Source organism: Metopolophium dirhodum, chromosome 4, assembly GCF_019925205.1.
Source record: "Metopolophium dirhodum isolate CAU chromosome 4, ASM1992520v1, whole genome shotgun sequence".
Taxonomy (NCBI): Eukaryota; Metazoa; Arthropoda; class Insecta; order Hemiptera; family Aphididae; genus Metopolophium; species Metopolophium dirhodum.
The window spans coordinates 35,021,748-35,310,105 of record NC_083563.1 but is presented as its reverse complement, the minus strand read 5'-3'; the positions used below and the strand labels follow the sequence as shown (position 1 = coordinate 35,310,105).

Sequence of the window (288,358 nt, the reverse complement as noted above, 5' to 3'; positions counted from 1 at the left end):
ATATTTATATTATTATTTAAAATAATGTTACTGTCTTTGAAATTGATCAGGGCATTATTTTTGATCAAAAAGTCATTTCCAAGTAAGATTGCGCTGCTTAATTTTTTTACTACGTGAGCGTCAATATTGAAATAGTTATTGTCGATTTTGATTTTAATTTTGGTTATACCTACCACGCATAGTAGTTCATTATCTGGTCCTGATAGCTGTAGCGTACTCGGCGTTATTGTATAATTACTAGGTAGTAGTTCTTGTCTAATACAACATATGTTTGCCCCCGTGTCAATTGTTATTGGTAAGGTAATATTATTAAATTGAGCTTCAATATAGATAGCATCGGGTGTACAGTTAATTTTATTTATATTTTGTTTCCGTATTTCTGTATTTAAAGATGAGCAATTATCAGAAGAATTTAACCTTGTATTTAATTTTTTTGGCTTGTTAGTTGAACTTGAACGGCAAGTGATCGCGGAATGTCCAAATTTATTGCATAATTGACATATTATATTAGTTTTGTTTTTAAAGTAACATTCATATTCAGTGTGGTTATTCTTCGAGCATATCGAGCATTGTTTTGTGTGTGCTGAATTATTATTATTATTGATATAATTACTGTTATTTTCGTTATATCTCAAAATTGGGTCGTATTTAGTAAAATTGTTTTGATAATTATTATCATTGTTTATCTGAGATAGTTTTAACTGACCTATAGTTTCTTTTAAATTTTCTATTTCCTCTCGTAATTTACTATTTTCGTTGGTTTTTAGTTTGTAGTTTGTATTTATTTGCTGGATTTTATTTTCAATTGTCTCTGTTTCAATTTCATATGGGTTTTTATCTATACTATCTGCTGTCATAAACTCTATAAGTTCATATTTGCGAACGTTATTTTTAAGTTCATCAAGTGTTTTATTTCCTAATATTCCTATACATCTCAATATTGTGGGTTTTAAGCCTTTCATTATACTTCGTACAATTTCTCCTTGTGACATATCTTTGTCAATTCGCCTACACAATGACTCTACTTCATTAATGTAAGACACACTTTGTTCATCCGGTTTCTGTTTGCGTTTTTCAAGCATTATTCGAAGCATATGAGTTTGGGCAATGGGTTCAAATTCTAGTCTAAATTTTTTTTCTAGATCGGACCAATTAATGTTTTCAACGGTATCCATTATATTGTCATAAAATATGAGAGCAGTGCCTTCTAAAAATACGGGAATATATAGACTTTTTTCAGATTCGGACCATCCGTTAATAAGTGCAGCTCTTTGATAATTTTTTAAGAAAGAATCGACGTTTTCAGAATTATTTCCCATGAATTTTCCGGGTTCAAAGTAAGGTTTTTTATTGTCTCCCATATTTAATTACCTATTTGTATTATTTTAAAAAAAATAGATTTATAATAAATAGTGTACCATTATTTAATTGTAATATTTTTGCAACTAATTTAATAGATTTAATTAATATACAACGAATATAATTTTGTAAAATGTATTTGATCAATTCTCAGTTTATTTATCTGAATAAACTGAACTTGTGTTGGGCGCCACTTTGTAATAACGTAAAATTAGATAAAATATAAATAATTATAAATACGACTCCTGTCGATAGTTATATTAAAATAGTAAAAGTTAGAATAGTATAATTACGCTATTACCTTCCTCCAGGTGTTCGGAGGGCTCTCGAGATCGTGTATTCGAGAATTATATCAAATACACCGTACAATATGATTTTATGGAAAAAAAGCACATAGAACGTATTGACTGCAATCCACATAAAATATTATATCAAATGCCTTACCTGATTCGCAGTTGTTCGTAGACGATATTGTAAGAGTTTTAGGTTTTAGATAAGATAAAGTACTACTTCAAATACACAAATTGAATTAACGAACGCACTGATTATTGCTTGCATAAGAAGTCCAGTTGTCGCTCGTTGAAATCGGTTTTGATACTTGAGAGGTTGTTACTTTTGTGGTTGGTGCTCATGCACTGGTTTAAGGGACGGACGCGAGGATGCTGACCAGAGAGTGGAGGGTGGCTTTGTCACTAACTTATTGTGGGCCTGGGAACTAGATTATTCTTTGGCGTCAGCATAAAATAAGGTCACACACATCCTACGTAATATTGTTATGAGTGCGTGTCGAATTATTAGTTGTCGTTGTCAATGGTTTTATTTGATGCGACCGATTTCTACAAGCGACAGTCTGGCCGTTGTTTATTATTCTGTAAAATTTTAGTTTATTATAAGGGTGTGTGAGCATATCATTACATAAGTTAATATAATTTACACTTAAAAAGACATTACTTCCACAGCGTGTTACACCCAAAATAAGAGTTGAACAGTCACAGTTTTTTTTTTTCGGGCAACGCCGGGTAATTCGGCTGTATAAATATATAATATGCAACCTATAGAAATTGCAAAGCGTCGCCGGGTCAGCTAGTTCTAATATATCATGTACTAAACCTAAACGCGTTCTATTGTAATAACTTAGGTCGTATCACCTCGTGGGGACATTTACATATCATATTTATAAATTGTGTATTTTATTATAACAGTGACACGATTTGACAGGCTACCGAGCGAACATAAAATAGCATTATATTTGTGTCATATATTCATGTTATAGATGTCTTATCACAGTGTCCCAGACGATTTTATCTCGTTACACCTTAATATGTGTAGGTATATTATTATATAGCACTAACGTACGTTTCGCCTCCCCGTCCTACGATAAAGTCCTAAATACGTCACTGTTATATACCTACGGCTGCGTAGAGAAGAACTAGACATTATGATAATATTTATACTATATCGTCATTTCGACGAAGCATTTAATTTTTATTGACGGGTCAGACGTACGAGTAAAAACTTATTGTCTGCAGACTGCATTCGTAAATGATCTGCTCTGAGCCCAATAAAAGTATTTGTTTCGGCCTATGCGGAATGGTATGGGGAGTCTTTTTGTTAAAATATATTTTATTGATCGGAATTTTTGGATTCCGTGCGCGGAGTTTCAATCGTCGACTACCTATTCCATCCAAACGCGGTTGTAAAAATGTTGTTCTTTGCTTATAGTATTATAAAGTGCCTCTGTGTTATGGACTTTTCCGGAATATATTTGATAGTCGAGTACCTATAATAGGAAACTTCGTCCAATACCGAAAACAATGATTTGTGTAGCATGCAATATCATGGGCCAGTGCGGGGCTGTTCACGAACACGTTTTCATGCCAGTGGGCTATATTTTCTAAACAATTTAAACGTTTACTCAAACATAATTTCCTGAAAGATTTATCGTATTGTAAAACGAGTACTCGAATGCGCGTTAGCACGTACGTATAAAATGGTCTCTATATAATATATTATAATAATAATAATAATAATTATTGTTTATGTTAATTTTGCGAAAAACCAAATGTCTCGTTTAGATTTTGTTTGTGATCCATTTATACTGTCGACAACTAGGCAATAAGTCACAGAGTTCGGTACACAATACGTTGGGGATGTTGTATAATATATATAATAACTCCGATTGGCGCGCGCGTTATTTATCGGGGGTCGACTCGACGAAAAGGACAATATTAATCGCGTAATTCGTATTTTTTCAAATTATGATAACCATAACTTGTTTTTTAAAATAGACCATGAACTACGTTTGCCGAACCTGAAGTATAGGGTATAATATCATAATATTTTATGCAATAGTTGTACCTATATGTTATATATAACCACATTTTTTTTTATACCGCGTAAAGTATGCCGTATATAGGCAACATTATTTACATGGCATATTGTCGTATTGTCGGTTTATACAACCACGTGCTATGTTATAATGCTACGCAATGAACTTGAACTAGAAATTCGATGCGAAAATAATAAACGAGTCCGGTTTACGCCACGTTATTAAGTAATTGATTTATTCAACTATTATATAATAATTGCATTGTAGTCTGTAGATTAATCATAGTCGTATATCTATATCATGCGTTGTGTATATTATGCATAAATTAGATGTATCTTTTATGCCTACTTTATTCTACACACGCACAGTGCATATACTTTATAATTGATATAATATTGATAGTATTGAAATCAATGTTTGTAATTGAGATGAACGATCAGATTCTGGAATCCCAATAATTTTAAATTATCGGGAATCTCGATTGATAATCCTGTTTTCAAAATTTATTGTATTCGTCCCAGGAAATTATTTTCGTAGATTCTTTCAGTCAATACCTAATCCAACTTATTTAGATGATAGATATTAAAAATAATGTAATTTATTTAAAGGTTCATCAGAGACATTTTTATAAATTTAAAATGGCCATGCTATATTAAAAATGCATTAAAAAGAAATTAATAACTTTTTTTATTGTATAAATAATATTCTAACAACAAATCAAAAATATTATTATAAATCAAAAAAACAAATAATTATGTCACAATTAATGTAGCTAACGGTAATATTATTGCACGAAAAATAAGAGGTATTCACTAAAGGTATGTTTATGAACAAAAATAATGAACACCTAAATACAAAATAAAACATCAACTCCATAAAAAAAATTATAAATTAGTTATTTTGATTTTGTTATTTGTAGTATTTGTACCTAACGTAACGAACAAAATTGTTAATCCAATAACTCGTTGGTAATTCAAAAATTCTCGAAAGTCCGTCAAATCCTGATATGATTTTTAATTTTTTATCAGAATCCAGCATTAAATACCTACACGAATACCTTAGTATTTTTATCGTGGTTAATTCCCAATCATAAATACTATATAGCATGGTTAAAATTTTTGTGACGTTTGACAAGTGCCCTAATTTAGTGCTTTACCAGCCATAAAACATAATTATATGAAGGTATGAAATTTAAATTTTTCATATCTCACATAATACATAATATTATATTTGTACATATTATTTTCTTTAAATATTCGTAAAAATTCAAACCTAACTATGATCATAAATCATTAATAGTTCAAATGTACGAACGAATTGATGATAAGTTATAGTTTATTTAAATAATACTACCTAGCCATATTAAGAATTGAATTATTACGTATTATATAGAACGTCGTTATACAAAAACGGCATTTCAAAAAATTTAAAGATCCCGGACAATCCGTCAAATCGCATAATCAGAGTTTTTGACTAAGGATTTTTCGTCAATATCCAAATTCGAATACTCGTATAATCGGATAATATTATTCAGATATTTCCAATTATATAATAATATAGGGCGATGTTTTTTTTTTTTTTGACGCTCGTCAACGGGATTAATTTAGTGACCAGCCGACAAACATGTGTTGCCGGTGCCGTCGGTATAACATCAAAATATGTATAATATCGTGTTATTTAACTTGGTCGAATTTCGAACAGCTATTTCGAATCGACTCGAACCAATACGTATAATGCACGGGATACATGTCAATAGCACAATCAGCACGTGCGGTAGTATACCGCCCGCGGCTGACCCAGTATTATATATCTCTACAATATACGTTTCCCGTTGGTTGTGACTTGGTTAGTTAACATGGCGTAATAAGTATGTCCAAGTGGCGGGTGTTGTGGATGTTGCATACGTTTGCGCAATTATTTATCCGTTATTTTGTACGCTGTCCGGCAGTTCGGATTCGGGAGAGAAGTAAAAGAAGACACGCCGCCGCCGCTGCTCGGTGCTTCATGTTGGCACTTGGCACCCACCCCAATATGTGAATAAGACCTCCCACACGGCTATTTTAGTTTAAATTATAGCCTTTTTCGTGTACAGGGGTTCCATCCTTTTATGCCGAAGTCCGACAGATATTTATAATATTTTTAATCCGTTGCTGAAAACTTAAAATATTTCATTTTTTACAACTTGCCCAATAATAACACGTGACGGGTATGGGGTAAAAACGATTAAGTATACACTATTAATATTCAACGCGAACAAATCTTTCAATAAGCAAATCAAAATTTCGTAATATAACTATCATTATTTTAAGATAGGATGTCAGCGCAACGTGTGTTTTCCCTCTCTGCAGGCTCACGTAGTGCAACGTATAGACAAATCGCATTCACGCCGAATCATATTTTTTTATGTTTTTGAGTAATCTTAGAGTAAAATCATTCGTTACGATGATGATAGAGTATAATTTTTTTGTGGGTATGACATATCGATTTATCCAAATATTGTCTCAAAACGACTTAAACATTATTTAAATATACAAAATGTTTTTTTTTTTTTTATTTTGAAAGTCGAATAAAAGGATAATAATAAAAACTAAAACCGATATGTCAAACCTTCAAAAATATTATCCTCTATATAATTATTATTATAATAGGTGATTTCAGATATTTTTTTAATTGTTGCGCCGACATCCTCTTAATAAATAGGCTGTAAATAAAAATAATAAACATATTCGTTTAATATTAAATTTACGGAAACTGAATACGGATATAATAATACAATATGACGCAATAACTGCTGTATATAAGTCCTAAGCCCAGGTTATACATACTTGTTATACTATATTATGCAGAGCAAGTCCTGAGTCCGCCATATACCCGCTACAACTTGCAACGACCATGCCAAAATTCCAGGGAGTTAAATTTTCACTAGAACAGACATACAATATTTTTTTCCCCCAACGTCGACGTCAAAAACAATAATACGCGCGTAGCAGGCCGTAACCTGCAGCTTTGGTCATTGCTGATTTATGTCCTGCAGTCGTCCCTCCGTCTGCCTGTAGCCCTACAACACCCTCAAAACATCCCTGGCCCTAGTGACACATCCTATTCTATTTTTCGTTTATGTATGTTATTATTATACACCCGAAATAATACTGGTGAACGTCACAATATTTTATTCTGACGCAGTTATAATATTTAATTATATTATGATTGATTATATAATTATTTAAATATTTTTTTTCTTTCAGAAAAAATATTTTTAAAAATATATCGAGGCGATCGATTTAGTTTGACACATCTCTTTTGATATTTAAAATATATAAGTCAGTAATTAGTAAATCTGTCTTGTATATAGTGTATCCATACGTCGTACTTATATTATTGCCGGGACTACTGTACCGACTTTAAATATAGCGTCCCGTTGTGCCGATAAAATTTCAGACGGCTATAGGCCAATAAAACTTCAATATAATTTATGTTCACATTTTTTTATTTTCCTTAACATATCTGGTAGAAAAACAATTTCGTTATAATAAATGATAAAATAACCAAATTTATTATTTGATTGACTTACGAAACCTATTTTAAAAATAATTTTCTCGACGTGGTGGACGACAATTATTATTGATGAGTACGACCACTGTTTTCCTATATATGTAAAATATGGCATCCCTAACATTGTATCATAGTGTACCTTATATAAACTATTATCCTTCTCGGTGCACACGAATTGCGAGTCAGGTAAACGAACCTTTTTGAACGAATCGCGACCAGGACGCATTTCGTGTTACTTTTTCACTTGACAATTTTTTTAGTGGTTTCCAAATTTATTTTTAACCATGTTCATTCTATTTTAATGTTTAAAATTTGAACTTTATAGAGATTAAAACTACAGACAGCGAACAATTATTTGTACTATGTAATAACTCGGACACTGGCATAGTTATGTTTTCATATCAATACAACTTGATGTTTTTTAGTAAAATAAGTGTATTTTATGTAGATGGAACTTTTGAATATTGTACCTACTAAGTTGTACCAAATAAATATGTGTGAGTATGACAATTTATATTATGATATTATGTTTTTAAAATTTAAATTTTTTACTAGTTAATAGATATTTAATAATATTATATAATATTATATTATAATAAATTAGGTAGGTACCGGCATTCATTATGAGTGCACTCATGCGTTGATAAAACGTCGATGGTTCTATTAAATTCTAAGCTCATAAAACGGGTAGCTGATTCTCAATGAATTGGAAATTGTACTCGGAATTCTGTTTCGCAGTTCTCTGTACGTATTACATCTAATGTTAATTACATTTTATTTCAACGAAACAACAGTTTTTCAGAACAATAAAGATAAACCATCCAGGTTCTAGCAAACACAGCCGTGGATAAACAATTATTATTATTATTGTGTTATTAAATTAAAACTTGCGGGACCGTATGGGTTTGTTGGCGAGCTATATAGATATCGCGCGCGAATGGATTTATTGAGCTGAATAATTCGAGAAGATTTTATAAACTTTTCCATACTTCAACTCGAAAACCGAACAAGAAAAAGCGATCTTATATACTAATATTATGCATACAGAATTTTATTATTGAAGTAATATAATATTTATTATTATATTCTATTATTCCAAGCCGAATTATATTCTATACGCTGTCAAAATGAATGCAATATTTTAACAAACTGTATTTAATCTCCGTAATTTAAACTTTAAACTAATACAGTTTAATTCGACGATAAGAAATCAACACACGCCCAATCGCTATGACGTGCCTACAGCAATGAACGTTGGAGTTTCAAAGTTAATTACCTGCGCATTGTTTGATTATGCCTAGGTAATGTCTAAATAGAGATAGAGTAACATAATAATGATTACATTTCCATGCGATCGTATATCAAATAATTTGCATAGCTTATTTGATTAAAATATGCGAGTATTGATTTAATAACACGCGTGTCGAGAAACGTGATGAAAATGCAAATGCAAAGATAATAAGTATCTAAAAAAAAAAAAAATAAATAATGAACTTAAAGTATACTATGTACCTAAATAACGTATATTATAAATACGTTCATTGTAAAACGCATTTTGAAATTCACACTATGTGCATGGTAAAAATTGGTCGTAATGTACGTGTACCTATATGGGTATAAAATTTTTTTCAAAACTTTATATTATCGGAAAATACAATTTAATTCTACAAGTTTGTAATTGAATGCGAAATATTCACAATGTCTATATTATATTTTAGATGTATGATTCATAAAGAAGACAGAGCACTTTAAGGTTGAGTAACACTATATTAGTTCCAAAATGTAAATACTATAAAGTATTAGGCAGTCGTAGTGATTATTGTGACTGTCTGTCAAACGTGGACATTATATTAGAGAGGACTCATAGGTACCAAACTGTCTTGTTAAGTATTTGAGTAAATATATTTAAATACCTTCTTGGACGTACTTTTATATTGTGAATATTTCTGAAAACACAAAAGAAAAATTCATCACATTTCAGTTATTTTTTTGATGATCATTATGATATTTTATTCATATTTATAATCAAATCATTAAAAATGTATTTGAATAATTTCAGTAGAAATAAAATATACATAGTAGGAATTAGCAAGTTCTATTGATACTTGAATAGATGAATGTGACATTGCAATTTTAAATTAGTAATTACCTTCTAATACCAAAATTAATTGTCTTACCTGCTTGTAAAATTAAATAAGTAAAATTAAACAAGTATTTAATTACATGCCAAGTATTTGTATTTGTTCTTAAAAGTATTTAAAATACTTTCTGAATGGATGTTTTTACATTTGTATTTAAATACAATTTTAAAAGGGTTTTTAACAAAGCTAGTACCAAATACACTTGTAATGAAAACTATTCTCAAAAAAAAAAATGTATGGGATACATGTTGGTTTGGGCCTTTAAGTTATATTTTTAAATTTTTTGAACTTAACCGATTTTATAGTAATTCCATACTACCTCTAAAACTATATTTGTTTATGTGTCATGCAATAAGCATATTTACACTATATATATAATAATATATTATTGTATGGCAAGAATTTAAAAATAAATATTATCAGAATAAATGAAAAAAATAATATTGATTCTAAATTATGAATCTTATTAACAGAAAATAATATAGATAGTAATTTAACTGTATGTTATTGTATCGTATTGATATAGTAATAAAACCTGTAAACTGTGTTTAATTTGACAATTTTTGAATTTTCGAATTTTAATCAAACTCTTCCCAACATTTGAATTACATGTTGATGCCAGGTAATCGTATAATTGTTAAAACTTAAAATACAACTTAAATGATTTGTTTGATTTGGAGATAAAATGTTGCAACATCATATTTACAATAATTATATAGATACCTACCTAACTCTACCCATAATATAAATATCATAATATTATATGATTACATAATATAGTATTAGGATACCAATGATCGAGTGGTATTTCGTGTACGTTGAAGTATTATAGCTTATAATTATATCATCAAAAGTCATAAAACCATTGATATTAGTTCATAACATGTTGAGACAATGAGACGTAAGCAAAAAATATGAATAAAAAAAATATAATATTATGATATTAATAATACCCACACCAATAATGTTGTTTGTGGCATAATACGAGCTTTCGTCTGTACCTACTTCGGAGTGGGAGCAATATTGTATGTTAAGTTAAATACTCGATCGGCGCATTCCGTTCGTTCGTGTATACGTATCAATTATCCATAATTATTTTTAAAATTACAATTTAATACCGAGTTTGCAGCAATGCTTATAGTTAACCGTCCCTCGCCGAGCGTGAGTTTTTATAGTTTGAACCAGTTATTTATTATAACAGAGGATTTTTTTTCTTTAAGATAATAACTAATAAGTATGTTTCGTTTGTGTAATATTTTTTTCGATTTGTACACATTATATTATAATTATTGTAAAAACTGATATACCTATACCTATTATAGGTGCACAATTAAAATTTTAATTTTAGAAATTAAAAATCTACAAGGTTAAGTATGTATAATATATGTTATTTTGAATAATATACACTCAGAAAAATTGGGATTTAAAGTGTATATGATTTTTTAAAACTTAAATTACAATTTACAGAATTTGTAATTTTATCATATTCTTTAAATTCGATATTATATTGATAACAAGGTTTTTATTATTTATTGAAATATTGAAGGACCGATATCAGTTATTGATTACGGGATCAGTGATCGTTTTTAAAATTATCGTTAAACTCCTAAAATGTATTTATCGAAGTTTTCTTAACTAGTAATAGATGACAGCCCAACTTCAAGCGCTGCTTCCGCTCTGCTTCATTCATACATCTATAGCCTATAGGCCAAAGGTTCATCTTTAAATTATTAAGTGTCAATATTATATGCATAATATAATTCATCAAGTATACTTATTTGGTTTTTAAATTGTTCATAAATAATATTTTTAAATGTTTTCATAATCATAGTCATTAAAATAAGTTTTATATTAATTTGCTGATATAGGATAATAGTAGTGTAGTATATTAACTAGATTTTTGAGAACTAGTTATGAAATGTGTTGTGTTACTCACATTGCACATAGTTAGTGGATTAAAAATACAACATAATAATTATTTTAGAGGTGTTACAAATGTGTGACTCCCTCCTCATGTAATTATTCTTGTTATTTGTCTGTTAATTGTTATTACTTTTACTTATTGTACCTTGTATAGATTGTAATTCTTCTAATAAAGCCAAATTTAAAATAAAAAAAAAAAAAAAAATAATTATTATATTAGAGCGTTAATTATTATAATCAATCATATAATACGATATACCTATGCTATTAAATATAATATGTAATTTTAAATATAGTGAAAGATATATTAAAATGATATGCTTTTAAATTTATGCGTAAATGCAGTATAAATATCATATAATTTACATTACGCCTATCAAATATCTGATATACGATTGTTAAATACAAATTAATTTATGATTACATTGTGTGGTATTTATTGTTATTTCATAAAAAAAAAACTTTGTTTTTTTAAATTTCAAAATGTTTTCAGAAGTAAACAATGTATTGTATGAATCATCTTGTGCTTGTCTCAGAAAGTTCAGCTTGTCTCAGAATTACCTACCTACATTTACGTATTATGTATGTATACAATATATTATATGCTTGTATTACTCTCTGTCTTGATATTTTACTTTGGCATAAACAAAATGCAATTTATGTTTATAGGTACCTCTGACATTTTGGCATTGTGCCTATGAAAGAATATACACAAGATAATATTTTAAAACCACAAAAGGGTGGTTGCATAAATATAATTAAATAAAAATGTGTATGACCTATCTATTATAGTATATTATTATTATTTTGTTATATTTATCTAAATGTTGAACAAGCTTGGTATTTTTTAATTAACAAGGTTTAAACAGGAGGGTGGTAGTAGGTTCTGAGCAAAGACCGTCTGTTAGCCTATTAATATAAATATAAATATATTACTATTTATTATTATAGTAGGTACATAATTTATTTTATTACTATTATCAATAAGGTGTAACTATTCACACTTTCAATGGCCAAGTTCAGTGGAGTGTTATATATGATGACAGATGGAAAAACGGTAGCCAACCAGAGACCGATACAAACGTCAAAGTTCTCTGGATTTTGTGTAGTTCGCAGGAGAGAAATGACTATAGGAAATAATAATAATAGTATCCATATATTTGATGATAATTTGAATAATAATTGTATTAAGTTATTTAAATGTAAAGTTATTGCCTCGCGGCATAAAAACTTCATTAGAAGAGAGAAAACAATAAGTACATAGTTTGTACCGTATATAAGACGACGTATCCACACAATGTAAAATACATAAAATATTTTAAAGAAAAATATGATTATGGAATAGTGATGGTAATCATCAATATTATATTTTCTCACGAATGTCTTTGACTGTTATATAGAGCCATACTGTGCGGGCACCCGATCACGGTATAATAATCAATCTATATGCTGTATAGTGTATAGGTATTGTAATAAATTTCGGATGGCCGTTTCTTGCGGCTGCGGCATACCTCGGGTCGCCGCCACTCACTCACGGATAATAAAATAATAATATTGAATATACACATTATCATGGGAACGGAATATAAATTTATTTACAATAAAAACAAACGCCAGCCAAGGTTTTTATAAAGACGTAGTATATATGTATAACATAATAATATGTAATAACGCGTACTTATTACACGTACTCCGGCGCTTGATCTCGGCGCACTATATTACGTCCATAGGACGCACCGAATAATTATGAGCTTGGAGACTACTCCATATTATGATAAAAAATAATACTATACGATACAGGCACACGGAGCTGGACCACGGTCGTGGAGGCAAAAGACTAGAGTGAGTCTCCGTCCGACACGGCAATAAACGGCGGACGAGCGAAAAAAAAATGAAAAGATAATAATAATAATAATAAATTGGCCGGTATTCGAGATACATGTTTTTGAATATTAGATAATATTGGTGCATCGGACGCCGCACATCAACGGCGTGGGCGAAGAGAGGGTGTCGGTGTTATCGTCATGAAACCGACAGGGCGGAGGAAAGTGTATAATATATTATATATATAAACATTAGTACCTGCCTATATTATGTAGATTGCGTTCTGTGTGCGTGGTATGGAATTTTGAACGGCATAAACTATAAAGTATAAATAGCCAATAGTATAAAACATTAATCTAAATGTTTTGAAAATGTGATTTTGTGTAGAAAATAAAACGATGTGCGTAAAAGTTTCGAATCTCCGTGAAAAATATTTTCGAGTTACAATAAAATATCTAAAATCGTTATTCTTCCTTTGAGTATCGAATTTCTTCCGAATTTCAACTGCAAATATCTATAAAAAAAAATCAAGTTTATATATTATATTTTATATTTTTGGTTCCAGTATAAACTATACTAATGACGACTTTGTATTTTCCAAGCGAATATTTTTATCGAAAATTATAGAAGAAAAAATAGAAAATTTCAAATGTCCCCAAATAACTCAGAAATAAATAAAATATTTTGAAAATTTTATTACGTACCAATAGAAAATTATATTATCTGGGGAAAATGTCAAGTATCCATAGTTACTTGTTTTTGAGTTACACAAAAAAATAAAATCTATTTCGTCGGAAACTGGTTTTGTGTAAAATTCCCGTTTTTCCTGATTATTTTTAAAAATGAACTTTCAATTTTGATCTCTTTAAAGTACCGACGAGGTACAATTCTCTATCAGAAATCACCCTTGAAGTTGAAAATTGAAGCATTTTATCGATTACTATAATCGTGTAGGTATACAGACATGAAAAAAAACAGCAACACATAGTATAATCATTGTAAAATCAATACATACAACACATATATCACTCCTTTAAGAATCTAAAGTTAAATTTTATCCAACTTATACAATAAATAAAATTAAAGTTTAACATATTAATGTAAGTAGGTACCCCTATTATGAATTTTAATTTTTTAAAAGGTGTATTGTTTTAGATGAAATAATTATATTAATTGCAATAAGATTATTATGAATCATTCTATATTTAATAAAAATAAATTGATAATAGTATAATATTAATTAAACACATTGAAGCTTGAAAGATGATTTGAATAATTTAAGTGTATATTTACTACACAAAAATCAGGTTAAAAGTTGATATTTTATAAATTTTATAAAAATTATTACAATACAATATGATTACCCATAATTATACTGAAAATGGGCGTACCAAGATTTTATAATTTTTTCTGTCAGTTAAAAAAAATAAGAAAAATTTATAATTAAACTGAAACACACTAAAATATGAGATTATAGTGCTATAACCCTTGGTCACTCCATAAATTCTAACACCACCTTTGTTTAAAAAGAAATCACGGTAACAACAAAAGTGTTGAATTAATTCCAAGTGTTTGAGTTTTTTCGTCACAGTAATATGATAGTTTTTTGACATAGAATAATGTTAAAATATTATTTTTTTTTGATATTTCCAAGGTCATTAAATTATATGTATCCATGGTGTAGTGATGGTTTGGGGGGCGTGTTGCCGGTGTAATAACCCGGGGGCTTAGGCACGATGTTTGATTTTTTAAAGGTATTTAATACAATTGTGAAATAGGTATATAATATAACCATTAATTAATATTAATTGGTTTTCAAAATATATAAATATTAATATTGAAAAATATAATATTTTATTGTGTCCATCATATTGTTACCTATTTCTTTTCATATTTAACCCATTCAAGCCACGGCTCAAACACATGATATTCCTGGAAACACGTGAATGATATTATAGTTAAGTTTCAAGTGTTTAAATATGTTTTCATGTTTGACACACGTTAATTGTATCTAGTGATATAATTATATTGTAACCGCATTCAATGTTGGGTTACTTTGAAACTAAATTATTATGTTAAACAATAGTTAGTAGTTACGGTTATGTAAAGACGAGTCTTTCTCTTCACCACAGAAATCCCAGTATATATAAGTTATATAACAGAATAGTTTATCATTGCCCATTGGATTTGATTTATGCATTAACTGAGACTATTATTACAGCAGGAAGTTCTAATTACAAGATGTTTTGTACATTAAAATATTCATAATGTTCTAAGGAAATATTAATATCAATTGAATGTAATGTATTTTTGTATGATATAGTATACGATATCACATAGAGTAGAAATATATCTTTATGTACCGGATACTCACTTGTACAGTGTCGTACAAAATTTGGAAAGTTTTTAATTTTATCACACAGTATATACTTTCGTCAAATTGGTCGTGTGACACGTGTATTATTAATGAGCCGATGGGTTAATAATCACTATTCACTTCTGTCGTACACTCGTAATGATATACAGTGGTAGCTGATGGATACGTAGATTTTTGTTTTGATATTTTTTTTTAATTCATAATACATTTGTTAAGCTTTTGGTAAATACGTAAAACACATGTTGAAATATAGTATTATTTTTAACTGTATGAACTAGGTATATCACATACTCACTATCAGAGATAGGCCGTTGCCCTAAAAAAACCTATTACGTTTATATATTTAATAGATAATTTACTGTCGTCAAGTCCTTCTTTGATATCTTCAAGTAGGTAGTTCTTGTCCTATAAATATACTTATACAGTGTTATACTATCAATGAAGATATGTTATAATATTGACATAGTAGTATAGTACCTAGGTATATTAGTATATTACTAGGTATACCCATATAATATATACTTTAAAATGTATCGCCTATTTTTTTACTCTGTGAGAAGTTTGAGTGTTTTTGGACAAATTTGTTAATATATTTGAAAAAGTACATTTTATATAACGCACATGAAGTTAAAAATCGAGAAAAAAAATTGAATTGGAAAGTAGGTGAAATAAAGAAATTCATTTTTTGATTGCATATACACTATACAGAGTGATTTGTCAAGAACGCTCACCTTTTTCGTCTTCTATAATGCAGTTATTCAAAAGCCGATTTTCGGAATTTTCAAATATTATACCATATGATGATCATATTTTCAAATCCTTAATATTTTTTGTACTACTTAAGACTTATGTTTTTAAAATGAGAAACCCCTTTATCTTCTGTACATTATTTTGCACGGTCATTTTTCTGAGTATTATATATGATGTATCAAAATCAAAATGTTCAAAAAAATTATACACTATACATAATTTACAGTAAAAAGAAGAGGTTCTCATTCGAAAAACAGAAGATTGTATCACCACAGGACACTGCTTAAGTAGTACAAAAACCTCAAGGATCAATGTGATCCTTAAGTACATTATTTAAAAATTCCAAAAATCATAATTTGAATAAATTTATTATTTAAGGAAAAACTGCGGGTGGTGAACATATTATTATGCTTGTTGAATTAGTCTGTATAGATACTAAAATAATGAAATGAAATACTATATGTACTAATGATTAAATGCACTATAGGTTTATCTTGGCGGACAACATTAAATAACTTCTGAATTAAAAAATTATTAAGTTAATATTTATCACGTCCTATTGTTCAAACATTTATAAATAGTTGTGAAACTGGGTTGAAAAAATAAATAGTTTCCCAAAACAAGAGGTGTAATGTGGAGGTAGTAGTTGTAAAACTGCATGGCGTGTAATGAAATCAATGCACACGACGGGTGGATTTAATTGACACGCATTCTTGCAACGACGATGGGTATGGATTTCATTAAATTACTATGTACATATTTTGTAATATAAAAATGTTCACTTCTTTTTTATGTTATGAAAATTGTATAAACGTTGTTAAAATTCCATTTGTTAAATTAATTTGAACAATTTATGATGAACATAATATTGGACGAAACATAATGTCATATTATATTTAATTGTTTAATTATATTTTCCCACATACGTGCAATAGCGTTTTCTTGTCTCCCGGGTCCACATCCGCCGATCGACGAAAATGCCTGTACACACACTCCACTCCGTTTCCTAATGGTCCGGGCAGACGGCAACACCGGACCCACACCGTACCATAAGAACATCGGCTAATTAATAAATTAATCGCTATTCCTATCTCTCTTTCTTTCTGGGTCCGCTGTCTCCGCCACCCATCGTCTTTTTCGTGCCGTTTGCGACACTTCGTTTTTTCTACGCCGTTCATACACCATGGAGGAATAGAGAGTATTCTGCCGCTGCCTCTTCGGTTGACTTTCAAGGACCACACTGCTGTTTGTATCGGTAACGTACCCTGAGGGCCGTATTCTCGAGTCGATGTTCGAGAATAAGTATTGCTTAAGCTAATTTTGATAATTTAAAAAATAAAAAAATTGTGATAGTAACTAAAAGCAATGCTTAAGGCATAGGTCTCGACCAACCTTAATTTTATACTTAAGTAATACTTTTTCTTTTCTTAAGCCAAAGTCTCGTTATGAATCTCATTTGAGTCGCAAGTAAAGCTTAAGTAATACTTATTCTTAAGCATTAGGTAACTATGAACATGGCACTTAGATATTGTTTCAAATTACCACCGTAGACGGTATTCTTAGTATTACAATACTATTCTATGTAACATTTTTGTTAATTACGCCGTGGCTGTCCATGTATATACATATTTATGTCTACAACGAATATTTTTCTCCGCACGGTTACATAGTGTGATGCACGAGCGTGAGGTGTCGTTTAAGGCGCCCGGTGCTGATGGCATTTTGTCCTCAAAAATACACTCTGCGGCAATAACGATACCGCGCCTTGTAGAATCAACCAAATGGCATAATTTTTTTTTAATTGCCAGAGGGAAATATTCTACAGCCCGCATCGATCTCTGTTTTTCAATATTTTATTCTCAAACTTTATAATATGTCAAAAAAAAAATACAAAATAAAAAGCATTTTTTTACAATTTTTTTTATACAACTTTTTGAAATAAAATACAAGATCAGAGATCGATGCGGGCTGTAGGAAGTTTTCTTCTTTCAGATAAAAAAATAATCAATAAAATCCGATAATTCTACAAAGCTTGAGAGTTATTCCCGTAAAGTCATTTTTTTTCGATATAATAGACCCTATAACCCCCCCCCCCCCCCTAAATAGGTATCGGGTAGTATATTAGTGGAAAAGTCTTATAACTGAGGTGGCAACTAAAATATAAAATTTAATTTTCAAATTTTATAGAATTGTGGAAAATTTGAAAAACTGGCACCGGGACCCTTAAGAGAATCACATAAGTCAATAATATGCTCATAAGTCATAATTATTATATGTATGGATGTAGTCCGTACGTTATCATTTGTCAGGCGTTATAATATACATTATGTTTGTTTGTGCGATTGATGTGTTCTTACAAGTTGACCTTTTGTTTGTTTTCAGTGAAGTTTTTATGCCCATCAGGCTTTTCTTTACCTTTATATAATTTCTTATTTTCATCCGAATAATGTACTAACCCAATTTTTCATAATGAATTGGAATGTATTTTTTATTATTTACCTTACGATTGGATATCCTGTCTCGTGAGACAACGATATCTGGTTGATAATTACAAAAATCCCATACGTTCCAATCTCACGGACTGTTGGCGATTCTCCAATAATACACTTTCAAATGAAACTCCGTAAATGAACCTGTGGCCGTAAAAATATGCGACGTGTTACAAAATGTATCTAATTTATAAAGAAACATTGAACACTTCACTATATGAACAAAAATCGCTGTACAGATATCGAAATCTACAATTTTGGAGTTTACAACTACATAACACTGCAGTATACATATTATACATTTTTAATATCTGTTATTTATGTCAATAGTAAAATTGTGATCTCACGGTGTTTTAGATAGGCTATTTAGCTGCGCATATACTAGTGATGGTGGTTAATTTTTTCAGTATCTCATAACATTATAATATATGTACTTTTTAATTTATTTCGATAATAAAATTGAGATTTCTCAGCGTTGTATAAGACCTTCATTCTTTAGTAGTGTAGTGTACCAGTAGATACTTACACATAAACAAATTAAAATGAAGAATGTTATTATGTGTTCATTACTTCATAAGTACGACAACTGATTGTAGAATACAATTTAAATGTTTTTTTTTTTTTTAATCTAATACTATTGAAGTTTGCATATTTTTGGAATGCAACTCTAAATTCAGCGGTACTTAAATCCCTTAGGCACTTTATGTTAATTTATTTACATCAATTCTACATTTTACACACTTAATTATTAAAACCTTTTTTTAAGTTTCTTGTTACGGTTATTATTTGTGTTCATTGAAGTAAAATAAATGCTGTAATGATTCCATATAATGTATTCAAATCATTCGAGCAAGTATAAGTGTTTGGTATCAAAAGTCAATAAAGACAAAAAAAAAGTTGTAAACTCAAACATTGCAATGAAGTAAACGTTTTGAAATTAATTTTTCGTAGGATTTTGCAGGATGGTTTAAACAAATTGAACATTTGGTTTAGCAAGTAACAATCTTCAAGTTTGATATAATAATATTTGGATGTTTTTGTTTTTAGTTAATCGTTAAATCATAACTTTATAAATAAACCATTGAATATTATAATATTATATGATTGATTGATATAATAATTGTTTGTTTAATGAATAAAGCGGACAAATTGCCCAATAGTACAAGTAAATAAATAAGTTATTACAGTAAATTGATATAGAAATAGTACAATAACATAAATTCTTAATAATTATAGGCTAGAATATAAACTAAAACGATTGTAAAAGTAAAATATTAGATATTGTTAGTATAAGAACATTTTAAGAATTTACTTAAATAAATATACTTTAATATAGGTACTTATTTATACCTTTATAATGTAGCGATGAAATTATGTGACGATTATGTGTATAGGTATATGCAGACTGTAATAAGTTAAATTACATCAAACACTTTGTTCACATTAATTTTATTTATATCTTTATCTAGATAAATTCAATTTCTACAGTATATATCTATATCAATAGATATTTTATTTTATCTAAGCACAACGCTGGTTACCGGTAGGTCGTAGGTGAATATGTGATGAAAAAAATAAATTTCTAATTAATTGAGTGTCGTGCCCCATAAATTATAATGACGCTTTTCACTTTGCTAATTTACACAAAATGCAATTATGTTTATTCTGTGACTTACCCTACGTGCCATAGCATAAAGCAGGCTGAAGGGTATTTTCGATTAGCTGAGCGTATCGACGGCGGCGCCGAGTGGGAGAATCGCAAACACGGCAAATTACCGACATGCTAAAATTCACGGATAAAAGGATCATTGCAGTGCACATGAAGTCGTTATTCCACGTGTGTCGAGGATTAGTTACCATATAATTGTATGGACACAACCCGGGTAGATTTTGAAAGTATAATTTATTGTGATGTTCAAAGTCCAAACACAACGTAATTTAAAATCGTTATTTCAGTTAAAATATTAAAAGAATGGTCTTATATATTTTGTATGCATTTTCATTGAGATTTGAGACGATGTAGCGTCTAGCGATTATTTATTCATGTCGATATTATTGTTATGGCAAAATAGGTACGTATAAGCTTTAAGCTTGTAACGAGATTTAAAATGTAGTAGGTACGAGTATTACAATTTTATTATTATAAATAATGTAATGAAGAACTATATATTGTATTATTGTAATAATATAACAATTACAAGATTGTAAATACATTTTATGTTTAAAACTTAATAGTAAAGTACATTTAGTGAGAAGCTTTACGAAGTCTAAGACATTTAATTCTTTATAAATAAATTTAGCACAAGTAAGAATAGGAACTTTTAATATAAATTCAATAATTGTATTCATAGTCGATTTGAATTTGTTCAAGTGGATTTCATAGCAACCCTTCCCCCCGTCTTGCACGTTTAATCGTCTAAAATAGTACATTATATTAATTCCTTATTCTATTTCGGTTTAAAAGCCGCTGAAATAATATTTCAAATAAATATAAAAACAATTTCCAGTTCGGATAGCACAATATAATATGATGTAGTCTCATGCCTGCTGCAATTATTACAGCCAACTAAAATAGTAAATTTATAAGTATTACGCGTTGTCTTGCAAAATAATACTGACCGTCGTATGGCGTGCTTCCGGACAAGACGTGTACATGAGGTAAGGTAATATTATTATGTACGGACGTACTCGGCACCTGTTATGTATCATTCGTCGTGACAAATTGGTTATTACTAATGTCATTGTACACTTTTGGCTCAGTACTGCCACGGCTGATAGATGAAATATTTTTTGTCGTATTGCTTAGCGTTTCGAGTGTGAGAAAATGAACTACCTAGCTACAACTATACACCGTTAAACTCTTTTGTGCGATATACTTTTCGATGTATACCTTTGCCCGCGGAAACGGACCGCACGCAAATCCGATCGATCAATCCGTTTGCATAGGACGAATGTCCCTCGTCCCCGCACATTCGTTTTCGGCCACTGCACGATCCATCCATCAATCCGTTCATTGCTGTTTGCCCGCCGTGTCACGTGGATGACTACGGGGTAAGAGGACTCATTACCTATTTGTCGTCAAACCCGTAATGATATCGTCATTGTCTGGGCACCGATCCCATCCGGTGGCGGGGGCCGGGGGGAGCAGTAGAGGAGGTCGTCGAGTGCACTTGACAAGAAGCGCCGGCACGCAGACCATCCGTTTGCATTTCATTGCACAGACCATGTAAATAAAAATAAATCATCGATGAGTCGATTTGCAATAATATGCATGTATGGGCACAGCGTTGTGACACTACGTCAAGTCGAGTAGTTATTTTTTTCACATATTATTATTATTATTATTATCCTCCTCTTTTTGTTCAATGTATATTGGAATGCACGACAACAAGTCGATGACATAAAAATATGTACCTACTGTAAATTGTATTCGAAATGTTTACCCGTTATAATATTTATATCGTATAGTCGTAGTACAGATCGTAGTTTTGTTGCGATTTCACTCACCAAGTTTCATAAGTTCAGTTTTAAAATAACCACCGTTACCTGGGTTAATTTCTATAGTATCTTACAAAATTGTTTGGCTACAATAGTCATGACACACAGATGAAAAATTATTGCAGATCGTGTGAACTGCATGTACTTCACGCTTAACTCATGGTATACGAAAATTTTTCTTTTAACGATGATAATATTATGACTTATAAGCAACAACCGGTAGCTTTTACAGGATTCATATAAAATGTCGCATCGATTTGTCAATAATAATAAACGGTTATAACAGAATAGCCTCACAAAGGTTGTCCGGAGATTTGAGATTACTACTTTGACTGTATGCGGTGACAAAACGAAGCCTTTGTAATCCTTTTTAGCTCACCACAAATACAGTTTATGAATAGAAATTATATTGTGACGCATGATGCTTTTAAAAATATATACTATCCATTTATCTACTTTAAAAATAAGTACCTATTATTTTGAATACGATATAATATTATATTAATATCAAAAAAGCATGTAAATAATAATGAATAGTAGTAATACATGTGATGATGTACAATATATATATATTAAAGTGTTACGAACAGGTAATATAATGATTACCGTATTATTTTGATCTAAAACAAATATGAGAAACTATAGTAGGCAGTAGCTGTAGTGGGTATAATATTACACTTTAAAGTCAACCCAGGTACCTACGCGGCTATGCTGTTTAGCTGTTTATGATAAGCAGATACCTATGTAATGAATAAAATATAAATACTGTATAGGTACAAGGAAAGTAATATTATACTAAATATTTTCCTCGATATAGGTATGATAAAATAAATGTAAAAATGTTATTACACACTTGCCATGAAAGCCTTTATAGCTGGTTTCTATATTACAATATTTATAAGGGTAGGCGTTTAATTGTCGATGTGATTTTTAATGTTTAATGTAAATATGTTTTGTTGGTGGGTCAATAATATATTGGGTCAATATAGTATATTAACTGTACGTAACTACTAAAGAAAAAAAAATCGTCTCAAATTATTTATTATCGTATAATATTAGTACCTAATTGTTGAATTCATTAGTTAACTTATTTTTATTCACATGATACTATACAAAAATACATCATTTTTAGCTTATAATTGTAAAATAATTAAAACTTGAGTAAATATCACTAAATATAATTCAAATTGAATTTAATAAAAACCACGAATGCATATTTTTTCTTCTGTAAATATCTTTTAAGGGATTAAGGTTTTTATATTATTTTTGTACACTTTTAGTTAATATTGTGAAATAGTGCTTATGCTCATTTTAATTAAAACCTTTAAATGCAGTTCCATTGTAAAAAAAACTTATTTAGGTTGATGTCAAAAACAGATAAATTGAGTTTGGTATTAGTATAATTGTAGTTCCCTAATCAATGGCCAAATATTGTTTGAATGTTTTAGCGATTTTCGCATGTCGTAACTCTTTGAACAAAATTAGTTTTAAAATATTACCATAGGCCTGTTGTCAAAAATGTAATAATTTTATGTAAATAATACTATAATATCTATGTGTAATGTTTTTCTAGTTATTAAATTTTAGTTTTGCTGGTTTTAAAACATCAGTTATACATAAAACTGTTTCGATGATCTAAAGCAAGATATTATTTTTAATAATAATTTCAGTTTAAATATGAAGTTTGCTGTTTACTAAACATTATATATTAGAAACGTTTCTTTCGACATAATAGGCTTATTTGTTAATTGTCGAGTAATTATGTGTAATGGGAGTGGCGAGGATATAAATATAAATCGTCTCGTTTCTATTATAATTGGATTTCGTGAACATTTTATATATTTTTCAAATGCAATTAATTGTCGTTATAAATTATACTACATTGGCTTGTTATACTTACTTATATTTTAAAGGATTGTTTACATCAGTAGGAGATTTGATTCATCTTCTTGGTGGGAATATCCTTTTGATCCATAAATTGTACTTTCAACTATTTACTCACATAGGTTTATGCAGCGGGAAAAACATGTATCCAATAGTAAAAATTGTAGGTCGTGATTATAACTTACAGACACACCGAACCCCTATAGAGATTATTGAAAGAAATTATTGTTTATAGGTAGTTTTTGATGCCTATGGGGGGGGGGGGGATTGCCACAATCCCCCCCCCCCCCCCACTAAACGGCACGCCTGGTTTACATGCAGCTTTCTGAATCGGCCCTAGCGCCTGCGTTCTCTCCTCAACCGTACACACTACCACTCAGACCAGCGTCGTTCGTTCCGGTCGGACGGTGTACCCACCTCACCGGTAATATCTATCGTAGGCTATCGTAATATACTAATAATTTTTATGTCGATTCGATGGATTTTGTCCTATCTAAATAATAATATTTATTGATATTATAAATTCAAAACTAAAACTCAATTAAAGTCATTAACAAACAAAAAATGTAATATTATAATACGCTTACATTATCTATAAGGCTCAAATTATTAAGTCATTTTTTAACATGAAAAATTGAATACTTACTCAGAAACTCTTATTACTATTAGTTATAAATACCTCTATATAATAATTATTTCCTAATTACAAAATTTATAAAACACATAATTTATTCAAATATAGATTGTTTATTTTTGAATCTGTACTTTTAAAATGGTAAAATGCAGACCTTTACGTTTTATGAATTTCAAGCACTTTTAAGATAAGTAGTATAAAATATGTATAATAATTAGTAAGCATAGTAATACTTATGTGTTATAAGATATGACGGGAGCATCAAGCATTGTTACTTTGTACTTTGTAATTTAAATGTTGTTTAACGCTATTAAACTTTTCAAAAGGTATGTAAAAAAAAGGTAAATTAAGTCCGCGATAATATGGGTACATTTTGAAAGCGGTAAGTTGAGTCCCGGGTAAAATAAAAGTAGCAGCTAAGTTGGGTCCCGGCTATAAACATAATATTATAAATTATAATAAACACATATTTTAATGTATATAATTTATACAGTTTATACAGAGAACATAATATTTTATACCATATATTTATTTAGAACATAATATTATGTAATATTAAATAATATAATATATATAATATAATTATAAAATTTGCCTTCCAATAAAGATAATTAGATGTTAAAAAATAGAATGAACATACTAACATTTTAGGACTCAATTTACGTAGTACATTCTTTTCTATGACTCAACTTACCTATTACCTTTTTTTGGTACCCAATTTACCAATCCCGAAAAGAAAATAATATTTAGACAAGCCGGTACTTCTAAAAAATTTACCTACTCAGATTTGGTATATTTTTTATCCAATGGTTGTTTTTGAAACCTGTGATTATTTCTGAAGAGTGAAGACCATAAGTTTGACTAGGTTAGGTTAATATTATACGTCATTTATATAATTAAAAAATTATTTATAGTACATTTTGCAATTAATCAAATTTAAACATTGAGAATGATTATTTCGTAACATTGTGATTGTTAACTATAAAAATATTTTATGTATCGTAAATAATTTAAAAAAAACTTATATTTTAAGAAAATAAGAATAATTTTATATTATACCAATTAAATTGTAATCAAAAAGGTGGGCAAGTTAATGAAACTAATTAACTATGGCAAGTTACGTTAATTCAATTGCCTTCAGTTAAGTTAAAAGTTAACAAAAAAAAAATTTAACTAGATAAGATTAAAGTTAAGATAAAAAAGGTGGGCCAGTGAATGTTGCTCTACTGTACAGTAGATTACGAGTGGGTCATTGTAATAGATGGTGTTAAATTTAAATTCAATGATATAATATCAATGTATAAGAAAAACGATTCTGAGCGAAAATGGTCTATCACCTTATGATATTACTAAGTATATTTGATGATATTATTGTGAATAAAGTAATTTATATATTTACCTATTTACGTGGAATCTTGTTTTAAATGTTCAATCCTTAGCTATAAAAGTTGAACATTTTATAATTTTTTAACTACAAAATAATTATTACATTTTAAATTTGAGAAATTTTGTCAAAATTTGAACTTTAAATGTTTATAAAAAAAAATGTGCCAATGTATTTTTAATAATTTTCAACTGCTATTGTAACAATATATTAGGAGCCTTGCATTAAATTTTCACGCTTTTTAACCCAACAAATAAAATTTAATTGATATTTTTAGGAAAAAAAACTGAAAAAAATGGAAACTAAAAATGTCCGTAAACAGCTAAAAATAAGTCAAAATATTTGGAAAATGTTATGGCGTATAGAAAATGCTAATATAAACACTTTAGAGTTGCACCAAAAACCAAAATCGATTTTCTCAAAAACAGGTTTTGCGTAAAAATTCCCGTTTTTCCTTAATTTTTCTTTTGTTTTTCACGTCACTTTTGAAAATTACTGGGAAATTTTTACTTTTGACCTCCGAATGTACCAACTAGATTCACTTTCCTATCAGAAAAGTTACTGTTGAAGAAAATCCAAACACTTTTACTGTCCCAAAACGTGATAACAGACACAAAAAAAAAAAAAAAAAACACACATCATTGTAAAATCAATACATTCATCGCTTCGCTCAGAATCTAAAATAAAATTAAGTTACAATATTTTTAAGTCATGAACTTCACTGGTATTTTGTTATACACAAACATTTACCAAGACGTTTCACTGTGTAAAAAATTAGATTATTATAAAATATAATTCGAAAATGAACTACCCAAATCGAAAAAGTGTCAACGAATCAGTATTGTCTATATAGTTGATTGCGCATAACACGAAAAGAAAATTAACTGAACCTCGCGACAATAAAATCTAATATAGACTGTAAAAAGTCAGGTTACAACAATAACAATTTTAACGGAATAAGTTAATACCTAAGTTAAAAACAAAAATAATTAATTGGGCAGTCAAGTTAAAAGTTACGTACTTATCTTAAACATTTTAACAAGTTATGCCCGCCTTCGATTATGATATATACATTAGTAAAAATCGAAATCGAATTAGAATGATTGAAACTTGTCTTTGGTGTTGAGTGTACTGCAGCCTTCGGTTGCAGGGAACTCAGCTACGTAAACAATATTAATTTAAGCGAAGTTGTTCCTGAATGATTGAACGTGTATACAAATAGTTTATTGTCCATTCAAGGTTCTGATAACAGGAGTTCGTTCAGTGTGCAGAGAATGAGTAGTAACTCTTTATTGATATGAATATGAATGCAATAAAAATACTAATGGTCTATAAATTCGTTGAGAACGTATTTTATTGCTTCGTAGATATCGAGTTTGTACTGTACACAAATATATTGCGTTTGATAATTATTTTGCTATAAATGATAATATTCTTCGTTTTGAGTTAGTATTTCAACGACCGTCATTGGTGTTATGATGGTTAAGTAGGATTATGTATTGCATATTTTTACACGTTAAATTATACATGATATATTGATATATACTGAAGGAGGACTGATACATATAATCGTTACCGTTTGTAAACTGTATTTAACATAATATAGTTTTGTTACCCGGTGTCTTGTATTATACATTTATTTTTTTGCGAATTGATTCAATAGTTTTTTTTTAAGATAGTAGTGATGTTGGTTGATATGCTTAATATATAAATCGGGGTTCTGAGTTCGTAAATAAGAGAAAAATGTTCTCAATAATCTTATACAATACAATTTATTACAAAATATGTATTCGAGACTGTAAATGACAACTTAATATTTGTTTAAGTTACAGTTACATAAAAAAAAAAATGAAAACTATACACAAAAGAAATACTTATAATCCGATGTGTTAATTTTGATCATTAATTAACTTTATTCTTCAAATGTTTGTTGTATAATATTATAATATAGATCTGCGACATCATTGTATACATGTATATTGTATTATTGGATAATAGTGAGTATAATAAGTTATGGTATAATATTGTTTTTTTAAACTTGGGTATATCCAATTAATCTATATTTTGTACCTATGGAAGAAAACTATATAATATTTATTGAATACTTTTATTAGAAAAAAGAAAGCAAAGGTAGGTGGGATCAGGGATAGGGGATTCTTATTTATGTTTTATTGATTGAAATATAAACAGCACCTGATAAAACTTTATTTTTACACTTGATGAAAAATTATAATAATATAGCTCAACAGTTACAGCTAATTAAATATATATAATAATAGTGCAAAAATTGTAGTGAACACAGTATTAAATTGATCATGGTAGGTATACAATTAGTGTTGTCACACGTCTCTTTTCAGAAAAGTCTCGATATCTGCGAGAAAGGATACGAATCTATCAGAATACTAAATTATGTTACCGGACCCGAATTCCGCCACCACCACGAACACCACTCTTACTGATTAGGGAGACCATAACAATAGTTCCACACAGACGGGTACAGTGTGGGTTAGCAAACGATTAGACGGTTAGGGATACCCAAGACACTAGGAGGTAGGTCGTAAAACCACTCACAGTCTTAACTCTTAGCTATCAATTTTCAGAGTCAGATCGTAACATCGCTCACCACGCTATTATAGTTATCTATTATATTATTTGCGTATTAAATATATTATGTTAAATAAATACACATCATATCTACTCTACATACATCACATCTTCATTCCCGAGTTGGGACGTACCTAACAGTATACATATAAAATCAAAGACCAATTAAAAATGTACACGTATATATAACATATTCGAATGAGTAATCACGTTATTATAATGATTGAAACTAACGAGAAAGAAATAATAATAAACTATGGAATAGAATATTGTTTGGTGTATTGTTTAATATTGAATGTAGTACAGGCATATGGCAATAAGGAGAGGAAGGAGAGGAATATTAACGTAGTAAGTGTTGAAATAAATTTCGATAGCGATTCACATACTATTATTTTATATTTGTAATTTGATATTATTTCCGTCGGAAGCAACGGGGGCATAATATATGGTTTGGTCTGGACAGGGGCAGAATTTAGAATGGATGCTGTATCTTTTTTTATTCGGAATTAGACGGTTTGACTGATTGAGCACGACGCTTGAGGATAGTTTTGTATATTAGACATTCATTGAAATAAGAATTGTGTTCACCTCGGGGCGTACTTTTATTGTTTTATTTTTGATACAGATGTCTGAGGAGATCTCGTTATAAATCTCGATATGTTCACCGCACTTGACGTTTTGGTAAGGACGGTGACAGTAATTTGAGGTGTGGCGGGTCTGGGTGGTTGAAATTTGCTTGTTTGGAATTGCTTGAGCAAGATCAATGAATACATTATACGAGGGCAGAAAAATTTTTGCATTTTTTCCTCTGTGAATTGGTGATGGTGCAGAGCTTTTAGCGGCCAATTTCAACCGATTTTTCACTAATTTAGATTGTTGTAATATATGTAATATAAAATAGTATGTAGGTACATTGTACATTGTACATAATATATTATATCGATGAAGGTACCTCTGGTACCTACGTACGTAGTTCTCTCCATTCCTTTTATAATCCTAATGTCTGATCATAAAACGAATTATGTAAACGAAAAACATTGATAACTGATCGGACATATTAAACATACGAGTGACCGTGAAGCCTAACCGAACTTATATAGGTAGTGTGTACTTGTGTTGGTTGTTGTCAGTTGTTAATAGAAATGTCAAAATTTGGTAAGTAATTATTGTGCGTTAAGGAAACTATACTGTCTTATATAACAACTTATGTAATAATATAGTTCCAATGTTTGATTACTTGTTTTACAAGCGGGGTGTTTTCTCGATGTTATAAAGCCTAAAGGTATAGGATTTGTGGTAATTATGCTCGTTACTGTACTATTAAATTGCGATGGGCCGATGTCTATTGTCCATCACAGTATGTTATATTATTATATTGAAACCGGGTAATTATATATGCTATCTTATCCCTATTAACTGCATTGATCAATAATAATATCTGTAGCCTAATTAGGCGGCGGACCGTTGATTCCCGGTTAGGTTAAGTTGTGCTCGAAATGATCTATCACTTAGTCACCACTCACCAATAACTTTCAAGAGCATTGTGAACACTATACTAGTCCAATGTGATTCTATAAGACAGTGATGGGCAACTCAATACTGCCAGAGGGCCAATTTCGAATGCGCAAAAATCTAGCGGGCCAGAGAACATAGAAAGGAAAAAAAATCTAATGTTAACTATACCCCTATAAATAATATAATATTATTTACATTTAATAGTCCAATACTACATAAGAATTTATATCTACGTTTTACGATAAACATTACATCGATTTTAATAATTTTATAAATATAATAAAATAAAATACAGAAAAATCTTAACATTTTATATTTTTACAAACTAAATTGAAATGTAGCACGGGCCAGTGAAAAATGGCCTCCAGTTGCCCATCCCTGCTATAAGAGATACTAGGTACATTATATGCAAGGGAAGAATTCAGTTTAAAACTATGTTGTGCTACGTGTTGTTATATTATGGCATGGGTTATGTATGAATGTATATTTAATATACAAATCATAACAGATAATACGACTTTAAAAGGGATTTGTGAGTCGTATAGTCATTAGTGACACTTGTACAAACAGAAATGTGTAGTACTCAAGTATCAAACACTAAAATGGTGGTGAGAGGGGGTAGGTCATAACTTTAGCTGTTATCTGTTTCAATGTGTGTCAAGTTTTTTTTTAAATAATGGTGATTTGAATTCCTTAGAACAGTATACTGTATTCGTAGGGGTTCTAACTGTGGAAAAAGGGTGATTCAAGTGAACTGGTAGTTTTGCCTATGATGTGTTATGTAATTATAATTTTCGAATAATAATGTCTACTGTTTATTGTAGTCTTGTCTGTGAGATTTTATTATGATAATTACAAAGGTAAACAGTAATAATCAACTGTGTTATAACATAATATAATATGCATGTTATACATTTATAATAATTATTTTGTAGTTAAAAATTTATAAAATGTTCAACATTTGTAGCTAAGGATTGAAAATTTAAAACAAGGTTCCACGTAAATAGGTAAATATATAAATTACTTTATTGACAATAATATTATTATCAAATATACTATTAGTAATATCATAGACTGACTGACCGTTTTCGCTCAGAATCGTTTTTCTTATACAATGATATTAAATCATTGAATTAAAATGTAACACCATCCATTACAGTGACCCACTTGTAACCTACTTTACAGCAGAGCGACATCCACTTACCCATTTTTTTAATTTTAAATTATTAGTTTATTAGTTTATTATTTATGACCGTATTAACTATTCAATGTTCGGAAACAGTGTATTTATCGTCTTCTGTATAATACAACCCAGATTAAAATTGACTGACAAACGTTCACACGATCTTTGTTGAAATCTGCTTAAATATTCATAGTTTATACCAAATGTATATAAAATGATGTATACTATTTTAAACATTCAAATGACGTATTGTATATTTTGATATTGCTTCAGTATACTGAATAATAAGTACCTAGTATGTTACAATATTCAGTACCAAATATGTAATTCGATAAATTTCAACGTATTTTTGTTTTAAAATCTGTATTTATAGTAGGTATTAAGAGGACGTGATACCCGCATGTGTTGTCTCCGTCTCACAAGTACGTAACATAGCAAATTTTACGCTCAGCAGAACATATTGTGTAGCTCCGTTGATTTGAAAATTAGAGCGAATAAAATCTAATGATAAAATTATTAACTAGACAACATCATGGGTTTTTTAATATATTTTAATTTTAAAGCGAGTTATGTGTATTTTAAGAAGTTAAAACAATTTATAATTTTAAAATTACCCATACCTCGCGTCAAAATTAAAATATAATAAAAAGCCCACGAGGTTGCCTAGATAATAATCTTACCTTTTGATTTTATAATAGGTCAATTAGGTCTAATTTTTAAACTAACGGAGCAACACGTGTTCTGTTGTGCGCAAAATGTTCTATGTTACGCACTTGTAAGACGGAGACAACACATGCGGGTATCACGTCCTCTTAATATGTTTTTTTTTATCGTTTATTAGCAATATAAACAATGTGTTGAATATACAGAGAGACTAACTAAGCATGCCTAATCCCATGTTTTTTCAATAATGCAGTTATTCTTAATATAAGACCATAATATCTTAAAATTATTGAGATTTTTTTGTTTTTTTTTTGGGGAGTGTGCACTGTGCACTGGATATACAAATATATTATTGTTCAAATAAGAATCACCTTTTATTAATTTATTATTATTATTTGTCTAAACATTTTGACGTATCTGGCACCTTTCGAGATAGACATAAGTCAAATATGACGATGACGAATTTCAATGGTAAATGAAACCATACGACGGAACTCCGGCATGATCAGTGGATGATGCGATGCATCCGTTTAAATGATCTAGTCATAAAATGAAAGATACATTATACGTTGAAAACAATGTACCAAATAAGCGACAACTACTAAATATATTATGATATATTCAATTTTATTAATATAACAGTATACCTGGATATATGTATTTTTGAATATTTTTTTATATATCGTATCAAACTTGTCCAAACACCGAGTATAGCTTACAGTCAATTTATTAGAGTATAAATTAAAAAGCATATTTATGTTTGTTCGCTAAACATGTCTTATACACTCAAAAGTCTTATTTAAGTTGAAAAAGTACAAAATTATACAACCATAGAATTACTGTAGGCAAATAACGTTGATTAACCTCACGACATTTCTGTAGATCAAATAATGGGGTCCCCAACATAGCATTCTATTTTTTGAAAAAAAAATATATCTTTACATTTATTTATTTGGATTATACATAGACGAATTAAGAATTTAAAATACCACAATCATTTGGTCAACTAAGGTAATTGATTATATTGCCATGTTTTTAATTATGTAGATTGTAGGTATAATATACAATGGGATATATTATTTGTATAGCTAATTGCTAATGCTAATAGCTAATAGTTGACAGACGCCAGACACCAGTGTTGATCTGTTAGCTGTTAATAGTGTGAACTAATTTTTAATTTTGTCTAAATTTGTAATTCACACTACATACTATATATTATGTATAAGCAATTTAAAAAATATATTTAGGAGATTGACTTATAGTATTTAAGTACCTAATACGAAGTTAAGCAATATATAATACGACATTAACACGTTTTGCGCATTTGGTTACATCTTACATATTAATTAGAATAAGATACGTTTTATGGCATCATAATAATAATTTTTATGACATAATAATAATAATAATAATAATAATAATAATAATAATAATAATAATATAGTAATGAAATATTATGCATTAATCATATTTAATATTAGATTTGATGGGTTGTTTGAATATTGCATAAAAAGAAGATAAAAGTAATATGCATGATTCATTCCACTTAGAATAAAATATGGAGTAACAAAAGAGTGATACTATGTATTTTCCCATAACTTTGATTATATCTACTATGTTTCCCTTGATATTACCGGATTCATTTGTTGTTATCGTTGTTATCGAAGTCATCATCATCATCACTTTATACGGCCGTAAATGTATTTTCGATAATCTAAACCAATTTTAGATATGAACATTATCGGGGAGAAAAATGTCTAAGTTGCACATTATACCAACCCATATTTTATAATACATGCCTATTGTTGCCTACAGCAGTGCTTACGGCATGTTTGGAAAATAAAAAGAAAGTTCATTTTTATCCTCCAAATTACCACCATTCAGGAAAACATCGTAATTTGTTTAATAAATCTTTTATCATTATTTTTTTTTTTTTAATAATATTATGTTGTAGCCGGCTCAAATAGAAAATTTTTTTACAATGGTCGAATATACAATAAAAACGCGAGTATCGATATTATAATACCAATATGAATAATATTGTGAATAAATAAGACACGAACAACATTTCTGTATTGAAAGCAGTCGATAGTTTCATCAAAAATAATGTTCGCGCATTTATACGAGTAAACGCCTATTGGGGAAAACGAGTTGCACAAATTATAGTTTTCCAAGTAGGCAGCTTAATTAATATACATAAAAACAAATCTATAAACGTCACGTCGCGTCCGTGGCGGGCTGTATAGGTACGTAATTGTATTTCATTTAAATTTTAATCATTTGGTTATTCAGTGAACAGTTCATAAAGGAATAAATAAATTAAAAACAAACAAGTTATTCCGTAAAAAGATCAAATAAATAATTGCCACGCGCTAGCCTGAAATCCGCTCGTCGTAGGTAAATGTATATAATATACCCCCGTGGTTGGTTGCCACGCCGCCACGGTGGAAATTCGCAGAATAAGAATATTTAATTTAATTGCATAAAGGAATAATAATATTGCGCAGACCGGCTGTACCTACCGTTTTCAAGATCGTCTGACGCGACACGATTTTAATACCAGCCACGTCAAAACGATGGTACAAAAGAAAGTAGTTTCCAATAATAATATTATTACGAACGATAAAAAATTCGTGTAAACGCTTTTGTTGTATTGCTCCGAGAACCGGTCCGTTACGATGACATATTTTTCTTATAAAACGGATAGAAAATACGCTTCTTATTGTTCTCATCAATATAAGGGCTGCAGACAGTGGTAACAGGTACCTATTAATATTAATATAGGTGCACAGTTTATACGCACTGACACCGCAATACGACTGCATATTATATTTATTTATATATTATATAATAATATGGGCATTAACGAGTTCAAAAGTTAAAGTTAAGTTAAAAGGCTAATTTTATTTTAACTTTTTAACTTAACTAGTTACTTTTGGCTTTTCATTAACTCAACTGTTAATTTACTAAATTTCTTTCCTAATTAACGTGGAATTAACGAGTTAATTTTTCATTTTAAGAATTAATTGAAGTTAATTTATTTTGTTTTGAATTTTATTATATTTCACTATTTCAGTCTATTTCGTTTTCATTTCGAAAAAAAATGTATCGTAAATTGTTTAAAGTTAATAATTAAAATCATTCGAATCTAACTTATATGGAAATACTGTATGGAGTGTAAACACTATATCCTATAATTTAGTTTTGGGTTGGAAATAATTAAGTGCGCTACCGTTTTATAAACACATTGACTTAAGTTATAAAAGAAAATTGTCTTTAACTTGATAAAAAGTTAACGAAAAGCGTGTATTAACTTTTAACTTAACTGAGTTAACCTATAGTGAAATTAATTTTTAATTTTTAACATTTTGTTATCGGTGCATATTAACTTAAGTCGACTGAGTTAAAAAAAAAATCATCGACTTGCCCGACCTTGATAACAACATACTAACGGACGATCTTGGACGCACACACGCACACACGTTATATCTGTGTACCTCAGTATAATGTATTTTATATTATGTAAACAAATAATACGTGGGCGGATACACGTATAATACGGAGGGTGAAAAAAAAACCCCGATATCGGCGAAAAATATATCGTGAAACGATGCGTTCGGCGGGGTACGGTATTCATGCGCGTATTTTACCTATACCCGCGTTTTAAACAAAAGCGGCAAAAAATAAGGAAAAGAAGCTTTTTGGATAATATAAAAAGCGTATATTTACAAGGCGCGAGAGCGAACGGCGGCGGAGGCAACCCATCAATTTCTATTACACGCACAATCGGCCGTTTGTTCGAATGCTTCGACGGCGAGCCCTTTTGTCTTCGCGCCGTTATGTTATGTGCATATCTATATACAATACACACACACACACACACACACACACACACACACACACACACACACACACACACACACACACACACACACATATATATATATTATAATATATAGTATACATTATACATATATATTACATAATATACGCGGTACGCGCGTCGGGGAATTCACACACAAACCGGACGCACCACACACAATATTGCCCGAGTATATAATATGTTTTATTCCCGTTCGTTCTCATTCCGTATAATATTATACAGCTATAATAATATATAGGTATACTGCAGGGATACTGCACGCTCAACCCCGTTTTATCCTCTAATCATATGCATTTATTCAAATAATTCTGATTTTTGGAATTTTAACGTCTTATAATATGTGTTATAATACATACACGCCGTATTTTCAAATACTTTATCTATAATGTGTACACAAGCATGCAGTGGCGCAGTGCTAATAGACTCCGTTTTTTAAACGATAAAAATTTATTTTAGATTCTGAGCGGAGCGGTGAATGTATTGATTTCACAATGATGTGTGTGTGTGTGTTTTTTTTTCATTAATTTTTGAAGTAAAACTCCTGTCTTGTGGTGTGAGTGGAAAAAAAATCGTAACGAAAAATGAAACGACACGTTTGTTTATCACCATAGTAACGAATAAAAAATAATAATATTATAAGGACTACGCTAACCACTCAGAACCGTTTTAAGTCTACTCGTATTGGACCCATTATAAATATTATATTATATTATATAATATATTTGTTATCTAATATTATTATAGAATATACATAATACTGATAACAATACAATCTGAATAACTGAATGAACGCCACTGAGCAAGATTGACGAGGATTCTAAATGGCAAAACTATATTCTAAAATACACAATTACTAAGCAAATTGGAGAAATCCAAATCCGCGGAGAGCTTTATTACACATTGTTCTTCTCGTGAAATCGCAGTGTCTTTGGTTTTTTTGATGTACCTTGTTGATAATTTTTTTCGTTCATTGATTAAAAAGCTTAAGAATTCAATAATATCCAATCAAAACCAAATAAATCACATAATAAAAATAACGTTTATTAATGTTAATGCTAAATGTACACAAGATTACGGCAATATAGCCATATTTATAATTTATATAGGTATTATCTTTTTACATAAACATTTCTTTTCGTTCAGGGTTAGAATTCTGACCACAGTAACTTCAGCTCATCTTAAGCGATTAAAAGGAGCTTATCGGAGGGCAGTAGTAACTGCTACTGCAGATCATAGAATATTTCCACAGCGGATATAAGGCACAAACAGGGCGATACCGCGAAGTCTATAGGGGAAATAGCCCGACCACAAAGTGGTGCCAAACACGGCAAAAAGCCGAAGGCGGCACGAAACGGCTACAAACAAGGGGACAAAAAAATGTCTGACGAGCGAACGCCAAAAAAAGGTGAGCCTAAATGGATTTCTTCAAAGTGTCCGGCGAACAAAATGGCGTCCAGTCGGACACAAAAGAGCGAACTCGGGATAAAAACATACGATAGCGTATAACACAGGCGTGATAAAGGCGAGAGAGGGTGGGGGCAAAGACTGCAGCGACGTTTAAAAGCCACTGCCCAAACACCTCTCACAAAACGTTACATAATCTATACTTGGCGGTCTATGTCGGAAACACCGCAACAAAACATTCGCCGGGCGAATCCACAGTGTCTAGGTCGGACCGCGGTTACTGTCGTGTCCGTTGCTGCGGCATCTCCACATCCGCCTCGGATAACCAGTCGTCTTGTGGTCCAGCGGTTTTGTAGATCCATTTTCCGACTCGGCATCACCGATTAACTGCGTTTCCGTTTTCGGTATCGAACTTAACTGCTGGGAGCGGAATCGACCTGCTGAACAGGTGGCAACGTCGATGAGACGGGTAACAGCGACTCGATGTCGCTAGCTCCTACAGCGGCAGGTATCATTAATTCGCTTTTAGTCGATACGGCCGACGGTGAATCCGCCAAAACTTGCATTTCCGTGGAAGCGATGGACGCAATCGCTTTTGGTGCATCGCCCACGGAATTTGTCTCGAGTGCCATAGGCACCGATTTGCATCGCCTTTGCGCTTGCAAACTCTTGATATCGTTGCATTTCACAGCTATCTGACGATTTTCCCGGAGATCACCAAATACTTGCGCAATAGAAGCGATTGTGGATTGAACTAGGGGCCTCGTCAGCGGAAATTGACAGCAACGACATGTTAGGCAACGATATGTATCGCCTGTGCAACGAACTGGTGAGAACACTCTCTTCCAACCCTTTAGGCCGATTTTCCCAAAGGTATTCAAACACCTGGATCATGATTTCTGTTGCGGACTGTATATTAACATCGGACGAACTTTTCAAGGCTTCGATATAGTCGACATAATGTTGATCTGACGTCCGTGAAGTTGGCACCCCCACTTTGAGATATTGACTTCAAACCAGCGCCAATATTTTGCAACTGATTTGCAACGATTTGCAACACAAATTTTAAAATTTGCAACTTCCCCCATTCACTGGAAAATCCGATTTCCCGACGGGGGTGCCAACTTCACGAAGCACCCCCACTTTGAGCTATTGACTTCAAACCAGTGCCAATATTTTGCAACTGATTTGCAACAGTTTGCAACAACAGTTTTGAAATTTGCAACTTCGCCCATTTTCCGGAAAATCCTATTTCCCGATGGTAGTACCATCAATTACCACTGGCATTTTTTAAAAATTATTTTTATTTATCAATGTTATAAATTATTAATCAATAATACCTAACTCGAAAATAATGTTTAATACCTAGGTACTGATTTATAAAATATAATATAATTCATAAAAGTTATAAAAAAAAATCAATTTGCCATCAAATAGTACCATCAATTACCACGGTCATTTTTTTAAAATTATTTTTATTCATTAATGTTATAAATTATTTTTGAGTAGTTAATGATTTGTGAATGCAACTAATAAAAATTATGACTACTCAAATTCATTAATTTTATAACTTTTTGGTGAAAATTGATGGTACTACCATCGGGAAATCGGATTTTCCGGAAAGTGGGCGAAGTTGCAAATTTCAATTTGGGGATGCCAACTTCACGGACGTGTTGATCTGATGTATATGCACGGTCAATATATTATACAAAACTTATGTACGTAATAATTGTTGCACTGTATTGTATTGAATTATACGTAATGTTCGTTGGGTAAATATAGGTATTGAGACCAGACAGATATGCAAATACGAATCATAAAATATATTATTTACACTTCAGCAACTAGATTATTATAGTTTTTTTGAAAAATATTTAGTGGGGCCTATTATATTTCTAAAAGAATAAATATAAAAACTATTTTGTGTTAAAATCATGACTCATGTATATTTCTTACGAGTTTCAATTGAATTAAACGAATTATGAAAAAACTTATATTAAGAAGACGGCTGCACAGATATTTGTTGTCTCCAAGTGCGTAACATAGCAAATTTACGCTCAGTGGATCACGTTTAGCTTCGTTAGTTCAAACATTTTAGTGGATCGATCTATTATGAAACTTGATGGTAACAACATTATCTGTGTTTGAATGTGGGTTTTTTACGATAGTTAAATTTTTGGCAAGTTATGCCTGTATGATAAAGCGTAAATTAAAAATGCTAATAACTCACTTAAAAATTGAACCATCGTAAAAAACCCACATTACTCAATTATTTTTCTTGCATGCATCGTGTATTATCATTATTATAATAGCCACACGAGTACAGTACCGGCTGGCCAGATTGCACTCCACAAAATTGTGAGTTTTTTTTTTATCATTATTCTTATTTATTGTTGAGCCAGAACGGCCGCACATTATTTTTATATTAATATCAAGGCTATTCACGCCTATAACTATATTAGCTGTCACAGTGTCACTACATATTTTTATTACGTTGGACCAGAAGGGCCATATTATAGTATTATAATTTTATTCTGTTTGGCCATAAGGGGCCTGTGTATTTATAATTATTATAATTTATACCTTTGTGTTGCTGGGCATTTTTTCTATATTTTGTATCGTCAATTAGTGTATATATTGTCTATTATAAAACGATTCACCTACCAGAAACCGTGTTACCATTTTCTTGTTAGATTTAATATTGTTAAGACACCCACTCACACGCATACACACTTATACACAAATACTCAACACGCGATACGTAGCTCGACGGTATTTGGTCATCAATCGCGTTAACTGATGTTCGAACCACTGTACACCAAGGCTATCCAGTTATATATAATAGTCCTCTATATTTTAAAGACTTGTGTGTTAGCAGGGTGCAAAAATAAGTCGGTGTCAGGGCTCGTGTATTACTACTGTACGCTTCCGGCCCTTACAGATTTACTAAGTTTAAACGTTTCAACACATCTATTGCGTGTTATTACAATTTTGATAAAAATGTTTACATTCAAATATTAAATGTATATAAATTTACTCATATCTTAACTTAATTTTTTATGTATTATGTTGTACAAATAGAATTATTGATTAGTGGGTAGCGACAATATAGAATATAAGCACAGGATTGATTAATATAAATACATATAAGCAAGAAAATAAATTTAATAGGTTTTGTGTGCAGTAATTTAATCACTAGGTGTTTTTTGGAAAAAAAAAACATTTCTATACCTATAGGATATTCGACTTATTTTTAGGTGAGCAACAATTGCGAGGTATCCGAGATTCTAAACACACCTGATAAGCTGTCGACTATAATTCCTCCTTTAATGGTTTTATCATTGATTGATTCAGCCAACTTTCACTAACATTATTTGTACAGTGTACATCCTATAATATGAACTATATAGTCTATAGACTATAGTGCTATACCATTATACCAACCATCTTTATAAAAGCCCGAGAATAACAAATATTTTTAGCTTCACAAAATGTGATCCGTGATTTCTAACATATTAATTAGGATCACCAATCTTCGACAGTTCGACTAGTGGTCTGGGCTTTCACAATAATACTTAATAAATAAGATAATACATTATTATATAGGTAGGTACTAGTTAATTGTTATATACTTATTTAAATATAAAATATTCATACTTAAAATATAAATTAAATATCCAAACATTACAACCACGAAGATTATTTATAAAATGTCTAATAAATTAAAATATGTTAAAAATGTAAAATTATGGAATTGTCTTAAAATTTGTTTACTTTAATTGACATTTACTCGAGACAATACTGTATAGTATCAACTTCCTTTAAGTGTTTTTTCGAGTAACATTTTTATAATTTTTCAACGATTGCAAAACCTAAGTATAATAAATATTTGTTTTAAAATATAAAATAAACTTAATAATGTTATTTTTTTTTGTTATTGCTGATGCAAAGTATTACTGAGGCGTATAAATTGATTTTAGCATGGTAAAATATAACTAAATAAAATATTTGACAAAATATATAATCGTTTGAAACAACTAACTCAGTATTTTAATAATATTTATTTATTCAATTTTTACGATTCTCAATTATTTTATTTAAGAATAGTATTAATTCGTTTTTAATTATATGTCAATAGTTTCGGAATAATTTGAACCATTTTGATAAAACCCTTTTTAAAAAAAATGTGCTGATCGCTATTTTTATATTCTTAGTGTAGCAACGAGTGTGTAAACTGGTCTTACAACGATGTGTGTGTTTTTAGTAAATTTTTTTTTACAATTTTGAACAGAAAAAAATGCTTTATTTTACGATTATTATTTACAATTGTTTTGAAATATTTAGATAAATTTTAAGCTATTTAATAATTTAAGTTTTAACTTATTATATTATATAAATAGTATTTATACCACGGATGTACGAACCTATTGCATTATGTTAATAAAAACTACCTATAGTAATGTTCTATAATATAACAAGGTGCACTTGACCCCTAAAAAGGTACAAAAGTTTTGTTTTCTATTTTTAACCTTAATTTTTGTATAAAATATTTAATTTTGTTATTATAATATAATTTTCTCGTTGTTATGATAGGTACCTTAGCACAGAAATCATTTTAATTTGAATGATATTATACACGCAATTATATTATATTGTATTTAATATAAACAACCACATAAGCTAATTAATGGCATCAATACATGAAATTCAACAAGCTGCAAATAATAGTTTTCCTAGTAAGTATGAAGGGTCTATTTTGTGTGAAACTGGAAGCATGAACAGTGAACACACACATAAATACATAAATTATATTAATTGCATCTCTAAATTTTGGACATTTTGTTATTATTCCTTGTAACGTACATAATATAACAGTTAACAGTAAATAGAACAGTAGGTATTTGTAATATTTGTATATTGTACATCCTCATAGACTGATTATTTTTAGTAGGGATGGAAAACGTTTTTAATTGTTTCGTTTTTTTTTTTGACGTTTTTGATGATTTGGTTTTTGGTTTCTTTTTTTTTTACATATATATTCTTATAACTTATAACTTATAATTTATAATAGTAACGAGCAATACAGGAATGCAGTTAAATATTAAAATTAATTATTCTTAATATTTAAATTTTAAATCAAAATTATAATTTATATAAAAATTAGAAAATTCAAAATTTTAAGTTAAACGGTTTTAAAATTTTAAAAGTGCATTATTAAAGACTAAAGACGTAAAATGAAACACTATTTAAGATTTCTAGAGTAAATAACTAAATAATAAAAACAATCCTGAACACACAATAATTGTATACAAAATAAAAATATAAAATACATCTAAGAATCAATTCTTTAATTTTTGATATTTCACATAAGTTTTCCACTAATTATGGTTTAAACGAACCACTTCGGCGCTGTATGTCTATTGCCAAATCAGACCCCTCCTTTTCATAGGCGCAATTTGGGAGGGTCTAGGTGGGGCTTGGTCCCCCCTAAGTTTTTAAATATATTTATTCTTAAATCCACCTATTAAAAAAATTATGTGGGTCTGTATTGATTTTACAAATTTAGCCCCCCCCCCCCCAAATCAGTTGTTCAAATTGCGCCTATGCTCCTTTTCCATCTCACAAACCTAATCAAGTATTTATGTATCACTGTTATATCCCACTATTATAATTATTTGTATTAATATTAAATGTAAATAGGGCTCACGCCTGTATTGTATGCTAAAAATAGAATAAAATAAAAATAAGTTACTCATGTCTTACTTGTAATCTAAAATATCAAACAATCACTGAATCACCGACGCTTTAGATAATTTTCTTACCTAATGTTTGATAAAACTAAAAGCACAATATGTAAACTAGTGAACGAAAATTTGCCATGTCGTCTTACTTTTGTAAGACGGAGGCAACAAACGCATAGGTAACACCTCTTATTCACCACCCCATCACAACAATTTTCTGGTTGAGGTTGTTTTTAAATTAAAAATATTTACAAATCCTTACGAGTTGTTGTATACTTTGTACATATTATAGACACTGTCTAGACAGCGATTATTAATAACTAGAGTTAGGATGTTGATGACCTAAAAAACAAACAAAAATTTACCAAAAAATCTACATAAATTAGTGAAAAAATCCAACTTTAAAATAATAATTTTTACTATAGCTGTGGTATGGGTGTGATAATGGATATCAGAGTAATTTAAAATATGAATTGTAAAATTAATAGACAATAGTATACATATAAATGTTAAGAATTATATAAAATTATTAAAATAATATGTATTATCGCATAGATTGTTTTATACATTTATAAGTTATAACACGCAAACGGTAAATCTAGTCGGTACGCGATAAATTTAATCACAACAAAATGCCCAGAATAATAATGATAACATTATTTTTTGAATATCACACTAATTTTCTTTAAAATCTGAAATTTGAGAAAAACACTTCCCCCCATTGTACAACAACTAGTAAAAATTACCTATAATATGAAAAAATATAGTAAAAATGACATTAAAAAACAAAAAAAAATAGCATTATATAGGATCAAAGGAAAAAAAATACAAAACTCATCAACATCCTAACTCTACTAACAAGTAATAATTAATATGCACTTTTGATGAATTTTAAATTTCCACAGAAATATAATGTAATAGGTTTAGGTACCAACTACCAACACATTATGTCATGTACTATTGTACTCATGTAGGTATTGAATACGGTTGCACGACTGCACAAGGTGCACCTTGTTAAAAATTTGTTTTCAAAGTATTTAAAATAGGTAGGTGCCTTGGTATTTTAATATTTAATAGTTAATACATTCAAAACGTGTTACCTGCCTTATTTATTCTGAAATCTGGATTTAGGTTAGTTGTTTTTAATTTATTTCTATTGTACGTGGAAATTAATTGTACACCTAATTTATATTTGTATTAAAATATTTATCAAGTATGATAGGTACTTTACTTCTTAAAATAAAAATATATTAAGGTGCTAGTGTAGACTACGCTCGTGTGAGCAGCGTAACATGTTTTTAAAATGTTGTTTAAAAAAATATTCATTGCATATTGATAGGTAATAAATTTAAAATGTACTTTACCCACCAAAATATTTAAATATATTTTATCGTTTATTATTTTTAATATAATTTTTAACAGATGTCCTTCATAACGGGATGGCATAGGTACCTATGGTAAGTAAACTGAGCAACGCTCATAATAATTTTTTGATATGCAATGATTTATAAATAATTATAAGTAACATTGACTTAGGTACCTACCTATTTCGCGTTGTATAAATTAACAGTTTTTCGACAACATACACATTTTTAATAAAGTTATTGAATTATATTATTTAACTTAGTCGTATGAACCAAAACCACCGCTCAAAATGTATGGTTTTCTAGCGGTGACGATTTAATATTCCTTATAGAAAATAAAATCTAAAATATATTATTTAATATTGTCTTGTGTATTTGTACATTTATATATAAAATTAATATTCTATACGTATTTTATACTTAGGCATAATTTTAAACACATTCGTTCAGTTGTAAATAATATTATGTTGTAAATCTATAATATATTTTATAATAACTATCATTTTGTATATGGTCTAAAGACATATAGTTTCACAACTTTTCGCCATCGGGCCTCCATAGCTCAGTGGTTAGAGCACTGGTCTTGTAAACCAGGGGTCGAGAGTTCAATTCTCTCTGGAGGCATCCTACTTTTTGCATTTTTTTTTAACTTACATTATGGTAATTCAGTTTAATTTTATAGTTTATAATATTATTAATTAAAAATTCATATTATTTTACTAGTTTTAAGTTAAAACTATAATAATATATTTTAAGCATTCACAAAATTAACATAATATTCATATTAAAATGGCTTTAGATATTGCACCGGAAATGTGTATAGCACAAACGTGAACATAGATATAAACGATTTGAAATCGATTTAAGAAATAAAACTTATTAGAAAAATTCTTTTCCTAGGTGGAAATATCAGAATTTTTGTGGTATTTAAACCATTCTATTAAAAATAAATTATCCCAATTTGAAGCTACTGAATAAAATATATTATTTACAAACAATTTATGTTAATATAAAAAATATTGCCTTTTATCTTTGTTTTTTTTTTTTATCTTGATATGAAGTACCTATACGTTATTAATGATAAACCATGACATTTGAACATTACTTACATCATTTTTGTTTCGGAAAATTCCATTATTTTTTAGACAAACAAATCACGTACAGTTTGAGTAACTATCACAATAATTTATATTTGAACTTGGTTTAAAAATAATAACGTCTTTTTTTAGAAGTATTAATTAAGTTGTTTAAGCAAAATAATAAATGCTACTTAATTAAAATTAAAACACAGTCACATCGTTTATACAAATTAGGTCAGATACTCAAAACGGACGTTAAAGAACTACTATTTTTATAATTTATTAACAAAGCTGGTATTACCACCACAAACGGCTTTTGTTATATATACAGTTATTAATTAATTGTTATCAAACATTTGTAAAACATTAAAAATTAATATCCTTTAGTTGAATTATGTCTTATGCGTGTACATATTACCCACACCATATTTCTTAGATAATGATAATATACTTTAAATCCAAGCAAACTTGCTTTTTGTGTTATGATGTGGCTTTAATTTACAAAATTCGATTGAACGTTAGAGTTTTTGTTATATATTTAACCGGGATTTATTGATCTTAAGTTACATTTTCTTTGATTTCTCAACTGAACATTTTTTAATAAGACCAACATGTTTTGTATAAAAGTAATTCGCTGAATAGGTATTAAAAACAATTGTTAACGTACCTATTGTTAATGAAACATTATTGAATCAATAAGCAATTTGAAAATATACAGCATACGTCTATATCTATTACAATTTATAAATAGTACCGTTGATCATAAATATTATATTTATCAGAGCGTACCTATATTTCGATTCATATGTGAATATGTCATGTCATATTTGATTTTCTTAAGCCTTTAAAGATTAAAGCACACGCGATATACTTTGGTATTTTATGAGCATATTTCCATGCATTTTTTTTCTTTAAAGCTTATACATTATTTATAACATATTTACGGATATTTAGGTATTCATAATAATTTCGGACCTTATTACTACCTAATAATATTTTTAAATCATGTATTTAGCTGATTAATATTACCAATGGCTACCTGAAAATATAAATTATTATAATATTATATTAAATCGAACGAGAAACAAATTAACATTAATTAATCAGTAGATCCAACTATTATAAGTTATTAACTACAATTTGAAATGATAGGTGCCCAAAAACTTGATATTATAATATTTTGAAAAGTTTACATTTAGTATAATATTAAAAGTGTCAAAAAATGACAGAATGATGGAGTGTAAAAAAAAAATAAACAATAAATAATAATAAACCTTTAAGGATTGTGAATCTATACGTGATATTGACTCGATAATAAAATAAGCAAATATGATTAATATATTTATCAGCATCTATAATATTATCCATTCCATATGATTATGCTGTCCTATATCACATGTACAAGGCATGTTTGAAATCCGTCCATATAATAATATTACTACTATTATAATACCATGTTATTTCAAGTAAGTTTCAGCGTATATAAGAGAATGTGTTCATGCCTACCACCGCACAGTATCGTGGCTGGTAATCTACGGTTGGAAATAATATCATAATATAATATATTATTTCAGTATATTTATTCAGTAAGTGACCTCCCTTTTTCCGTTTTGGTCTACCGGAATCGATAATTTGTTATCTTCTGCGCCCGTGACAACCAGCTCCGTGTATATGTATACACCGCAGCAAACCACCCGCCGAGGCAGTGGTCAGAAACCACCCCTTGGCCGATTTGTATAAAGAGATGGCACTTATCTATGTTCGACGGGACAGCTGGGCGGGAACACGAGTCCCACATTTAACGAATGATCCATCGAACGGATTATTTTGTTCTTTGATCGCTTAAGAAGTCACCGGCGAGTTATTTATTGATATAGTATATTATATGTATAAAGTTCGTTAGCCAGATACGACTTTGGGTTGTAGCAGTGAACCTCATGCACATTGAACGTCATGTGTATACGTATATGATATACGTAGTTTCTGTACACGGTGTTAATGGAAATTTAATAATAGAAAGGTCGCATATAATACAGACGGGTACAACAAACATATAATGGACACGGGAAAAAAAAAAAGAAAAGTATGTTATCCCTTTATTATTTTATACATAAAAATGACCATGATACACTATGAAATCGTACACTATTATTTTATATCCTTTTTATTTACTATACACATTGTTGAGAGAATATAATCTTTTTACATCAAAAAATTACCTTAAACCGTTATTAAATAAATAAACCAAGTATCAGTTTTAATCCTACAATAATATTATCATATTTGTTTTTTTTTTTTTAATAAGATATAATAAAATGTTATTTATAAAATTATTTAAAAAAATGTATAACAAAATGAAAAAAATTAAATGCCTCCAGAGAGAATTGAACTCTCGACCCCTGGTTTACAAGACCAGTGCTCTAACCACTGAGCTATGGAGGCCGTATATCCGAAATTGATTAAATGTTAGACATTTGCACACAGTGTTGGACATTTTTCTAGATAGATTGCACGACAAGTTTGAAGCTAATATTATTCTAAAATAATGTAAAAAGTTATGCTTCCCGGAGGAACTGATGGCTTCCGCTGGATTTGTTAAGCAACTGGAAAATTTTAAAAGTAATTTTTTTTTAACAACGCATTTTCAATTAATTTATGTAGGTGCCTACTACATATATAGACTTTATAAATTAATTGTTAAACAGAAAAATTCATTAAGTGATCAGAAGAAAGGGACATAATATCAAAATGTAATTGAATATAATTAACAATCTAATGATATTCATAATTTATGAGTTATAGGTATTACCTATATTAAATTACCTTATTTAAAAACGAAATCGTACACACGTTTGACAGAATTTCCCATGTCAATATAATTTAACATGGTTATACAAATAAAATAACTTATATTAAATAAATAATAACTAAAAAGTTTTAATATTTATGTTCAAATCTTAAATAAATAAATTATTAAATTTACTTTTTAACTTTTTTATTCTACTTAAATCTAGACCTAAGAATGAAAAAGCTAATATGGGCCAGCGTATATATATTTTTTTAAGTATTTTAATATATTTCAAACATTATTTGAGTGTATTTATGTTTTTGTCTTAATAGCTAGGTACCGGAAAATATATATTTAAATAATTAATTAAATATTTTTTCATTAAAGTATGTACCTATTTCAATACTTATTTGAAATATTTTTAACAAGAATTACCGGGTGCCACACAATTGCGCACCGTTTTTTTTTTTTTATTAATACATATTATTTCTTACCGCAAATACAAAACGATTGTGCACCAAAAAAAAGTATAGATATACTTCTTTTTAAATATAAGTAGTGGTTACATATTTTAAATGACGATTTTTATACATTCAAATTAAGAACAGATACTAAGACATCAGAATTCACTATATTTAAAAATACTTTATTATTTTTTTTTTTATTATTTATAAATACGCCTCAACTACCAGGGTTATTGGCATTTCTGAAAAAATATTTTATTAATATTTGACATAATATACCTACATAAGAACTAAATATATTTATCGTAAATTTGTTTTTTAAATATATTATTTAAAATAATTTATTAAACTAAATTAAATTAAAAATTAATGTTTATAAATAATTAATTACCATCAATCATTACGAATAAAAATATTACGGAGTGTTTATTAAAAATAGTGTCCATTTTATTGTGTATATATCTTCTAACTATTCATCAAGTATTATTAGACCAGAGATTTTAAACAACCAAGTTGTTTAAAATCTTTGTACTAGACTAATGTATCTAAATCGTAATTATAAATATGTACTTACATAAAAAAAAAATTTTAAAATTTAATCAGACAATGTGCACAATTAAACCGTTGTCTGAATAAATTTTTTTATTTTTTTGTTGTCAGCCCGTTCATGCTTCTAAATATAAAACATAACGCTGACATTGTAATAAAATAATTGAAACAACTTTTGTTCAAATCAACTATTTTATTTTCGTATGTATAAACTTTTTTTGGTGCGCAATCGAGTTACAGGTAAAAATATGTGCGCAATAATTCTGCACCTCCTATTATAGTCTATAGTTTTATTGGATCACGTGCCAAAATGTTGTAATAAAAGTTTTAAAAAAAATGTCCCGTGCCAGTAATCTCTAAACATTTGTTTTGGTCTAATTTGGGTGATTTTTTGGTGAGATTTGTTAAAAAAATATACAAACACAAGGTTTTTAAGATCATTTTTGTACGTATTATCTTTATTTTAATAAATTGTCAACTATACTTTCCCATTCCCCATCCTACTTCATGACATATTATTATATTATATTATATTATATATTACTATATTTCATTGGATTATACTTTATAAACATCAGATGGGTAAATAATTGTTAGTTTTAATGAAGCCGCACTAGATTTATCCATCTCGACTCGATTTGATTGCATCCATATAGTGGAAAAATAAACTTTCATGACTTTAGGTTACCGCGAATATATATCTACAGAGTATGTATAACGAGTAATTTTTTTCAAGTACCTATCTACAACATTTTTCCGGAAGTGGGTTTTAAACTTCAAACATTTTTATTTTGTTACATTATTATTTAGAAATAAATAAATAATAAAGTTTTTCAACGTTTTTTTTTATTAAAATTAAAATTTAACGATGCATTTAAAATTATTTGTTCCGAATGATGCCGTTAAAATGTTTCAAACGTGCCTCCGACACGTATCATAGGTTAGCCAATTCTGATATACCTATATTGTACCAAATGGGCGGGCTCGACAATATAATATGCATAATGAGAATAGAAAATCGTTTAATTAATAAAAACCAATGAATAAATAAACCGATTTTAATCTACTTATAGTTTAATAACAATACACTGAATAAACATAAAATGGGCGGGGGAAGGGCCACTTGTGCTCTTCGCTTTAATGCTCCTAAAGTCGTCCTAAACGATACAGCCATTTATAAGTACACCAACAAAATATAATTTAAAAACAATATTTTTAAAACTTGTCATACTGTACGAATGCAAAAGTAATTGTATTTTGAAGCAAAATAAGCCTTTTTGCTACCTACATAGTTTCAGGACAATCTCAAACCTTATAAATAGCATACAAAGTTTTCGAAATGCTTTTACTCGTTCGTCTTCATATCATCAATAGTAGATAATAATGTACCTGTAAAACAATTGGGGTTCAGGAAATATAGAAGTTGTTGAGATATTGTGACCAAAATCAGCTTTAACACATACATTGAAATGCCAAAATGGTTATCAATGAAAGGAAAACGTCTTAGGAGCAGTATTACTTGCAAATACTTTATATACTTATATATTATATATATACCTATTACTAATACAGTTTGGGTGAAAAAGACTTATTTTTACGGCACAATTTCACAGTGTACAACTTTTTCATATACCCACCCGGATAACGATGCGTACCAACCTACCGCTATAATCTTAATTTTTCTTTTACTTTTTCGAACTTTTTCGTTATAGGAACGCTTAAGTTAGGAAAACGAAACTAACGTTGTGGATCGTTTTTTTTAGATGCTGGATACTTTGGTGTGTGAAAACTAGTGTTTCGAGGAGTCTTCTCTCAGATGACAATCAAACAACGAGAATTATATTGTCAAAATAATTAATTCATTTTCCAAAAAGATTTGAACAAATTTATTTGGCTGAAAAAATAATTTGTCTAGAAAATATTTTTTTCTCTAATATTGACATTTTTATATTATTTTTCAATGATTTAAACATAAAGAAATATTTACAATACTTAGACAACATTTTAACAGTATTTTAATTTTATTGATGTCCGGGAGTATATAAGTATACTATTCATATTTCTTAAAATAATTTGAAAAAATATTTTATCTTTTTGAATGTTCTTATTTTAGGATTTCGCGTTATTCATATAAAGTTGTGAAGTAACTAGTAAGTTTTAAGAATTTACTATTAAAATGCTTAACACAATTATATGCGCGCGTGGGCATAGGAATAGGTTAGGTAGTTGAAAAAGCTTTGCATATTTAACATAAGCTCTTTGTAAATATAGTTTTAAAACAGTTTAGTAAGTACTTACCTACATAATATTATAATTTAAAAATAAATACTTTTTCTGAGCTATTGTAATAACATATTTCTAATATTTTGTAACGCTTACAGATCTTGAGTTATTGCCATATTTTTTATTTAACTAATTAAGTAATACAGCGTATAGCAAAATTTAAGTAAAAAACAAATAGTTCATAGTATTATAAGTTCACCTGTATTACCTAATAAAAAACAATGTTTGAGTGTGATTCTCAGCAAAATCTATCGCACTCATGGTTCTGAAATTTGGTTTCCAGGTAATTCTATACTTCGAAGACTAATTTTTAAATGTTGTATTTTAAAGAGGTTATCACACAAGAATTTGTAGAATTACGATGTTTTTGTATGAAAATGGTTTCGTTTGGTTACAGATTATAATAGTAATAGTAGAAATTAGTATTTTTTTTATAATATGAATGGTTGCCACTGGTTACGTAAAATTAAATTGTTCTTATATGTTTGAAAATAATTTTTAATAATTTTAACCCGTATTTGATATTTGATCCTTGTATTTTTTACCCACGCTGTAATTGGTAAAATCATAAACACATATATTTTGTTTGTTTTCGCTAGCAATTGGTTATCAGTAAGAAAAAATAACTACTCTCTGCTGACTTAAAATTATATCTTTTATTTTTATATATTTTTTTAAGTATTGAACACTATTACACCAAATATTAAATAATTAATTGAACAAAGTTTGAATCACATAAGAGTTGATATTTTTACGGGCAACAAAGTGCACGGGATTAAAATAATGCATTATGATAATTGGATATCATTTTAGACATGTATTTTATATTTGGTCAAAACCACCAAATTATTACTGTGTTAAAAATTGTCTAGTTTACTTTTATTGCAGAATAATACAGAGTAAATCCACTGTCATTTAATATGTCAGGGGCAGGCCGCACAGTTATCAGCTAATATTAAATATGTATACAAATACAATATCATTATTTTATACATAGTAATATTACTAGGAAATATTATATACTTTATAAGGAAAAATTAAAATGTAACAATAATAAGTACTATCTGTATTCCTTACTCACATACTTAGGTACATGTTATATCTCATTCATATTTACTTTATATAATTTATTTATATATTACATTATTCCCTAATTGGGACCCTTCAACGGTTATGAAATACAAATACATATTAAATAACATATAACCGTATATCTATATACAATACCAATAATATTTTGTACAACCAATAGTCATGTATTTTCGTTTTGTTAAGTGCTTTCCCAAGTATTGTAAAAGTCTTTGAGTGATATTTGCCCACGATACCTTGATTCTGCTTGGTACATAGGTACTGTTTAAACAAAAACTATGTCTTTTCCTACTCCAGTGTTTCTTATTTTTTCCTTTTGTCAAAACATTTTTGGTTCTTACATCTTTCTCTTTGAACAGCATTTATTTTCTGAAAATTATATCCTAATTCACAGCGTGGAATATGGAATTTATCCGTTCATATTTCGCACTCCGTTTCAATGTTATATAAACTTTTGATCTATTTAACAATAAGAAAACGCATCGCAGAGATGCTCACCTGGATTTACAAGAACACGCATGAAAAACGCGTAAAGACAAATAACCTTTTACATTGACCAGCCGTTGGCAGTGTGATTAATGGGATTTCAATAAAACTGAAAAGTTTTCGGATAAACATAAGTTATAGTCGTGTTGTATGGACACTTGTAGTCTTAGTTTTTCGATACAACACGTCGTATTGTCTGCACTTCATAATATTATTATAACGTATCGATTCACGTTACACGAATTGTGTACGATATGCCAACAGTACACTATAATATACGCCCATTAGCTTATACAAGTGGTTTTAATCATCGACGACAATAATATTATAGCTTGCGTCTTTCGCAAACACAACGAGCTATGGTATAATGTTATATTATGTCGTCTCATTCTTCTTACATTCGATGCGTAAAAATATAACACATCTTATTTTAAACCCGTTCCGAGTGTTTTTTTTTATCAGCGGTGACCGCGGTGACCGAAATCGTACAGTAGTATACCGTCCGTAGTAGAGCACACACGACGTACGCCCACAGTAACAACAACAATAATAATAATAATAATAAACATTGAACCGATTCGTAAAATAAATAAACAACGTTATAACGGTAATCCAAATGGTTTTCCCTCGAGTGATGTTGCGTATATAGTGTATACGGCGTTCGGTGTAGGTATACTCCACTGGCATGTATATAATATTTAGATACATAAACGTAATTTGCCGAATAACAATCATATTCATTCGACCCCGTTATAAACCTCAAGCTTTCGGCGTGGCTGTAGCACCGGGGTGTGTTACGAGGGGAGGCAACCACGTACCGTGCTACGGGAACGAACACGGATACCGCTGAAACGAGACACGCGTATATATTAATATAATGCGAATTTGTGTGCGTGTGTGTGTATGAGAGTGGTGTGTTCTTGCCATTTTCTGAAACAATATTTGAGGAACAATTATTATTATTTTACTCTCCCATACTTCCATAGCACGAAATAGTATTATATAACATACATAGTGCAAAACGGTCAGCGCTCGGTGTAATAATACTATATTATAATAATTATCGCAACATAATATATTAATAAATAATAAAATAGTTTTTGACTTTTTTTTTTTTTTTATTGGATAACCCGCGGCAACATACGCCATTGGGTGTGGGGGAGGGCACTGTAGGTTTTTAAATTGGGTAGGTTGGTACACGTGTGTGTTGTGTTTTGGCAGAATTTCTAATGGGGCACCCGTAGGTTTCTGCCGTGCCCCGGGTGGGGGGATGGCGGCACTTGTTCTCCGGACACCGTGACTTGCCCTAAGAAAAATGCCGCCCGCGGCCAAGGTATCGAACTCGGGTCGGGTGCGTCGCAACATTTGCACAAAAAATTTAGATATAGAATACATTTGTGACGCAGTTATGCACTCATAAATGGAGGAGAAAAAAATAAAACTTACTCCAGTTTAAGATATCAACGTTAAAAAAAAAAATTGATCCTCTGATTCGGCTTTACCCAACTAATAAAGCTCAAATCTCAAAACCTTCCGTAAATGAAACTAATGCAATAATATCCGGGTTTGAAGATGTTAATAGTGAGAGTGTTCACGGTGCATTTGATCATTCGTGTGATACATACAATATAAATCATAATAAACAATACTAAATAGTAAATACTAATATGTATACTAATTAATACGTAATTAATGACTTGATGAAATTATTGATATAAACACTATAAAATAGACTATAAAGTTAAAAAATATTTACATGGGTACTTATATCATATTATGATTATCAAATTCGACGCTCAGATATTATTACTATCATTCAATCTATGACAACAGTTATGGTATACATTTTGATATAATTATTAAGTGTGATAACTCAGACAAAACTTTAGGTGCAATGAGACACCCTTTACTCTTCGTTAAACTAGGGGAACCAAAGCCAAGGGCTCCATTTGAGTGTGCAACTATTGTCTTGCATAAACAATTTATAGATACTTACCCACAGATAAATATAATTTTTTTTTTTATTTAGATACTTTAATTTTTTTTATTAAACATCAATACAAATTTAAAATATCATAATATTTTCAAATGAATAATGCGTTTGCATGTGCGTGAGTGGACGTGCATGCAAATTATGTATAATTATATTATCTAGTACTTATTTACTTCCTTAGATTTATATATAATATTTTAATTGGACCAGTGATGCCCAACCTTTTTTCTTGGGCGGGCCACAATTATAGTAAAATGTTGCCATTGTGCAACATAATATACTAGACGACCAAGCTAATAATAACCTAACCGTCCTAACCTATATAATGATAAATAAGGAGATTTAAATATCTTGGAAACAATTGCATTTTTATATATATATTTTGTATCAACTAAAAATTGGCCATCACTAAATTAGACCATACAATCAATATTTTAAACCAGTAATTTATGTACACAAAAAACCATAAAAAAACAAAAAATAACGAATAACAACTTTTATCAATAAGCTGCAATCGTATTTACATTGCCAGCAATCACAAAAATATAATACTTTGTAAATTCTAATATTTATTTTCAGAGAGGGTTATTATAACTAATAAATGAGAATATATAAACAAAATTAATCTTACTTAATGAAATATAATAGTACCTTATTCAAAATATGAAATAACTAAAGAGTAGGTAACTTATTTTAATTTAGCTTGATGGTTGTAACAACTTATCTTAAACGACAATATAATTAGATACTTATTTCCGTATGTATTTAGATGTGATAAATATTACTGAAGTAGCTTATGTACATTATCACAATCTATATATTCCATATGATTTGAGTATACCAGGTTAAATCGATTTCGAACAAGTTGGATCGCAAATATATGAATATAACGGCATCTGTGTAAATAATATAAACTAATCGCGTAGGTAACAATTTTTCGGGCAAAGCACATTTTCGGCTAAAAGTTTTTACGGTACTCGTCCCTCGTTGAAACTCTTAATTAAACTTATCGAACAAAACGACCTTTCGTTCCATTCATTTCAAACGTAAGTTAATTTCCTTAATATCTCAACAACTATCGAATCGACTCTAAAGATTTTTAATGGTAAAGTATGTTTGGCAAACATCAATTTGATAATATACGCCGTGTACAGTGCACAGAAAAATGTATGCCTATGAAAGAAACCAGAAACATACAATATTTCATAAAAGTCATACAACTTAGTTTAACTTTTATTTATTTGATAATAAATTGACATACGCGCAATAAATTTGAAATTGCTAAATACCATTTAATTTAATTTTTAGAATTTTAGTCTTAAACTCTTAACTGTCTGTTATTATTTCCCTAAAATAATATAGGTACGTGGTTATTTGCAAAAACAAACATACTATTGCATAGTTTTTTGATTTTCTATGTAGAAGCTAAATTAAAAGCGTTCGACTTGGAGAAGTATAATAACAATTTAAATAATTTTACGGTTTGTCATATTATGTATTTTAATAATAGCAGGTACCTATCCGTGAATGTTGTAAAATTTAGTTTTTTTTTTTTTTAAATGTTGACGAAGAAACTATACATTTTTTTGATAAATTATTCAAACGTTACTAAGAGAGCTAAAATTACCATAGTTTTAATACTTCAAATTCAAATTTAAAAATAATTAATTATAAAAGGTGTAATATTTTTCAGGGTTGTTAAAATAATCAATATATAATAATAAATTGTTTGCCAAAATCGTTAATAGCAATGCTGTTTAAAATTATACTTATTAATAATATTAAATTATGTTTTAAGTTGTCGAAGTTCAATTGAACTTCATGGTAATCCTTAAGACTCAAAAACGATTTTTATGTTGTTACATACTATATTTAACAATACATTAAACAAAAAAATAAATGCTGCAAAGCCCGTTTCAGTAGGACAGTCCTACTAGGGCTAGGCATTTTTAAGGTTAGACCCATTATTATAATACCTCTATCATTTTTTGTGTGGGTTTTCTTATAATCTTATAATTTATTTTTTTATAATTTGTAATACATATAAATATACCTATATTTAATAAAATTATGTTGATTGCAAGTATACATTTTCTCAGATAATAATTAATTTGGCAATATTATTCAGCACTAAGAATACTATTAAAAATAAAATGTGGTAGTTTTTTTATTCATAACATTTTAAATATTTCAGGATTTCATCATTTTGATAATAATATGTAGATCAATTTAAAAGTGTACATTGAAAAAAATATTTTTAACAAATAATAAGTTATAGCCTATTATAGGAGTATCTAATCACAATTATTATATGTGCATTGTCTATTTTTTTTTTTATTTTTACAATAAATATACAATCTATACATTCAAGCACAATAAGTATATGTGAGATTAGAATAAAAAAAAACATTATGAGGTTGCGTGAATAAGGAGCCACCCATTAGATAGTAGCACTTAGCTTGGAAATATCCAATCATTTAAATATAAAAAATGACTAGTTACTTATAAATAGTTATTACATTTTCTAATATTATATTCCTGTGATGAGATTGGATCATATTGTGGATTAATAACATAGGTTGTTGGACGTTGGTACATTTATAAAGTTTTATATTAACTAGATATAATTTGTTTTTATGAATATAAATATATTCAATATACTTTTATAAATCGCTTCATTTTTTATGTTCTGGATAATAATCATATATTATTATTGTATATGGTTATATTTAAATGCTATTGCCCTAAGATAATATATGTAGTTACACGTTTTGTGTGCTACCATTAATACCTACTTATAGTGAATTTAATTCGTTTTTCTGGTGTTATATATTCGTCAATTAATGTCTTTGTCAATATCAAGGTAAATCTACCCATTTTTTTTTGTCCAGAAAAACTCATATAATATAAAAATGAAAAAGTCTTGAATCTGGGATGAAAATGTGTTATGTCACTCCAGCCTGCTATACCTACTACCGTTAAGTACTATTCTGGTTATAATATAACGTTTCGTAATATCAATATAAAAATATAATATAATAGCAGGTACCTATGATAATTTATTATTTTTGTTATAGTATATTATAATATTTTAATAAGTAGTATGTATCGTTATACCTATGTTTCGATCGTAATACGATATTCAAAAAATATTTAATATTATATTATATAAAATTATCAACTAATTTATAGGTACAGTTGATAATTTTCTGGTATATAACATTTCGATGGTATCTGCATGGTATATAAGACTTGTACTTATAATGTCGTCATATTTTGACCAACACAAATATATATTATTAAAATAAAATGTAATGTGCGCAGTAGTTATGTATCATTTTCTAGTTTATGTCAAAAAAGTACCGTTTGTCTGAGACTACAGCGCATACTTTTCAATAAAACTGTTTTTTGTTATACTTTATACAACTTGTTTATAATTACAATTAAATTAAGTACTTTATTGGCATGAGAAATAAAACTATTACTTATTACTTCACTCTTAGTTACTTATAACTATTGCATCCGGTCATTATATTGACTTATAATAATATAACATTTTATTATGATATTATTTACTTTGCTTATACATACTCACTTTACACTTATATCGTATTTAAATGTTATTATGGGATGTACTTTAAGAGCCTACATTCACGAAGCCCACGACTTCGTATTATTTTTGTGATGCCATACAATTTCATTATATTTAATATAATTTAAATTTGCTCCGACGGTAGAATTCTTCCTTCTGTGAACAGTGTTTTTTTTTATCACCATAGTATCATAAGCATAATAATATTCACTCATGTTTGATATATATTTAAGAACAGATTGTGTAATAAAAAATAAAAACTCTTTATAATAATATAAAAAAATATATATATATATTTAATATCATAATAATATTATTAACGGAAAAATGGGTCTAAAAAAGGTGGTGTGTGAGGCAGCATGAGAAAAAAGTAAAAGTCCTGTCGAAACGTGCTCTGGCGTTTTATATACCTTTCTAAGTCAGTTTTTATGGAACCAAGTGTTTTTACAGAGAACAAAAATATATTTTTCGATTACTAAAGGTCAAAAATAAATAAATACTAATAAAGTTTTTCGGTAACTGGCAATCGTCGGAGGGTTAACTCCACGTACATTCTGGTACCACAATCGGCTATTTGATTTATATTTTAACGAGTGCATATGACACGTACATTTGAATATTTTATCAGTTTTCTGAGCAATATTTGTCTAATGTTTGGTGTTAAATATTAAATTTAAGTACTCTATTGCAGACTACTAGTATTTGGATCATTGCAAAAACCTTAGTTAATATAATATAGAATTTTAAATATTATATTACATTAGAAAATCTGAGTAGTCAAAGTGTGCATCATATATTATAAAAAAACTTGATATGACATACGGTGACAAACGGAAGAACATTTTATCGGGGGGATTTTTATTTTTTTTAAAATATCTTTGGGTCACTATCAAATGTAAATTAATGGTTTATATTATATTATATTTTACAAAATAAAATCTGTTGGTTTTGGAAATTTGTAAATGCGCAATGACCAAAATAAAATTATGATTGGCACATTGGATCTAAACAGTCTCCGGGTGCTATTCTCGTGTTATGAACACACATCTGTTTGGGCTATTTCTAAATGATTGAATCAATTTGAGAGTAACTATAAATTATCGTATTTTAATCAGAATGGCTTAAAATGTTGTATAATACAAAATGTACAACTGTTAAGTTATAACTAAAAATAATTATTTTTTATATTAAATAAGAAAATGTGTATAATATAGAAACTTGTATTAAAATATCAAGTCTTTACATATAACTACTATTAATTAAATAAAAACTAATCTCAAAAAATAACGGTAAGTACTTACCTAGTTATAATAACGAAAATATAACAATATGTTTATATCGATGTAAAAAATATATGACTAATTATTATTGGATTTTAAATTATTATGATAAGCGTTACAGAATATTCTTAACGCTGTATTAAATTGTAAATGTATATAACTATGAAAAATGAATAATTTTAGTAAATTTCAAGTGTCTAGGGTCATTAATATTGAATTTCGATGACATTTTCTCATAGAAAAACAAAAATGTTATTCATTTTTGTATTTGTATGATATTTTGTCGGTATTTTTTTCTTTACACTTAGGAAAACTAATGATCTCTCTAAAGTACCAAATCGATATTACTTTAAATCGAAAGATAGGTTTTTATGAAACTTTTGGAGCACTTTTTTACTAGTAAAAATGATCACAGAAAAATAGCTAGGTAAAATAAACCCCAATTCATTGTAAAACCAATACAGGAGAGGGCTACTAAACAGGTAATCCGGATATCAGTTGGGGTCACACTTCCTTCGCCGACTGGAAACTTTACATTATACGTTGTATCAAACTGAATAACACGAAAATCCTTTTTATCGAATAGTATAGCTATAATCAAACACATATAATATTATCTCGACGGTCGTTATTAAAATTGTAAATAAATAATAACTACTAGTTTGTAAAATATTTTCGAAAGTTGGTGAAACTAACGCGATACCGTATAGGCCATTATTATATTATTTAATACAGATTTAGATTCATGGAATGTTAAGCTTTAGAAGCAATACCTATGTAATTAATAATATAATAACAGATTATCTTTGATCGATTATGACGGTGGAAAAAACCAAATAGGTACATTTGCATCAGACACAGAAGCTCACACGTTTGGCTGGGGGTAAAACGAGTTATTTGTCAGCACAGTCAACCAAATACTACGGACTCACTGTAAAATAAATAATATAGTACGATAGTCTAGACTTCATAGTACCCACGTTTCAGTTAACTATTGAGTCGCACATGAATCTGTGCTATTTACTTACAAAGTCATTAGATATTATTATATCGTAATGTGTCTACAGGGAAACAATCTTTAGCACTAAATCTGCAAACGCCACGACGTATTTATTGTACGGGCGTCTTGTTCGTCATAGACGCAAACTTCATCATCTGAAAATCGGTTAAACAATATTATGAAAATCGTTTGAGCAATATTGGGCTATTACAATAGTCTGTACAAAGTACAATTATTTATATTTTGTTTATTATTTATATTTGTTTTTTAAATTATCTCCTCGTTTTGGATAATATGTTTATGATTGGCTATCTTTAAACTAAATTAAATTTACCTTGGGTAAAACTAAATAAAATACAGTTGATTGTTCGTTTTAAATTCTAACCAAAGGAATTTCAATTTTTTTTTAACAGTTATTATACATATTATTTACAAGTCTGAAGAGGACGACATTATACCCGCATGTGTTGTCGAACGCATAACGTAACACATTGTACATTCTGAATAATTTTCATTTAACTCTGTTATGTTCAATTTTAGAGTTAGTCGACCTATTGCAAAATTTATAAGTAAGAATATAATATTGTCTAGTGGATGAATTAAGCCTTTTTTTATATTTTTATTTTAAAGCCAGTTTTGTGAATTTTAAAATGTACAAACAATTCACAATTTTAACTACCTAACTTTAAAATTAAAACATAAAAAAACCTAAGTTATCCACTAGATAATATCCTTACTTTTTATATTTGGTGTAAGTCAGTTTACTCAAAAATTAAACATACTGCAGTCAGCAGAGTTAAATGAATTATTCAGATCGTACGATTTGCTATGTAATGCGTTTGTGAACGGAGACAACGCATGTGGATATGGTGTCCTCTTAATAATATTTAGTCGTTTATTCCTGTTAGATATACAATAATATGTTTATAATCTATATTATATATGTATGTAATGAATAAATTATTTAATTTAATCTACTTTTTTACTTATTTAATTATTTCTTAAAATTGTTTGCATTTGTTGTCCCTGCAAACCCTATCCATGCTTGATGAAAACTATCATCAGCCGTACACAATCCTCAGATTGCAAATAATACGATGAAGAAATGTAGAAATGTATAGGAGACTATCGTCCAATTGTATACAGTTGGTAAAATTATAGTTAAAGTGGTTGGTACGTTACATTATCATATATAAAAAAACAAATGGCACTCTATGTTTCTATCCCATTAAACCTTTTTAAATAAAATGGTGCAGTCTATATCGGAACGAATCTAAAACAAATACCCAACAAATAATAATAAATGCCACAATATCAGATGTGGTCTGTTTGCTAAATTCGATTTTTTTCATTTCGGTTTACATTTTTACAATTCTCTGTAAGTTTATAGACAGATAATAAGGTGTTATAAAAAAATATATATATGTATATCTAACTTGTAGAAAATAGTTGATTTGAGGACTAATAGATTACTAATAGATCATGAACTATAAGAAAAGATTAGCATGCGCTTCACCACCGAACAATTTTTCACCTTCACCGGCCCAAGGCCGTTTCTAATTTTACCTCCGTGTGTGCATCACCATTTATCGTACGTTTAATTTATTACCATGTACCTGACAGAGTCTGTGGCCTGTGCACGAAATAAATTGCCAGTTGGAATTGAATTTGTTCATCAAAAAGAGTAATATTATCTACCTCTTTTGTAAATAAGTAATACAAGAAAATGAATAGTTCCGTATAGGATATTAATGATGTTTTTCAAGACAATAGAGTACCACGTGCTTGTACAATATTTTGTAAATTGTAAAATGTACATTAAAAAAAAAAAAAATACATATGGTCAACCAAAATAACAATGTAATTATACTGAATATATTGGTTCGAGCAAAGATCGGCCTTTGTGCGGTATTTTGTTGAATCACTGTGACGTGTAAGAGTGACAAGAGGTCGCAGCACTGAATCGAAAAATCACCCGACCCGGTGTGTGTGGCATGTGTGCCAATTGTGTGTCTGTAGGTGGTATATGCAACTCACGCCAACGTATAGTGACCGCTAAAGTGAAACCTATACGGTGTGCGGTGTGTAACACAGCAGAAGAAATAGAGTGGGGATGACTTAAAAATAATTTCGGAAAAAAAAAAAAAAAGGGACGAAGAGCGAACGAGTTTAGCGGTTTCGGTGGAGCTGTGGAGGGGTTGCGGTTTGGTGATGTCGGTGGTAGTGTAGGTGGAGGTTGTGGCCGTTGTTAAGGGTTGTGGTGTAGGTGTTGGCGTGGGCAAGGGTTGGTTTGATGGATGAATATGACTCTCTTTTGCGGCAACTCCCCGCGGCTGGCGTCGTCGCCTTTCACACGGGAGACGGACGCACGTAGTGGGACGCGCGCGCTCTCCAAAAAGGACTAAATGCGATTGATGGACGACAACTTTTCGGCGAACGGTTTGAATGCGACGGGATTCTGTCTATGGCCACTGCATCCGAAGTACCTACGCCCGATGTTAATGATTATATACTGTATATACCACCGGGTAAAGGATGGCAAAGAACGAGAAAAACGAAAAAGAAATAAGAAAAGAAAACCGCCTAACCGTTGTCAGCCATTATACGTTTCTCAGTGACATCGTGGATCACTACTCACCCGAAGTTTTATCCAAAACGACAATATTATAAACTTTGCCAACAAATGTGAAATAAATTATCTAAGTAATATAAAAAAAAAAAAAAAATGGTAAATGAAAAGTAAATGCATTTCACTTAATCGTATAATCACATTCCAATTAATTATATTTTCATAACGTATGTTTTAAGTCAGGTACCTAATTAAAAGTGCAATCATATAATATTCTTTCATTTAAGAATGTAAACAAAATCTTATCGTTAAGTTTAGACGGCACTAAATAAAACTTTACTAACAAAAAAACAGTAATTTATTAAAAAACTTGTTCTGTATAGGTACTCTTAATACCAATTTCCTAAGAACTATACGTTTTGAATTCAATGGATTTACTTATTTAATGAAAGTTGGGATAATATTATTATGAAATCAACAATTTAAAATGTAAACATGCTTTTGTGTTTGACATTTAATTTTTATTTATATTTTTGGAATCACAGAAGTCTGTTTTATTGAAAAATATATATATTGTGTTCTTTTGTTATATTATTATTGTATTGCATATTAGTTTATCTTCCGTAAAATCTTTATGCTCAAATTCAACTTGTGAATTAAATATTAAACAAAATAATTTTACTGAGTCTCGCTTAATTAAAATGAATTATCATTAGTATAAAAACTTTAGTTTGATTACGGATAAACTATTATTTTATTTATGATTTGCATGTATAATTTTTTTTTAAGAAAGCAATCAGTTGACTAAATGTCTTCATAATCTGTATTGTTAACACGTAAAACATTTAAAACATAAGTTATGTTAAAGTGTATTAAGTTTTCTCATGAAATATGATTTACTTATTTACACATTGAATTTGGAAACGAAATATTTGATAAAAAGTTTTGACATCAACGATGCACAAGTGCACAACACACTATATAAATCGAGACTCATACCCTACACTCGTTTATACGGTTACTAGAATATTTTTGCATTACTGTAATTTTATTTTCGTTTTGTTATCCACAAACATGTTTCTATAATAAGTTTCTTTATGTTTGTTTTTAGAAGTTTGCAAATCCTGCTGTAACGCAAATGGTCATTTTGGATAAACGTTATGTGATATAACCACTTTTTACTGTTCAAGTTTGAAACTTTATGCATTTGACTATCTATAAAAACGATAAGGACGATTAAGTGATTATTCATCCTCACATTAACTTTGTTGTCTTGACTTTTTGAATTCTTATAACAATATCTTGTTTTGAAAAGCAATATATTTTTTTTTTAAATTAGTAAAATGTGTACAAACATTGCTGAGTTTATTTAGTAGAATTTAATTTTTACTATAGATGATTTTTAGTTCAAAGTTATTAAATGTTTTAAATAATATTTCTAATTATAGTATTTAACGTTGAACGTTTATAGTCTTTGATGTAATATGAGTATCATGTTATATATTTTTATTTATTAGATTTGATTTCTTTTCAAACAATATTAATTATAAGTACCAATAATATTAGAATGTAGTATGACGGTGATAAATATTGTAAACATTTGGTGAACAATCATTTTTCGGTAATATTTATATTTTATTGGAATAACTTTCGATGTAGAATAGTGAAATAAACAAAAATAGTTCCTATCAAAATTATCAACATTTATTTATGCCGCTCGTTAATATCTATAGTTTACTTCTTAATCATTAATCCAAAATTTACACATTATACATCTATCGAATCTTACGATCCTTTTTATAAAGGTATTAAATGGATTTGCGTATTTATGTTACGAAAGCTTAATTTGCTAGTTTTGCTTAGGATATTGTATACTCTTACCTTATTTCTTTGTTAATCCTATTGACAGTTTGAGCATTACGCGGACTTATGTAATATCGAAAACCATCTTAGTTTGTGGAAGTAATATACGAACAACAATGTTTTAATATATTTGCGTATTGACAGCATATTTTAATAGGTAGTATGACTTTTCCACGGAATAGCCCAAATAGGTAAACATGAGACATGCCATTCCTTATTATTACCTAATTATTAGGTCGGTAATATTATTTTATACGCATACAGTAATTTGAAAAAAATTGTTGTTTAAGGTTAAACGATGGAAACTTTTCAATTCTTAATTTTTAAACGCAATAGAATAATATACCTATGGGCTGATATTTATGGATTAATAATTTACTATTGGTACCAGGGACAAGATAGTCCCTATCGAGTATAGTTGAAACTCGAAAGTGTAGAAGATATATGAGTTTATTAATATCCATTTAAATAATAATATTAAGTTTTAAATGATTTGAAAATTATGAAAATTTGAGTTATAGTGTCTATTGTCTTGTTTATTACTAACTGTAAGAGATGACAAATTCGAATACTGTATAAACAAATATACATAATAAATTATATTTAATGTCAGCAGTCAATCAAAATGTTTCTATTACATAGCACATAATATTATGACGTAAAAAAAAATTTCAGTGCTAGTTCAGTGAATAGGCTTTGGTTAGTAGATTATAAATTAATTATATAATTTACAGTAAAAATAATACAAATAAAGGCATGATATTTTATAACACTCTAACAGTGATACGATGTTTATCCAGGATAAAAAATAAAATATTTGACAACTAAACAATTCGAGAAACTATAGGTAGGTACTAGTTGCGTACTATTAAATAAATATAATAATATAGTGCTTCCATGTTATAGAAAATACTAAATAGTAAATAGTGTATATTATTATAACAATTATTACAAAGGATCTAAATATTTTAATATTTCAAATGTATTACTTATACTACTATTGACAACTTAATCTAAATGTACAATTGATTTTAGATAATATTCTCAATGAGGCATCAGTGGTTTTGAATAATCTGAAGAGAATTAATTGATGTGTGTCTCTGACAGTTTGTACATTATTAAATTTTCAAAGATATTATTAAAGTAATTTAAACACAATTTTTAAAAACTTTGCAAACGAAAAGTTTATTACAGCATTGATACGGTTTATTTTTTCAATTCTTAAACACTTCTAATAGTATATTTTTTGAAACATATCCTTGGGGAACTTTATTTGGCCGTCTATTTCGGTAATGTGAATTGTGTTTAAGAATTATATCCCCGTGTAAAATACATTACTAAAGAACTTTTACACTCTATATATTTACTATAGAAAAAAATATCTTTTAAGTGTTGTCGTTTACACTATGCTATAATTCACGAATTTAGGAATGTCTCTCAAAAAGTTTAAGCCCATACCATCGCGAGTAAACACGAGACCACGAAGCCACTACTATTTAAAAAAAATAGAAATTTGAGAATTTAAAGTTGTATTCTTTTAATTTATTATAAACAATAAAATTAAATCATAACTAATTTCCACCATACCTAAATATCATAAATATCACTATTTTATGGTTAAGATGTTAGATCGCTTTACGAAAATAAATTTAAAATATTAACCTCAGTTTCTCACTATAAATCTCTATAATGAGATTCAAATACTTAATACAATATGTTATATGTTTATATTAGGTACACATATGTATTATGTATAATATGGGTAGTAGGTTGTAGCGTATACATAATATAAACAATAAGTAATAACGATACTGTACAACGTACTGTTTTTATTTAAATAATGTTTGATAAATATTAAAACAATATAACTGACTTCCTCCATTTTTTTAATATTGGATAGTCAATAAAAATGTATTGGTGATAAAAATAATTATCTTAATATAATTTTGCGATGAGTCAATTATTCTTATCTTTTTAGGAGGAGATTAAAAGTAATGTATAAAACATCAAGTATTATTATGGTGAAAACTGAAAATTATCGGTGAACGTATTTTATCATTTAAAAACATAGTATACATATACCTAATATACTATATTATTATTATGTTAATGTCGAATATGTAATATTATTATAAGTTAAACTAAATTATCACTACCTATTACTATGGGAAATATTGTTGGGATATTTTCTGGGATTGGATGAATGACTGAATTAACCCTAAATCGGTAGAAACCCTTGTGGTTTGTTTGGTTTTCGAATGACACGGCCTACTATTATGGTAATAATTAGTTGTCAATGGTGTCGTATACTCATTAATATGCAGCTAAATACCATGTTCAGGACCAAAGTCAAAAGAAATATCTAAGATTCTTAATTTTTCGTGACATACAAATCAAAAATAAAAAACGAATAAAGATCTCGAACAATTTATGAGTGGATATTATATTATAATACATTTTGAACAATATTTTTGAGCGCATATTTTAGTATTATGAATACAGATATTTTTATAAGACGGCCGCGGCGCTTTGTGTATGCAATTTTAATACATTGTTATAATTTCTGTGCATTTTTAACGTCAAATAATATTTCTAAAAAGTTACAAAAACTTAAATGTGATGAAATACGATTTTTAAGTTATTTTATATATTTATATTTATTATTTATCACTTTATCAGTATAACTATTAATGTATTAATTTCACAACTGTTGATGTTTTTGTTGTTATATTCAATAAATTTAATCTCCTTCAATGGACACTTTTCAGGTTAAAGGAGCGCTCCAATAGTTTTAAATGTTAAGAAGTATTCCACTGTATCAATTTTCTATCAGATGTAATTGAATTATGTACAGGTAAGTTTTTAATAATTCGGTAGATTTCTTGAGGAATAAACAACTATAGAAAAAATGGTCACGTTTTATATATTTTATGAATTATGGCAATCAGTTTCAAAAAAAATCGATTTTAGTTATATTTTTGTACTAGATAAAAAAAATATATCTAGAATATAAAAACGTGACTTTTCCAATGATTATTTATTACATTTTTATTTCGATAAGGAATAATTTTCAAAATGTGTTATAATTAATTTTTTTTTTATTGAACTTCAGCCCGGTGTGACTAAGGCCATTAGCTGTTGTAGGGGTTATGAAATGTGGTATTTTTACGATTGTTTTACGGTTGTTACGGTATGTAGCAAACACGTATATGTGTAGCAAGGTTTTTAACTACTATGAACCCGGGTGGTCACCCATCCGGGAGTTAGTAGCTGTGGCCGTTACTTACTCCCAGTTGCATTCCGCGACTGGTAGCAGCCAACGCGCCACGCTAAGCCACAATTATAATTGTTGTGCCACATAATGCGATTTCAGTTTAAAAATTCAAGTTTTTCATAAGGCCTACTCTAATCTAGTCCAAAAATTTAAACAAGGTTTACTAAATTGTATTCCTTAATTATGTGGATGCTATTAAAACATATTATATTTATCACGATTATTCTGAATATTAAAAAATCCATCCATAATTTTAAATTACCATATACCATATACGTATTCATACCGCACATTAAATATTATAAATTATTAAAATATAAAAGTTGTGTGAAAAAAATTATTCTGGAACTGAAAGGATTAAAAATGAGAAATATTATGTGGCCCATACGAATATAATATAATATTTGTTGATTTTCAATTACAGATTTTCATAGATAATAAATTAAGTGTTTTGTTCTCATGCAAATATTGCATAAGAGATCCGCCTCCAGTTGTATTTTAAATGAAGAGTTAACCCAACTCAATTTGTTTTCATAAAATATGATTTTTTTTTTATTAGAATATAAGGTATACTTACCAATCTATATAGTTATAGAAATCTAATTTCGATTATCGTACCAAGCATAAGTGAAAAAGATTGTAAGTTAAATAATTATTAATGTTTAAATACATTTATAATAATAATATTATATTTATACGATTAGCATGTCGTGATAAACTCAAATTATTTAGAGTGATAATATAGCTAGTGGAACCAAATCAATAGCAAGTGTGCCATTATTGGTATGTATGGCATTTTAATGATCTACTTCAATTGAAAAACATTTTAATAGCATTAAAATTATTTATATTATAACTATTATTTATTTACAAACTATTTATTAGATTAATATACATTTTGTATATTATAATGGTAAAATAATAATATATATAAGATATAAAATGTTTGGATACATGATTTGGGTGGTCCACTGGATTAGTGGTAGAAATTGTAAAGGAATGACAAATAATTGTATTACTACAAAAGAATCGGGCTTATCAAACAATCATCGAGATTTCGTGAAGCGCTTACACACTGGTAATATTTATAAAACATAATTGTATACATACAAAGATTCAAATATATTTAAAATATTAAAAACAAAAACTACATATTATATCATTTGTTTTTCATATGGCGTCGTCTTTGGTGAAAACATTCATAACTTTTAAAAATAGTAAATTAAATAACAAATTAAAAAATACCGATTTTACTAACTAATAATTGAAACAATATAAATTAATTATATAGAGTCCTAAACTATAAAATATATATAAATATAATAAAATAAAATAAAAAAATTACATAGATGAATGCGGTAACATGTCATTTTTAGTGTGACTGAAAATAGTAACACATACACATACACCAACTCGTCCGATTGACTCCAAACCGGTATTTTGCAAATTAATTCCAAATAATTGCAAATATTGGGTTCCGAAATTTGCAAATTGATAAGAACGTTGCAAAAAAAATTTTTGACTCCAAGCCGATGTCAATATTTTGCAAATTAATTGTAAATAATTGCAAATTGATTTTTAGAATTTTCAAATCAAAATTGTAATTTTGGCGAATTTTTTTCCAAATTTAGTAAGCCCCACCAACTCGTCCAATCGATTCCAAACTGGTGTCAATATTTTGCAAATTAGTTGCAAGTAATTGCAAATAGGGTTTCGGTGTCAATATTTTTAAATTGATTTACACCAGTTTGCAACATCACTCATTCTCCGAAAAATATGATTTCCCAATGTGGGTGACAACTTCACACAGCATCCCCCTTTTTTCAGCTATTGAATTAACCAGTGCCAATATTTTGTAACGAATTGCAGTACCACATTTTGAAATTTTCTTCTCAACCTCTATCAAGTGAAAACTAATTTTCTCTTATTGGTATTAAATTAAGGCTGCACCCATATCTACACGTCAATGATGTTTGCACTCCGAATTATTTAAATCAAATTCAAACTAGTACCAAGTTTTTTCTAAATATTTGCAACAATTTGCAGTCCCAAAAAATAAATATTAACTACGTTTTTACTGTTTTTATATTATAAAAATCTTAAAAAAATATACGAAACATTTTTTTTTTTACAAAATTTATCGTTTTTTAAATGTTGACAATTTTGAATATTGTTTAAACAAAATATAACAATTATTATTATTTGTAATTCTAAATATATTATTCTTATGCATGAGTCCGTGGACATAGAGAGAGAAGATTAAAACTCATAGAGGACAGCCTGTATTCTTGGGACTACCTGTCTTACCTCGGGACAACCTGTTTTTCCTCGGCCAGTCTATAATGGACTTCAAATTCCCAGAAGACTTCTAATTCCTAGAGTACATCTAGCTCGTGCTGATGGTGGTAGCTGTTGCTGATGATAGTACTGGGTGATGATGGTAGAACTTCATGCTGATGGTAGTACCTAGTGCTGATGGTTGTACCTGTTGCTGATGGTAGTACCTGCTGCTGGTGTTAGTACCTAGTGCTGATAGTAGTATCTAGAGCTGATGGTAGTACCTAATGTTATCTATCCAATCAAACCACTTCTATTGTTGTGGATACATTCAGTATAGGTATGTAATAGCCAAACAACCTTAGTGCAATTTTCAGTTTATGAAAGATTCCAAAATAATCAATAGACGTTCGCGTTTAAAAGAAATTTAACTATAGAAAATAGCAATAATTAATTTTGAAAACTAAATTGGTATAAAGAAACGCGGCAAAAGATCCCCTCTACCATAGTAATCTGAAGTAAATATTAAAAGTTCAAAAGGGTTGGACATATAATTTTAATGTGTAGTCATAAGAAATAATATATCAGAGAATCGTACTATTATAAAATAACAGTAAGTAAATGGGGCAGATAATGAAATGTATTAAATAGAGTCGTGTTGATGGACTAGAGGTTAGGTTAGGATAGGTTAGGAATATCGATGGACTGTGAATATAATGTTTAAGAGTTATTTAGTGCCGTTAAAATGGGCATTGAAAGACGGGAAGATAAATTAATAACTCGTTGTAATGGAGTGTAACAAATTGTAATTGTTAGTACGGTGAATTAAAGTTAAAAATAATACTAGACATTGTATTGATGTTAATTATATTAAGCTCTTAGGATTTTAAATATAGATACAACTTTTCATACAAACATGAAATAAATTCAACCGATCCAAGTTTAAACGAAGAGTAAGTAAGCACGAAGGCTTTAGTTGATGCACGCCATCATCTGCAAATTTTTATTTTAAATTCAAATAATTAATAACAGAAAAATGCGATAAATAATAATTAGCATATATTATAAATGTATAACAATTATTAAACAGCTTACAGTATGCCTACATATACCCAGATACATACTATACATATTATATTATCACATTTTGTAATGTTCGGAGTAATATTAATCTATTCAATACAATTTTTTTTTTTTTTTTTTTTTTATTGATCTGAAATATACATCGACAACTAGGCCATTAGTACACGAATTTTAGATTACATTGTTAGTATTTTAGCATTTACATGGTTACATTAAATTAAATTGTACAATTCTGTTTTTTTTAAGAATAAGATTAAGTTTTTAACGTCTTGTGGGTTTGGTCCTAGTGCTTGACAAATTTGTTCTGATATGTGGTATTGATTTCGATACATGTTGTATTTTTGACATTCTGTGATGACGTGGTTGACCGTTAAAAGTACATTGCACGCGTCGCATAGTGGAGGATCGTCTTTGGTCATCAAATAGCTGTGAGTTAGGTGTGTGTGACCAATTCGGAGACGGTTTATTATGGTTTCTTCTTTTCTACTGAGTTCAAGATTTATCCATAGATTTATATTGTTTTTTATTTTATTGAGTTTGGTGTTGAGTTTTCGCCAGTAGGAATGCCATTTGTTGTTTGTGTGTAGTTTAATTTCGTTTTTTGCATCTGCAAATGTGATGGACTTTATGGTTGCAGTTAATTTGGAGGTGATTGCATTATGGGCTTCTTGGTCAGCCATTTCATTTCCTGGAATGCCAATGTGGCCCGGAATCCATACAAACTGGATGTATATATTTTTATTTTCTGCAAGAAAAGTTTCTTCTTGTATTAGCTTAGTAATATCTGTTTGGTTTCGAGTATTTGTGATGGCAATTAAATTGCTGAGTGAGTCGCTAAGTATTATACATTTTGTTTGGTGGTTTGAATATTCAGTGTGGAAATATTTTACAGCTTTGTATATTGCCATCGCTTCTGCTGTGAATATTGATGCTTGAGGTGGAAGTTTGTATGCTATTGTTTGATTGTTTATTATCATAGCGAGACCAACACCGTCATTTGTTTTGGATGCATCAGTGTATATGTGTACACTGTTTGGGTGTTCTTGCAATATGTTGTTGAGCATGTTTTTATATATGGATGGCATTGTGTTTTCTTTTTTGAATTGAGTTAAAGTAAGGTTAACATTGAATGTTGTGTTCCAAGGGGGAAAAATGTACGGTTTTCTTTCTAAAATATTGTTTATTTTTATATTTTCTTTTTCGGCTTGCTGTATGTGTGCATTTATTACTTTGATGGCTGGATTGTTGATATTTCTTTTGGTTCTGGCACAATATAATAGCAGTAGTTTTTCTCTTCTAAGGTTAGGTGGGATTTCATTAGCAATGTTTCTAATACTCTCAATTGGGCTGGATTTGAATCCCCCTATTGAAAGTCTTATAGCAGTATTTAGTTTAGTTTGAACCATGTTTAAGTGGTTGGTTTTGGCATTTTTTAACAGTATTGATCCATAATCTGTTTTAGATCGAATTAACGCTTTATAGATCATTAAAAGAGATGCGCTGTCACCACCCCATGATGTGTGGGCAATTATTTTGATTATGTTGAGTTTTTGAGATAACGAGTCACGAATATTTTTTAGATGAGGTATCCAATTAAGTTTGGAATCGAATGTTATTCCTAGAATTTTAATTTTATTATGGTGAGGTATAACTAGGTTGTCTAGTATTATATTGAGATCTTTTATTTTTTTTTGTTTTGTAAAGATAATACTTTTGGATTTGAGGTTAGAGAATGAGAAGCCAGTTTTTTTTGACCAATCTGATAAGCTGTTAGCACTTATTTGGAGTAATTCTTGGACGGTTTTTAGGTTTTTGCTTCTGCAAAAAATGTTAAAGTCATCGGCGAATAAATTAGCTTTTACAGGAACTTTGATTGTTTCGACAATATCATTAATGGCCAAGAGAAAGAGTGTGACTGCCAGTGATGATCCTTGTGGGATGCCATTTTCTTGGTAGAACGTCTTTGATAGGGTATGTGATACTTTGACCTGAAATTGTCTTTCTTTTAGGTAGTTTGTAATATACATGAACATATTGCCGTTTGTTAAGATTTTGCTTAGTAGAGCTAGTATTCTATGTCTCCATACAGAATCGTAAGCCTTTGTTATATCCAAACTGATCATTCCGAGTATTTGTTTATGTTCGAATGCATTTTCTATTTCAGTTTTTATTGTAATTAAGTTGTCCATTGTTGATCTAGTGTGGCGAAATCCACTTTGCTCTTTAGAAAGTATTTGGTTTTTTTCTAAGAACCATGTTAATCTTAAGTTTATAATTTTTTCCATAATTTTTGTCATTGTGTTTAGGAGTGTGATAGGTCTGTATCCTTCAGTGGAATGTTTGTTTTTCCCTGGTTTAAGAATAGGAATTATTATTCCCTTTTTCCATTCTTTAGGTATAACTCCTGTGTGCCATATATTGTTATATATATTCAATAGAAATTTTTTTGCTGTTATGCCGAGGTTTATAATAAAACAATAAGGGATACTGTCTGGGCCAGGGCTTTTGCTCTGGCATTTATTTAGTGCAGTTTCCATTTCATTGAGTGTTATACTGGAGTTCAAGACAATTTGGTCGCTATTGTTCGGGTTTATCATTGAGATTATTTGTGAGTTTTCGAATGGTATTTTTATTCCGTTAATAAATTCTTGTGTGTAGATTTTGTTGCTAAAATTATCTTGGAAGTAAGCGCCGATTTTTTCGGCGACATCTTCTGGAGCTGATGTTGTTCCTTGTTCGTCAGTTATATGAATTTCTTGGTTTCGGTTTATACCTTTCAATGAATGGATTTTGTTCCATATCTTGGATGAGTTAGTTTTGGAGTTTATGCTGGTTGTGAATTCTTTCCATGAGTTTTTTTTGCTTTTTTTTATTAAAAATTTGGCTTGGGCACGCAGTTTTTTGAGTTGTATGAAATTTTCTAAGGTTTTATTTTTTTTGTACGTGTTTAAGGCGTTCTTTTTATTGATTATAGCTCTTTTAATCTCATCATTCCACCAAGGAACTTTTGGTTTTTGGTTATGGTTTATACAGCTACCGATTGATATTTCTGCTGCTGAGGTGATTATGTTAGTTAATATTTTGACTGCGTTTTCTATATTGGATTGGTCATTATATTGTATTTTGGTAATTTCTTCCTCTATAATATCACTGAATAATGTCCAGTTGGGTGTTTTTAGATTCCATCTACGGTTTTTATTCGTATTAGTATCCCCTATCCTGTGCATGAAGTTTGTGAGTATAGGTAAATGGTCACTGCTATAGATATCAGGCAGCACTTTCCACTTGAGTCTTTGGGCTAAGGAGGATGTGCACATTGTTAGGTCGATAGATGATAAGGTTCCATTGGCTAGGTTAATGTGGGTGGGGGATGTGTCATTTAGAATTACAATGTTTTCGTTTTCTAGTATTTTTTCAATTATCTTGCCTCTATGGTCTGTTTTTTCTGATCCCCACATGGTACAATGTGCATTAAAGTCGCCTAATAACATAAATGGCTTGGGGAGTTGTTTAATTATGTTTTCGATGTCGGAAAATTCGATTTTAGTTTGGTTGGGTAAATACAAGTTGCATACATTTAAATTTATTTCATTGAGATGTATAGAAATGGCAATAGCTTCGAGATGGGTTTTTACTTTTATTTGCTTGCTAGGAAAGAATGACTTGACATAGATTGCTACACCACCGCTGGCTCTTAAACCATTAGTTCTGTTTTTAGCGTAGCATATATAGTTCCTTAAAGTTTTGTGGGTTTGGTCAGTAAAATTGGTTTCTTGTAAGCATATGAAATCGGGCGAATGCTCGGCTATTAGTATTTTTAATTCATTTATTTTTTTTTGAAAGCCATTAAGGTTCCATTGTATTAGTTTTGTGTTATGTGTGAGGTTGTTTTCTTTTTGATTTACATTCATTAGAATTTGAGAATTTGATTAATTTATTTGTATATGGGCTTTACGAGTATAACTCTTGTGGAGTTGCTTGGAATAGTAGATTTGCTAATTTGGTGAGTTTGGTTTTTGTTGCTCGGTCGTTTATCTTAGGTCTGACTATTTCGATGGTTTTTAACATTGAAGGTATGTCAACTTTTGCTTCTTCACAGAGAGAATGTATGTTAATTGATTTATTGGAGAAATTTTCAATTATGTATTTGAATTGGTAAAAAGAGATATTGATTTCTTCGTTTTCGGAAAATAGGTCTTGTGCAGATTTTAGGTGGTCCTCATCATTTGTAGCAATATTTTCAAGCGAATTGCTTTTTTTTAATTTTTTAATTTGATCTTGAGGTGTTTTCTTGTTTTTTTTTGATTCTAATAACTTATGTTCAAGGTTTTTGGTCTGATTAGGTTTCTCAATGTTTGGCTGTGTGTTTGATTGTTCAGAAATTGTTGGAGATGTAGGACAACTTGATGTTGGTAGAGATCTTTTGATTTGTTTATTGGGTAAATTTGTATTGGTCGTTGTTTGGCTTAATATATTTGAGTTTTGACTGTTTTTAGGTATGGCAATAGTATTTACTTCTGTTATGTCGTCATCATGTGTGGGATATGAGGACGTGGTGGGGGCATCATCTATTGTTGGTTTTTGTGTAATATAAATATTGTTGGTCATGGTATTTGGTTCTTTTTTGCAGTGATTAGATGTGTGGCCGCTTTGTTTACATGCGTAGCAAGTAAGAGTGTCGTCCGTTAGAAAAATTCTGAAGTCTGTATTGTCATATTTGATTATTATCGATCCGGGTACATTTGCTGTGTCGTCGGGGTGAATATATACCTGTCTCCTAAAACTACTGATGTGAGCGAGCTCATCTTGAAAACCAGCTTTAAGGAAGGTTATTGGAGATAATGTCTTGATGTTTTCTAGTAATAAGTGTTCGGTAATTACTTCATGAGGTATTATCGGGTGTGCGTTAGAAATTATAAATCTCTTGGCAGGATTTACTAGACGACGAAATGGTATTTGATTTTCATTAGCGGTTATATACGAATAGTTTTGTGTCAGTTCGTCAACAGTTATTTTGTCTCTAAAATATATACAAAATCTGTTGTTCGAAATACGGGACGCAAAGATGATGTTTTTAGGCGGTGTTATTTTGCTAAATGCTTTAACATATTCTATTTGTGGTATTAATACAATTCTTTCTATAAATTTAAGCTTTCAATAAGATGAATAATAAGTATTTACATAATTTTTTCTTTCGAAAGATAATGCCATTATATACCTAACTTGTAGAAAAGAAAAAAGTATTCAATATTAGAACATTAGAATCTATTTTTGTAGAAATGAACATTTGTTAAGTAGCAGCTAAGTTTTACAATTGATTAAATTTAATATGCTTTTAGTCAATAATTACTGTACGAATGTAAGTAAAAATATTAATTACTTCAACGTGAACCAAATAAAACTTAGTGTACTTAGTGAATGCTTTTGTAAAGAAAGAGATGGCAAAATTCCTTAGAACCATTGATTATAATATTATAATCAATGCTCGGAACGAATAATATTTAAGGTTCCTTAATAGCTTTATTTAAATTTGATGTCGGGTTTCTATCAATACCGAATTTTGGCAGGTAAATAAAGAATTTCAAAATAATATTTTATTTGAGATTTTTTCACCTTACAAATATAGCAGTTACAGTGCTTCCTACTTCTAGTAATTTGAATATCATACGTTGACATTACTTTAAAAATATGAATAATAAAAATAGTTTTGGTTTTTAAGAGGAGTATTGTAGAAGTTTTATAGAGAGCTATTGGTTTTACGATGATGTGTATTTTTTTCTTAAAACATTTGTTAGCGCAGTAAATATACTCCAATTCTTTTATGGCACATTCAAACGATCGGATCGGGATTTTTAGTGAATGGCGTTTTAGGTCAAAATTGAAAAATTTCCATTAGTTCTTTTGGAGGAATTACGATTTAATATATCCGAGGACATTTTTTTGTAACTTAAATTAAAAATGTAATCACTTTTTAAACTAAAATTGAAGTTTTATTACATGATTTTATATTCATTATTAAACTATCAAACAAATATTATTGACTATCAGTTATTGACTTAAATAATTATTTATTTATTTATTTTCAGATTCAAAGTATAGCAAAAAATGTATCAATCGGTACCTATATTTTTATTAAAAAACTTGTATTTGTAACATCTGTTTTATAAATTTTCTGTTATTATTATTTTTTACTTTTAAATGGTAAATTTTTTCGTAGTTTACAGGACATTTTTTGAAAAAGTGTAGTAGGTACCTTATAAGCGTGACTTCAACCGAGCCGTGCTAAGCTTGTTTTTAACAATGCGATATTTATCAATAAACAAAATTAAATAAATATAGGAAATATTTTAAGGTAAGGCTCAGTATTTTATTAGTTAATATCCAAGTCATATAGTTATTTAGTCAACCCTAAATTTTAAAAACATTTCATCAATAAATGTGTCTTATCGACATATTATTTTTTTAATACAAACTTAAATAGTTTTGAAATCTAAATTATAATATTTTCAAAAATAAATTCTTGGTTAGCTCACCCAAAGTGTAGTAGTTAAATTTATTAAATGTTCAACTTTTATAGCTAAGGATTGAAAATCTAAAACAAAGTTCTACGTAAATAGGTTATATCATATAATTTACTTTATTCACAATAATATCATCAAATTATATACCTACTTAGTAATATCATTGGCTGATTTACCGTCTTTGCTCAGAATCGTTTTTCTTATACAATGGTATTATGTCATTGAATTCAAATTTAACACCATCCATTATAGTGACCAACTTGTAATCTACTGTACAGCAGAGTGACACCCACTTGGCCACCTTTTTATAATTGGAAATTTAGTATAAAATCTAGATTAGACATAATTAATAAGTAAAGAGCTTATAACTAAGTAGTTGAGGCCTATTCAATGTCTGACAGGGTGTAACATTTTTTGATAAGCTTGGAAAAATAAATGTATAAGTGCGAAAAAGTCACACCAAAATGGCGTTAATAAAACAGAAAAAATTTAACAAAACCTGAACATAAAAAATACAAGAGATTTTGTTTTTGTGAATGAATATCTTCAAGAATACTGATACAAGGGACGGAAAGTATTTTTACGTAACATGTTAAGTTAAGGTACACAACTTAAAAATTATAGATATTCTAAAAGTTTCGGTTAGACAATATTTTTTTATTTATTAATTGTTAGTAAATTTGAGGTCTTTATTGATTTAATTTTCAACTACAAAAACTAGCGTTTTTTTTTTAAATTTCTATGAAAAACAAATTGTAGGCACAGTATTTATTATGTTTGAGTAAGTATTAAGTAGTTATTTATTTTTATTTTTTATTTAATAAATATCAATTAGATTTTGGTTTCTGTAGACGTTACACGTATAGTACAATTATTTCAAATTACGGCAATACTTATAGATAATATTATAGACTTTTGAAGTTGGAAAGAAATTAGTTGTAATATTGAATCTTGATGTCGCGTTGTTCGCGATAATAGCTTGTGGCTATTTGATGAATGTTTAAATTAATTGATAAAAATCTCAAATATGTTTAAATTTGTAATTATTTATATTTATTAGATTTAGAGTTTTGGCTTTTTATTGTTTTTATGTGAACATATGTTTGTTTTTAAGTATAGTGTTTTATTGTATGGCCAACCGGCGATAACATTTTGTTACTTTTGTTAGGATACACAAAATCATAAATGTGTAAATGTATTTTATGATTTATTATGTTTAATGAAATTATATTTTATGATCACATAATTTACGGCTTTTGACCAATTTATAAACAGTTCTTTAATAAATCAATACGACCATGCTATTTAATTTTAAACAATTACATTTATCAAAACAAACGATTTATTTATATTTTTGTGCATTCAATTTTTTTACCGTGTTGAAAACCTATCATCAACTGTCATTATAACATGGATGGTTTGGGAAAATGTACACAAACAATAAACATTGGATGGATTCAAAATGTATGAGTTGTGTAATAGTGATAAGTATGAGTAGGTGCATACTATTATAATGTATTGTATATGTTTTTTTTTTTTTTTTTTTTTTTTTTTTTTTTTTTTTTTTTTTTTTTTTTTATTGGGTAACCCGCGGCAACATAGGCCATTGGGTGTGGGTAGGGCACTGTAGGTTTTTATATTGGGTAGGTTTGGTAGGTTTTATATTGGGTAGGTTGGTACACGTGTGTGTTGTGTTTGGCAGAATTTCTAATGGGGCACCCGTAGGTTTCTGCCGTGCCCCGGGGTGGGGGGATGGTGGCAGTGTATATGTTTTATATTCGTCTAAAAGTCAGTCTAAGAATCATATTTTAACATTGTTACACTATATAACTAACAAGAAACTCTATGCTAGAAAAACGTTAAAAATAATTTATATTATTTGTTATCTGTAATAATTAATTTAATATTCGTTATTTGGGCGTAGATAGATGATTATCGAATAGTTATGCCCGTATGGGTATACAACAAATAGTAAAACCCACATCTAGTAAGTGTAGCAGTGAACACATATTTTTTACCTCAAAGGCATATAACAGTATTGTATTGTGCATTTGTGCCATACAATAATATATACGGGGGACGAGGTGGCCGAGCGGTCTAATGCGATGGATTTGGCACAGCCGGTCTGAGTTCGATCCTCGACCACCGGGCGGCATTTTTCTCCGTGCAAGTCACGGTGTCCGGAGAACAAGTGCCGCCATCCCCCCACCCGGGGCACGGCAGAAACCTACGGGTGCCCCATTAGAAATTCTGCCAAAACACAACACACACGTGTACCAACCTACCCAATTTAAAAACCTACAGTGCCCTCCCCCACACCCAATGGCCTATGTTGCCGCGGGTTACCCAATAAAAAAAAAAAATAATAATATATACATTATAAATGATTAAATTCGACGAGCGATGAATTGTCAAATGTTCGTTTATCAAAAAAAAACAAAAAGTTCGTCTTGAAAAACCTCCTAGTAGGTACTTACGTTCTTGTGACTTTTGTCTGTGAAAAGTGAATGCTGTACGTCGAATAGCGATTACACCAGTGGTCAAATTATATAACCACGTAATTTTCGTCGTATTTTGGTGCACTTTAATACATAGTATAATATATATTATTACTCTACTATGGTATATACCTATATGTATGCTATATACGTTTTTGATGAGCTGGATTATACGCCCTGCATCAATTTCCAGACACCGGTCGATGAGGGACGACATTATCGTGTCCTAAATCAAAGGACGGTCTACCGATTTATATACAATACGTCAAAATATTAATAAATAGATATACGTAAATGTGTATACTACACGTCACGTCGTTGTTGTATACGGTCAGTCAAAGGTCGAGCGGGTCATCATAATATTGTTATTACACCTACCGATAAAATCATCCAACAAATACATGTCAATATGATTTTAGGGTCAAATATTACTAAAGAATTCATGACGTAGCCCACATCATAGACTTTCCGGTTATGAAAAAGCTGATGACCGATTAGCCTACGAAGCGATATCATAATAACATCACCAACAATGATCTCAATAATTACCAAACACATCACACGTATGCTATAACAATAATTATTATTCACGGTTTATCACGCACAACCACGACCGATAGTTAGTGGCAATAGTCTTAGAAAAATCATCGAATACAAACAAACTCGAGGAAATTAGTAAAAATAACATAAACAATAATTGATGGAACTAGCTTCTAATATGCTTTATATTTTATGCTTTATTTTTTATTGCCCTGCAGACAATACGGTTATGACTAGAGCCAGATCAGACACGAAACGAGTATAATATGCTGCTCTACTAAAGATAGATTGTTATAGATGGAGTAAATTTCCTTCATGCTATATTGAGAAAAATTTATTGCGATTTTACTTTTGTATACCCATAGTAAACATAGTTTTTAATTTTAACTAAATGATTTTAAAATCAACAATTTTTTGATCGTGATAATTAGTTACAAAACTGATATATTGTTTTAGATATTTACGATTAGAAATGGTTGTAATCCACTTTGAACAATAATAATTGTCGTGTTTTTTTTCTTAACAAAAATACCAAAATTAATTTATAATTTTTATTGAACTATAAAAAAACATTAGAATCAAATTTGTAGTAAAGCGTTAAGTCATTTAATAATTGTAAATGTTGTAATAACATTTTATGAGGTTGGTACCTATATAGTTACTAATCTAGAACGTCGTACGCATTGAATCAAAGATACTGCAGTTTTTCATAGAATAGCACAAAATATGACGTTAACTTTACATTACGTAATTTTCTATATTTTTTTTTTTTGTAATCGATCCTCTGTATAAATAAATATTTATAGGAAACATGTAAAAATAGTTTACCCATCAAACATTTGAAAATATTGTCTCGGTTTTAATTTTTCTTTCGATTTACGGCACGCTTCATCCGTAGTACGGAAGTGTAGATACGTAATACATGTTTATATCTTATAAACAAAGGAGATAAAACGGAACGCTCTGTTCTAAGTTGTAAGCTCAGTATGAGATACACTTCCAGCTTGACCGCCCGATTACAATGAATGAGAAGCACTTGGTGACCACAATTTCGACCAAATATACGTTTTCTCGGAAACACGGCCATAATAGCTGGTCAGGGGCGTATCTCGTGCTACCAGCGGGTGGTGGAGCGGATTCAGGGATGATTCGGGTGAGTTTGCCCCAACGCATACTTAATATCAACGTGAACCGAGAGAAGATGATTTTATCTACAGACAAGTCACACAATCTGCACGCGTCGCCGGTATTCAGTTATCATATTAAATTTGTTGCTGTCTATATTATTATGATCATATGATATTATTATGTATGATAATATAGACTGTATAATATTGGCATTGGAGCTGAATATATACTGTTATTCCGTTATTATACCGGAGTGGCGGAGTATACTTGCCCGCAGGGAGTCTAGAAATGGCATTTACTATATGTACATACGACTCGATGACAATTATATAATAATCGAATCTAAATTAAAATATTCTCGCACTGAGAAACGAAGATATAATGAGTGAACCCGTGCATGGAGAGAATGATAAAAAATATAATTTTAAATGTTATGATTTCAAATTGTGTAAAAGAAAAGTTGTTCATTAATCGAGAATTTGACTGGTTTGTGATAAAAAAAAAAAAAACCACTTTGTGTATACTATTGTATAACTGTGTTGTATATTATAATATATAGGTATAATAATATTCAGTGTAAATTGATTAAATTAACTGAACAAAGTCATCGTGATTCATAATATTGCCACGGGCACCCATATGTGTTTTAACCCACGCTTATGGGCTCGCAGTTCCATAATAATTAGGTAGGTATTATATTTTACGAGAAATCAATTTCAAAACGTTCGATAGCAGCTATTTCGTTGAAAATTGCAGGAATAACAAAATAGAAGCACATGTGAATATTAATTAACTGTACGTAATTTTGTGAATAATCGTATTAGTTGTTTGTGTCGGCGACGAGTTCATTGTGAATTTTCAAGTGTACCCTTTCGTTGGACCAAAAATTTGCAAAGTGCTCACGATCGTTCGATAGACATACTATTAACGCTTGAAAAATATTTTTCCTGTTATACACCCACTGCAGTTGTAATATACATGCAATAATCATTATTATTCGACCGACTGCGAATTGTGTAAGGCGAAAGTGTGTAACCATAATATTATACGTTGGTGTATTATATTATTGTTTGTTGATTTAATACTAGAAGTTTCGGATCCATTTTCGAGGGTGATAGTTTCCGTCCGTGGTTCGCAACTGGCTGCTCATCGCTCTAATTAATTATACAGACCAAACCTTCGGGTTTTAAATCAAGAAACTGATGGATACAAACAAACAGAATTTAAGTAAATCACCCGAAAGTTGTAATATATTCATTGGAATAATATTCACGTAGCTCAGTTTAGTCAGATCGTCGAATACGCGATAGGTACAACTGTGGATCCGTATATAAAAACGACGTTTTAGGACTTTTACCTTGAATAAAATAACACAATGGGGGACGGAGTGGCCGAGCGGACTAAGGCGTCGGCTGCGACGCAGTCGACCTGAGTTCGATTCCTAGGCCATGGGCGGCATTTTTCTTCGGACAAGTCACGGTGTCCGGAGAACAAGTGTCGCCATCCCCCACCCGGGCATGGCAGATACCTACGGGTGCCCAATCAAAAATTCTGCCAAACTAAACACATACGTGTTCCTCCCCCTACCGACTTAATAACCTACAGTAAAAACTAAAAATAGGTAATGGCCTCAGCTGCCGGGCTCAAGATCAATAAAAAAAAAAAAAATAACACAATGGATATCTTACTGCGATTAATTAGTTTGGTAAGAATTTCAGATGATGAATATAATATACCGTATTATCGGTTATACGAAATAATATAAATTTCAATAATGATTTACAAGTAATATATTAAGTAATAATATTATTATAAGCGCATAAACACACATAAACAGTATAATAGTGTTACACCGAATACGTTATTGTGTATTATTCATGTTAAACCGTTTATTCGAGAATAAATTATAAATTGTTAGAGCTATTCTAAATACACCAATACACGTGATGCTGTAAAATGTAATTGTTTAAAATCAATAGTTTAACGATAATGAGAACCATATTGCAGTGTTACAGGATTACAGTATTGGTAATATCTTTTTTTAAGGAAATCGTTATAGTAATGACGATAATATGCGTTGTAATATTTTATAACATTTGTAACGCCGCATTGACCATAACGATATGGAAAAAAATCAATATAATATTATTGCACACCTATAATACGTGTATAATAAAAAGTGTTGTTTTGAATGATATCGTAAATAGCGGAGGTGGATATAGTACATAGGAAACGGCGTTATTAAAATATTGATGATTTCTCGTAGTTATTATTGCGACAAAAAATAATGTTGACATAATGCAATCAAAACGTTTTTAAAATTGTTTAGTACGTTTTTATAAAATCCTTCACGAGAACATTTTTTTTTATAATTTTCACATTAATATGATTTGATTTTGAATTCAGTAGTCACTAGTGATTCTGCTTATTTTATTTTTCAGCTTGCTTTAACAATGTGTATGAATAAATAGAATATAGTTTTAATACATTATGAATTTTGATTTATTTTCTTAATTAGGTAGTATATTATAATTCAGATCCTAATTCCCTCTCGGTGTATTCCATTAAACACTTATTATAATCCACGCCAGGGATTTCTTGCATTAAACTTCGTACTTTGAATCTACTCAACTTTTTATTTCTCTTATTTTGTTTTTTTTTATTTTTTTTCTAGAAAATTTTAGTAATGTAAAGTATGACATCTTCATTTGGTTGTATATTAGTATCCATTAAAATGTCTAAAATATTTTTCAAACACATTTATATTATATTTCCTATATTGTACAAAATAGTATTAAATAGTATTCTATAATATTATAATAGAATAATGGAATATGAGATAGTCTTAATTTTAGGAAGTTATTATTTGTTTTTTCCATATAATATGTCTAAAAAATTTGTAATTTGTAATAGATCTTATCTGGTTATTTAATTTGTTTTTGTACATAAATTCAGTTATTAATTTAGTAATAATTTAAGTTAAAATAATTTAGTTAATAATCTTAATATTTTGTAATTGGCTTTTATAATCTATATGACACACATCCGTAAATTCTTTATATAATATAAAAACCTTATCGGGTAAAAATAACCACTCAACACTGTCTATACACATAATTTATGATATACCTATTAGAAAATATTATTGACTGTGACAATAGGATCTTTATTTATTTTTTCATATCATTCGTACAAACAAATAATTGTGGAATGAAAATTAGTTGTTTTTATATTTTTAAACTTAAATATTATCTATTTTAGATTCTGAGCGGAGCGATGAATGTATTTTTTATTGATGATATCATACAATGAATACTCACACAGAATAATATGTTGTAGCTTGTTCTATAATATCGCGTACGAATTTGGTTTCTTGATTTTAGATTGAATGGTTCTTTTTCGTGCGAAAACGTTTTTGAATATTATATACTCTCGTATTTACACAAAAACCAACAATGGCACTAACACGATACCACTTATAACCTGAAAATAAGTTTTAGTTTAATATTCGAAATTGTTATTTTTCTCAAAATTGTATTATTGTAATAATAATAAATATATTGCCTCGTAAAAAATGAGTTTGTGGTGCACTCCCAATGCACAAGATTTTACTAAAAAAAATGATTTTTATTTCATTCTTAATTTATCTGATACGTAAATTATATTATTATTGTATGAATTAGTTTTAACATTATAATTTATGAATAATGACTGTTTTCTCTTTATTTAATAATTTTTCAACTTAGTTAGGTATATAGAATACGGGTAATATAATCAATGGTTATACTTATACCTACGTGTACATAACATTTAGAGTATTTCGAATCTTTTGATAGTGTTTCACAAAGATTATTATGTACGATACTTTGAATATTTCGTTTGTTTGAAATATTTTTCGTATTAGCTGTATGTTGAAAATTATATTTAATTATTAACTCAGTACAATTTTAGAACTCAAATAAAAAGTAAAAAAGCTTCAAGGAAAATATATTTTTTCATATTGTAAAATAAATGATAAAACGTTATTTAATTTTAGGTTTTGATCAAAGCAATAGGAATGCATTGATTTGAAAATTATGTTAAATGATTTTTGTGAGTATTTTTTGGATAAACAGAATCCTCAAACAACCTTTTATACTGTTAATCAAAGTGTTGAAAAGATTTTGAGAAGTCCTTAAAACGATTTCTCGAAAAACTGACAATCGTTGTGATATTCAGATAAAATGTCAGCATTTACCGTTTTACTTAAATTCGAATCGGAACGTTTTTTTTTTAAATTTATTGATTTGTTATTGTTTTAAAATTTAATAACACAACACTTTAATGGGTGCTGGCGTTTGGTTACATTATGTTAATGTGAAATACCATACTATAGCTGGAATAATATTATTCTTTTATTGTGTTATTTTTACTGATACGATGATTGAAGTTGTGAGTTATAACTTATAAATATATATATATATATATAGGTATTTATAATGGTTAGATGATGTTACCGATTATTTAATCCTCTCAATGTTTGCTATGTATATTTGTAAATTATAATACATTATGATAGTAGGTAGGCAGGTATAGTACATAAATAATTTATACAAACCAATTAAATCTATACTATTATATAGATGAATTATATTAAAACTTATGTAAATAATATTACTTACGTTATTTGATTAGTGACTTCATTTTTTTATTTATTTGGGCAATAGTTTTTTTTTTTCTTAAATTGAGATACGTAAATATTGCTAAGCTTACTACTTACACACGTGTTCATTTGAGGTAAGTTAAGTTTATTCGTACAGAAATACTGCACGATATTGAATTCGCGGTGGACTCATGACGACCGGAAATATCACACTTACAGATAAGAACCATGGTGCCGACAATTTATCCGATTCTAAAATCTTTCAGACCTAATCAAGACCCAACGTCCATAATATCAGTGAGATGTTTTACCTACGAGTTAATAGTTTATAACCGGTTTAGATGTGTTGGATTCTATCTAATTCGATTATCAACGCAGCCATTTAATGACGAGAACCCGCTCGGCACGCCACGGGGTCTTACGACCAATATAAACTTACTCGTTTTTACCACCATCCCGTGTGGCTGCGAGTGTCGACTTGTCATATAATAGACAAACGACCAACTGTGACCGTAGAACGACCCTTTCGTTAGACAAACGGCATCATATGGTTATTGTAAAGAAAACACACGCCGTTTGAGACAATCGTACTATAAACTGTAGTTATTATAATTATGTGTGAACGCACGAGTGAGGTTACACAAACAACTGAATTTACTTACAGTAAACAAAAAAAAAAAAATAATAAAACAGGCGATTCACAACGTGGTGCATATAGAACCACCATCGTGATTCGACATAGCATTTCTAAAAGTGTCCTATCCAATTTTATTATACGCGCACGGATATTACTATATTGTCCTAGACCACTATTACTTGGACTTTATTGTGCAACAATGCTCGGACTTTACAATCAAATTATTACCAGTCATGTTCATCAACACAGGACCACATTAAGCCACCGACGATTATTCCAGAAATAATGCTTCATGGCACCATGTTGTGATGAATTGCGGTATTTTATAGGAGAACGGTGACGGAACGAATAGCTAACCACGTTACCGCATAGTTTACGAAGTATACCACGAAGGACTAATACGCTCTTCATACTCTCACCTCGATGTGGCGAGGTACTCCATTCCAACGTTTCGCTCGTTTAAATACATCACTTACGGTAGCATAAGTGAAATTTTCATTTAGATCTCAAGTCAATTAATATTCGGCGGTAACCAAGTCATGACTATTCATAGCGACGAGTATACCTATGGGTGCTTACTGGTTGCCAAATAGTACGGTGCTTATCGGCGGCATATCTAACTTTTTCATGACACGAGTTAGCACGTTGAATTTTTATTTTTGTTCTGTGTTGACGAATTGTAAGAATTTTATGACTACTAACATATTATAAATCTATAGAACAACAAATGGTCCAGAAAACTTTCAAGGTATAAACAACGGCCAATTACATATAGTGCTCATTCACTATCCACCAATCCTCGGTGTACTGATACCAACATTAATGGAAACCAAGTTGAAACCATGGCAAAAATGTGTTCGGTCTAAGAGATTCTATATGATTCATTCTTCAGATGAAATATTATACAAAAATATAAAATTCACTTAAGTGTTTTTATATAACTACTTGTCTTGAATTTCATATAATATGTTTCAAAGGAAATATTTATTTTAAATTATTTATTGCGAGTTTGGCTAGTCATATTATTTATACGCAAAATATTTTTTTTGTTTTTGAATTATTTTAACTAAAGTTATTTAAATTTACTTAAAAGTATTGTATTATTTAAAGACTGGTTATTGAGTAAAATTAATTAATTTTCACCCCCAGGCCATTGTAAGTTTTTTTTTAAACCTGTCAAAAAATGTAAACTGATCGTGTTGTTTTGAAAATTGCCTTATTAAAAATGTACTACGTTTGAGATACGTACCTAGCCTATTTGCTTTTAAGTACGGACGGGTATCGTATTGAGGAATTCCTTTGTTATTCAACAAATACACGCGATTGACGATCGTGTTCTCAAAAAGGTGAATCGTATACAATCAGATTCTTCCCGTGGCAAATGTCCTCGAGGTTTAATCGTTGCAGAGATTAGACTGCTACTTATAATAGCTCGTCGTAAATATATAATGTATGAACTCAATACGTGTGTGGTGTGCGCGGAAAGTTCAAAATAAAAATAAAATAATTTTGTATTAATCACTATAAACTGGTACGAAGAGAGAGAGAGAGAGAGAGGAGAAATAATAAAATCACTACGACGTTGCTTCGCGTCGGACAGAGCTCGGCTAGAGACTCGGTAATGTCGGCGGGGAGAGTGGTGTGGGGTTCTTATAATAACCCTACACGGTCGTAACAGTGGTGGTAGGTTTGTACCCACGTGAGTTGTACACTTATGCCAAAGTATTTTTAACCTAACCTAACCGATGAAATTGATTATTTAAAAACAAAAAAAAACACATATAGGCGGAGCGCGTTAGTTGACACTTGTGTTGATAGATATAGGCTGGTCCATATCGACTGGTGACTTACGAGAGATATCGTTAACTACTGTTTTGTCCTCCTCAGCCGAAAACGTGGTGAACCGATTGTGCGAGCAGAACTGGCGAGGATAGGCATCGAACAATATTCGATTTCGTGGTTTGGTGACGCTGCAGGAAACCAAATCGCGTCGGGGCACACTGTTTTTATTAGGTACTATTCGGCGTGGTTATATCACCCACGACCAAAATAGAGAACGCACATGGATAGCTGATTTCGTGATCGAATTGCGTAACTGTAATAACTAAGCTATCATATTATCGAACATTTCCGTGGTGAACTAAAAAATAATAATAATGTTGTTTCAAAGAAAATTGTTTGCGGACTTAATTAAAAATACTTGAACATTTAAATGTATAACTTGTCTTCAAAGGCTGTGTGTTTGCCTGATGTAAAATATATACGATTGCAGTATAAAATCCTATTGGTTTAATTACAATTCTGATAAAAACAAAATTATAAAATAAATAAAATAATTTATTAAAAAATAAAAACTTCAAAAAAAAAACAAAAACAACTTTAAAATGATCAATACGTTTGATTACTGAATAAATGACTAAAAGTAGTGTTGAACAACAATAACGTATCGCACATAAATGTTGTAAATTAACTAAATCAGAAAAGAAAGAGGGGACGAGGTGGCCGAGCGGTCTAACGCGTCGACTGCGGCGCTGGCAGTCGCGGGTTCGACTCCCGGCCACTGGGCGGCATTTTTCTTCGGGCAAGTCACGGTGTCCGGAGAACAAGTGCCGCCATCCCCCCACCCCGGGGCACGGCAGAAACCTACGGGTGCCCCATTAGAAATTCTGCCAAACACAACACACACGTGTACCAACCTACCCAATATAAAACCTACCAAACCTACCCAATATAAAACCTACAGTACCCTCCCCACACCCAATGGCCTATGTTGCCGCGGGTTACTCAATAAAAAAAAAAAAAAAAAAAAAAAGAAAAGAAAGAAATTACACCGTTATATAAGCAGATCTGACTGTCTGAGCACAAGCCTGATTACTATATTATAATATATATATACAACGAATTGTTTACCGAGTATTATTCGTATTGTCTTGGCTGTTGGCTGCAACGGACGATGTCAAGGCGGAAACTTTTTTTCAACCGTCTCGCGCCAACGACGTCCAACGATCGTGGTCGTAAATTATAAGCAATATCGGTGCACCCACGAGGGCCGCGAACTTCACGGGCGCCTTCATGACGTTCGTCGCGTGCATCACATTGTTGAGATACCTACGTCATCGTCTGTGCACAATTTATTTATTAAATGTTTTCGTGTTTGTTGACGGAATAAAGAATAAAATATTTTATCACCGTGCGGCTCCGATTGTGTTGTCCCGTTGTGCACCGGGGCACGACCCATTGTGAATCCGGCCGACACTCGAGCAGTCCAGACACAGGCCATCGCGGACGGAATGCGCGCCTTTGTGTTTCTTTAATGAAATCTTCACATTTTAAGAACAAAAGCTTCCAAGGAATTGAGAATTATCGATTATAATACGCTCGCCTTTGCCGGAACATTTCGGCGCCCTTTTTGGCACCAACAGCATATCCCGTCTAAAAGTTACCTAATTCTCTATATTTATTTTTTGTTTATCACAGCCATTTCGGCAGAGATTTAATACACACTCCTGCTAGCAGTAGTAGTGCTGTTTATATGCGTATCGCTACCTATTGACAAATGGACCGTTAGAGTCTTTGCCGGAACTGCCGTGGAAAACGCCCCAAACAAAACAAATGCAGACACCCGTTTTTTGCCTTTACTTTTCCATCTAACGAGTATATGTAAGTATATATACGCATATACATATTTCTTATGGCCCAGAAAACGCTTCCAAGTTGAACAGTCTGAAACGGTTGTTGTGTAGAAAAAAAAAATACCATGTAAATTATGTTTATTGCCTGTGAAAACGGGGTGCATGACTAAAACGAAAAAAAAAACGAAAAAAAAAAACTGGGATTTATTTATTTGTTTTGTTTTTTTTTTTTTTTTTTGCTGCTCTGCAGCGCTTCCTCTATAAAAATATGCGAAACGACTTTTCAGTGAACATTTTTTTTATTCATCTACACTGGTCGACAAGAGCTTTTGGAAATCATATTGTGGATACTGCAGCCTGGGTACTATATGTTTTTCTATTAAAAGCATTTGGTTCGGATGTCACGATTATCATCAATGTTTTATGACTTGTGTATTTTGCACAAAACACGAATAGGACTCTGTTGTTGACAGCAGAGTATTGTGAAGTGCAGAGAAAACTCACGTGAAACAATCCAGTATATTGACAAAGACAATAAATTATTGAGCAAATAATGTCATATTATATTATATTTAATGTAAGCCGAGTCTCGACGGAAAATTTAGTCTCGAATCTAAAGTCATCATTGCGATTGTGTAGGTATTGTGTAGGTACCTGCTAAACGTTTTCCGTAAATATTAATAATTTAATTTAAATTATCTTAGAATCCCCGAGAGACGAGACGCTTGTATTATTAAATTTCGTTGTATTTTACTGGAGATAATAATAATATGTTAACAAGAGATTGAAAAATAAAAACATTTTTAACACGTTATAAATTTACGTTCACGGCTTTTTTGTTGTGAACATTTTTTCTCCAGCTGCTCATAATATAATGACTAAAACTCTTGAGTAAAAGAATAAATTCAAAAATGATGTTTAATATAGTACCTATCAAAGAAAAAAAAATAAATAAATTTTATAAAACAGTATAGGTACGTATTACTACAATATTGTGAGTTAAAATTTAAAACAAGATGCTTTGAAATCTAAAACTCGTATTAATAAATCATTGGGATTGATCATGCGAGTTTACGTGGCAGTAATCCTACCATAATACTATTACTTATTAGAAGAGTCGACCCATTGTAATTGGTCGACACTGTCGGTGGTCTTCGGGGAATTTGATAAAAAAAAAAATTAAAAAAAAATAGATTTTAATCATTTGTCGTTTTCCGACGAACATATTATCCTGTTTATCGCATTAACGAGGCCCGCAACGAAAAATAATGACAATAGTAGCTTAGTTCCGTACAAATTGGCCACAATTACGGCAAAATCTCTTTTCCAGTATTTTTTTTTCAAAAAAAAACCCTCCCATCTTCCCTCTAGAACTGATATATTAACTGAACTATTCCACAATAATGCCCCCCCCCTCCCAGCCACTATCACATAGAAACATTTTGCCGTCACATCATATAGTTATTGTATCGTTTTACCGACATGACGCGTCTCTGTGAAAATCTACGGTAAATTTATTTATTATTGCACCCTCCATTAAATCCTAGTTTTTTTTTTATTTTTATTTTTTCATTTTTACTCACGTTATCTCACATCCCACTAATATCTCGTTGCTAATCGATTATGGTTCGACCACTTTGTAATAAATATGTGTTGGGAAATCTGAATTTAATGGCTATAAAAATATCACGAACACGGAGCTATAAAATATATATGTTGACATTCGAATGCTGAGAAAAAGGAAACTGGGTCAATGGGTAAAAGTTTATTTGTGTTGAATTTTTCCACGATAATCGCAAAAGTTCGAATAATTATATAATTAATATTGTTTAGGAGGGACCTATGGGTCCGCGATTCGCAAAAGCGTGAGAAAGAACAAAAGCCGTTTGTTCATAGATTTATAACGTCGCAAAAAATTATTCTTGTAATGTATTTGAAGCGTTAAAATAACAAAAATGTCTGTTTTAACATTTAAAAAAAAATATTCCAGGACTTTGGGTATTGTGTGAAATGTATACTAAACAATATAAATTTGTTCTGTAAAACTGAACGCCATCACAGTGTTTTGTCGTTAATTAATACAGCATTTGCTTCGTTACCGCTGTTCCGTGAAATCAAAACATTTATTACGTATTGCTGTTTTGAATTTTTTACGCGCCTGATTTACGAATGATTGTATGCAATGTGAACACTCGATTTGTGTTGTACATACACTGTCGAATCTTATAAGTTGAATGAATTATGGAGAGACGCATATGAAAACAAAATTATTAGGTTATACGACTGTTTATGAGATTTATCATAATTCATAGTATTTTTATAGTTAAATTATATTATAGTTTGTGTTGTCATGGCGGAACTTAGAAATTTTAGTATGGACGTTTTGAGGTTTTTACTATGGAATGTTGAATATTTTGAATAGCATAGGTACTCGAAAACTTTTAGGGGCGTTTTATAATATTATGTTGTTTAAGACTCAAATAGGTACCTATGGTTCATCATGGCCGTGGTGGTTATATTCATATAGATAAACTCCAAAGCTGACTTGTATATTATAATATAACGGTGTCCATTTAATTATTTTAATACAGTCTGTTAATCACAATATAATGACTGATTTAAAAAGAGCTAACAACGAATAAAATATAAATCATTTTTAATATACAGCGAATTATTCACATATTTTTACACTCGTAAGTCATTTAGCCATGATAGTTGTCACATTTTTCGTTACGAATAATTATTTTATTAAACTATTTTTATTTACGGCTTCAATTTCTTTCCCACAAATTATATATATGTATTTATTTTTTTTAAATTGAGCTTGAGCCCGGCAACTTAGGACATTAGCTGTTTTGTTTGTTTGTAGGGGGAGAAACGGTTGAAAACACGTTTTGCATGTGTGGCAATAGGATTCGTTGCTAAAAATCCCGGGTGGTCACCCATCCGGGAACTAGCAACGCCGACCGTTACGTACACCCAATGCGTTTCCGCAGTTGAGTGCACACACTGCGCCACACCAAGCCACCAAAGTATATTATCATGTAGGTGAAATATCTTTGGCACAAGATGTTTTATTAGCGTCATTTCTATTATTATTTTCTATTATTAAGCTATAAATAATACCTACGCGGGCCACACAGTAGCGTGTATGTTATTTTGTTTCGTATAATAGATTTCATCAACTATATGTAAATATTATACAGACAATACAACGAAACATAATATTATGCATCAGATATCAATTGTTAAAAAAAACCCTAACCGTTTAGCTATTTAGGTCCACATTAAATCCTACATAATTAGGTAAAAATGTTTGAAACAGTCAAATGTTATTTATGGCAGAAGCTTATGAGTCTAAAAACCTCTCTATCGTTTCCAGTTGCGTAGAAAGCTTCAAATGGTAAATGCATTATTAAAAGTGTGCACTGATTAACAATGAATAATACACTAATATTTTTTTATCTAACCTAAATCTCGAATAAATGTTACACTACATTTACCTTTTTACTAAAACCAAAACCAGATTATCCAAAGCCTCCCATTTTTGTCAGGTAGGTATATCAAGTCTATAAACATTATATTTTATTGAATCAACTAAAATTTCTTTTATTGGAATGTGTCCCATGTGCCAAAAATTAAACGTATTTAAATGTTCAATTCCGTTGAGTAATTTACAGCTAATTTTCTGTCACGATATTTAGTCATTCAATTAAAATAATCTATGTTTGACTATGACAAAAATCATAAAATTGTGTTTAATTAAAAACTACAACATATGAGCGTATACGTCTCCGTATCTTCGAGTCATTAATGTATACATACAAGGTAAGTGGTGTTATATTAAACAAATTAATGAAACTAAATAATGATAATTCAATAGTTGGGAAGAATTCCTATATGATGTATGTTACTTGTGTATAGTGTATTATATTATAATAATTCAGAGAATATAATATTACGTCATAATCATAGGGATCGAAAATGTAATAAATAGGTAATAAAACGTTTTAAAGTTATAACATATTTAGTTCATCACGTTTTTGAATGTTTTGTAAGGTTTTTTGTAACAAAACATAATATCTGTATAGGTAATTTTACCGTTAAGCATCAAGGTTATAAACCTATTACAATAGATCGCGGCATATTTGACTTACTCTGGGACTTAAGTATTTGAGTTCATTAATGAGTCAATATTGGGAAAAATTTCCCAAGAATAATAATACATTATATCATTATAATATGTGTGTAGAAAGAAGAAAAAGATTCATAAGATAAAAATAAAAATACTTGATTACTTAAATATTATGTATTCTTAATTTTTTAATTTTTTTTTCTTTATTGCTTATTTATGATATATTTCATTATATTTACGACATTGAACTTACATATTATTATGTATTTTAAAATCAAAAAAAAATCGATAAAAATATTCAATAATGTATAATTTTTAGTTAGATATTTATCCAATTATGTATTTTAATAAATTGACACTGGGTTAAAGAATTTAGTGATTTCGGAGTTCAATAAACGAATTTCTATGTGTTAGTATTTGTGCAAATTGGGACTATCTAGTCCGTTTGAGTCTATTATACAGGCAAACGAGTCAATTATGCACGAGATCAATAAGCGGCGACTACTGCATTTTGTTTTTTTAATATTTATACAATTTACGATATATGCTTAATAATGTAGTAGAATTTTTCGACGTGACGTGTACAACACTATGCGAAAACATATTTCAATAGCTAAGTACATATTTACGTACTTTTTCATTCAAGAATTTACATATACATTTGAGAAAAACGAGTCAAAAGTATTTTTTAAAAATATTAATATTAATACAATAATGCGTCATGACGTTTCCCGTATAAAAGAATAACCGCCTCAGCACTGTACATACGAGATCAAATTCGTTGAAGTAATACGTACCTTTAGTGACGAAATGCGTCAATGCTGTAACAGAATATATTGTATTAATGTCAGTATAGGTATGTTAGCATATTATCGTTATAGATTCAATTCTCTGTGTGACGATTACGATTTGCTCCTATATGGATCTAGAAGTACCTACCCTACTGGTATTATCTACGCAGTATAGTGTATATTATGATAATAAGATCTCAAAACGATAAACAGTACATTATTTATAATGCATACAGTAAGTTGTAGAAGTACGGTGTAGAAGGACCAAGTCACTATCTATCTAATCTATACCCACATGTGTGTGTTTACCCTGTCTTACACGCGTGTACATAGTAAATCTGCGTTCCGGATTCTTACTACTACTATTTATAGCTGGTATTAGAGTAACATTTAATATATTGTCGAATTTTTAGAAGACAATATATAAACTATGGCCGAACAGTGAGTTTTTTTTAATTTTTGAAAACTAATTAAAGTACTTTATATATACTTCTTTTTTTTTTTTAAATTCAAATTACTCGGTTAAGAAACTCTCGGCGTAGACCCAGTTTATATTCTCCTTTACAAATTCAATAATATTTAAACTTGCTCCAATATTAACCATGGATAAACTGTAGAAATAATCCGTTGGGTACATATCCGATTCCGGTAGATTTGATATGTTACAATTAATGTGCAAGGGTGACATGACAGTGAAAAACTGACAACATATGTGGATAAGTTCTCACTCCTATTCGCTGTGGGTTGTAAGTTGGTAAAATTTATTAAGTACCAGTTGTAATAATTCCAAAATTGTTTTCATGTTTATTTAAATGATAACCTACCGAATTTTATAATGACACATTTGTTATTAGGTATATTAAATACAAATATTGTGGTATTTCTATATTATTTTCAAATAATACTTAGTCTTCCTGGCTACTGTATACTCGAATAAACAACACGAATACTATATTTAAGTTTACAGTTTTAATTTGTGAAAAGTTATTTTATTAATATTTTTTTACTTAGAAATGAAAACATTTTTTTATTTTTAAAATAACTATTACTATGAAAATATATGAACTTATGAGTATAAATAATAAGCATTTTAAAATATGAGATATAAAATTAAAAATCTTGACGCTATGAAAAACATTTTATAATTTATTTAGATTTTAGAAAGGAGTTGCAAGGGCTAAATACCAACCACCATTAAGTTATTTACCCTGTTGGGTGTAACTTATGAGCCTGTAAAGTGTAAATAATAATATAACAACATTTTATTCGTTAATTATAACATAATAATTATAATCCCAGTATAACATGTTAATTGCTACGTGATTGTTTTAAAATAATGTTCGTACATTTTATTACGTTTTGTTACTATTTATTTTTACTTAAAATGTATAAATGGAAACAAACACATCAACACACTCTTGTAAATTAAATTAATTTATATATTATTTATATAATTTAATTTATTATTTTATATTTCACAACCATTAGATAACTCATTAAATTATAATTGTCTTCGTTTTATTGGGGCATTGGTTAAGAGTTTTATATTATTCATAAAAATAAGTTATTTCATTGTCAACCTTAATTGCTAATTATTAGCTAATCCTGCACGACGTCGTCCGTGACAAATTAAATGTCCGTTATTTACCCCTTCATAAACCTCGTTAAATGTAAGGTGCACACATTTTTAACACAGTCATTTGGATGGTTTTGACTACCAAATGCAAGTGCGACATTATATCTATTTACAATAATTATTGTATGTTCTATAACCAATAGCAACCCTATACCTACAAACAAAAATATATTCGTTTTTAGTTAGCCAAAAAATCCCTGCGTAAAAATAAAATTTAAAAAAATATCTATGATTTGCATAGGAATCATATAGAATTTTAGATATTGGGAAACAGACCATAATAATACCTATCTATATTATAATAGAAGACTGTCTGTTATAATTTATCTATCTATTTTTAGTTTAAGTTTTGCTCCAGTTGAAATTTTCTAATTGTTTTTTGTCAAAATCGGTTAAGTAATTTTTTAGTATATTAATCTCAACCACACACTATTCCTCTGATATATAATAGCTTTATTAGCCTACACGATAATATATATTATATAAAACAATACAGAAAATGATACCCAATCATATTAACTCTTTTATTATCTGTAACCAATTTTAACCATTTAAATAAACAAAAAAATTATATTTACCTAAAATCTTTATTACTTTAAAAGTATTAAACTACTTAAAAATAATCATCAAAACAATTTAAAATATGTAGAAATTTTAATTTAATATTCAAAAACACAAGTTTAAAATATATTTTCAATATTATTGTTCAATTAATTCAGGATATGTTTTTTAATATTTAAATATTGTACGTTTATAATTAATAATTTTATCGTATGTATAGTTTAAGGTCTTAAACCCATTTAATTGCTGGAATTAGAGTATGCCCGTTTAAAAAAAAAACACAATTTTGTATCCGCTTAATACTAGAAATTAAACCCTATTATTATAGCTTGACAAAAACATTTTATGAATTTAAAACAATGGCAACGATTATACTAGGAGGTATATATGAATGCGATCTATTAGTTATTAAATAGTATCTATATATATTTTTTGCACTGATAGAGAAATCTGAACGAGAGCAACTTTTTTTGCTAATTTAAGAACGTTCTGTTTGATAATAAATATTATTATAATACGTTATCATTATTATTCGTTTACCGTTGTGTAAATATTAACTTTTTGTCGGGTTCGGTAAGAATATTGGAGTTGAAACTTTTTTCATGTTGTGTAAGTACCTACCCTAAAATCAATTTATATATATATGAATATTATTTAATCCTAAGCATAAACTAATTTTAACTGCAAAATCGGAAAATGTCTAACATTATTACGTTGGTAAGTTTTTACAAGAGTAAAGTTATTTGGATAATGTTTTTTTTTTTTAACATAACATCTATTGACAAATATTGACAAATATTGTCATTTTTCTTATTTGATCAATGCCCCTTTACGCAGCCATAATATTATTCTAAGAAATATATCATATTTTTGGAATCATTTTTCACTGACATGAATATATTTTTTATCGTTATTTTGCAGGAATATTTGTTTTTCAATTGATACGATTGATTTTTTTTATAAACATTCACAATATTTCATATGTGTTTTACTGAAGATCAATATAATTTTTTTATTGCATACACATTATTGATCTATGCACGTTTAATAAAATATGTTCAAATAATAATATGTATAGATGTAATAATATAATATTATGTAGTAATAATAATATATAAATGATAATTATTGTGATGTTCAACATAATATTATAATCTCTGAAAATAGTCGCTTTTTTCGAGTACCTGGTACGAAATGTAGGTATTTAAAAAATAGATGATTACTTTGACTCGTTTTCAATGATGTTATTGATTTTTATTGATGAAAAACATGGAATATGGCTGTAATAAATTATCATTTATATCTGAATTCCTTTTGTTTTTGCACTTAGAACGATGATGTCATGATTTTAAGCACTATTTCCTATGGATTCAAAAGTTACAGCTATCTTATAATCAGCCCATAATTTATATTGGAGATTATCTTACAACTCTTCGAATTGTCTTATAAAAATTTAAACGTATACCATTGAATATTGCAATTTTAGATTCTGAGCAAAGAGACTTAAAAATATTGTAACTTAATTTTATTTTAGATTCTGAGCGAAGCGTTGAATGTATTGATTTTACAATGATGCGTGTTTTTTTATTTTTTTTTGTGTCTGTCATCACCTTTTAGGACAGTAAAAGTGCTTGGATTTTCTTCAACAGTAATTTTTCTAATAGGAAAGTGAATCTAGTTGGTACTTTGGGGGGTCAAAAGTAAAAATTTCCAAGTAGTTTTCAAAAGCGACGTGAAAAACAAAAGAAAAATTAAGGAAAAACGGTAATTTTTACGCAAAATCTGTTTACGAGAAAATCGATTTTGGATTTTGGTGCAATTCTAAAACAAATGATCGTAGGTACATGCATTTTGACTGAATGTTTATATAAGCATTTTCTATACACCATAACATTTTCCAAATATTTTGACTTATTTTGAGCTCTTTACGGACGTTTTTTTTTCTATAAATATCACTAAAATTGTATTTGTTGGTTAAAAAAGCTTGAAAATTTAATAGAAGGCTCTTAGGTTATTGTTTCAAAGGCAGATGAAAAAAATTAAAAATCCTTAGTCACAGTTTTTATTTATAAGCATTTAAAGTTCAAATTTTGACAAAATTTATCAAATTTATAATTTAATAATTATTTTGTAGTTCAAAATTTATAAAATGTTCAACTTTTATAGCTAAGGATTGATAATTCAAAACAAGGGACCACGTAAATAGGTTAATAGATAAATTACTTTATTTACAATAATATCATCAAATATGCTTGGTAATATCATAGACTGACTGACCGTTTTCGCTCAGAATCGTTTTTCTTATACAATGATATTATATCATTGAATTCAAATTTAACACCATCCATTACAGTGACCCACTTGTAACCTACTGTACAGCAGAGCGACATTCACTTATCCACCTTTTTTTCTCTCAATATTTAAACATCGTTAGAACATTATTATTACAATATCGTTAAATAAATGTAACATTAATAACAGCAAGCTCTTTGAAAATTATCAATTCGAATAGCAGCAGTTGGTAGTACATGTGTTCTATGTATCTTCAGACTATAAATTATATAAGAAAATAAATAGCAGCTGAGAAAATAATTTACAAATTTACAAAAATCGTTGATGCGTAGTTAAATTGATCATTTTGTATATAATATCGATTGTTTATTATTTGTTTGAAATGTTCTTTCAGCTATACATATACCTACACATTATTAAAATTAATATAAGTAGTTGAGATATTAGTATTAAATATTTGAATTCTATGACATACTATCATGATACATATCGTGTTCATATGAATATAGTATATACACTATAATACCATATACATGGCCACCTACATATAGTAATAAATAATTACAAATAAAAAGATTTATAACTATATTACAACCAAATGAAAATAGAATCATAAAACGAAAATAATTGAATAACAATGACTAAATCCAGAATAATAGAGTTCGTATATTTTATGACAAATTCAGAACTACCAGCAGTATTATAGTTACATAAACGTAATAAACGTAACGTATGATGGGCAGGAGGAAGCGTATTGTGTGTGTTTAAAAGAGCTGAGTTTAGAGAAAAGGACACTAAAATAAGATAAAAGAAGATCGCTGATACTTTAGTTATACTTATAATGAGTACTGAGGTGGGTCGGACAAAAGTCTGAAAGTAGATGGCATATTAATTATAATGTATAGCCCGCATGCGTACTGTGCGTAGGCTACTAAAATAAACAAAAGATTTTCTATTTAATCTAAGGTTTTTAAACTGTGGTTGATGTATAGTTTTGACTCATATAATTGTAGAGTAGTCAGTCAGTCAGTGCGATATTTTTTGTACATGTATGCAAAATTAGTAGGCCGAATGTTATTAATTATTTCCCTACTTGTACTCAAATAAAATATTAAAATGAATATTTAGATTTATTAGATATATATAATATAATAACACCCATTTTACTTAACGTAGATTTTTTAAAAACATAACCACGCATAATATAAAAAAAGATTTATTGTGTCTACCCCTTCCATTTTTTCATTTCTGGATTCACGTGCCCCCACAAAACACAATTCACTGTGTTTTATTATAATTTTAGTGTGAATAAATTTAACTTATTTGTATAGGTTGGTAAAAAAAGATAACTTTAAAGTATATAATGATATTTAAAAAGCCGAGGAAGTCGCTTTGCTGTATACACTATATAATAAAATTGTAGGTTCCGAGTGTATTTCATCATTGAGTAGGTTAGTGTAATGGATGTGTTAAATTTTAATTCAGTACTTAATCGTTTGTAAAATGAATTATAAAAAACTCGACTCCCATATTTCTAAAAATATTTTAGTACTTATCCATTTATACTACTATAAGTAGTTTAATTTTCTATTAGTAATATGATGAGTTGTAGTAATTTTCGACAAGGATATCGCATATATTAACACTATAATAGGTAATATTATTATATAATACTTAATATTGAGTTATTATCATATTATATTAGATATTGTTATCAATTTATAATAGTCAATAATGGCATACAGGCATTAAGGCTATTGTTTAGCGTAGAACGGCGTAAATAGATTGGTGGTCCAAATTACTTTATTTAATTTAAATATTTTTAAAATGTCACTAGATATGTATAAAAAATAATAATATAGGAACGCAACATCAAAAAGTTTCAATAAAACCATACGATAAATATTTTTTAAATTACAATAAAATAACAACAATTGTTTGAAAAGAAATAATTATTTTACCTATCCAATTTAACTTCTAACACTTATCAAAAAAAAAAAAAATGGGACAATGGATTTTTTAAAATGCATGATTGCCAATTGAAAAATACATTTCCTTATTACACTTTTGGGCTTTATGACTAAGTAATTTTTTCTATTTATATGAATCGAAAACAAATTATAAAAGTAAACAATTTCGAATGTCTATAAATGGTTAAAAAGACCCAAAATATATATAAAAATTATTTCGTGTGTATAGAATATTAGAATTATTGAAGATGCTTTTATAAATTATTGGTGAAAATTCAATGTCTACTGTAATTTATTCCTTTTTGAATTACAATAAATATAATATTTTAAACAATAATAGAATTTAAAACTAAATAAAATATATTTTTATTTAAAATGTGCGTATGTATGTTTTATACTGCTTATTTTAAATTATAATTATTAGGTAAAGCCGTAAAGACAATATTCAAAAACACTTAAGATTAGTGTTAAAGCTTTGACGAGGTATCTAAGAATTTGAAATTTCTCAAGATATTATAAAATATAAGGCATAGGCAAAGAATAAGGTTATAATAGTTTTATATTAGCCTCAAAGCTTCAAGTATCTAAGAAAGAAAAATTAGAATGTGGAATTTTAAATTCTTATGACTTTTTAATATGTTTGTTCTTAAAAGATTCAAATATTCGATATATGGTTGCGAATATATCGTCAAAAAACATGCACATAATATAATACATGGTATTACATATTATAATTGTACTACACCCAAAGAAATATCCAGGTAAAATTGAAAATAAGTTAGGTTAAACCAACAAAAAATTTGTTAACATACGTTCTACAAACTATTTATTGATGTCACAAATTAATTTTCATCAAAACAATCATTATGCCTGTTAGTTTATTCTAGCTAACTTATAGGTAAGATTAATGAAATTTTTGTTAACATTACCATTCACACCTTATTGATAATTATCGAACCATATGTAATAATAACAAACTTGCTCATTATTGTTACCTACCTAAGATAATACTATATAGGTAGAATCTAGCAAACTGATAGATAGGATTAATGAAATTTGTGTTAACATTACAAGTCATACTTTATTAATAATTACCGAACTGGTTATTACATTAACAAACTTCCGCGTTATTGTTACCTATAAGAGGTAACCTACTATAGGTAAAATCAATAAAATAATTATTGATAATAAAATTGGTATTTTTATCAATTATCATATTGTCCAGATATCAGATATTTAGGCTAAACAAAAGCTAAAATATAAAAAAAAAATTCTGCTTAAGAATGACATTTTTGTTCCTTTAGAAACAGTTAATACTATATCATGTTATGTTCAATAATGATGAATATGATAAAATTTAAAGATCCAGACCATAGAGTAATAGGTAATAAAAATATAAAATAAAAAAACTATTTACTATAGATATAATTATTTATTTATAATCTTTTTTAAACAAATGGTTCTAGTATCTAGAAAATATTAATACAAATTAAGAATTATAATGTAAAACTAGATATAACAAAAAAAAAAAAAAATGAAGAACTGTTGTTCCTAAACGACTTACGATTACAAAAAAAAATATATACTTATAGGTACTTATAAATCATAAATGTTGGGTTTGTAATATAAAAAAAAATTAAAATTGGCTAGGGAACTCTTAATAATACATTAGTTTTAAATATTATAATTTGCATCTAATTCTGAGCAAATTTGCTTTACTAAACTACAACTTTTGTCATATTTAGTGTTAATTTCATAAAAATAATTTTGCAAAAATAACCACACGTTACTTGATTCATATGGATATTCAAGATTAAAAACATGGAATAGCTTAAAACAAATATCGATAGCTTTAAAAACAGAAAACAACTTGTATTTAACATCATCGAAATATACTATTATTTGTTTAGGGTTTAATAATGAGCCAACAACTAGTATACATGGCTGTATATTATTTTCTTGTTTTTTCAGTTTCTCTATGATGACTTCTAGTTCAAGGGGAGTAGATGCTTCTATAATAAATGTATTTTGAGAATCTTTTATGGAATATTTTATGACAGATTTTTTTCCATTGTCATCTCTGGTAATTTTTCTTGATGAAGGTACAAATAACGAATGCATCAAATAAAATATAACCAAGTTTTTCCCATCTAAAACAATATAATATGTATTATAATTATTTTGTAAATTAAACACATTTCGAATTATCAAGGTGACCAAAATGCATGTATTTTCTTATAATTTAGTGGTTTTCCCAGGGGACCAAGCGTTTAGTTAGTTTAGGATTTTTTCGAATTATTGAGTGACGATAGTATAACCATAGTCAAAAATGTAGAAAGTAAAAAATTCTAATCTACTTATTCATTAAAACTTACTTTCGCATAAATCAGGAGATTCTTTTAATTGATTTAATAATATTTTACTTGCATTATCTTTTATTCTTTCGTCAAATATTTTCAATAGCAAAGATGACTTTCTTTCAAATTTGGCTGATAGGTTTTTAAAGTTTGAGTACATGTGACAGAAATCTATCTCTACCTAAACAATATAAAATATTATTTTTAGTAAATGTATTATCTTTATATGTAAATAGATTAGATTTATAATTTTGTAGTTAATAGATTGAAATTATAATTATTTTAGTGATTTTTACTGATATGAACACAATGTATAGAGTATAATATTTACCAATTTATAGCCCATTGGTTGAGTAAACTGTATCCATTTTTTGAAAATAGACGCTGTGTTGTTATTCTTAATATATTGAAGCCTAAAATTGTTAGTTTTTTTCCAAATTGTCTCAATTTCAGGCCAAGTTAAGTCTAAATCTTGTAAACTTGCACACAAATCTTCAGATTCTGGTTCCATTTCTATGTAGAACATAATATACAATAGATATTTGATACCAATTATAATCTTTATAATAACTAATATAATATAAATAGTACCAAAAAAATACGTACATTTATATTATGATGTATATACTATATTATATATATTATGATGGATATAAAAATTACTAAACATAACATTTCAAATCCTACCATTATAGGTAACATACAATTTTGAATTTATTTTGCATAATATAATATGTTTTTAAAATGCTATGTCATGGCTGTACCTAATAAGAAATATTAGGAGATGAATTATATTATTATTAAATCAACATTGTTTTTTAGAACATTATAGTTTATAGACCTACCAAATTTTGAAAATAAAAATCAAGCATTTATGAAAAATAAATTTGTTTTAAAAGAAATTTGTTTTTCATAACTGCTAAATTTTTAGTTTCAAAATTTGGTAGGTCTTTAAATTATAATGTTCTAAAAAACAATGTTGATTTAATAATATAATTCACCTCCTAATATTTCTTATTAGGTACAGCCATGACATTACATTTTAAAAACATTATATTAAGCATAATAAATTCAAAATTGTATGTTACCTATAATAGTAGGATTTGAAATGTCATATTTAGTAATTTTTAAATCCATCATATACATATTTTTTTGATACTTATTTATATTATATAATGTATTATAATTTATAACACTTCATACATAACTTACCGAGTGAATAATCAAGTCGATCTTCAGATCTACAAAGAATTTTCTTATTATTCTCATATGTTTTACTAGTGGATTTTAATCCAACACTTTGTAATTTCTTCATTGTATTGAAATATTTTGAGTAAAGTTTCCCTTTTGGAGCTTTACAAGATACATCCCTTAAAAAATATACATCCTAAAAATATACTCATCATTAGTTATTAATAATATTAAAATCAAATTTAGGTTATAGTTAAAAATTGTCTACCTTTATTTCTGATGGAAATGACAGTAAAATAGCATTGGCTATATCATTGGATAGATTAATAGTCATAGTCTGATTTCTCTTAATCAAATCATTAATGATAATTTCAACAAGTAAAGTACGACACGATTCATTCAGATGTTTGTGTTTAAAATAATAGTCCACAATTAATGGACCTTGGGTACTTCGAGTTAAAATTTGACTTAAATCAAAACAACTTTCTGGTAGATTCTTTGTAGAGGAGTTTGATGAAACAAAATGTTGAGTGGAAGTTGATGGGATAGACTTGGTTTCTAAGACCGAACAATCAAGTTGTTCCAACTGTTTTTGTTGATACCCATTGACATATTTTTCAAATTTAATTTGTGTACCAAGTGGAAAGTTTACTAACAATTTTTCAACATGTCTGTACTTCATATACTTCAACACTTCAACATCTATAAACTGATCTAAAATAAAAACGTACTCACATTAAATTATATTTAGTTACATTTCCAATATAGTACTGTATAGTAATTCACTGTTATATGCCTTAAGATTTTATTTTTTTGAAAAAATAATTTATTTAATTTAAACTGAACGAATTGAGTCCAGCCTAGTGTTACGAAACTTCAATGAATAATTTATGATTTAAAAACAAAATGTGTTCATTATTTGAATGATAAATTATAATTGTAACTATTTTTAAGCATGTGGTATTGTAACTGTTTATTTTCAACTATCCAATTCTTACCTATGCAAGTTTGATAAACAGACTCAAGTTTCCACGACTTTAGGATGTTCCATATTTCCATACACTCGTCATTATTCATGTAGGCAGTTGAAGAATTTTCATGATTTGTTATAGATGACGTTGGTCCACCAATTTCGGTATATATTTCATGCTCAGAATTATTAGAATTTTCTAATAACCAACGGTCCATTATATAGGAATCAGGAATGTATTATATAAAAAAATTCTATACAAAGAAAAATATGATTTTATAATAGGTACACAATACAATACAAAGGGAAGGTAGTGGGTACTTATATAATTTACTATGGATAACTTATAAATTTAAATTAAGCAATATTTACATTAAATGTGTAACAAATAACAATAATATTTAATAATATTCTTTTAACCTTATGAATAAATGCCCATTAATAGTTTGATTAATATTAATTGGAGGTCCATTACAGTCTTCTGGATACAAAACAGTTTTTAATATTATGTTTTTATTTGTATTAACCTTATAAGCTCTTAAATTAGAATAATAAGCATCAATTTCGATTTGATGAACTATAAAGAAAACTACCAAAGTATTCATGTTAAAAACTATTTCTAAAATCTCATAAAGACAAACTTCATCAACAAAGTTTGTCAAAAAATATCCAGTTTTAAATTTAGTACCCTTATACTTAACTTGGGAGTAACTTAATAAATTATCAGATGGATAGCCAAAAATTCTATCTAAAAATATAGTATTGTTACTTATTATTTTATGTATTTCATTCATTTCAATATTTTTGTTATTTATATTGTTTAATATGTTGAATGCAAAACTATATTGATACTTTTTTGCTAATGATAATGTGATATTTTTTCTAGAGCTAATATTGCGAGCGTATGTTTTTAAGTCTTTATGTTTGGCTTCAAACCTAAAACACCAAAAATGTTTAGGAGGGCCAGATTTTCGAATAATTGATGGATAATGTAATAGAATATGGTGTTTAGGTTTCAATGTATCTTGAAAAAGTAAAACATAATTTAAATTATGATACTTAATAAGTTGTTCTAAACGGATGATTGAGTTTTCTTTAATTTGGTATGAAAGGAGAATAGTTATGATTTCTGAAAAATTTAAAAAAAACATCCATACTGGATCATCATCTGGGACTAAGTCACCAATCATTAAGGAAAAGAAGTGAACAAATGTCATCATTTCTCGGGCTGTCATTTTTAAGTGAAATTTTTTGATATTATTTAATTTAATAGGAGGGGAGATGTTGCCAATTTCAATACAACCATAATTAAAGTTTTGTTTTCTTAAATTTAAAGTATCTAATGAAAAAATGCATAAACTCTCTGTGTAATATTTAATAATGTGGCAAAGGTTGTAATGACAGATGCCTTCAAAAATATCATGCATCAAATCAACACTAAAATTTGTTGTTGCGTGGAATGAAATTAATTTGTTAAAAACTGGCTCTTTGTAAATACCGGTTAATTTGAAATCATTTGTATTAATATCTTCTGCATAGTTTTCAGAATTACGAAGTAATAAAACATTTTCTTCTGATGCTTTTTGTGTAAAACTTTTATTTTCTTTGCAAAACCTGCAGAAATAATTCGCTGAAAAAGATTTGCTAAATTCTAAAATAGTATTCAAACCTAAGTTGTCGCCAACAAGTAAACCTAATACAAAATGAACTTTTTTTAAACCTTCTTTAGTCAAAATAAGTATGCCATCTACTTCAAGCTTATTTAACTCATTAATTAATGTTTGTAAACATAGGTCATTACCAAATTGTTTCATATCAACTGATTTTAGTAAGGCTGCAATAAATATATTACATAATTTAGATTGGTCACTTAAAGGGAAACTATAATATATAGCACAAATGGAATGGCAAGACGAGTGAGAACTTAATGGGTTATTTACCTCAAAGTCGTCAACATATAAAAAATATGGTATTACAATGTTATTATGATACGGAGCGATTTTATCCTTCCATAAAGCCCCCTGAACAAAATGTGCTAAGACTGTGTCATCTGAGGTGTTCATTAAACGCTCATATTCTGTTAATGTGCTGTGTAAATTATCATTATGCTCAAAATATGATTTAAATTGAAATTGTAGTGGCATTAAAATTCCTTTTGTAATATGTTCACTATAATTGGTTTCACCAAGAGAAGAAACTAAATTTATTTCATTGTTAATAGTAAACTGATTTATATGAGAGTACAGATTATTATTTTTTAACCATTTATCTAAAATATATTCAGAATTGCATAGTTTGAATGGTGTAGAAATTGCTGAAACAATAGTATGAAAAGAAGATAGTAATAATGGGTCTTTAATTGAGTCATTTACAAAATTTTTCAATAAATCGGCTATAGGTTTAAATAAACTTTGAGAAAATTCTTTCTGTATATTGACTACATCTTTTCTCGTGAAGTTAGTATTATTGTGTAATGACATTGTTAAGTTAATACCGGCTTGATATATTAAATTAATAGCATTTTCAATATTAATTTTTGTACTAGGAAAGTCAGTTTCACACTCCAATGTACAATTATCATCTATTTGTACTAGGGCATTCTTGATATTAATTTGATTAGAGATTTGAGATATTACAGTGTTGTTTATTTCTATATGAGATTCATCTATTTCTTTAAGTTTTAATTTTTTAGGAACAGTGTCTTCTAAATTTTCTATGGCATGTTTTCGTGTAAAGTGCTTTTTAAAACTATTTAAATTAGGGAACATTTGAGTACACTGATTTTCAGTACATTCATAGGTACTTGACGGTTTTAATGAATGTAATATTTTGTAATGGACCACCAATGTCGATAATAATGGAAAATCTTCTTTACAAATAAAACAAATCATTTTAAATGATGATAGGTATGCACAAGGGTTAACTTATATTCTAAGTATATTAACTAAATTATAATTAAGTGTTGAAAAATGAATACCTTTGGAAAAATAAAAATATAATCAGTTGATTTTAATTACCTACTTCATTTGTATATTAGTATTAGTATTATGTTTACGTACCTTATAAATATGAAGACAAATCAGTATCACTAGACAACAGTAGACCGATGGTAGCAACTATAGCGATATTGATGACCAATAATAATATATAATGCATAATTAATAAAAGTAACGGTGTCACATCTACCACAGAGTGAACGTGAACTACATTGAAATGTATTGGTGTCGGTTGTGACTAACTGAGACCGCCGCCCGATCATCGAGTTATCAACAATAATTTGTGTAAAAACCCAATGTATCAATATTAGAAAATATATAAATAATTCTATTTTGATTTTTATAGATAATAATTATTTTGTCGATCTATTAATAAATTGATGGAAGTAATTGGTTATAAGTTAAAACAATGTAAAAGTTTATTGTATTAACAGGGAGTTTGTTCAATTATTTTACACAAATACAATAGACTTGGTTAATCAAATTAATCGAGGGTTCATAAAAATAACCAGGACAATTTATTAAAATTATATAATATTAGGAGTTTCCTTATAAAATGGTTTGTTAAAAATTGTATACATAATAACAAATTAAGTTCATTGATGTTGTCATCAATTTAATTAAATGAAACAATCAGTATGTTATAATTAAAATATATTTATATTTTCAACAGAACTTAGTATGTTAATAATTAACTGACCTAATTTATTAATACTACCCAATATATTTCTCTGAGTGTACTTAAAAATTAAAATTGTTTCATGTAAATAATATTGTTTTATTATAATATTGTACTATATTAAATATTAATATTTTGTACCCATAAATCTATAAAATTATACTTTCATATCGCTCAAAAGTTTGAAGTAGTCAATTTATAGTCGATTAATTGATGTAAATGTTTTGAAAGTATAATCCATTAAGTATTAAAATATGTTTTTAAGTATAAAAGTTTTTGGTAGTAAGTTTTATTACTATAAGTTATATTATTCACTATGTTATATAATAGACGAGTGGGTGTAGACGAGTACAAACACAGTGAGGCAATGCAGTGTGTCTGTGTAGGTATGTATAACTGACGGAAATCCGAATAGAGTATTTGTTATATTTAAAAAAATACATTAAATTTGTGACCAAACACGTAGCTTAAATCTTTTGTACATTATTTTAATAATAATAAGCTGGCCGACATGTGTCTACTTCTCCAGTGACATTAAATATTTAAGCATAGTAGAAGAGGATTGTATGTTTTAATCGTTTATGGAGGATTGAATTGAACAGTGAACACTGTTTTTCGAGGCTTATCGTCTGCACGGGGCAGAACGAGTGCCATACCCAAAATTCCGGCCTGAATACTAATGTTATTATAACCCAAACAATTATTCCGGTAAGGCTTTCCGTGTATCCTTTCTGCTCGAACCTATTATTTTACGTGGATGACTTTTTATCTAAGGTCATTTAATTTTCATAGATCCTTTAACGGGATATCGGGCGATTTGCCTTTTAATGAGCGCATCATACTATAAAAAATACTTTACGTCTTCAAAATACATGTACTTGTTGACCTCAATAATAATTATTACCCACGTTGTATTGCCCCTATTGTAAATTGTGATCCTTTAAATTACAATAATTATATTAATCATAATGATCATAATGATTAATTTCAAACTCATATATTATTATATTTGTATTGTTCAACAATCACTATTCCGCTACTAATTAATAACTTAGATTAAATATAAATTCGAAAATATAATTGGTTTTGCCATTTTGTTTGTTCAAAATTCAAATCCAACAGACTAATTATTATAGTTGTATTATAGAAATAATGAATTATACCTATAGTTTATAAATACTTAATACTTTAATAAGTAATAACTATCTAATATCAAATATAAAGATTTTTTTTTATTGTTACAGCATCAATTACTTACATGGTTATTAATATTATTGTAATAAATATCTTTATTTCATACAAATATTAATTTTCTTTACTATTATTAATAATTGTTATTAATAACAATAAATGAATGTGATCTATACGTTATCGATGACGTTTTTATTTATTGTATGAAAGAATAATAGAAATAAATATTAAATTTGGTTTCAAAGTGTGGTGAATGAGTGCCAAATAATTAAAATTACTAAATGTTATTGGTCTCTGTTAATTTTGATTAAATAAGGTTTTATTAAAAAAAAAAATGTATCGACCGATTGTTTATAGTTAATTTGTCAATAATAGAATTATTTGTTGATATCCAACATAATGTATGTCCTTCCTATTGTGTTATTATATATTGCTGTAATTAATTAGGCATTATTTTTTTTAATCCAACAAACTCACACAACAGTTACTAATGTAATCAACAACCTGACAAATATTTAATTTCAATAAATATAGTAAAGGTAAGCGGACTTATATATTAGTACATTATAATATTATCAGAGTAATAGAATTAATTCATCCACACTACTTTTTTAAATATTCAAACATTATTTTAATAAATAAAAAAAAATTATTTTGTTTAAATGTTGTTATACACGTAAGTTATATGAATAAAAATATAATGGTGAACTATGTAGATTTTTTTTTCAATACAATTTTTGGCTAGAACGAACTAACTACAATCAATATAAGTTTACATCATCAAAATAACAGACATTTTTTATTAATATTACTTATTATTATATTGAGATATAAGACATTTTGAGGAAACAAAAGAAAACTCAGGCGTATAAATAAATATGAATAAATGGGAAATACAAAAAAAAATGTTTTTCTGGGGTGGACTAAATATTTTTTTTTTTATAGACATCGATGTTTAAATTTTTTTTGAAGAAGAAGTATCATAAACAGCGTAACAGATAGAAATCAGTAAAACCGTTTCCAATTATTTTTCGCTCTCTGTTACCTCTTAATGTTATTATGACTTGCACATAGCACATCTATTTGAAAATATCATATAACTATTAAGCTCTTAAACATATGACAATTTTTTCTGGTACGGTTCATATGGTATATAATTCGGTATTATTATTATTTTTTTTAATTCATTAATTTGTATTCATAAAAATCAACAATACAATTTAATTTAAAATAAAAATATCTTTCTTTTTTTAGAGGACGCTACACTGACATTTGTTGTCTCCATCTTACAAGTGCGTAACATATCAAAGTTTACGCTCAGCATATTATCACGTTTAAATTAGTTAGTTTAAAAATTAGAGAGAATTTTACTCTTATAAAATTTAAAAGTACGGTTATTATCTATGCATCACATGGGCTTTTTGTTATATTTTATAAAAGCGAGTTATAAGTATTTTAAGATGTATAAACTATTAACTATTTTAAAATACTAATAACTCGCTTTGAAATTAAAATATAAAAATTCTATGAGATGCCCTAGACAATAATCTTACCTTACAATTTTGTATGAGGTCAATTCACTATAATTTTTAAACTAACGGAGCTAAACGTGATCTGCTGAGCTTAAACTTTGCTATGTTATGCACTTGTAAGACGGAGGCTAGGGGCGCCATTTGGGGGGGCAGGGTATATTTTAGCTCCCCTATTTTTTTCTGTGTCTTATTGGCCTGGATTAAAATTTAAAATGCGCCGACGGCCGTCCCGAGCCCAATTTCTCCCACTCTCGCACTCGATCGTGCATGACGGTCGCCGATCAAAACTGTCCATCAAGTACACACCAATTTCAAATAAATTGAACGTAAACACGTATATTATAGTTCACAACGGACTGATGGCATTGCACGCACGTCGCGTACCGGCGGTTGTTGGTGGGGGTATCCATTATAAACAATATCTGTATTTTTTTTTTTTTAAAGTGGCCTGACAAAAAAAAATTGGCCTGCTTAAATTTTGGCACCCCTATTATAAAACTCAAATGGCGCCCCTGACGGGGACAACAAATGTCCATGTAGCGTCCTTTTAATTTATCCAAAAATAATAAATGTTGCTAATAATGGTTTGTAATTGTATATTATATAATGTCGTTTTATCAGGATCTCCATAGACTTAATATTATGTTGTGCCTATAATACTAATGTAACATTATTGTAATAACTATAATAAGTTTTGACTAATTTTAAGCTCACGTCTTTCTTCTATCTTAATTAAAATAATACAATTGTGACTCTCAAATTATAACAACACCTGGTCCGTTTTGTGTGTGTCTACTGTTTAGAAGATTTACACATAAATACACATTGTTTATTCTAATAAATAACAATTACTATAATACTTGTCGTTGAGTGATATTGTCGTAACAATAATATAAATACCTAGTTGCGTCTGCGTAAGAACACAATATGTACGAACATCCAATTTCTAATAAATTATTTCCAGGTTTAATACCTGTAACTTCTTAAGTTATAATTTTCAATCCGCATCTTCAATCAATCGCATTCATAATTTTTGCACCATCAGGTAAAGATAGGTATTTTTCGATTACTATAAAATAATATGATTATGTATAAATGCTGATGGGCCGTACAGAATATAGATAGTAATTTATAATTTGAGAATTTGAAAAATAAACTATTAAACTGACAATTAATAACTATTGATTTTGGTTAAAACTAATTACACAAAGTTAACATAAATGTATGTTCAATGACTCAATGTTTATCACAACAGTGGCATATCTGAAGCTTCAGCTAAGTATTGGTGTATAATAAATACCTACAATTATTTTATTATTTTATTTATTATATATTTTATTCCATCTGTAGAGGGCTCTCCTCCTTCCACTCCACGTATTAATCGACTTTTTGAAATTTTATTTAACAGTAGGTAATATTAATGTTTTATTTTATTTATGCCAATTCGACAATTGTATTATTGATGATCCATACAATTGTAAATACATGTCCCGGGAGAACTCCACCCCTGTCATCTCCTCGAATATAATGTTGCAGCTTGTCAATTGAAATTAGCTAATAATAAGATCAAACCAAATACTTTAGATAAAACCTATATTCGTTAATAACAACATTATGCACCGAAATAATTGTGGTTACGTCACTGAATACCTGCGGTAGTTATTGTTTAATGTATGTATTATTAGTATGCTATTTGTAGTGTAAACATCAAATATTGATCAATATAATAATAATTAACAACTAAATAATGCAGAACAATAGCTATAGTATGTTAGATTCAATCTGATATTTAGAATTATTAACCTACGACTACAAGTAATAGGAAAGAAATAGGTAATAGGTACACAATTTCTGTGAAAATCCATCCACGGAAATTTTACAAACACCATGGTTTAACTCTGTTATGCAAATAAAATTTACCAAATTGCTTTCGAAATCGAAATCAAAATTTATGTTGGCTTACATATTATAATAAATTAAATACCTAAATCTTGTACAGTAAATTATTTTCCAATATTTGTATTATTTATATAATAGCTAATAATATAATTACATTTTTTGAATTGTACATTTGAACATACAGATCTGATAAAAAAATATTAAACACAACATTTTATTTTATTTAAGGCTTTTGCAGTAAAATAGGTGTCTACATAATAATATAAAACCAGGATCGTAGAATGCACTTGTTCTGTACTTGTTTAATAACCTAACTTTATTGGTGACAGCATTTCATAATATATAATATCATTGAAAAATAAAGTTTTCATTTTTAAGCTTTTTTTATTTAATAGTTGATACAGGCACATATAAAATATAACAAACTGTTGTTCTACTGTGATGCATCTCATTGTGCAGTATACGACATACACTCATGCCTATACATTATTACATAAATATTATACTGTATAAAACAAGTAATAACTACAGAAACAATACGTACCTACTATTATTTAAAGACAAAGGCTGTTCAGACTTCTAATAAATATTGGAATTAAAATTGAAATTTATCTTACTACTTAAATAACATATTTTATAAGTATTAATAAATCAAGCACTCTCTTTTCACACAATCTGTACAATGTAGATATTTAGTAAAATAAGAGTACCTATATGAGAATAGAAAAAAAAAATAACAACTTGATAATCATTATGGTGACACATATTAGTGACACCTTGGACATTTAGAACTTGAGTTCTATTAGGTCTAATATAAAATAGTTGTATAACAAAATAAAAACTATAACATAACATTGTCAATTAAACAATAATTATCATAATCATTTATTAAGTAGGTAGGTATCTGAATGGTAGAATGATGTGATACATCACTGTATAAAACATGTTTACATAAAAACATGAAATTTTAATTTTAGATTTAGCTTCATGTTAAAAATGTTTTGTTTTTGTAATAGTGTACTACTTATTTTTAAGAAAACTTCGTTAGGTGATAAACAAAACAAAGCATTTCTGTAATACTTTTATAAATATTGGAAGTGCTACATAGAAAACATTAAGTTTTGAGTTTTTCAATATTTTTATAGACATATTTGTGATATACTGCAAAATAACGAATAATAATAAAGATGAATGTACGTATGTTTAATGTATTTATACTTCTTTGTTTGAATACTAAGTTAATGTAGGCTAAAATACTATGTAGTTATGTGGTAAGCCTTTACCAAATATAAAAAATGATTAAAACGTGGTTTATATAAATATTGATTAGTTTTTAGTTACTCAAGTTCTGTAGACTATCATTTTAGATTTTGAGCGGAGATAGTGTATTTGTTTTATATAATGATTTGTGTTTTTAATTTTTTTAGTGTCTGTAGTAATTTTTTACAGTAGAACAAATTCTTCAACTCAAAGGGCGGTTGCTGGTAGAAAATTGTATCTATTTGATTAGCTCGAAATCATAGGTGAAATTATTTTCACAATCATGAAAAAATTTTAATCTTCTAAATAAATTGGAAACTGTATAAAAATACAGGGAGAAACGGGAATTTTTATACATTTAAGTTAATGATAAAATTGAATTTGCATATTTGTTGCAATTCCAAAATAAATTACAGTATAAAAAACTCGAATTTTTTCATTCAGTTGGCAAAACAAATATAAGCAAATCATGTCAAGATCGACATTTTAAAATATTATTTGAAATGTTTCAATAATAATAACCAAAAAATATATAAGTACAGTCAATTGAATTGAAGAAATGCTAAGCTAAATCTGATGATGGATTTAAATTATGATTCAAAGTATAAGTAAGCATTGTATAGAATCGTCAAAATACCAAACTTACGGAAAAATAATGCAACAGTTACTATAATATTATAGTTCTATGTCTAATAATAATAAAATAACTTTAGTAATATCAATTTTTTGAAATAAATAATAATTTGATGTGTAAAATAATACAGAAAAATTGTTAATAGTAGTTCGGCTGAAACGATTTGTATTTGAATTTTCGTTAGTTGTAATCATAATTCAAATGAAAAATAAATGTATACGTTATACAACGGCTATAATATAGCTAGTAGGTATAAAATCGACTTGAAGAATTAATGCAGCCATTTTAATGAATCATTCCTGTTAGTGTAGATATAATATTATGTTTCCGAAATAGCGTAACATAGGTACACTTACTCGTGTTTAAAACTAATTTATAGACATGCGGCGGCACGGAATAACGTATTTTCCGCTCGAATAAAATTAATAATGAATAAATGTTTGTGATATTCCGTTTCTAGATGCACACATAAAATTTTGAAGCGTGTAAGCATACTTGACATATTCGTGATTTATAAAATACGTCAAGTGTGCAAACTGCAAGTGCCGAATGATGAAGGTTGTAAGGAAATATTTGGGTACTATACGGCGAGTAGTTGTAGGTATATACGACTGAAATATTTAAATATGACTAATCAAGGAATACATATTGATCATTAGGTAATAACGTTTTATTTTTTACGGATTGTAAAATATATATGTGCACAACCGTGTTTAATAAAACACAGGAAAAATTACTAATTTATTTCTAATGCTCTTAACTTTTGACGTGCTATTTTTGATGAAAAGTGTACTTAACATTTATTTATCTATATCGGATAGTTCGGATAACACATTTGATAATAATGTAATAGGGGAACTGAGTGGCCGAGCGGTCTAAGGCGGCGTCGGTTGCGACGCAGCCGGCGCCGGTTCGATTCCTTGGTCAAGGGCGGCATTTTTCTTCGGGCAATTCACGGTGTCCGGAGAACAAGTGCCGCCATCCGGGCATGACAGATACCTACGGGTGGCCATTAAAAAATTCTGCTAAACACAAACACTCACGTGTAAAAACCCACCACTTCAAATCCTACCACCAAAACAATACAACCACTATTAACGGCTAATGGCCATAGATGCCGGGCTAAAGGATTAATAAAAAAAAAAATAATAATTATAATATAATAGGTATACGTCTGCAGTAGTTGACTATTTTTTTATTTTATTTAGATAAGATAAATTAATTTATCTGGACAATGCTTAATGCTGAACTATATAAGTGGGTTGTACTTAACGGTTTTTTACTTGTGAATGGTAGCAAAAACAAATCAATACTATTTTCTACGTTAAATTATACTAAATTTTATAGTATTTTAATAAACAGTAGGCATAATATTTTACACGCACAAAAAGATTAAATAAATATTTACAATATTATTAAAAAACGCAATTCCTTCATTGATTTTACGCCAGACAAAATGGAGAGGCAAAAAACAAATATAGCATATTAAAAACATAACGATAATGCAAAATACAAAAGACACGCAAATGTTTTAGTGGCTTTAAGTGGTAAAGAAGAAACAGCATTTCATATTAACGTGCAAGTACCTAGGCTTAAACTAATTTTCTTTTGTAATATTTTAAATAAAAGAGAACAGATTTAAGTTGTTATAATTAAATTTGTCAAAGACACGTTATATGTTTCCACCCTATTAAATTATTCTATCTATATACTTGCAAAACAGGTAAATGGTGTAAAGTATTTGAAAATAAATAAAAAAATCAATTAAATTAATTCCGTAAAAATGTGTTTGAAAAATCAATATAAAGACCGTTTGAATAAAAACATTTTTATGGTGTATTTTTTTTTTGTGTTAAGTATTTCTTACTAAATACAAAATTGAAATTGATTCATTTTATTTGAAAGATTAATTAATTTAATCAATTAAAGGTTGTAACATGATTTCTGTAAATTGTAAATACTAAATAGTATCATGGAATTCATTTAGTACCTAAGAGCGTAAATTTTTTAATTAGAATCTGAATAACAATACGAACCTGTATATGTACCTATACTATATTGGGTCTATAATTATTTTTTTTTCAACAATTTCATATCTCAAACGTGTTACATATAGCAACTTAATAAACATACAAATTTACCATAAATTTAATATGAATGCATTTCTTGAATTAAAATTATTAAACTTGTTTGAAAATAGTGACATTAGACCATTATGATATTAATTTAATTTATAATAATTATATTTTATAGTAGGTACATAAGTGTTTTTCAATAGATCTGGAGACATTTTAAATTGTAGATGAGTGGTGTGAGGAATGCGTTTTAATTATTTTTACTTATTATTATATAAAATTCGTTTTTTTGCAATAAAATCTTATTTTTTTTATTATATCATGTTATCATTGCTATGTTATTAACGACATTCTTAAAATGTTTATCAATATTTGAATTAAATTTTTTTTTCACTAGATTTTCAATTACTGTTAATAAACAACTGAGTCGTGCAATTAATATAACAACCAATTTAATATCACTCCACGATGCCCAATCCACTTGCACCGATAATGTGATAACTAATAAGTAATAACTAAATGACCAATTTGTTGTATTTATATAATATAGGTAATATTCATTGTCCAGCTGTCATTAATTATCAATGTTTTTAATACCTATAGCTGTCACTATTAATAGTGGAATGACGCAATTTTTTTAAAAAATGCATTGCTTATAGTACTTTTTATCGGTTAGTAAAAAATAAAATATTGCTAACAAATATCAATACATTGTTGATGTTATAATAGCTATTGAATATGACCTGTACTATGCAAATTTTTGTTAATCCCAATGAATCTATAATGCGCTTCTTGTTGTTTCCGTCTTAAAACGTACGACATAGAAAAATTTCGTTCGCTATAGTTACAATGCTGTTCTGTTAGTTTTGATATTACATTGAATTGACATACTATCAAACTTTTAGGTAAGAACACTATTTGACGTGCTTAAACGTCAGTGATTTTTCCGATATTTTCATTTTCAAACAAGATATAATAGTAAGTGAAATATCACAAATTAAAAATAGCTCTTATCTCGTTCGAAAATTATTATATCGAATAAAAGCCGACACTTAAGCACAGATAAAGTTCTTACCAAAAATATTTGATATTAGGTCAATACACTTTACAGTCTAATATCAAAACCAACAGAATTGTAACTATAATTTACTGAACGAAAATTGTACATGTTGTACGTGTGTAAGACGGAGACAACAAATGCACGGGTAGCGTTCACTTAATGCTAATGTGCATAATATGATACAATTACTTTTCGGAAACGTCTACGCGTACCTTATATAGGTATATGTACTTGGGAAGTCTTGAGTCATTTGTTTTTATAAGAAGGTATAGGTAAAGGTACTACATGTTACATTATAGATTATAGTGGAGGACAATATTTCAATGTGTGATTCATATTTTGTCAGTAATTTGTAGTTTCTCACAACGGAAGCCCAATTGATTATTAAACAACGAATACACCTACTACTGCGTGATCTTTAAAAAAGCAAAATTTTATCGTATTTTTAAAATATTTGATATTACTTTAATTTAGCGTCGTCTTTACTTGCATCTCCGGATACACGTGCTCTGTATTTTTATACAATATTTAGTGAAGTAATATCTTATACTGAATAGGTTCAACAAAAGTTAAAAAAAAAAAAAAAAAAAAACACAGATAACGTAAAAAAAAACATTCATAATTTTAATTTATTGTTCAATTTTTAAAGTATTCATATCAGGTACTTTTATCATATTGTAGTCATACTACCAAGCTTACTTAATAAATATAATATAGATATACATTTTTTTTTATTCGTTACGAATGAAAAGAGTATTGAATTATTAATTTCAGAATATGCGTAAATAAATTATAGTTAATAATGTATTCTATACTTGTGGACTTGTGGTGTAACGGACTATTGGTTTTATAAAAACATATTTTTCATACTTATGTGGGCTAATTATAAATGGTAGCCGATGAATAAGCGATTTTGTGCATTATTTCTGCAAAAACGATATATTGTGTTTGAAAAACATTTGGGATTTTCCTACAATTTAAGACGCTAACTTAAAAATATTAATACCTACACCTAAATTATACAGTTTTTCGTATAAATATAAAATGTGAACGTACGTATTTTTAGTTAAGGGTCCCGGTGCCAGTTTTTCAAATTTTCTACAATACTATAAAATTTGAAAATTAAATTTTTATTTTATAGTTGCCACCTCAGTTATAACACTTTTACACTAATCTACTACCCGATACCTATTTAGGGGGGGAGGGGTTGATAGGGTGTATTATATCGAAAAAAATTACTACGAGAATAATTCTCAATAGCTTTGTAGAATTGTCGGATTTTGATGACTATTTTTTTATCTGAAAGAAGAAAAATTCCTACAGCCCGCATCGATCTCTGATTTTGTATTTATAATTATTGAAATAATATAAAATGCTTTTTATCTTGTATTTTTTTAGACATATTATAAAGTTTGAGAATAAAATATTGAAAAATAGAGATCAATGCGGGCAGTAGAATATTTCCCTATAGCAATAAAAATTTTTTTTTGAAATTTGGTTGATTTTACAAGGCGGTATCATTATTCCCACAGAGTGTATTTTTGAGGACAAAATGACATCGGCCACCGGGCGCCTTAACAGTTTTAAATTGTATATCAATATTGACATGTTTACTTGAACCTTTTGATGGAATATGTCTTGATGTACCTAACGACTAACGTCACACAATCTATTATCGTCCTTTATTATATTCATAGGTTATTAAGAGGACGCTACACAGATATTTGTTGTCTCCGTCTTACATGTGAGTAACATAGCAAATTTACGCTCAGCGAATCACGTTTAGCTTCGTTAGTTCAAAAATTTTAATGGATCGACCTATTATGAAACTTGATGGTAAGAACATTATCTAATTTATTTATCTATTTATGGGGTTTTTACGATAATTTAGTAAGTTATGGGCATTTTTAATTTACGCTATATTATATTTGCATAACTTGCTCGAAAAACTAACTATTGTAAATTCCCGCACATATAAAGCATATATGTGATACATAATATGTGCTAATCAAGTTTCATAATGCTCTCTGCTACTCTAATTTTTAAACTAACGGAGGTAAACGTGATCTGCTGAGCGTAAATTTGCTTATAACATTGGTTATAAATACTTATATCAATGCTTATACTTAATCCATGTTGTAATCTATAGAATCATTCAGCTTTCATCCATTCGGTATTACAAATAGTGATTGGTGTAACCTACAATCAATATAGTACACAGTGTATTCGTCTGAAATTCAATTTTAAAAATATAATTGAATATAATTTGTGTATAAAGTTAAAACCGCCAATGCCAATGGTGGTTTTCCGGTTCATGCGTAATATTATACAGCTAGTAGGATAGTTTTAATTGGTTTTCAATTAAATATAAGAATTTGATAAAAGTAGAACCCGTTATACGCATTACGCACCATGCATCTTGATAGAAACTTCCATATTTCATGCACAGTTTAATATCAGGATAAGTTGAAAAGTTTGCACGCCAAATATTATGATTACGAGAAAACAATGTGCTGCCGGAAAAGTTAAGGCAGATAAAAACAAATAAAAAACTGTTCATTAATATTTTTGCGCAGGTATATTCATTTCGTGTAAGCTGTACGACGTACTAAATCAAACTCGTGTACCAAAAATAAAAAATATACATACATATATATAATATCATATAAACTATAAACATATACAATTTTCATAATATTTCGTTTCAATAAATATTTCTGTACAATTTATTGGTATCGATAACGTTACGTACGTGACTAGTTCTCGAGTTTTGTTACAAACGTTCTGCGATGTTTATTGTGATTACAATATAAGCTCGACCGCATAACCTTGCAGCCAATACTGATTATAGCAATCCGACTTCGCGTAATGTACTAATGTATCGTTTGGCGACAGTTAGCTCAATTCCGCATCGGCTGAAATGCGTTCTAATATGGTTCGTTTTGAGGTAAACCCCCGGACGGGATTTCGTTAAACACAAAGATTTAATCCTTTTCTCTTTTTAACTAAACCGAGTCCGACCTCGAAGAATTCGTTTTAGTTCGAAGGCGAATCTTAGCGTCCATTAAGCTCACGTACCGACTCGGAGAGATATTGTGATAAGTGTCACGGAGGACATTTTCGAATGTTCGGCGATTAAAATAAATCCTTATTCGACGTGACGTCCAAAAGCTATTCACGTTGGCCGATTATTGGAGTGTGCCCTCGAGCGTCAGAAATCCCGCGTGGCCGTTTACCATTCGGCTGCCGTTCGATTCGATTTTCGTCGATATACTTTTTTTGTCATCAGTTTTGACTTTCCGCGGAATATACCATCATATTATCGCGTACAAATACGCGCTAGCATAAATACGTGAGCACCTTACCTACATCTTGTTAACGGGCGCGACCGAGTCGCGACGGCCGTGCGTTGTTTTTCTTCGGGATTAAGTTGAAAAATTGTGCCAAAAATACAAGTTTTTCTTTTCCATACCGACGTCAGCGAATACCGCCCGGCTCGCTGCACCCTTTACAATCCACGGCAATATAATAACTCAGTCGGCAGCAATCGAGAATCTGGATCTTGGCCCAGATCCCAACAAACCCTAGCTATAGTGCATTGTATTATTACCTTCCTCGTGGGTCTCTTTCAAACTGAATTTGCGTGACATTTATTCCGTGGAGACTGTACATGACTTTGGCCACCACACAAGTGTATAGAATTGGAGTCTGAGGTGCGTCGAACGGAATCCGTGCAACTATTGTCTTTGTTGTTCCGTCTCTAAAAATATTATAATTCATAGTTTTCGGGCCGTAAGTCGCCGCCGTTAAAACAACATAGCAATATTATGTTGGAAATGACCTGCAGCAGCAGGCTGCTGTAAATTCCGAATAACATTTACCGTAAAGCAAATAATAATATGTACTTTACCGTTGTCACCATATGCCACTGTGGACATTTTGACGGTATTTTCCCCATAACATTTATCATTAAATGCATGGCCTATATTCAAAAACATACATTTATTTTCTGAAAGTAAATTAGGGTTTATTTCATCCACTTTTCGTCCATAAAGAGAGCTACAATGTAGTTTTCTTAATTGAAAATTTATAAATTATAATTATGTAGTCTAGTCTAAATAATTACACTAAGTACTATTGGTCAAGTTCAACCGAGAAAGCTGCAGGTATTGCTAACTTGTCACTACTTGTTCGTAAGTTTAATTAATTTAAATTCGTTGAGAAAAAAAACGAAATTCCATCGGGATAAATCTCATTAAATGTGATATAATAGTTCGATATTGTGATGATTTTGATTTATGATGGAACCGTAAATTAAATCATGGGCAATATATATATTTTTTCAAGTATAACAAAAATAACAGGAAATCATGATAAATAGAATATAAAGGAGTGACTTTAGTTTTGTATACAATTATTCACTTTTATGTTGATATTTCAGATACATGCTAAAAAATAAATTCTTTCAACTAACTTCTTTCTACTGTATTCATAACTTTAATGGCATAAAATGAAATAAAATTGCTTTTGCTTTTTTATATCATAAACTGACGTGAAAACACAGGAACATAATATTATCTTTAAAATGTTATATTTAAACGTCTTAGACATATTTATGGAATTTTAATTTTTCTTAATAAGTTGTAAACATTTCCTACATATATTCCCATAAATATCTTAACTGCATTCCCTTACAAGTTGCATTTATACTACAAAAAGGACATATAAATATTTAATACAAACCGTGTTTATATCACAAATATTTGTTTTTAAATTGGGGAAGTCTTTCATAATATTCATAAATAATTAGACACTAGATATCTGTCTAGTATACCTATAGGTATAGGATTGTGGGTGTATACAATTTATTATATGACATCAATAATTTAAAGATATTTACTTTTAGCCATTAGGTATGATTTGGTGAATTCACATTGGGTATTTAATTGTTCCAAGTCTGTTTATATTATTATTATTTTTTTTTTAATTATTACAAAAAAAGCTGATAAGTGGATGTTGCTCTGCCGTACAGTAGGCTCAAGTAGGTTGCTATAATGGATGGTATTAAATTTGAATTTAATTATATAGGTACTATCATTGTATATGAAAAGCGATTCTGAGCGGAGATTAATAATATCGTAACCAGTAAGTCAAAGAATATAAAAAAATTACAAAAAAAATAACTAAAATCGTTATTATTGGTTATTTAATATGTAATTTCGTCCGAAATTGAATTTAAAATAACTATAAAAAAAAACTGTGTTTATATATTTTTTAGATTATTTGGTTACTGAATTAACTACTCACGAGCGAACTATTTTTACATTTTAAATCCTTAGCTATAAAAGTTGAACATTTTTTACATTTTTAACAACAAAATAGTTTGTACATTTTCAATTTGATAAACCATGTCAAAATTTCAATTTTAAAAGCTTATAAAATAATCTTGCCTACGTATGTATTTTAAATATTTTTAAGCTGATATTATAACAATATACGAGAAGTCTTGTATACAATTTTCAAACATTTTGACCCAGCAAATACAATTTTATTGACATTTATTGAAAGAAAAACTAAGACAATTGAAAATATCCGTAAATAATTTGAAACGAGTCAAAATATTTTGAAAATTTTATCAAGTATAGAAAATTATAAAATAAACATATGGTGTAAATTTCAAGTATCATTAATATTATAAAAATACAACAAATTAAGAAATCACTAAATGAGAAATCGAGTGAGTATCCAATATTATAAAAATTTGAACTTCAAAGTTCATCAAACAATTTAACAATTCGCTCATAACAATTTAATTTGTCTTTCCGGTAGACATTTTTTTTTTTTGATAAAGGTAGACAAACTTACGAGGAATCTTGAATTATATTTTTTATAAATTTTATGAACATTTTTTTATGAATTTCTAACTCAAAATAATTTGCACATTTTCGTGATTTTTGTCAAAATTTGAACTTTAAATATTTATGCAAGAATAGTGGCTATGTTTTTTTAATATTTTGTAATTGCCATTGTAACAATATATTAGGAGCCTTGTATTACATTTTCAAGCTCTTTGACCCAACGATAAAATTGTATTTACATATTCTATAGAAAAAAAAAACACAGTTCAAAAACTAATCAAAATTTTTCGATAATTTGTTTTAGAGAAATACTAAAAATTTTGAAACCTCCCCAATGCACCAAATAGATTTACTATCCCATCAAACATGATACTGAAGTTGAAAATCAAAGCATTATTTCGACTACTTGTCGTGTAAACGGACACAAAAAAAAATGTATAAGAATATTAATAAAACACACATTATTGTAAAATACATTCATAAATCCGCTCAGAATCTAAGAACAATATACACATAATGTTAAAATACTTTCGAATTTTCGAATTTTAAGCTCGTAGCTCTATAAAAATTTTTTTGAAAGAGAAAATTTATACTATTTCAGGTATCAACATGCAAGGTCAACATTTTCTTTTAAAAAAAATATTTAAATACTTTGAATAATTTTTATAACAAACGTAAGAATATTATAATTCATAAGTGTTTTCTCTCCGATGAGATATTCAGTGTTTAAGACTTTAATTGCACGAGAAAAGGAAAGGGGAAAATTCAATTTAATTAAAAACGAACGTTGGAGTAATGCCAAAATAGTTTGCTAATCGACAAGGCGTTTCTTGTTTGCATAATGTTTGTCTTATTTGTAGACATTTCAAATCGCCTGATAAATAATACCTATTTATTATAAATTTAAATCATCTTAAAGTTTCAACTAATTTTTACATAGATTATACTATTATATTATTATTTATTTAAGGTTATACCTAATTTGTAGTATGCATATTGCATATGGAAAAATATTTTAGCCTATAAATAAATAAACGAAAATCGATGAATAATTCTTAGTTACGAAATATATTAAATGTCTTGCACATAACTTTTAAATGTGCGGAAGATTTAATTAAAAAACTAAAAAAAACCTTAATCATTACAATGAAGTTTATTACAAAATGTATCATTTAAGTTATATATACATAAATAATAACACAATAATACATTATATAATATATATATATATATATAAGTGAGCATTTTAGGCACTGAGTGAGTTTTTTACAGTGATAATACAATTTTTTTGGAACATAAGTGATTATAAATCTAAAAAATTACAACCCATATTTGTACATTACAGATAGTGAGTACTTTTCTTACTAATTGAATAAACATTTTTTTTTTATACTGGATTTACCAGATTTTTTTTAAAGAAAAATCTCAGTTTTTTTTAGTAAACCAATATCTGCCTATATCTGTTTAATAATATTATTTGAATGCGATCAGACCATATTACATTTTGAATAATAAATAATAATATTCCAAACTTTTCTTAGGCATGATAGAAAGAAAAAAAGAAAAGAAAAAAATCTTAATTTCTATTGTCAGGTGGCACTGCTGGAAGCCTTCCTACTATACAATTAATGTTATTTTATGTCACCACACTTACTTATTATACCTTGTCGTATAGATTGGAATTTATTTCTGTACAATTTTTTATTTGAGTTTTGAACATTCCTTATTAGATTAAATTGTTATCATCGAAATAAGCGTAATCGTAGATTAATAACTTTTCGGCTGATATCCTATTGAAATAACTAATGTCTTTTTGTTTTATTCCAATACGGCATTACCAACAGTATTGATTACAATATACAACAGTTGTAGGAAAAACAACTCAAACTACGATAAAAAACGCGATAGCGTACCTAATAGCTTTCTATAGTTAAAAAAAATAATTTTCATCAACGGAATAGGAACATGTTAAAATATTCAGATCCCTATATGCCCGAAGATATTCACTAGAACATTTAATGTGATTGTTGCGACTAACGTCCAAGTACTGGAAACGTTATAAATGTTATAATTATACGAAAATCACTGTCGAAATACATTGCTTTGTATCATTGTTTTTACATTCATAAAAGTAATACAACACTGATTAACTGATTATTGCCCTAAGTGAGCAAATGCGTTATGCCAGTCGAGTGCCCATAACCATCAGTCATTGTAGCTTGTTTGTTATTCTCATTTCAGTTTCATATTTTTCCAACTAAACATATTTTTCTAACTTTTCGTCTTTGCAGTTTTAAGCTAGTTTTTTCATAAAACTTTAAACTAATATAAAATATACACTTAGGATATCTTAGTTTATATTGCATTTTGATTTACGTTTATTTATAAATGTATGATGATTATATTGTTTAATATTTCATGTATTAGATTTATTTTATTGTCACATTTGTTTCTAAATTTAAACATTTTAAACTTTTAAGGTATTAAAAATAAATAGGATTATTCAAAAAACTAATGAAGTAATCCAAACATAATTGGTTATATAATTATATTAAAAGAATGTTTAAACTGAATCGTAACTAAATTACAAATAATGAACAGCTTAAATCGTCAACCAAATTAAATTACATACGCGTGAAAAGCTAGATTAGTAATTGATCCCACAAAGATTTGCAATTTCAAAAAATAAATATAAAGACGACTTGTAGAAAAAATTTATTTTGAATTAGATATAATAATCTGTTGTATTTACTGCAGTATTATAGTTTGTATAAGTTATTTAAGTCTTGTAGCAACAAAAGAAAATGTCTACAAAAGGCGTCGAAACATTTACAATTATGATTATGACAACACTTTGCAATAACCTCTATATTTACCGGAATTATTCGATTCCAAAAACAATGAAATAAAATTTAACATTTTTATTGCACCCGTTACACAAAGACTGGGACATAATACTGTAGCAATTGTTACAACCCTTTATGAAATGATTCAAAGGTCTATCCCTTCGTAATGGTGTTGTTTATTGGACTTATCGTTCATCTAAAGATCTTGTAGCCAGTGGCGCTAGTGATAAGGCATGGTTGATTTAGCGTTTTGGTCCTTTTTCCTCTGCACTCACTTCCTTTAGTTTTTCTGAAAAAGGGGTTGGTTCGAAATAAACAAAGTTCGAGTAGAGGGTAAAATACCAAGTTGTATTATATAATATGTATATTATATACATACATATAGAATGCGAGTGAGCGAGAGAGAGAGAAAGAGAATGACGCTCGCCGTATCCGCACTTTGGCAAGTTTTGTTTGCCGTGGACGACGGAATGAACTGGGTTTTTGTTTAAGGACCGAAATTCGATTATTGATAGGAAGTTGAATTGAAAACGGCGTCTGACATTCAGCAGTGGTTTCAAATAGAAAATGGCAACTCCGTGTGTGTGTGTGTGTGTGTGTGTGTGCGTGTGTATTCATATAATTACGAGTGTATAACGTTGCTGTTATTGTTTAATGCGTTCTTGAACCGGTGTTAAGGACATACGACGGTATTATGAAGGTATGAAAATTAGATGAAAGAAAAAAAGCACCACTTTTTTTTATAGAAAAAACTGAACCTACGTGTCTAGTTGTTATACTACCACCACAGGACCACACATAGGTTAAAAGAGTCACATGTGCTATTATGCTTTTTTTTTTTTACTAAGGTCGCAGTACACTAGTTCACATTCAAAACATTATTATCCTTTCATAGCCGCTCGAGAGTTGAGTGTTTGTTTGGCAAACGCTTCAAGTGGAAAATATATTATGAATGTCTGTATTACATATTTTTTTTTTTAAGTGTTTATTTCCATTGTGTCCGTACTATTTTATTTTATTAACGTGATTGTTAGTATTATTATTATTGTAATACATAAGTGAACACGTAAGGGTATATATGTCTGATAGTACCTGAGTTATAATTTTAATTATTTTCTCTTCATGTGTTAATTAAATAACAAAAATAGAATTCGTTTGGTTCAGAAGTACACTCACCTCTCATTGTGTAGTTAAGATATAATTGTGTATTCCTTTGAAACATAACGTAATATGAAAATCTAAATAAATATGAGTTATATAAGTTTAGCATATTTAAATTAATTAAGTACATTATTTTCGTGAAGCTTATACTTTTACTACAGTACAAGGAAGACATTATATCGTATATTAATAGTTTGATTTTAAGAAAATTAATAGTTACTATAGAGTAATATATTATTATAACATATTTGTAAAGTATGTTATATCGTACAGATCACATTTAAAATAAATACGTAGAATAAGGAACACCGTACTCAGCTATTGCAGCTAGACATTACACCTATATGTTCTTCAGACAATTTTTCTCGTTCTTCACAATTTATTCGTTTTATATTTTATCAGAATTATATTAATGCGATATGTCAAATGTCATGTCTTGTGGTTGCAGACATATTGAGTGCGTTCTGTACATACTGAATTTCCGTATAAATGTATAAATTAAATTGTATGTGCTTATAGTCCAATAACGTATCAAACATTTTGCCTCTGAAAAATAATACAAATGAAATAGCAAGAATAATTGAGTTTTCCATTGCAGCTGAGTTATGTAATTTGTCTCGTTTATTCCAGATCAGCGTACATGTTAGGTAGGTATACTAAAAGTTTTTATTTTTATTATTTTATTAATTCTTAGCAATACGGTCGTATTACTTTTTCTATTCTCGAAAGAATCAAGTCACCTATGAAATTGCATTAATGGATCCGTTCCCTTACGTCGATCGAGTACCTACTAGTGCTAGTCATCTTGAAAAACGGTTAACTATGATAAATGAGAACGAGAATAATATTTTTATACCATATATATTTTCCTGTCCTTTGGATGGCTGATAACAAACCAAACACATAAAAGGGGTCTATTTTCCTTCATATTGCGCATGAAAAATTGATGATCTATGTGTGCGTTAGCGCACGTAAAAGAAAAGCCGATCGGTGACCAAAGTCACTGGGTCATTTTTTTCCGGCTTTCCTTGCAAGACACCAGCCAATATGTCAAAAATGCTTTCCAAACACTTAAGCTTGTCACGATAAAAGTCATATTTATATGTAGTACAATAGTTTTCGTGTAATTTGTATGTACCTATATATTTCAATTTATCGATACGGGACAACAGTGAGAAATGTATTTTTTATATTTAATTTGATAGTTTGTGTTCATTTACATTTACATTTAATGGAACAGCCAGGATAAGATGAGTATGGATCTTCGTATAGAATGCTAGATTATAATATATGATTTATATAATATATTGTTGAGATGTATGCCGTTTTATTTTCGTTCTATTAATAAATGCAGCCAAACGTCATGGTTATTGTTAATTAGGTGAGACATTCAGTTTTGAGCTGTTCTAGTCTTGTATAATATAACCTTTCTTTATCAATTTCGGATGTCATCTTAGATTATACTAGTTTGCTATCGCGTGTATGCTTAGTCGACAGATGTCAACGGAAATTACAGAATACATTGGGGCTTATAATACGACACATACATAGAAACTGAGTATCACGTGAATTATTTGGTTAATAATTTTGTTTGGATAAATTATATTAAATATTATAACAATTATAAATATAAAATAGTTTTCATTTTTTTTTTTTTTTTTTTTAGTTTTGGGAGTTATTTTAATGTCAACTTATCTTTATGTTGTTTCTTATATTATTAACATTCATTGATTTAAATTTTAAATACCTAAAAAAACATTTTCAATATTTGTTTTACCATAAATATTCACTAACATTACAACTTTATAGTTTTTAATTGAAATAAAATATAATCAACAAAATATGTTTCTTTTACATTTTTTCTACATTATAATGCTATACTTATAGATTCAAAAAGTCTTTAAATAGGTAGTTATATAGTTTTAATATATTTCTTAAGGTTTCAATTAAATAGTTTTAAAATAATGTATTTTATGTTATATGAAACGTAATATTTTAAAATTGAGTCGCTAAATTGTTTTTTGTTTTTTAAATAAATATCAGTTTAGAAAAAAAATGTAATTAATTCATCTAGAAAATACTGACTAACAAAATTGGCTTTAATATTAATTATGTAATTAAATTCAAAGTAGGTCCAAATCTTATACTTTAAACTTTTGAGAAATCCGGAGAATGTTCTCCAAATAATTATAGGTATATTGGTAATTATTATTATTTTTTTTTCAAAACTGTTCATTATTTAAGTTAAATATAAAATTAATTATTGAAAGGTAATCTGTTGGTAGTCTTATCAGATTATATGAACAAGATGTTTTAATCAGTTGATATTCTTTTCTTCCAAGTCAAATTTCATATTTATCATTAATTTTATAAAATGTATACTTAATATAGAAAACTATTTACAGCTTGTCATTGGCTACTGTGATATTTAATATACATTTTTATTAACTCTATTTTTTTTTGTATTAAAAATAAAAAATAAATTCATATTGAACAAAATTACTTAAATTATACGTATAATCTGTATAAACTATCGAATTGCCTAATTGCCTTACTGCTGGCGATTTTGGTTTGTAGTGATTTTCAAATACTCATTTTATGATTTTTAATTTTATCTTTAAATTTAGAAATCAATATTGGATTAAAGTCAAAATAATGAAAACCGAAATAACCTTTTTGCGTTACGCAGTATAAATTTCTAATCCTGAATTCTGGTCGAGTCGGCCGGAATTGATTATAACTTAGGACACATCTTTCATTCCTTATAGGTAGTTTCAATAAGTAAATTCCATTGGGTGCAATCAGAAATTCAGCTTCATTCATCAAATATTCTGCGCGAATTTTTGAAGTTTTCACGTGACATTGTGTTAATGTTATTTGTCTCGTACTTGGAACAGTTCTGATGATTTTCCTGTGTCGTCGTCCGGGGATAGTATATTTTACGAGAGAATGGTCTCTTTACTCTTACTACAAATTCTACTCTATTTTGTAGTAAAAAAACACGTCATTTATAATCATATAATATGGAATCTGATGTTTTATTGATGAAAACCATAATTTAAAATGACAAATAATGTCCTGGTCTAAAATGTCAGTAAAAATGTAATATTAGTATATAATTAGATTTAGTTAAATCCATCAAACAAACATAAGTTTCATATCAACTTCAAAAATGAATATAAATATTTTTAATTAATTATTATGTAATTTTAAATTTTTGTATATAAGACGTGAATAACAGAAGTATAAAATACGTATTATATGATGATTTTAGATAATATTGAAGGTAATTTGTTTAATCTGAACCGTCAATATTGTATAATTAATGTTTAAACAATGAATATTATAACAACAATTTGTTTATCTTTTAATAATTTAGGTATGTATCAAACTTATATTTTTCATATATTCATAATTTTTTACTGTACTTTAAAGACATACATTTGTATGGATGTTCAATGTGTCACACTTTTTATTTCATTTTGCGATAATACGCATATAAGGAAATATTGATAAGATTCATATTTTTAAGTTCTTATTTAATTTGGAATAAGAGGGGTAGGTAATTGAAATATATTTCAGCAGTTTAAGAATAAAATAATAACCATACAATGAACAGTAGATAGGTCGTGGGTATACGATAAATCTACTAAAAATATAATTTTATATTTAACACAATGGTTAAGGTGAACTTTAATCTAATAAAAACTACGTGTGTTCATATTTAAAATATTTATAAAATTACTATAAATTATATGCGATTCCCGACGAACACGTAGCATGCAAATAGTTGAGTGAGTTGTTTAATTTCAAAGTGAAAAAACGAATAATTATTAATAAACTTCCCAATCAGTGATAATAATATACTATTATAATTAAAAAGGTCTTATATTAATACCATTAACTATTTCGTTTTTAAAACAATTTTATAATGTTTAATGTTCGTGACGCGTAAACTTTCCAGTCGCAAGGGAGAAGATATTACATTTTGGTGTTTTTTTCTGTACAGTCACTGCGAAGGACATTACGTTCATTAATTATAATATAGTTCAAACGTAAAGTATAGTTTTAATTAATTTGTATAAAATGTTGTGTTATATTATAGACATGCATGTATTTTTATAATTTATATTCAAATATAATAACTATTTATAATATTATAATATTATTTTAGATACAGATTGTTAATTGTATTAATTTTGTAGGTTTTTTTTTATTTGTGGACAGTTAGGCTGATCCACCATTTTTGGCTCCGTATTACGAATATATTCACGAAAACCTTTTTTTTAGTTTGACAAATAATGTAATGTATTTTAACGGGTGCTAAATTTATATTTTCAATTGAATTAAATCAATTCGAAAACTTTCTATTATAAAATATGAGGGTTAAAAATGAATGCAAATTATATTCAAATTGATTAATAATCAATTTCGTTCTCGTGATTATATATTTTAATGAAAATATCAGGTAAAAAAAGTCTATGATAAATTCCACCCAAATACATTTAGAAGTAAAATATATTTCACCAGTGTTAAAAATTTAAGAAATTATTGCACTAAACACTAACGTTTATCGATAATTACGTGGTTACCTATAGTTTATCATGAATATCAAGGAGTTCAAAGTTCGATTAAAGATATATTTAGATATAGGTACAAATTATACTTACATTATATTTTATCTTGTCGATATTTTATAAAAATCTTCGATCCAACTATAAACGAGCTACTACGACAACTGATTTAAATAGAACAACTAGGCGCCTAGGTAGAATGCATGATATTATTACGTATAATTTCATTCGCATTTCAACAGAAGTTTTAAATTTACTTGTCCCCATATTTTTACGATCATAGTCAAACTTGAACAAATTCAAATATAAAATCATATACAAATCAATTATATTTCAATGAAACGTACAAATTTACAGTCTATACACCAACAAAAAAAATTAACTATTGCGAAAAATGCAATTGACGACTATGTTAAAATGTATAACGGTATAATCAAAATACTTAATTAGTACAGTGAAACGTCCCCTAACGGACACTTCCCAATAGCGGACGCGCGGTTTCTTGGTAAACGACTCTATACAAACTTTCTACAATCTGAACCCTTTGAATAGCGGACAAAACGTCAGTTCTCACTTCTCGGTTACTGATAGTAAATACTCGTGTTCGGTAATTAGAAGTTTGGCTGTAATACTTTTTTTCTAATATACTTCTACGTTACTACTACCGTCATTAATACCATTATGATACGCATATATTATACACCGAATAATTTGTATATTTCATTTATTATCTTATTGATTTTAATACGAAAATGTGTTAGCTGATTAGTTATCACGCAGCTTATAATTATTACCTGCTCATTTCGGTGGAATATACGTGTACCCGAAATGTACGAAAATACAGACACTTTTAATACACAATATACATAGTTGTACCCGTTAAGTTTTTGTTATACGGTTTAATAATAGTTGTGGATAATACACGCTTGTTTCAACAATATATATTTTTTTTTTTTTACAATGATGTGCGTATTTTAGATTCTGAGCGGTGCAGAGATGGATGTATTGATTTTACAATGATGTGTGTTTTATTTTAATTTTTTGTGTCTGTGTACACAATAAGTAGTCGATATAATGCTTCGATTTTCAACTTCAGTACCCATCTTGTTCGATGGGAAAGAGAATCTAGTTGGTGCATTTGGGAGGTTTTAAACGTTTAAAATTCCCAGTAATTTTCAAAAACGCTGAAAGAGACAAACAAAAAAATTAAGAAAAAACATGAATTCTTACGAAAAGTCGATTTCCAACAAAATCGATTTTGTTTTTTGGTGTAACTCTTAAGAAATATAGTGTAGATACATGCCATTTTTACTGAATGTTTATATTAATAATGTCTATGCATCATACAGTTTTCGAATTGCGACTATTTATGGCATAAGAAAAATTCCAGTTTTATTAGACTTTTAAATTATTGTTGACAAAATATTTAATGTTTAGTCCAAAACTTAAAAATGTAATACAACGTTCCTCGTAAGTTGTCGTTAGTGGAAATTAAAAAAAAAGTTAAAGTTAAGATTTGCATATTATTTTGTAGGTAGTAGAAAATATATAAATTGTATAGCTGGCATTAAAATTGAATACAATGTTCCTCATAAGTAATTCATACTGGAATATAAAAATCCGAAGTTCAAAGCTCCATGATTAATAACAATAATAAACACTTTTTAATATTATATACTATTATAATATATTATGTAATTAAGTATTAGTGATATAATAAATTAATTATTTTTAGGAAAAATTAATTCAACTTACCGTATTATGTCTCAATTGCAAAATAAATTACTATAGCAGCAATATCAATACATTAAAAATACTTAGTAATATAATATTAGGCTGACCGACCGTCTTTGCTCTGAGCCAACCTGAATCTCGTTTTTCATATTGATAATAATTTAATATAAACTAAAAATATACATTCAGTAACTTACTCACTGACCATATATACTTAACCCCAAAACATATTCTACAGCAAAGAGGTTACCTACTTGTCACATTTTTATTATTAAAATTAAATAATTTATTACAATTTATACATCATAATGAGTGCAATTAGCAATTTTGATTGCATTTTTATAGTGACGATAATAATTGAATTGGGAGGATGGCACTTAGATGTGCCACTAATAGACAATAGTTATACTATTTTTTTTATCCCGGTAATCCGATGACAGTAACTATTTTTCTCAGAACTAAATTCTTGTGCGCTTTTTTTAAGTGAATTAGTAATTTGCTTGGTAGATGTGCCACATCTGGATATCTGGAGTATTTCAAACGGTGAGACATTTTTAACGATTTCGGCTCAATACATTTTTCCTACCTTTATAAACGTGTGCCAATATATTCCACGACCTTTAAAATGTGTCTATACAAACAATATGGTATTATATTACGTGTATTTTGTCGAATATCTTAAAAATAGAAATACATAGTTATAAATACTATAATAAACTTATTTTTATCATAATTGTAAACTTGACGATTTCATATATTTAAGATTTTAAAATTATAAAATTGTAGTATCCTATGTAAACTTATCCATAATTTAGAATATGCTGTATATTATCGAACTTGATGTTTTAGTTTCCTACAATGGTTATTTTATTGAAGTAATTAATGTAAAACTAAAGCAAAATAGAAACAAGACATTTAGAAACTGTGAACTTTTTAGTTTACAATATCATAAAGTTATTAAATATATTATATTTTGTTCTAATTAAGAAATGCTCTTTAATTTGTAAAAAATCGTCAATAAATCTTGAGTTAAATTACCTATCTCTTTCATTCTACTCTAAATATTCCCGCAGGAGTAAGTAAAAAGCTTTTATACTTTAAGTTCATATAGATATATATAAATCTAAATGAGATTGTCACTCTTCTACCAGCCTCAATGCAATATTTTTTTGAACTTTCTAATGTCCGCCCACTCTAATAAAATATAACACGTTATTTTAAATAAGCAATATTGATGTGGGATTGGTGAGTTTAACACTTGAAGTTTACGACGAAAACATAAGACATACGGATTTATGTTTGTTTATATTTATCTAATCAAATTTCTGTTTATTTCCATGAACTCGTTTTATTCACTGTACGCAGTTTATTCGGGCGAAATAGTAATAATATGGCCGTTGGTCCGTAATATTATGATCGTCGTCTACATAGCATATCAAACGATTTATTCAATTAAAAAAATCATACCATTCGGATATCTGGATTCTATGTCGCTGATGTGTAGGAGGTAGACGTTTGTCGACACGTTAAAAAAAAAAAAACTCACTCTGCTAACGGACGTTCACGAGCAAACTGTCTTCGCCCAACCGTATCGGCGTCATCACAGTAATGATCGTCGTGACGTCATGGATATGATGTCTGGCCCGTATAATAATAATACAGTGTGTGTGTGTATTTTTTTTTTTTGGATTTCAATTTTTTTTTCCGACATTCCACGCACGTCTCCTCAACAAGTCAGTTCGTCGTGACCACCACCGCCGCCACCACCATATACACGTTGTTTGTACGCAGAGGTAATATTACATTATATCCGTCTTGGCCGAAGAGTTTTCGGTGTAAGGCGGTGCGCGATCGGGGGTTGCTGACTTGTCGGCGTGGCAGCGTTTGAGTAGGGATGGGGGGGGGGGGGGTCAGGGCGCGAGTTGGAAGAGTGTGACAAATGGCCGAGTGGGGGTCAGAGGGGGCGCGGAGCGATTGTTCTTTTGACGCCTCTAATGGACGTAATTTTTTCGTATAACCCGGCTCTCACCCCCTAGAGATGAGCCATCTCCCTCCAACCCACCCCCCTCCCACGTCTTCTCGTCAGCCAGCGAGATGCAAGTCGCCGCGAGTCGACCGTGTTCAACCAGCCTGCCACCGCCGCCTCCGCCGCCACCTCTCGAAGGGACTCGGCTGCGGTAGCGGCGGCGGTGGCGGTGGCGTTGAACGTTTTGCGCACGGCAGTCGGACGACAATGTTTCGCCCCGTCGGTAGTGTCCTCCCGTCGATCGAGACCGAAGAGAATACGATTTCGACTGCGACTACGGTGGTGGCGCAGCGGTTGCAGTCGATGTCAAGCGGTGTTGTTCGCGTCGTGTCGGCCGATACGGTTTTCGCGTAGTGCCACAGAGAGCCGCCGTGCGTGGGCTCCCTCGCCCGTATCCGCGCGAAAACAATTTGAAAATATAAAAACCGTTATTCTTGTGTTGTTGTTGTTATTATTATTATTATCGTCTTCGTTTTTTTGTTTTTTTTTTGTTGCTCACCGCACGTTACGGTTATAACAATATTGTAATTATTGTAAACACAACTGCCGCGCGTCTGCACACAACGAATTTCGTCCGCGTGTCCGATGGCGGCCTTGTTCCGGTCATCGTCTTCGCCTTACGCAATATTTGTTTACCTGTTACTCATCCGTAAGTGGTTGCATACTTATACTAAAAAAAAAAAAAAATTGCAAAGATTCCCCCCCCGATGTGCAATTTCAAACGGTGTTATTATTTCGAATATACCAAATTTATTATGCGCGTTCGTCAACATCCCGGCAAATACCTATGAATGTAATATCATGCATGTTATAATATAACCTGCAGTGTAGAACCTAGAGGTGGCTCCATTTCGCCTTCTAGACCCGTTTTTAGAACGTATTATTATCACATGACAAACAGTATTTATTCAGCATTGTAACAATATTGTTCCAGTACCACCTGCCTACAAAACAAAAATATTTATTTGGAACATTTTGAAATTTCTGGTTGCGTTACTGCGCCCGTGACTTACTTGGACACGATGCGCTATCCGAAATTTTACCCGTATGTGTGATCAATATGAATAAATTGAATATTAAAACACCGGTGCACAATTCCCATGTATTATAGTTGTAGAACGTGTAATAACATAAATATTGTTTTATAACAGTCAACACTAATAAACGCATCGCGAATAAAATGTATGTTTAATATTATAGAGACATTAGACGAGCTGACGAAATATTATTACTATGCCCAATACATTGTCGTCATAATATGATAGGTATGACTGTATGGGTATTATATTTCTTTGCCATGCATAATTGTAGTCATATATTATAGAAATGTAATGTTTTTATAAATTATTTTAAATTTATATATTTATATTTTTTTTTATTTTACTTTGGAGGGCTGAGTCCCCTCGGCCGTTACCTTTAATATATATGGCTCTAAAAATTGTGAAGACTACAGAGTAAGAGAAACAAGTGCATATCATGCTTTAGACTGCATACATTCAATCATGACTGCTGTTTTCTCATTTTCGCAGTTAGGCAACGTAATTTAACGTATACAATATACCCTATGTCACTATATAAACCGAGAATCATAGATCCACCCAAATGCCATCACTGTAGGTACCACTTGTGCCGCAATCCGATTGTACGTCGAATAGTATGCTAAATTATACATTTCTTTACAAATTTCGTAAATTAATGCATATTAGAAATACTTCGTCAATATGGATTGTGCACTGAACAGAAATATGATAGCTAACGCGTACTCGATATGTGTGTATTGGGCATTTATGGACAGCTGAACCATAGAATATGTACTTAATTATATATAATATATTATTATAGAAGGTGAATAAAATGTCCCTCGAACAGCCCAAACTGTACCTACTATTATTTTCCATTAAAAATATTATCAATATTCTTTATGAAAAATAAAAATTAACGTATGCATATTTAATACCTATAAAAATATAGGAACGAACGAAATTTAAGAAAAACATTAATGAATGAACGCGCGTTAACTTATTTAAGCTCACGCTAAGATTCCTAGATCAAAAATACCAAAAAATTAAATCTACAATATTTTAATATGATATTGGTTTGTTAAATATTAATAACTTACGTCACTTCAACACAATTAACTATCGTATTGGATGATGTGGTTTAATTATTTAAATTTTACCTCGCAGCGTAAATAAAAATGTAAAGAGTGTAATGAAAATAATAAATATACCAAATTAACTTACTAAGTTCTATGAATATTCAATTATTGTTACGAATTATTATTGTTTCATTATAATTCATAATAATATTATAATATACGATTCATATACAATTGTACACTTTATACTTTAAATAATAATTAAATTAAATCAAGATAATTTGAATAATATTATAGAGTGTACTGGGTATTAGTGTACAATAGTGTACTTAAATAATTTTTCATTTATTTATTTATACGAGTTTCTAACTTTCGACTGTATTTTAAGGTAAATTCTTGAGAACTTCAGTCCTTCAATCAAAACAGATTTAATTGAATTAATAATACATTTCATAAAGCCATAATTGTTTAATAAAATTAAACGTTTTCAAAACGGATAAGAACTTGATAAATTTGAATAAATTAAAGATATAAGTACCTACCAAAAGGAATCAATCACAATCAATTTCAATAGTTTGATATTAAAGTTTTGAATACAATTTATTAAATTAGCTAACTATCATAAAATGCATAAATACATTTGTATACAAATATTGTAATCTTTAAATTGATAAATCATTAAATTGGTATAGGTACTCGTTACTCCTATAATGTTTATTTTTATTTTTTTTTTATTGAAAAAATTGATACTTTAACCCTCTGTGAGAATGCTTATATGAAAATATAGCCAATATAAATCCAAATCAATTTAAACCGCATATAGAATGTAATACAATTATCAAATTGAACAAACACACAGCAAAATATAATAATGGTTTTATTTGAAAGTTTGTTTACACCTGAAAGCACAGGAATATTATATTATGTTAAGTCTTATGTTGGTTAGATTTCCCCAATTGTGTGATGTAATATTTTAATCGATTGTATTTTGCTACAAAGCAAAGCTGGGACTTAATTCAATTCAATTTATGAGTAACCACTGTAACATACAACAAACAATACTGTAACATTAATTTTATTATGGCTGGAAGAAAGGTTTTTTTTCTGAAAAAGTAATTTGTTATTATTTTAAATAATACAAATTCATACTTGTTTTCGAGATTATTACATTTTTGATCCGGTTCATCAGGTGGAATAATGATTTTTATTAATATCTGTATAGCCTGAACTCACGAATAATATTAATTTCATATTATCTTGGTAAATACATACACAACGTTTAATTAATTAATAAACCGTTTAGTTATCCATTAAAAACAAACACATAAAAACGGCAGCGAGTGTGGGTATGATTACATACAGTATAAAAATTTGTTTTAAAAAAAAATTATCGTAGAAATAAATCGCAGCTGAGTTATTGCAAAACACAACAATAATATAATGAATACGGTACGCTGATATCATATCGTTGTGTACACTTATATTATACGCGTGTGTTGTATATTATATAGCGTAAAATGATCAATCAAAGTTGATCTAAAAACGAATTAATGTTTTGAACACTTTGAACATATCTATTATAAATGATAATTGACACACCCAATTTGTAACAATGGATATTAAATATACATTTTGAATTTTGATCATTTTATTATTTTCATATCATGTCATTTCAAAGATTAAATGAATTTAAACGTGTAGATATATATGCTGTAGTCGTGCCATTCAAAATGATTATAATCCAACCGTGTTTAATTGAGTGATTTATGTGTGAATAGATTAAAGAAAAATATAATATGTAAGGCTTGACAACTCAGAAGTTATATACGTTCTTAAATACAATATTTTTATTTTGAACAATATATTAAAAAAAAATGAAATTTTTGATAGTTGTATAAAACATATTCTGACGTATTGTGGCGCTTATCATGTACCATTGCGTTGACATTTTACTAACGACATGTATTCATAATATATATTATATAAGAGACAAGCTCATATAATAAATCTGTCACAGTCATCCAAAGATTTTCTACTATTTAATAATATTAACATTGAGCATGGTAGAGAGTTAAAAATTATACATTTTCGTCATTTTAAACTTGAATAAATTATCATTTGATATGAAGATACGTTTACAAGTTTAATACACGAAAAATGTCAACAGCACAGTAGGTACCTATATGAAGGTTCTGAGATTATATTTAAACAAACTTTAATTTATGTCAAAAATATATATAAACACAACCTAAACGTGTCCTAAAATATGTTTTATTTAAATATTTTAGACAGACCTTTTCACATATCTAATCCAATTTTTAATGTTTTTTTTCATCCTATTAGGTCCCGAGTAACCAAGGTATACATTTTATTAGTTTAACAACATTGTAATTTTTTTTATGTTAATGGAGTATGGAGTTATAATTGTGAGTTGTGAGTTTGTGACTATAAGATAACTAAAAAATAGTTTTCCAAAATATTATTATAATGTAAATTATTTTAAATCGAACACAATTAATATTTTAGTAAGGTAAAATTTGGGATTTTTCAAAAACCTTATACAATTCTAAAAGTAGGAGTTAAAGAAATGAGAAATAGAAAAAAAGTAAATACAAATTTCAAAAATATCAGTTTAGTAGTTTTAGCAATTTAGAAAATATTATTTTTAGAGATTCGGAACTATAACTGATAATAAAGTTTTAGTATATGAAGTATGAAAGATTTTATACAGTATAAGCATAGTATACGCAAAATATTCTATTAATGATTTCTCAAAATCTAACTAAGTATAAAATGTATATATTTTTTTTATAAATTAATACCTACAAAAATTACATTTTGTAAATTGATAATTGAACACAGGCTATATTATATTTTATTATACTAGTCATTTTGAAAATTAGTAGGTAGAATCCTACTTTTAAGAAACTTTCAATATCTTGTTTGAAACCAGATAATAAAGTTTTAGTATATGAAGTATGAAAGATTTTATACAGTTTAAGCATAGTATACGCAAAATATTCTATTAATGATTTCTCAAAATCTAACTAAGTATAAAATTTATATATTTTTTTTATAAATTAATACCTACAATAATTACATTTTGTAAATTGATAATTGAACACAGGCTATATTATATTTTATTATACTAGTCATTTTGAAAATCAGTAGGTAGGATCCTACTTTTAAGAAACTTTCAATATCTTGTTTGAAACCAGTTTTGGGAGGATCATGATGCTCGTATGATCTATGATCTGAATTTTTATAGTAAATATTTTATTTATTGTTTATTAATTTAAGTTTAAGGCTATTATTAGTAAAACTGCTTGTTTATAAAAAACTTTAAATAAATACTTATATGACTTAAAAAACAACTTGAGAAAATCTTGTTTGTTTTTTTTTTTATATTATTCAGAGTATATAAACGTGTGGATTTCGTTATAGTTTCCATTTATGTCGTAATAATATATAAAAACTTTTTTTAAAGAACTATAAATAATTTGTAAACACTTCCTGACTGTACCCTTATTAATTCATCACATAGTCTCAAATACCACTTTAACTGAAAAGTTGAAAAAACCGACAAACTTTCAATAAAGAACTTGATAACTTAATAACAATAATTTATTAACCAAAATATACTAACTTGATTTATTTTATCTAATTACTACCCACTACCTTGTAAATTATAATTAAGTAAACTTATTGAGTCTAAAATATTGTAGAATCATTGATGTATAAGAATAATTTTGCAAATAGCTATACATAATTATTATTACTCAAAAAACTTACAGTAAACGATTATTAACAGAACACGTAATAAACCATTCAATAATTCGTTCAAAACTAATATACAATAAATAAAAAAAAATTGTAGTTTACTCTAAAAAAATGTGTAGTCTCTACTTCTACGATTTTTTTGTAACGCTTACAAACCAAAAATATAATTACCAAATGTGAATATACAATGTTAAAAATTAATATTATAATGTGAAATATTATGTATGATTATCTGAATAATAAATGTAAGTGTTTAACTAACGTCAAAAATTTTGATGGATGTTTCTAAGAGCTCTGGTGGACCAAAATTCAAGCGTGAACGCATTTTCTTGGATTATTATCCACGACAACAGTTTTTATGAAATAAGAGTTTTTTGCTTTGTGCCAAGTTCTAAAGTATTCAACTCTTATCTTCTTTAACCAATTCTTTCTCTATTGTGAACTCAATATATTTTAAGATGACATAAAATTTAATATTTCATCCAGTCCATTAACAAAATGATTTTTAATTAAGATTATTTTTTTTTTTAAATCTTTAAAATGTTTATAAGTGAACAAAATAAAAAGCTATTGAATACTTTATATTATCTAATACTTGCATTATGAATTAAATACCATAAGATGATTCATTCAATGATCCATGGTGTTAAAATACAACATTGCCAATAAAATATTACAAATTAAAAAAGGTGAGCAAGTGGATGTCGCTCTGCTGTACAGTAGATTACAAGTGGGTCACTGTAATGGATGGTGTTAAATTTGAACTCAATAATATAATATCATTATATAAGAAAAACGATTCTGCGCGATAATGGTCAGTCAGCCTATGATATTACTAAGTATATTTGATGATATTATTGTGAATAAAGTAATTTATATATTTACCTATTTACGTGGTCCCTTGTTTTGAATTTTCAATCCTTAGCTACAAAAGTTGAACATTTCATAAATTTTTAACTACAAAATAATTATTAAATTTTAAATTTGATAAATTTTGTCAAAATTCAAACTTTAAATGCTTATAAAAAAAAAATTGGGCCTATGTATTTTTAATATTTTTCAACTGCTATTGTAACAATATATCAGAAGCCTTGCATTAAATTTTCACTCTTTTTACTCAACAAATAAAATTTTATTGATATTTATAGAAAATAAAACTAAGAAAATTGAAAACTGACAATGTCTGTTAACAGCTTAAAAAGAGTCAAATTATTTTCAAAATTGTATGGTGTATAGAAAATGACAATATAAACATTCAGTGAAATTTTCAAGTATCTACAATTATTCGTTTTTTAATTACAATAAAATAATTAAATTGTTACATGAGAAATCGAGTGAATATCAAATGTTGTAAAAATATGAATTTCAAGTGCTCATAAAAATTTAATTTGATTTGCTTGTAGATATTTTTTTTTGATGAAGGTAGACAAACTTATGAGGAATCTTGTATTACATTTTCAAATCTTAGATTTAAAAAGAAAACATTTTATGAATTCTTAAATCAAAATAATTTGCTAATTTTCATGATTTTCCCGTATTTTGACAAGATTTGAACTTTAATTAATGCTTATAAATAAAAACTGTGACTGAGGATTTTGAATATTTTTCAAATGTCATTGTAACAATATAGTAGGAGACTTGTATTAAATTTGCAAGCTTCTTTACCCAACAAATAAAGTTTTATTGACATTCATTGAAAAAAGACTTATCAAATTGGAAACAGACAATATTTCTAAACAGTTCAAAACAAATCAAAATATTTTGAAAATTTAATCGTGTATTGAAAATGCAAATATAAACGACCATTGAAAATTTCATGTATTTACGATCATTTGTTTTAGAGTAACACCAAAAACCAATATTGATTTTATGGAAAACCGATTTTTCGTAAAAATTCTCGTTTTTCCTTAATTATTATGTTGTTTTTCCCGGTGCTTTTGAAAATTATTGGAAATTTTTAAAATTTGACCTTCCGAATGCACCAACTACATTCATTTTCCCATCGAACAAGATACTGTTGAAGAAAATCGAAGCAGTTTTACTGCTCCCAACTGTGTGACGGACACAAAAAAAAAAATTAAAAAATAAAAATATATAAAAAAAAACACACATTATTGTAAAATCAATACATTTATCATTCCATATAGAATCTAAAAATTGTTAAATGTAATAAATCCATTTGTTTATTTATAATTTTAATGTGATAATTTTTTCTGATTGCTTATAAATATAGAAAATATGAACTTTTATTAATTATACATATTTAAATACTTAATTACGATTATCTACATTATCCACGATAACATTATTTTAGTCAAATTTAAAAATATTTTATTACTACAATAATTTTTATAGCTACAATATTTACTGATTTGTTGATTAATAAAATAAAAATTATTAATGTTCATACAACGCCTTAGGTACTTACCTATGCATTAAAATTTTTAATTCATTTTCAATTTGTTATATATAATTCTAATTAATTCGTATATTTATCATTTATCAATATCATGAATATACCATTAAGTTTTAGTTTAGTTGATTTATTAGACACAAATTGGGTTTCTGTTTTAATTAAGATATTGATTCGTATTCATTAAATAGCAAAAAGTTTAGTAAATTGTATACCTACATCTAATATGAAATGCATTATCTTAGTTATATAAGAAACGACTATAATATTATTGTTACATAATGAATAACAATTGAGAACCATGTAGTTACCTATATTAATAGTTAATATCTTAGACTATTGTGCCATTTATAATAATATTAGGTAATATTTCAACTAATTAATCATAAATACAAATATCTAAAAAATTGCAAATATTTAACCAATACTAAAATATGTGTTCATAACTTGTCTTGAAATACCACCTACCCTTCGTTCACACCAAAAATATTGTGTTTTTTTGAAATTTAAATTGAGTAAGTCTATTAGTTATATAAAGAATTGTTGATGGCTTCTGCTCAAGTCTGCGTAATCAAATTAAACTTAATTAATTATGCGATTAATTTTGTCAAGAGAAGCTTTTCAAGTGATTAAGATGACGCAGCACGTATTCTCATTGGTACACGGTAATTAACATTCAAGTATATTGTGTTGTGTGTATAAATTAGTTGTGATATTAATTATTGTTAGTAGAAACTCAAGTGAGTGATCTGTAAGGTGTATTTGTTGTATATTATATTATATTTAAATAATACACATAATAATATATATTATATATAGATAGTGTCTAAATCTCGAATTTTCTATATATATTTCGAAGTGGTGGGTGTAATGTAAACACTATCATTGCCCCAATACTGTAAAATACTACCTTAGGTACTAGTATATTATTCTCATGGACCCTCGGTGTACCACGGAGAAGAGTAAATGAAAATTCTACTAAAGTTTATTACAAGTTAAGTTATTCATTGAACTACGGTGTTATACTAAATACCAGTTTGGACATACCGATGTTATTGATATATAATTGTTTTGAAATACTTAAAAAAGAACATATAGAATTTAATATTAATGGGTCGGTCGTGTTTTAAGGAAATTAATGTAGACAATTTAACGCGATGACATTAAAATGACTTGTAAGTTGTGTGCAAAATAAACGCACATAATATCAATATTGTGTGTGAGTCTTACCTGTAATCGTTTTTTTTTTTTTTTTAATTTTTTTTATTTATATTTATATAGCTTCTAGTACACAATTATTATAGCTCAACAATTCTGTAGTATGTGGATATATAATATATGCGGACAATATTACGAGATAATTAATCTGTAATCGTTATTAGTCAATATTTCCTAGAAAATATATCCTGAAATCTGAATTATAACAGTAAGGCTCACATAATATACCGCCCGATAGGTTATATTTACCGTCAATTAACTTATATACTCGCAGACACTGACATTTGTATTAAATTAGATAAACTTTTTTCTACTTAAAAAGTGGTTGTTTGACCAAAGAACTAGAAAAAAACTGAAGGAAGTTGGTTTGATGGATTTAAATTTTTAAAACTGATTTAAATTGAATATCTATTTTTTCAGCTGTAATATATATGAATAAAAATATGATATTTTTTATTATATTTTTAATCATGACACTAGTAATATTCGGAATATTAAGGCTTTATTAAGACCTTCAAACCTAGTAAACGTATTAATCAACCATTATCCGTTTTCAAAATTAAAATCCATCAAACCAAATTCCTTCAGTTTTGTCTGACTTCATGGTCCAAAAGTCATTTTTTCTTACATCAACTGCAGCTACTTTAACATTTATAATCAATGGTACCTATTGCAAATAACAATAATGCACAATGTTCAAAATATTTTATCACGTAAATAATTCTCATACAACTAGTACACATGTGCGTAGTGCTTCGGTGCTTCTTGAGACACTACCTGTCGTGGAAGGTGTGAACTACACAATGTTCCGTCTCCAAGTATAAGGTCTATGTTGTCAATGTAAATAACTGAGTAAATCCTTAAATTGCTAAAAATATACAAAAATAGTCACGTTTTAGCTAATAAATACATGCAAATATGTTTTTTCTATGGTAATATCGATGACAGTTAAATATTTATGAATGGAGGTAGCCCCATTTATGTAAATTCGATTTGAAATATTTTTAAATTAATAGATCTGTATCGAAAGGATAAAAAATTTGACTTTTTTTTTCAAAAATAAATTTTTCCACTCTTTTGGTCTTACTTTATCGTACCAAATTTTATTTCATTGTTAAAGTCTTAATTTTAATGCGTATCAAATAATTATAATATTATTTATAGTTAAAAAATTGAAAACGAAGTTTTAATAGCCATGTATTAAAACCTAAACTAAATTTGTAATATTAAAAAAACTTACAAACCACAGGTAATAAGGAATTGGTTTTAACAGCAAATTTTAATATTGTATTAGCTCCGTTTTCGCAAAATTCAAATATTGGCTAAATTCCGTCCATAAATGTAATAAAAAATATAATATGAATGATATCAAACAAAAATATAAAATATTATACGCGCTTGTGAATCTCTGTGTGCATCTATAACTATCTAAGTGTTGTATGATAATTATTATCAATACATTTATGTAAGTTACATTATTTGTGTGTATTTTACCAGTGAATTTATAATCGTTTGATATTGAAATAGGTCATTTACGGTTAAAAACATAAATCTTTAGATAATTTAAAATAAAGTACAGATATATTATATTACTAAAAAAATATAGGTATTCAATAATCTTTCATATACCACATATATACCACTTACATAATAATTAAATATAATTAATACACACTTTACTGTTGTCGAGAATAATATTGTTCCTTATTGACAGCGCTCCAAAAACCTTACTAAAAAATGTGAGTGAATTATGAAAACAATTCAATTTGAAAAAAAAAAAAACGTAACATAATGAAATGGATTTTATGTGCTCACATTTATTTTTGCGTATAATTTAATATAGATATTTTATGATTTCACGGTATATGTTCTCAAAAGTTGCGTAGGTATTATTAATTATTCATTTTCAGGGTTGCGCATCTAAACAATATAAAACCACAAGACACAAATACTTGATACGATAATATTATGTTCGATGTTACTGGCAACCATAACTATAAACATACCTACCAGTTAATAACAAATACATAATATTGGTTATCTAAATGTAGGTCGTAATGTTAAGATTGTTGAGTATTTAAATTGCGGATATTATACACTCTTCACTCAGAATCTAAAATAATAATTCATGTTATTACGTCGCCGTCAAGAGCTTTGTTTATAATAGGTACAATATATTCTCAGGTTTCATATGTAGGAACTATACGTACGTAATCCATAACTTTGGTTGGGTAGTTCATCAGTTTATTCAACAGAATGAATGTACAATACGAATCAATAGAATACGTTTTGAATCTGATATGCATGATAATATTTAACACCTAGAAAAATCAGCTATTTCACTTCAAATCGTTAAATTATTAATATTGTACGTATAGAGAACTCGTTTTAAAATTGTATTTGTGTGTACTTACTGTGTAAGTTATCATTACTATTATTCAATATTTTTGGAATTTCAAATTTTTTCAACCACTAAAAATATAGTAGGTACTTACTAATATTTAGTCGATTTAATTTTCTTTATTAAAAACACAATTGACTGTATCTATTTTCCGTTTATCATTGCACAGGAATCTAAGTGAATAACTTAATTAAAATATTAATTCATAGATGTCTGTTTTGGTGAGTAAACAAATACTCAACTAAGCCCCTAAGTTTAAATAAAATTTTTAATAAAAAAACGTATGAATCAACGAAACTAGGACATTATGGTATTAGATCAGTTACGTTTTTCGAGTATATACACCAAGCTGGTATACTATACATAATATACACAGATATTTAATATAAATAACATTATTCAATAATATATATATTATCCCTAAACTAGTCTTGAAGTTTTGTAGGAGTTTTAATAGGGATTTATTTGAATATACTTTAGGCTACTGGTCAAACTTTCAGCTACTAAGGATGACTAGTAGAATCCGGCTGTTAATAATAATTCCAATGGGTTGTGTCCAAATAATTAGGACATAGGCTGTCAAGATACGATTAAACCATATTTTTCAAATAAATATTATTTCAAGCCTCAAAAAGTATATTTACCTATCTATGAAATTTAAATGTATTCTGTGTATGTTTTTGGTATAAAAATCAAACATAATATACGTTTTATATTATTACTATTAACCCCTTAATTGTATAAACATTAAATAACTATGTTTTTTTATTGTTAAAATCGTTACTGAAATATTGGCTAGAAAAAATAAACAACGTGTATTTAAGCTCTAAAATCTACGAAAAAAAATGTTCCAGTAAAAGAAAAAAAAATATGAAAGGTCGAGAGCCAACACATGAAAAAGATTATGAGTAAATGATTAAAAAAAGAGAACCACAATTAGATTAAATGATCCCATGGAAGATTATTCTTCAGATCTTTGTTATAGATTACCTAAACCGGGTGATACCTATACAAATGTTCTAAACAATAATTAAAAAACGTATAAAAAACCAAAATATGTGATATCTCTAAAGCATATAGTGAGCGTAGTAATAATGTATTTATTCAATAGATAAATTGCAAAATATGTTAAGCAAAACTTCAATAAAAACAAACAAGAATCATAAAATACATTTTGCCTTAAGTGTAAGCCGTAAAAAATTATGTATCTTCTAATTTATTATTAGTGTGATCGATATTTTTTTTTATAGTCAAGTGGGTGTTACTTAAAAAGAAAATAAACTACCCACACACTCCGCTCAACTACCCCTACATAATTTATTGGAATTGTTGAAAAAAAATTTTATGCTGTATGGATAATTTAATAATAACTAAATATAAGTACTTTGTGGAATTCTGTGTACGGAATCTAGTCCAATGGTAAACAATAATTATAATAATATAAAAATGTTTCTTGAATCAAAACCAAGAAATAATACGTGAAAAAAAAACAAAACTTAAAAACTATTAAGTAAGAACAATATTATAAAAAGATAGCAGAAATGTGGTACTACATTGGCAATCGTCCTTACTAGGGGCTGATTAATGTTGTATACGGATAGGTACCAAGAAAGGATACGTCTTGTGTGAAGAAAAAGGAGATTAAAATTAATATGTTAAGGAGAGATGAAATATATATTTTAGCTGATGGTAGTATGTAACTTGATTAGAAAATCAAGAGGTTATTGTATTTAAAAAATATTTTATAATTTCCAGTGTAATTCACTAAGAGTTTATAATTCTTAAGTAGTTAATGCAGTTATGCAATATTATAATATATTGTAAAAGTAATTAAAAGCTAGTCGATTTGGTTTTGTTACCATGGTAACCATCCACCTGTAACCTATATCAAAATACATTTATACACACGATTTAGTTTTAATATTTATTATACTCAGGGTTCCTTAATAATAACGGGATCGACTCTTATTTTATAGTTTGGCAACACGAATATTATGCTAAGCAAACTGCATAGGTATACCTGCTGTAATAAGAGTATAAGGAATTTATAAGATTTCCAATAATTATATTCATGATTTTACAAATAATTATTTAGGAACATATTTATTTATTTAACGACGTTCGGCTTAAGATTCGTCAGCTTGTTTATTGATATAAACAATGTATTATGTAAATTTTGAATATCGTAATTAAGTATTTGTAGTACATGGTGAACACCATGCAATTAGTTTTTTGAGTGATTAGGTATAAACATTTGTGTTCTTTTTAACATTTTCACACCAAAATAACATGTTATTGTAGGGCGATTTCTGGAGACGTGTAACATGGTAGAAATTCGTGATAATGTTCGGGAACGGCTGTGGAATCGAAACATTCGCGAGAATCATTTAATTTTTACTACCTGGTCAATTATAGCGTATTTTAATAAATTAGATACTCATATTTTTTGATAAGAATCAATACATTTATCTAGTAAATTATAATTGAATAAAACATTTAAAGCAATTTTTTTAAAATCGATCAAAAAATAATGTTACAGCTTACAAAATAATACAAACCTAAATAAAAAAATATGTAAGTGTTATTATGCGTTTGTGCAAAGATAATTTTCCTGGAATTTTATAATGTACAATTATATTATGTATGATAAAATGACTAAAAATATTAAATTTTAATAAGCAAACTATGATATACTGGATGTGAAAATGTACACCCAGAACTTCTACTTAAATTTATTTTGTAGATAAAACCAAGGTCCTCGTTGACGTTGGTATTTTAAGAGCTCTTAATTTTATCGAAATATGTCGCAGCTATTTTATTAAACACCTTTACAGAAGAATGGAATGTATGTATGCATGTATGTACAATGTACATATGTATGTAATCCATATGACCATATGTATGTATGTATGTATATAACTTTTAGGTGTGAAAAAAATATTGGGTTAAGACATGACAACAATTTGAAGTCAATCAGCAACTGCAGGTCAAACAAGTGAACATCCACGTGGCGCTTGCCACTTACCACAGTGGCTATACCTCATAATAATAATTATTCAGTGGTTACACCCTGACTCAGTGTTGTGGCAACAACATATTAAAAATTAAATACATTAAACCCATGACCCAATACATATTACATGCATTTTACAGAATTTTGTAACTATAAACTTATCAGTTTGAACATTTGGCTGAAGATTAATAATATCGAAACGATTTATATTTACTTAATTTACATACTAATATTATATATTTCGGTATGGATATTGTTACCTTAATAATAAAATATTATTTTTCTAATATGGATACCAGGACATACCAACATGCAAGGCAACGAAACAGCAGACAAAGCATCGAAGCAAATAGCACAAATGAATCAGATAGAAATAGAAATACAAACATACAACAACATTAATAAATAAATAAAAAATATATGTACGAGAGAATGGAACAAAATATGGATAAAACAAAACCAAAAACTCAGCGAAATTAAAAGATCAATTTTCAAATGGCCTTCAAACAATCAAAACCGGAAAAATGAAACAGTCTTAGACAGACTAAGAATAGGACACACAAAATTCACCCACGGGTTCTATAGAGAGGATTCCTATAACTAGTTGAGGTGGACCTAAAGTTGGATTTCCACAACAAAAATAGCACACATTCATAGACTAGGAGCAATAGGAATAATTATAGGTATAATATCTCATGTTTTTCTCAAGCAAAGAGGGGAAGTAGATAAACACTCTGGTGTACAGTAGGTGTCGAGTGTACCGACCTTGTAAAAAAAAGGAATATAACTCAAATATAAATAGTATACTTATGGTTAATACTATTTATATTTGAGTTAGATTCCTTTTTTTAGAAGACAATATGACTTTGGAAAAAAAAAAAAATGAATTATTTAAATAATTATAACTCATAGAGCTTACATGAAAAACTCTTCGCTAATAATTTATATTATCCTCTACAAATTCAATAATTAACGCATTTGCATTTATAATAACTATAAATAAACTGTAGTAAGAATCATGATATTTCCTTAGAAAAATATACCATACAAATAATAATTAAAATTAAATAATTTAAGCAACGCAATGCAAATTCAATCATTCAGAAAGGAATAACTTAACACGTCAATATATCGTTGCAGTTGAATTGAATGACATTCAATTGCATACGAAAAATAATTCTAAACGATTCTGGGCATCAGCCTAATAGTATTACTAAGTATATTTTATGATATATTTTTATTTATAATATTGTAGGTAGTAATTTATTTTACTATTGTCAATACGGTAAAGTGAATTGATTTTTGCAAAAAACATTGACTTATATAAAATCTTGAATTTAATTTTCAAACCTCTGCTACCTATGAATATTAAAATTGTATGAATTCTTAATTATAAAATTAATTGCATATTTTCTTGATATTGATGATTTTTGTAAAAATTCTAAGTTTAAACGTTTATAAATTTGCGTGGTGTATACGTGCATTGTTATGGAGATTACGTCAATATTGGTTTTTTTACTGTACTTATACATAGAGATTTAAGAAGACCAACGCATTTTTTTATCGATATATTGTTGCATTTAAAACTTGATGTGAATGCATTCCACGAATTATATTAGAATTAGAAGGAGTAAGAAGTTTAGCCACCATAAAAAGGCCCAAGGATCTGTGACGAACAAACTTTTGCGCGTTTAATCTCTGATGCACAATTATAACTGTAAATACATATAAGCATATTAACTAATTTAACTAATGGAATTGTGATAAAACTAAATAATTGTATAATACCTTTAATGACATTAGATTTTTATCGAATATCTGTAAATGTGTAAGATGAAAACTACTGTCTTTTGACTTTTACTTAAAATAAATAATCAATTTTATATGATATATTAGTAGTCGGATAAATTGAAAATGTATGTGTTTTTATTAATCTAAAAGGTTATGTTATTTAAGTCATAATAACGTTCAACTTCTTTATATGCATGTTGCAGGAAATATATATTTTATTTTATCAAATTTAATCTTAAGTCGTATTTTATGTTCAACAACTAAATTAAATTGCATAGTATTTAATGAAACAATTTCAACGAATACCTCTTGATTAAAACATATCACATTTATCTATCTACAATGTTGCATAATACAGAATAATAACACAATATCGTGTGTACCTACATATGTACGACAGTCATTAAAGTACGAGCTTTTACGATTTAAGTATTATTGTTGATTTATTTTTATACTTTCGCGATGGTTTATTTTAATACTCAGATTATAACGAGAAAATGATAAAGTTTATGGTTACAAATATTGCTGAACAAATTAATATTGCTATTCGCGGCCCAATAAATAGTGTTTTACGTTCAAGACAAATACACTAATGCTACAAATCTTGATAATTATTTATTTTATATTAAAAATACATATCAATTGTTACGTATGTACATATTATAATGACTATAATATGAGTTGTATTGATACTAAAGTATGTTTCGTAGAATGTTTTAAATATTAAAATGTATTATAAATACTTTATAATATTTCAAGCTATTATCAGATAATTCATAATGAAATACATTTTTGGTGCTATTGTCCGATTATTTATTACGGAATTCAATTAGGGTCGTTATAATATATATTTATAAATAATAATGGCCAACTATTTTTGGGTTTACATTTTTAATCATAGTAACCCATAAATTTAGTTGATAGCAAAAGGGAGGGAAGAAGAATGGGTATGATATGTATTTTTTTTTATGCCATTTTAGAATTAAATCTCAAGACAAATTATGATTCATGCATATTTTTGTTAAAAATGTTAAGTAAATGTTATTACATTCCAATGATGTTTTGACATTACATTTAAAACATGTAAAAATAATATAATACTCAACAAAAAAATTATATTTTCTACTTATTGAAAAATTAAAATTTCCACAAACACTAAACCTAAAATATAATATTTTAGATTCTGAGCGGAGCGATGAATGTATTGATTTTACAATGATATGTGTTTTTTTTGTATCTGTCATCACCTTTTAGGACAGTAAAAATGATTATATTTTCTTTAACAGTATCTTTTCTGATAGGAGAGTGCTTCTAGTTGATACTTTGGGGAGTCAAAAGTAAAATATTCTAATAATTTTCGAAAGCGAAGGAAAAAAAAAATGGAAAATTAAGGAATAACGGGTATTTTTACGGAAAATCGGTTTTACGAACATTTTCAGTTTCCAATTGTTTTAGCTTTTTTTTCTATGAATGTCAATCAAATGTTATTTGTTGGGTAAATAAGCTTAAAAATGTAATTAATGCAAGGCTCTTAATATATTGCTACAAGGGTATTTGAAAAATCCAGTCAAATTTTTTTTTATAAGCATTTAAAGTTCGAATTTTGACAAAAGGCGTAAAAATTACAAAAATTTGCAAATTATTTTGAGTTCAAAATGTCTAAACAATTTTTTTTTAAATCTAAGATTTTAAAATATAATACAAGATTCTTTACAAGGAAATCTACCTTTATCAAAAAAAAAAAATGTTATAAAGTCAAATTAAATTTTTATGAGCGTTTGAAGTTCAAATTTTCACAACATTGGATATTCACTCAATTTCTCATATAGGTAGTGGTTTTCTTATTTTATTGTAATTCAAAAACGAATAACCGTAAACACTTGAGATTTATATCAAATGTTTATTTTATCAATTCCTATACTTGGTAAAATAAAAAAAAATATTTTGAATTGTTTTGAGCTGTTTACGGATAATTTTAAATTTCAATTTTTTTAGTTTTTTTTTCTATAAATATCAATATAATTTTATTTGTTGGGGGAAAAATCTTCAAAATTCAATAGAAGGCTCCTGACATATTGCTTCAACAGCAGTTGAAATTAATAAGATTTTATAAGATGTTTAAATTAAAATAATAATATATTATATCTATAGTTAAATAAAGATTTCGACTTATTAAAGAAAAAAATAAATTATATTCATAATACATAAATTATTTGTGAAGTTTCGAGTTTTTACAACATTAAAGACCACTGAATTAATAAATATTATTTAACTTTATGAAGTACCTATATATCACTCTCAAAAATCATGAGGGAGTATAATATATTATACATACAAAAAAACAACAAGAATGATACCTAGTTAATTAAAATATGTGAATAATAACTAACTGTTTATTCATAACTTTTAGTCTTACAACAATATTTTTCTTTTACTTTGTTTATAAACACTTTTATGATCAGTAAAGAAGTTCAAAAAGTTTCATGTAGTCCAACCTTTTAGTTGGCAATCGAGTCTAGTTAATACTTTAAAAAGATACATTTCGACAGAAAGGAAGGTTTTAAATAAGTTCTGCTGAAATAATTCTTACGAAATAAATTATGTATTCCCATTGATTTAATACATTAGTACCTTTAGTTTGTACTAACTGTAGACTATTTTGCACCGAGTTGAATCTAGTTTTAATGTTTTGTAGTATATTTATTTTTCACAATGTTACTTCGACTTTACAGTCCATTTGTTGTTTTACATCGTTTAGTTTATATTGGCAATCACCAATCCAATATGCTTGATAAAAATAAACATAAAGATTTTCCTTACCTAACAACTTTATCTTATCTTTGTTTATTATTCTTTTAAAATATGATAATTTTAGGGTATCTGATTCCGGAGTTGGTACTTGAGTTCCTACTCCATCAAGTTGTTAGGTATGCTGAGATTGGCGAGTCAGGTTTTTATTGTTATGTTTTCAATAACAATTTGTTTTAACTTTTGAATTAAATTAATATGCAAATATTTTGATACCTTATCTCTTTTATAAAGCAACGCCCAAGTTAAACTTTCAGTTTAGGACATTTTTTTTATCATTATTTTGATATGGGTTATAGACCCAACATATTACCTAGTGATTAACAGTAACCGGTGTATTTGATTTAAAGGCGTTTCACTTTTATGTTTTAATTTTATAACAATATTAACGCTTTTTATTCGATACTGCTAATTTTTGTTTTCATTAGAAACGTTATAAATTGTCCCAAGTGAGCAATAATAAACTTTTTAAGCATTGGAAATATTCGTTATCGTTTGTTTTCTTAAGTCTCGGAAACATAAAAATATTAAAAATAAGCATAAAAAGTTTACGCTGTTAAATAGATTTTTATTATAGTCACCCCGAAATAAAAATAAGGTGTTATACTGTTATTTTGTTTACACTTTAGAGTTTTAGTGTTAACTATACAATATTATGTACAATGTATAGGTATTTTACGAGCTTCCGATTTTCCGATTATAAAATAAAATAATTTTTTTATGTGAATATATTATATTTTTTCGTGACTCTTGGAAGTTTATAAAATATGCATAATAAATTATAATGCTTACGTAATCAGTTTGATTTAAGAACAAACTTAAATAAAATAAAGGTACATAATATTATGTAGTATACACTATACATTATACAACCACAACGGTATATTATCTATAATCAATAATACGAAGTGCCTATCATTAAAAATACATATAGGCAACTAATATTGAAGCCGAACCCTATAGAGCTGGGTGTTTTTCACCTCGATTCATTCGACTTGGCACAGTATAGTTGTATGTTGTGGTATTCTATTTGAAATATATAATAAATAAACTCAGAAAAAAAAAACTAATTCAGAGTGGATGTTGGCAATTGTAATGATTGCAGACATTTCTTTTGAATTTGTTGACGATAACATTAGTTTTCCATGAGTACACTTTTTAAAACTTACAAGCAAATCTCAAAAGTTCACTTTAGACATGATTTCCGATACATAAATAATTTCTGAGCACTTTGTCCACCTAAAACAGTGTTTTCAAAGAGAAAAAAAAAGAATTTGTACTAATCAGTATAAATTAAATTCCATGTCTGCTTTGAATGAAAGATTGAAGGTATGATTATATGAAATTGTTTTTTTTTTTTATAAATGAAACTATAATAATTGATGTTCTAAACCGAAAGTTTCTAGAATAAACAAACATATTTGCTTTGATGTCCACATAACACCTTCAATACTAATATTGCAATTGATTTATATATTGGCTATTTTAATGTTTAATTAATAATATATTAATGTATAATAATTTAAGACATCGCATGCATTATTGTTATATTTTAAAAACTAGATATCCAACGACCCGGTAGGATTGCCCCTAAGTATAAAAATTGTCAAGACTGCGAAAACCGCGAGAACGCGAAAACTGTCAGTACTATAATTACAGCACGATTCACGAAAACAATTTATTGAGAGAGCATAGCAAATTTTTAGTTAAATAATAAAGTTTTAAAATGCAAACATCTAATTGGAAATATTACGTAGAAAAGAATGCTGTATTTTCATATTTTCATCATTTTATTATATAATATTCACCGTGTCCCGAATTACAAGTCTTTGAACAATAAATATAATTTATGTTAAAAAGTCTGCTAAATAATTGAACCTTACTTGGTAACTTAAGTTAAAAATTTAAAAATACTACGTCATAATGATTACATAATATAGTCAGCTACTGCCTACAATCATTGAAATTGGTAGTGTATTACTTATCAAGTGTTTTAAAGTCACCAAGCTGAGTTCAATTATTATAAACAGACTATTTTAACATAAATGTTATCTATAATTCAAAGATTTGGCTATAAGATAATATCACAACTTTTAGAACCATTTTTTTTTATATAGGTACTTGACGTTTTTTTTACACGGAGTTTGGTGGAGTGTTTTTGTTGGGATTATGTTTATGGTAAATGTCAAATAACCGAATATTATCTGTCAATAAAATATGTAGGTAACTTAAAATGTAAATATTTTCAATCAAATGTGTGTAAGTCAATGTTTTATGCAAGGATTTACGTGTAGTAATGTTAAGTTCAATTTTGAGTTTTGAAAACTATTGAGAAATCTGAAGCCTTGAAAACGTTTGATTATTAATATTTAAAAGTAAAATTAAAATTCTGTTCAGAGTTCGAAATCAGTGGAACCAGTGGCGATTTATTTGAATAAAAGTATTCAAAAAGGAATTGATAATGTCGACTCTCCGAATGTTCAATGGTCGGGCTACTAGAACTCCCGGTAAAGCTGAGTGGCTGGAAGACGGTAGTTGATTATGCAAATTAGCATCCAGAGGCCGTGGTATTTTTTATTTTTTTTAGCATAAACATGTCAATGGTCCATGAATGCCGTTAGACTTGCTGCAGTAGGGAAGGTCGATCTAAACTAGTGTAAAACGTTCCGGATCAGTGGAGCCACTGACGATGATGGGGTATGGTGTATGGTTGCACGTGGCAGTGTGATAGGGGTGTAAGCGCAAAGCGTCATTATCGTAACGGGGACGGGGACGAGTTAATTAAAACCTTCGACCCGAAAGTCACCGAAAAACCCACCTCACTTTTCATGCATAACAAATTATTTTCGCAGTTATGATTTTAATATAATATATTATTTCGTCTCAGGAGTTATGGATACGAGTAAAGCATAATATAATTTTTGTACTTGAAAGTTATTTAATACTATTTAACTGTATACTTTTGACCGAGAAATGAATTGACAAATATTATAGTAACTATTTTATATTATTTTCATTAGTCGTCAAAAGTAATTACAATAGTTAAAAAAATATAGGTAAATCTAAAAAGTTAATGATTTAATATAGTTGTAGGTTTGGAATATAGATAAAGGGATTTGATTAAACAAGCGAATATTGTATTTATTAGATGTCTAAAGTATAACATGTATGTATACTACATTGTTTAACTCATTATAATTTATAAGCCTGCAGTGGCCAGATACTAAGTCTAAAATATCTTATAAAATTACGAATAAAAACTGAGAATAGTTGTTGCCTGTAGGCATTTAATATTATAAGCAAACTTATATCAGATAGTTTTAGAATAAATTATTTCATATGCATGAAGTTTCACTAAACAACAAAACAATTGTTATTTTTAACTTGCAAGCATTATTGTAATACTTTTGTTTAGTTTCATATTATGTTTTGTTTAATTATTTGAAACTGCATAGTATTCAAATACTTAAGTTAGATAATCTACGAAGCTTACCAACAGATTGCATTTCGAAATAAAATGTACTCCTAGGTGTTTTGATCGAGATGAAATCCGATCTGTGTAATTTTTAGCAGTAAGTTCATGTTACACCCGATGACATATTATTGTGACTACCTATAATTTATTACAGTGACCACCATGTGAAACGAACCTAAGTAGTAAGTATACAGAGCTTCTGAAAAGCCACTTGACATGATGGATTTTGACGGTTTAAAAGTTTCATTTTAGTGAGGTCATGGTGAACCTTTTGCTCGATAAATAATATAGTTTATATAAGTATTTTCATATTGAAGATTAAAACTTACTGAATAATTTAGTAAGTCAGCTGTTATAAAACTGCAAATTAAAATCATATTATAATGGTTTAATAAAAATCAAGTTATAACTATACATTATTCCATTGATATGCCTATTAATTATTTCGTGTGTGTAAACAGCTAATAAAGTATTTAATAATAACAATACAACGGCTTAAAATTAAAAAGATAATCATAGTTATTTAAAATGAAATATTAATAAACTATATAATTTTTACCGATTTGAATCTGATGCACATTCAAATTTAAATATTCAAAAAATTGTATCTGTGGTTAGATAAAAGTAAAAACGTTAAAAAAATAAATTTTATGAGTAAAACGGCAATGTATAATATTCAGCTTTAAGTTAATAAATGTTCGACAATATTTTAAAATAGAATTATCACAATTTATAATTGTATGAATAAATTGGAATCTGTAAAGACTAAAGGAATATAGTGGAAAAAATATTACGCGTTTTAAATTAAATCAGTAGGCAGGTACGCGCTTATTTTTATTTTTGAATGGTTTGTTTAGAAAAAAAAATATAAAACCAATACATTTTAATTTCATTAAAATTATTTTAATGATCAGTGCGCGATTGATATTATATTGATTATGATTTCTTAATTAGCATTATTTTAAACCCTTTATAGTTTTTACTCATTAATATTACAATTTAAGGCAATCGGTTCTTTTTTTAATCTGGTAATATTGTAATTTGTATTTATTTTGTACTACTTTTACTTTTATTATGTTAATTCGTATTGATTTAATTTTAGTTAAGAAAATATTTGTAATCCGATATTACTAACCAGTAACTAACAACCAATTGTACGAGCGTTGATAAAATCAATATTATTTGATCCAAAACTATAAATATTTTCTGTAAATACATGTAGATAACTTGATAATATATAACTAACACCAACAACTCAACGTAAATTTGCCTTTTTACTCTTTACAGTTTGTGTATGAAAATTAAAAACTATCCATTTTTACACAAAATTTGAAAATTGAAAAATGTTATATTTGCTGTATGAACACATGGAACTTTGATCAGAATCTGATCGATTTCAGTACGGTGATGGCGAATGGTGAATAATTGCATTTAAATTTTTTATTTTACCAGCATGAATACATGAAACCTATTTAAATCATTTCTGACAAAAATAAGATTTTAATTAATCCACGAGAAAAAAATATAAAAACTATCATCACTTTTTTTACCAAAAATGTGATTCATTTTTAAATTTAAAAAAAATGTATAAATGTTAATACATTTATAATTTATAAATCATTAATAATTCTCGGGTTATGTTCAAGGAAATATCATGTTGATGTTCAATCTTGGATATTATTCAGAAACTTTTTGTAATGGAAACATTTTAAAATCTTAATTGGGTACTTATTACCAACTTAAAAAAATCTGACATTAGTTTTTGCAAACGGTTAGGTTGTTCCGCACCAAAACAAAACGGTAGTAATAACAATTAACAATGAGATATATATATATACGCACGATGTGACCGTTTTAATAACAACTCTGCAAGTGCTCGCGCTTCGATATCGGATCCAAATTCAGCCGCAAAAATCATCTCAACTCAATAATATATTTAACTATAAATCACGCGGTATGACCGGTTTTTGCATAATATTATTATTTCGTTGTTCGGTGTTCCGACGACGGCCGATGAGGAAATATTATTATTGTTACGGTATAGCCTCGGGAAGGAGATAAACTATATTATTATTATTATTATTGTAACAGTCGATCGAACGCGAATTTCTGTACCGAATGAGGGCTGCGAGTTTGGCAACAGTTTCGGCTAACCATCATGCGGGCAAGTACAGTAGGTATTATACCAGTCCACTTTTCTGTACGACCGTAATAATAGTACTGTACGGCCGCTGAGTTGGCGCTCGGAGAAGTGACTTCACTCGATTTTCCGTGGCGTTTATTTATTGCACCCGACACGGTGAAATATCGCCGAGTCGGTCGGACACGTCAGACGATCCGCGGCCATATTATGTGCGAAATGCGAATGTATATTATACACGTCGGCAGTGAAAAAAAAAAAAAAAAACCTTAATCGTTCCTAGTCCCGCCCCCCCCCCCCCACCACTTCACCCGAGCGCAATCAGCGGTGTTTGAGCGTCGGGGCACAATATTATTCGTCGACATTGAATAAAAATTATTGCATTTGGCCGTCGGAAGAAAGCGGCTCCGAGTTTAATCTGTGTAAACTTCGGTCACGGTATAGTCTGTTCTACAGCATTACGGTTCTGTTTAGTCTGTTTTTGGTTTTGTTTTGTTTTTTTCCACGTTTATACAAACCGAACGAGTTTATGTTTGATGAACGCATAATGAAAATATTAATTATTCGCATTGCTCGGTTCGACATTATAACATTGTATATTTGCACAATACTTTTGAATAGATAATAATATAAACTCTGCCGTCGTATTATTCAAACAACATTGTGAAATCCCTTTTAACCAAATATATTTATTTTTTTAACATACATACAAAATTTCGTAAATTCACTCCAATAATATATAAACTATAACAGTAAAACTTACTAACAATTACTTTTGGTACCTACCTAACTATAGATATGTATACATCACATAATAATCAAAATATCTAGAATTGACTTAACGTGTGATTAAAAATCTCAATATATGTATGGAACTAATGTCTAATTTAATTGATTAATATGTGTCATACTTACGACCATATCCGATTATTTTGCAGGAATTTCAATTATTAAAAAGAATATGTTGAATTAAAATTACAAATTTATAAGTTATATTCTGATTGGTTACACAAATATTTGTTATTATAACATATGCCTAATAAACTTCTGAATAATACATACAGTAACTATATTCTTCATTATTGTGTATTTGAATGATTGGATTTAATTTTAAAGAGATATATCACTCAAATAAAATAGAGTTCAGTAAAATTATACATCACAGAAAATAAACGTTATAATCAAATCAATAATAAATACATTTTTCCATTTATATACTTAAAGAACTTCAAACATTTTATCTGGAACATAACAACTTTGAACTTATCTTTGAAATATATATTTATTTTTCTGTATACTCTAATATAATATATCTATCATATTATACACATTATATACATTTTTAGCTTTTAAATTTTGTTAAAAAAATAATCAAAAAAGAGTTTAAGGTAATAAGGGTGTATTAGAAGTTTATTGATCTACTTCAAAATACTTAAAATTGTGAACTTTGCAATTTTATAGGGATTAAAAACTAACTTTAAATCCTGGTTGAACGCTTTTTTTATTATATTCTTTAGGTACTTATATAATAACAATAAAATTAAATAAAACATTATGCCTTGAACTATTCCAATAAATTTAAAGATTTTAGGAAACTTTTACATTTATTAGATTTAATAAACTTAAAACTGCAAAAATATTTTCGCCTAAGTGAATAATTATATTGATCTCACAATTTGGTTATGAAATGTAGGTAGTACAATATATATAGTTATATATTATTCATTAACATTTTTACCTTCTGTATTATATTAATTAGTGTTAAAATTTACGCGTGAGGTCACGTCCCCACAATAATATTATTATCGCATCGTAAGTAATCCCTTCTCTTGATGCGTACCCAGGACGTATTGTCACAAGTTCACGCTGATAACACTAAATAGTCTTATGCGTTAAATACTTATTAGTTAGTTTGGTTTGATGTACACAGCGTGGCTTGATGGAATTTTCTAAGAGGCGTATAAAATAATATTATTTTTTTTTATTGCAATACTAAATAATATTACAATATTGTTTCTAATGTACAAATAAAAAATATGAGCCGGGAGTCCGCCCTAATAATTATTTGTTGTCCGTTGCATGAATACAACGCACTCGGATAAACTCTTACGGGATGGTATAAAATACTTATGGCTAAACTATAACGTGCAACCTAATATAGATTATTAGGGAGCGGAGTAGAGTGGTATGACAGCCCAAAACATTTCTGTTCACAACTATCCACTCATCTAAATATTAAATATTTAAAACTAATCAACACTTTATTTGAAATTTGATTTTTATGTACTGAAATATAGTACTCCTAAAAACTCTCAGCTTTAGATTATGAAATGTAGGTATGTCATCATTCAAAAAAAAGGAAAAAATTCAAAATAATATCGATACAAATGACGAGTGTGTGCGCTTCAATTACCTTGTGTACAGTTTGCATTTACCCACATACCTTCTACGTACATTATACGCCTACCTATACACATATTATTATATTGTGTGCGCAATCCAGCGTATGATGCGTAGATAGATACCGCGTGTGAATACAACTTCTCGCAGTATTATGCCAGTAAACAAATAATATTTCATAGAACCGTCAAATTAGTGTATCTACCATGTACAGTATATTGTAGGTTGCACCGGGATGAGAACGGTCATGAGAACGGTGTGTAAATATTAAATTTGTGATATCATCAGTTAACTTTGTATCAACACACTATAAGCAACTTTACACAGGTAGATATTTGTTTAAATCACAATGGTCATATGATACCAAGCAAGTCCTGGATTGGGAATACATAGTTTCGTTATTTAGATTTCGGTAGTGTTTCTCGGTCATCAGTATTGAATTGACTGTTTAATATTAAATACAGCGGAAATGATCGGGGTATATATATATCGAGTGATGCGTAGATATTCGGAAATAATAAAATCATTATTAAAGACTAATAACTCAAAGCAAACCATTTTAAAACCAAAATAAGAACATCATACGATAACCCGAAAATTGATACGTTAATCAATATTTGAATGCATAGTTTTGTAAACGAACAATAATTGCGAATGAGCTAAAATCATATCCAGTTTATTAACTATAAAATATTTAAGTGATATAACCTTCGTATTGTATTTTTTTTTTTTTTTTTTTTTTTTTTTTTATTTATCGAAAAGAAAGAAATACATAAATTATTTTTATAGATAACATTTTCGATTATCTATCTCCTTTAAGCAAAGCTTGTGTTGGAGATAGAGAGTTATTAAATTATGTAATATAATTATTAATAAAAGAAATTATACTAAATTAAATTAAGATTTTAAATACATATAAAACTAAATAAACAAATATCAATATACATTTTCTAGAAATTGTACATTATAAAAACAAAACTATAAGATAACATTATATTCAAACATACCCGTCTAAAACAAATATAGATTAAAATTATTTACATAACTTAAAATATAAAAGAACTTGATTTAAGGTAAGTTGCACAATAACCATTCATTAATTAATTTTTTTTTTTTAATTTTGTTTGTATAGTATTGTAATTTCTGTTTTAAATCATAATCCAATGAATTGTATGTAGTAGGCCCAAGGTAGTCAATGAATTTTTGACCACACGTTGTTTTTACATAATTTACTAATGCATCTAATGCCCTGTGTTGTCTTTTATTTTTGTATAACTCTGTATTGAACCATGTTTTTCTGTTAGTATCTAACCAAAATATTACAATTTTTTTGTAAACCGATCTAATAGGCAAAACCTTAAACTCTTTATAATTTTGATTTGTAGAGCCTACCATAGTTTTTTTATCTAAACAGATTCTTATTATTTTGTTTTGTTGAAGTTGTAATGGCTTTAAATAAATTTCGGACAGTCCACCCCATACTAAACATCCATATTGGAACACTGATTGATATAGAGCTAAATATATATTGCGTAATATATTTACAGGCAGGATATTTTTTAGTTTATAAAATTTGTGGAGTGAAGAACGTAGCCTCATTACTATATTATTTATATGTAAATTCCACTTTAAATTACTGTCAAATGTTATACCTAGATATCTGGTAGACTGGACCTTTGAAATTTTTTTACACATATCATCATTACATTCAGCGATATTTTTACATGTATTAAAATCAAACATTAAAAATATAGTTTAATAAAAACTGTTAACGAATCCAGTGTTTATGATCAGTATTTATGTAGAGAAAAAAAAACCGTTAAATGCTAGTTAAAAATATTATTGAAAACAGTTTTGAAGCATTCGTGGTTCTTATTGTGTAATGTGTTGAGATGAATTGTTATTACACTGTTAAGACAGATAATTTGTTAATTATAACTGTGTGTTGAAAGAAACCCTCGTGAGAACTAAGGGCTACTTTTCAGTTTGTATAAATATTTATACTGCTATATCATACAAACTCTAACTAACGGTAAACGTCTGTTTATCCGTTCCGGAACATCTGGTTTAACGTTTAATTGGGCGTCCTTTCACATATGTGTATGCTATATACACGGCCAAAAACTACATATATGCGTTAAACGCATTAGCGAGCAATGGTTGAAGCTTCAATAATAGTTAAAAATAATTTAATAAAATAAATCGATATCAAATGTTCGATAAACCCTTTTTTACAGATTTAATTTTAATTTTATATGTTCACATCGCATAATATATTAATGTATTATCGTGACCTACTCTTTTATATTTTTTTTTTGTCGCAATGTAACCAAATGTATACAATTTGTATACTTACTAATAAATATTCCAGAATCATTTTCAATACAAAACCCAATTTGAACGTGTACACGATTTCTAAATTTAAAATGCATAAAATTATATATTATTTACAGCCATTTGTAGTATTTTGTAATTTATAATTATTATTTTAAACTATCCTTACAAATGGTGTTCTGTCAATATAACAATTCATGTAAAATTACAAAAACAATAATTAATCGTTTATTCTGTATTTCTGTACAAACTTCTAAGTTTTTTCATTGATTGAGTGTTTGAGGCTTTAACTGCAATTTATTCAAGAATACAGATTATACAGAAGTTTGTTTTACCTTAATCGCTCTCTTCCCGTTCGCTTGTTAAATTTAAAACATGTCTAAATGTGAATATATAACGCAGTATCTACGACATCTAATTATAAAGACTTACCACCTTAAAACTTTGAAGGCATTCAAGTGTTGCATTGTATTAATTGTGTACATCTACCTAATATACAAGTCACGGGTTTTATACTATATTTTTCATTACGTTTAAATTATAACAAAATAATATTTTGAAAAATTAAATGCAACACAAATAGTGTAGGTATAAAAAATTATTTATTTTAGCATTTGGTACCTACTTACATATTATATTAAAAATATATATATATATATATACATATTATGTAGATTAATAATAAATGTGTACAAATATAAAACTGTATCATTTACGAATATTAAAATTAATTTTCAATTGAAACATTACTCGTATGGCATGGTTGGTTATGGTGTATTTAGACAAGCATAAAAAAAGGGCGTAGAGCCGTATTTATAGGTGAGTGAAAATTTTATATTTCACGTAAAAACTGATTCTAAAAATGTGGACAATTGGGTACCGCTCTGCTCTACTTTCGAGTTGGTCAGAGTAATGCATGTGTTAAATTTAAATTCAATACGAAAAACGATTCTGAGTGGATGACGATCTGTCAGTCTATATCAAGTACCCTATATTTCTTGAAATGTTTGTTGCTATTAATGTAACTTATTTAACTATAAATATTACGGTAGGCTTAAATCAGCCTTTCAGAACTTTCCATTTCACAAAACATTGCATTTATTATATTAATTTATATATTTAATTATTATAATAGTGTATATTACTAATATATTGTATTATTGTTAAATTAACTTTTGAGTCCATATCACCTTATTGCTGAACAGTGAAAATAGGTTCATGGTATAAATAGAAGGTAATAGCTGAAAACAAATCTAAATATTTTTTAAGTACCATTGCCTATACTAAAAGGTATTATACACTTAAAGTACCCACGAGTAATATTTTTATATTACAACAAAATTACAAAATTTGTTATTTTTTCATCCAAATTTGAACATAAAATAGCTATAAAAATAGGCTAACCTATAACCTAACCTAACCTATAAACAGCTTTATAGGTAGGTATATATATATTTGATAATTTTTGGTATTATAACAATCTATCTTTAATATTTATAAACTCCTAGAATAACAATTTTTTTACAAGAAATTAACATTAATTATACTAAAAAAATTGCCAAAAATGTACAATAAAATTTTATAAAATCTTTCACTTGTATAGCTAACGTTTTAAAATTGAATTCACTGTACCTTATAAAATATAGTTAATAATAGAACCAAAAACTCTAAAAATTATATTCACACACAATCATTTTTAATTTTTTATAGCTATTTTAAATTCAAACTTACACGAAATTAGATATTTTAACAAAACATAACGAATTAGTTATTTTGTTGTAATTTAGAATTTAGAAATACTTTTCGTGGTACTTGAAGCATTTAATGTAAATTAATTCAACCTTCAGTATTAGTATTAGTAAAATAAATTCCATAATATAAATAAAAACATTATACAATATATATTATTCATATAATATAATATTTAGTAATATAGGCTGATAGTAATTGTTTTCAATCAGTATCGTTTTTCGTAAAATACAAAAACCACATAAGAATAGTTAGAGCATTTTTATAATAACTTCATTATGAGTCACTACAAGTCTTATCATTTTACTTTCTAATTTCGTATGATTTTTTTATTTAAACATAACTATGTATATAAAATAACACTAGAAACTAGGTATACTTGTTAAACTTATCATTCAAGAATTAAAAATTAGCAAACGAAGGTTATCATATGGTTGGCCGGTCCCTATCCTCATTTAGTCTAGTCAGTTTTTTTAAGTCAGTTCAAAACTGTACATTCTCAGGTTAACCAGAGCCTACACATTCATACTAGCGATCGCCAAGAAAAGCAGTCTACAGCTTCCTAGGAGTATAGTAAATTGTTGTATGTATCAATTTTTGATTAATAATGGACGGCGGCGCTGTCGAAGTAATGCGCAAGCAGTCCTGGCATCATCGTCGATAGCATGGGAAATAAAAAAAATTATCATATTGTTATACATTATAACGCACAAAACACATTTCTTATGTTTTTATAAAACGATCCAACTAGGTTGTACATTTAGTTTATAGCTAGTTTGGTTGTAGGCTTATAGCCTTCCACAGTTGTTGACTAAAAATTAATATTGTGTTCAAGAAAAATATTCTTAGCTATACACAAAACAATTTTTAATTTTTTCCATTAAGACAATATAGTTAATGGGATAATTATAAAAATTTATAAATATTTTATAGACACATACCTAAAATTGATAACGTAGATCTATAAAGACTTTTAAAAAATTGTAATTTTAAATATTCAACTGAAGTTGCAGGTATAGTTATAATATTATAAATTATGGTTTTAACAGAAAAAAAATTAAAAGGCCTAATTTAATTATTTTTCTAAATGCCTACCTACCGATGTTATTTTTTTATCTGGTCAAATGATTTAATTTATTGAAATTTAAAAGCAATACGTTATATTTTTGTGATATACACATAAACTAATTTCAATGGCAAATATACACTTTTTTTTGAATTAATCAAATTAAATTACTGTTATAATACTATAAAAAATAATTTAAATATTAGAATATCAATATAAACGAGTATATTAATATGCTAATGGAATGAGAACCATCACTGTAAATTATTTATAGGATAATTGTTTTGAAAATGTTGATGTACCTACCTTATTCAAAAATCGAACGAGTAATTTATCAAATATTAAAATTACCGATTTAACTGGTACTGATTATAATAGTCCTTAAACATTTTTTACTTCCAATATATGTAATATAACTATGTAAGTATTGGATATAACGTTGGTTATATTTCAACAGTTTTTACAAATTATAAATGTTGATGGATTAATATTTTAAAAGCGCTATAGCCCTCATATCTTCCTTACCTATTATCCTTAGTAAACAAAGTTAAAAATTCAAAAACCAATATTATTTGTTTTCCAATATTATGATGAATGATGAAATATCAAATAATATAATATTTATACTATAATACAAAATAAACTGGAGTGCTCAAGTGAAGATTTTTCCATATTTTTATTTTAAAATGAGTTTTAAGTAGGTACCTTCTTAAATAATTCATTATTTTTTTTTGAATTCATATTCTTCTCTGAACATTCAACCCTAAGTAAATATTTTTCTTTAATATTAACTATAAATAATCTTTAGTAAGAATCCTATACTTTGATTTGCTATGTTATTTGTGTTTAAAATACTAAAATACAGAGACAAGACATGTGTCTATGCCGTCCTCTTAACAATAATTGTATATAATAGACAATAGTTTTAATTAATTTACTGTTTACCTACTGATTATAATTATAAAGAATATTTCATGTACGTATATCGAGGCTTCTTAAAGGCTAATAAATTACAATATCGTGTTATTACATACAGTTTGGTAAAGTAATATTAATAATAATTTGTATATGGTATTAATTTAGATAGTTGGAAGTTTAGAAGATATATTTAAGTATTTTGAATTATGGTGGTTTGATTATTTAAAGTTCGGCTACTTCTAAATTACGACGAATGGGCATTTATAGTTATTAAAACAATAATTATGCACATTCAAATATGGAATACTATTGCAAAAAATGATAAGAACAATCGGCCAAAAACGTAAACCAAATTAACTGACAAATAATAAAATAATAGTCAATAATAAGTATTTTTGTATATGTATATACTATATACAAATGTAATGCTAATGGCTGAAGCAGAAATTTATAATTTCAAAACTAATAAAAAAAAAAAAAAAATGTTTTATTATAAAGGATAGGTATTAGACACTCATTGAAAATATTCTAACAATAAATTACGTGTTATTAATATTCTTATCGCACTGGTTTTTTTATAAAATCAAAAGAATATTCTCAATCGTATAATATATATTTTATACTAATGAGCTTAAATGAGGTGTATTTCTGTAATCCGTACATTGGATAATGTACCAAAACGGAAAAATATCAGAACTCTTGGCATATAAGTCATCAAAAAAAAAAAACTAACATCGACTTCAACCTACTCCCAACAATCTACCAACAAATATTTGAAAAAAATATTTCACTATAAATCTGTGATTTACCAAAGAATAATATTAATATGTGATTATCTAGCATTTTCATAAATTCGTTAAACATTCATACATTGTACTCTAAAATATATTCCATATGGCTGCTAATAAATAAATTATACTAACGCCATATGTATCGTACAAGTTAATTAAAACTTACTCATTTCTTATTTAATTGTTCATAACATTTTATTATCGATTCCCAAAATTGATTAACTATCTATTTTGCTAAGATTAAATGAAAAACCATTAGTTTTAAAGAATCGTTAAATTGTTGTATTTCTTAATCTCTTTGTCCCCTCAAATTGTACCCTCATAATAAATCATAATATCATATTATAATTTATAGGCCGGTAACAGTTTAATATTTTTTTTATCATAACCCTTGGCTACAGTTGCCATTGGCATAAATCTAGATATTAGGTATATTAAATTTGGTTGAGTAGATTGGTAGCAATAATGAATTTTATGATGGTGTAGATAGAGTCTGGGTCCTGATTGAATGATTCAGCAGGTGATTCCGAAGTTTAAAAATATAACAGTTTTGTTACACTTTCTGATTTGGATAGCACAAATGTAAAATCTAAACAGTTTCATGAAGATGCTTGTTCGCTCAATGATTTATAGTCTAATCCATATAATATATATATATATGTAGTATATATATTATTAAAGAACCTGTTTGAATTGTGTATTATTTACATAATACATCAGGAATGTAATTATTCTATGTAAATTACTTTATATTTTCTGTTGTTTTTTTTTTGTTATTTTACAAAATACCATGTCATTATACATAATTACTTATAATTTTATAAAATAAACGTTTTACCAGAGAATAATCAACATAATAATAATTCAAAAATCAGTCTATAATAAACTATACTAAAATATTTTTTTTGTTTTATAAGTCATAAATTAAAACAAATTAATTTATGGTTGAATATTTTAATAAAGTATTGTTTTTTAATTCATTATTTTTCAAATTTTGAACAGGTATGCTTGTATAATAGAAAATCTAAACATAAATTACGATGAGAATCCATTAGCTTAAAAAGTTAAACAATTCTTATGTAAAGTAGTTACTGTAATGAGTTTATAATTTATTGTAAACAGAAAACATAAATAAGAAACTAATTTTTAATATTAATGTCGATTAAGTTATTTAATTAAAAATGAAATAACAAATGTTCATAATAACTAAACATTTAGAAAATCAAATTTAAATTTTTATAATGTAAAAAAAAAGTTTGAAAAAAATCTATACAAGAACTTAATTTCCTAGATATTGAGATACCATGATTTTATAGTGTTATATTATTATGTAGTTAAGCACGTGTTTATATTCATTATAACGATTTTTAAATTCACTACAAGATCAAAAATATAATTATAATAACACTACAATATTTTATGTTATGTAAATTAAATATAATTAAATATACAATGTTTATCGCTGCAGGCACGAACACAGAATAAAATTTCGGGGGGGGGGGGGGGGGATTACAAAATATAGCAATACAAATTGTACATTTTGTTTTCCACATGCAATTAAGGTTTCAATTATTGAACGAAGAATAGATCGATTTTCAATGACTTGTTTTTTTCGTGAAGTATCTATCTCATTTGTAATATTATTCTTTCTGTTTTCCATTACTTTAATAAATTCTTCAGAGCGAATGATTGAAAGCTTATGATACTCAGATTTTGAATGATTATTAAAACGTTCAATGGCATCCTTCCATTTTGTAAAAGGTTTTATAATCAGAGCACATAATTTTTTATGGATCCCTTTACCAACACTGTTATTGGCAAATAGTACACAGAATTTACACAGGGCACCTTGCACTTTTTTGGAGTAAACAAGCCAAGAAAAACGGTTTAATCTAATTGAAATTTCAGCCGCCTTTGTTGTTCAATGGGAAATTGGTAATTTTTGGGTGGTGTCCATGGATTTTTTAATAACTCGTATTTTTTTTGCATCATTTATATTATTAAAAGCTGATAAAAATAATCCAATATCCAGAGAATAATTTTTTAACGATTCGATGTCTATATTTGTATCAAGTTGGGTCTGCAAAGCGTTTGGTACATCAACTTCGGTTGCAATATTTTCAATATTACTCGATTCACTTTCAGTTTCTTCGTTATTTTTAGTTTTGTTTACACCAAAATTGAATAATGATGGTTGATCACTATTACTTTTCATTATAAAAAAAAAAAAAAAATATTTAATAAATTTGGTTATTTAATCAGTTTTCATAAGTTAGAACTCGATATAGTTTCAAAAATCTATACATTTTAAAATATTATATGAAAATGATAAATGTCACAGAGATGATATTTAAAACAAATTTGAGATGAGAATAATTGTTTATTCAAGTCAACTTTGCGTTGCAAATCTCAATTATATTCTAATACGCCTAAATGAGTATTTATTATTAAGAATTGTATATTTGTATCAATAGTATTAATCAGTATTAATCCACATACAAATTATAATTTATAAAATATATTACGCTACCTTATTACCGTAACCTAGGCATTGTTATAGATAGAAATCTTGGCAGCTTTTCACCCATTCCTCCGTCATCTGATTTAAAACAAAATAATTATGGATTTTTTTTTTTATAGCATTGCGCGCGTAAGGATTAGGGTAAACTTGTTGACAGTGTGACGATGTAATGTAAAAACGAATCCGATATATGTGCAAAAAAAACTTTGCAACCGAATAAAACACATTGTGTTCTCGGCTGGAAAAACAAATTCTAGTTGAAGCATGTAAAAGATTTTCTTTTGATTTAGAACAGCGAATAAATGAAATGTGTTATAGAAACATTTATCAAAACAGATGGGTAAAAAATATTCCTGGAAAATTGCTCTCAGTGGTCTAATTTTAAACTAACATAAATCCCGCGGTACATCTATTTTACTTAGTGCATTTGAAAAATTTACCGTTCTATTTACATTGTACGTACGCTGTGAGGTATATATTTTTTTATATATATATTTATAAGGACGTGTTTCAAATTTATAAAAGTATTAAAACGGAAAGCATACACCTAATATGTGTATCTTGTTGGCAGTTATTCCCGGCATACAATCGTATTATTGCTTTATAGCTGCAGAAGTACTATATACGTATTATTAATCACTGTAATATTTTTCTATATGTAATTAAAACACAACAGTAAATTAATTCATAAGAACCTAATAGATGTTTTATTAAATCATGCGTATTGTCACGGTTGTCGAGTCATTTAATAATTAATGTAAAATTGGTCATCAAATACCTCAAGTTAATAAAAGTTAGTGGATTCAATTTTTAATTAAAATGTTTAATAATTTACCTATTGCATGTAATAATAAATTTGATCAGCTTGAACTAACAAATGTATATCCATTCACCTGGATATTATTATACTTAATGTTTTTATTTTACATATTGAGTAGGTAGCTAACATTTTTACGTTGTATTAAATAAGTAGGTAAAAAAACTACTCTTTAAAATCAATATTCCTTAGAGAATTTGAAATAACCAATATTATAATTGAATTCATCAACCGTGCAATTAATAAACATTATACAACTTGAATTAATAATTATGGATACATCAGTAAATATTATACATGTATTCATGTGTGGTTTATACTGTGTATTAGTTACCATATGATGTTAAACATATCATGAAATGTATAACGATTTGAGTGCTAGGCATACGTCATATTGTACCAAGTTGTAAAATTCAATATCCGATAATTTTGTACAACATTTTATCATGTGTAATCTACAAATACACATCACTAGTATACAATGCAGGTACAATAAAAGTTATTACAAAACGTATATAAAGGTACATATATTTTTTTTTCATCATTTATTTTTTTACAAAGATATAATACGTCTATAATATGAAGGAACGTAAAGGAATGCCAGTATATTACATAGGTACATTAAAAAATTTAAAATACGCAATGTACACTGTACATGTAAATGTATACAAATAGAACTCGCAAAAACAGACGTTTTTCAATCATTTTAATTCATATTCATAATACATAATAATCATCAGTAAGTTTTTCATTTTTTTACTGTCCTCCTACTAAATATTTCTTCTCTAAAACAAAGAAACATTTCGAGATCTCATAAAAAAGGTAGAATACGATAAATTTTACCTGTTTGTATTGAAATTAACGTTTTCATTTAAAAAAAACTTAGTTTTCACATTAGGCCAATGATTGTACCAAAATAGAAGGTGGCTAATAAAAATGTAAGCAAATTGTATTTGTATTGTTATGGTATATAACAATATAATATATAATAACACGTTGTAACAAGTATAGATGCAAACTATTAAAACTCAAACTTTCAATACATTATTTGGTAATAAATACAATAAAAAGATTTTGGTAAAAATATGTAAAGACACACAGTCAAGTTTAAACAAACTTTGAATAATTAAACAAATGTACTTACATTTCGTATTTGGTATTAAATTCACTATAATATACTTAGCAAAATGTTTAATTTTAGTATTTTATGTAATATAAATTATAATATGCATAATATTGTAAACAAACTTTTCCACAAATACACAATATTCATTAAAGGAAGTGCTTTATGTATATAATAGAGTTCACAATCGAATTCCAATAGGAATACACTAATACAACAGTAAAATATATTTATACATTTTAATAAGATAAATATGCAAAGTAATCGTGTTTGTAATTATAAAGTTAGACGTGGCTAATATTATTAAATAAAAAATAAATTATTTTAAGAATATGCTATTATATGGACTAAGTTATAATTAAATAATTAAATTGAAAAGCAAAATAGACAATACATTGCAATAATTAATAAAACTAAGAATTATATTATTATTATATCCATTCAAAGTATCAGCAAAGAAATCATTGACATTAATAATAGTAGGTATACCTAGTTGGTGTTGTTCTGTTGATATACTCCAGGTAAACACCAGCTGGTTAACATTTCAAAACATTTCATCTACAAACCAACTAAAAACACTTTAATCCATTTGGGACTTTTAGCTGCCAATAAATCATGATAATTGAAATATTTGTCAGCTGTATAGTGACCATAATATAGTTTACCAGTACTTATAATACATTCAAAGCACATATTATTTATTATTGTAAGACCTCGCCGTTCCAAATCCTATTTTCATGTACAAAAAATATAATTGTCTGTCTGTATCTCCATGGGTGGTATTATGTAATAATGGGTATGGAAAATAGCACTGCAAATATATACAAACTTTGGTAAAATGCGTAAATTGGGGTGACTTTGAAAATGTTTGTTGAATTTTCTTTGTTCTTTTAAGCGTATAGGTTTCTTGATACCTATGCTACAGATTTTAAAATAACGTCGTTGCCTTGAGTATTATTTTACCAACATTACAAACTTTTTTTTTTCCAATGAATATACGGCATTTGGGGTGACTTCGATACCTTCATTTTTTTGTGTGTTAAATAATGGCAATGGTGTGAAACCTACCAATCTCGACCCATTTTAAATTTGGTCAACTAATTTTTGAGTTATAACAAAAAAATATATAGGTATTATGGGGTGATATTGATAAGAATATTTTAATTCTATGAATAACAACAACCAAACAGTATTTATGTGAATAATAATATATATTTAGTTTACACACTCTGTATTGGGTTTATAATATAATAACAATAAAAACTAAATAAAACTAAATCGGTATAAATATTAGCCTCAAAAGTTTAAACATCTTCATAATATCAAAATCAAAAACAAAACAAAATATAAATATATCCATTTAAATATATAATATTTGTATATTGAATTAGTTAGGCAAGTGAGTAGTGGCAGTCTAGAGTTCATGTGCTTTCACACATGGAGGGGGGAGGGTATCAAATCTCCGCCTTTGTTTATGTTTGTCTTATAAAATATATAATAAAGCCACGAAAGTATGTATATTTACCGTGGTTTGAAAATAGTCAAAGATGCCCAGCCCCCCTTTCAAAAAATCTGAGCACACCGCTGTGTACGTTTACAATGCCTCTCTGACATCAGCGACTGGCTGTGGAAATAAGTATTATATCAACATGTCATTCTCTTGGATTTTAAAATGTTGTTTCTTGTCATCAAACTACATAAATCTCGTGAACTATGGTTGTTGTGAACTTGAAACTAAACTATCGGGTGAGAGTAGAGGGACAGCGAGGGTGTGCACGGTGGTCAGTCACGGATTGTGGACTAAAGCCAGACAATCATTTGTACAACTTCAACACATCACTTTAAAATATAATAACACAAATGAATCAATCATAATATGTGATTAGGCACCTAAATATTATCAAAAATGATGCTTGTCATAATATAATAAGATTATCATAAGGTTTGGATTTTAAATGACAAGGACGTTGTTACGGCGTGGTCGATCTAAAGAAACTAAAGTATTTTGATCAGGGAAAACGAGAGATGTGTATATAGGTACCAAATTATCATTTTATTATTAATTTGAATAATCATTCGTTATCGCTTAACCTCGTACAACATCAAAACGGTTTGGCTCTATATATTTTATATGAATTTCCTTATTTTATCAGTTTTTATCACGAATTTCAGGATCACATAACTCAAACATTATACTACCTATGGTGTTATTACTCAAAACCAAAGTACTTATACGAGCTAATTTATACAACCCTAAATCATCATAGTTTGTGCCTTGTTGTAATTATCATAGACACCAACGACCAATACCAAATACATTACCACGGAGCATTAAAAGTTGAAACAGTTAAAACAAATCGCACTAACAAAAACACACTATACATCTAATGAAACACCCATAAAAAGATAATCATATAAAATGATATATGGTTGTATAAACACATTAAATTTATATATAATACTACCTAGATTCAATATGTTCATAATATTATATTATGTGTTATGTTAGAAGACATTTTATATCATTCGATCAACTAAATAATATTATTATTCTTGTAAATTATAAACGATTTGTATGACGTTGAATTAGAAACAAGAAACTCCATTAGATATCCCATCTGCGCACTATAAATTCGTGAGTATGTTAAGTGATTTATCCTGTAATCCTTACCATGGCATATACTGCAATTTGCCTATACTGGATACATTATTTAGTACTTAAAATATGTACAAATATATTATGTTGCCGGATATGTTGACAGCTAGGAAATCAATACTATTATTGGTTTATTTTATTATTAATACTATTCAAAAAATACGCACAAACTATACTACATAAAAAAACACGACCCAAGTATGTGACGTGAGTAATTTTGACTTTTAATAGTTACATGATGCAAACGCAAATGAAGCCACTCATTAGTGAAACTTTCAATGAGGCGAGGGTGGGACTGTGGGAGTTGATTTTCGGGAAAATTTCTTCTAGCTAATTTTTTATCATAGAATTATGACAGTGTCTAATCTTTGTAATAGTTTTCTAATAATAGCGGGCAATGATCGTTATGAGTAGGCACCTAAGATTATTATATTTTTATTATGATTATTCAAATTATTACTTTTGGCAATTTATATTAAGATTAATGTTAAAATATATTATAAACTTAAAACATGTATTAGTGTATAATATAATATAGGTATCGACTATCTATACTACAAAGTATTATTATATTATTCTTGTTTTTATTTTCACATGGTAACCTCCGAAACGTTTGAATTACAAATTCGGGATGATCTGCAAGCACACCTGTTCGCCTTGTATTCGGTTCTACAATGATATCGCGTAATATCTATTGTACCCCTGAAATACTATTTGTAACCGCTGCCTCCCGGAGTGAAATTGATTTTTCTGCGTGACCTACCTCTAAAACAGAATCCAGATCCAATAATTTTGCTTTGCAAGAATTATGTTAGACCTTATGTTTAAGTATTTCAGGAATCCATTTCCAGTATCTACCTAAAAATATGCATAAATAACATTATTTTATAATTATTTAATTATTTACAGAAAATATTCCATTTTATGTAATCATTTTCTTAATGATCATTTTTATATGTCATATAAGCCATCAACGGATATATTTACTGTTGAACGGAAGATGGGCCATCGGTCTTATTTGTCACCGTCTAGTCCATTTTGCAATAGTATAAAAAAATATAGTTTTTCATCAGTCAACTATATTAAAACATTTGTACAGAAAATTAAAAAGTAAATAATAAAAAGTAGCATTTGCCACACGGATATTGCTGAATCGATTGGTGAAAATGATATGAAAATCGGTCAAAATCTGTGAAGTTTGCATAAGGTTCGTCCGTTTTAGACTTGTGATTTTATATATTGTACCTATACTACCTAGATATATTTATTAATTCTAGCTGATCGAGGATTACCGCTAAAATATAAATTATAATATATTATTTTTATATTTAAGTACGTAGTTACACATTATCCCTTAACTTCCTAGATGTCCTCGTCACCGACTTAAAAGAATGTAGGTAATGCTATGATATATTTTGATTTAATTATCTTATTTTAACATTATTAATCTCAATCTAAGTGTTTCTTTACCACGTAACTCCCATAATGATAGACCGATACAAATCTTTTTAGACTTTAGATTCTATAAACACAAGAATTTTATTAAAATAAATAACAATGATAATATTAAATCAATATGTTATAAAATATATACCCAATTGATAAGATTATTTTTAAAACATTAAGCCCTACCATTACATGGAGTGCCCAGTTAATCATTTAATACTATATCACGTGGATCTAAAAAGTTCTCACAAATAATTTTTCCTATAAAAAATATTTATTATTTGCTTATTTATTTATTAAAAAGTGAGTTAGACCCATTACCTGTCACGGTACGATAAAATATAAATTAAAAATGATATAAGCCGACAGGGTTTTAATGAACTAGATTTAAGTTTGTATGATATAAGGACTACATGAATATTAATAAGTAATAGTCACCGTCAATCAAGATAAACACTGCTTTAAAATTATTATTATTTTGGTATTAAAAAATAATAATTGGTTAGGATCATTTAAAATACATTAAAAATACGAGTATTATAATAATATATGTATATTATTATTGGAAATTCGTCTATTATAATACTAGCCGTTCTAACCTGTATAGAGTTTTAAATTTTAGGTAGGTACGTTGCTAATTTTATATTAAATTTAATTCCCAGATTGAATTGTATATATAAATGGTTTGTTTTAAATATTTTTCTGTATTTCCCATATCAATAATGATATTGTTGACAATTTTCAAAAAATAAATGAATACTTCAAATTTTAAAAATGTATATTATATGTTTATCTAATTTGTGAATTTAATATTCACCTGGTTATTGAGACTTACGTGATATTTGGTACACACCTACAGGCCACAATGTATATATATATAGTATGCCTATAATATTAATATGATGTAATTAATTACAGGTCGTGTAATAGTGCACGTGTAATGAAACACGCCATGTATCATCCCCTTCACTAATTTACAATAGAATTTGTGCAGTTCTAAACCATTATGCTTAAATGAAAAAAAACTACATAAAAATCCTAGTCAGGATACAGACATGCTGGGCTCTTTGCCAGCTTCGCTCGTCTAACCGACACAGCTAGATAATGATGTGGTATACTGTTGTGGTAGTAGAATCAATAATGTATTGGGTATCTTGTACACCTTAAAATTACGATAAATCGTTTAATCGTTCCGTTTAAAAAACGATTTCGTACAGAGCTAAGTTAAAATCACGTTTATTGACAATTACTCAACGTTATTCACAGTTGTAGGTTCTTCAACTATACACTTAAACAAAATCATCAAGTGAATAGAAACATTATCTTTTCAAAGTGTTGGGTGTAGACTGGATTTCTAATATTTTACTCATTGAGAACTCTTGCTGTTACTCGTGAAGTGTAGGCAGAACAATCTAAAAAATCAACATGCTGTCATTTGCATTGAAACAATGCGATAAAGCAATTAAAACTAACAAAAATGAATACCCCACAACGAATAATATCGTGTTAACGATATTAATTAAAACGATTTTGGTTTACGCATTGTTTGGCCGGGGTGTTCTTTATTGTGCCATTCGCTGTAATGTTGATTATTTCGTTTGTGCAAAAAAACACACATACACAAACTAAAAACAGAACTACCACCACAGGTACTCGCATTAACCACTAACTGCCATCGCTTTATGTAATTTCATACAAGTCATTTATGACATAACGTTTGTGTATCGGTGAATATACCATATTATATAAACGATAATATACAATGTGTTATACTAGAGCTCGGAACATAATCAAATTATCATATTAATGTGTTATATAAATATCATATTAATATCATACAATGTGCCTTTATAGTTGTAGTTACTCTTAAAAGTGCATAAACAATAAAACAAATACCTATATTTGTAAATATTTAAAATATAATTTCCAAAATAACATACCCATAAATTACAATAACATTTTCCTAGTCATTCTTATCACAATAATTATTCATAATTTTTTCCATTAAATTACATCTGCAAAACAGATAGAAAAATTAAAATTAAACATATATCCTATTATTAAATATCATACGCATATGCATATTGTATAATAATATGTGTTCACAGCTTAATGCAACAATATTATATATTAGGTGTTTTAATACTTCTTCTTGTACAAAAACACAGTTTTTTACTATTTTCTGGCCGCATCGAGTAATCCTCGTGGGTTATCGTCGACGCCGACAATAACTAATAAACAATGATACTATGGTAAATTATTGTGTTTAACACCTAAGGTCTCGGGGCATGAATTTCCGGCATGTGTATACGAGACTTAGCCATATGTCGTATGGTCGTGGATTTGTTGCCGTGAGCTAATAGTTCACGGTGCCAAAGTATGTAATATGTACGGTTCGCAGTGAGTTGCGAACAGGTAATGAAATATCTATAAGTATTTTATATTATACACCACATGCAAATAAAGATATTTGTATGTGTCTATCAGTCCCTAAAATTGTGTGTACTACGACACACTTTGTGTAGCATGAAAAGTGCTGTGTGTAGTACGAAATTTAAAAGTGTGTTATTCTAACCTTTATAATAATATTATGTATAATTTTATATCTCCACATTTTTTTATATTTTAATGGTTTTTTGCCAAACCACATTTTAATTATTATCTAAATTCTACACAGACACACAGTAAACAATATTTTGTATTGTTACGTCTTATACTCTTATTATAGTTATTATTGTAAACTATTCATTGTTATTAAGAGTATAGTTATTTTTATTATATTATCAGCTTAGTAGTGAACGGTATATAGTATACTATAGTGTTTTAAGTGTTTATCTAGAAATAATTTAGATTTGACCGATTTGGGACTATGTGTGTAGTACGAAAATTTGGATATTTTAGGGACTGGTGTCTATGATATTATAATGTACACACATTCTCTCCTTATTGTATTTTAGGCGCGTTATTGAAAATAGTTAATATTCTTGTAGCTGGAATTGTCAAAAATCATCCGGCACGTACGTTTTCTATTGCAATCACTTTTATTTACGTTTATCTTTGCGCTATATATCTTCATAAAACATATTTCCACCATCGCATGTGAACAATCAATTAAATATACTATAAATCCTTGTTTCACGCGGTAACAAAATCATCCTGTACTCACTATAATACTATGCCGTGTATCGCACAGTGCACACGTCGTATTAATTGAACTGCCGTGAGTCTGTTGTACCCGCCGTATGACGAGAGAAATGACTTTACGCTTTGCATTAAAATCGTGTGGTGGCTGCCGTACAGGCGCGGCAGCGCAACGACGTAGCCGATATTGATAATGATAATAATAATGATGATAATAATAATAATAATAATAATAATAATAATAATACTCGTATACAAGACTCGTATGAACCATAGAAATCCTTTTGTAATCGCCTTCAGACACGCTTTGTCAGTACACACTCACAAAACTGTTTTTGTCTCGTGCGTTGAATATTTGACGTCGTCGGCGGATTTTCAGTCTCATAATAGTAATAATGTTAATATTTTATACATAAACTATCGTAACGTGTTGCCGACAACTTGATTTTGATACAAATCTTTCCTCAAGGAACTCGATTTATCATAGGCCATATTCAATACGACATTATAGCCGCTATAACGATAATAATACAAAACATGGTAAGTAACTATGATTAATTTATTATCATATTATTTAGTAGGTGGGTATACCTACTGTACAGTAGTGTATACTATTGAGTAATGTCATGTTAGGCATATTATCTAGATAAATAATCAATCATATTTTATTTTATTTATGGTATCCAGCTATGGGGTAACGCCAAAAAATCGAACCTTAATAAAATTCAAACCTTCCAAAACTTAGCCCTCTGCAGGAAACTACTCAATGCTCCACCACCTTACGTCTCTAACAGCACTATCCACTCCGGCTTAAAAATGAAAACTGTCCAGGAAGAAGCAAAAGCACATTTTTAAACGCTTTTATAACCGTCTGTCCTCCAACAATAATCCACTAATACGCGATCTTGCAGTCCCGACCATTCCTGGCAATCCACCTAGGCGTCCCAAACATAGTTGGTGTCGTAACCTTCTTGATCCCCCCGTGCAAATTTAAAAAAAAAAATTGAAAAAATAAAAATAATACTACTATTAGTGAGTGTCATTGACAGGTGGCTTCTCACATCTCGTGTTTTCATGTAAATCAGGGGCGGCCGCAGAGAAGGGCCAGTGGGTGCCATTGCACCCACTGGGATTTTTTTAATGAACAAAAAAATTAATGTATAATAATGTAAATATGTGACTACCTATGTATGTATAACATAAATTTAATTTTACACCCACTGAGCTGATTTTCTGCGGGCGCCCCTGATGTAAATATATATATATATGTTAGTTCTCCTCTTTTTAACACTTTTCTTAAGTTTGGTTTCACGTCTGTCTGTGATCAAATCTTGCGCGCTCGATTTGAGGCACTTTTTGAAGATGAAAAATTCTGAAAATTGGTATAGACCTTGGTCTTGGATGACAATACAATAATCCGTTGTCATTTTGGGACATGGACCAAAAAAAAAAAAAAGGATTGTCCCCACGACGTCGCCGTAATATCTCTCGCAGATATTGAACTTTCTCTCTTCCCCAAAAAAAACCGCAACCTCTTACGAAGCAAGTATAGGCGTGTCCTATCCATTATTATAATATCTATGGTAACAACGGTAATTATTACCAAATAACATTATACCGGTATTCTGATATAGGTACCGAAACACCGGATACCGATATTCTTTAAACACTACAGTCAGCAGTGAAAATAAGAGCAACAGACTGTTCGTAACTTCATGTTCTATTTTCACAAACATATTTCTTAAACGTTTAATAAAAATATTTACTTTCAACTAAAAAGTAGAAAATAAAAAATAAAAAAAAAAATTTTAAAAACACACTTTTCCATAAAAACATTTAAAAAAAAATTTTAAAAATTGCACTAAAAAGACAAAAATAATTCTCTGTACTTAAAAATAATGAAAAATTTATTGATGAAAAATTTAAAAGTGTGTGGTGCTCATACACTTGACATATATTCCCAGTCACTATCTTATAAACATGATTGAACAAAGAAGTGTATGTGAGACTTTCCTTGGCTTTTAAATTTTTCATCAGTAAATTTTTCATTATTTTGCTCTTATACTTGACATATACTGCCAGTCACTATCTTATAAACAGGATTGAACAAAGAAGTGTATGTGAGACTTAGCTCGGCTTTTAATGTTTTGTATGATGCACCACACACTTTTAAATTTTTCATCAATAAATTTTTCATTATTTTTAAGTACAGAGAATTATTTTTGTCTTTTTAGTGCAATTTTTAAAATTTTTTTTTAAATGTTTTTATGGAAAAGTGTGTTTTTAAAATTTTTTTTTTTATTTTTTTTTTAGTTGTATTAATGTATAATATATATATGTCATTTCTCTTTCTTCCACGTGTACTCGTTGTACCTCTTAGATATAGATTGTATATTTCAAATATTTTATTTTATATTAGATAAATAAATCACTACAAAAATAGTTATTCGAATTGATGGATAGTCTTAGACAAATATGCTTTGTTCCTTATTCTAATTTTTGTTTAAATATTTATCATACTAATTTATCCAGACAACAAAGTACATTTTTCTGTAAATAATAAAATACTAAAAAAACACTTCAGAACAAAATAACATGAAACAATAATTTTTCATTTATTTTAATATCCTAGATTTCCCTTAATCACAAGTCAAAACATAGTCATGTCATTTACGAGTATACTATATAGGTATTACCTTACTTGTAACTTATGATTAACTTTGTGTTCATTTTTAAAATTGTTATAGGTAGATATAGTTTTTAATAATTGTACGTCATACGATTCAGTAGGGGCTATCCAATATAGGTAGTTTATTTGTTGTTGAACACAGCATAATATGCTAAATTTAGTGTTCATTTTTGGTGTTTTGGGTTATATACTTATATGCAGGTGGTCTAAAGGTAGGTGGGTCGTGGATGGTTCTTCAGAAATATCCTCAGAATCATATTGTTATATTCCTAGCTATACAACCACTGAAGTACAATAACATAATATGTCATTAAATTTAAAAATTTAATATTTAAAAATGTATACCTATCCCTGATAGTATAAGTTAATTAATAATATGATAACATAATATCAAAATCAAAAACAAAACAAAATATAAATATATCCATTTAAATATATAATATTTGTATATTGAATTAGTTAGGCAAGTGAGTAGTGGCAGTCTAGAGTTCATGGGCTTTCTCACATGGAGGGGGGGGGTGTCAAATCTCCACCTTTGTTTATAATATTGCTATGGCAGTTTTTATTTTTATTTTTCATTATTAAAATGGTTATTTATTATTATAAACAATAACATAAGTAGTAGACAGTATTGTTAATGGAAAATAAGAACATACTAGAGAAATATATCAACAACCTGAACCATGCTAGTAAAAAAACTATATTAAAAGAGAAATTATTAAGTAATCTAAATTGAAATTTTTTTTATAATGCACATACTTACATTAAAAACGGGTTTTTTTTCTGAAAATAAATAAACATTTTTACAACTTAGAGTTTTATAAATATTAAATTAAATATAATATTAATAATATTAGTTTTAAGTCTTATATTTTATACCTTTCAACTATTTTTTTCTTTCAAAATATTGACTTAAGAATATATTAAACGTCTTATAAAATGTTAAACTGCATTTCGATCATATTTAATATTTATTCATTGGATGCCAGTCCAGTAAGCTTGCATTATATATAAACGATATATACACTGTTATTTAGAAAACTCAATTTTGATGTATCGTTAGACATGTAGGTATAGGATCGATTTATATTCAAAATAATTTTTTATGATATATTCGAGAAGTTTCTTATTTAAACTTAACTTCGCACAAGATAGTTTCACATTGGTTTCCGGTTGTCGTAGTGAAATAAGTTTTGAATAAGCACATTGTTATATGCGCATTTATTTTATTTTAGTAGCTTTGCAATAAAAATATATTTGTTGTGGATAGTATTATGTTACAGAAAGACATTCGTATAGGAAGGAAACAGTTTTTGGTGATACGACTAAAGCTCGAAATAATGAACGGATTATGATTGGATCCCAGCCCTCGAAAATGTACTTTATTTACTGTCACATCGCATTGTTGTTATATTATTAATGTTTTTATTTATAAGAAAATAAAATAAACCAATTTCACAAATCAATTTTGAACTATTGTCAAACTTCTACACACCATTGAATGTACTATTGTGACTACTATTGTCAGTCATTCATTAAACTCCACAATTACCTATATAAATCTAAAAAAATCTTTTAAAATAAAATTGTTATTGTTTAGTATACACGCACATTGCCAATACTCAAATGCATATTGTTATGATTATTGGATTGATATTATCATTCAAATAGGTGATGATTTTAGTTGTCTAATTATTATTACCTATCTACTAAAAACAACAATAATAATATCCGAAATGTGTTATAGAACTAAAATAATTGTAAGTACCTACCCAAAAATTATACCCAATAAAATAAATTATTTTGATATTAATTTGTAATGTGTAGGACGTAGGTACAGTTTATGTGTTTACTATATATATTATAATATGCACCTATTATAATATGATTATAGTAGTTGTTGTAACATTGGATATGAAAAACAGAGATTCACTATACATGGCAATTTTAGCTTAAATACTTTCGTATAACATACCTCCTAATAATACATTTGTGTATTTACGGGTTGTACGTGATATGCCGTACAGTATACGTAACATACGACATGTATACAACATGTATATTATACGGAATACAGAAATATAGGTACATAAATACCCATAAATATTAAATAATTAACTTTAACTTTAGTTGGGTATTAAAAAAATTTGATACTACTAAACTGCTTCTACGGCCATCGTGAATAATGAAAATTAAACACCTAATAAATAATAGAAGTTATCTACAAAATCGTGGAAACAGTGAACAACTAGTAAGCTATAAGTATAATTATTAACTACTTTATCCTTTTCATTCTTATCATTCGTTCAAATAGTTGTAAATATTAATACACTGCTACCTTTAGAGCTGCCTATATGAGAACCGAGAAGAGTGGGAGAAGAATGCCTAGCTGTGCTTTGTATATTATTATATCAAAATAACTGACAAGGAAAAAACTCAATTTTATATATTCGCTTACTAGTTTTGAAATAAAATTATTAATTAATTTTTTAAGGTGCCTATACGAGTTTTAAAATACTAAGTAAAAATATACATATTATACATAATATGCAGCCTTTTACATACTTACCTAGATGTATTTTAACAAAAAACATGTATTTATTAATTTCCGAGAATTGTTTTATTTCTCAGTTCAAACTATAAAATGAAAATAACATGTTTATTACATATAAGTTTAATATAAATATCGTGGATGTTTTTAATGTTATTATTACGTTAAATAATTTCGAAAGTTAAAATTCATCTTTTTATATTATATAATAAAAAAAAAAAATAGTATATGGAACTACCTACATCAATAGTTAAAATTAAGTACCAATATAAATATATATTTTCTTTTTGGTTTTCAAATCAATATTGTCTTCTTGAATTTAAATGCAAGCCATAATGAAAACAATAGTGGCTTATAAAATAAAGCGTTTCCTTGGAGAATCTTTGTTTTGTTTATCTGGATAATTGAAAGTGAAAAATGAGTTTTTTGTTTTCTTAGGAGGGATGAAAAAAAACTTACTGTGAGATGAAGACGTATGCAATAAAAAAATATTATGATAAATGAAATAATAGAGACAACATGTTTAAATATTAAATATTAATAAAAAACATGTTTATTTGTATACTATATAATGTCGGTAACTAATATTGTTTACCTTTTTTAGATTCTGAGCCAAGCGAATGTATTGATTTTACAATGATGTGTGTTTTTTTTTAATTTTTTTAATTTTTTTTTTATTTTTGTGTCTGTCATCACCTTTTAGGACAGTAAAAGTGCTTGGATTTTCTTTAATAGTAACTTTTCTGATAGGAAAGTGAATCTAGTTGGTACTTTGGGGGGTCAAAAGTAAAAATTTCCCAGTAGTTTTCACAAGCGACGTGAAAAACAAAAAAAAAATTAAGGAAAAACGGGAATTTTTACGCAAAATCTGTTTTCGAGAAAATCGATTTTGGTTTTTGGTGTAACTCTAAAACAAATGACCGTAGGGACATGAAATTTTGTCTGAATGTTTATATTAGCATTTTCTATACACCATAAAATTTTGAAAATATTTTGACTCTTTTTGAGCTGTTTACGGCCATTGTCAGTTTTCAATTTTTTTAGTTTTTTTTTCTATAAATATCAATAAAATTTTATCTGTTGAGTAAAAAAGCTTGAAAATTTAATAGAAGGCTCCTAGGTTATTGTTTCAAAGGCAGATGAAAAAAATTAAAAATCCTTAGTCACAGTTTTTAATTATAAGCATTTAAAGTTCAAATTTTGACAAAATACGGAAAAATCACGAAAAATAGCAAATTATTTTGATGAGAATTCATAAAAATTTTTCTTTTTAAATCTAAGATTTGAAAATGTAATATAAGATTACTCATAAGTTTGTCTACCTTTATCAAAAAAAAAATGTCTAGAAGAAACTTAAATTAAATTTTTATGAGCGTCTGAAATTTATATTTTTACAACATTTGATATTTACTCGATTTCTCATGTAACAATTTTCTTATTTTATTGTAATTAAAAAACGAATGACTGTAGATACTTGAAAATGTCACTGAATGTTTATATTAGCATTTTCTATACACCATAAAATTTTGAAAATATTTTGACTCTTTTTGAGCTGTTTACGGACATTGTCAGTTTTCAATTTTTTTAGTTTTTTTTTCTATAAATATCAATAAATTTTTATTTGTTGGGTAAAAAAGCGTGAAAATGTAATATAAGACTCCTGATATATCGTTCTAATAGCAGTTGAAAAATATTAAAAATACATAGGCACAATTTTTCTTTATAAGCGTTTAAAGTTCGAATTTTGACAACATTTATCAAATTTAAAATTTAATAATTATTTTGTGGTTAAAAATTTATAAAATGTTCAACTTTTATAGTTAAAGATTGTAAATTGAACACAAGCCTCTTAGGCTCCACGTAAATAGGTTATATATAAATTACTTTATTCACAATAATATCATCAATTATACTTGGTAAAATCATAGGCTGACTGACCGCTCAGAATCGTTTTTCTTATACAATGATATTATATCATTGAATTCAAATTTAACACCATCCATTACAGTAACCTACTTGTAACCTACTGTACAGCAGAGCGAATCCACTTATCCACCTTTTTATAATTGTATATTACAATTGTACCTTTATATTGACGTACGAAAAATAATGAAAATATCATCATACCTACTAGTTAATAAATATTTATAACTATTTCATAATTTTGAAAATGTGACCCTGTGTGCGCGGTGATTGGCCTCAGTCACAAATGTGTTCGGAGGTCAAGCACCAACCACCATCGCTAGTTCCCGGATAGGCCTGCGTTTTAGTGACAAATCCTCTCCACACATACACATGTTCCGAACCAACCGTACCCCTACAGTAAAAAAATAAGCTATTAACCATGCAGTCGATTAAAAAAAATTTAAAAAAAAATAAAAATGTTAAATGATAAAATTAAAATAAAATATAAATTACTAAAACACATGATATAAGAATATTTACAGTGTTATAAGCATTTTAGCATTTTAAAATATATAGGTGGGTAGGTAGATAGGTGCATACATATTACAAATTAAAAATACACGTTGCTGGTAATTTACAAAATGTCGGTTTAATTATCATTATCTATACGTCATATTGTATGAATGGTATGTCATTATTAGTATTTAAAAAAATCATTGTTTCTGTCTTCTGTCAAATAAATAAATGTTGATTAATTCGTTATATTATTATTTTTTTTTTTATTATTATTAATTAACCCACGGCAACTTAGGCCATTGGGTGGTTTTTACTGTGTGGGTACAGTAGGTTTTAGCACGTTTACACAGTTTGACAGATTTTTTAGAGTATTCACCTGTAGGTATCAGTTCCGGGATAGTCGAATTGCACTTACTACCTAAAAATAAATGGTCAAATTGCACTTGGATTCAAAAAAGGTTAATGGTCGAACTGCACTCGAGTAAAAAGCAGGTAGTGGTCGAACTGCACTCGTTCAACAAAATAAGGAGTTTAAATTTAAGGTCACTATTTAAAAAAAGAATAAAAAAATTATATAATATATTATACTAGTACAACGAAAATTATCAAAATGGGTTAAAAAAAAAGTTATAATAATGACAATAATAATATTTCATGATTAAATATATGTATATATTATATAATATTATACTAACATAATGGACAATGGTATGTATAAGACAATAATTTTTAACTACGCCAAATGCCAATGATTAAAATCATTGTCAGTCCTAAGCCTGTGAGTGGGAGGGAAATGAGTGATTTATAAACGTTCAATCCCTTCAAATGCATGTTATTTTTGTTGGAATACCTTTTTTAAACCAAAGTGCAGTTCGACCATACCCGCGAATTCTGCCATACCCGGGCGGCACTTCTCTCCGGACACCTTGACTTGCCCGTTATATTATTATAACATAATATGACACACACGTCTATACATACATATATATATATAATATAATATGGTATCAAAAACTTGAAATTATCAACGAATAGGACAAAACTGTTTGACAATACATAGATAATCTTGAAATACTTGAAACTTATTGTAATTAAAAATTCGAGAAGTTTTTTCATTACTAACTCATTAACATCTGTTCTCTTAACAAAATTGTTGACACAAAATAATTTTGTACGTAAAGCTAAAACTATTTTGATAAACATAAAATATTATTATCAAATAAAAACCTATCGACTATTATAATGGATTTAAATATTTAATACTATTAATGATATTATTTGAGGTGTAGACAATTGTACCAATATAATTTATGATTATTAATTATATACCTACAAAGGATCTTATGGAATCAGTATGGATTTGTTTAGTCATAATATATTCATAATATTATTATTCATGAAATATACTTATAACTTATAAGAGTAATATTCCAAAAAGTTTTAAATTATATAATATTTAAAAAATTCAATCTTATCCACCTATAAAATATTATCCGTGGATTAATGTACGGAAAAAATATGCAAAAACTACAGTTATATTATTATATTTATTTTCAATTTTGATAGAACTATGGGAATAAGACAAAGGTAATTTTAATACATGCTTGTATTACACTGCAGTACAATATATAAATATATAATAGTAATAAATACTGTGGGCACAGCTGCAGATGTCTTAGATCAATAGTAATAACAAAAAAAAAAAAAAAATAGCAATAGAATATACTCGATGACAACAATTTATTGATATAAATTATTGTTTTTTTTTTTATAAAGCAATTTTAAATAATCATACCTATTTTATTAAAACGTAACTAGAATGCTTATGAACAGTAAACTTTGAATTGTAAAAGAAATAAAAATAAATGTTAAATGTAGTTTCCGAGTTTCACATTTTGCAGACGTTGATTTGTCTTATTGCGTTTCTCGGCTGTCTATGTGTGATGCGTACATTTGTTTTACAAACAAAAAGGCGGTGGTGTAAACCATGTAATCAGAAACTAAATCATCGCAGCAACCATTACTTTTAGCAAGGACATTTTTCCATCCATTTAATTTGACATCAAATTGTAGGGAACATTATTTTTCGATCTCCAACGGACGTGCAGGCCTTGTACGAGAAAAATCGAGACTTTCCTCGATCGATTAGTCCCTGCTATTTTCATTTTATCCCCCTTTACACAGACCTAGCCATTAAACAGCTGGACATCAGGCACGTTTTGTAGTTTGTACATGTCAGAACTAGTACTATTTGTTTCCTTCCCTTTTTGCACAGCGTGTGATTCCCTGCAAATTGGGTGGGAGACAAAGCCCTTTATACCAATATAATCTCGGTAAAAAAAATTACACTGTTGGTTGTTACTAACAGTTGTTAAATGTGAGAGGCAGCTAGTGTATTCACCAGATTCTAATCGTAAATAACAATTAAAGTTACATTATAAATTAAGCCGAGTCTATCAACGTTTTGTATTTATTTTTCTAAACATCAATTTTAAACTTGAAGTGGCATAGCTACGTAGGTATATTGATAACTTACTGACTTACTCAAGAATACGGATACGGAGAACCGATAGTGGCAATTTTCAGTCAACTCATGAAAAGGGATGGACGTCAAAATTCACGATATATTTGTTATAATTCATTAAAATAGTTGTGTGCTAAAGGCTAATGTTATTATTAGAACTAATCTATCGTAGCCAATAGACTGCTTACCTCGTAATTATATTGTTTGATTGAAACACAAAAAAAAATAATTTTTCATGGCGACATGACGAGAAGTAATGTTTACGATGTGTTCCTTATGTTGCGATACGTAGAAAAAAAATAATTTAAGCACCTATAATATATAATATCAACATGTTTATATTTTAATTGTAATATTAAGTTTAAAATATATTTTTATGTTTTGTACGTAGGTTTGTTAATTTTAATTGAATTTAATTGAACCATAACATAACAGTGTTATTAATGAATTATGAAAATTAATCACAAATAATAATAAAGATATTAACATACAGGAAACGTGCAATGTTTCAATTTAAATAGGCAACGATGATCATAGATATAATATATTAGTATGATAATATCATATCGAAATATAATAATTTATATTCAAAGGTTAAATTGCTTTTTGATCACTTGCAGGACACTGAAGGTGTGTTACGTATAGAAATAATATATATACATTACACATACTGTAAGTTTATTATCTACACCTAGTCATAATATAGATTCAATTTCGAAATATCCATTGACTAATTATGTCATACGTTTTACTTATTAGTTCTTAAAATGTAGATGTCATATTATAGTGTTATAGGTAAGTAGATAAGTAGGTACAACATAATACTATATCTAATATAATTTATCATCAGAAATTTGACATATTTATATATTTTATTTTAATTGCGTACAAATATTGCTTTGGCAGTATATCACCTAAATAACTAATGAGTAATACCTATGCATCTATGAATAACTAAATTGGGAAATATATATAAGTTGGGCACAAGTGTACAACTAAATTATACAAGATAGAAACTAAAATTATCACGCAAATAAATTCATTTACTACTGGTTTTAATCCTACTGCACTTTAATTGTAAGCTGTAAATATTCCCGCTATAAACGTAGGCATGAGTATGTAGGTAAACCTATTAAATGTTTGCATGTAAAGTAATTGCCAAGCTTATAAAAAAAAAACAATAACAACAGTATTTAATAATATTATCTATGCACCTATCATTATTAATTTTAACTTAAAATATATTTTTTTTTAGACTGATCAGGAATAAAATTAAAACTATTAATGCAGTCGTCACACACGCGCGCGCACATACACGCAGACACCAATTATATACAATTGATAATGATTGATGATATCATTATTATGTAAATCAGACAAATCAGTTAACATTTTGCCGTGCATCAGGTACCAATACTTTCATTTAGAAATATCCACTGGCGACTGGCCACAAGGGACATCGTGTAATCATTCACCAACCAATGCAGCCGCCACAATCACTTGATAGTTGATAGTAAACGAATAATGTTAACATTCTAACACCTAATAAGTGAAATAATTATACGACCAAGTTCGATGTCGAGTCCGTTATTGTTATTGGTATTATTTGTACTGTAGTACCTGTCTATTGATGTGGCCTATTTAAATAGTATCATCACTAGTACGCGTATTACTCGGATACATTTTTAAATAGTATACGCTCTAAACTCGTATCATGACGTATATAACTAACAAAAGTACTAATCAGATGCGAATACGAAATCTGTGATGTCGAAAATGAAGGTGATGTGATGGGAAGTGGGAACAGCTATAGATAATAATATTGTGTGCACGTCCAGATAAGCTCCCGCCGGCCGACCGTTTCAATGATTAGATAATAATTAATAATATTTTGAAATGAATTGCGTGGACATTTTAATTAAACTAAATGAATAGATATTATAACAATTTCAAAACAAAAACAATAAATTAAATAAAAATTATGTTATAATATTAGTGTGGCCGGCCGTAGTTATTTCAATTTCCGATGACAAATCAGAATTTCCCACCACCGCGTCCAATACTATAGTAATAATTAATAACTGTAGGTATACAAAGTGATAATGGATTTTTTTTTTAAATGTTATTTGCGATGGTTCAAATTATGTAAAACTTTAAATACTTTGCGATGTAACGAGTGTTTACCGTTAAAATAATCATCCTGATGCAAAGCAGTGTTATGTTGTTTTTATATTATTACTATACTCAGAATTATCAACTCGGTGATTACAATTTATTATACGAACGTATCATAAGGTATCCAATAACCAAATATACTTGGTTACAATATGAAACAATAAATAATATATCATTTTATTATATGTTACGAAGGTACGGAGTTACAATTTGAAAATAATTATAATGAAGATGCATGTAAGTCGTGGGTGCCTATTTACATTTTTAAATAGTGATAAATACGTAACCATATATATTAGGTATAGATATAATATTATGTTATAGGAATTTTTAATTGAAAACCTTATTTTATACATTCTGTTATGAATTACCATTTTTCTGTGTTTTAAAAAACTATATATTTGTATTTAATATTTTATATTTATAAGACAACTAAAATTTTAAACAATATTACGTAAATTTTTTTGAGAACTCGTTAATTCGAAACCATTTATTTTTTATGTGATCATAGTAGAACCATGGAAATAAGTTATTACTTATTAGTATTTTACATTACTTACCTAATATCTACTCTGCCCTATATGTAAAATTAAAACGACAACATCAGAAATTTAATTATTACAAAGTATTAAATTTAAATGTTTATAGTGTCTTTACGTTCTTATGAATAAATTACTATTATCTTATTCTGTTGAAATTAAACAAATAGAGCATTGTTCTCTCATTTAATCTTGTTAACCACAGTGATGGATAATAAGGCGACAGATAATGATCATTTATTTAAATGTTTGTACACAAATAAAATTATTAACATTTATATTTTTGGTTAAAATAAAAATATATTGTGTACCGTCAATAGTTGCATATTCATTCCTTAATAGCTGGGTAGTTTATCGTTATGATCTTATTGTTAGTAGGTACTATTCTTGTAAAGAAATATAATATTTATAAATGTATAATACATTTTATATATATAATATATAAACTGGAATATTTTTGGAATATAAGATAGAATAAGTAATTTTTAAAAATAATAATAAAACTATGAACTAAATACGTGTGTCAAAGACTGAAAGTCAATAAATTGAACGTTTTAACATAATATCATTCATTAACGCATTCAATTTTGCCTGTATTTCGTGCAGTTGAATATATTGTGGTAAAAAAAAAATGAACAATAGCCCAGTGTTGTGATCCCTTCTCGTCTTGTTATAGACGATTATAAATTATTAGTTACCTATTAATTATTACTACAGTACGTATTTGGCTGTAAAAACTAATCGTTCAATTTGAATATTTTTCTAACAGACAATATTGCTTTCAAGTGTTTTTCTTTTTAAATGTTAAGTTACCTACTAAATAGTAAAAAACAATAATTAATAATTATTTTGATATTGAGATTCATTAGCTTAGGACGCTTCGGTACAATCTCATATATCTATTAAAGGTGCTAATGAATTTATTCTACACAAAAATGTGAACCTGTACACAATAACACATACAATTTATTGATCTGCTTAGAATCTAGTACTTATCTAGTGCACATACAAAATTGAAATTATACATAATTTATATTCGTAGCCTCAATTACATAATATATGATGGGATAAACGTTTTAATTTAATTTTAAAAATCAATAATTAGAAGTCTTACATTAACACTGTTTAGAGTACCTATCGTGTATACAATTTAAACTATAACCATTTCGTATATTTGGCATTGCTTACAAGTGAACTGGCCCTTAAAAACTAAACTGGCATTAATATTTTATGAGTACAGTTGTTATGATATTTAATGTAGGCGGTAGACCTATCATCAAAAATTACATATTTTATATTTCCACGGAAGTGAATAACGATGTCAAAAGTTTAATTTATAGTATAAAATAACGACAAATCTACATCTGAAGATAATAAAAATCCAAACATTCGTTAAAACTTGTTTTTACACATAAGTTACAAGAATCCGTTAATAATAATTTATATTTCAAGATAAATATGGGAAGGACAGTTTATAATACAAGACAAGACAAACAAAATAATACACGTGATTGTGCGTTGGTAAATCTTAATTTAACTAGTAACTACTAACAGACATAATATAATCATTTTTCACCTTTTGCTTGTTCAAAGAGTGAAATCGTACGTAGTAAAAACTGTCGTTGTTCATTCGAAAAAATAAATTGCTTTAGATACTTATTATAATAAGAAATAATATTTCTTTTTTGTTCTGCGAGATTTTATGTACAGACATGAATAAATGGTTTTTACATTGTATATTATATAATAATAGTATACATTAGAATATTGTTGGTAATATTAGTACATATAGATTTTACAACATTTGACTAATTTTTTTTTTTTACTACCTATATAATACATATAATACTTTAATAAACAATATTATTTAGACTTCTATTAATCTATTGAACGAGACACTAACACGTCTTGATAATAATCAAATATTTTTGAATTACTAATAAATATTTATAATATAAAGTTATACATAATATTATACAAATGATAACTTAATAACTCGCAACTCATAGTATGAGCCCCAAGCATTACAAACATTTTCAGTGGGACGCATTATAATCTTGAAGAATAAAAATAAATAAAAATAATCATGCTATAATATGATTTTTGTTTATTAATAAACCCGCGGAAACTTAGGCCATTGGGTGGTTTTTACTGTGTGGGAGGGTACTGTAAATTTTAAACACGCTTACGCAGTTTGGCAATTTTTTTAGTGGGCACCCGTAGGTCATCTGTCATGCCCGGTGGGGGATGGTGGAACTTATCTCTCCGGATACCGTGACTTGCCCCAAGAAAAATACCACCCATGGCCGAGGTTTTGCACCGACGCCTTATATGATATATGATTTTTATAAGTGGTATTTGCACAGATTAGTTTATTTTTATTATTAATTTTAAAGGCTTTATTATAATATATATATATATATATATATATATATTATATTGGCATTTAGCATTAGAGTAAATAATAATATTACTTCATAGTGTTAATACACTTAATATTATTTATTCCGCAGTTTTTCAAAATCAAAGTATTAAATACATATATAAACAAAATAGAACATATTATGTCATATTTATAGTACAATTTTCCGGATGTAAATCTAAACAAAACAAAAACAAATCAATCCAAAACAGTACTTAAATTATTTCGACGCGCTCTAAATATATAGGTAAGCAGGTATATTATAAGATTTTTTTAACTTTGGATAAGTAATGATTTACATACCCACACTAAATTTGACTAAAATAAATGTTAATTTGACTTGTACGGTATCGTATAATCAAAATATCAACATCAACTGTAAGATCTTTTCCAAAAAGTGTAATTAAAAAAAAAAATACCTACGTTTAGGGTTGTAAAAATATTATAATAATATGATCAACAAGTCTGCAATGTTTAATATTAACAGTTTATTAATTCACCAGTTTTTATAAAACCATATACTATTTCAAATTATAAGGTTCCTAAATCTAACATTTAGTGTATTTGTTTATAACTATTATAATATTCGTAGTTATACATTTAGGTTTTGCAACACAATAAAAAAAATAAAATTGCAATTTGGAACTTATACAATTATTATATTATATACATTTTTCATATTTTCATAACACATTTTTATCCAGTACTTTGACATTAAACATTCATTTTCAGGAAATAAAACGAGGAGAAAGTAATAAAACAGTCTTCGTTCAGAAAAACAAACTATTTCATTAAACTCAACTACAAACATAATACACATTACCTGCGTATTTTATTCTCAAGAACATTCTGAAATTGCATAGTTTAGTTTGGTAAATTTGTTTAAAAATTACTTTCAACCACGATAAAAGAAAAAAAAACCATTGACAAGCTAAACAAATTCAAATTTAATGCATTTTTAAGAAACATAATGTTTAATCATAATTTATTAATACACCTACGCGAATCGTTCATTTAATATGAATTTTTCTTTAGAAATCAGATTTTCAATTAAGCATATTCCATATAGGTACCTACCCGTCCTACCCATTATATTATGTCTTTATGATACTATCGCCATTTTTCAATCTTAATCTTGAGAATAACAATAAATTGAATTGAATAAGTATTTACTTATTCATTCTATCCATAACACAATATATTATTACAATTAAGCGTATTCCATATTCTATTATAAAGAATAATCGATTTTAGGTAAAAAAAATGATTAAACAACGAATATTTAGTCAACAATGTGAAAAAAAAATGAAATCATATAAAGATATATTTATTTTCATATATGTAGAAAACGTAAGTTTAAAACAAATAGTATTATAATTTATTGTCAACAGAGTAAAAATAAAAATAAATTATATAGGTACGTATTAGAAATTAAAAATATTAAAACTTGTTTTAAAATAAAAATTAATAACAATAATAACTAACATTTTGTAAAATAATAAAATAGCATTTGTTAAAGGTTTATTATTCACATTTATTTTAAAATGAAAATATGTTAGGAATGCTACTGACAGAAAAGTTGTAAAATTTCGTAAAATCAAAATAATGTGTTTAGAAAACTTTTTTTATACTCAAAGTTACACATTTTATTGTTATTCGTTTATTGATCAACAACACGATTTTACTATAGTTGGTAGGATAGTTGTAGGGTTCTCCGAAAAAAAAAATGTAGGGTCAAATCCATCCAAGTTTTTTTGTTGCAATATGTTTTGGGAAAAGAGTAGCGTGAAAATATATCGTTGCCGGTCCGCTGCAATCGGATGATTTATACAGTGCGAAAAGCGGTCCTTTTTAAACCACTTTGAAGCACTGCACCGACCCCTTCCCATCAGCTTCATCAACCTACCCGTTTCCCCACCAACGATTTTTCGTCTGTTTTCGAGTATTTTACTAGATTTACTTCCGAATATTTCACGCCAATCCTGCCAATGTGTGCACGACATAATTTCTCTCTCCGATAACGATATTATATAGGTATGGGCTTAGTGAGGAGTATCTATAGGTAGTTAAAGTATGTCAGTATTTATACCGAGCTTATTTTTGCATAATTTTTTAATGTGGCCGTTGCCAATTAAAAATTAAACACATGAAATATAATCAAAATAATGATCGAACCGATATACATTTGTAAGTATACTTACAGGTACATATAGGTACATATTATAATATGTGTTTAACTTATAAATCACTAAAACAGTGGATATTGTTCACACTTTCATAAGTAAATGCAAACAAAAAAGTTCCTCCGAAATTAATTACTGCTGTTTGGTTTCTTTAATCACTTTAAATTATTATTAAAAGACAATTTAAAATCGTGGTAAAAACAATATACCTTTATAATTGTATTAATATCACTTAACCTATAGTAAGTATACACTATATAGTCTATGATATTCTATGGACTTTAAGTTATGTATAATTATAATATCTACAATCTATATATACTAATTTTACGCAGTGTTATGTCAATAACAATATACCTACCTACTATCATTTTCCTTGTACATAAAATATACAATAGACCTAATGAGTTGATACTTAATACTACATAGTATATATATATATATATTTTGTTACATTATTAATTTATTTCTACAATCTGTAAATTAATTTTTTTACAATAAGTACAAGCGCTGTGTGAGTTAAAGGGTTGGAGGCTTGAAAGAAAAATCCATCCAGTGATGGAACTTCTTGACAGATTTATGTAGTGACTAAATGTGTACCTAATTAAAAATGTAGTTATAATTATAATATTATTTATTTGGATAGATAAAAACTGTATTAATTAAAATATTACAACTGATAGATAAGAAAATAATAAAAACACTATAAATAGGGAATAATTGTTGTATTCATAATTTTTTGAGTGGGTAAATAAATTATGAAAACTGAAATACAATATTCAACATTGTAAATATGTTAATAATCATTAAGAAGACTGTAAAAAAATAATTAACTTTTATGAAGATTATGTAAATATTGAAATTAAAATTTATAAATTATGTTTATTAAACAATAATACTAAAATAATAATATCAACTATACTATACAAACTCTAAACATATTACATAATATTTCATTGTAAGATAATGTTTTTTTTTTTCAATGTAGAGACGTTTTTCAAAACAAAATTAACGAACAAATAATGAGCTCGTTTTAATTAAATTTTCACGGTTTAAAGAACCAAGTGAAGGATAAATAGTTACATTGATAGTATAACATTTAGTTCTTTAATTAAATCATTATTACTAGGGTATTTAATTAATTAAGCTTCTGAAACAAATTAGCCTGGATGTATAATTTTCTTTTCATAAATGTAAATGTATTTTTTTAGAAATATTCAAATACTGGGACTATAATTTTATTCAGATATATTTTCTACATTTTAACCATCACTATTCACATTAGGTATAACGTAATAAATCGTAACAGTCTTACCAAATAATAATTATAATATATATATGATATTGGTCAATAAAAGCAAATACTTTATTATTAATGATTGGTACAAAAATAATTATTTATTATTTGCGTATTATGTATTATCGAAAAATAGAAAACTTTTTAAACCTTAGACGTATTGATTAATTTTGTTAGTAGAATCAGTTGAGTGATTAATACTCGAAAAATGGTCGATAAATATTATTATTTAATTAATTTTTTTTACACGAAAAATCAACGCTCTTATGAGTACAAATACATTTGACGAGTGTTTGACATAGCATCTTGGGAACGGAAAAAATAAATATGATTAATTGCTCGTTGGAAATCACTCGGACCATTAGCAACGGTACATCGTACAAAAGCCTTCGTTCTGTATTTCTGTAATGGACAGCTGTAGTGAGGCAAAACCATCATCGTTCAGCTGGGTGTGATCGAACAGTCATATTCCAATTAGATCAAGGAACATGATTTCCGGGATGTAATAATTACAGTGTTGTAACTATATTTAAGGTTAGATCACCAGAGTTTGTGCATTTGAAAATGAAAAATATTGTATATTATTTTCCCGTAGCTAGTAAAACATATTTATAATATATTATTTTGTTGTAACTGTAGAGCATGTACCTATTCGATAGCTGGAATTTGTGTATGTGTGTGTTTAAAATAATATACAGATAGCACATTATTGCATAAAAAAAGTTTTTTACTGAAGTTTACCGCCATTTTTCAACGGTATTTTTTAGCTATAAATTTTAAAAATACTACGAAAATAATATTAAAAAATTTCTTTTTCAAAATAGTATTAAGCAATAACCTATTAGGGTGCTTAGTATAGTTTTAAAACAGCCATTTTCCCATGAATAATCATCACATAAATAGATAAATTATGAAAAAAAAACATTTATTTTATAACCAGTAGGTATAGGATTTTCCATGCTACACTTAGACCGTACAACATTTTAATAATTTCATAGTTCATTTTAATACATGCTACCTATATGCATATCTAGAAACATATGCATAAACAATATAATATATATTTTTTTTAAATTTTTTTTTTATTGATCATTGAGTCCGGAAACTATGGCTATTAGCTGTTTGTTTGTTTGTAAGGGAGGATACTGTTGGTTGGTTAACACGTGTGTGTAATTTTGGCGGATTTTCAAGTGGGCACCCGTAGGTATCTGCCATGCCCGGGTGGGGGATGGCGACACTTGTTCTCCGGACACCGTGACTTTCCCGAAGAAAAATGCCACCCGTGAGCCGAGGCTTAAACCAGCGCTGGTGGCGTCACAACCGACGCCTTAGTCCGCTCGGCCACTCCGTCCCCCATAATATATTATTATTTTTATTGAAAAAATGTATTTAAATGGTTACAAATATTTTAATCCCATCGACCTTTAATAATAATTAAATTTAAAACTCTTCTCCAAAAAAATCCTTAGTTACCTAGTTATATTTGGGTTAAGTTAATAAGACAATTTTTTTTTAATAATAATCTACCAAGTTTTAAAAATGCAATACCTATAGTGACTTTTTTCAGTTAGAGACTATAATGAGTAGTAAATATGTTTAAATAAAATTAGAAAATACATAGGCAACTTTGTTAGGTACTAGTTTCGAGATTCGAATTATAAGCTATAAGTAAATTTATTTCATCGTTTTCTGATGTATTATATGATTAAACTATTCAGTATTAGGATACCTGATTAAATATTATTGTAAACATCAGTGGTCATTAAATCAATATCAAAATGTGTTTGTTTATTGTTAGTATAGTTTAAACTCATAGATGTAAAATAATAGAATAATAGTGATGTGTCCGTTAGGCTGTAAAATATCAAATAACAATAACGAATCGTTTGATCTATAAATTGTAAAATTGTGTATTGAGTTAAACTTGAAGTTTAAGTAGATCTATTAGTAGTTACTATCGTTATATAGATAGTATGTAATTTCGTAAAGATAGTCATACTCCATTTTCTCGTTAATTGCATTATATCATAACATTTCATATAAAAACTTAGTAAACTTATTTAGTATTATATTTTATAAAATATAATATTAAATACTGGTTTAGTTAACTGCTATGCAATGTATTACCAAGTTTATTTGAAGGCTTTAATAACAAAATGATAATTTATATTAATACCATGGAATTTTTATAATGCCATTAAATAGTATTAAATTCTGAAAATAAGCCACTATAAAATTAGGTAATTACACAAAAATGTATAAGAAATTAAAAAATATTTATTTCTAAAAATGTCTATAATTATAACTAGTTTAAAATTATATTTGTAAAACAATTTTCAACTTGGTTCTTGTAAATAATATTATCTATAATATAATATGATACCTATATAATATGTGTATTTTTAGTTTAATTTGGTTATAATGTTATTAGAAAAATATTAAATTTTATTTTATGTTTATATTTTTGTCCAATCCTTCTTAATTATTCACTTCACAATAATTACTATGTATACCTAGTGTAAATCTAGTTTAGAAACTTCTATTTGTATTTATCGCGGTCGTTATGTAATTTGAAGTGTTGACTACATTATTATCTAAAGGGTTTGGTCTATTGCAATTTAGTGCATTATTCAATACACGTTCACTTTTAACTTTTCCCTTAGGGACCAAAATTCTTCTTCAGCTATACGCTTTGATCGAATTCTACACTTTTAAAATTGTCTTCTTTGTAAAGTATTAACATATTATTTCTTATAGCTACCTCAATTCTAGTTTCTTCTCATGTACACAAATAGTAAAACCCATTTTAAGATTTTATTTCAAATGTCCATATATTCATCTAAATTCTAATTGTGCATCAAACTTGTTTAAGTTTGATGCGTTCTTTATTGTATTTACTACTTAGGTAAATGCCATGATAAAATATTATAAACTAAAAATAAAAGTTTTCTAGCATAATGTTGATTTTGAAAGAGCTAGGTATTTTAATGTTTAATTTAATATAGATTTTAAAAAAAGTTGGTATAATTTTCAACGATTTCACAACAACTTTAAACGATCATTAAAAGTTACTGTGGAATTGTGCACATTTTTTTTTAAATTTTAACTAAGAACAACTTATGGGGAACCTTGTATTATATTTTCAAGTATTTTGATCGAGCGAGGATTTTTTTATCGACAATAATATTAAAAAGAACGAATGAAAATAAAAATTTTCTTATGCCTATAAATAGGTAGCTCAAAAATAGTCGAAATATTTTGAAAATTGCATGGTGTATAAATATTGCTAATATAAACATTCGGTGAACATTTTATGTATCTACAGTTATTTATTTTTGAGTTACAACAATACATATAAGAAAATGGTTCGATGAGAATTTATAATATAATTTGGATTTCCTTCTTTATTAAGTGAGGACTATAGCTTGTAGATTTTATCTCTTCAACATTATTGGTTTGATTTGATTTTTATTGGAATACACTATGCGACGTGTTCAAAAACTAATTGCACGATAAAAAAAAAATCAATATATTGTTCTGACCAAACGTCTTTATAGTTGAGCCATGCAGACATGAAGTACTGTATAATGGTCGTGGATTAAAATTCTTAACCGAATTAAAATATATAATGCATTAAGGCAATATACAGTATATTCTATTTGTAATGAACAATGATTTTAGCTTATCTACGTAAACCAAGTGTTATTGCATGAGGGTTGCTGATATTAAATAATGTAAAAACCGTTTTCAAATGTAACTTTCTATACGTGCTTCTTAAATAATTTCATTCATAAATAATACATTAATATTATAACAATAACGGTTAGCAATTAATATTATTATCAATGTGATAGTTTTCAAAATATTGAAATACGAAAGAATTATATATTTTGACATTTATATTACAAATATCAAGTTAATAACTGTTTATTAACCCATCATGCACTGCAACTTATTGTAATATCCGATTGTAAATATTGTGTATACCACATGTTTATTTTGGTATATTAATATATAAATCGTCACGTAGTTATTTTAAACAAAGCCTAACCTATGGTCATAGAATTATGAGAATAATTTTTTTTAAATATTTTTTTTGTTTTTTAAATTGTGTAAAGAAGATTGAGAAGTCTAAGAAATTATCCATTAATATTCAATTCAATAATATCGTCACAAGTTATAATTATTCTATTTTTATATTATTCACCTCCCAAAGTTCAAATGTTTTCGTTCCTCGAGGACTTTGACTTAGGTACCGATATTTTTTTGTGAATATTATTAATTTCTTATTTTGAATAATTACGTTGGTTATTTTTACCCCAAAATATTTCTCTTAGTGAACATAATATACAATATAAAAGATAGGTAATAATAAATTATAAATTCAATCATATTATGTCAGTAATATTTAATAACTCGAGTTTGCTTGTTAATAAATCCTAAGATTTATTTTTGTTCAATTCACGTGCTTATATTTTAATTGATCCTAAGATTTGAAGTTCTACATTTTATTTTTATTGTATAACTGTCGAAATCATTGTTTTTTTATTTATTAATTTATTTAAATTATCAGATAACATTAATTTCTTTAATACCAATTTCAATTAATTTAATTTAAAAATATAAGTATCATAATCGCAATTTGCAACAATTGTCTTTAAACATGTGTTTTTTCCATTATTTTTAATTGAATATTATCATTATTAAATTATTGTTATTCACTAGGTATTCGTTCACTAACGGAACCATTTCGTTTGGAATAAATGTCATCACATCTGAATTATGATCGTATAATACATTTATAAATACCTTTTCTCCCCGTTAAAGTCATTGAATGAACAAAATAAGGCCATTTAGCTTTTTAAGGACGTTTCATATGCGTTGTGTTAACGTAAAAAAATAAGAAAGAATTCGATTATCTGAAATGTGAATGAGGTCTCGAGTAATAAACAGGACGTGAGAATGGCCGTTCCCCAAGTAGTCCGGAATAAATCCAAGATTTCAAATCGAAACTTTCAGAAGATACGATGAAAAAACAATACTGAATCTATGGTTAAGGGCGAGGGATCAAAAGGGTTGTCCACGGAGAATTCCCAAAAGACGTACAACATTTCGAAATACCTAAGCTAAAAGGTTTGATATTTTTATTTTCTATAATACAGTCATACAATTTTATATTCAATACTGATACCTAGTCCTGTATATATACATCGAACACAGATAGGTACCTAAATTACATATTGTATTACATTGAGAGGTTACTATAATTCAAAGAGTATGTAATGGGTTTATGACTATAATAATTTATTTACGATAATGATTTCTTATTTTTCAACCCCTACAGTTAACTACTAAAAGGTAGCTTACACAATTTTTTTCAATTATGAATATATATAATATTTTTTAATAAATATGATTGGTTTATTTTATTGGTTATTATTGCACGTTACATATTATAGTACTATTACAATTAGTAGAAATATGACATGAACGTAACAAATAAAACAAATCTTTATTGGCACGGGAAACTCTGCGTGGGGTAGCTAGTATATTAAGTTAAATGTATAGTAGAACAAATATTAAACAGCGATTTTGATTTTATTTTAAATACAATTCAGAGCGTTTTAATAAATTAAATTAAAACTAAACGTCGTTGTACTTATAACGTACAGTAAGTATCTAATTTAAGGAGGTATATCTCATAATAATAATTTATTATTATTTATCAAGACCCTCTTATTTCAAGCATGTGCAGATATTTTAAATGGTAGGTGGGCAGTCAGAGATTCTGCAAAGAGTGATATATTTCTATCGTTTAATACATTTTTTCCTCATAATTATTAATTTATTGTGTACACGGATTACAGAGGGATGAAGTACATTTTGTTATTGGAAAACCAACTCGTAGCTTAACTTGGATATTTTATTAGCTTGTTGTCGGAATAATAATAATCATTATACGTTCTGAAATTAAAAAAATATTTATTTGTTTTAAATGTTGGTTAATATTAATCCAGATAAAATAAAACTTGAATTTGATTTGTTTGTTTTTTGATGATAATATTGATTATTGAGTGAAGTGTAAGTATAATTGGTATTGATTTTCATAACTCATATATGTACCTATTATATTGTATTATAGAGTTATGATATATAAGCCGTATTACTTGGAATTTCCAGTGAATTATTTGTCTGTTTAAAATATATTTTTAATCTTTAAAAACTTCTTTGTAAACGGCATTGCGGGAATTATTATGTACATCGGTGATGAGTATCGTTGTATCTCAATATGACCCATACTATGAAAGTCCCCCAGACAATTGACCATAAGATAAAACTTCACTTCGAAAATCTACGCCACTTACTATGTATGTTTGGCCCTTATTATTTATTGATAGTTATTAACACGTTCTGACAGGAAATTGCAACCTTTTAAATTTAATTGGTGAACCTGTAGTGATTCGTAGGTATTTGTGTAATTAATATTATTTCCGTAACTGCAGATCTAGTCGGAACGGTTGTTTCTATGATATAAGACATAAGGTGGATGATTTGTAGTCTTGTGCTGTTGCAAATCTGCAGTGGTTTAAGAATCTGAAGTAGCTTGTACTTGAATGTACTGAAAGAGTTATTATGAAGACGAAATAAGTGTGATCAATATGAAAAATAAACCGTATAAGTAATTTTGTATTAAATATACACCATTATAATATATAACACAAAATAAGAACCCATGAATTGTATATGTTATCTTAATCATAAACATATATTGATATTTGTTATTTTGTAGGATTCTTTTTTTTTTCTACTAATAATTCAAAGTGCACAACTGCATTATTTACTATAATACAGAAAATAGGTGGATATTGTATTATTTAAATTATACAACATAATATTAATAAAAATGATACGTTTCGATAATAATTTAATTAAAAATATTTATGAGGTCGATAATAATATTAAATAATATACGTAGGTAAATAAGTAATATATACATATTAGTTTAATGTTGCAATAGTAAAAACATAAAATCAAAAGGATTGGGTTATGGTAAAACAGTGATCTGTATATGGGAGACAAGACTTGAACGCAAAGTTGTGAAACAGGTGTTTAATGAAAATTGTTTACAATCAACATTTAACAAATATACATTTCAACTAAATATAATTTAACAACATACAATTATTACAATATACATAATATGTTTTGTCAAATAAACGTCATTTATATCAAATTAAGCCAGAAATGTTTGGTGTGTGACTGAATTACTGGAGTGTTAATATTCTTGAAACCAACGATACATTTTTTAATTCTTATAAACGAGACTGGGAATTAAGAGTCTACAGACTACGAGTATTATACAATTTTGGAATTTAGTTATCGTTGTATTTTGCTACTTTTTGTTACCTTCTCAAACAAGAATATTTAAAAAGTACAATTTATGTTCATATTTTCAATTTTTAGAGGTACCCCAAGACACATTTTGATCACTCTTTCTGCTCAAAATAGTGGTCACATAATGTACCGTATATGAAATAACATCGGTATGAAACCCTTATTGCTAGTTTTTCTCTGAATCTAAAATAAATAGAAAACCATATAGATAAGTATATATTATTAAAAGATTTTGCATTCCAATTGATACATTCAATTTTTTTTTTATATTGATAACAGGGTGTTTTATCCCTGTAAATATGAGACTTTCTATCAGAATTTTGTTTAATCTATTTAAAATTATAATACTCTTTTAAAACCACTATAATATTAACTTATTCAAGTATTTTATGTTTATTTTTGATATTATTATATGTACCTAATTTATATATATTTAATGAAATAGCTAGTTCAATTCAGCACGTTCAGCAGTTCCGCAGTCCAACACAGTTTTGATAAATGTTTGGTACTTATAACAATAACAAGATATTAAGATTTAAATTGTCAATTTTTTTTTACATTGTTTCTGTCCACTCGACATGTCGTAATCTTAAGATTTTCGTGTTCCAGGTTGGTATCTAAAGATTTATAAATATTGGCCAATGATTGTGTATTAATTTACAATATTATGTATTTAATTTGTATTTAACTAATGAACACATCATATTAACTTTTGTATTGTATTATCTAATAGTTAGTTGTTTTTTTAAAAAAAGTAAGGCATTTGGAAATGTTCAAAGAACTTGTTTTTTTTTCATTATTAAAAGTGTAATGTATCTATTATAATTTATAAATTTATCGATCAACAACATCCAAATTGAACGATGTGACGTTACAACTTGATTGACTAGGAATTCGTTTAAAAAAGATTACTTTGTAAGTAGTTAGAATGTTTTGACATCCACTTTTTAATAAATAATTATAAATTAAAGAAATTTTAATAATCTAAGTTTATGGATCGTGAAACATATTTTTAGCTTACTATATTGAACTCTGACGAAACTTTTGAAAAGTTAAAAAAAAAGTTTAAAAATATTAATATATACATAGAAAATGTACGGTTGATATAAAATATTTCAGATAGTAAAAAAAAATACTATTGACATTTATTATACTATCTATGGAAATGTGTGTATGAAATAATATTTTTATCTTCCATATTTTATAATAAATGCCATATATTTTTCAGTGAGTGATAATCCTCTGAATTGGTTAGTCGTTTTCACCACAGTATTAAAGTATTAACTAAAACAATTTTACAAAAAAGAAATAGGCAAGAAATAACTTGTACAACACAAATCATAAACGACAACGATATATACATTTAAATTCTCCAATAGTATTTTCTGGTTGGCTAATATATTAGACAATTTAGGTTTTAGTTTTATTATAATATTACAATGAGATGAATATTTTTAGACTTATTACCATTAGTACCTACAGAATTTTTTTTTAATAATCATAGTAATCTTGCATTATAAATTATAATAATGGCTTGACGCGGCGCGTTGGCTGCTTCCAGTCGTGGAATGCGACTGAGAGTAAGTGACATCCGCTGCCACTATCTCCCGGATGGGTGACCACCCGGGTTCGTAGTAGTAAAAACCTTGCCACACGTGCACGTGTTTGCTTACCTACCGTAACAACCGTAACAACATCTTACCGTACCAACCTTACCAACCATAGTTCATACTCTCCTACAACAGCTAATGGCCATAGCTTAAAATCAATAAAAAAAAAATATATATAATTTAAAATTTAAAATATTATAGAGATACCTATTTATAAACAATGTAATAAATAAAAACACTACACAATGCAATATCCAAATTTATATTACTAAGTAGGTACTAAGTTTGTTTTATTAGTAGACGTTATGTACATAACGATTACAATGAATATCTTATAATTTCTCTATTGCGTATTTAATTAAGTTTTTTTTTTATTATTGTTTAAGCATCAGCTACAAGGATATCAGCTAGCAATTATACAGTATAGGATTTCAAATTAAGTTTTAAATAACATTTAAATATGTATTTATACAAATAAATATTTTGATGGGTAGCAAAAATTAATTTTAAAAAGCATGTTACTTGTTCAGTATAAATATAATAACGATAAAATAAATGATATTTTTATTATTTTCATTGAGTTGATTATAATATTATTTAAATAACATTTAAGTATAATATAATTGAGTTTATTATAATAATACAACCAGTGTTTTTAGTTTGTTCAAATAAATGTTTTTAAATCACATAAAGTTTACTTGAATATACATATATGTAAGCATCATTAAATATCTCTCGTTATATATCTTAATATATATTATTATACTAAGCTTTAATTACTGTTATTAATTCACGCCATGCTTGCATCATTACTTTTTATTAAGTTTTTTAATCAAATGTGACAAGAAAATAAAATGTAAAGTAACTGAATAGCTAATAGGCTGAAACAAATCCAAAATATAAAAATGCAAAGTTTAGTGCCCAAGTAAATAAGTATTAAATATATACCAATACTATGCCTTTGTGTGTGTTGTAATTCTATTTCGAATCGCTTCCATACACACTGCTGCAAAAGCAATAACGAAATCGCTAATTACTAATCCAATTGATAAGAATATCGACTATTGTTTTACGTAAAAAGAGTATACTACATACTTCACTGCCAGCGATAAATATCCATTCAATTTCATTACTGAACGGGTCTCTGTGACAGTTGTTATGTGAATGGCCTAAGAGTCGACATCTCGGAATCATTAGTATCATTGGTTTTCGTTGTGTAATTGAATAATAAAACAATGGTTAATATGGTGCGAGGAATGCTGGGCCGCACAATACGTAATTGCGTAATGGACAAATGTGCTTTCCGCGTGAACGAAATTTCTTCCTGACACTCCTCTCCTTCACTATAGAATATACTTAATATTAACAGTAAATCAAGTGAGCCTAGGTAGGAGGGCGTCCACACCGGTGACCGTTCTCATAATAATCGTAAATTTAACAAGTACAACACGCGTCCGCCACACAAACGGTTATAATAACGGATGTAAGTATTTTTGAAGTGTACAGTAATAATGAACACGTTGAAAATCAACTGCGTTCAAAACCTTTTACTGCTTGAAGAAATGTATTATAAAATTGTTTTTTTTTTTTATTGTAACTACTTAATTGCTTTAATTTAAACTTTCTGTGCAGGTTGTTATGACTTTTAATTTATATTTATATTTCTACCATGCAATAGTACGTCTACTACCATCACATCAGACTAAAATTAAATTTGAACATTTTCGTTTATTTATTTTACTATTCAAATCAAGCTCAAACTATCTATGGTCGTTCGGTTGTCACCGATTTGAATGTTTACCACAGATCATATTTTGTGCTTGTTTTGTATAGTCTATTTGAGCGTGTTTTTTTTTATTAATTCGTATATTATATATTATAATCGTATTTTTTTTTTTATATTTTCAATAAAACAATGCATTGATATCCATGTATAGTAAAATATACTATTTATTTCATTTACTTAAGAGTTCTAACTTTTAATTAATCGATATTGTTACCCATCATCAATTGAACACCTTTATCGCCTAACTAATACTAAGTATTACTTTTTATTTTAATTACGAAAATAAGAAGTACTTACGAATAAGAGAAGCTGTAACGCCAGTTGAAATATTTAAACTAAACGTACCTACTTCACAAATTATATGCATGTACACAGTGTACATTATAAATAATAAATGTATCGATTATCAGAAATTGTGACACGGTATGAATACTCGATATATCTTTATGTCAACAATATTTTTCATGAATAAAAATAGGTAAAACACACTAGTCAAATATTTATCCGCACGTAGTGTGACTACGAGTAGCATTTATTGTTTTTCAAGATTAAGTCCGTTTTGTTCTTCCCCTATAGGATATATTATTATATTTATGAATAGGTAATTAAACTATCATAAATCATGTACAGTATCTAATAGATATGATATTCGCTGATCAGTACTAAGCTTAGGTTTTAAACGATGCCATATATTATACAGTCTTCAAAAGCGATTGTCCAACCGGTGGAGTATACGACAAGTTACACACCCCTAACTGCATGGTACGAACGACGCTTATTAACTCATAGTTTGTATAATATGCTTGTAGTTTATGTACCACTAGTTTTGTATCCCACGATACGATTATATTTATTTCGAATTTCAATGACCGATTAGAGCACCTTTGATAATCTGTTTGGATTTTACACACCTCGCAACGCTGCATTACAACGTAATGAAAGAAGCGTACCTAGGAATTTTTATAGGAGGGGGAGGGGATTCCGAATTGTTTTGACATGTAAAAAGTATACAATAAATGATTTGCAACTTAAGAATTTTAAATGCTGTTAATCAATGAGGGGCCCAGGCCCGACCCCCCCCCCCCCTGTTAGGATAGATGGTTATTCCAATGCTTCTGTGACCTTTACATAATATTGACATTATTTAGAATTCAACAGATAATGTACTTAAATATTTTAATATGCCATGAGTATAAACCTAGATTAATTTGTAAATACCTAGTTGAAACTTAATGCTCACTGTATAACGATTTCAAGAACAATAGAATATTATAAAATATAAAGTATTATTGTGGATGTTTGTCGCTTCGATCGTTGTGTTCATACATTATAACATGTTGACGTACTATGTGTTTCTATGACTATAATCTAATTTACCCCGCGATGAAATAGATGAGCACCACAATATTAGTGGGTATAACACATAAAATATAGTTAAATCAATGTATATTTTAAGCATAAAAATGATGTAAGCGTACTTTAAAATCAACATGTATATGTACCTATATACATTTGTATTATTATTCGAACCTTGTAGATAGAGTAACTATAAGTTTCAAAAATAACATACCTTCAGTAATTTCACTAACGGATCTACCAAGAAAAAATATTACCTTCATAATACCAATATAATCATATAAACCTAATGTCAATAAATTATGTAAGGATGTATTAAAATGTAAAAATGTACTTAAAATGATAAAAAAATAAGCTCTGATCATAATAAGGCTTGAACAGTGATATATTATATTTACATTTATGATGATAATAATAATAATAATAATAATATCATAAACGATAATATGTCCACAAAAAGTATACAATGCATAGATAAACCCCTTAATTACGTCTCCGTATAATATTATATTGTAGGTTCTTAGAAATCGTAAATGTTTGTTTTTCCTGTATGCATTTTGTAAAGAGTAAAGAAACACCACAGATAGTTACGGAAAAAAACGTTTTAATATTTGTGATATTAATTTAGTTTTTTTTTTAATGTTTAGTAGATTGCTAAACACCCGTCCAGCATAAGATTTTAAAGATTTGCATTAATTAATTATCTAGCAAAATATGATGGTATGCACTAAAATTGCATATTCAATGCGCCGTGTCAAAGAGGTTTTTGTGTACCAGTAATAATAACAACTTAATGTTACATTATTTTGAACACTAAATTGTTTTTAGATTCTTAGTAACATAAATTGGTTTTATGAAAATGATTTTTTTTTAAACTCATTTCGTGATAAAAGCAGTGCTCTAGACATCTGATTCCTATCATCTTCAAAGAATTGAAATTAAGTATTGAACCTGAGTGGTGCTTTAAACAAGTGTTTTTTCAGTGTTTTCATTAGCCTTTTTTTAATAAGATTTAAAATGATGCTATAATATAACAGTCAGATTTATTATAATGAAATTGAAATTCTATCTTGTCTACACCTCATCAAATTATAGTGTTCAAGTTAACATATTTGATACAAAACATAATCTTAATAAAAATAAGCCATGCCCTTCTCACTTTTACTTCGGCACAGGATAGTGATGTATTGCATTTCAAAGCATTATAAATTATAGCTTTTAAAACACAAATCTAAGCGGGACTCTGTCTGGACGTGTTCGTTGACTTTTCTCATCGTTTTCAATAAATTACCATAGTTTTTCCTTATTATACATAATAATAAAAATAAAAATAATAATATTGGGTGGGGGACGGAGTGGCCGAGCGGACTAAGGCGTAGGTTGCGACGCGCACTGTCGCCGGTTCAAAACCCGGCCACGGGTGGCACTTCTCTTCGGGCAGTCACTGTGTCTGGAGAGATGGCAGATACCTACGGGTGCCCGCTAGAAAATTCTGCCAAACTAACAAACACACGTGTTTAAACCTACAGTACCCTCCCCCACAGTTACAAACCCACCCAATAGCCTAAGTTTTCCCCGGGGGTTATTAATAAAAAAAAAAAAATTATATTGGGATTCAATAGATTACTCAATGAATAAATACTTTAGCGTGGTAGTAAATAATACAATTGAAAGTATATAGTATATTATACAATAAGAAATGTATTAATTATTTATTTAATATACAATATATTGTATTTACGACTTGAGGTTTAAATGTTTTCATTTCAATTGTATTGTATTGTTGTTTATTTCTTTGAAAAGATAATGGACCCTGAACAGGTTCGTGTCGGGATAATTTCCTTAAAATTATGCACATTGCACAATAAATTAAAGATATATCATTTACTTAGACATTGAGTAAATGTACATAATACAAAAACGTAAAGTAGTTTATCAAATATATAAAATATAAAACACTATACCTATATAATATTATATTCTTAAAATAAAAATTATATATTATAATACGTATTATTATTGTACGCAGTTTATTGTTTTGTGATGTAACAAAGTGAAATCTATAAATACGGTCCTCGTGTCGTGTTTGACGTATTTTCAATTTGATTTTAATGTTGTATTAATACTAGTCATAACATTTTGGGTGGTCACTGGTCGATAAACTGAACTAAAAGTTGTATGAAATTAATAAAAAACATTTATACACTACCTACATAATATTACTATTGTAATTTTTTGTAGTTCACAATTTCAAATTTCAAAGAAGGGTGAAAGTAGTTTAAAATTACATAATTATTATAAGTATTATTTGATTGATTGGTCTATTTATCAAAAAAAAAAATCCTCATTTTACTTAGTTAGAATAAATAAACCATTAAATATTATCAATTGTTCTCTGCGATTAAATGCACTTGCAATTAATTCATACTTGTTTTTAGGTAGGTACTAATTATTTGATAATGTCTCTGACACAGTTATAGTTTCAGGAGCATAAAATTATACAATGATTTAGTATGAAAACCAGAACAAATTTATGAAATTGTATAAATCAACAAAGGATTTGAATGAAGCTTTTTGTTATATCATTTTTCATCAATCCCGGTTGCTCATGAGGGGTTTTGTCACCGGCCGGAAGTTCCAGTTTCTACTATCCAACTCTAATGGAGTGTAAAAGTGGTCTCGCTGGGTCAGCTGAGTATAATGGACGTAAGAGTACAGAGTAATTCCGGTTCAACAGAGCCGCGGGGCTTTGTGGTCTCATCCGGCAGCGTTAATCGACAGGCGCTTTCCGAACGCTATAAAACTATAATTCAATCAATTCCCGGCACACATACAGCCATTAACTTAAATTTAAAATCAACTGCAGCTTATGCATATCAATATAAATCGTTCGTTAAATAAATGATATCTGAGGAAAAGTGCTAGAAAAGTTTACAATGGATTACGTACTGTTGCATAAGGTACAATAATTGACTATGATAACACGGTAAAACATTTTTCAACTAAAAATGAATAATCAATATTTACACAATAACTAGGGCCCGGATTTCAATGCAAAGTGCATATTTTTTTGGTTGATCTTAGACAATGCTTTCCAAATTCTTAATTTGTTTCAAGTAACGAGTTTAATTTTACATTTTTCGACGTTTTTTTTTATTTTTAGAGCATTTTTAGCATTGTTGAGTCATTTTTGTTGGTCTTAATGCATATCTGTTCAATATACTATAAAAATGTAACATATTATTCAAAATATTAATTAATGATAAATTGCTTTCTTGATATTTAAGTTGTTTTCGTTTAATAGGTTTATCGGGTTTTTCCACACACATTGTCAATCATTCTATTAATTTCTATTCAATTTTAATCTTATCTAAATTATTAACTGTGGAGCGTCACCCGTACTCGGAAAAATACAAATTATTAGTGAGTTCGTTTCACATCACAGTCGTATTTCGTATGTTTTTATTATTAAAATCATCAAAAAATTAATATAGCATTTTTAAGGTCATTTCTAGGGTCATTTTTGCGGTAAATTGCATTTTTTAAGGGCATTTATGGCTATTTATAAGAGCATAATTGTATGGTTTTAAGGGCATTTAAATCTGGACCCTAATGATTACATATAATCCTATTAAGTTATAAATTAAACTGTTAACCACAATATTTTTTGAAGGTCGCACGTTGAACAACAATTCAAAATGTAATACAATTTTTTTTTAGTATAATTTTAAGCAGTATTCAATCAATTAAATTATATTAACTATAATATTATTAGATTAAAAACATTACACGTTTTACCTTTTTAATATTTATAAATATTACACGTTTTACCTTTTTAATATTTATAAATATTACAATTTACCATTAAAATAAATAAAAATATATGAAAACACGAAACTAAAAAACAACTGGTGAAATCGTTTTGCTTTAAAGTAGGCGTCAAGTGTACCTCTTTGAGTAGGTCTGCACTGTAAATGATGGGTTGAATATGAATTCCATAGGTAGTAAATCGTATTCTACAAAAAACGATTCTGGAAACGGACTGTCAACAGTCAGCTTATACATTTTTAAGGATACTTGATTCTATCATTATATTGCTAGTATGGTATCTTATTTTTCTATTTTTCTAAAATTCTATAATGATTAACATTATACTATTTCATACAAAATGAATATATGTTCCAGACTAGTAAGTCAATACGACAATACCACACATACTACAGTATAATTGTGCAAATTGGTTCTTGGTATGAATAGCTTAAATATTTTAAAAATTTAATTGTGTATATATGATAACAATATATGCGCGTAGTGGAAAAAATGTATCTAAAATAATTATTTTTAGTTTAAACATCTAATTTCATGGCTAAAATGTATGGATGTGGATAGTTGGAAGTCTAAAGGACGGATATTATAGTCATAATACTTACCAATAAAAATGTACAGAATAACTGTGTTGTATGTATTATGATGTTGAATATTATACTATATATATATTGTATACATAATATATCTGTACCCACCATAAATATGAAATAACGCACTTTAGATGTATTTTCAGAAAATAATAGCTATTATTAAAAATTCCGATAGAAATCAATAAGATAGTAAAACAGGTAGTTATTTGTGTCGATCAAATTAACCAGACAAAAATATTTTACTTTTAAAGTCAATATATAATTTTTATACTTGTGATGTAAATTCACAATGTGATATTTATTATATATATTTTTATTGCTTTCTCGTGAATTCAGCGAAAGTTTAAATTGGAACTTTGACACAAAAAAACCATTTTTAGAGTTTTCCAATAAATTGAAAAAGATTTTTAAAAATATGTAAGTCAATTGAAAAATATTATACCGATTTTATTTTGAAACTTTATAACAAACTATGTGTTTTTATGTAACCCACCAATAATGTTGAACCATTAAATTAATTGTGATTGTTCACATATTTTAAGAAATTAAAATGTTAATTGTTGTTGTATCATGGTTTTGTTTTAGGTTCTCCTTAATTCCAAGGCTAATAATACATTTTAAATTAAAATTGTAAGGTATATGGGTTGTCCAGTTCTGTTTTGACATGGGTCATCTCTCTATTCATAAATTTAAAATATTGTTTCATAAATCGTGTGCTTGGTCATTTTACATCTCGCGTTTTCGTGTTTTCAACATATTGTTGCCAAATGTCGACGATGTACCCACTCAGTATTATACTCCATACACACGAATATGACCTAGAAATAAAAAGTATTTTTTTTTAACTCACGTGTATCTACAGATATTTCAATAGTAAATAATTAATTTTATTTGTAACAGTTTTTTTTTTGCAAGTGGTTTTCATTATAATCGACATCGATGAACCTCATTGTTTCCATTGTTAACAATAACAACTTGACATTTATTTAATGTTAAATTTTAATTTTTTCATTGTGGAAATACCAGGAAAAATATATTTTGGACTATATTTTATGTGTAAGCAAAGCATTACTCAAATTGTAAATTCATAATGTTTTACAAAATTAACTTGATATAAAATAACTGAAAATTTTTAAGTATACTACTCAAGTATTTATTTATTTTTTAATTCATTTATTACGGCTTCAAAATTATAGTCATTAGCCGGTCAAGTATTTTCTATTGTAAAATAAGTGTTCAATATAAAAATTTCAAATTCACTGAATTCACATCGTACAGATATTACCTACCTAAATAATATTATATTTGTTATTTAGAATTTTATTGATACAGTATAAATCTTGATGAATATTCATATTTTTTTTATTCAACTGAAACTCGGCAACTATGACCATTAGCTGTTGTGTTCGTAGGTTTTTTATTAGGGTTGTTTCTGTGGGGATGGTATGGTTGGTTGTGTGTATATGTGACAATGATTTATCATTATAGAACCCAGTTAGTCACAAATCCGGGAACTAATGGCACTGGCTTATGATTGACTTCAGAACTGAAACCAACCACCGCGTCACACCAGACCACTCATATTTTTAATATGAACCATAACCCATTTATATTTTTGGATAATTTCTGCCACCTATTATTACAGTATAATTTTTCAGCTTACAAACTTTTCTAACTTTACTTAGTATTTTAGTATTTTGAATAGGTGATACAGTATCTAATTAAAAATATAATAATGTTTTTAGAAATGTTGATACATAATATTAATATATTATAATATATGTTTTATTAATTTATAAAGGCTTATTAATAACTAAACGTGAAGACTAAATGAAAATAGAGGGGTACAAATGTATGAACTATTTAAAATTACTTTTCTATTCCGATAAACTATCTCAACTTTACATTAATTTAATCCAATTAAATATAAGTAATAAGTATATTAAATTTATGCATATCATAATACATTATTACATGTTAAACTATGTCTTATGTGACACATAAATACCTAACCTAACCATGCATACGGACATAAGATAGCAACTATATTGTACATTACTACTTGAAAATTTAAAGTTTAAATTATTTTAATAAACAATAATATATTAGTGGGTAGGTACTTAACCAAACTCATGATATTATAATAATTACAGGTTTTGTGCAATCTCCGGCACATGGACGTCATCAAAGCATGGTATAATGTGTTAGTAGAATAGTTGTGACTTTATTAAATTAATAAATATCTAAAACCCGACTTCGCCCGGGAAAAAATAAATAAACATGAAGTTCCGCGTTGTAGCGTTGAATATCGATTTTAGTGTAGGTATACCATATACCTATACCTCAGTTCACGGGCAGATCTGCATTGGTATGCCTCGCTTTGTGAACTAAATGATTGGGGCAGATTGAATATCAGGATATAGCACTTGGTATATTTTTTACGTGATTCAAACTGCTTTCTAAATTATCCTGATATCACTAAGAACAATCTATAAAACTTTCGTCAACATTTTTTGAGTATAGTGGTCGAGTCTATAATTTACAAACATACAAACGTTGTATTTCGTTGTACATTTCAATAACAATCTACAAATAAAATCAATGCATAGGCTAGGTTAAACCAATATTTGTTTTTTAATTTTATTTATGTAACCCATTTCTGCGATGTATATCGACACGACAAAAGTATTTGATTTTCCCAAGCAAAAAAATTTAATCTGTGGTGTGTCACACTAATTTTTAAAATTGTATACACAACCTTTCCCACGTCCGTAATCACCCACGTTTGTTTTATTTTTTTTTTCAAATGAAACAGGAACATTAAAAGTGAAAATTCGATATAATGTTCAGTAGTTAATTCTGAATGTTTAGCTTTTTACAACTTGATCATTTGTTTTTAAGAATTAATCTGTATAAAGTTCAATATTAAAATACCAATTCTACAGACAACGTAAATGCTTTTCACCAATTGTATATTATACATTTGCTCATTTTATGATTTGCCATTTATTTTTTACAATATTTGATCTTTATTTTCGATATTATAATATTATATTTATATTAAAAACAATTAAAAGTTACGTAATACGTTAGTGAAACGATATAATAGGTACCAAGTTTCCTACTGAATAATTGAGAATATTTTAAAATGTGATCACAATAATATACTCACAATTATAATATTATATTGATACTTTTTTTTTATCAATCTGTTTTTATACAATACCAACTATGTATTATTTATTTATATGTTTATAAAAACATCCAAGAATCTTATCTGACAACATAAATTGTGAATTATCAAGCTCCAGATCTATGGTCTTTAGGCGTACTGCAGTGTATGAATTTGTCAGAGGTTCAAAATACTTGGCAATGTCTCAAAATGATTTGAATAGCGTTTGAAAACGGTGGATGGGTTAACGAGTACCGAAAAAAAAAAATATGTATAAATCTGAGCTATAATAATTTCTAACGAGATATCGCACTAGGGACCAATGATATTATACACCAAAAAGTCAATCTGGTAGCGCATTGCCTTTTATCGTCTTATCCTAATCCCCGATTATATTCTCCTTAATCATACTTATGAAATCTGACTAGTTATGTTAGCAAATATTTTCATTGTACCAATTTCAAACGATAATAATATAAATATATACTGTCATATTTGACATGTTAATATTGAAACCATATTGTATAGTGTAGATATATTATAATTCATGAATGGAATAGGATACCTATTTTTAAAGAGTTACGATTATAAGTTAAAATCGTAATCATTATTTAATGAACTTACATTTCTATAAGTTAATAAATATATTTTCAAACAACATGATCATGTATTTTGAATTTTTTTTCCTTCGTATAAAATGATAATAATACTAAGTACCTACATCGAATAATATCGTAAAGGGTACATTTTTTATTTATAGAGTCGACTTAAAATACAACATGTTCAATACAACACGCTGTTTCAAATATGAAGCGTTGTCTTGATTTATTTCAATTTAATTTAATTTGCATACATGCAGTTTGAGATTTTTTTAGAACTTAATAAAAAAATTCATATCAGGGTAAATTGATAGCTTGACTCATAATTTTTTATTTATGAAACATTTGACTTTAGTTTGATTTGGGCATTATTTGAAATTGTGAAATATTGGAATTTTTACATTGTACCTACATAATATTATACTATATACAGTATACACTATACAGTATTAAAGAAAATATTTTGTAAGGTTGACTTAATGTTCAGTGAGTTGTTGTGAACTCGTTCGGCTATAAACTGATCTGTGAGGGTAATTTGTCTTTCTTGATTTAATGTTAAGCCTTTTAATAATAACTGTTTTAGTGTGGGTTACGTTCCACAAATTAATTTTTATTTTGAATGCATTGGGAATTTTTCATGAGTAACTAGGACACACTTGGTCCACTCAAACCATGTATTTCACATTTGCTCTCTATTGGTTGTATACCGATGCATTTTATTACTAAAAAACTATAATTATTTAATATGATAGGTACATACTTCAAGTAAGAAGAATCCACCATAAGTTTCTACGTAGCATAATATATTATAAATTGGACACAGACTCGTGCCATATCTAATGATGATTGGTATGAAAGGATCCCACCTATATTTTTAAGTTTCCCAGTTGCTTTCTAGGATAGATGCATAAACTTGTAGCAAATTATTACCTTTAGGGAAACCTAGTGGAAGACCGAAGTTCGAATCCCAGCGAGGATTGTATTTCTAGAGAGAAAAACTTTTTTAATATTCCCGACTTTTCGATAACACCAAATGTACACATACAAGTTTCTTTATGTCAGCTCAGTATCGTAATGTACGTGATTATATTTATTTTCGATTTCGAATTGATTGTAATGATAAAACACTGACATGTGGTAGAATGATTAAAGTGAAACAAATATCTAAGTTAACTTAGTCCTTGTATTTTTTATTTATCGATTATTATTTTAAAAACAAATTTTGTCATTACCCAATACTTACATTGTTTATAATATTTTATTGTGTAAATGTAACAGTAGTCACACATAGGTATTTGTATTTTATAATATAATTTAGATTTTCTATATTATACATTATATGTATTCAAAAACTTAAGTTGCTATATCTGTATAGCTATGATACGTGTACCACTGTGTGTACAATAATGTATGGTATAAATGTGTGGTGTATCAATAATATTATGAGCCATTATAAACTAACGTCTATTTATTACATAATGTTGTAGATATCGTCCGAAGTTTGCACAACGTTAGCATACAGTTCATACCTCCAGCAGTAGAAAGAGGACACGATGTCATGATATATTGCAATTACAATTTAGACGGAGCTCCAATGTTGTCGGTCAAATGGTATAGAGGAAGCCACGAATTCTACAGGTACTCCCCCGGGATGATACCCAGAACGCAGACATTCCCATTTGACGGGCTTAATGTCGACGTAAGTACACGTTATCTACTAATCTAAATCAATGTTATCATTGCTATTTTGGAAAAATATTTCACTAAAATTACAACGACACGAATTTACGCCAAAGAAGAAAGTTGAACACATAAAAATAACGCGAAAATGATCATAAATCAAAAATATTATTTCAGATTTTAAGATTTAAACATTTAAACCATAAGTATAATCATATAAGTAGCCATATAATATGTACCGACCTATTCCTATGAAAAACAATAAACCATATAATTAATTACCATTTTTAAAAATTTTAACTTGATGGATATCATAATAATTCATTTAATATAGATATTTCTTCGATTGATAAAACAAGAAAATTAACGTTAATATTTTACTATTTTCAACTCAATTAACGATAATCCTATAACCTATAGTGTATACAAAAAATCTTACTGGACTTATCGTTTTACATATAATATAAAATATTTTTACTTAAAATATATTATCATGATATAATATACTCCTTTACCTGATTCTAGCCTAAGCTTTAAAACTTACATAACTATATGATTACGGATACTTAATGGAAATTTGTAAAAGAATTGTTGTAATATCAACATAAATTAATTCTAAAATATGCTGTTCAAAATTTAGAAAAAAAACACGAAATCCACGAATATTGAAACTAGTGTCTTCTTGATATCTTCAGTTTTACTAATCCAAAACCTATGCTTAGAACTATAATAATATTTGTGGATCTCTGGTATAAGAATACATTTTTATACAAATTATTATTTATAAAAAAGTTATTGATAGAAAAAACAAACACTGTGAAAATCTATGTGTACCTATACAATATACATCGTACACAAAAAATAAAGTTATTTAATAACATAAAAATTTGAACACTCTTAATATAATAAGTACCATGAACAGATGTTTCTATTTTAAATTTAATACAACAATTATCATTTATCAATACCTATATAATAATTTGTGTTTGGTATTATGTGCATATTAAGAGTAATTATGGGGTTTTTATTTAGGAAATACTAACCTCATTGTTTAGTTATTGAATGAATACAATGCTGTTAAATAATAGTCACGGGACAATAAAAAAATCGAGAAAATCTTGTGAAGACATTCAGCTGGTTTCTCGAATAAAATCCCATGCCTGTCATCGTAAACCTTTTTTCCTCCATCCTCCATTCTCCTTGTCTTCTTTTATGCGACTTAAATCGACTTGATTTAATGCGCGTTTCCGTTTTATTGTCAGAAAAGCTTCCGAGTTTCACATAGTCTCGAAAAAGTTTTTTTTTTTTTTTTACCGAGGACTAACATAGGCATTAAGGTCGGTGGACGACATGGCCGGTAAAGGGCACAGGCCGAACAAAAACATTGTTGTCAACGTCGGTAAAACCGTTTTTCCGGTCATCAACGATTGTTACCGCAGATAAGTTTATACGCATCGTGTGCCCATGTATTTATTTCCGTGTTAGTGTGTATGAAACACATAAATCATACGGTTTGAATTATACATGCGCCTTTCTGTGTAATATTATATTATACTTGGTCCCTGGAAAAAGTTCTTCAGATTCATTTTCTGACAGTTATCCATGTGCCATATTTCCATGTCACCGCCTTCTAGGCAAATTAGTTTGTATAAAAATACAAATGAAATGTGCATGGGAAAAATTCAAAAGTATATAAGTACCTACAGATGATAAAATATGCTCAAATAGTACACGTAGGTACGATGAACAATTGTTAGCCAGTAACAGTATAATACGGAAAGGAGGGACATTTTAAATCATTTTAACGAAACCTTTTCACTAACTTCTATCGTTTTGTGATTGTCTTTATAATTGATTTTCAGATTTCGTATTGTTAGTCAAATTAGATATGATCTGAAAAGTTATTGACAGTTTTGTTAAGCTAACTTTGTAATGCCATTTCTTTAGTTGAATGGAAATTCTAATTACTAGGGACATATTTATATTGCATATTAAAATTGAAATTTGTCTCTAATAATGCTCGAAGTTTTATCGTTCATCAAAAATAAAAATAGTTTAATTTGTAGATAATTATTTTCGCTTACAAGAAAATATAACTCTATAAAGATAACTTACTAGAAAAAATATTAAATTGTTTAGCCACCTATATACTTTGAGAAAAAAAAATATTACAGTTACCTAATAAATATTTATGTACTCTAAAAATTATAAACTAAATTAAGATTATAACATTTTAGCTGATCCCGCGCACTTCGTTGCTCGTAAAAAATGACAAATCTTAAAAAAATTGTGGTTGTTTTCTTTTGGGTGTAACTCGTTGCAGTAAGTGCAACTCAGACACCCTGGTAGGCAATGTGTGAAAATTCGATTTTATGCATACTTGTACCTGATCTGCCCGATAACCAATGGCGACCATTTATAAACAAAAATGTCCAACGTAAATCTCAAAATTCCTGTTTGAGCACCTTCTCGGGTTGGACTTACCGGGTCAAATTGTGAATCTAAACCATCCAGGGAACCACTCAAACACTCACAAAAAATGTCATCAACATCGGCCCAGCTGTTTACAATTGATTAATTACTATACATGTTTCACTTTTCACTTTCAAAACCTACTTAATAAATTGCATTATTTCCACTTAACCATGCCATGGACTTTGAACCAAAAACTTAGAATATCTACCTTCAATATGTTGTACCTAATACCTATACGTATAATGTATTTATGTTTACTTATCATTATTAACTTATCATTATCAGAAACGTATATAATATATAATAGGTTTTTAAAACTAAGACTTTGCGTACTTTGTTATCTTTGAGTAGTTAACAAAAGAAATAATATAAGCGTATATATTGTAGTGGTTCACTTATTAGTAATTGTTATTATAATGTCCCACTTTACTTCATAATAAAATAATCCCAATACTATAATAGTTTAGAGATTACCTATATTAAAAACGAATTGTACGAATTGTTTTCCGATATTTTATCATAATTAACAATATTGATTTAGTTCGTGATAGGATTATTACACGTTTCAAACAACATAGTTTGAACTAAATGTCAAACTTAGACTTTAAATACTAAAATTAAAAATTAAATTAGAAAAATATTTTACATTATACCTACGTATATGGTATAGATTTTCGAATTTTACTTCTCGGAACAATTCATATCTACCGCCGATGAAACACCCACGAAAGAAAAAGGTCAGGTTACAAGTAGCTTAAAACCCAATGGTCGCCGTGCCATATAATATAGGTATACAATTTATACGTTTATTTTAATCATTCATAATAACTAATTATTTATTCACTTTATCGGACTAAATTTATGCCTATGACACTCACAAAGAATGTAGCTTTCTATTGGTGAAAGATTTTTGAAATCGGTTCTTTAGTTCCAGAGATTACCCTCAACAACGTCAACTAACAACTCCTCTTTATATAATAGTATAGATACAGTTATTCCAACATAACCCTTTTAAGTAATGAACTTAGGATAATTTGGATAGTTTTTGACTAATTAACTAAATGTCTACTTAGTAGCATTTAAATATTGTTTTACTGAAACGTATTCCAATATTGGAAATTTAAATCTGGATATCACATGTCCATCAATAGGAATAATATTGATTAGAATTAATATCATTTAAAATAATTGTATTAGTTTCCAATTTATTGATTTTTTGAGATAATATTTTGGTTAGTGTAAGAGCAAAAAATTATATATCAAATGGTACAATTAGTTTTAGTTATTAAGTGTAATGTGTAGTATTTTTATTATCATAGTGATTTCATTTTATTTGATATCGAGACACTGAATGGCTGATACATATTTTTCTTATTATGTTATCGGCATAAAATCATCATTCATTATATTTCTATACAGCTATTTCAAACTTTTTTAAATTCTAAACGAAGCGATGAATGTATTGATTTTACAATGATGCGTGTTTTTTTATTTTTTTTTGTGTCTGTCATCACCTTTTAGGACAGTAAAAGTGCTTGGATTTTTACTTCAACAGTAACTTTTCTGAAAGGAAAGTGAATCTATTTGGTACTTTGAGGGGTCAAAAGTAAAAATTTCCCAGTAGTTTTCAAAAGCGACGTGAAAATCAAAAGAAAAATTAAGGAAAAACGGGAATTTTTACGCAAAATCTGATTTTGAGAAAATCGATTTTGGTTTTTGGTGCAACTCTAAAGTGATTATATTAGCATTTTCGATACACAATAACATTTTCCAAATATTTTGACTTATTTTTAGCTGTTTACGGACATTTTCAGTTTCCATTTTTTTAGTTTTTTTTTCTATAAATATCAATAAAATGTTATTTGTTGGGTAAAAAAGCGTGAAAATATAATATAAGGCTCCTGATATATAGTTCTAATAGCAGTCAAAAAATATTAAAAATACAATGGCACAATTTTTTTTTATAAGCGTTTAAAGTTCGAATTTTGACAAAATTTATCAAATTTAAAATTCAATAATTATTTTGTAGTTAAACATTTATAAAATGTTCAACTTTTGTAGCTAAGGATTGAAAATTGAAAACAATGCACCACGTAAATAGGTTATTTATAAATTACTTTATTCACAATAATATCATCAAATATACTTGATAATATCATAGGCTGACTGACTGTTTTCGCTCAGAATCGTTTTTCTTATACAATGATATTATATCATTGAATTCAAATTTAACACCATCCATTACAGTGACCCACTTGTAACCTTCTGTACAGCAGAGCGACACCCACTTGCCCACCTTTTTTTTCATTGAAAATATTAATAAATAATAAATTGGATTAATAAATTAATAACATTTTACTTTACGGAATAGGTTAATATAATTATAATATTACCTTTTATAGTGTTTAAAAAGATTTTATTCTTAATGGTTTTTGGCATTTACTAATATTACTAAGTGCTTAGATAGTTCATTCATTTAAACATAAATGTATCTAACTTATATACGACATTCAAGTAACATTATATCTACCTACACTAAAAGATAAAATATTCTCCTGAGGATGTATATTTCAGTACGACCTATAGTGTATTTAGTGCATATATATATATGTTAATCGTTTTATATTATATATAAACATACATTGTAATAAAATGGCTTTTCACCATGGCCTGATTATTCTGAAAAAGTGATAATGTGTACAATATACATAATACAAATAACTGGGGTTCTAAATTTTAAATATTTCACTTGACATTTTTCAATTGAAATATTTCAAAATTGAAAATTGCACTGTTTTTGAAATATTTCAATAAAATTATGAAATTTATTTTTTCTTCTTTTAAACGTGTTATAGATGATTAGAAACAATAAATTGATTACACACATAGAATTAAAGAAAAACATATTATTTTTGTTGATTTATTATTTCATATTTGTATATTCTATATTATATAGTGCTGAAAAATATTCCTGGCATTATTTTGAGAATAAAAACATTTTTTATATGAGTTTTAAAATATTGTTGTATATCAGCGATCCAAAAGATAATGGTTTGAAATAAAGTTGAAGTCAATTCCAACAACAAACGGTGTATTTTCAGTAATTATAAAGTAAATAATAAATTTAATACTTATATTATATAGTTTGTTATAACTATTATAGATTTGTTAAACAACTTGTAAATTATATGTAAATATGTCCATACAATAAACCAACTTTTAAAAATTCACTTAGAAGTTGACGACTATACACTTTTAGGTATAATAAACATTTTGTTTTTCAAAATGAAATGTTTCATGAATTTTTCATGAAATTTTAAAACCCTACAAATAACAATTTTAATTTAGAATATATACTATTTATAAACTTAGTATTATTCAAAAATAAATTAGCATTTTCTGAAATTCTGTTTAATACAAACATCATATTATTATAATTTGTTTAATTTTTACAGTGTTTGTAAAAATTAAAAACAAATTTTAATTTATCTTAGTAGACATAATGGTATACATTTTTTCATAACTAATACAAATTAAGAACGGTTAATATTTAAGTAATAGTGTATGTAAATAGATGACCACGATTAAAATAATGTGACAAAGTGGCGAATTCCAATATATACATTATATTATACAGTTAGTAAATAAAGAATAGTATGAACTATGAATTTATAAACAGGATATTATTTTGTTTATTGTACAAGGTACATTCACATTTTCGATTTGTTTAATAATTATATCTAGATAGGAAATATCCAAAAATTAATAATTTACTCTAAATAAATAATTATTTTCAGAAATATATTTTGGTTTCTAACAATGAAAGTAAGGTTGTTTTTTTTTTAAATAACTATCTTCGAAATTATCCAAGATATTTAATTAAGGCAATTGTTTAGTACCAATTCAAAACATTGTTTGACAAGTATTATGTATAAAATGTAATTGCTATATTTTTATTTAAATTGTAATATTATAATATGATTGATGACTTTCATATATGGTGACCTAGAAAAATTCATTGTACACTGTTCAGTGTAAAATATATTGTTTGTCACTTATTCGGTAATCTGGTTGAATTATTTTAATGAAGACTAATAGTATTTGAAACAAAGCAAATTTTAGGAAATATTTTAGCAATATAGATGTAAATAATTATGTATTTTCAAATATATTAATTATCATAAACACATATTATATTAAAAGTGAATACAATAGCTTAATTATTTATATTCAAGGCGTTATAACAACTAATTATTTTATGACTCAAATAAATATTTGTATATATTTTAATAAGATTTGTTTTTGGTTTAAGTACCAAATTACAAATTTACCAACTGGCAACTGCGATTTTTATCATTTTAAATATTGAACGTAATTAAACAGAATGAGATTATAGTAAAATATACATAGATAATATATATACTAGACACATAAATACAACACGTGTTAAATATTCCTGATTTTACTATTCATTATTTTATAATAATCTAAAATAACAGTCGGAATTTAGCTTTTAAGATATTAAATTATTTAATAATGAATTGTGCGACATTTATTTTGTATGAAATAATAAGTAATAACAAATACAATTTTATATCCTCGTTTCTGAAACGAAATATGAGTTCATATTGAATGCGACTTTTTTGAAAACTGTAATTGGATTTAATTGTATAACGTGTATAAGAGCTTAAATAATAATTTGTATGTTCGTGGTCGTGTCTTGATTTATAAGCTTAGAACAATTTATTTCCTTCTGAGGCCAAAATGGAAAACGAAGAGAAAGCAATGTCATTGGCAAAAGTTGTTTGAGTTCATAAATCTTCGTTTTGGGAAGAATTGTGTTGGGTTAAGTATACTTTAAAGACGAGAAAACTTGTTATAAACTTGTCATAGACTTTTTGTGATCAATTTTCAATATCATGTTTTACTGATAATTCTTAACATTTTTACTATAAGGATAAGGATAATTCATTTACGTTTTAAAAACATCAAATTTATTTTATTTTATTTGACGTAATAATAGCGTACTGTATCGAAATTTGGTAAAAGTCAATTTATTTTAAAATAAAAAAAACAAATTGACAATATTCCATCACATCAATAGTATTTAGATTCTAAATAAATACTTTTTTATATCAAGTAGTTTAACTGGCTATAAACGCTCTGTATTAAATAGTCAATAAATTTAAAATATTTTTAGAATGCCTTGTATTTTCAGTTAATTATTTTAATATCAAAATTACTATTGTTAAAATATAAAATAATACACAAATACTGGTATTTAAAATAAATAAAATATAAAATAGTATGCATTTGTTATAGTAATTCTATTGATCTTGATTTTGCCAAAACGTTTATTTGCATAAACATTAAAATTAATAGGTATGGAAAATATAAACAAATCTGGATTAATTTTTTTTACTTTAACTGACTGAATAATAACTATTATATGCATGAAAAAATGTGATTTTATTGATATGTATACCAATATAATACCGAGAAAAAAAATGTAGGAAACCGCTGAATTCTCCTACAGAATAACAATATTGACTACAACACTACAGTCTATATAAATTATAAACATACACAGAGAGAGAGAGATAGTTTAAATAAATGCATATAATTTATATATAATAGTTATATTATACTCACACAGAATGTATGCAATTGTGAAAAACAAAACTTGTATTGTTGTAGTTATCTGTATCAAATGCCACACAAGTATTTCTGCGCGATGTTGGTTTCAAACTGTCTGGAAACTTGAGCTGTGAAGTAACAACTGACGGGCCTTCATTCAAAACTGCGCTCGTCTCAAAACGAATCGTAGTTGTGGGTAAGTAAGAACTGAACACCGAACACTTTTTAGTCACTTCCTATATTATTATATTTTAAGTTTAAAATAAAATATTTACATAATGTTCACTAAATGTGTGCTATCATAAAATAACAAAAATATTTTATTAATGACAATTTTTCTAAACATGAGTTTATCTGAATCAGGGATGGAAAATAAATATATTATACAAACTCATACATGACTGATTATTCTTCTGCATTAAACATATGAGTAAATAGTGAATTTTAATTATAGATACATTATATAATGAAATGTTTATCTTCGATTATAATCCACCATCTCTAATCAGTTATATTGTAGTTTGCGTTCGAGGTGGCACGTTATATTGTTTTATTTTTTTTGTACACACGGAATTTAATATTATGTTGGTCACTCCCTATTTAAATAAACCTATATTATTCTTTTGAATTAAAAACTAAAAGCTTTTTGTTATTATTTTAAAATATATGCATGATGGAAATTGAATATACAAATTTAAAGATATTATACAATTTTACTGGCCTGACATAATAAAGATCTAATGCTACCTTTTAGCGAGTTACCACAGAAAGAAATTAATACATTGTTTGAACTCTTATAATTTCCCAAAGGGTTGATTTTTTTTCTAACTATGTTATTCCTTTAGGACATGAACTATCATAAACATTTCAAATTTAACATAGCTATGAATAGATATATTTGTAATAATATAATAGGTACCTATATTCCAATTAAGAAATTGTGGTTATAATTTGATTTGGTTCTTATTATAAATTTATTTATATACATTTTTTAAAAGTTACTAGTTTTTGAAATACAACAATATTGAATTAGTCAAACACGTGTGAAGTCCCAGTTTTCCGTCATTTTAGATTCTGAGTGATAGAGGTATTGAATTTTTTTTTGTCTATCCATCATGAGTAGTAGAAAAAATACTTCGATTATCGACTTTGAAGGTGGTTTCTGATAGATTATTATACATATTCGATGCTTTTAACAGGTTAAATTAGACATTTACAAATATTAAACTTACATAAGCACGATTATTTTTTACAAGAAATTATTGTAGTTCAAACTTTGATGAAGTTAGTCGAAATCATTTGCAACTTATTTCATGGTTAAAAATGAATAGCGATCAATTTTTATAAGCGAGTCATGAAAAATGAACAAAAGGTTTCTCATAGTTTATGCTGGAACTAAAAATTAAAAAAAAATATATATATATATGTATACAAGAATTTATAACAAATAAATAATTTGCTTATTTTAATTATTTAATTATTAATTACTTAAATTACTTTGTTGTAATTATATTAAAATTGTTCCCGAGGATTTAAAACATTTACGTATATTATAATATTTATATACACAATAAAATTTTCAAAACTAGAAGATAAATTTTATGTGATTGCCTATTTATAATTTATACCATTATTCCCAATAGTTAAATACATTCCTATAATAATTAATAGCTATTTATTTTTATGTAATAAAAGCTATAGGCTGACAGACCGTATCCGCTCAGAATCGTTTTTCGTAAGCGATGATTTATCATAGAATTCAAACAATTTAATTGTTTAACACATCCAATAAAACGACCTCAGAGGTTTCTTTGATATTTAAACGTTGGGTGTATTTCATAATTTTGTCTCCCATATAATTATAATTAATGTAATATTTGAGCATAACATTACGGCTGGCGAATATTTTATTTTCTTGTAAATTCGAGATGATTATCAGAAATTTAGTTCATTTATTTTCTTCGTCACCTTATTTTTACTTTATCGTGAAATTTTCAGTATATTTAGCAATTCTTGTGGTACTGGATGTTTCCGATTTTTATCCAGAGAGAAAAATTGTGTGTGACATAGTAAATTCAGTTTGACTGAATATTACAATTAGAACTTGACATGGCCTATGTAACATGCGTTAATATTATTATTAGTTGATAGTACCTACTTATTTGAAGATTTGTATATTATTTTCGTATACATTGATTTATGTAAAAAAAAAAAATGATTTTATTATAGATCATAAAAAAAAAAAATTATACCTGGTTACTTAGACATAGTTATTGTTTATGTGTTTGACTGCTTGATTCAAATTTATCTTCTATAATTTCATGTAAATTTCTCGTATTAATACTATGTTAAAATATATTATATTGTTTAGTGTTCACTTTTTGTTTAAAATATTCTTTTGTAATAGTTAGTGATAGGGTATTACTCATAGTGTTTTATTTTATAAATTTTCTACAGTTCAAAACAGTTCACATATTATTATGGTTTTATAAAATTTGTTGGGTTTTTTCGGTATCAAGACATTCTATATTCAGCGTTAGACGATTCCATCTTCAATTGAAATGAATAATATATAAGTGAGCATATCGATTCACGATTTAAAGTGCAAAGCGTGCGTCTGATGTTCAATGTTTTGGATTTGCTGATTTTACTGAAAACTGAGACAACATAAAACCGAAATGTTATAGTGTTGAGGTGATATTTCTGTCCAAATATTGTCAAAGGTATCATCATGCACATTTAAACCATTGATGTAGCTTTCAATATTCAGTAGTTGCTTTTACCACGGTTATATTCTGATAAATGAGTTGATTTTTAAATAAAAAGTCTAGTAAATTGTCACATCATTTTGACTGAAGTAAGTGATGTGATTAAATGTAGGTACCTATCTAATATATATGCGTAATGCATTTATTTATTTTGTTGATAGTTTTCTATCTTCTATAGTTGTATCATTTTTTTGGATATCTATAGTAGATACTAGTTAGGTCCCCCGGCACCAATGAAGCAAAACATATCAATATATATATATATTTCATGGAAAATTGAAAACTACAAACCTAAGTTGTTTTTAATATTTTAACGCGGTACCCAGAAGAAAATTAACTAATTATTTTTTACTTAAACTGTCTAATTTTGTTGACTGAAATTATTGTACGTTGTAAGAATGCATAAACAAAGAAATGTCCCGGATTTTGAACGATTACAATATTATATGACTTTAAATATACAAATTATCCTTGATTTATACTATAGTATGATACTTTGTACTTATACAATTTCTAGTTTTAATTTCGTTGATTTGAAAACTGATCTTTTTAGCCTGAACAGTCTTATTATATAATAGCAAACAGTAATATAAATAGGTATATACAATTATGTAGCATGAGTGAAACATATAGTGAATATGACAGCTGTTTTTAGAAATTTAAACAATTTTTTTATTTCAGTTTATTAAATTTTTTAATAATACATACCACCTTTAAGCATTGCTTGTGATGGCGTTAAGGAATTCAATTTGTGTATTAAGTACCTACTATAATATTATTATTATTGTTTTTCAAAATTAACGAATAAGAAAAATAATAATAAATAAATGGAATTACCGATATAGATACAGATTTTACAACAATAATACTCTTATGTATAGACCACGAATAGTATTATTCTATAGACGTAAATACTATTTTTTAGACTTCTACTACAGTATACATTTTTTTTAGTGTCAAAAGTCATTAACTAGTATTTTATAAAATAGCAGTAAATTAAAGTTATAAACAACAAAAATGGTTTTGTATTAATGTTACAATTTTTTTAAGAAAATTATGTTATTACCTCCTAATGTTTTTATTTCGTTTTCAATATTAGGGCAATAATTACTGGTGTAATATATTATGTACAAATTACGTCTTGAATGAGAATACAATTCAAAGTCTAACTATCAAAACCATGTTTAAATACAGATAAAAAAAAATTTACATATAATACTATATTATATTTAAGGTATTACTACGGTTTAGGTTTAGTTGGATTTCCATAGATTACACAGTCCTTTGTACTGTTGGTCATTATTAAAATGGGGTAACTTTAACAGTTGTAAATCTATAAATTAATTAATTAATTTTTTAATTAAATTATTTTTCTCACTCAATAACAAATAGCCGGGATTTTTGGCGACACATTGAATCTCGCTGTTAACGATTTATGTCAGTACATAAATTTTACCCCAACGTCATGGCTTTACCAAAGATTGGAGGGGAGTACCGCAAAACTGTTAAACGCGTAAATCTATTTTTTTAACCACCCCTCCATAGCTATGAAACTTTGGCAAAAAGCTCTTATTATTAAAAAAAAAAAAAAGGTACGACGAATGAATGCAATAATTTTAAATGTTTGAAAAAATAAAGTATAAGTAAATTAATGAAATTATTCATTATTTAACTGTTATATGTTGTTATTTCAAATATTCTTATACTGTTTATAAATTAGTGTCATTTGTATATTCAGTTCAACTATTATTAAAATATATTTTACATAAATCAGTACCTTTATATATAATAATAGGTATTACCAAGGTTGGTGTTTACGCCAAATTGTACTCACCTTATCTATATTATTATTATTACTATTATTATTTTTAATTGATACTATTATTATTATTATTTTAATTATTACGATTGTTATTAATATTGTTAATATCGTATCTTATCGTATATCCATATTTTACCATTATTATTATTCGCAACTTTCGGCGATTACACTATTCCGGTTCAATTCTGTCACAGAACACGGCACCTACCTGTTCAAGTCTGTCACAGAACACGGGACCGGAGCAGTGTTATCGCCGACAACGCACATATAAAAGGCTGTGCGAACGACGAACGAACAACCATTCCCTTACCAGCATTGTAGTAAGACCCACCCGGGCAGACTTACGCTTTGCTGGTAAACGGACTCCCCCAGCTTTGACGGAACCTCGTCGGACGGTTGTGGTGCGGCCAGTGATCGAATAGTTGGAGAAATTCCGGCATTGGATCGGCCGCCCACAGTCATTGGGGCAATAGTTGGAGCTATTCCGGCATTGTTCCGACTGTTTACCAGTCCGACTTGACCCCCCGTGATTCCCCGTCAGTGCGTTCGTCGTCGCGGCCTTTTACTCAGGCATAGTGCGTTAGTCCGTATTTTATTTTTTATTTTATTGTAATTTAAAAATCATGTTTATTATTAAACCTAATATGTTATATCAATGTAATTGTCATTAAGACATATAAAAATAAATTATCAACTTTGTCATTAAGACATATTAATAAATTTTATACTTGTCATTGTGACATCCTAACCTATTCGTGGTACTGAACCACAACCCTGTATATAAACCATTGGTCCTTCGAGCCGGATTAAACAAAACAAACCTAGACCTTATCATAAGTCTACCATAAACTCACATCAAGATGGTCATGCCAGAGTCTATAAAATACCTCGACGCCAAAGCTCGAGTGGTTCGAGCACTCGGCCGCATTACGAGGTTCACACAGGCAACCAATGAATATCTCGCAGACCAAACCAGTACAAGCAAACGGGCAAAGGTCGAAACCATGCTCTTAGAAGTAAATGATCTACGTGCCAATGTTGATCAAGATATCCAAGTTATGGAGACAGCAGTAGGATCAAAGACATCGCCTATCGACGTCACTGACAATACATGCAGCACTTCCCTGAGCGATTCATTTGACCAACTATATTACGATCTTATTGCTATGGCTCACTTACATACGATTCCATTAACTAAAGAACATGAAATTTCACAAAACCAGACAACTCAATTTGGAAACTCGTCGATCTATCAACTACCGAAACGGAAATTCCCCACCTTCTCCGGAAGTCTAAAAGAGTACCAAGGCTTTGAAGATCTGTTTAATTCAATTTTGTCGCATACTCCAGAACTCCAGGACGTTGAAAAATTTGAATATTTAAAGACATCTTTAGAAGGAGAAGCACTCTCTCTGGTATCGCATCTATCGTTGACCTCAGCCAATTACCAAAGTGCGTGGAAAATCCTACGAAGTCGGTACGGGAACAAACGTGATTTGGCACGTATCCATTTGGATGCACTTTTAGCACCTCAAAAGGTTACATTTGCCAACGCCGCATCAATTAAACACGTGATTAACATCATTCAAGAACATACAGCTGCGTTGGACAACCTGAATTTTATCACTCGTCAGTGGGGGCCAATTCTGGTGCACATATTCGAACAACACCTCGATTATGAGTTACGTTCTCGCTGGGAGTTACGGGTAGGAGAAAACTATTCGCCCCAGGTCAGCGAATTTGTGGATTTTTTACACACTCACATCCGATCGGCAGAAGTCCACCCGTCTAGCTCGACGTCAACGAATGAGGCACCACCAACTTCATTTAAAAACTCTAATACTAAAGCTCGCCATCGTCCCGTTGCCAAAGTTCTAACTACAACAGCTCCACAGACGCCCATTACTAAATGTGCGCTATGCAAAACGGTCCATTCAATACGTCAATGTTCAGTTTTCCTCAAGGAACCTCCCACTGAACGATTCAAAATAACAAAGACGTTAGATCTTTGCATAAATTGTTTGGGCTCCGGTCATTCATCTGCAGCATGTCCTTCGAAAAGCTCGTGTAAATCCTGCCGTAAACGTCATCATTCATTGCTTCATTTTCCAGAACAAAAGACATCAACAAATGATGTTGTTTCACCAATTTCAATGGTAGCGGTACATCCACGACCACAATCCATTCTATTATCAACCTTACTCGTCAATATCTCGTCAATCCATAAGGAAACCTACACTTTTCGAGCACTGTTGGATACAGGATCCCAAGTGAGCTTCATTACCAAAAAATGTGCCGATCGACTGTCATTAGTTCAACGCCGCTGTTCTGCCAGAGTGAACACTTTCTCAGGGGCATCAATTAATGCAGTGTCTGGCATATCATCGATCAAGCTGGCACCAGTAGGGAAAACTGAGCCTTGCATCCCACTCGACGTCTTCATTGTCAGTAAAATTACTGATGCAACACCGCAGTCTAGTTATTCATCTACTTCATGGTCACACGTAAACAACTTGGATTTAGCTGACCCAACATTTCACACTCCCGGCCCAGTTGACATCTTACTCGGGGCAGATGTCGCACCAACCATACTGACTGGTACTCGCATTGCAGGACAACCATTACAACCGACCGCTTTCGGAACGATATTTGGATGGATCTTGATGGGTCCAATATCACCAACATCCAGCAACCAAATGACCTCATTGTTAGTAACCACGAATACGACATTAGAAAAAACGCTAACAAAGTTTTGGGAGATGGAGGAACTCCCAAAGGTAAAACATCTAAGTCCTGATGAAATTCAGGCGGAGACCATCTTTACATCTTCAATCAAACGTCTACCCTCGGGACGGTTTAGTGTTGCCTTGCCATTTAAACATTTACGTCCAATACTAGGTGACTCCAAAGGTGGAGCGCTCAGAAGATTTCATGCTCTCGAAAGGCGTATGGCTCAAGATCCAACCTTGGGCAAAAAATACTCAGATTTCATGCAAGACTACTTGGAAAGTAAACACATGGAAGTAGTTCCCGAGAGCAATAAAATCACTCCTTATTGCTATTATATACCACATCATTGTATCCTGCGTCCGGAAAGTCAAACTACAAAGCTTCGGGTAGTTTTTGACGCCTCATCTCGAACTACTTCTGGACAGTCATTAAATTCCAGCGTGTACACTGGACAGAAGTTACAGCAAGAAATTACCAACATTCTGATTCGAGCTCGAGTACACAAGTTTTTATTCACTGCGGATATCAAACAAATGTACCGACAAATCCAAATTCATGCAACCGATCGAGACTATTTACGCATACTTTGGCGTTTTGAACCAGACTCACCAATTCAAGAATATCGCCTATGTACGGTTACATATGGCACCTCTTGTGCTCCACACCAAGCACTACGCACGATGCAATATCTGGCGACAATAGAAGAGTCAAGGTTTCCAATTGCTGCTAAAGTGCTGAAGAATGACATGTTTGTTGACGACATTCTTACAGGAGCTCAGTCAGAAGAGGATACCCTGTTCTGCCAACAACAGGTGATAGCTCTGTGTGCTCAGGGGAAGTTCCAACTAAGGAAGTGGGCTAGTAATCTACCCAGCATCTTACAAGCAGTACCCGCTACTGAATGCTCTATGGATCCCGCTGTACTATTTGATGACGAAGGGCAAGCAATACTCAAGATCCTCGGCATGCATTGGAACCCTACACAGGACTACTTTTCGTACCACTATCATAGTCCAAGCCTCACAACAACAAAACGTTCGGTCTTATCAGATATGGCACGTATCTTCGACCCATTGGGTTTCTTAGCACCCGTCACCTTCCTGGCCAAATATGTAATGCAATTACTATGGACGTCTGGAATTGGTTGGGACGATCTCGTCCCGGAACAAATACTAACGATTTGGAAGCGATATCAACAGGAGCTTAAAAGCATACAAACATTAACTATTCCTCGTCGAATCACGATAGATGGGCATCCAACATATGAGTTACATACATTTTCCGATAGCTCAGAAAAGGGTTATGCTGCAGTCGTGTATCTGCGTTGTATTAGTGGTTCCACGATACAGTGTCACCTCATCACAGCAAAATCAAAGGTAGCTCCACTTAAACACGTCACCATTCCACGGTTGGAACTTTGCGGAACGCTACTTGCTGCAAAGTTGTTGCATTCAGTCCATCACATTTTCGCTTCAATTATATCCATCACTACAATGCACGCGTGGACTGACTCAACCACCGCTCTGTCTTGGATAAAATCATCGCCTCATCGTTGGGCAACATTCGTCGCCAATCGTACAAGTCAACTACAGGAACTTACACCACCATCTATATGGCGTTATGTTCCCACAAATGACAACCCTGCTGACTGTGCCTCAAGGGGGCTCTATCCATCTGAGGTTCTTCATCATCCACTCTGGTGGTCTGGTCCCAGATTTCTCTATCAAGACCATAATACATGGCCACCAACAGTTATCAACAACGATCCTGATACGACAAATTCGGAAGAACGTAAAACTACTCTAGTAGTCACACTACATCAGACTGTCCTCGAAGATCTATTAAATAAATATTCATCACTCGCTACAATCATACATGTTGTCGCATACTGTTCAAGAATCTTTACCAAATCTAAACCAATAACCATAAAGTTGTCTCCTCATGAACAAGTAGATGCCTTGCAACGGATCATTCGAACAGTACAAGGGCAATCATTTTCGGATGAGTTTGACAAAACAGGTAATTACTCCTATGCAAACACTAGCAAATTACGAAAACTCAGTCCGTTTCGAGATGATCACGGAATAATACGTGTTGGTGGTCGTCTAAATCATGCACCGATTCCATATGCACAGAAGCATCCAATACTTCTGCCACGTTCCCACCGACTAACGAACCTACTCATTGATGATTTTCATAAAGAACACAAACATCCCGGTGCCACTACTCTGCAAACAATAATTGCACAACAGTATTGGATAATATCTGGTCGCCAAGTCATTAGATCCCGATTAAGACTCTGTATTGCTTGCTACAAGACGCGCCCACGCAATCCACAGCCTTTTATGGGTGACATGCCCAAATATCGTCTGCAACAGATAAAACCATTTATGACAACAGGCGTAGACTATGCCGGCCCAATCATTTTAAAGTCCTCTACAACACGTCGAACGGTGCCCAGTCAAGCATACATCTGTTTATTTGTGTGTATGACAACCAAGGCATTACATTTGGAAGTGGCCTCAGATTTGTCATCCGAAACCTTTCTGATGGCGTTTTGTCGTTTCATCTCCAGACGCGGACCGATTGAACAAATACACAGTGACTGCGGAACAAATTTCAAGGGGGCGGCTAACCTATTACAGCCCGTCGATCAATTCACCCATTCCAAGGAGTATCAGAATCAGTGTCAGGCATATCTAACGGCTCGGAATATCAGTTGGCATTTTAACCCCCCTTCCGCACCACATTTTGGAGGATTATGGGAGGCTGGGGTCAAATCAGTCAAAACACTGTTATACAGAACCCTTGGGTTGCAACGACTAACATACGAAGAATTGAGCACATTGCTGAGTCGCATTGAAGCTACTTTAAACTCACGTCCACTGGGTGCCCTAAGTTCTGATCCATCCGAATTTGAGGCCCTTACTCCAAGTCACTTTCTCACTCTTATGTCCAGTACAGCCACTGTCGAACCTAATTTAGAGAAAATCCCTCTATCTCATTTTCAACGTTGGAGACTAATTAAGGACCTCCAAGTCCACTTCTGGAAACGATGGCAAAACGAGTATTTACAAACTCTCCAAAGACGCAGCAAATGGACAAACCATAGTGACAACTTGAAAACCAATACCTTGGTCCTAATACGAGAACCAACACCTCCACTTCTATGGAAACTTGGTCGGATTCTCCAGGTGCACCCCGGCCAAGATGGGATTGTTCGAGTTGCTACCGTCCAAACCAGCACCGGAATCATCAAGAGACCAATCGTGAAACTCTGTCCACTTCCAACCTGTTAAACGCTGAACGCATTTAAGGTGGGCAGGATGTTTACGCCAAATTGTACTCACCTTATCTATATTATTATTATTACTATTATTATTTTTAATTGATACTATTATTATTATTATTTTAATTATTACGATTGTTATTAATATTGTTAATATCGTATCTTATCGTATATCCATATTTTACCATTATTATTATTCGCAACTTTCGGCGATTACACTATTCCGGTTCAATTCTGTCACAGAACACGGCACCTACCTGTTCAAGTCTGTCACAGAACACGGGACCGGAGCAGTGTTATCGCCGACAACGCACATATAAAAGGCTGTGCGAACGACGAACGAACAACCATTCCCTTACCAGCATTGTAGTAAGACCCACCCGGGCAGACTTACGCTTTGCTGGTAAACGGACTCCCCCAGCTTTGACGGAACCTCGTCGGACGGTTGTGGTGCGGCCAGTGATCGAATAGTTGGAGAAATTCCGGCATTGGATCGGCCGCCCACAGTCATTGGGGCAATAGTTGGAGCTATTCCGGCATTGTTCCGACTGTTTACCAGTCCGACTTGACCCCCCGTGATTCCCCGTCAGTGCGTTCGTCGTCGCGGCCTTTTACTCAGGCATAGTGCGTTAGTCCGTATTTTATTTTTTATTTTATTGTAATTTAAAAATCATGTTTATTATTAAACCTAATATGTTATATCAATGTAATTGTCATTAAGACATATAAAAATAAATTATCAACTTTGTCATTAAGACATATTAATAAATTTTATACTTGTCATTGTGACATCCTAACCTATTCGTGGTACTGAACCACAACCCTGTATATAAACCAGTTGGGCATTAACTTAACTAGTTACTTTTGGCTTTTAATTAACTTAACTGTTAACTTACTAAATTTCTTTCTTAATTAACGTGAAATTAACGAGTTAATTTTTCATTTTAAGAAGTAAGTTAAGTTAATTTATTTTGTTTTTAATTTTATAATATTTCACTATTTCAGTCTATTTCATTTTCATGTCAAAAAATATGTATTATAAATTGTTTAAAGTTAAAAATTTATATCATTCGAATCTAACTTATATGGAAATGCTGTATGAAGTATTAACACTATATTCTATAATTTAGTTTTGAATTGGAAAAAAATTAAGTACGCTAGCGTTGTATAAACAAATTAACTTTTTTTTAACTTAATAAAAAGTTAACAAAAAGTGTGTATTACTTTTTAACTTAACTGAGTTAACCTATAGTTAAATTAACTTTTAACTTAACTTTTTGTTATTGGTGCATATTAACTTAACTTAACTTGGTTAAAAAAAAAATCATTAACTTGCCCAGCGTTGGGTATTACCTCTATTAATAACTACTTTTATTGGCTACCTAAGAATATCAATAACCGACGTCAGTGGATAATAATTAAATAATTATATAATATAATAACATGTGCTTCATCATGATATGACTGTCTACCTATTGTCAGGTGAGTTAAGAGTTAATAATATAGATCTTAGAATTCTTATTACCCCAACAATGTTATCATTTATATGCATACCGGACCACAAATTATAAACATTTCAAACAAAATATATGGTATAATGTGGTACGTAATAGTAGGTACACAAAACGTTTTAAATCGAAATTTATTATATGAAACTTCTTTGGTTGTATCAATTAAAAATATTAATAGCGAATAGTACGAAGTTATCAATAATTTTAAACTGTACCATTTTATTTTTTTAAAAGCAACATATTATTATTATATCGAACAATGCTTTATTTGTTTATCACTCTAATTGACTGTAGTATTTTATCCAGTTTTATCCAGTTTGTATATTTTATATTTTTGGGTAAAATGTCAACCTTAAAAACCAAAATATTATATTTTATGATGTGTTCTGATATTTGTATGAATACATTTCAAACGATTTACAATATTATATTGATGCCAACACTGAAGACTCGAAGTCAATTTATTATATTTTAATATTTGTAATTGAATAAATTGTTGTAGATATAATAAAATGATTATAAATAATGTAGCTCCTTCAGTATACATAACTAAAATTTTTTTACCTAAAATTACAAATGTTAATAGCAAAAACTATGTTTATTAATTTTCCAAAACAGAATTTTTTAATGTTTAGTTTCAGATGTATTTAAATCCTAAAATTACTTTACTATTCGCTACAACTACAAAGGTTTTTAGCGTATAGACGTGTTTATTTACCTATTTATTTTTAAAATTAACTTTATGGTTATGTAAAAATAGTTTTTCCAACAATACTAAAAATAAATCGTCTATATTAGGGTACTTCTTATTTTCGTAGCAACTCACGTAAATTGTGTGCTAAGTAGCCTAAGTGTGGATATTGTAGTAAAACAAATATAATCTTATATATTTATACTTCTTAATATACATCTATAGGTAGTTTAAATCAGTGTTTAGCTTTAGTTTATCTATAGTTAAGTTTTCAACAAAGTAGGGCAGTCTGCAGCTTACACATAATAACCAAAACTACTATTTTGCCCTTGCGTAACTACCTATCTGAGCGAACAATTAAAAAAAAAATTAATTTACTTTCAAAATTCTACTATTTACAAATTATTGATTTCCCTAATAAAAAGTAAGACAAATTCCTTAATAACAAATCAGCTCATCCATTATTTTGAGATTTTTATATTTTATTCTCAACTATTCGGATAGATCTTAGTAAATGCTAATAAATCATATGCCTAAAATTATGCTAATGAAGAGAATAATTTTAAGAGAAAATAATCAGTAAAGAAGAAATTCAAAAATAGATAAATTATCTTCAATACGGGTTAAAATAAAAAATAATTAAAACTGATATACACGTCAGTATTGATAGTTATGAATTATTAATTATTTACTTTATTATTTTAGTCAATTTTTAACTAAAAATTAAAATATAAATATTTTAAGCTTTTAATTTTTAAAAACTAATTATTTAACTTTAATTATAACTTATTATGATCAAACTTTTATATAATATGACATAGGTAGGTAAAATGTCTGAAATTCAATATCACAAAAAGTTTGTATAGAAATGCTTAGGAAATCGAAGTAAGTACGTCATACGTAAAAAAAATATGAAAAATATGATATTTATACCTATATATAATATATATATTACATTTTATAAAATATATTTCCAAAACTTTTTTGAATATTTTTAGGTTTCAATCATCAAAGTTATTGGTTTCACATTATTATTTTTTTTTTTTTTGTAAACATTTTCATGTTTTGAATTTCTAATAAAATAAGATGATCATAATTAATACAGTTAGTTTAGTTAAAAGTGAACTAATATAAGTCACTCAAAGTTGTTCGAAAAGTTGAACATTGGAAATTTAAAATCTAATTCTACTTTTTTAATCCATTAAGATTCTCTACAAACTACAACTCATATTATATTGAATTTAGCATTTGTTACGTTCAAATATTAATTCAGATTGATTTGTTGTACATTCTTAAAGCATTATTTTAAACATTGTACTAATTTTTTATATGATGAAAACTAAATCACACAAAAATAATTTGAAATTTAATATATAATTGTTGTTTAAAAATCATTATCACAATACCAAAAAATTCTCATAAGCATCAGAAGATATTTTATTTGAAATAAAATATATCAAAAATATAAAATATAAAATGAGACTTAGATCCATGGTTATAATATGTTATAAAAAAAAATATTTATACAAACACGCTCATGGCTCATATTATATTTATATATTTTTAGTACCTATGGTAAATCTTTAGTCTGCAATTCTATAGTTTTATGGTTTAATTTAATATATTCTGCATTATATTCACATATTTTAATAATTTATTGTGCATATAGTTACTATAGTCAGGTCCAATAATAGCTTTATTATTCTTCTGTGGAGCTAACAATAACAATTTAAAAAATAGTATTATTCTGATAATTTTATCTCAAACTTGATGTACATTATACACCGAAGATAATAATTAAAACATGTGAACATTTCATGGTCTGATTTTTTTATTAAAGTGATCTATGTACGTATACGTCGTATACACAAATACACAATAAATGCGTGGACTTAAGAATTACTTTAGACGATTTATTTGACATTTTTACAACCATTATCATTACAATTTATAACAATTATTTATAAAGCTTTTTATACCACCTACAAAAATAAAAACACAATCATAGATTGTGAGATTGTACATTATTTTTAAATGTGTGCCATTATTATAAACACACTATGGCTTATCCTATATAGCTATAATATATACAGGGTGATTCATAAAGCGTAAAACACTCATTATCTCAAAAAGTATTAATGTTTTTGAAAATATTTTTTTACATTGTTTCAAGTTGTTAAAAAAGCTATTTTTTTTATTAAGAAATTATATTTTTAAATATTTTTTATCTATATAATTTTTTAGGTTTTTACTTTTTTGAATGACAGCATAGAGTTTTTTATATTCCATATTCCAAAGCAGAATATTTTTCTAAGTATTTTGATTCATAAAAATCTAATTTAGGGCGAGTAGTCTATGAGGTATAAGCATTTAAAGTTTAAATGGGCGGAGTGGGTTGGTATGGGGTTACCCCGCTAATGTGTGTCCACTACTCCGCTTGTCTATACCTTAAATACTTATAACTCATAAACTACTCGTCCTAAATTCAATATTTATGTATTAAAATACTTAGAAAAATATTCTGCTTTGGAAAATGAAAATAAAACTCTATGCTGTCTCATTCAAAAAAGTAAAAACCTTAAAAAAATATAAGGATAACAATATTTAAAAATATAATTTTTTAATAAAAATGTTTTTTTAACAACTTGAAACTATGTAAAAAAATATTTTCAAAAACATTAATATTTTTTGAGATAATGAATGTTTTACGCTTAATAAATCACCCTGTATACAGGTTGCAAGGTCAGGATACAACCCAATACTAACTGGTTTAATAATATTATGTAATTAAACTACCTACCTATTTAATAACTTTTGTTCTTATTAATACAAACATTTTTATTTTAATTTATTATCAAAAAAAAAAAAAATCATACGAATTATATATTTAAAAAGAATTGAGGATAAAAATTATTACATCTGTTAGTTCTTACTTATTTCAGTTAAATATAAAATATAACTACCTATAGCTAAACATATATTATTACAAATTATTATTGCTATATACTCTTTTCCACGGGAGAACATGCGAAAAACTGCCATAGGAGAACTGGATTCGATAACAGCTGACGCGGGAGTGGGAGAGGGTGAGGGGAGCGCATAACCCGTTCTCTCGTGGAACAGAGTATATTGTTAATAAATCGGAAAATAAGTAGATGTAGTGCGAAATATAATGCAGATATTGTAGTGCAGATTTGCTCCAGTCGATAAAAAAAAATGACTTTTAGACCAAAAAACCAGACCAATTTGGAGGAATTTAGTTTGACGGATTTTAATTTTTAAAACGGATTATTATTGGTTAACAAGTTTGACCAGAAGTGATTATATTTATATTCTAATTATTGATAGTGTCATAATGAACAATATAAATACAAAAATATCATATTTTTATTCATGGATATCACAGCTGAAAAAAATAAATATTCAAAATTGCCTCGACCGACGATTAGTAAACTTGGTACCTAATCAATGAAAGTCAGTTTTAAAAATTTAAATCCGTCAAACCAAATTCCGTCAGTTTTGTCTGGCTTCTTGATCTAAAAAGTAAAATCCTCTTTTTTTAAATTTAAAAAAGTTTATAAAATTTATTTAATATCATTGCCATTGCCTGCGCGTACGTAAGTTAATTGACGGCGAATATAAATAACGACCTATAATAATTTCTACGAAATATTAACCGTAAAAGATTACATATTAAACTCACACATACTAATGATCTTTTACTTTGCACACACGACAAACTTACAAGTCACTTTGATGTCATAATTTTAAATTGCATAACATAATATTAATTTCCTTAAAACACGACCGACTGGAGCGAGCGGGCTCCCTTTAATGTATAAATGACTAATAGCCTCCCTTTAACCATGGTCAAAAAAAATAAAAAATAAATTAGTATTTGTTATCAAAGCGTAAAAACCATACAATTTTACAGAAATTCTGTTTATGAATTTAAGAAAAAAAAAATACATTTTAACCGTTTTTGGAAATTTTAATTTTTATACCTTGGAAAAGCGAGGCCATTATAGTCATATATTATATTACTACAAAACAATTGTACTAAAATAACTGAATTATAATTTGAATTAGATCTGCTGACCTTCCAATTGATTAACATGAATACCTATATTGATTTAAATATTTAAAATTGGTTTCCAAACTCTTTGTACGAGTGGTGGAAAATGTATGTCCGTTAAATGGTTAAATGTAATTTATCATTAGTATATTACATATCTAACTTATCCTAGGGTTGACCGCGGTATTGAAATCGGAAACCGGTATTACGGTATTAGATTCGGTACCGGTATGGAACGGTATACCGTAATACCGGCACAAACCGGAAAACCGTGATACCGGAAAATCATCACCAAAAGTTATTACAATATGTACTGGTCTTACAGTATCATGGTATGTACCGGTATTAGGTGTGAACCGGTATTGCGGTATACCGTTGCAGCGGTATTTGAACCGGTATAGATGGTATACCGAAAAAACTGTCAACCCTAACTTATCCTTATTTTATTAATAATTTTTCATAAAAGTAATCGTTCTTTGTAAGTTTAGGGGTTGTTTTAAGATCATAATATGATATTTATAACTATAACAATTAATAGGTACCTATAATTTTTCTTTATTTACGCAATTATTTTTTTTAAAGTTTTGTTTACATTTGTATTGCGTTTGTAAGTTGTAATCTAAAAGAAAAATTATATTACTTACTCAACTGAAAAACAACATAAGTATTTTTTTATGTGCTACAGAAACATTTCATGTAATTATAATTTTGTTTTGTTTCAGAACTACCAAAATCAAAACCATTAATTGTGACGGATAAAGACAAATATGATCCAGGTGATACTTTAATAGCAAATTGTACGTCACCAGCTTCTAAACCTGCAGCCAGTTTAACGTTCTCTTTAAACAATACGCAAGTGAGTACAGTAATGAGACTACTGTTTATAGTTAACGATGAAAATATGATTCTTCTATTTTTACGGTTCTAAAAATGATTTATTTTTATATCATGACAATTATTCATGACTTTAGAGTTTTGTGTGTATATTTTGATTCATATGCATGTCATTATCTAAACAATTTAAACTTATCTCGTGGGTGGGAAGTGCGGTTATACTATGTGCAGCCTACTCATCGCCACTGATGCATAGCAACTTCTATAATTTTTTTTTTATATATTTGACATAATTTTAAAATTATAATGTCAATATTTTTTTAAATAGATTATCAGCTTTCTTTTGTACGTTTATTGTCCCACGATGTTTGATATAGTTTATAGTACCGAAGGTCGTACGCAATAATAATAATAATAATAATAATCTGATGTATAATTTATGAGATTATGGTTGCCACGTTATATTATAATATAACCAATAGTTGATTTTAGATGTATGTATTTAAATAGTTAGTAGCCAACTATAGTAACTATCTATATAATATTATATAAGACACGCAAAATGTTTCAATGTCCTTAATGCATTCCTAAACCGTTCATCCGATTGCGATGAAATTTGGTACAGAAATAGGTAAATAAAAGGTAAACAAGAGGTCCGACCCGGGGAGGTTATACACTTACGTATACGCGCCACGCGGGGTCCGCGATATACCGCAGGTAGACTGCCTACCTCATAATATAGTGCTCGGATAATCACAAGTGAATCTCACGGACAACGCCGGTTGGGATGGCTATAAATTAAAATACAATATAATTTACACTTAAAAAGACATTGCTTCCACAGCGTGTACCGCCCAAAAAGAGACGAACAATCACAAAAACCTAGCAATAGCAAACCATTATTGCCGTGCCAGCTGGTATTTTAATAAAAGTTAATAACCATTAGGTGTGTATTTATTAGCTTTATACATAATATACATATTATTATACGCGTATTACAACCTACAAGTGATGTATGTAATTTGTACATTAATAATGTTTATTACATGTTATATTTAAAATAATAATGCGTTACTCCTAGATGCTGGTTGTAAATAGGTGCGTGGGATTACATTAAAATACAAAATAACCAAAACTGATTGTGTACTCTGAGGAATAAAATCTAAGTTAAATTAAACTAAGAAATACATATTATTATACCTTCCTACTTGGCAATTAATGTATTTTTTCCAATAATATGATTTTTACAGAAATACTTACTAGTTTGTAATAATAATACAACACTATGATCCTAGTTATCTTATATCTATTATTTAGGATACAACGTATTAAAAAGTTAAATTAAATTAATGTACCTAATGTGATATTAACATAATATACTTTAATGTGCATGTTTTTAGCTAGGATAATTTTTAGGTATCTGAAAATATTTATGCTTAAAACCATTGAAGAATAAAAACTAAATAGGTTTATTCGTCATTGAAATTATCATTCTGTTCACAAATGAACTAGGTAATCTACATTCCATACGCATGGAAAAATGTATTCATGTAAAATTATGTAGATGAGAGATTCGTACATATCCGTCAGATGGACAACCTGAAACTGAACTCTCAATCCTAAATGTCGTATATCTAAAATGTAATAAAGTATACAACATGAATTATTTAAATTACTTAAATGTACGATTCGTTATTATGTAGTTTGAAGTTTGAACTGACGATTATCTTGTACATAGAAAAACATTTCATCATATTCAAAAGAAAAATCGCTTTTCCAAAAAATTATCAATTTGTTATTACTACCTACTTCCCTGGCCAACAAAATTATAGACATTCAATTCTGTTTGATTACTATAATTTTCATTAACTCCTAGTTCTGATTACATCATATTAAAACAATAATTTTACAAGGTTAATCGGAAACATCAAACAGATCAATTATAATGTAATTGTTATCATTATGATGTTCAGTTTATACATGACAAATTAGATAAGTGTCATCACAGTTGTACCAGTTTTGCGCAGTAGATACGGCCTATATCGTAGTTCTCCACTTCTCATTGGTTGATTTTGTTCTATGTTATATATGTATGTATATGATTAACAGCCAATAGGAAGTGGAGAACTACGATAATGGCGAAGTAAAGAGCGGAGGATGTGTACCAAAATACTGTGATGATACCTATCTAATTTGTCATGAGTTTATATACATTTTAGTAAAGTGATAGTTATGAATGTTCCATGGTTGATGAATGATTAGAATCCTATAATTACCTTTAATTCTTAAGCAATAGTAAATATGTATTAATATTTTAAGTATAAGCTTATAACAAACTAATAATGGTCAGTTACGTCATTAACGTTATGTTTTATTTAAAAACATGTATGTACGCAAAAACAAATATTATATTGGACATACCTTCTCCCATAAATCGGCTACTATATTGACTCATCATTAATTTATAAATTCTGGAATGTGTGTAAGTAGGTAATCAAAGAATGTATTGATTTCACAATGATGATTTTTTTTTTCTGTGAACCCATTTTTGGATAAAAGGAATGCTAAAAGGTTTTATATAGCACTTTACAGGATCAAATATTTGGTTTATAATTAAAGTAGTGCCTTTAAAATTCCCCAATAAATTCTCTAAGCACAGTGATAAAATACAGTAAACTAAATATTTTTTTTACAGAAACGTCTGGAAGCTCCTTACATAGAGGTTCACATGTAGGATTTTTTTTTAATACCATGATTAATAGCTTCATTAAATGCACATGTTTTTATTATTATTACTTATTTATTAAGCATGTCATAACGTTAACACCAAGGTCCTGACTTTGTGTCTTGTCATTCGTACATACTTTATAGTTTATATATCTGTGTGACTTGGAAAAACAAGTTTTTGGAGGTGCTCAGTTAACAAAAATGCATTTATATTTTACTCAGGAGTATTTTGTGTTGGCTTTTATATGATGACATATTCCGTTTTGCATTATTATTTGATATCTATCCTTTTAATTATAATCATTTGGTCAGGTGTTGGTTTAATCTAAATGTTTAGTACAGAAAATATCCATATTATTATGTTAATTTGAAAATGCAATGTTGGGTATATTATTTTGAACACCTGCCATTAAGTTCTCTTGCGAGATTCTAACTTTCTGCATACCAATTATACGTACTTGGTCAAAAGCTACAACAATTTACCAACGGAACTTTACGAAAATATAATTTTGCGAGGTATTTGTTTTAATTATGTGTAGTTCAATAGGAATGTATTAATTATTATTATTACCATTAAACCAGAAGTACATAATAACAATCATTAGAAACTACTGTCTATACTACTAAAAACTACATTTCATCTGCTTTCTAAAGTCATTTTCAGGGTCATAATACTTACAGGTTTTTTGAATTTAGAGCAAAATTTTTGTAGCGAAACGATGAATGTATTAGTTTTACAATGCAATTTTTTTTCGTCTATAGCTCTCATCACCATTTGATGCAATATAAATGCTTCAATTTTTGACATAGAGTATGGTTTCTGGTACAAAATTGGATCTGGTTGGTAATTTTGGACAGGGGATTGTAGGTTTTGTAAATAAAAATATTAAATACTTTTAAAAATAATCTGGAAGAATAAAAAACAATTACTTGGAAACTAGTTTAATTATAGACAAAAATCGGTTTTATTTTTTTCTATAGTAAATATAAAACGAGTAACTTGAATTTTATCACCAAATATTTATAATGATCTTTTCTAAAATTAATATGATTTTCCAAATATTTTAGACTTTTTTTTTGTAATAATAAACATTTGGAACTTTTGACTTCTTTAGTTTTTTTAGATTATGTATGTGTTAACATTATGGGTGGCCTTCAAATGATTGAACAGCAAACATCGAAAGTCAAAATCTCTAACATCAAAATATTGATTGATGAATTCTTGAATACAAATTTACGTCAATATCTTTAACACAGAAATAATTGTTTCCATCAAAACCTGAATGTGAAAATCTTGAATACTAAAATGGTTTCTGACAAAACGTATAAAGACAACATTTTTAATTTTTTTTTTATACGTTATCTATAGGTATACAATCTGTATCAGTTGACACAATGAGGATATTTGCTATAGGTAGAAAATAACATGGGCATATAATAAAGGAAGCCACCCAGTGATGACACTTCCAATTAAGGAGCTTAGCGTGCGTTAGTTACATAAATTATCTCGACACCACTTACGCTAAGTCGCCTTGAGGCTTGAAAGATTGCTGGGTCCAGATTGATGGTAGCAGATGCTAGATTTTTAATTAGATGATTTGTATGAGTAGTTATCCTGTTATAAAACTTTTTATAGTAAAGCGTTGCGTCTTCATTTAGCGTATTTAGATTTAGATCTGTGTAGAGTGTGAGATTTGATATATAAAAAGGGGCACTTGATAGTTTTCTTAGAGCAATATTTTAAAAGGTTTAAATTTTGTTTAAGTTTGACTTGATTGTGTTTCACCAGAGTTGAATTCCGTAGAGTCAGATAGGTTTAAGTAGGGGTTTACACATGAGAAGCTTAAAATTTATAGAAAAGTATTTATTATTACATAATATAGTTTTCAGCATTCGTAATCAGTTATTTAATGTCAGCCCTTTGGATTTGATGTAAGAGGCCCAAGATAGTCTTTAATCTAAAGAGAGGCCGAGGTTCTTGACTACTGGAGAGTAGGTGATCGGGCTTTCATATAAAGGGACGTTGGGACAAGGGGCATGTATAAGAGTAAAAGTAGTATGTGTCGGTTTATTTGGACAAATGTATCCAAATAAGTTTTATTTATTAATTTTATACAAATGTATTTTGTAAACCAGCTTTCCATTGAGTGGATGTGGTTTTGTAAATTTAATGAAGTAGTGAGAGGATTATCTTTACTAGAAATTAACACCTTATCATGTGCATATACAGCCACAGATGTAGGGAGAGTTGCGTTGGTCTGACGCATATTTGTTATAAATTATAAGTGAGAAAATGCCTCCTTGAGGCACGCCAGCGTTTATAGCAGCTATGTGAGAAAGGGAAGGACCGGTATGAATTTCCATTTAAATTTAAAATGTCGATTTGAGTGATAAGATTTTATGAGTAAGTAGTATGCTGGAGGGAGAAATATTTTAAGTTTAAATAGCAAACCATCGTTCCAAATATGATCGAAGGCCTGTGATATAACCAGACATGCGCATGTGCAGTATTTTCCCAGGGAGTAGAATATTGCACAACCACTCTATGAAGTTGTGTCTTGTCGAATATGAGGCATGGAAGCCAAATTGGGTGTCAGGCAGTATATGTTTTTCAGTAATGTGGTATGATTAAAGAGCTTTGGGGGGCCTCAACAAAATAGTGATATGATATTAAGGGTTAAAACTGACGAGCGGTCAGAATTTAAATCCAAAATATTTGTAGCAAAGCAGTAAATAAGATTGTTGGGAATTTTTGAAACCAAGATGTCCAAAATATATACCAGGATAGGCAAGAACCTTGAAATGTTTAGAAGCTGCAAAGTCATAAAGCACTATGCCCCGTGGTTTATTAGTACGGCATCCCCGTGACTGATGCTTGGCGTCTACAATGAAATTGTTTTTGAATGCATCGAAGTATTCAGACAATATTATGTTTCTTATTAAGGGGGGATTATAGTATACTGCCGCAATAGTGAGTGAAATATTGTTCAAATTAAGTAATATGGCACAATATTGTAAATAATCATGATAAAAGCTAGTAAGTGATTGAAATATAATTTAAGATTTAATAAATATTGCGACACAACCGTGTTATATCGGTGACTTTTTTTTTATCAGTCTGTAACCTGGAATGTAGAGAGTAGCATATTTATAGCGAAATGCGTTTCAGTACGTTTATTGTTTAGGACAGTTTCGGGTTCATGCACGTGGTTTTTAAACCATAAGCATTGAATTGGAGTATTAATAGTGATTTCTCGGTGACTGAGTTATTTGTTCTGTTATTAGGCATTTTGTATATTTAATAATCTAGATAGACGCTGCTGGATATTACTTTTGTAAGAATTTCAATTAGTGAATTAATAATAGTTTTAAAGTTGACTAGAAAGCCTGAAAGAATTTTATTTATATCTACAACTCGTACTTCGCAAGCAGAAGTGGAGGTATTATGGATAGGATAGTTGGATTTTGAGCACAAACATTTTTATCGAAAAAACTTTGAACGTAAAAATACTGTACAACAAAACTATTTAATCGATGATTCTATTTGTTTTTCCCGTGCTGTTCTGGATGAAGCTTTGGTGTATCTAGACGCCAAGAACAGCGAGAACAATTGTATATACCTATAAGAAGGAGTGTGACAAAAAAACTTGTATGGGTAATTTGTTGCACAAGTAGGTAGGCTTTTACAATTGTTGGTAAAATGCAGCCCTCGCCCACTGGAAATTCAAAATGCTTAATACAAATTTGAAAGTGATTATATGTATTTTAGGAATAGCAAAGATGGACGATTTTTTTCAAATTGTAAGTTATAAGATGGTTTAAAATTACTGAGAATTTTCAATTTAAGCCTTTTAAAAGTACCAACTATATTTAATCCCCCCCCCCCCCCCCCAGAAAATTAGCTTAAGTTGAAAATCAAAAGATTTTTTCTAGTATAAAAAATGTTAACTGACAGAAAAAAGACTATCATCATTATAACATCAATACATTCATCGCTCCACTCAGAATCTAAAATATATAAAATTTTAAATTTAAGTAATTTAAGTTTAAATTTAATTCAAGGTTTCTCATAATGTGTTTTTCAAAAACATGAACAAAATACATAAGCATAATTTTATTTTTATAGACATTTGAAGTTATACGAAATTTATACGAAAATTAACGATCTTAGTAAAGCTATGTTGATGTAATTCAAAAGATATTATTCTTAAGGAAGTGAAACTTTTTGTCACTGTGTATATTATTAATAATACCTATACATAATTACATTTTAAAAGTATTTAGAACTATGCTTTGTTTTTGCATAGAAATATAGGTTGACAATCGATTAACTGTCTCCGTTCAGAATCGTTTTCACACGCAATGATTGAATTCAAATTTAACACATCCATTATAGTAAGTTACTCAATGACAAGGTATACTCAAGTACTCAACACTTATATAACAGAGCTAATTCATAAGTTATTTTAGTTTTTTTTTTGTGCATTTATCCAATGCTTCAACGTTGCAACAAAAAATAAATATCTAATTTAAATTATGTTCATTAATTTTTCTCTCAATTTCTAAATTTGTACATTTCTATATTTTGTTTTAAGATATTTATTAGGTCATCGGTTCATTAGATTTTAGGATTTATGGTCCCAGGAGTTCTTATAATAATTGGCCTGGCACCTATGTGGTTTTGATTTCTTTCCTGACTGTATTAGATAAAGTCTGTTTCTGTTAATAGTTTATGTACGATTGGTACTTGGGTTCCACATTCTGAACATAAAAGGATTCTTCTTTAGCTATAAAATGTAGCTATGGGCTATGGCCTATGGGTAGGATTAACACCAATGTTAAAATTTTCAATTTATTATTAAACTGCTGAAATATATTATTAGGTATTTTCAGTGTTTTAGTAGATAAGTCCTATTTTTTTATTGTTACGATGAACTTTTGGATTGGTTTTGTTATTGTTTACCCCATTTTGGCAGATTGTATTTGTTTTATTTATATTTTATATTTTTTATTGTTTATCAATTATTATGTATTTATAGTATGTTACAGTTGTGCAAATTTTGGTAAAACAAGTAGGTGCTCCAAATATGTGACGCAATAGTTGTTTAGGTTGGAAATCAAATTAAGTTAGTCAACAGTGTTTGTACCTAATATGCGTTAGAAAAATTCAAAATTCGATAATAATTTATACAAATAATATTTATTTTTTGGTTGAAAAACTTTTTACAATTCTATTAATGTTCAGTAGGTATTTCATACATCTTAATTGTATCATTAAAACGACAATTAACAGTTCTTATGCCTGTAGAATGTAGATATAATGTCTGTAGAAATATGTTTAACACATATGTAAGTTTCTTATGTATTAAGACTATAATTTTAAAACTCATGTCATATTCATTAGTTAGCCATTTTTTATACTTCTTACATTTTAAAAATAATCGTCTCATCAATTACTTTTTTGAACAAAACCTATAAGCACTGGAGTCCCATTCTTATAGGTATAAACTCTGCTCAAAAACTCTGATATGAATAATTGATGTGGGTGATCTGTGATCATATTTTATTATTGTTTATAAACTTATGGTTAATAATAAATACATCATTAAACTGTAACAATGTGAGTGAAGCTAAACTAGCTTATAATATGAGCGATTGGTTTTTTTTTTAATTTTAATTTTCTTCAAATATATAAACATTCTTAAATAACTAATAAGTATAAACAATTATTTATTTTTTGAAAATTTCTAATGATTGTAATTATTATTTGATTCGATTTATTTGGTATATATATATATAACAGGCAGAGCCCCAACAATACAATAACTCTCGCACGATATAACATTATAAATAATAATTAGCAATTGGGCATAGAAAAATATGATAATTATAACAGAGATTACAATATAAACTAAACTACATATAAAATACAAAATAACATAATGGTACAAAAACAAATTGCTACGATTTAATAGGTACTCGTTACCCAGACGCATCATATGATTGATCGGCTGGTTTCTACCATAATTGGTACTATGCGGTCTATGTCTAGGAACATAAAGGGAACTCGAGATCTTAAAGTTCACTTGTGAGAGCAGTGCAGGAGCATTAATTGAACCACTAATTAACCTTTGTAAAAGAACTAGATTAGATCTAACCCGTCTATAAGCTAAGAAGGCAAGTTCAAGCATGCGAAAAACTGGATAGTAATCATGCGGAAGTTTGTCTATTTTCAGCATAAAAGCTGCGGAAGCCAAAAATCGTCATTGGACTCGCTCTAAATGGTAAGGATCAACTACCGCAAATGGGTCACAGAGTTCAGAATCATATTCTCATAAAGACCGGACAAAAGAGCAATAAGTAGTTTTAGGGATCTTGATAGCTTAAACTCTTTCAGTGTGCATATAAAAAATCACATGGACTGTCATTTACTAGTGTTAAATTGGAGGCCAAGAGAGCTGAACCATAAGCTAAGGGAATCTAGTATAATCTGCAGGGAAACTCAGTCAGATTCAGACTCGATTTTAAGGAAAAGTTTCAAATCGTCATGAAACATTAGAAATTTACAATTTTGGACAGCATTATTCATTCTATTTACAAATAATGAAAAGAGTAGGGAGAAATATGACCTCCTTGAGGAACACCAAACGGGACATTGACAGCGGCAGATTTAAATAAACTTTTAATAAACACTAAAATAAATCACCAATAACTTACTCCGTGATAAAAATGTATTTTATCTCAAAGAATAAAAATGAATTGAGGAAAAAAAACCCTGTAGCCTGTCACGAGTCTTATGCTGAGTGGTCGACGATTTTTTCGCTTCGTTTACCTTGGCACAGGTTAGCTGTGGTGAATTATTATTTTCAATTTGATCGCAATGAGAATCAGTCAGTTAAAAATATAAATTAATATTTTGTGTCATAAACTTTTTTTCATAAATCTTTTATTTAAAAATATAAGTAACAAAATATTTGTTTTTACTTTATACTTGTTGGATGTATAAGTATAAATATTGTATTGTTTAATAAATTGAGTTAGGTAACATATTATGTTTTTGGAATGTTATAATATAAAAATATTACATATTATAATGCATACAGAAATATATTATTTGTTACTTGTGAGTTCTGAGGTTTATCTTCATAGATGATATCTTAAAGTTGGTGGGGTTTTAATCAAAGTTTGGAAGACGGTTTTTTCACCGATTTTTAATTGAAGAGCTGCTCTGGTTTTTTTTATTCCATCGTGAACATTTTTGAAATTATTTGTTATCTATTTTATAGGCAGGATAATTCCGTGTTGTTGTGAAACTGTTTATTTTTAATTATTTTTCGGATTCAGCCCCTAATGCACCATATTATTGGTCTTAGTATTGATTTATGCTTATACTAGATTTATATACTTTTGGTGAATATCTTTGTTTCACATTTGTTGGAATTTAGAATAAGTTTTCATGTTAAGAACCACGGTGATAAATCATTGAAAGATTTTTGTAGAACTTTTAGTTAAACTTCTAGGATTTTATTTTGTGTTCTTATTGTGGTGTCGTCCTAGATATAATATTATTTACATTAAAGTTGACTAAAATTATATCTTTAATGTTAATTCTAGTTTAAGTACTAGTTTAGTTTTCTTGCCTAACATCTTGTTTGTTAATGATACACATACAAAAATTATGGACTGAATCATAATTTGACGCAATGAAGTAGGTTTTTGATGAATTCTTCTATGATAATATTTAAAAACTCGTTCAGTGGTTGATTTTATATTAGATTCTGATCGATTCGATAAATGTATTTATTTTACAATACTATGTGTGTTTCTGTGTATACGATAAAGAAAAATAATGTTATATTTTCTGGCGGAAAATATCAAAATTAAAAATGTCCAGTAGTTTACAAAAGCGTTGGTAAAAAAATAAGAAAAAACAACTATTTTTGTGCTATTTATATTCATATGCCATTTTCGATTTTTATTAGTTTTTTTGAAACTATTGTCAATAAAAAATGTTTCACTCGATCAAATAACTTGAATATTGTTATAATAGTTGTTTAAATATTAAAAATAAATAGGCACACATTTTTTAATGAGCGTTTCAAATTCAGATTTTGACAAAAATCATGGACATTTGCAAATTATTTGATAGTTAAAAATGTGTGTTCAATTTTTATAGCCAAGAATTTATTCAACCTACTATATTAAACTATTACTTACTAATAATATAATTAATTAATTCTATAGCAATAATACTGTAAAATATGATAGTGATATAGTCTGACAGAATCAATGGTTTTATATCTTTCAATTTATATTTAACACCTGCCCCTTTTAAACACCTGCAGTACAGCAGAGTGGTACCTACTTACCCACTTTTTTAGTTTCAAGTGTCTTAATTACAAAATAAATATTCTTGATTTTGATGGATTTTTGGTTACTATAAGAACAATACTTATGACTTATGAGAAACCTTATGTTACATTTTAAATATATATAATTATACATATTTATTACATACCTACAAATAAAAATGTTGGACGTTCTTCATTTGATTGAATGTCGAACGATTGGATAAAATTTTGAATATACAATTACGTAAATATCTATTGAATATTTGAATACTCAAAACCTTGAACTTTGAAAATCTTTTTTTGATTTCTCCAATGCTTTTTCGTTTGAGGTGTTTTGTGTAATTTTGTTTCACTTGGCTTTGTAGTTATGTTAACTATCGGGGTTGACCTTGGGGTTTTAATTAGTTTTTTTTTATTTAATATATCTCCGTGATGCGTACAGACTTAATAATTGGCCGGGTGGCGTTCGTTGTAGATTACCCATTAAGTTGGGGCTGTGAGTTTTTTAGGACAGTTTGAACGGTGAATTGTCATCACATTTTACGAGTTTAATTTGCATGATTTGTGAACGTGTTTGTATTTTAAGCAATTGTTGCATTGTGGTGGATGGTTAGATTTCCATTGAGGATCAGTAGATAGTAATTATTTAGTTTAATAACATTTTAAGTTAAAAAATTCATTACATTTTTCTAATTTAGTAAGGCTTATAAGTCGCAACTAGTGGAATGGGCGTCGCGCATCGTTTATTTCATTATTTGTATATATTAATCTTGTAGATTACTTTATTCGATAATTTAGGTTTTTCATAGTTTTTCACAATTTAGGTTCTTCATAGTTTTCAAATTCAGTGATTGACATTAGAAGGATATTTATGATGGCTGTTAGTTCTTTTCACTTGTAAGTCTGTTTGTGAAGTACTATCGTACCTTTTTCCAGATATTTCGTAATTTCATAATAGTTGTCGATTGTTTCTACATTTATTTTTATTTTATTGTTGCTATCTATTGAACTAAAGACGTTGTGTAATATAGATAAAATGTTTGCGTTAAGTTTGACATAATTTGTATTTATTACGAAAAATGGTGGACATTTTTTCTTGTTACTTTCAGTGTACATGGCATGTGGTTGATTATTGGGTTAAGTATGTTCTTTATTAATAAGTGATTTTTCAATGGGCGTATAGCAATTCGGTGTAAAGAAATATTTCTCCGTTTAATGGATTATTGGCTATTTTTAGTTTTTCTAGACCACCTGAATTCTGTATTGTAATCTTGAGTAAATTTTAGTGGAATAATATAGATGTTTAGGTTAACTATTTTATTTTTATAAGGAGTTGAGGACTTGATTTCTTTAGCTAGACTGTTGTTATATTATATTATCTAGATAATATATTAAAATATATAAATAGTATTTGTCGCTAATTTTGATAGTGTGTTTATGTGTGTTAAACGGCATTATCACCCGTGGGACCGTAGACAGAGGTTTTTTAGTATGGTACCTAATACAGTTAATTGCGTTGGTGAACTTTGAACCATTTAACGTTTGTATACAATACTAGATAGAAGGATAGAAACTTCGTAATCACTGTGATACTGCTATCAATATAGGTATAAGATCTGAGCACCAAATTAACGTATGGTCTCTGCGGTATCCAGGCACGTGCTATTGGATATATTTAAATAGTTTCATGCTACCCATATGATACAATGATCCATATTGAATAAACTTATGTACAGTCTCAATTGTTATTGCTACGGTAATATTTATACTACTTCAATAAGAATATAATGCTATTTTAAGTTGGTTATATTAACCTCATAACAATTAGGTACTACTATAATGTTTTTGTAATTAAAAGTAAACAATATTAATTTTATTTTAATAATTTTCTTTTGTTTCCAAATTAATTTTGAATACTTAGAAAATAATAGCTATTAGAATATTATGTATTATGTATCTTGAATTTAATTACTGGACACAAATAAAAAAAAATGTATTTATCATAATAATGACAATTAATAAAATAATAAGTACCCATTATATAACAATAACTACATCAAAAATAACATAACTAGTATCAAGTCCAAATGCAGATATTTAAATAAACAATTATCATAATAATTCTTACATTTTTTTTTTACAGTATCAAAAAAGTGGTTTATGCTGCGATGCGGATAATTAAATATCTAATAATGAAGCATTAAAATTACTTTCTTTCGATAAACATTTTACTCCTCGAATAAAACACTAGAGCCATAAGTGTAATTCGGTTCTTGGAGTAGACATTAGACAATCACGATCATTAAGAGTATTAACGGACAATATATTATATGGTTTGTTTGGGGCCGCACTTGACCTAACGAATATATATTTTTCAAGACGCTCTCGTCTGTACCTATACACCCTTACGGCCTTACATTGCAAATGTCTAGTTCATCACGTTCTAGTCGTTGAGTTTTTTTTTTACCCACACCATTATCATCGTGTAGGTATACGAAATCGTGACATTAATATACATGTTATAAATATTATTTTTATATTATTATTACTATTCATTATGGGGAAATGTTTTTGTTGAAATGCCTGAGGGTTCTTTCTACTATCGGTGTACATTATTTACTAATTACAAAGTCTGTATGCAGGGGTTCATATTATTATTTATTTTTTTTCCGAAATCTGCAACTCCTTATTTTTGTACACGAGAAGGTTCAAGTGACTACTTAACGGGTCTCGTTAGTGTCAGGCTTTATAAACACGAGCATTTCAATGACATGGATTTTGAGTACAAAAAAACATAACGAGACGACTGTATAAAACTGTAGAATGTAGATACCGACAGTGTGATCCGAAAAACTGAGTAATCGTACTGTAATTATATTAAATATAGGCACGTACGACATTTTCTTTTAACCATAACATCTACCTAATTTTTCCGATTATTTCTACGAGAATAGTAATATATAAGATAACACAACGACAACAAATAATTATTTGAACTGGGGATTATTGTTTTTTTTTTTTTTGGCTTCTATTGCATGGTTAAATTGCCCGGACTAAATTGTACAATTATATAAATAATAAAATTGTTTTAATGGCATCTTCGGCGGTGCCCATTGCGTCGTGAAGATGCCATAGGGTATGTCGAAATTTTGTCGGGCCTCTGGCGTGTCTTTACATTCTGTGATAATTTGTAAATGTGTTTGATTGAAGTTGAATAGCTGCGTGCCTGCATGTTCGGCATGTTCTTATTGGCTCCTTTTTCATATTAAAGGAGTATATTGTGTGTAGTGTATACACTTATTCTGAAGCAATTTAATACAACTTCGTCTCTTCGTTCAAGAAACATTGGATTATTACATTTCTCCATTGTTCTTTTTATTTCATTTAATTTAATGTTAATTTGAGGATTATTGTATTTAGAATAATTTATTACAGCAGTATTATACTTGAAATCATAAATAAGCTATACCTAAACAACAATTTCACTAATTTTCTTAGAAATTTGAAGTTATTCAACTGTTTTAAAACCTACTGGAAAACATTCTGAAAAAATAACGTTTTTATCTATAAATTGCTACAAATTCTGACAGTTATGTTTATCATTGTATATGTGACAACTTAAAGAGAACGCTATAGATACTTATTCAAAACCAAACTATTGTTCACTACATGAATGAAACAATAATTTGGCATACTTTATGACAAATTGTTTTCTTATTATAGTTTAAAATTTTAATATATCTTTGAAGATTATATTCTTTTCAATTATCTTAAACATTAAAGTTTATAATATATAATACATTAATAATGTAGACAATTTATCAGTTGGAGATAAGTTGTTACAAGCTATGTATAGGATGTGATAACATCGTTCAAACAGTGTAAAAAAGAAATTAACTTAAAAAATATACTATTATATTATACCTCCTTTTTTTAAAAATAATTTAAAAAGTTTAAAAGAAGTTTCTGCTTTCCATTATTTAGTCAATTTTTTTTTTACTCAAGTAGATCTTTTTGTTTTGTATGGTAATGTCGTTAAATTATAAAATATTGGACTTTAATTTACTAAGTGATACTGCAATACTATAAAAACAAACTGATACGATGTAATACAATAAAAACAAACTGATACGGTGTGTTTAATTATAATAGACACAATAAAAACATTAATAGTATATAAATCTGAAATGTTTAATAATTGTTTCCCTATCCGCTCCGTGTTAAATCGACAATAGGAATCATGCTAATAACAATAAAAAGGTTGATTATTAAAATGTCTAAAACCATATATTTTATAATAAATTCAATGTTTCAACAAATAATAATATAAATAATGGTTTCATCTAAATATCGCCTTGGCATTTGCGTAATGTATATTATGTCACACTAGGGCTCTAAAAATGTAATAGACACGTAAAAAAAAAAATGTATCGATAAATAATATTCAAAATACTGAAAAAATAATGAAAAACTAATAAAAACTAATTTATCACAATATGGAATGTGTTTAGAAGAAAAGGCGGTGACTGTGTGTAGTTTATAATAAATTATTAAATTACCATCGATGCAGAACATTAAAAACTAAAAACGGCTGATTGAAACATGGTTCTGTTGAATTATGTACATATGTGCCGTCATACGACATTTTAATGAACTTATTTTTTTCTTCAATGTGTGTCCGTAAGCAAACACATATATTACCTAGAAACAATAATATAGGTACCTTAACAGTATGCATTCGGCTTCATGCATACATTTTGTGTACTTAATCCATGAAAAATTCTATTAGTTATGGTGCACAGTCGCACAGAGCGTACCTAAGTTCTATATCATTATCATAACTATAATAAGTAAATTAGGTGTAAGTATGTATTTTTTTTTTTTTATTGTTTAAACTTCAACTTCAACTTTCAAGTTTATATTTTGCCTATTATTTTGCTTACAATTATTAAACGGTAGGACTTAGTTGGTAGGTATTATTTAAACGTTATCTTAATGACTTAATTTCAACTATTTGAAATATGTATATGTATTTACTTAGTTATGACTTATAACTAGAGAGCGGGTTTTTAGGTTCTTGCATATATTTATTGACTTTGTGCAGCTCAACAGGGGTGACAAACTGAAAAATATGGACGACTTATACAGTACAAAATTCGTAAAAGTACATTTATTTTGAATATTAAAGCATATTTTGTAGGTTAAAGAATCTTCAGGCTAAATTTCATATTTCAGAATATATTTTATTATTTTTCATAAAAAAATTATATTAGTTCATTTCTTTAGTTGAAAATATTTCGTCTTGCAAAAAAATGTTTTAATTTAAAAATCATTTGCGTCACGCCAGTCGTACAGTGCACGCGCTGTATCAGTGTTATGTATAACTTGGTTATTTTAATTTCAACGGAATCATATACGTGGGCTTCGCTTTCCGGTGCAGTTATTTGTGTCAATTCGATGTCGGTATCGCAGAATCTGCAAATCATCGACACTACCCTTTCTGAGGATAGTACATATGATTATAAAATGCACTATCTTAAGATTGTTATTCATTACGTTCTTTCTTAAAATTATAAACTATTTTAATCATGGCATAAATTGTCTCCAATTTATATTAAAATATCTAATTATCTGTGTTTCCAAGGCACCGTCGCAAGCAGCGACTTTTGGACTCCGTGGTTAGATAGTCTGATAGCACTATGTTGCGCGACCTGCCCTCGCCTTCAAACACAAATAAAACCGTTCCGCCAATTAAAATTATTTATAAACATTAAACAGTCTATAAATAAAAAATTATCAGCCTTCCAAGAATCTATTCAAAAGATCCTTACCTACGTCACCGACAACACCAATAATGCCGCTTAAAGAACCCACCAAAAAAAAACTTTTTTTCAACCGCTACGTCCTTTTCACCACCACTGCGGACAATGATCAACCTGAGACCATTGGTCAGGAGCCCTCTGATACCACTCCACTCACACCGACGAAAGTATCATTGCCACCACCTACTTTCATAAAAGACATACTAAATTTCTAAGATCTACTCTCCGAATTTACGATACTAATCTTGCCAAACAGCTTCGTATATAAATCGACGTCTACCATTTAAAGGTGCAGGCCGAAAAACCCGATGACTATAGAAACATAATCCGTTTCTTAAAAGACAAAAACGCATCATTTCATACCTACCAACTACAATCAGACAAATCTTACAGAGCGGTCATATGGAATCTCCATCCCTCTACCCCAGTATTACAGATATCTTTTCGACAATCGAAGAAATTGGGTTCTCGACTAGACAAGTCACAAATGTCAAAAACCTCCAAACAAAAAATTATCTTCCCGTGTTCTTCTTCGATCTCGAGCCTGACTCCTCCAACAAAAATATTTTCAATATATCAAGCCCCTTCTACGTACACGCAATAGTTAAAGTTGAGGAATCACGTAAACGTCGAGAAATTCCTCAATGCCTTAATTGCCAATCTTACGGCCACAAAAGAGCATATTGCTTCTACGCTCCACGATATGTAAAATGTGGCGGGAATCGCCCAACTCGAACTCGCGAAAAAACACCAGACACTCCCGCTACTTGTGCGTTGTGAAATTTAAACCACCCTGCCTACTACAAAGGTTGCACTGTCCACAAAGAGCTCCAAAATCACCGCCTTACTACACACCTATCAACAACCTACCCACAATCAAGCTCACACTACAGGTCCTACTCCAATGTAACAGGTAACGACAGCACTCAAAATCAAGCTTACGATCAACACGTCCACAACATCGATAAAGATGTTTTCTCTAAGATCCTAGATGAATTTAAATCTATTATCAATTCTCTAATCGTCCCGACTACCTATCTAATGTCCAAGCTTCTCGATAACAAACAAAATTACCAACTCATATAATCAGTGATGTTGTGACCAGCAAGTCTAACTAATTTTATCATGTCGTAGCACCTCCACTGTGAAGCATCTACATTCTGTCAATCCGTCATTTTATTTTTGTTTTAAGCTATTCCATTAATTGTTATTATTGTTCTACTCTGTAACAAATTGAATAAAAACTCTTTTAATAACCAAAAACATAAATAAATAAAAATGAAAAATGATAGGAATTGTTAATTGTTCAATAACTTAAGTTAAACAATTGTTTGTAATTAAAATGGGAATCGTTTAATTTGTTTGATTATTTCAAATGTGACTGAATTTAAATAATTTACCAAAGATAAGGTCATTATTTGCAAGTCTAAGCATATTATAATATGTGCAATTAATGGATGGTAAATGTAAATATTATAAATGTATAGAGTTTCATTTTAACATAACTATATATTTTACATAATATGTTTCTATTGTGTCTGGTATACACATTTTAAAATTATTTGAAGCATATTTTATTAGTTAAAGGATTATCAAGAGAATATTTTAAGGTTTTTTTAGGGCGAATAAGAATCATATTTTTAACTTTTAAAAACCTGATAACCCACTCTTTATTATTATAACTAATATTAAAGCATATAAAATCATGTGTAATGGTCATTGATTCTATTAATTATGAATTATTATCATAAAAATAAAAAAAAAATATTAACATTTTCCACTAATGAATTAATTTAGGTTTTTGATCGAAAATTGTGTTAAACTTCTATTGAATGTAAAATACTATATGTAGGATTCCTTATGAATATTTAGAAAATATAAAATTTCAGACTATACTATTTATGTCAAAATAGATTTTAAATGAAATTATTAATGATTTGTCTCCATGGTTGAAATATACAGGTTATTGCACATTGACTCGGATCATAAGAAACAAAATGGCTGCGTTAAGGGATATCACAAATATCAATATTAAAATCATCAATTTATATTTATACGTATTTTTATACGCCGACAAAATCTAACAAATTCAACATACTTGATTATTATTGGCTCCCTTTACGCTCGTATATTTCAACCATGTTTGTCTCATTACAACTTGTAACCACAGTATTAGGTCAAATGCGCTGTTTTTTTTTTCAAATGTAATCTATAGAAAAAACTGTTAAGGTAATTTATTTATTTTAATTAATAAGACGAGAACTTTCTTCAGTTTTTTTTCTAATTTATATTTCATTATCACTATACTGATGGGTGATGAATTACAAAAACATTTCTACATAACTTTATTTAACTACAATTGTGGCCTCTTGTTTTTACATTCGACTATAATATTATAACATATTATTATAGACGTGCATGAAAACTGCATTAGGGTATTTACACATTTCAAGAAGAATTTTATGTGTACCTACTCAATGTAATAATATTACTTGTCTTAGACATCTGATTTAATACTTTTGATGACTTGATTCAATCCACAAAGATTTTCAAACAAGTATAAAATAATAATGTGATATTTATTAATAATAATGCGATTATTACGCATTTCCTCATTTCAACATTTTACTTATTTATTGAATCTCATTCACGAGGCTTATAAATTATAATGTTAGAAATTAGAAGGTATACTCAGAGAAAAAATATGTCACTATCATGTAATTTATATTATTAAAATTCATAATTTAAATTTAAAAAAATATGAAAAATTAATAGTGTGCATATTTTTAAATCGTATAATAATATTTTGTTGTTTTTTTTTAAATTTTATATCTCGTTAGTTTATTCTATTGCGTATAACAGGTCGAATGATTTAATCCTGTAATTTCTTACCTAAATCCTTTTTTTTTTATCATTGAATCAACATCATTGGGTACGTACCTAAATATATTATGACCATTTTCGACGATCTGGTATCAGTTTATCACGAGGATACACTCGGTGAACAAAGCACAATAATTATTTATCATGCACATGTTGACCACGGTAGTTGTCCACTGTATTATACCACGTTTTAATATCGTATTCTGTTAAATTGTCAGATCTGTTTAAATCACTTTGATTTCACCCCTGTGCATAAGGGTTTAGTACAGTAGGTATCATCTCCATCCTACGGCTATAATAATACGCAGCTGACAAAAGCACACCCGGTTCATATTTCATTTTTGCGCCTGGGTTATTCACTAATGACTTAATTATATAGAAGATACACTGCGTTCCCTTCTCCGCCACAACACCCTATTTTTGGCTTTTGATTAGCACCGGTTGTTGTATTTATCTTGCGTAAAATAGAAATGGGTTAAATAAGGGAATAAACGAGAGGGAAGTGGTATTGCATATTGCCGAGTATGAATAAACTATACTAGACGTCGCGGTTGAACTATTGACACGATCATAAAACCTCAAATGGAAAATTGTAAATTAGATAATTTTCGCTAACATTCTTCACAAAGTTTTTAACCAAATTTTAAACTCATAATTTCAATTAAATCTGAACGGCGTGCACATGCATAACGGAAATATATTATATAACTGTTCTATTTTTTAGATTCTGAATTAAATGTTTACGGTAGTAAATAAATCAAAACTAATTGTGAACATAATTGGGTTACACAATCTAATATTTAGTCAATTATTTTGATTTATGTTTTTAGGTGAATAATATGCATTGAACATTTGCAATATCAATTTTTCTACGTACTATATGTTTGTATGTACATTGCGTTTTTCATTTATTTACCCACTGGACAGAGTGCTGAAAAATGATACTTTTTTCATAAAATATTTAGGACTGGAAATAGATTTAACTTTATAATATAATTACGTAGTCGCATAGGGTAGCTGTACCAGTGTATCTAGACATTTATCATAAATAAATAAATTTATTTTTAAATAGTACAATTATTTTGAAGGAAATGTTTTTTTTTTTTTAAATTATTTAATAATATAATATTTATATTTAAAACGATTCCAGTGTATTAAATATTTTATTGTTATATTTTACAATTAATTTCAACATTTAGTACGTTTTGAAATAACTTTTTTACTTCCCTATAATAGGTATATAGGTAATAATTAGGTATATACCTACAACACGGGTAATAGTACGTTTTGGCATAACATAAAAAAAGTACGTTTTGGATTTCCACCACTCGTATATTAGGGACAAGAACTCCTCTATTATGGGGTGCAAGGTGGTAACATGTCAACCCCTAAACAAATGTGAAATTTTCGTAAATTTCTAAATGTAAACAATAAACTATTTTTACTGATGATAATATACTCCATGACATATTCCATCGTTTATCTATGGTGTATATATATTTTCAGTTATTTAATAAAAGCAATTTTGTATGATATTATCAACCACCCTAGCCCCTAGGTTCTGATTGGTAGGCACTCTTGTTTAGGGATTCAATTCGATTTTGCCACAGAATATTTTCATTTTTATAAAATCGAAGTCAAATTGTATACCTAACAGATAAAAAATATCGAAATAAAATCATATTAAAAACATATTATGAGTAATAAAGTGACAAAATCTTTTTAAATTGTATTTTTTGTTCTATCATTTATAAAGCAATAACCATAAATACTTGAGGTATTTACAAAATATTAACAATTATACTGTAATTTTCTAGACATCATATTGTTATCAAAATACTATGGCTCTTTTGGGGGTCTTTATATAGATACATTTAATACTTCTTTTTATTTTATGGATCCATGTTGATTACATTTTTGTTTCTATGTCAAAAATATTTAAAACATACTTCTAGGTTCATCTTAGTCATAAGTTGTTCTAATAGGTATATAATATGGAATTATAGAATGTAAATTTAACACAAATCGTAATAATCGCGAACATTTGCAAATTATTTTGCAGTAAAAATTCATAAAATTTATAATTTAATATATGAGACTTGAGAAATTTTATACTAAGTACATAATTTCGTGTAGTCATTTAGTAAAATAACCCATTTAAAAACCTACAGACATTAGCAAAGCAAGTGCCAAATTATTTTTTTTCATCCCTATTAAAAACTCCTAACTTTGTATTTTAGATTCTGAGCGGAGCGATGAATGTCCTGATTTTACAATGATAAGGTTTTTTTTTGTATGTATGTCATCACAGTTTGGGGCAGTAAAACAGGTTCGATGTTCTTCAACAGTACCTTGTTCGATAGGAAAGTGAATATAGTTTTTTAAATCTAAAATTTGAAAATTGAATACAAGAGTCCTCATAATTTTGTACACTTTTATCAACAACGAAAAAAGGTCTAGAAGAAAGTCAAATTAAATTTTAATGAGCGTTTGATATTTTTACAAAATTCGATATTCATTCGATTTCTCATGTAGCAATTTTCTTATTTTGTTGTAATTCAAAAACGAATAACTATAGATGCATGAAAATTTCATGAATGTTTATATATTAATGTTCGATGCACCATAAAATTATGAAAATATTTTGACTCATTTTGAGCTGTTAACGGACGATTTAAATTTAAATTTTTTTAGTTTTTTTTTTTTCTATAAATATCAATAAAATTGTATTTCTTGGGTAAAATAGCGTGAAAAATTAATACAAGACTCCTGATATATTGTTACAATAACAGATGAAAAATATTAAAAATACATAAACACGTTTTTTTTCATAAGCATTTAAAGTTAAAATTTTGACGAAATTTATAAAATTGAAAATTTACTAGTTGTATTAGTAGTAAAAATGTACAATTAGTAGTTAAAAAATTGTAAAATGTTCAAATCTTATAGCTAAGGATTAAAAATTTAAAACAAAGTTCCATGTAAATAGGTTAAATATAAATTATTTTATTCACAATAATATCATCAAAATATATACTAAGTAGGTAATATCATAGGCTGACTGACCGTCTTCGCTCAGAATCAATTTTCTTATACCTACAATAATATTATATAATTGATTCAAATTTAACATAATCCATTACATGGTGCCTAACTAGTAACCTATTGAACAGCAGAGCGACACCCACCTATGCCCACCTTTTTTTAAGTTTACTATTATTGACTATTGTTACAAACGAAACGTTTTTAATTAATGATTTCAGATTGATAGTCCAGAAACTGTGAAGCACTCCATTTCAAATTTCTTGCAATCGAGCAGGATAACAGTAACTCTGAAATTAGATCAGAGCCATTTTAAAGACGGCCGTAAGCTTTTACTACAGTGCACTGCTCTAATAAATACTTTGTACAATCAAACTTCGGAACTTTTGTTACCGATAAAATCAACAGAGCCAGTGCCTGAAAAAGGTCAGTATGTTATTTTAAGTTGTATTTAAGTGGTATTGTTGTATAACTTATTAAAAACTTAGAAAATATAATATAAAATGTTAGTTTTTAGATTTTGAGGGGAGCGATGGTTGTATTGATTTTAATAAAACGTGTTGGTTTTTTGTCAGCGTACACGTTTTTTATAGTAGAAAAAATGCATCGATATGCAAAATCGAGCATGGCTTTTGGTATTCAATTTAATCTAGTTTGTACGTTTTGTGGTTAAGAAAATGCTAATTTATTTTAGTAATTATCTTATGAAAAAAAAAAAAAAAAAAAGAAATTTCAACGTAATCGAAATTATTTATGTTTTGTTGTAATTCAAAAAGGAATAACTGAAAAAAATTTAAATGTTCACCAAATATTTATTTTTTAAATTAAAAAATTGAAGTTTATTTTCAACTCATGCATAACAATTAACAACATATTAATCATTTGTGACTAAAAAAGCTAAATTGAGTATAAGATTCCTTAATATACGTATGTTATTCTTACAGCTATTAAAATGTATCAAAAATACATAATAAGATTTATTTTATAAGCATTTATAGTTGAGTTCAACTTTTTACAAAATTGAAAATTTATAAAAATCACGAACATTTTCAAACTATTTTGTAATTCACATTTCTTACAACTTTTATTTTAACATCCAAGATTTTAAAAGTGGGTAAGTGAATAACGTTCTGCTGTACATTAGGTGTCTAGAGGAGTCACTGTAAGGATGTGTTACAAAAAACGACTCTGAGCGAAGCCTTTTTGTCAGCCTATACTGCTAAGTATATTATTTTATGCCATGGCTATTAATATATTTATTTTACAATTAGCCATTAGGCATTAGTATTACAGTGGATTAAATTAAGCTTTGACCAAAAAATTAAATTTTAAAATGCTATTATGTGTATAAAATATAATTATATACTTTAAACGTTTCAAGTACCACGAATAGTATGTTTAGACTACAATTGTTATTCTTCGTGTAAATAACTAATTTTATCCAAATTTTAACTTAACATGTCTATAAAAAAAATACTGTGTTTATATATTATTTAGATTTTTTGGTTATAGCGTATAAACTATTTAAGAGAATCCTTGTTCTACATTTTTAATCATCCTTACTGAACATTTTATACATTTTGAACAGCAAAAGAATTTCCACATTTTCGTGATTTTGATGAATTTTGTATTTGAAATTTTTTGAAAACTAATTGAACTTTAAATACTTTAAAAAAAATTGTGCCTATGGATCCATCATATTTTTTAACTGCTTTTAAAACAACTTATGAGGAATCTTGTATTGAATTTCAATAATGTTGATACAATGAAAATATTTTATTGTAATTTGTACATAAAAAAAACTAAAACAATTTTAAATCGAAAATGTCTATAAATAAAAGACTCAAAATAATATTTTGTGAACATTTCATTAAACTACTTTTTTTAGAATTAGACCCATAAAATAAAATTAATTAGGTAGGTATTTTAAAAACTGGTATTGCGTAAAAATCACAGTTATTCCTTATTTATTTATTTTTTTTTTTGATACTTTTGAAAAATTTGGGAATTTTCACTTTTGACCCCTTCTCCCACCAAAAAAAATTCCAACTAGATTTACTTTTCTACCGGAAAAGATTTTGAAGTAGAAATATTAAAATATTGTACAATGAATAAAATAAAATAAAATTTATATTATTCAATTAATAATATAGTCTTCTCCTGGGGACATGCATAAAATCCAATTAAAAAACGTCATCATATTTTATATATTAATTTATTATAGAAGTGGGTTTGCATGCAGTTTATCGAATTACTATAACTCTATTATACCTTTAACGACTTTGATTAATAAATTGGTGAAATATGAAGTTAAAACAAATACCATAAAACATATTTGATTTTCATACATTTGGGACATTTGTGCAATATCTACTTTCATCTATATATTATTATAATATTATATTATAAATGAAAGTAATATAGCTAATTGTCAAATAGTGATTTATTATTCAGATGCTAAATAATAAGATTCATTTTTTTCATATATAAATAACAATACATTCACTCAAATGTTAAATATAGGTATCCATAACCATGCGCATCTAATGATTTTGGTAAGGATGAATTTAGTTCTGAATTCAAAATAAATTAAAGACATTTCTCTTTACATGTTAGCTTATCAATTTGATGCATACCAATTTATAATTTTCGAGCAAACCTCATAATAAACACTTTTATAAAGTTTATTTTGCATGATTTGACATATTTCGGAATTTTTAGAACGTATTTTTTTCACTACATTTGAGTTAGTTTTTATACATGACATACCTTATAATTAGTGTTTGAAGTATATGCTGAAATATTTCACAAAAACTTGAAACATTGAAATTTTTTTTAAACAAATAAAAAATTTATTTTTTATTTTTTAACACAATGTTTAGTGTTCTAAATTCTAATGTAAGAATTCAGTAGGTATATAATATACATGTATACTATTGTATGCCTACTTGTATCATACATGGTATTGTTGAATACCATTTTAAATGTATAATACCAAAGGTTAGGTATATATTTAGGTACCATACAATTATGACGGTGATTTATGACAATTATATTATGTAAATATAAAACTTATTTAAAAATAAAACAAAATTTATTAAAATACTGAAATATTTCTTGATATATTTCATTTTTTTAAATTTCATGAAATTTTTAAACACTGCTTATAATATAATATTATTAATTTTCAATATTCTTTAATTTAACCAAAATGCCAATAAATTAATCCAAACTTATCCATTTAATGTACGAAAGGATAAAGAAGGCCATATAGTTGATATCTTCAGAAGCCTCACTGCCTCAGAGTATAAAACAATGAATAAAAATATAAGATGGACCTTCAATAAAGTAAAACTATAACATTATACTGAGTAAGATGTATACACATTGATAGATTATAAATATTTTAATTTAAAATGTCACTATTGTACCTACATTATATTAAATTTAATATTTTTTCAACTATAATGTACGTACTTTTTGGATCAACAAAATATGCTCTTTGAAATGAAAATTTTCTTTTGTTAATACTGGTTATCCTATCTTACTTGATAAAAAATATTATAATAAAAACCTCGTCATAAATATTTAAAGTAATAAAGAAAAGAAACCATTCTAAAATAGGTAGTCTTAGTTTTTTTTTTTTTTATTATACTGAATTTAAATGTATTTAAAATGTATGCTAGATCCATCCAATCAGTGGCATGACAAATTGTTTTGTGTAATATTTTGATTTTTCAACATCGAACTTTCTACTCGTGTTAAATTATGTGCAATTTGTGAACAGTCTATAGTATCTGCACATAGTTTAAGTTATATTTGGCTGGTGTACTATGGCCAATAGGTAGGTAACCTACCACAATTCTCTCATGTTGCATATTATAAATTACTTCTCCATCGTAAAATATGGAAACGCAATTTTCACGGGAGTGTCGAAATAATATTGAAGCGTGTTCGTAAATCAATATTTCAATACATAATATAATTACGTCGAAAGCGTTTTTAAAAATGTAATTGTAATAAAAACTGAAGTTTACTTTTGTTCGATAATTATTATACAGATATTAAAATGTAGCTATATATTTTTTTCTCTGGACAGGTCGTCGTCGTTAACGGCCGCGAGTCATAACGTAATAATATTAAATTAAATTAAATATAATATGAATTTGTACGGTGTTTGGGCCGGTTATACACTTTATATGTTGCCCAATATCAGCAACATCCAACCACCGTGTTCAGTACTAACACTCCTGTGTACAATAATTCCAGGTCAATTCGCGTGCCATTGATCGTGCCAGTTCATATCGGCAAGAGCAAAAAGGTGCTCGACATGCCACTGATAAAATCCCATTTATGGTATTGTTTTTCAACCGCTCCCTCGCACTGGCAAGTGTCTACCACGTTTGCGCATCTAAATCATAATATATCGGAGGGCACCAGCTAACGTTTCTTCAGAATTCGTTCATCCTTTAGAGTCGTTTCAGTCGTCCGTATACTCGTTATTTCCACGAAGCTATTCTACTATGTTTGTCGTATTTCGCCGAAACCCAAGAAACATCGAGACAACTTACTCTTGCCCGGGATTTTAGATGGGATGGGTAAACTTCTTGTACACTATTCACATTGTCACTTGTACAATATAATGTACTTCTTTGACCATCGATAGAAAATATTAAGTGCCACGTTGTGGTAGTGGTGGACGGTGGTGTTTTTTTTTTTTTATAAACGTCCTATATCTGGTCCAACTGTCGTATATTTTAATGAGTTTAATGTGACTCAAATCTTTAAGATCAATACTTATCTGTATTTTTGACATTGACTGACATGATATTCCTTACACCGGATAGGCATGACATATCCCAACCGAAAACCATAGTGCTCTACTGCCGTTACATAACTTAAAAGTTTCATATTATACTGTCCTTGATTAAACCCTCCAGTGAAATTATGGGTAGAAAGATCTTTCATCTTGTGTTACCAATAGAAGATTTTATATTTTCTTACACTTAAGTTTTCGTCTACATTTGTGTTCAAAAGATATTTTTTATAAAAATTAATTTCATCAAACGTTCCTTTATAACGTTTGTACTAATTTATTTCTAAGAAAGTGTTGTTTTGTTTGCATAATTCAAAACTCATACTAAGTGTTGGTAATGGACACTCACAATGTACCACTACTTAATTGGACTATATTCTCAGGTATCAGACTCTGATTTTCTGAGTGAGAAGTATTCATTACATCAAATTTATGGACCATCATTATATCTAATGAAATAGGTACCCAGGTAGTATATTTTAAGGGAAACTATATTGACAGGTTTAAGTCTTGATTTTACCATGTATGTAAAGTACATTATTATTTGTCTTTACTAAAAGCATTCTAAATCATACGTCATATATTTCTGCAGCTTGAACATTATTATTTATTTTTCAAAATTTTTAAATAATTTAATGCTTGTTATGTCATAGATATTTATTAAACATTTGAATTGAATACATTTTTTTTTTTGTATAAATACGGCTTGGTAACCAGTTGAATTAATTTCTACCGACTTTGTGTACACAATATTATCAAATATTAAAATTACCCGTTGAATACTAACCAATTCTACAAATTTTGTACCAAATTTTTTTAAATAAACTAACTTTACGCTATATATTTTGTATTAAATATAAAATATGATTTTATAAAACTTGGTTTAATATTTTAATATATATTACTATAAAAGTTAATAAAGATAATGAACTTGATTCCATTAATGAGTTACGAATTAAGGTAAAAAAAAATAATTAATTAATTATAATATTAAATAATAAAGGATTTTTTTTACCTTTTAAATTATATATAATACTATATACCATGATGTGTAACTCACTACTGATATCGAGTTAATTATCTTAATTAATACGACACTTTAACATTAATAGATTATCATAAAATTCAACATTGATCCTTACCGTATTTGTTTTTATTAACATACCAAACTTCAAAAATGTGTACAAAAACTTGAAAATACTATTGTTGTTGATAAATCAGTGTAGTTCTAGCAATGTTCTGAAAATGTGAATGTAAACAAATTGTATTGGATGAGAATGAGTAACAGATGTTAATGTAACAAAACAATAAAATATATTGTTCTGCTAAAAGTCGTACATTAGCGAGTTGAGTACTTTATATTATACATAATATTACATACAAAGGTGCATTATAAAGTTGGGCATAGCACGGTATCAAGACAATTACTGAATAAATTATTCCAACAATTTTGTTTTTCATTTCTGTTTTCAGCAATAACACAGATGTTTTTCATTTGGAGGATATGCTACTGTTTGTCATGGTTATTTTGATTCGTCTACATTGTTAATAAAGTTTATTGTTATTCTTTGAGTGTTTAAAGTTATTGTATGCAGAATATTTAATAATTTTAATCTTTTAATACTGAACTTAGTGGTCAAATTATTATCATTTGTCAGACATGGGTAGTATTCAGAATACTTTTAAAATATCTTTCCCAAAAGTATTATGAATAACTATTTAGAATTATTTTTTAAAGTATTTTATTCCTGTAAAAAAATACTTTTTATTTACAATAATAATCGTTTTCAATGTTTTTCTGTACATTTTTACAATGTTATATACACATTTTAAAATTTTAAATCAAGTATCAACAACTTAAATAATATTATATTTAGAATTAGTAAATTATAGATGTTGGAGCTAATTTAACATTTTCTCGAAGAAAAGTATCAGTAGTTTACAATTTAAAACTAATACTAAAAAGTATTTTGGAATACTATTTTTATGAAGTATACGTATACTGCTAATTTTAAAATACCTACTTTTTTTCATAAGTATTCGAATATTTATTCCTAATACTTTTCAAAAGTATTTTACCAAAGTCTGTCATTTGTAAATTGTATGACATATTATTTTTAACAAAAAAAAAAACCAGGAACGTTTCTCTGCAGTATAGTAGATTTCCAGTGTATCCCATCAATGAACAGGTCATTGTGATGGAAATGTACATTTTAAATTAAATTATAAATTTATTATATGGTACCTATACGAAAAACGATCCTGAGTGGAGACAGTGGAGTATTAGTCGTTAACTACTATTTCAAAGGATATTTTATAATTAATTTATCTATTAGAAATGCAGTATATTAGACAAATGTTTCCAAAAACACCGCATACATAATATAATAATATTGTTTTAACATTATACCGTGCATTATTAGATTATTATTAGGTAAATTGACTTATAAATTACATTCAATATCAACATAGTACATACCGCAGGGCGCAGAATGGTGTGAAAAGGTCGTGGACATTATAAATTAGTCTAAAATTACCATAAATATTTTGAACACTGCTTGTGTATAGAAAATAATAATATACACGATGTCGAAAAGTTCTAAATCTACAGTCTACACAAATACACGATAATACCTGCCATTAAAAACAATGAAAATAACATTACAATTTGCACGTTTAGAAAATGCTAATATTTAAAGTCACTATTTTGGTTTGTTTTTTAATTACAAAAGAAAAATAGATTTCGTCCAAAGTAAGTGTTGAATTAGTATCATCAGATCGAGATTACTGTACGGTTGGTTGGCGCAGCTAAACATTAACAGTGTTCAATAATGAGGCAAAAAGATGAATTTACAACCATGTATCTAGATATAGGTATCTGACTATATTATATTCCCCACTCCACAATAAGTGGATAAAATAGTATATTGTGGTAAAAAGAATTTTGAGTTGGGTAAGAATGTGGAATGTGTCACGTGTGCTGAAATCGCATATCACGGAAGTCATCATGTTATCGACTCCAATCTTAGTATAATAATAACATGCTTATTGATTTGTACGACGTCCAGCGAATTCCAATTGTTTATGCGTAGCAAGGTTTCAGCTGAAAACTTTAAAACCAGAATACATAACAAAATATCTTTAGAAACGGTCATTAATTTACGTACATGGCAATAAACATTTGACATTTACAAAATTACAACTGCAGAGACAGTAATACAGTAGACAGGAATGCATATAATAGAAGACAACTGTAATGCATTCCTAAATTCAAATGTTTGCTCCATTCCCAGATATTAATACTAACTTACAATCTTGCTACATCTTAAACTGTATTGGTAATATTAGATACATAATATTGCCTTAAATATAATATATAAATTTAAGTAACCACATATATACTATTTTATTTAGTGATGTCTTTTTTCATGTATCATTGTTGATTTTATGAGTATTTAAACAGATCTACAAATGTCTATTATCTTTATCTAGGCACCGACTATAAAATAAATTGGACTAGTGGATACCTGAAAATTGTATTTTTTTAGTAATTTTTGTATATCCTTCTTACTTAGTATATGAGTATTATAAGTACCCAAGAGTATTATTGTATTCACTCCGCCTGTATTGTGTTATACTGTAACCAATGGCAACTATTTATAAACAAAAAAAATTTTCCATTTCCATAGTAAATCTCAAAACTATTGTGCCAACTCTTATCTTAGTCCACCCATACATTGTGGTACGAAGGTACCAAGAAAATGTCAAAGCCCTATCATATTTTAAGACTTATAAGTTCGTACTATACTACCTAGTACCTATACTCGACTATAACATATGTAACACATATTTTATATAGAATGTACATTGCACGTCTTTTTGATAAAATTTACAAATACTTACATACAGCTTATGGAGTATTTATTTTAATTTATTTAAAATTATATTGTACTATTTTGATTTATTTTTAAACTATAAATTACGTAGGAATTGAATTAATTTTGTTTTATAATAAAATTCTAAACATTAATACATTCCTGTACAAAAATAATTTTAATACAATATATTATAAAATATAAAAGATACATATTTTACATATAGTTTCTATAATGTCACCATAATTACGAAAACAATGAAAATATATGCTTGAAACTCAGTTTTAAGATTTATGTTGTAACCTTATAAGTTATAACTTTTGTGGCATAAGATGTTTTCAAAAAAGTATTCATTTATAAGCTTTCTGTGAAGAAATATAATTTATATAATGTATATGCTATAAATTAAACAATTTTTAGAATTAAAATTGTTCATGTTTGTTGGACATCATAATTTGATTTATATTCTAATCATATTAAAAAAATCGCAAGTAGACATTTTTTGAAAAGCTTAAAAAGTTTTTAATGCAAAATATGATTGTGATTTATTCTTGTAAATGAATTTCACTTAAAACTTTTTTGAATATTATATTATGTATTACCTTCTTATAATATAATATAACAAATTATACAAACAATTAACCTATTTGAATTTTGAAATAATTTTGAATATATTCATTTAAAACAATGATTGTCTTAACACCATAACATTAATAATTTAAATTATTTTTAATTCATTAACAATCTATAAATGTTTATTTATTAGATTTAAAATGGTAAAATTTAAATTCAAATGTATATATATCATATAGTGGTTGAAGATTTACGAAATTCTAATTATATTATAATATAATAAAAATAAATTAATGTTTTGAATAATGAAATTCCATTTTTAATATGACTATAGGTAATACTATGTATAAAAGACAATGAACTTCTGACTGCGACTATGTTCATCCGGCTATTGTCATTGTTAAAGTATACGAGGTCAAGCTTTATAATACATCACAGTTATTTAATGTCTAAGATATAGGTATGACCTTATGTGTCATAGAATTAATGAAAGATTTAAAAATTTGGAGTAAAATAGTAATTTAATTAATATTAATATTGTACGATTTGCATTATTTGAACATTGATAAATAAAATCAAAATGCATTTAATCTTTTAGTATTCTCGTTTTATGTAAACATTATACTTACCATGAATACTTATTTAATGTATTATAATATGTTTATTGTTTAGTCTTAATGTACTATGTATCCAAGTCCTCAAATAAAAACGATAAAGTTACGGCCTAGGTTACAATTTAGCTTAATGTTAAAATATTGTAGTTCAGCGTCGAGACAATAAAACATATAAGTTTTTATAGCATAAATTAATTACAATAAAGATATAGTCTTAAACATAGGAAGTTAGGCATGCGTTTCACTTTGACCACATCAATGCAATATAAAGTGGGGAATAATAACTATACATTATAATTGATAGCAATGATAAATTATAACATTTGAAAAACAAAAATAATTGGAACTCTGCGGCTATAATCACTCAGATCTTTTTATCTTCAAATTATTATATTTTTAATGTATTATGTTTGTATAATAGCACAATGACTCTTATTCTACTTAAAACAAATTAAAACGTATCGCAGTATTATTGCCATAGAAAATTAACAACATTTGCAGTTTATGGTTATTTTTTTCAGAGAGCTGCTTGAAATGTGTTTCAGTCTTGGCTTTAATAAGTTTCTTTATTTAATTTTTTTTTCTATGTAGACATTTTGTCAGACGATGGAAAACCTTCACATAGAGTTTGATGTAGTATTTAATATATATCAATTTGAAATCGAATCTAGTTTGTACTTTAAAAAAGTAATTTAATTTATTTTCGTTGTAGTTTTTCTTTATGTAAGAAAAAACTAGGTAGGGACAATGTACCTACAAATAACTTAAAATAATCTAAAAATATTATAAAGACATCCAAGCAAGCGTGATTTTATCTGAGCTTTGTTCAGAATCGTTTTTTTTTTAAATGTCAAGACCCATGATTTATATTTGCTTCCACATTTATAATAATACACCAACGCCCAGGTTGTAAGGGATATAAATTATGTTTGATTAATTTATGTAAATTTTTAATCTAATACTTTTAAGAAATCGGTAATATATAAGTGTTTAAACTAGGTAATTCATTCAATACTTATAACACTTATTGTTTTAAAAAGTTTGTACGTTTATAGAATTTTTTAACTAATAATCATCGTTTATAATTTTTTTAGGTTTTTGACTAGTATTAAATGATAACATTAAATTTTAATTTCCTATTTCAAAACAGAATTCTCTTCTAAAAATCTATAATAATCAAATTAGAAATCGAAAAAAAATCAAATATTTAGTAGTTACTTATAGTTATGTTACATAATTTGTGAACATATTAGTAGGTACTGTCACGTTTTGACGATCGCGACGCCCATTCTGTCAGCAGAGTGATTCCTACTTTCCCCCCCTTTTTTTTAAATATTTTTATTCAACCAAATATTGCTGAATGTTATAAATGATTATTTTAATGGTAACTTTTCAACGATAACTGATATGTGCAAAAAAAAAAATTACTATTATATTTCCCTCAGTAAAAAACTAAATGATCCTTACAAAAACACTAATTAATATACCTACTACACCAAATTCGAAAAAAAGACTCTCCTAATAATTTTTAATAAAAAATTCAAAGTTATATGACTTTTTATTTTAAAACAATAAAACATTTAAAATTATTAAATTTAAAGTTACAACACTACTTTTAAATAAAAATAAATAATATATCAGAACATTTTACTATGCAACATATACTTACATATTTGTTTTTGTTGGTTAATTTTGATGCAATAAATATCATAATTTACATTTAATTGTTTATTTATTTTGTATTTGTTTCAGTTACGTCCCCGAGTCTTGGATGGCAGGTAACATCTTCTATCAGCTGTTCAACGATGATCGCTGCTTCGGTCTTGTTATGGAACGTGTTCAGATAGTCTACATGTGGAAACATATATTATATATATATTATATATCTTAAGAATCTTGTATTTCACACTTTTGCATGTAAATAAAAGTTTAAGTTGTAAGAAAAAAACACATCGAATACTACTGTGAAGTAGTAACAAGACATTACCACATGACAGAATTAAAAAATGATACGACCTGCGTGATATATATTTTTGAAAAAATAGAGCCAATTCGATTGTGTGTTAATTATTATTGTTTATTAACTTATTTTTTTTTTTTATCTTTTGACATTTTTAGATTAGTTTAAGTGTTAAAAAATAAAATGATTATTTACAACTAAAACAAAGCGATGCATATTATTAATCGAATTTTGTAGATACGTACAAAACATATAATTTAAAAAAAAGTTTTTGTACATATTTATGATTTTATATACAAAATTAATATACATTAAATATTATAAATATATTATATAGATTATGTAACAATTTTAATAGCAATATTACATTTTGCTATTTAAAATCAGTTTGGAACCAAAGACAAATTTTAAAAAAGTTTAAAACTTCGCGTTGGACTTTGAAAAGTTATTTAATATTTAATAATCCATTAGCATCTAATTTTGCTTTGTCGCTTGTTTGCACAGTTTCAATTTTGAAATTTGGATTTTAAAAATGGAAATAAAACTATAACATTATAATTTTTACAAAATATCAAAAACTGTAATTATAAATACCGTGGACTATAAATTTTTTAGTTATTTAAAGAAATAATTTTAATAACTATACTTAATTAAATCGATGAAAATGTGTATAATATTGTTATTATTCATAAATATTATCGAATGTATTTGTTAAAAAAAAAAGATATTTTTAAGTATAGGCACTTTTGATGTTAATATACGTCTAATTGATATTTGTGTGTTTATCTTTTGTTAAATTATGACAGATTCTACGCACCTAATACCAATAACAGCTTTATAAAATCAGTTACTACGATCCCCTAATCATTTAAAAATTGCATTCATGTTCTATATTATTTATAATTTTTGCTTTATGTCTATTTAACATTTTGGTGCCTAAATGAATACTTATTTTTATTTTCATATTTTTATGAGTACTCAGCTTTTTCAAACTTTCCGAAATTTATTTTTAAAAAAATTATTCCCGTACTCCATTTCAGTATACTATTCAAGTACTTAAAAAATGATACCAAATTGTTATCTATAATTCATGAAATAAAAGTTGTTACTCTTAGAACAAAATAATTCGGATATTTTTAAGTTTTCTACTTCAATGTATTATTACATTTTACTGTATATTATATGTTTCAGTATATACATTTAAAAAAAATACTTAATTCCATGTATTTAAAATTAACATGTTAATGTAAAGTATGATAATATATGATTCAAGACAAAATAAATAGTTGCGAAAAATGTTACATCTCTATACCTGGATTGTTCATCAACTCAAAATTTTTTTAGTTATTAATCAATTATAAATTATAAAAATCAAATTTATATTAATAATTATTCTTTAGCTTATTGTGGGAGTAAACAGTTATGATCAATTAACAAATTAGTAAAATCCTTTCATATCGTCCTAAGATCTAAAAACAATGTATTTACAATAGTTGTATAAAGCACAAAAAAGGTTGAACCCAGAAAAGTGGATCAAATTTGGATTCGGGTAACAGGTAAGTACCAACAAAATATGGACAAATATGCTCTTTTTTAAACGTTAAATCTATAACCGCTCAAATAGAAATATAAAAAAATATTGATTAATGCCCATTAAAAAAGGTTTAAAATAGTACCTATTCCAGTTTTATTAAATGTATTCTTTTGTCTTGTTTGTTAACTCCCAAAAGTTTCAACAAGATGATGTTCAA

At 28.1% G+C, this 288,358-nt stretch overlaps 2 protein-coding genes and 2 non-coding genes across 5 annotated transcripts; 2 read left to right on the top strand and 2 right to left on the bottom strand.

Moving 5' to 3' along the window:
• The first annotated feature begins 45,052 nt into the window (after positions 1-45,052).
• Trnat-ugu (transfer RNA threonine (anticodon UGU)) lies at positions 45,053-45,125 on the top strand. The gene has a single exon. It is a non-coding gene; the product is annotated as a tRNA-Thr (tRNA).
• Positions 45,126-47,949: 2,824 nt separating this feature from the next.
• On the bottom strand, positions 47,950-48,022 carry Trnat-ugu (transfer RNA threonine (anticodon UGU)). Its single transcript has one exon. It is a non-coding gene; the product is annotated as a tRNA-Thr (tRNA).
• A 56,580-nt stretch (positions 48,023-104,602) lies between these two features.
• On the bottom strand, positions 104,603-110,856 carry LOC132943234 (uncharacterized). Of its 2 annotated transcripts, XM_061012122.1 has the most exons (7): positions 110,731-110,856; positions 107,700-107,925; positions 106,970-107,415; positions 106,723-106,897; positions 105,842-106,023; positions 105,529-105,691; positions 104,603-105,303 (listed from the first exon to the last, which is right to left on the bottom strand). In XM_061012122.1, exons 2-7 carry the CDS (start codon positions 107,887-107,889, stop codon positions 104,828-104,830), a joined length of 1,632 nt encoding a protein of 543 aa, XP_060868105.1. In that variant the 5' UTR covers positions 107,890-107,925; positions 110,731-110,856; the 3' UTR covers positions 104,603-104,827. The 2 variants fall into 2 exon arrangements, with proteins under 2 accessions (XP_060868105.1, XP_060868106.1); XM_061012123.1 differs by lacking the exon at positions 110,731-110,856 and having other exon boundaries at positions 106,970-107,410; positions 107,700-107,825.
• Positions 110,857-139,382: 28,526 nt separating this feature from the next.
• Positions 139,383-287,929, top strand: LOC132942463 (uncharacterized). The gene is made up of 6 exons (XM_061010863.1): positions 139,383-139,845; positions 225,920-226,131; positions 234,285-234,420; positions 251,833-251,966; positions 274,991-275,195; positions 286,400-287,929. Exons 1-6 carry the CDS (start codon positions 139,782-139,784, stop codon positions 286,492-286,494), a joined length of 846 nt encoding a protein of 281 aa, XP_060866846.1. The 5' UTR covers positions 139,383-139,781; the 3' UTR covers positions 286,495-287,929.
• Positions 287,930-288,358: the final 429 nt, after the last annotated feature.

Coding starts and splice junctions, on each gene's coding strand:
- LOC132942463 (XM_061010863.1), top strand. CDS start 139,782: ATGGCGGCCTTGTTCCGGTCATCGTCTTCGCCTTACGCAATATTTGTT. Junction 139,846..225,919: donor TGTTTACCTGTTACTCATCC/GTAAGTGGTTGC, acceptor ATAATGTTGTAG/ATATCGTCCGAAGTTTGCAC. Junction 226,132..234,284: donor TTGACGGGCTTAATGTCGAC/GTAAGTACACGT, acceptor GTATTGTTGTAG/TTATCTGTATCAAATGCCAC.
- LOC132943234 (XM_061012122.1), bottom strand. CDS start 107,889: ATGGACCGTTGGTTATTAGAAAATTCTAATAATTCTGAGCATGAAATA. Junction 107,416..107,699: donor TGTTTATCAAACTTGCATAG/GTAAGAATTGGA, acceptor TTTTTATTTTAG/ATCAGTTTATAGATGTTGAA. Junction 105,692..105,841: donor AACCAATGGGCTATAAATTG/GTAAATATTATA, acceptor TATATTGTTTAG/GTAGAGATAGATTTCTGTCA.